General features: G+C 49.9%; 11 protein-coding genes, 1 long non-coding RNA gene, 1 other non-coding gene and 1 pseudogene across 37 annotated transcripts in view; 6 read left to right on the plus strand and 8 right to left on the minus strand.

Moving 5' to 3' along the window:
* The window catches only part of ARHGAP23 (Rho GTPase activating protein 23), a 53,838-nt gene extending 51,564 nt beyond the window's left edge, over positions 1-2,274 (plus strand). Inside the window, 2 exon segments of the mRNA XM_032498664.1 lie at positions 3-301; positions 303-2,274. Of these exon segments, the coding sequence (XP_032354555.1) occupies positions 3-301; positions 303-740 (737 nt within the window). The 3' untranslated portion in view covers positions 741-2,274.
* A 7,325-nt stretch (positions 2,275-9,599) lies between these two features.
* Positions 9,600-80,742, minus strand: SRCIN1 (SRC kinase signaling inhibitor 1). 19 transcript variants are annotated; one of them, XM_032457878.1, is made up of 24 exons: positions 78,228-78,449; positions 69,947-70,009; positions 53,092-53,393; positions 49,857-49,955; positions 45,787-45,846; positions 43,217-43,240; positions 39,494-39,689; positions 38,675-38,873; positions 38,135-38,228; positions 36,783-37,645; positions 35,616-35,708; positions 35,325-35,368; positions 34,839-35,026; positions 33,526-33,701; positions 28,719-28,849; positions 28,467-28,614; positions 27,886-28,132; positions 27,208-27,442; positions 25,408-25,562; positions 24,948-25,100; positions 24,222-24,344; positions 21,291-21,872; positions 20,265-20,411; positions 9,600-12,996 (listed from the first exon to the last, which is right to left on the minus strand). In XM_032457878.1, the coding sequence occupies exons 1-24, from the start codon at positions 78,349-78,351 to the stop codon at positions 12,862-12,864; spliced, it is 4,581 nt and encodes a 1,526-aa protein (XP_032313769.1). In that variant the 5' UTR covers positions 78,352-78,449; the 3' UTR covers positions 9,600-12,861. The 19 variants fall into 19 exon arrangements, 18 of the variants coding, with proteins under 18 accessions (XP_032313769.1, XP_032313778.1, XP_032313779.1 ...); XM_032457886.1 differs by lacking the exon at positions 9,600-12,996 and adding an exon at positions 13,003-15,961 and having other exon boundaries at positions 78,228-78,450; XM_032457887.1 differs by lacking the exon at positions 21,291-21,872 and having other exon boundaries at positions 78,228-78,448.
* Positions 80,743-89,755: 9,013 nt separating this feature from the next.
* Positions 89,756-93,764, plus strand: LOC102515388 (annotated as a pseudogene).
* A 3,804-nt stretch (positions 93,765-97,568) lies between these two features.
* LOC106728624 (60S ribosomal protein L29) lies at positions 97,569-98,227 on the minus strand. The gene is given in 2 exon segments (XM_014552054.2): positions 97,569-97,886; positions 97,888-98,227. Coding segments are annotated over 2 exon segments (504 nt in total). The 5' UTR covers positions 98,164-98,227; the 3' UTR covers positions 97,569-97,658.
* Positions 98,228-118,087: 19,860 nt separating this feature from the next.
* On the minus strand, positions 118,088-125,798 carry LOC116669229. Its single transcript, XR_004326569.1, has 3 exons — positions 125,715-125,798; positions 123,418-123,419; positions 118,088-118,101 (listed from the first exon to the last, which is right to left on the minus strand). It is a non-coding gene; the product is annotated as an uncharacterized LOC116669229 (long non-coding RNA).
* A 957-nt stretch (positions 125,799-126,755) lies between these two features.
* On the minus strand, positions 126,756-129,999 carry EPOP (elongin BC and polycomb repressive complex 2 associated protein). The gene has a single exon (XM_032457889.1). The coding sequence runs from the start codon at positions 129,521-129,523 to the stop codon at positions 128,384-128,386; it is 1,140 nt and encodes a 379-aa protein (XP_032313780.1). The 5' UTR covers positions 129,524-129,999; the 3' UTR covers positions 126,756-128,383.
* A 20,621-nt stretch (positions 130,000-150,620) lies between these two features.
* Positions 150,621-173,063, plus strand: MLLT6 (MLLT6, PHD finger containing). Of its 5 annotated transcripts, none has more exons than XM_032457893.1 (20): positions 150,621-151,146; positions 152,362-152,441; positions 152,926-152,980; positions 153,231-153,340; positions 154,331-154,434; positions 154,688-154,781; positions 156,920-157,105; positions 157,800-157,898; positions 160,293-160,431; positions 161,075-161,689; positions 162,135-162,316; positions 162,550-162,658; positions 163,881-163,947; positions 164,154-164,299; positions 164,810-165,007; positions 165,108-165,196; positions 166,319-166,668; positions 167,095-167,185; positions 168,219-168,569; positions 169,117-173,063. In XM_032457893.1, the coding sequence occupies exons 1-20, from the start codon at positions 151,038-151,040 to the stop codon at positions 169,156-169,158; spliced, it is 3,216 nt and encodes a 1,071-aa protein (XP_032313784.1). In that variant the 5' UTR covers positions 150,621-151,037; the 3' UTR covers positions 169,159-173,063. The 5 variants fall into 5 exon arrangements, with proteins under 5 accessions (XP_032313784.1, XP_032313785.1, XP_032313782.1 ...); XM_032457894.1 differs by having other exon boundaries at positions 150,622-151,146; positions 161,357-161,689; XM_032457891.1 differs by having other exon boundaries at positions 150,622-151,146; positions 156,923-157,105; positions 160,293-160,512.
* Positions 173,064-173,498: 435 nt separating this feature from the next.
* On the plus strand, positions 173,499-177,253 carry CISD3 (CDGSH iron sulfur domain 3). The gene is made up of 4 exons (XM_032457900.1): positions 173,499-173,694; positions 174,178-174,225; positions 174,572-174,691; positions 176,899-177,253. Exons 1-4 carry the CDS (start codon positions 173,677-173,679, stop codon positions 177,232-177,234), a joined length of 522 nt encoding a protein of 173 aa, XP_032313791.1. The 5' UTR covers positions 173,499-173,676; the 3' UTR covers positions 177,235-177,253.
* A 226-nt stretch (positions 177,254-177,479) lies between these two features.
* Positions 177,480-189,072, minus strand: PCGF2 (polycomb group ring finger 2). Of its 3 annotated transcripts, none has more exons than XM_032457897.1 (10): positions 188,871-189,072; positions 182,630-182,781; positions 181,967-182,063; positions 181,597-181,652; positions 181,459-181,509; positions 181,101-181,209; positions 180,886-180,940; positions 180,698-180,796; positions 179,636-179,716; positions 177,480-179,144 (listed from the first exon to the last, which is right to left on the minus strand). In XM_032457897.1, exons 2-10 carry the CDS (start codon positions 182,739-182,741, stop codon positions 178,767-178,769), a joined length of 1,038 nt encoding a protein of 345 aa, XP_032313788.1. In that variant the 5' UTR covers positions 182,742-182,781; positions 188,871-189,072; the 3' UTR covers positions 177,480-178,766. The 3 variants fall into 3 exon arrangements, with proteins under 3 accessions (XP_032313788.1, XP_032313790.1, XP_032313789.1); XM_032457899.1 differs by having other exon boundaries at positions 180,698-180,793; positions 188,871-189,067; XM_032457898.1 differs by lacking the exon at positions 188,871-189,072 and adding an exon at positions 188,139-188,160.
* A 3,501-nt stretch (positions 189,073-192,573) lies between these two features.
* Positions 192,574-192,647, minus strand: TRNAN-GUU. The gene has a single exon. It is a non-coding gene; the product is annotated as a tRNA-Asn (tRNA).
* A 785-nt stretch (positions 192,648-193,432) lies between these two features.
* Positions 193,433-201,262, plus strand: PSMB3 (proteasome 20S subunit beta 3). The gene is made up of 6 exons (XM_006176377.3): positions 193,433-193,589; positions 193,852-194,036; positions 196,206-196,313; positions 198,462-198,639; positions 200,121-200,215; positions 201,158-201,262. Exons 1-6 carry the CDS (start codon positions 193,587-193,589, stop codon positions 201,204-201,206), a joined length of 618 nt encoding a protein of 205 aa, XP_006176439.1. The 5' UTR covers positions 193,433-193,586; the 3' UTR covers positions 201,207-201,262.
* A 1,147-nt stretch (positions 201,263-202,409) lies between these two features.
* On the minus strand, positions 202,410-237,859 carry PIP4K2B (phosphatidylinositol-5-phosphate 4-kinase type 2 beta). Its single transcript, XM_032457896.1, has 10 exons — positions 237,549-237,859; positions 223,020-223,117; positions 219,327-219,423; positions 217,040-217,192; positions 216,050-216,196; positions 214,909-214,947; positions 214,313-214,426; positions 207,703-207,961; positions 207,132-207,235; positions 202,410-206,502 (listed from the first exon to the last, which is right to left on the minus strand). Exons 1-10 carry the CDS (start codon positions 237,705-237,707, stop codon positions 206,422-206,424), a joined length of 1,251 nt encoding a protein of 416 aa, XP_032313787.1. The 5' UTR covers positions 237,708-237,859; the 3' UTR covers positions 202,410-206,421.
* Positions 232,270-234,266, plus strand: LOC102504051 (poly(rC)-binding protein 1). The gene is given in 7 exon segments (XM_014552064.2): positions 232,270-232,999; positions 233,001-233,100; positions 233,102-233,148; positions 233,150-233,233; positions 233,235-233,326; positions 233,329-233,435; positions 233,437-234,266. Coding segments are annotated over 7 exon segments (1,032 nt in total). The 5' UTR covers positions 232,270-232,874; the 3' UTR covers positions 233,914-234,266.
* Positions 237,860-238,773: 914 nt separating the features above from the next.
* CWC25 (CWC25 spliceosome associated protein homolog) lies at positions 238,774-260,325 on the minus strand. Its single transcript, XM_006176375.3, has 10 exons — positions 260,119-260,325; positions 257,639-257,811; positions 251,563-251,799; positions 249,160-249,229; positions 248,322-248,449; positions 247,635-247,698; positions 246,835-247,034; positions 246,355-246,453; positions 240,753-240,914; positions 238,774-240,265 (listed from the first exon to the last, which is right to left on the minus strand). The coding sequence occupies exons 1-10, from the start codon at positions 260,134-260,136 to the stop codon at positions 240,151-240,153; spliced, it is 1,266 nt and encodes a 421-aa protein (XP_006176437.1). The 5' UTR covers positions 260,137-260,325; the 3' UTR covers positions 238,774-240,150.
* Between the last annotated feature and the right edge of the window lie 5,143 nt (positions 260,326-265,468).

Below are 265,468 nucleotides of genomic sequence, written 5' to 3' on the forward strand. Positions count from 1 at the left end.
GGGCTACTCCACCCTGTCCACCATGGACCGCAGCGTGTGCTCGGGCGCCGGAGGCCGGCGGGCGGGCGCCGGGGACGAGGCGGACGACGAGCGCAGCGAGCTGAGCCACGTGGAGACGGACACGGAGGGCGGCGCGGGGCCGGGGGGGCGCCCGGCGCGCCGGCCCTCGTTCTCCTCGCACCACCTGATGCCCGGCGACACCCTGGCGCGGCGCCGCCTGGCCCGGAGCCGCGCGGACTGCGAGGGCGTGGGCGTGGGCGCGGCCCCCGGGCTTCCGGGCTCGGCGTCGTCCAGCAGCCAGGGAGTCGCTGCGCCCTCCGGCGGCCGTGGCGGCGGCGGCGGCTGCGCTGGGCTCGCGGCCGTCACGCCTCGAGGCGCTGCGGCTGCGCCTCCGCGGCACCGCCGACGACATGCTGGCCGTGCGGCTGCGGCGGCCGCTGTCGCCCGAGACGCGGCGGCGCCGGAGCAGCTGGCGCCGGCACACGGTGGTGGTGCAGAGTCCGCTGACCGACCTCAACTTCAACGAGTGGAAAGAGCTGGGCGGAGGGGGTCCCCCGGAGCCGGCGGGCCAGCGGGCTCACAGTGACAACAAGGACTCGGGCCTCAGCAGCCTGGAGTCCACCAAGGCACGGGCCCCGTCGTCCGCCGCCTCGCTGCCGCCCGCTCCTGGGGACCCGGGGACCCCGCAGAGCCAGCCCCCGCGCCGCTCCGCCGCCTCGCGCCTCCATCAGTGTCTGTGATCGCCACCCCTCCCCCGCCTCCAGGCCATTGACTGCCCCTACCCCCTGCCCCTTGGTTTCCCAGAAGTCGCCTCTGCTTGCACCCCGTCTTGGGTTGCCCCTGGGAGCATCGGGGTGCAGGTCGGAGACGCTGAGGCCGTGTGTCTAGTTTGTGCGCAGGAATTGGTAGGAGGTGGGCAGAGGGGAAGGCCTGGGCTAGACAAAGAGTGTCGGTGGGAGGGAGGGGGCTTCAGGGGTGAGGAGAGGGCTAATGTTGCTGGGGCTCTGTGCAGGGCTACTGGGAGTCTCTGTCACCTGGATAAGTGACAGAGTGCGCTCTTCTGGGTCTTTCTGTGTCTGCACTTAGGGACCTTTGTTGGCCATGGGGCGTGGCTAGGGAACCTCCATGTCTCAAACTAAAGAAAAGACACTGGATGATGCTGGCTCTTCACTTCTTTCCTCGGCTCCCCCCTTCCCCATTAGCTCCTAGCTGCCATCTAAGGGAGGAGGGTTGTGTTTGTATGTCTCGGGGGAGGAGATGAAGGGAGGTGGTGTCAACGGGGGGCGGGGTTGCTGTGTGTGAGTGTGTGTAGTCACTGTCCAAAGGTGTTTCTAGTAGCAACTTCTGCCACTCCTGCCCCCTTCGTCCCCCGGCCCCCACCAGAGCTCCCTGCCTTTGGTGCACACGGGGATTCCCCCCACCCCTTGTCAGAGCCAGAGGAGGAGGTTGGGGCCCTTCCACAGAGGCAGGACTGAGACTCTCACGAGGGTTACTCTCCCCACCAACCTTTTCCCAACCTCTAAATCACCAGCCCCCAAGTGCTTCCTATTCCCCCAGACAGTTTGGGGAGGGTCCAAGGTCCACCCCTGCTAGACCTCCCGTGTCCCACTCTTTTGTTCTTAAAGCTGTGCCTGTTCCTTCCATAGCTCAGACACACAGGCCCCCACCTTCTTCCCTTTAAGAGGGGATGTAGTAAGACATCCCTGGTGTCCCCCCTCACCCCTCTCTCACAGACACACACACACACACACACACACACACACACACACACACACACACACACACACACACACACATTGATTTAGGGGATCTGAGCTGGGCTTTTCCTTCAGGAAGGGCGGGACCCAGCCCCCTCTTCTCCCCACACGTTGTAAATAGTCCTCAGATCACAGGTCTCCCCCACACACGCCCTCACTCATTCCAGGGAAGCCCAGGTGAGCCCACTGCCACGTCTATCGGTCCTCTTGTTTTATGCAAAGATTTGCTGTAAGTAGATTTCTCTCTCCTCCCTGCCCCATCCTCTATTGTAAATATTGTCTCTAAATGTGTAACATATTATAAAGAATTTATAAGGATTTTTAAAGCTGTTTTGCTCATTTAAAAAAGTGTTGTAACAGTGTTGGATAAGCCTCCGGCCCCATGTCCGCATGTCTTGTTTCACCGTGTCCTTGACACACCTCTCTAGGCGACAACTAAGAATTCCTGCTTCTGAAAAGTCCTGTCTGGAAAGTATAGTCTATATCTTGGAAATAAATGGCCTTCCTCGAGGCACGAGTCAGCTGTCTCGCTTGTTTTGGAGGGAGGAGAGGGCCAGAGCCGGGCTGGGATAAGGTGGGGAAGAGTGAGGCACCTGGCCCACAGAAGGGGGGCAGTGGGGGCTGGACCAGGTGGTGGCAGAACGGAGGCAAACCTCTGCTTCCTGGAAACTCTAGGTGTCCTGGTGTCCTGGTGTCCTGGGAGACTGGTCTGAGCAATAACTTGGGCACAGAATACAGGATGGAAGGGCATTGACCCTTGATGCTGCAGGAGTTTCATGTCCCCGTTCTCTCTTTTCCTGCAGAGGCAGGAAGGTGCACAGGCACCTGCCTTCTCAGGCCTGCCTGGACCTTCAGAATTGTCCATAGGTGCTGGCCAGCAGAGAGGAGGCTTGGGCAAAGCCCAGGCCACTGGCAGGTCCATCCTGGCCAGCTGTCATCATAAGCCCTCCAGATCCAGTCATATCCCAAGAGGGTGGTATGGGCTTTGCCCATTGTCTTATTCACTTGTGTAAGCTAACACCTGGGATGGACTTCCTTCCACGTCATGGCTCTGTAGTTGTCCCTGCCAGCTTCAAGTCTGCCTCTGAGGAGCCTAGTAGCCATCTGTAGGAAAAACAGTTTTGGCAAATAAGCTAAAAGCTAGTGTTATTGTGGGCTCACACTAGCCCCAAGGGCTTTATATGTCCTTAATCAATCCTCCAACACTTTTGAGATCTATCCGCACCATTGCTATCTCCATTTTATATATGCGGAAACTAAGGCACAGAGAGTTGACATACTTGTCCAAGGTCACACAGCTAGAGGAAGTGGTGGAGCCAGGATAAATCTAAGCCCAGAGAAAGAACATAAGGGTTACTGCCCACTGGGCACGTTCAAGTTGTAGTAGGCTTTGGATGAAAATGGATCAAAACCCTGTGCTCTTCTTTAAAAACAAATGTAAATGAAGGTATCTTCAGTAAAGAAAAACAGACAATTTGTCATTAGGAGATCTGCCCTATGAGAAATACTGAAGGGAGTCTTACAAGCTGGAATGAAAACACTAAATGGTAACTTGAATCCACACAAAGAAATAAAAAATAGCAGTAAAGACATTATGAAAGACTGTAAATATTTTTGTTATTCTTTTCTTTTTTGTCTTTAACTCTTTGTCTTTAAAAGACAGTTGTGTAATTCAATAATTATGAAACTGGACTGACAGGCTTGTAACATATAATGGTGAAATTTGTATGACAATCATAGCATGAAGGAGGAAATGGAGCTATAATGAAACAAAGTTTTTGTACATTTATGAAAATTAAGTTAGTATTCATTGAACACTATTGTTTTTAAGTTAAGATGCTAATTGTAATCCCCAAGGTACACACTGAGAAAATATAAATGAAACAAGCAGGAAATTAAAAAGATACACTAGAAAATATCTATTTTACACAAAAGAAGGCAGGAATCAAGGACTAGAAGAAGAACAACAAAATAAGACATCTGAAAAAAATAGCAAAATGACAGACGTAAAATCCTATCTTATCAGCAATTATATTGAATGTAAGTGGAGGAAACATCCTAATCAAAAGGCAGAGATTGGCAGAAGAGATTAAAAAACATGATCCAACTACATGTTCACAAAAAATTTACTGTAGATTAAAAGACACAAAAAGTTTAAAGTAAAAGGATGAGAAAAGATACGATGCAAAGGGTTACCAAAGAGAGCAAGAGTGGTTATACAGGTGTGAGAGAAAATAGACTTTAGAGGCAAAAATCATTCCTAGAGACAAGAAGGACATCTTATAATGATAAAAGGACCAATCTATCAAGATGAAAAGATTATAAATATATATGCTTCTGACAACAAAATCTGACGTAAAAACTAACAGAATTGAAAGGAAAGTAGGTCATTCAAAATAATAGTTGGAAATTGCCACTTTCAATATTGGATTGGGGGGAGTTAAAAAAAATAATGGGTAGAACAATTGGGCAGAAGATCAACAAGGAAATAGAAAACTTGAACAATGCTCTAAACCAAACTAGACCTAGCAGATTATCTAAAGAAGGCTCCACCCAACAACGGCAGGATACACATTTTTCTCAAGGACACATGGCACATTCTCCAGGATAGACCAAATGCTAAGTCATTAAATATGCTTCAATACATTTAAAAGGATTGAAATCATACAAAGTTTGTTCTCCAAACACAGTGTAATTAAATTAGAAATTAAGAACAAAAGAAATTTTGAGAAGTTCACCAATTTACCTTAAGAAACTGAAAAAGAAGAGCAAACTGAACCCAAAGTGAGCCAAAGGCAGGAAATAATAAAGATGAGAGTGGAAATAAATGAAAAAAAAAGAAAAAACAGAGAAAATGAATAAAACTAAAAGTTGGTTCTTGGAAAAGATCAACAAAATTGACAAACATTTAGCTTTTTTTCTTGTTTAGCCTAGCTAAGTATTTGTCAGTTTTGTTGATCTTTTCCAAGAACTTTTAGTTTTATTAATTTTTATTGATTAATTTTCTCATTTTTTCCTGTTTTCATTGGCCATGAAGGAAACACAAATCACAACCACAATGAGATACCACTTCACGCCTGCTGGGATGGCTTAAATCAAGAAAATAGAAGTGTTGGTGAGGATATGGAAAAATAGGAATACTGATACATTGCTGATGGGAATGTAAAATATAGTACAGCCATTATGCAAAGCCGTATGGTGTGTCCTCAAAAAGTTAAACATAAAATTACCATATGACTCAGCAAGTCTACTCCCAGGTTTATACCCAAGAGAAATGAAAACATATGTCCTCACAGAAACTTGTATGTGAATGTTTATAGCAGCATTATCCATAATAACCAAAAGGTGGAAATAGCCTACATGCCTATAAATGGATAAACAAATCATTGTATATACATACAATGAGATATTATTCAGCCATAAAAAAGAAGGAAACCTTACCATTTGGACAACATGGATAGACTTTGAGGGCATTATGCTACATGAAATAAGTCAGACAGAGAAGACAAATATCGTATGAGCTCACATTTATATATGGAAACCAAAAAAAAAAAAAAAAACAAACCTCATAGATACAGAGAACAGGTTGGTAGTTGTCAGAAAGAGGCAGGCAGTGGGAATGGGGTGAAATGGATGGAGTCAAAAGCTACAAACTTTCAGTTATAAAATAAGTCAGTTCTGGGGATGTAATGTGCAGCATGGAAACTAGAGTTAATAACACTGTATTGCATATTTGAAAGTTGCTACTCAGCCATAAAAGAGAATGAAATTTTGCCATTTGCAGCAAGATGGATGGACTTCGAGGGCATTATGCTAAGTGAAATAAGTCAGACAGAATGACAAATGCTGTATGATCTCATTATGTGGAATAAAAAAAATACAACAAACTAGTGAATAAAACAAAAAAGAAGTAGACTCACAGATCTAGAGAACAAACTAGCAGTGGGGTGAGGGAGAGGGAAAGGGGGACAGGCAATATAGGGATGAGGGGGAAAAAGGGTTGTTGTGGGATTATATGAAATTTTTGAAAATTGTAAAGCACTATAGAATATAAAGAATCTTTCATTCAATAAAAATAAAAATTAAAAAACAGCTGCTAAGAGAGTAAATCTTAAAAGTTCCCATCACAAGAAAAATTTTTCTGTAACTATGGCTGGTGACAGATGTTAACTAGACTTATTGTGGTGATCATTTCACAATATATACAAATATCCAATTATTGTGTTGTACACCTGAAACTAAGAATGTTGTATGTCAATTGTACCTCAACTGAAAAAAAAATTTATCACCCCTCCCACTTTATTTCTATAAGAAATGAACAGTCTGAAAATGAGATTAAGAAAACAATTCTAGGGGAGAGGGTATAGCTCAAGTGGTAGAGTGCATGCTTAGTACGCACAAGGTACTGGGTTCAATTCCCTGTACCTCCTCTAAACATAAATAAATAAAACTAATTACTCCCCCCCTAAAATACATAAAAATTAAAAGGAATAAAAAATTTAAAAAAGAAAACAATTCTATTTATTATAGCATCAAAAAATAATCAAATAACCTAAGAATAAATTTAACAAAAGAAGTGCAAAACTTGTCCTGAGAAAACTATAAAACTTTGTTGAAAGAAATTTTAAAAGATCCAAACAAATGGAAAGATATTCCATGTTTCAGAAGACTTAATGTTGCTACGATGGCAATACTCCTTAAATTGATCTACAGATTCAACACAATCCCTATTAAAATCCCATCTTCTGATCTTTTTGGCGGAAATTGATGAGCTGGTCCTAAAATTCCAATGGAAATGCAAGGGACTCAGAGCAGCCAAAACAAATCTTGAAAAAGAAAACAAAGTTGAAAGTTCCCAATTTTAAAACTTACTACCAATCAAGGCAGTGTGTGAATATATGCATGAATTGTGTATGCATGACTAGGACATTATGCTGCATACCAGAAATCGACACATTGTAACTGATGGTACTTCAATTAAAAAAAAAAAAAGAGTGTGGGGCTGGCATAAGGATAGATGTATATTTCATAGGAAACATTTCTTTGGGGAAATTCCAAATCTATTTGGGTTGAACTCAGAGGAACAGGGATTTTTGCTTGCCATCTGAAGTGGGGATGTAGAAGGACCTGAGCTGAGGCAGTCTGTGGATTTTGAGTGAAATTTCTGGCATAGTGACCAGGGGGATGGGATGGAGTTTCTTGCAGGTGTTATGAGTGCTGTCACTCAGTCAGCATCAGGGATCTTCAAGGGAGCCTGTATCAGCTGATAGGCATGGTGGCCACCGGCCCAAGGCCCTGGCCCTGTGGATGGTGCTCAGCCACCTTGTGAGCTCTGGGATCACTTACGTTTTGTGAAGGAGGAAGTACATGCCCAGGAGACTCAGAGCTGTGCAGAAAGTGAGGGAGAAATAAGGGCTTCCCACATTTCTATCTGTAAAGTGGTCCCTTTTCTCCTATGAATGAGGATCCGACTCTGAGGCCAATCTCATGTTGTCAAATCTTTGCTTTGCTCAGTCAGCTCTCCCCATCAGTAGAATGGAAGTAATAATATCAATAGCCCATGCGGTGAGGATTAAAGGAACACTTAATAAATGTAGTGATGAACATTATGAAACACTAAGAGAGCTAAGTTGTGGATTTGCATCTAAGCACCATCACTTTGTAGCTAAAAAGTCTCTGAGACACAGTTTCCCTCCCTAAGCCATCAGATTGTTGGCTTTGAGTGAGTCCAGGTGGCGTCATCTGCACCTGCCCCTACATGATGGCTCTGTGCTGACCCCTGCCCCGCCCCGCCCCATCTCATCCCTTCGCAGCAAGAGGTGACTTCTGAAACAATGTCAGATGCCATCACTTTTTGACTTATAACCCTCCAGTTGGTTCAACGGCTCCGGGAAGAAATCTACCTTCCTCACCCCATTCCCACAAGACCTACAACAGGGCTCTGCTCACCACTCCCAGGTCAGGGCAGGCCTCCTTTCCCCTCCTCACTCTACTTGGGTTTCCTGCGTTTTCTGGAACACAGAAATGACTTCCCACCTCCAGGGCTTCTTTGTGGGACCCTCAGCCACCAGCTCCCACACAGCCACCCTGTCCATTCTTAAAGTCTCCCCTCGGGTGTGACGTCAGGGCCTGGTTACACTCTCTGAGGTGGCACCCGTTACTCATGACCAAACAGTTGCAGGCCTGCCTCCCTGGGGCACTACTGACTGTCTGCCATGATTTTGCTCGGGTATTAGTGTCCTTGTGTTCTGACTGGCTCCCCTCCCAGGCACTGAGCCATAGGCCCAGTGAGTTAACGAGCAGTGCCCGGCAAGGAGTAGCCGGTTGGCATTTGAAGGATCAAAGAAGTGCCTGGCATAATTCCCGCCATGTGTTGATGGGCCCATTTATTCCTTGATCTTGAACTGTCAGTGAATGGGTGGTTCTGGAAGATGAAGGCGTTTGGGCTGCTCATCCAGCTTTCTGGGAATAGGATGGGAGAGTTAAGGCAAGATCTGCTGACATTTAAAAGAGGACATAAGGGAGGCGGTCTGGCTGAGAGTCTGAAGGGCTGCTTGGCAGGCGGGTGACCCATGGGGTGGGCATTCCCTGCAGACAGTGAGCAGATCCTCACCTTGTCTGCAGAGAAGCTGTTGGCCTTTAGGAGAAGAAAGTGTGACTGGGGATTCAGTGAGGCCTGGAAGAGGGTGGCTGCAGGACACTGTCATGACCTCATGGGATGGAAGGGATGGTGTCTAGGGGGGAGGTAGAGGAGACCCAATAATACTCCAGGTCTCAGCCAAGCAGGAAAATGTCTAGAAGGGCAGCCTCAAGGGCCCTTAGAACATGCTGGGACAGCGACACGGCCTTCAGAATTCTAGGAAAACCTGAAAAACCCAGTCAGGACATCCAGCTCTCTTAATGGTGGGGCAGGCTCAACTCTGATGTGGTAGCCCGGAAGGGCTCAGGCAGCTTGCTGGCCACAGGGTCAGGTTCCAGGGCTCCCACCCAACTAGAACTGAGAGTAAATCTCCTCTCAAGGGTCTTCCAATTTCAGAGGCGACCATGGGGTAAGTGGAGCCAATAGGTTTTGAGGAGGAGAAAGGAGAAATGCAACATGATTGGGGCTAAATATCCAAACAAGTATTTTTCAGACTGTGGGGTTTGACCCATTCAGGGGTCATGAAATCAATTCAGTGGGCTGTGACCGAATGTTTAGAATTTAACAGAAAATAGCAAAGTGCATATTCCATAGCAGGTGCTCTTTCACTAAATATGTGTGTCCATGTCCAAGTCACTGAGATGTAAAATGTATTTCTTACTGTGAGTTGCAGGTTATAGCTTTAAAAACAATCTGAAAGCTGATGTTCTTGAAAGGATGGGTGGACACCATTAAAGGGTCACCCACTCACATGGTAGGAGGTGGAGACCCAACCCAGGGGACGGATGGCGGTAATCAGACCCTACTTGCTTTAGGTGGGGGAAAGCATTTGGGTTTGGGGTCAGGCAGAGCTGGACTCAAATCATGACTCTGTGTCCAACTAGTTGTATGACTCTGGCCAAGACTCCGAACACCTCTGACTGTCACTCGCAGATGCCAGTAATGCCAGTAGCATCCTCACTGATGGTGGAGAAGGGCCCAGCAGAGGCCTGGCACCCCAGAGTTAGTGGTGGTCCTCTCCAGCATCCGGATGATGTTGGTTCTCCCTGCCTCTTGAGTGCAGACCCAGGGCCCGTTTCTGCCCCATGCTTTGCTGGCTATGCTCTTGGCTGCCTGGGATTCTCTATCCTCCACCCCGCCCACCCCAGCACCCTCGTGGGTGCAGATGAGAAATAATGAGACAGCAGCCTATAGGAAGGAGATCCAGGAGAGGAAAAAGAAACAAGTTTTATTTAAGCCCCAAACACTCAGTTAGAAAAACCAAAAAGGAAAGAGAGCAGGAAAGTGGGAGAAGAAAAGGGACATTAAAAAAGAGAGACAGAGAAAACACAGCAACCCTTTTCCATTTAGAAATTGTCAAGTTACACTGACAGAGGTCACAGAATATCCACAGAAGCCATCACTGCTACACCAACACAGGCCCTACGGGGTGGACAGGGCAGGGTGTGGAGCCGGGGCTTGCCCTGGGGGGCCCCATCTGGGACCCCTCTCAGAGCCTCAGGCCTGAGGCTCCTAGGGAAACAACATATCGTGGAAGGGGCAGGAGAGAAACCCCCCATGCGAGTAACACAGCACAGTGGGTGGGAGCTGGGGGGACCAGGTACAGGGGTCCCCCCAGACGTCTTGCTTTTCTCTTGGTCAAGCACACACTGATGGACAGAGCAGCGAGGCGCATGCAGCTGGGGGGGCCTTGACGTGCTGTGGGCTTTGAGAGGGCCAGGGCCTGGGGGCTTGGGAGGGGAGCTGGAGCCAGCGGTGCAGGGACAATGGAACACACACACAGGCACTCCACATGCGGGGTCTACAAACACGTGCACGCACACACACCCACACACGCGGCTCACACGCACCTCCACGTACACCCCTCTGTCCACACACATACAAGTCTGGCAGCTGCCACGTCTGCACACGCACATCACGTGTGTTCTCACACGCCAAGCTTCTCCACACTGATGTGCAGGTGGGCACGTGCTGATGCCCAGGCCGGTTACATGCACGCCTCCCTGCACACACGTCATGCCTATGCACGCTCACGCTCCCTTCCCTCCACACATGGGCAAGTGGACTCGTGCCAATGGACACACACACTCACACACAGGCTGCGCACAACTCCTCTTAGCCCGTAAGTAAATGTGCAGGCACCAAAGTGAAAGAAAGATGCAAATTCCACTGGGCTCCAGTGAGCGGATGGGCTGGGGCACAGGGCTCCCTCCCTCTGCCCCCTCGTGGATGGACACGCCCCTCCCCCTCCCCCACAAAGGGACATTTAACTCAGGACAATGACGGGTGGGGCACATGTTCAGGGCACAGGGCTGAGGATGGGAGGTAGGGGCAAAGGAAAAGTAGCAAGCAAAGAGCAATGGAGTGGAGGGAGGAGGGGGCACCACTCCCACCTCCCGTCCCAAGTCAGGGGGTCTCTGTACAGCCGAATCAAACCAAACCGTTTCACTGGACCACAGAAGCCAGGCTGATGTGCCCACCCTCCAGCCCCCTCCCCCGCCAAAACAGTGGCCAGGGAGAGAGTGCTGTCGTTGTTCTTTTTTTTTTTTCTTTTTTAAATATTTATATATATTTATATTACGTATATTATATATATATAATATGTAAATATATTTTTAAAACAATATAAAATGTTAAGACACTTCACTTAAATGTAAAGAGTTGCCTGCAATTAAAAGTAATTGCATCATTTATGAGGTCCTTTTTTTTTTTTTTTTCTATTTTCCAGGGTTTTTTTTTTTCAGGAGGGATTTTTTTTTCCTCTTCTTTTGTTATTTTTCAAAAAGGCTTGCTTGCCTTTGTACAAAAATGATCCAAAGCTAGAAAACAAGGATGAACCAACAAAAACAACAACAAAAAAAGAAAGAAATGAAGAAACACAACCCAGTTTCCCCTCCCTCCCCAACCCTCAACAGCTCCCGCTGGCTCTCCCCAAGCGCCAGGCCCCAGGACCTAGGAGGTTCTGCCCCTTCAATGGCTCCTTCTTTCTGTGCTTACCTGGGGAGACTAATCCCAGCCACCTTCCCCTGTGCTTACCCAATTTTGTGCTCCAAATAGGAATCCTGCTCCCTGGGGACCCCACTCCATCCTCTTCCTCCTCCTCCACCCACATAATCTCCCTGTTGGCCCCTCACTGTGTGAGGGGAGGGGGTGCTGAGAGACAAAGTTTGTCTTTCCCTCCCCTTCTCAGGACCCCACCAAAAGCGTCACTGCCCACAGCCTCTGCAAGGTGGGTATCCAGGGGCTGGGGTCATTGGCTGGCTGGTCAGGCCTCAGGGACCCTCAAGGATCTCACCAGGGGTCACCAGCTCCCCATTTAAAAACCACATCTCATCTCTTCCCTGAAAACCCTCAAATCTCAAGGGGGATGTTTGAAAGTCATCCCACTTGTAGGGTCAGAGCTGTCTTCATTGCCCGCCATCAAACCCCTCTCTATTCCCCCCATATCCCTTACAACCAGACCCTTCCCACCCTCCAGGCCTCAAAATCTAATTTGCTAGGCCTTTTATCCTTGCCCACCCCAACCCCATTAAATAAGTTAATGTCATTTAAAGTGCTCAATTAGGAAACTAAAAGTATCAAATACCCCTCCTCGGGGCTGCCCTCTCCCAAGGCAGTGTCCCCGGTGTCAGGCTGTCTGCTCAACCCACCGTCCACAGCCAGCAGTCCAAAGGTGCCCCTTTCTTAGATCGGCACAGGGCAGGCAGCTCCTCACCACAGGAAAGAGGTCCCAGGAAGCCAGCTCCTCTCTAAGGACACACAGCCTCACACCACCCAAGGCCCCTTCAACCCTGACCTCCCTCTCCAGCCCGTCCATCTGGACTCCAGGCCCACTAGGGCATGCGTGATGCGTGGATGGGAGCAGAGAAACAGCAGCGTTCAGTCACATCCTGAGGTTGGACAGGTGGGGTGTCTCCAGGACCAAAGTCTCCCTACATCCCATTTTCCAGCCTGATATTGGGGTTGGTCCCATGTCCAGGTTTTCCTCCAGGAAGGTTTCCGAGGAAGGGGAGAGGGGGTGTCTTGCTGCTCCAAGTCTCCGTGGCTCAGAGTTTGTTTGGAGTATTCTTGGAAAGTTTGAGGGAAAGGCGGGAAGGGAGGGCAGGGTGCAGGAACTTCAGGATGGACTTGGGAGGGAGAGTGGGGAAAGAGAAAAAGGAGGGACAATGACAGGAAGTACGCCATTTTGGAACAGGAAGTCAAAGGAAAGTGGTGTGTTTTGGTTTCTAGTTTTACTGGTTTGCTTAAAAAAAAAAAAAAGATAATTAAAAGTAAATCATTAAAAAAAACCCAAAAACACCAACAGGAGATGGGAAGAGAGTGCTGGGAAGGGCCACATCTGTGGCAAACCCTTTGGAGAGTCTGGAGAGTGGCGTGGGTGTAGAGTGGAAATGAAGAAAGGAGAGAGATAAATGGAGGGGATAAGGGACAAGGGCAGGCTGGTGTGGAGGTATAAGGGGGCTTCTAGAAGGAGATGGAAGAATTCCTCGCCCCAAAGGAAGTCAATACAGGGATGGAGGTTCTGGAAGCCGAGGGCTTTTCTGAGACTGGGCTTGAGGTCTCATTCGACCCGCTCATCTCTTTAGATGGTTTAGTGGCCTGGAACAAAAACAAGGATCAGGGGTCAGAGAGAGGAAGGGGAGCCTTCGTGCTGGCCCCCAGTTAAAGGTTTAAAAATGAAAACCCTCTATGAATCCAAGAAAGAATTAACTGCAAAGGGTAGAAACCAGAGGAGCATCTTGAGAGAGTGGTCCCCTGAGACAGGGAAGGCAGGGGCCACAGTAGGGGTGGAAAGGGAGGCACAGGGTTGGCCCAAAGGGCCTGGGAACCAGGATGGGAGGGTAGGTCCATGGTTACTATAGGAAGGACAGAAGGCAGAAGAGAGACCAAAGAAGCACAAGGGAGGGCAGCCCAGGACCAGGACGGGAACCAGGACCAGGTGGGGATGGCATGTCGGGGAGGACAGGGGAGGGAAGGAAGAAGTGCCATATTAGCGGCCAATGGGGAAGCGGAAGGGGAGCAGCCCAGGCTGGGAGGAGGTGGGCTCAGCAGCCCACAGGTATTCCTCCAGCTTTGAGCTGTGCCCTGTGGGGAATGGGAGGTCACTCCTTCATGATGCGTCCTGTGCTCAGTGGTCACCTCTGACAGTTGTAATCAGTCGTGCCCCTCCCCACCTTTAGCAGACCCCCTGCATCTACACTGGTCCTGGAGGTGTGGTATGGTTCCAGAGCCATCTGCATCACTTCAAGGGGATGACTGGTCATAAATGCAGATTCCCGGGGCCCCACCCCAGAATCCACCTCTGGTGTGGGCTCCAGAATCTGCATTTTAGGCAGGCGCTGCAGGTGATCCTGCTGCCGAGTCAACTTCGCCATGCACTGGGTCAGGGCAACACAGACAGAGTTTCCTCCCTGTAGCTGTATCCACTGTCCCTCCTGACCTTGCTTAGCTACTAGTGTGATAATCTAATCACCCTGATTAAAAAAAAAAACAGAAGGCACGAGGATGGGAAGCAGAGGGTGTGGCGCACCGCCAGAGACCTCCCGCAGGTTAGGTCCGGGTGGGGTCACTGCATTTCCCGCCAACCTACATCTTCGCCCAGCTGCTGGGCAGCCTCCTGGCAGGAGGAAAGCCAGCCGGAGCCTCCCGCAGCCTGGAAGGGAATGGAGGAACCGCAGGCACCTGACTGGCTGACAGCGAACCCGCCGAGGTTGCTGACCACATTCCCCCTTCCACATGTGCACAGAGATCCATGTGGGGTTTGCTGGCCACACTGATGTCTGCGGTCTGCATTTTTCCCCTTTATGAAAATCCAGGCAAGAGTGCCCTGTTTGGTCCTCTGACTCCTCTCATCTTGATTGTGGCCGACCCTCCTTACTCGGGGGGGTTCCGGGCCCGCAGCCTCAGATCCCTCTAACCACTCAGCCCTTTGCTGAGTGACATGTGCCAGGCATGGCCCGTGTTCGCCAGGTCCCAGTATCTGGACCTGGAGACAGACTCATTTAAAGACAACCAAGAGCTCTCTTATGCCCTTGTCACTTACTCTGGGCTCCAGTCCCTCCCCTCCCCTCCCATCATTTCTCATTTAAAGTTCTTTCCCCCAAAGCCAGGTGGGAGGGAGCACATCCCATCTTCAGGTCCCAAGCCAGCCATTGCTTCCCCTCCGGCTGTCCTCTTTGTTCTCCGTTTGCCTTTCTAGTTAAAAGCTTTTTCTGTTCCTTTCCTTTAGCCTTGTCACGAGCCTGGCCTATTCTGAGTTTGGTCATTGGAACACCGGCTCTGGCTTGTGCTGCCACCTGACTCCCATATCCACTCAGGTGATGTGTCCTCACCCAGGTGATGTCCCCCTTCTCCCAGCCCATGCAGGACCTTTAAACATCAGTGAGCAGCAGCGTTCACTGGCTTACATGGACGCCCCCCACCCCTTCTCCGTGGAGACCTCTTATGCTTGTTCTGTGAGCATTTGTCTTGTAAAGTCCTCTCGGGCCGTCTTCCCTCCTAGGAGACTGGCCGTGGCAACATCCAAAACCCACTGTCCTGAAGCCAAGGGAGCATGTCCAGCTATGCCCCCTGACCCTATCCTGTGCTGCTCAGAGTTCTCAGCTGGCCCAGCTGCTGTCTCTGAAGGTTCCTGTCATTCATGTCACCAGCCAGTTCTCTCCTGCTGCTCCCAATTACATCCAGAGAAACAGAGCTTTGTCACCTTTGTGGCAAGGCGGAGACCTCACGGATATTCAGTTAAGGGAAACTGGTGCCTCCTCCAGAGCTATTCCCAGTGCCGCCTCCCCCTGCCCACATGCCTTTCTCCTTGTTATTTGCCTCAGTCAGGCACCAGGCTGTCAGAAGAGGTGGGTCTTGCCCCAGCCGGAAGGGGATGGGTCCTGATAAAATCCATGGCAATTTGAGCAGTTCCCTTCTCCTTGCCAGTGACTGATTTAAGGACAGGCAATGAGAAGAGAAGGGAGATCAGTTGGGGGCTTTTGGGAAAGGTTCTTCTGCTTCTAAAAAGATCTGTGTGCCTAGGACCCCTGGAATGAACGCAGCCGTCCTGGGGGGGACGATAGGCCAACAGAACCACAATCTGGAAGGAACCCAGGTCCTGATGTCCTTGAGCTGTTTAATTTCCCCAACCCTGGATCCTCCCTGCTTTCTGTTTTGTTAGATAATAACTTTCCTTGTTGTTTAAGCCATTTAAACAATTTTTAAATTTTTATTTTTTAGTTGAAATATAGGTTTTGTTTTTGCTTTTGTTTTTTAATTGAAGTATAGTGGTTAAGCCATTTTGAATTGGAGTTTCTGTTATTTGCAGCTGAAAGCATTCAACTGCTACAGGTAAGGCCGAACATTGCTCCCCTAATGCTCCAGTTAACAGTATTCCCATCACTCGGGCTATCTCCCCAAGGCTTGGTGGCCCCCACAGGATTATGCCTCCTGGCCAAGCAGTAGAATCCAGCATTAGGACAGCAGAATTTGTATCCGGCAGACCTGGGTTTAAGTCCCAGCTCTGCCACTTCCTAACCGTGTGACCTTAGGCAGGTATCTCTCTGGGTCTTCATGTCCTCACCTGCAAAGCACGGATAACAGCCCCTGCAGCATCAGAATCACATGAGATGATGCACACAGAGCATGCGTCACGGTGTCTGCACTCAGGATGCAGGCAATACATGGTAGCTACTACTACTACTACTATTATTATCATTATCATTATTGTATTAACATTTCAAGTCTGTATTGTCTATTTCCATCTGGATTGGGCCTGATCAGTGGCAAACTCATTCATTCACTCACCTGCCCAACAACTATTTCCTGAGTGCCTATGTGTGCCAAGCACTGTTCTAGGTGCTGTAGGGGTGGAGAAGTGACAAAGTGGATTATGCACATATCAGATTTAATTCTCGTAACAACTTTTTACACATATAAAGCTGTGGGGGGCGGGTATAGCTCAGCAGTAGAGCGCATGCTTAGCATGCATGAGGTCCTGGGTTTAATCCCCAGTACGTCCAAAAAAAAAAAAAAACAATAGAGTTGTTATGAGGATTGAATAAGATATGCATGACTGGTACAGAAAAGCGTCCTCCCAGATTCAATTTCTGCCCTGCTCTGCACCCTGGTTGGTTGCCCCCACCATGCTCTGGCTTCTGGTTGGGTTTGGCCAATGAGATTATGGCAGGGTGGAAAGAGAGAGGCTAAAGTTTCTTCCCTACTCTCTCCCCACTTGGTGACATGTGGCAGGCAGGGGCTGTGCCCTCCATGACTACAGCTCCTGTGGTCCACTTCTCACGGGGCTCCCCAAACTCTATGTCCACACGCCCCTCCAGGGAGGCCCAGCTTCCTGCTCTCACCGGTCCTTCACTGGGTGCCTCAACCCTCCTGTTTGTTCCCTTCACTACAGTCTCTTCACTGAGGAGATACACTAAGTGTTCCGCAGATTTCTTAGTCTGAGTGGAAGAGGGGGTATCCAGTTTCATGCCTGCATCAATCCCTTTGGTCCTTGCACCCTGGGAATCTGGCTCCCATCAAAGGGCTTTTCCTCAATCATTTCCTCTGATTTCTCCGTAGTATTGAGCACTGCTGCATCCCATCTCAGAGCTTTCTCCACTCCCCACCCCAATTTCTGTGTCTTTGGTCCTGGCACTTCTACTCCCTTCCCCCTCATCACTGACAAGGCAGATTCCAGCCCCCGGGGTTAGAACCTCAGGATGAGGGGGAGGCCTCCACTCAGCCCCTGCCCTGACAAGGTGCGGTGCAACCAAGCACAGGGGTGACTCCTTCCCTTTGGAGAGCACTTTTCCACACCTGGTATTATGTGGGCTCAGAAGCCCCATTGTACAGATGAGGGAAGAGCCTGCAGGAGAAAGAGGTCTTTGACCAAGGTCACAGACTGAGCTAGGATGGAGCAGTGTCCCGGCCTGAGGACCAGGTGATTCGGGGCATTTGGAGCAAATGGAGGGGCTGGGGAAGGGGCAGGGAGAACTGGGCAGAGAGAGGCAAGGCTGGTCACGAAGTGCTAACAGCCTGGGGAAGAGTGTTGATTTTCTTACCTGGCAGGAGCTGGAGGGCATGGGTTCTAAGCTAGGGGAGTGATACAGTCAAATCTGCATTTTACAAACAGGCCTCCCCACCCCGCAGGTCTCGGAAGATAGGTTAGAGGTCACAGAAGTCACAGGGAGGCCTTAGAAGGGCACACACTGGGGAAGTGAGGCAGAAGATGATTTTTTCTGCCCCTGCCCCTTTATCACGTTCCTTTACTTTAAAACAGTTCCACAAGGAACATGTAATGCTTCATTAGTGAGAGGACGCTTTTTTAAAGAAAGGTTATCAGGAATGAAAGTGAGAGCGATACAGCCAGACCAGCAGTGGTCGTGTGGGAAGAGAGAACCACCAGGTACCTGGGGGCGGTGAGGGAGGGGAGCTCAGGAGATGTGGGTGGATTCCCCTGGTGGGTGACCTTCCTGAGGGTAAAGCAGCTGGAGCAGGCTTGAGCTCAGAGCAGAGACTTGGGCAGGGACAGATGGTGCCTGGTGCCCAAGGAGAGGAGTGTGTGGCATGAGGAGCAAAGAGGGGAAGCTGGGCACAGAGGGAAGAGGCAGGCAGGAGAGAGTCGGCCAGAAAGAAGTCAGGAGGGTCGGTGAGGACCGACCAAGGAGGAGAAGATGCCAAGGAGCGGAGGGTTACAGGCTCCCCAGTGTGTGCAGAGAGGTGGGGTATATGCCCAACACACTGCAGAGAGGTGGCCAGAGCGCTGTGGGAAGAGGCCATTTGGAGGCCACTGGAGACATAGCCAAGCCCAGCGGTGAGCCAGAGGGAAGTGGGAGGCGGCAGGGAGCCGAGGAGGAACGAATGCAGAAGGCCTGCAGGCAGGTAATGAAGGTGACTGGAGGGACAGGAGAGAGAGCAACAGGCAGAGGAGCCGGGCTCTGGGGGAGTGGAGAGTCACCGGGAGAGATGGTACAGCACAATTACAGAGGAGGGAGGGGCCGCCAAAGAGGCCGAAGCAAATTTGGGGAGGGATGTCAGATAGTCCAGACTTGAATCCTGCTCCACCAGCTGCCAGCCGCATGACCCTAGGTAAAGCCTCAGTTTCCCCATCTGTCAAATGGGGATAATAAAAACCTTCCTCAGAGTGATGAGCATGCAATCAGATGATGTGTGTGTCTAGCACCAGTGAACACCCCACGGAGGTCAGCTACCATCCTGGACACGAAGGAGGGATCAGCCTCGACAGGATGAGGGAAACTCACCCTCAGTGGTGGCAGGAAAAAGAACTGGCGGTGGTATAGGCAGGGAGTGTCTGGGGACCCATGAGGAAGACGGTGGGCCAGTGGGGAGCTGGTGAGCAGCCTGGCTGGCGTGCCTCCACTGGACTCTCCAGAGAAGCAACAGGCAAGGCCCAGGCTGTGACAGGGCCATGTGGTGGGAGGCTTTGGGATTCCTGGGTCCCAGTCCTGGCTCTGATGCCACCTTGCTGTGGGCCCTTGGGAAGTCCCTTTTCTTCTCCTAGTTGTCTCCTCATCTGTACAGGAGGTGCTGGACTTGCCCATCTCTAACCACCTGCCTGCCTCTGAGCCTAAAACCTTCTTCAAGTCACATATTCTGGGTATTTCATGGCCCCTACTCCCATGCAGTACTCAGAATGGGCCTGCCATACAGGTGCTGCTTGGAAATATTTACTGAACCAGATGAGTGCACTAAAGCTTTCTCTCAACATCTAGGCCCAAGGACCACCCTGTATCTTTTTTTTTTTTTTAAATTTAGAAGTAAAACAAAAGTTTAATTCTTAAAACATATGTTCAACTCCAACATTTTCTATTCTATTTCACATGTTGTTGTGAACATTAAATTGATTTTACGACAACCAACAGGTCGTAGGCTGCAGTTTGAGAAACACTGGCTTGAGAAAGTTAATTAACCAAAATTCAAGAGCTACTCAGTGTTGGAGGCAGAATTCCAACCCTAGTTTGCCCAGATTGAGAGCCTTTACAGTGCTATTAAAAGCATGAAAAGTTTGTGTCTTCGCCAGGGGATGAACAAGGTATTCATGAGTCTGCAGGAGGGCTCAGTGGAAGCAGTTCACAGACAAATTTAAAAAGACCTTTCACCTTCTACTGCTGCTCATGCCTGCCTGGGAAGGTGACTGGAATCTTCCTTGAAATGAGACAGCAGGCACCCTGCATCTTCTGACGGGGCCACAGGTGGGCCATAGGGCACAAACACCCATGGGTGAGGCCCAGCTCCCTCATTAAATCTGAAAGAAGGTGCCGCACCCCCACCACTCCTGGGCCCAAAGTACTTCTCCCCCTTCTCCCCCTCCCCATTCATGTCAGCAGGGACCCCATTGCAACCCAAATGCAAGACTGAAAAGCAGATGCAAAATTAGTTTCTCCCTCAGCAGGGAGATGGCCTAAGAGTTGAGATGAGAGAGGGGGCCCAAAGAGCAGGCCGACCTGGGAGCAGAGCGCAGGAAGCAGAGGAGGGGAAGGGAGTGGCAGGAAGATGAGGCATAGAGGCCCTTCCCACACCCTGGGGGCAGGTGGCCTTAGAAGGGCCCAGGCACTGGGGCTGGTGAGACAGGAGTCTGCTCACTCCGCCTCCTCCAGGAGTGGCTGGGGAGACGGCCCTCTCAGGCCCTGAGTGAGGGGCCTTTGGAGAGGGGAGCGATCTGGTCTAGAACTAGGTTCTACATGAGTTGGGGAGAGGAGATGGTTCAAGGGACTGGTGGGGCAGTCCTGGCAGGAAGGACCTCTGGGCAGCCAGCAGGAAGGTCGTCACAGGCATACATACTGGCAGGAGATGCCCTGCACACAGCACTGCCAGTGGGGAGGGGTGTGGGTCTGCTAAGTCCCCGCCCCCGTGGCACCCAGGCTTACCTGCTGCTGGGCCTGGATCCTCATGTACTCTGCCCTCTGCTTGCCATGCTTGCCTTTGTCGGGGCTGCCAGCCTGGCCCTGGGCCGCCTTCAGCCGAGAGGCCCCTGGAGTCACCACCTTCATGGGTGGCACACTACCACCGCCACTCTGCAGGAAGAGGAACAGGGTTGGGGTTGGAGGTGGGATCAGACGGGCACCCTAGGACAGTGGGCCCTCTGAGACCTGGAGAGCCCTCCCTGGTCCACGTCCCGGCCCAGGACTCAGGCCCATTCTCTGAGCCCACATTTAAGGCCTCCCTGCAGGAGAGGGGCTGGGGGCCCCCAGCCAAGTTCCCAACAGCTCCTGAGTGAGCACTCTTTGGTGGTTTCCTGGAGTAGCCTAGGGGCAGTTGGTGCCCTTTTACGGGAATCACTTTAAAAGTGAGGGTCCCTGGCACCACTCCCACTCCTGGCCAGGGGCACCATCCTGGGCCAGACAGAACATGCCTGAGATTTGGGGGAGGGGTCTTTATAATGGCAAAGTAGGAATGGCAGCCCCAGGCCCGCATCTTCCTCCTAATTGGAGGATGGGGGCCAAGTCTCCCTAGAGATAGACAAGTCCAGCCCCCTTGAACCACCCCAGGGACCAGGCCTTCCCAGAGGGCTCTGGGGATCCAGAGGCGCAGGCAGAGAAACAACAGAGACAGAGGCAGACAGGAGAGGATGAGGGGAGTGCAGGGGCAGAAATGGGGGAAAGAATTTTATTTGTTGGTTTACAGATACAGAGCAGAGGGGAGGGGCCCCGGTCCCCATCAGGGCTGGTTAGACTGATCCTTGGGCAGGCCAGCTTCCCAGCCTCCCCAGGGCTCTGCCTGCAAACCCCACCTGGCACCGGTCTCCTGGAAGGGTGGTGGGAACTGAAAGAAGGCCAGTGGGAGGAGGAGGGGGCTGGCGCAGTGCTCCTGCAGCCCCCCACTCCCCCTGGCTCTGAAGACCAAGAGACTGGAGCATGAAGACAAGAGGATAAGACAGGGCAGGAGGCAAACACCTGAGGACCAGGGGGTGGGGTTGGGGGGCTGCCAGGGGGCCCCACGGCAGGGGCCATGCCCATCTGGCTGAGGGTGGCTTCCAGCTCCTGGAGCGTCTCCTCCAGGCTGTCCATCCGCTGAGCGGTGGCACCATGCGCTGTGCAGCCCAGGCCAACAGCACGCGGACCCTTCCGCTCCCCACTGCGGGGCTGATTGTGTCCAGAGTCCTTGAGGGTCTCCTCTGGATGGCTCTCAGCAGGGGAGGGCTCCTGGGTCCTCTTCAGGGCTGGCCCCCGAGGACAGGGGACCCCAGCTTCTCCCTCCTCTGGGCTGCAGCCCCCTGTCCCTAGTCTCTTCAGAGCCACCCCTTCCTTCTCCATCCTCAATCTGTTCCTGGGCTGGGAAGCCTCAGCCACTACCCCTGGCTGGGCCCGTGGATTATCCCAGCCCTTCCTGCTGCCACCCAGGGTCCGGGGTCGTGGGATGGGGGTCGTCCTGGGACCAGGTTCCTCAAGCCTGGCCTCTGGTGGGGAGGGAGGGTTGGGGGAACACTCTGTCAAGATGATCCGGGGGATGCAGAAGGGCCGGGGGCCCAGGGGAACCTGGGGAGAGAAGAGAGATGAGGGAAGGTGTGATCCCTGCAACCAAAACACCCGAGCTGGGATGGGGGCTAGGCGTGGGTGAGCCCAGCCCTTTCCTTTCATAGATGGGGAAACTGAGACAGGAAGGGTCCTGACTGCGTTTACCCAGCAAGTTAGAGGCAAAGCAGGGACTAGAACTCAGGCCTCTTTCCACAACACCTCACTTTCTGGCAAAGATGCCAGTTTACCTGGAAGCACAGATATATGTTTACTTCTCATCACCCTTTAAACTCTGGGAGCAGGTCTCATGGTTACTGCCATGAGTTTGCCCATCTGTGCAATGGGGCAGTAACGTGAGGTTGGTGGAGGCTGAGGTGAGCTCATGCGGGCATGTGCTTGGAACAGTGCCTGACACATCATAAGTGCTTGACAGATATTCACTATTTGTTGAATTGAACTGAATGTCCAAGACCGGCAGCCCAGTGTGGGTGGAAACCAGGTGTTGGCCTCTGAGGGTGGGAATGTCAGCCTATTCTTAGGTCAGAGACTCCTGGCCCCCACCCCCTACTTTAGGAGCTTTCTCCAAGGGCTTCACAGCTACGACAGGAGGGGCTCGGCCAAGTCCGTCTGCTGCACACAGGCTCAGGCAAAGCTGGAGCACCTGCGTCTGTGTGAGTGTCCCTGGGGCTGGCTTGGGTAGGGGCACAGAGAGAGGCTCCCAATCAGCCACCACCAACTTGAGTGAATTCTGATCTAATTCTGAGAAGAGTTTTATACCAGGAACTGCCATATACGTCTTCATCTTTAACCCTTACTGAACCCCGAGAAATGGTTACTACTCATCACTTTACAGATGAGGAAACTGAGGTGGGGGGGGGTCATGTAATTTACCCAAGGTCACTTACCCACAGCTAGCTAGTGGCAGAGCCAGGATTTGAACCCAGGCAGTCTGACTCCAAATCCAGTGCTCTTTCCACTAAACAGAGCCATGGGGAGATGCATGGGGGGCAGCAAGGACCCCCAGAACCCCCCTCCCAAGGCAACCCGCCCAGCCTTGCCACCTGCTTACCTGGAGGTGGGAGGTGCAGACTAGGAAGGCAGAGAGGGCGACCCATGCCTGCCCGGCTCCACTGCCCGATGGCCTCAGGATGCAGAGGGTCAACCAGCCCAAAGGGCCAGCGGAGGGGCTTTGTTCACTGGACCCCTTCAGGATTGGCTCCCAGGGCCAGAAAGGGGAAGGGGATGGGTGCAGCGGGCCAAAGTGCTGAGGGCACAGCAGCCCGGGGGCAGCCCTTCCATATGTTCATCCCCAGACAGCTCCTAGGACTGCTCTTTGCCCATCCTCTGCCCAGCAGACAGCACTGTCCACTCATTTGGTGCTTGTCTGCTCCCCCCGCCAGGGAGCCAAAGCACCACTAAGCCTCAAGCCAGGCTAGAAATCAGATGGCGACAAGCATGGAACCCACTGTGGGCCAAGAGAACCAGACGAGGCAGGTGAGCGTGTACATGCAGGGGAGACTCCCCTCCCCAGAGCAGAGGCCCTCCTGCTCTAACCTGACTGAGCAGAGGGAGAGATTCCCAGACCACCACCCCTCAATTCCCCCTCCCCAAGCACAGTCCCCTGGGGTGCAGACAGCAGGTCACCCCCAAATTCCCAGGAAAGAATAAAAAGGAAATAAGTGCAGCAAGACAGCAGCAAGGACTGAAGTTAGAGAGAAGGAAGAACTTCCCAATACTGAAAGACAGAACCAGCAGCCAAGGAAGGGCATGGGTCTCTTCCATCCCAAGCTCTTTGATGGGGCCATGGGGCCGAGGGAGGCTATAAATGAGCCTTCCTCCTTCCTGGATGTCCTGGCCTCCAGTGAAGGCATAGATTCTAGTGGGAAAAACAGCCCCCACCTGGCACAGGCAGCAGGGTAAGGGAGTGTGGGGGCAGGGACCAGGCGAGGACTCAGGACAAAGTCAGATTTTGAGTTGGGCCTAAAGTCATGCAGTGAGTAAGATCCAAACGCCAATCTTGGACCAAGACAATACCTGGGCTTCAGGCCAGACCTAAACTCTGGCTGCAGATCTGAACAAAATACCCAGGCCACCATGGGCCAGACTCAGAATCAAGCTGGTAAGGAAATGCAGACCCAAGGGGCCACCAGATACCAGGCTGCTGGAGTCTCTGAGAGGGAAGGACGGGTTAAGCACCTGTCCTGGGAGCGGGGGAGGGGGCGAGTCCCCGTGGGTGAGGCTGTGGCAGGGGTGGGACTCAGGGATGTGACTGGCCTTCTAGCGGGTTGGGTTAGCGTGAGAAGTGAGGAGAGGAAGCTGTGGAGGCACAGGCAGAGACAGCGCCGTGAGAGGTGGGGGGCAGCCCGTTACCTTCCATGTGAGGCCCAGGGCAGAGCCCCCAGGGGGCCCTGGGTCCTGGGGGGACAGCAAGGTGGGGATCGGCTGGCGGCGGGGCGTGGGGGGGAGGGGAGACATTGAGCTTCTCTCAAACACCTGGGGAGCAGAAGGTGGGGGCAGGTTTGGAGCAGGAGACGCAGGGAGAAAGGGGGTGCTGGGCTCTGGCCCAGGCACCCATGGGAAGGGGTGGCCTGGGCTGGCACTGGGACCCCAGTCTTATTCCTTTGCCCCTCACCATGGCCACCGGCCACTCTGCCCTGCATTTTGTCTCCTCCAAGAAGCCCTGGTGGTCCAGGTCCCCAGCCTCTCGGGGAGGGGTGCTGAGAACACTGGAGTCTGGGTGACTTACAGTACTGGGAGGGGCTCAAGGCACACGGATATGAGGGTGTTAGAGCTTAGGTTCTCAGAACACTTGGGGATGGGGGTCTCAGAGCACAGGGGGTGTGGGGGCAGTTGGGGAGTCTCAGAGACTACAATAAAAAAACTCACACATGCAAGGAAGGACTTTAGATCCCCTCCCCCACTTTCCAGTGGAGAAGAAACTGAGGCAAGAAGGATGGGATTCCGAACCCGCCTCAGCGGAGAACCGAGAGTCTGTCCCCTTGTCCTAGTCTGGGCACCTCGCCCTGGGGCCCGCTTGGCAGGGAAGAGGGTAGGGCCTGGCTGGTGACTCGGGGTCTGGGTGTGCCCCTGACTCACCTCCAGCTCTGCGATGATGCGGTCTTCATCGTCCTCATCCTTGATGGCAGAGGCCATGATGGGGGGTGTGGAGGCTGGGCGGGCGACCTCCGACACGGTCCGGCGCAGCTTCACTTGGGGCTTCTGTACCTCCAGCTCCTCAGACTCAGCCTTCTGCAAGGCCCCGGCCCCCATCAGGACCAGGCTCTGCCCTCCTCCAGCACCAGCTCACCTCCTAGGCCCTACCATTTCCGGACTATCTCCCACCTGCCCCAGCAACTCATCTGCTGCTTCCTCTGTCCCCTGCCAGGATGGAAGGAGGAGGAAGCCTGAGCCAGAAGTAGAGTCACCCCTGGCCAGCCTCCTTTCTTTTCTTCTACTTCCTCTGAGAGAGGGGACCACACTAGAGGGTATCCAGAGGCCATCTCAGGCATCCCCCCGACTCAACCCCCTCATCCCCTACCCACGGTGGGAGTGGTACCTTGATGAAGGCAGAGTCCTTCTTGCTGGTGACCACAACCTCTCCAGTGCGCGTGGTGGTCAGGCCGTGGGAGGAGGGGAAGCTCCGGCGGGGAGGGGGTGGCGGGGGCGACTTGGAGGGCTTCTCTGTGCGGTAGCGGGGCACTGTCAGCTCATCTGCGGGCAGCCAAGGGGTTGGGGGTCAGGGTACTGTAACCCTGGAGTCTGTGTACCACATCTGACTTCAAGGGGATACATTTGCTTCCTCCTCCAGGGAGAAAGGGAGAGGAAAGCTCAGGGGAAAAGACATGGGCCCCCTCCTCCTTCTCTCCTACTTCCCAACGCAATCTAGCCCCAGGCCCTGTCACACCTCTTATAGAACTCTCATCCCTTGCTACTCAAAGAGTGGTCCGTGGACCAACAACATTGGCAGCCCCTGGGAGCTTGTTAGAAATGCAGAAGCTCAGTCCCCACCCAGAGCTGCTGAATCAGAATCCACATTCTAGCTGATCACTGGGTGATTTCACATGCACATTCAACTCTGAGAATTGCTGCTCTAATCCATCTCATGCCTGCCCACCCCTCAGCCCTGCCCTGGCACAGATCTTCAGATCTGCATCCTTTCTCCATCAAGAGAGAGCACTTTTAGTACTATTGTAAGAGTCTGACCCGGCCCACCAGGCTCTCCCTCTCCCCATTTCTTCTGGGGAGGGAGGCACTGTTTCCTGGACAACTTGTAGAAAAGTCACTCAAACCTGACATTCCTCCACTTTTGATCCCCAGTAGTTACCCATTAACCCAAACCACGTCCAAGTTCCTTGGCCTTGGCCCAGCACCCTCTGTGCCTGCCAACCTTTCAGCTTCATTTCCACTTGCTACTCCCTGGCCTGCACCCACTGGGTAACACCAAACACACACCTCCAGGCATTCGTACATGCTGCTCCCTCACCCTGGAATGCCCTCACTGGCCAGGGAAATGCAAGACTCCAATGGAAAGTCTCCTCCCAAGGGAGGCCCTTCCTGCCCTCCCAGGGCCTCCTCTCGGACAGCACAGCACCTCCGCGGCTGCATCTACTACTCACATCCTATTTCTGGCTTACACACCTGGTATGGCCTGGGATAGATTACTTAACCATGTTGTGCCTGAGTGTGCTCATCTGCAAAATGGGAAAAATCACTGTCTCTGCCTCCTGGGCTTCTTGCAAAATTGTAAGGATTAACAAATAGAAAGCATTTGGAGCAGCTCTGGCCACACTGTAAGTGCTTGACAAGCATAAATGTTAGTATTATTCATCCACAAGCTCCTTGAAAACAAGCAGTCTTACCTCCTTATCCCCAGCACCCAGCACATAGTAAGTGCTTAACAAATACACGTGGCAGGAATAAATAAATGAATGAATGACAATTGCCATTTCTGGTTCCGGGATTTGTGCCTCCCTTGTGAGCTCTCAGGCTCAGGAGCACTGGAAGCACGTTGGTATTACTCAGCGCTGCAGCCTATCTCGGCACGGCCTCACTCCCAGCACATCCTCAGTCAGAACGTGCAGGTGGATGACCTTCTGCCTGGACTTGCCCCTCCTCCCTGGGTGGTCCTCTCAGCAGCAGCCAGGGCAGTGGAGAAATCCCTGGATGGAGTCCATTGCTATCCAACCCTGCTGGGTCTCCCCCTAATGGCTGAAGGTCAGGCCAGCACCTCCCTCCTCTGGCAACCCGACCACAAAGAGGCTCACTCCCAAGTGCCTTCCCCATCACCCAGAGAACTCCCACAGATGGGAGTCCCCTCCCTCTGGGCTCTTCGTCAGCCCCCTACCTGCCCCCATACCTGAGCCTCTTCTCCCACTGGGCTCTGTTCGGGGGGCCGCCTTCTGGCCGTGGGGGACCTTGGGGGGCTTGTGGTCAGGGCTGTGGGCTGGGCCCGGGTGGGCCTTGCTCGCACAGTCCAGGTCAGGGATGGCCTTCAGCAGCTCCGCCTGTGTCTCCTCCAGGAGCCGGTTGATGTCCTTGGCACTGTACTGGGTCAGGGCTGCCCGCTTCTCCTCCCAGTCCCGCTCGGCAGCCTTGAGAGGAGGGGGTAACAGTCAGGACTGAAAGGACTCTTGGACCTTTGTTGCCTCAGCCACACATGCAAGGAACGGAAAGGAAGCCTCCCATTTGGTCTGGTCCCTGGAGGACACTCTAGCTTCTCCTTGAGTATTGCAAGGAGAAGTTGGGAGTTGGGAATGCCATCGTCATTATAAACTACTCCCTGGAAAAACTTAGACCTCCTTCAGACATTCTATTCTGTTTCATTGAGCACATAATCTATTCTTCTGCTAACACCACATGGCCTCAGTTATCACAGGTTTATAATTTGCTTTTCTGTCCAGCCAGACTAATGTCACCCTCAATATGCTTCTTGTTCCCCAGGAAAAAGTACCCGCACATCAGCACTTCCCAACCTAAGACAGCGGCAAGAACATGTGAGCCTAGCTCAGGCCCCTCCCCGTCCCGGGCCCAGCACCTCAACAGACACAGCCTTGTCCACGCTTCTCTTGCCAGGAGCATCCAGGCCTTTTGTGGGGTTGCCCGCCTTGGGGGTTGGAGGGGCTCCCTCGGCTGGCCCGCTCAGCTCGTGGAGGTTCAATGGTGGGCTGGGGGGTGGCATTTCGAAATCCAAGCTCTTGTTGAAGTCAGTCTCAGCTGTCACCTTCTTGGGGGACTGATTCAGGAGGTTGCTGGGGGGTGGCCACACACCCTCGTCCACTTGCCTGGGGTTGGGAGAGTTGGGAGCAGCTGTGAGGCCAGCAGGGTGGTGGCCCCACGGGAGGGGAGCCTGGCCTGAGGGAGGTGGGGTGTGAGGAGGGCACTGGGGTCTTGCAGGACAAATGGAAGGGCCTGGGGAGGAGTGACTGCACCCAGCCTATGGGAGAGCCAAGCCTACAACATGCGAGGGGTCACAGGTCAGAGGCAAGGTGCAGATACAGGCGGCACACTAGAGACCTTCGGGGAAGTTGGGATAAAAAGTCAGGCTGATCTATGGATCTGGGCCCAGTGTGTGACCCCCCTGGGAGGTCAGAGATAAGAGGTCAGAGATAGAATGACCTTCGGATCTGGGCCAGCGTGTCTGTGACCCCACGGCAGCGCTTGAGTAGCCCATCCAGGCGCTGTGGCTCCTCCTTCAGGAACTTCACTGCCTCCACCTCCACACGCAGCACTACCCGCATCTTGCTCTGCAGGCCTGGGAAGTGAGCTGAGGGGAGGGGAAGGAGTGAGCTGGGGAGGATAAGCAGCAGGAGGGGGTGCAGTGCCTGGGGTGGGAGTAGCGGAGCCACGCTCTCTGGCCCCCAGGCTCACCCTTGAGCTCAGTCAGCGTCTCCCCGAGCTGCTTGAGCACCAGCGCCTTCTCCTCCAGTTCGGGCCCAGGTACCAGTCGGTGGTTGTGGGACACATCCCTCTGGATCTTCTCCACTGACTTCTCCAGGTCACTGCAGCCACAGAAAGACCCTTTCAGATCCTCTGGCCCCAGCCCAGCCCCCTGAAATTGGGCAGCTGGAAAGAAATCAGGCCACTGGTCAGGTCAAAATTAAGCCATCCACCAGGCCACATGCCTGAGTGAAACCAGAAAGTCAAACCTCAGAGATGACACTTCAGAAGCACTCCCTGACATGCCCTGGGTCCCCTCTTTGAAGTTCTGTTCTTTAGCAATATCAGCCCAAATCTCCTTTCCTATAACTTGCATCTTCCAATTCTCATTACGCCAAGGAGGCAGCAGAGAACCTGGTAGCTTTTCAGAGAACTGGAGATGGCTGCATATGCCCCTTGGAGGTGGCACTGCCACATCCATCTACCTTTTCTCAAATGATCCAGACATTCAGCCTCTTTCCTTGAAGAAAAAGCTACTTTAGATTTTTCAGATGGTTTATGCTAAGCTTGTATCATTTTAAAACCCCACATCTTTCCAAAATGTAGATCAGACCAAGTCACCACCCGCTGTGTTGAACCCAAAATGGATCCTGACAGTCTGAGGCTAAAAATCCAAACCCTTCAATGCAGCCAAGAAAGGCCAGGAAGGTTGTAGTTGAAAATTTGACCCCAGAGTCAGATCCAAATTTCAATCCCAGCTCTGCTCAACCCAGCAGAGATCTTGGACAGGTTACCAACCCTCCCCAGACGTCAAACTCTTCATCCAAAAAATGAGGATGGTAAGAGTTCCTCCTTCCTGGGGCCATTGTGAGGATTAAATGAGCTAATGCAAGGGACCAGTGCCTGGGGGCTGCTCTTATTGTCCCTCTAGCCACATCCCCTGTCCTCCTCCTCAAGCTTGCTTCTGTTTAGAATCATCCAGAATTTCTCAGAAGTTTCCTTGAATGCGCTGCTCTCCCTGGGTCTTTATAACACCATTTCCTCTGCCTAGAACACTCCATTTACCAACCCCCTCCACACGTGACTAATTCCCATTCATCCTCAGCTCTCAATAGGACCCTGTCTCCCATTCCCTACACTTGGGGTTGGGGGTCTGCTTCCTGCCCCCCAAGCCCCTGGAGCCCCTGTTCACTGGGCTACGTAGCTCCAGGCAGGCAGAGATCATATGTTCCTGACTCATCTCTGATTCCCAGCACCTGGCATGGTGCCTGGAGCAGAATAGATGTCTGGGAAATAATTATGGAGTGAATGAATAAGTGTAAGAAGAAACTGCTGCCCAGGCAGGTCATCTCAGTTCTGTACTTGTGTCAGTGACATCCCTGACCCACATGCAGGACTTTACATACATTCCTGTCAAATCCCATCTGTTGGATTTCAGCTCAGCCATCCAGGTAGGAACAACTTTTGAATCTCAGTTCTACCATCCAACAGATTTGCTCCCCCTCAAAGCTCTGTGTCATCAGCAAATCTTATCAGCACGCTTTATACATCTTCATCCAACTGGCGGGTGAAAAGATAGACTACATTGGAGCCAAGGACAAAATCCTGTGAGTCAGCTCTACTGGTTAAAGTTATCTTGGACTAAGTGCTTACGGCATGCCAGGTGCACAGTCAGCTCTTCACTTTCTTGACCTTATTTAATCCTCACAACAAATCCTGTGAGTGGGAACCATTATTTTCCAGTTTACACACAGACAAACAGTAGTTCAGACTCTAGACTACATTTCCCAGCTTCCCTTGCAGTTAGAAGTGGTCCTTCTAACATCTGATATCTAGCCAATGGAATTTGAGTGGAAGGAGTACACGCTGCTTCCAATCCTGGTCCCTAAAATCCTCCCGTGTAAGCTCCTCCAAGTTCTTTTCCCCTTCTTGTTGGTTGAAAAGCAATGACCCTGTGGATGATCTTGGAAGGCACATACTGAAGATGGCAAAACCTCTGTTAGCCTGGGTCCCTGAATGACTACACAGAGGAAGGCCATTCTGCTAAGCCACCAATGTTGTTTCAAAGGTATGTCAATTACTTTTAAACCACTATCCAATTTGTTATAACAACTATCCTAACTAATTAATTAGCTACCCTAACAAAGACAATAGGCTTTGACATAACAAACAAAACAGGAGGCTCAAGGAAATTAAGTAACTTGTCCAACATTATACAACTGTTTTGTGGCAAAACAGGATCTACTCATATCTGACTTCAGCCATTGGTTTCTGCTGCATCTCACTCCCACACTGGTCTAACATCACCTCACACCCATCCACTGTCCCCCCACCACTCCTCTGCCCAGCCCTTGCTCGGCCACACGAATAAGAACAACTCTCCTTTGCTGTGGGTAATACCTGACTGACTCCGGGTGGGCCAGTTTTGTAAAATGGTCACTCCCAAACATCACCCTCATTTAAAAGAAGACTCAGGTAAGCCTCTAGGAGGAGATAACACTGCAACTCTCAGGCAGAAGGGATTATGCCCCCCTTAGGCTCAGTTAACACCTCAATTTTCTGATCATGCAATCTACCAAAGCTCTGGGGCTCCTAACCTGAGCAGGCTCAGATCAGCGCAAGTCTAGACATTGTGATCAGAAGGTGGTTGGGCTCTCCAGACTCAGGTTTAGTCCTGAAGGAGTTGTGAGGACAGAACCAGCTATACAATTTAGGGGAGCCTAATGCAAAATGAAGATTTTGCCTCTAGTTTAAAAATTGAGAATTTCAAGACAGCAACAGCAGAGCATTAAACTAAGCATAGGTCCTTACATGTGGAGCCCTGGGTGATTACACAGCTCACATGCCTATGAAGCTGGCCCTGGTTAGGCCAAGTTAGGCTCTAGAGGTCAAAAGGTCTCAGTCAGCAGAGGCTGCCCCTAAGGGTAATGTCTGGACAGAGCTCAAGTGCTTGGCTAGAAGGACAGGTGAATGAGACAAGCTGAATGAAGCACAGAATCAGCTTTAACTTCCAGCAAGATGACAGGGCAAAAGGAAGACGCAAAGTGTAGCACAACAAGAGCAAGTATACAGGGGCTATAGCCAGAACAGGGGTAAGGATGGGCCTGCTGGTCGACCCAATGCCGGGGGAGGCTGTGGGAGCTGAGGTAGGGAGCCCATCCTGGCTAAGGCAAAACCACTTCAGGGCTGGTGTGCAGCCCAGGACCCACCCAAAAAAGGCAGGAATCCCCTTCAAAGTAGATTGAGGATCCTGCCAGAAGCAACATATTTGCCCTCAAGCTCTCTCAAGGAAGCCAACTGAGCAATGGGTTTGAGAACAGGGCAGCAGGTGGGAAGTCTGTGTATTCCTGGAGAACAGATACCCCTAGGAAGCTGAGGACCAGACACTCATATGACAGCAGCATAAATATGGCCTTTCATCTTTTCTGCCTCTGTACTTTTACATTTCATTTCCTTTTCCTTTTATGTCTCAGTAAAGTTCCTTTTGAAAATTCCAACCCAGCTCCTCTGTGCTGAGTAAAAAGGGGCAAAGAGAGGACAGGAAAGTTGGGTTAATGGAATTCCCTGGGTGAGGGGGTCTGGTAGCTGCCAGTCTACTTGGAGATCTAACTGGAGTTGTCTCTCAGTTTTCACACTTGGAGTGATGTAGTGGCTGCCACCAGCTGATTTCTAAGTGCAATGGCCCCTTATTTCATTATGGGAATCTTTGTCCCGTACTTCACTGAAATACCCATGCACCTCCAAGCTGTGGGCCCAAGGCTAAGGAGCAGGGGCCTTCTCAAGGAGCCCCTTGCAAGAGGTACAGACAAATATGACTTAGTGAGGAAGCTGGGCTCCTCTAAGCAGCCTCTCCTGGATTCACATTGTTGACCAGCAGAACTCAAACACTCTCTGGAAAGAACTGCAAAAATTCTTAATACTGGGCACAGAGGATGCTAAAGCGTGGAGAAGGGCAGGCGCTGCCCTGATTGTATAGCCTCACAGTGCTGGAGCGGGACCTCAGGTCTCTTGTATCCTGGGCCACCAAGAGGGAAACCAGAGCAAGGAGCAGGGCCTCTGTCTCAGACCCCAGGGACTGACAAGGGAAGGCTGCAGTGGGCTGGGGCCACTCACTCAGTGGATGGACAGCTTAAGGCAGCTCCTCCCTTTAATGGTGCCAGACAATCGAATCTTGGCCAGACATCCAATTGCTAAATTTGGATCAGAGGACCATCTTCTGTTAACCCTTCTGTGTCTAAGCATTTGGGGGTGGGTGGTTCTCTATTTTTCATTCCTCTGAAAAAGCTAGAGCCCTGTTTCAGCTGCACTAGGATGGGAGGAGGGTTTTCCTTGGCTATTTCTGGTCTCAGAGATCAGAGAACTGGAGTGGTGGCAACTGTGGCCAGTCACTACCAAGCTGAACAAGCTGGCAACACCTGAACACTCTACCTGAATACTCTACTCTGGGGTCGCAAGCCAGAATGAAAGCAGACAGAGGGCAGAGTGAAACCAGGTAGCTGACCACATGAGAGTAAGGCTGCAGGCCACAGGGGAGCCAGACTGTGGACCATTAGGAAGCATGACCATAGCAAAAGCAGGCATCAAGCCAGAAAAAAAGAAAACAGGAATTGTGCCAGATAGTCACAGGTTTGTGGGTCACAGAAAAATCAGGCCACAGAGGAGAAGGAAATCAGGCTTCAGAACAGACCATCGTCACCTGTGATTCAGAAGGAAGGGAGCTGCGCCTCCCCGGGAACCAGGCTTCGGGCCACCCAAGCTGCACCCCAAGCCCTCCCCCCGAAGCTGGGCCCCGCCTCACTTGAGCTGCTGTGTGATGAGCTCCTCGTCGTTGAGGTAGCGCAGCCGCTCCTCCTCCACCAGGGTGCGCTGCCGCTGCAGCGGGTCCTCCTGCCGCCGCGCCGCCTCCGACACGCGCATGCTCAGCTCCGCCTCCGTGCCCTTCAGCAGCGCGCGCAACGACTCCAGGTTCTGTAGCTGCGGGACGCAGATGGACGGATGGACGGGGGTGGGAGGGAAAGGAGGCGCGCAGCAGGGAGCGGGCCGAGAGGAGGCGAGCAGAGGACAGCCCGACGCCGGGCGGGCTCCACAGAAGATACGGCTACTCGGCTGTGGCCTGAGCAGCAGTGAAAGGGTGGGTTGGTGGAGGGCACAGGCCGAGAGCTAAGTTCTGGGGAAGAATAGAGGCAGGAGGGGAACAGCCTGGGGATAGTGGAGGGAGGAGTGCCAAGGTGGGCCATGCTGAGGGTGCGGCTGCATGGCTGTAGCCGATAACTGCGGCGAAGGGGTAAGATGGTGAAGAGCGGAGGACAAGGTTATGTTCTGGGTAAAGCCAGAGGCAGGAGAACGGGAGAAAAGTATCTGGGGGGCAAGGGGTGGCCCTACGTAGGGCCTTGCCCACCTTGCGGCCGCATGGCTGTGGCTTCGATGAAGGACTCAAGCATTGAGGTTTGATAAGAGTTTCCGTGGCTGGGACAGGAAACTAAACGTTCGAACCCACTTCTAAGTCCGAGTTGGGACAATGGTGGGGTTGGGTGAGATCTTACCCATTGCCCAGATGGCATCTCTCTGCCCATTCTCCAGCCTGTCTCTGCTCATTATTCTCACCTGATGGGCCCTGGGGCCCTCTCGAGGAGCGGGCACAGTGATGCCAGGCTCCTGACTGGTGGGACCATCTGCCAGGCGGGGCAGGCTCCGGAAGACTGTGCGGGCTCAGGAAGGGAGAGCTGAGGGGACCTGGGGGAAGGGCTTCAGGCCAAGGGAGGAGAAGGGGGAAGGAATGCGGGGTAGAAAGGGACCAGGACAGCTCTGCGGGATCCTGACAGGAGGAAGGGACTTACTGACGTGGACTCCAGGAGAGCGGTGAGGATTCAGGGAAGGGGAAAAGGGGGCTCAGTGAGAGGAAAACGGGCGAGGGATGGGCTAGGTGATGGAGTAGAGATTCAGCGAGGTGTCGGGAGTTCCAGGAAGGTTTCGGAGAGCAGCACAGTGAGCGGCGAGGGACTCGGGCTGGGACAGACTTTGGGGAAGGAGTTTTGGCGCAAGTGAGTGGGTTCTGGCGGGGCGGGGTTTGAAGGGGCAGGGCACGGGGCCAGGCCCCGGAGTGGGTGGTACCTGGAGCTTCCGCAATTGCTGAAGCTGGCTACGCAGGTCATTGGTGCTGTTCTGCAGGCCACGCAGGTGCAGCTGCATCTGCAAACGGTTGATGGCAGTGGGCTGTCCCGCAGGGGTGCTGCTGGCCGAGGGTGGGGGAGGGCCGGACACTGGGGTGGCCCCACTGCTCCGGCTGCCTGACCCGCAGGCTGCAGAGAGGAGCCACGAAGATGGGAGAAAGGAAATAAATTGTGAGCCTGGGAGGGGCCAGGGCAAGGTTCTCCCCACTCCTGGCCCCACACAGCAGCCAGAGAGAGACATGGCTCTGGCTCCCTGCCGCAAGAAGTGGTCAGCCCTTCTGTGGGGAGCAAAGCACCAGAGCAAAGACATCTTGGGCTAAGGTGACTACTCATTTATCCACTGAAGCCTAGTGATGTAGCCACTTTACAGATTAAGAATCTGAGGCAAGGGCAAGGACCTGTGGGGGATGGGGGAAGGGTCACTCACGTGCTGAGGGAGTGGCTGCTCCATTGGAGCCTTCAATCTTCTCACTGTGGCACAAGGAAAAGATTGCCATCTGGGGATCCAGGCTGGCCCCAAACCATCGAAGCTGGGTGAGACCTTAACATAATCTCCTCCACTCTCCTGATCTCAGGATAGAGTCCCAGGGAAGGAAAGGAATTCACTCAGGGCAACACGAGACATTAGCAGACCTAGTCCAGGGCTCCTGCTGCTCACTTTCCCTTCCTCTTGCCCCAACCACAGGCCCTGGCAGTGATGTTGGGGTAAGAGCCTCACCTGGGGGTCTCAGGCTCCGAGCCTCGCAGTAGGGCACTCTGCACCAGGCCTGTGAGGCTGGCAATCTGTTTCTCCATGGCCTCCATGCGCTCCCTGGAGAAGATGGTGGCTTTGGCAACCCCTTCTCTGGACATAGGGTCCCTCTTGCTGAGCCCCCCATTCTTGGAATTGATAATTGATAATTACAGGAAATAACATTCCCTCCCCAGCCGCCAGCACACAGACAATTCAAAGGGTCCCAATGCCTAAGGATCAAGCCCACAGCCCCTCACCTAAAATTGGTAAGGCCCTTCACCATATGACAGTCACCCCCGACCCTCTCCAGCCTCATCTCTCATCACTGGCTCCCTTTTGGGCCCCACCGCAGCCTCTGTAGGCATCTGCACATGTTTTCCCCTTGCCAGGCATGCCCTCCTCCCTGCCTCCTCTCTGAAGCCATCTCAGAGTCCCCAGTAGCCTTGAGGAGTCTGTGTACACCCTCCCAAGGGAAGAACAAATATTTTCTACTGTGTCTCCCTCACTAGACAGGGCAGGAACCTGGTTTGCCCAACTTGGCATAGATAGTGCTCAGTGCAGTGCCTGGCACACAGGCCACAAGAGAACTGTGTGAATAAATGGCTTCTCCTCATCTCTCAGCACTGCTACGTGAGGGCAGAGTAGGGCAGATCAGTGCCCTGGTTACCTCCTCCAGCCCTATACCCTTAGGAGGGAGCTGAACGATGGACAAGAGTTCCCTAGCTGAGAGGCTACTTAAAGAAATGTGTTACCAGCACCCCCACCCCGGTGGACTTCAGCCGGCCCTGTGCTGGACAGCTCTCATGGCTCACATTCTGTGTCTGAGCAGGAAAGGCACTAGAGTGCTGCTTCAGCCTCAATTTTAGTTGCAGAAACTGAGTCTTATGGCCTGGATGCAAACCCAGGTCTCTAGAATCCTTGTCTGGGGCCCTCTTGTCCAGTTCTCAGGCCTTGCAGGCAGACAGGAAATGGCACGTCCGTCTCTCCAGTGCCTTCCCTGTCACATCCAAGATACTCTGGCGACCCCTCAAGACTACTTCGGATCTACAAAGGACTCCGGGTTTCAGAGTTCAGGACACAATCAGCCACAGACGGCTGTGCCCTTCTCCCCACGTCACCCGTGCAGCCCGGAGCCTCGCGAGCGTCCCTCACCTGGTCTCCGTATCCTTGGCTGGCACAGGCGACCCAAACCCAACGAGCGGCCGCTCTCCGGGCCCGGGGAAGAGCTCGGGAGGCGGGGCCCCGGCCGTCGATGAGCCCCCGGTGCTGCGGGTCTTGCCTCCGGGGCTCTCGGCGAAGACCGACGAGGAGCCCGAGTCTTTGCGGAAGGACTGGCGCACCGGTGAGCCGCGGCTGGGCGGCCCCGAGTAGGGGCTGTGCGGCGGCGGGGGGCCTCCGGGGGGCGCCGCCACGTCGGACAGCTTCTGCGGCGACGAGGGCGGCAGGCGGAAGCCGTAGGCGTCGCCGTAGAGCGGGCCGCCGCCCGCCGCCTTGTACAGCGAGTCCTCCAGGTCGGACTGCAGCGCGGCGGCCGAGTAGGTGCTGAGCGAGCGCACCGAGCCGCGTTTGTACAGGCCGCCCGCGCCGGGATAGGCGAACGGGTCGCCAGCGGCCGCGGCCAAGCTCAGGCGGCCTTCGTGGAGCAGCCCGTAGGGGTCGGCGTAAAGGCCCTCACCCTTCACCAGCACCATGCCGCCCGCTTTGCCCGCCAGGTCCTCATCCGGCTTCACGTCGCGCCGCTCCAGGATGGCGCTGGGGCTCGGGCTGACTCCCGGGGCGGCGGGGGCACCTCCCAGCCGCTCCGCCGCGTGGTGCACCGGGCTGCCGGCGTAGGAGGGCGGGCGCCCCCCGGCGTAAGAGAGGCGTGAGCGCGAAGGCGAGCCCGACGGCAGCCCCGACGGCAGCCCGGACGGTAACCCTGGCGGCGGCGAACCGGACGCCAGGTGCGGCGCCGGTGACAGGTTGTTGAGGCGCCGCGTGGGTGATGACTCCCGCGACGCATACACCATCTCTCTCTGTGCAGGAGACAGTCCCGGAACCCCACAGGACTGGTCACAAAAGGGATCTCTTGCCCCTTGCTTGAGGAGCCAGCGGCTCCCCTCTGACGCTTAGGAAGTCCCTTCTGTTCTCTGCCTTCCCTCCCTCCTGCTGCCCCTTGGGCCCCTTTCCCATCAGGGCTCCCAGCACAGGGGAAGAAGTGGCAGGTGGAGAGGCACAAGAGGAGCAACCCCCAGCCACCCTATGGTGAGGGATGGAGAAGCAAAAACGGAAGGGTGGTTCCTGAGAGAGGCCTCAAACACTATTTAGAGGCTGTTCGATCTTGATCGGACAAGAGGGGAAAATGGCAGATGAAGGGAGGGACTCCTCCATGACCCCACAATTAATGGAGGCCACCCTCTGCTTCAGCCTCCACGTTCCCTTCTCCAAAGCTGGCCCTGGTCCCCGGTGACATGTGACTAGGCTCTGTACAGCCTCCCCAATGCCCTGGGCATCCCCAGCCATACCCGGAGGTCCCCGTTGGTGAGGTGTGAGCCAGGGAAAGCGGCGTAGAGTGGCTCCTTCCTATAGATCTTGATAATACTGCGGTCCTGGATGTCCCTGGGGGAGGGAGGGGTGCAGAAGGTCACCATCCCCCAGCCCTACGATAAGGAGGGGCAGCTACTCGAGGCAGAAGAAAGAAGAGTGGCAAGAGGGGCCAGGAGCCCCAACCCCTTCCTAAATACTTGCTCAATGGTTCTCGTGCCTCAGGCTGCCTGCCAACACCCACACCCAGCAGCTTCCACCCGCCCACCTCCTCGGCCTCACGCGCCATTTTCAAGGTAGCTCAAACCAAAGCCAACCAGCAGGGGTGGAAGATACAAAGGGGAGGGTAGGGCCAGCGACCGAAGAAAGGGGAGGGGCAGCAGGGCTCCGGGAGGAGATGGGAAGGGCTAAGTTTGGGTCAGGAGCGGGTTGGGGAATGGCCTGCGGAGTCGAGACCCCCACCCCTGCCCCAGGAGGAGAATGGGGGAAGCCCACTCCATCCCCCCGGAGGCCACGCCCACCGGACATCCTCCAGCTCATAGAAGACGTTCCGAGCCTCGTCTTTGATGAGGATGGCTGTGTTGGGCGACTTAAGCATGCCCATGGTGAGCTTCTGCGGGAACATGTGCGCGATGAGTGCGTGCAGCGTGTCCAGGCTGCTGACCTCGTGCGTGATGTGCACGCGCCGAGTCTCCTCCCCGAACTGCAGGAACAGCACCCCTACGAAGGAGACGCCAGGCTCTCTGTCAGTGCCACCACCACTACCATCACCACGTCGCCGGCCCAGGGAGCCTTTGGGAGCCTCGCTGGTCCCGCAGAGGCAGGGTCTGAGGCCAGACGCTGCCCCAGAGTGCAGGTGCACCCAGGCACTCCTCATGCTGTCGGCCTCTCAAGGCACCTCCCCGACCCTAGGCAGATTGGAGTCTGGACAAGGAAGTGGAATTGGAGGCAGGAGCAGGTGGGGCAGAAACAGAGTAAGTCGTTGCTGATGGGGAGAGAGGTGAGAAGGGAGGGGATGAAGGAAAGAGGGGCTGCTGAAGAGGGACAGAGAGAGAAGCTTGGAGAAAGAGAGGGCAGCAGATGCAGGGGATGCTGAGGGAAGGAGAAGTGAGGGAAGAGGGAGGTGGAGGAAGGCTGGGAAGAGAGAAGCTGAGGAAGGAGAGGCTCTGAGAGAAGATTGCCAGGGGCATGAGTTGGGAGGAAGGGAGCCAGAGGCTTCATAGAAAGATGGTTAAGGAAAGGCTGGGTAGTGAAGAGGACACGAGGTTTCCAAGGCGGAGCAGAGCAGAGGGAGGAGCCAGTGGCTGGGAGGGAAGATGGACAGGGCAGCTGGGCAGTACCTGGTGAGCGCAGCTTGGTCTGGCTGGCTGAGCGGGAGAGGGGCAGGCTCTGTCGGAAGCGGTTCATCCTACTGAAGCCCAGGGGCAGCTCTGCCTCTGACATGGTCTCCAGTGACTCAGCCGAGGCGTAGGACAGCTTAGCTGCCTGGTCTGCCAGTCCAGGCTGGGCTCCCTGAGTGTGGCGCGAGCTGCGGGTCTGCAGGGGCAGGGCCGGGTGAGGGGAACCAGGCATGAGCCCCTTCTCTCTGTCCACTGCTCCCAACCAGGGGAGCCCCAGCCAGCCAGCGAGACACACACCCACACCACCCCCCACACACCCACAGGGGTCTCCTGGATTCCAGACTCGCTGTGTGGCTGCAGGAGAGTTCCCCAGCCTCTTGGGACCTTAGCCTCCCTGGGACACTCAGCAGGTAAGGAGTGGGCAAAGGACTCAGGCACCCTGGGAAGCCAGATCAGAAACCATCTGAGCCGGAGCCATGGGCACACCTGCTATTTTGAGCTCCCAAAGAACAACAACACAAATTTGTCACCGAGGTGAGCAGCAGAATCGTTGAGCAAATTGGGGCATTAGTTCCAGACATTAATTAAGCAGCGGTTTTGTGAGCGGTGAATTTATACTTCGTGGAGTTCAGAGGGTTGGGGTGGGAGCGGGAAGCAGGGCCCAGGGAGGAAATAGAGAGCTACGGCCCACAGGATCCCAGCTCTGGGAGGCATGAGCAGTTACAGAGGTGGGCACAATGTCCTGGATCTAGGGCGACTGAGAAAACCACCCTAAACCTCCCAAAGCTAGCTGGACCTCAGTTTCAAACAGACTACTTGCCTAGTACATGCAATGCGCATGCTCAGCCCAGTGCGGTCCACACAAGCACATGGCATCAGTGCCAGACCTCAGCCCCTCCCTGCATGGCACATGCTGCCACACAGCCACCTTGCCTGGCTGGCCTCCTGGAAAGGCCTCCTCCAGTACCCAGCAGGGCAGCTCCTTGCCCTGAAGCTACAACTGAGGCTAGGAAAGGTGTCACCCAGGGACCATTCCCTGCCCCAGGGACAGCTCAATTACTCTCTTTGAGGGAGGGAGGGGTGACCAGGATTTCAATTGCACTTCAGGAGCCTACTTTTGGCTGAAGCAGAGCTGTCACTGGGGCACTCCTGACAGTATGCCCTAGCCCCTTCCCTCAAACCTGGTTGCTGTTGGAAACTCATTTATTTAAATAGGGAGAAAGATAAGGAATCAGATCTACATCATTCTATGTTATGTAACATTATATACCTGTGTTATATGTATAATATATATATATTATCAAGAAAAAATCATGTTGCCTAATTTATTTTTCTATAAGATAAACTGCCCGTTTTAAACAACAAATCACTCAAAACCATTAACATTGGTTATTTCGGGGTTGAGACAGAGCTTTCTCTTTTTACATTACACATTTTTCTGCTGGATGACTTTTGCACAGTCAGAATATATCACATTTATAACTTAAAAAGACAGTAAAAGTCTCTCTTAAAAGGAGTCATTTCTTCTCCTCCTAAGCTCCCTCCTTTCCCAAATCCTGATTAACCCCTAATTAATCTCCATTTTCAGATTAACTCAATTTAATGTTCCAATCAGATTAGTACTCTCAGAAAGAGAGAGCATCTTCCTCTGATGGGCAATATGCCCAGCTGTCCCCAAAGTGGCCTCAAGGGCTTAGGGATGTAGCAGGTCAGATTCGAGGACCTTAATGGGCATCCAGCCTCAAGCACAATTCCTTGACCAGTGGGTGGGCATGGGTCTGGGGAGGAGGGAGGCAGCATAGGAACTGGGCCCACTTGGGGGATGTCTGTGCCCAGACTTTGGACCCTGAAGCTGAGTTCTAGGCTGATCACCAGTGCCAGCCATGGCCCTCTGTCTCACTGCTGTGTGGGGAAACAGGCCTGGTCTGATGGTCATGGGGTTGCCAGGCAACTGGAAGGTCAGTGGTTGCCAGGCTGGTGTGGATGAGGGGCTATAGAATTCAGGCAGAATAAGGCAGCTAACAGGGATGAAGCGTAGGGGTAGCCAGAGTGCCTGGCGGGGACACAAGTGAGTGGCCAATAAGAAGATGGAACAGGGGCCAGAATGAAGTGGGGTAGGGATCCTAGGGCCTGAGAAGGCAGCCCCCTGCCCAAGGAATCCTGGGAGAAGAGATGCCCACATTCCCTGCCCCGCCAGTTCCTGCCTCCATCCTGGTCTTCTAGGCACCTTTCCATTCTCAGTTTTTGTAGAAAACCCTTTGAGAAGAGAGAAAGCCCATTAGCGCTTCTCTCCAGCCCTAGGTTGGGACAACAGGGCAGAAAAAACCGAGACATCCAGAAGGACTTCCTCACTACAAGGGAGATGACAAGAGAACAAAACAGTAATTCAAGCAGAGCTCTCCAAAGATAGGAAGGGGCTTCCCAAAGAGGGAAACAGTGAGCACCGGTCCCTGTAGATGCTCCAGGGAGAAGCCGATGACTCTTGGTCAGAGATCAGACAGATGGAACCTTGAGTAGGGGCAGTCAGACTAGAAGCTGAGGTTCCCAAAAGCTGTACACAGACTGGAGCAGAATCAGTTGAGTGCTTTTAAAACCACTCTTTTCAGGGCCCCACATTCATAGAATCTGAATCTCTGGGGGTTGGAGTCTGAGGTTCAAGGTTTTTGACAGGTTCCCAAGGTGGTTCTGATTTGGGAGTCTAGTCGGTATCCATGATTCTAACAGCTAATGAGGTAAGGCTCACTATGAGCCAGGCACTGTGCTTAGGACATTCGATCTTACATTTCTTCTATCTTTATAAAAACTCTCTGATGCAGATATTGCTTCATTTTATGGAGGAGAAACCAAAGCCAGGAAATTATGTAACTTGCCCCAGGTCACCCAGCTAGTTAGTAGCAGACTGGAATTCCCACCAGGCAGACTGGGCCTGAGCCCATGCTTTGAACCACTACACTCTACTGCTTCCTCTAAAAAGGCTATATGTTCGATGCCATGATTCTGTGATTCTCTGATTCAAGGACTTCTCTCTGGGATGATGCATGCAGACAAGATGCTTGGAGCAAGATGACACCTGCCTCCCACCCCTGTCATGATGCCCAGGACTTGAGGGGCCGGAGACTCCAGGGCACAGGCAGCAGTCTAACTCTGTTCGGTTCTGAGCCTGGGTGCCGGGGCGTGCTCCCCCCAGGGGTCAGTAGGATGCCTCTCAGGCTGTGGATAGTCCAAACTCTCCAGAGGAGGCAGGAAGGCACCATCCCTGAGCTCAGCCCTCCACTTGGGCAACAGGTTTGGGAGTGCAGGGCTCTGAGTCTCTTGCCGGGCACTGACCAGCTCCCCAAAGTGGAAAGTCGGAAAGGGATGAGGGACCCATCATAGTCACAGGGCCTCCCTGGAAGATGAAATCTGAGTTCAAAGAACAGGGCCCTCCCTCAGAGCCAGCAGTCTCTCCAGGCTGGGGGGCGGACATGCCTGTCTTATTCAGGGAAACGCCTGAGTATCCCCAGCCCAGATCTCTAGCAGGAGTGGCACAAACTCCCATGCTGGATCCACAAGCCCCTGGCAGGCGAACCCAGACTCTCTCAAAGCAGCAGCCACAGCCTGCAGCCCCAAGGCCCACCGCCCACACCTTGCAGATGCACACCCTTGTGCAAAGCGTGGGCAGGGAGGGGCAGGGGCGGGACAGCACATGCAGTTGTCACAGAAGCAGAAGCACCATGCACTGACCTTGAAACTCCAGTAGTTTGGCTGCTGATGGAAATAAGAGAAGAGATGGTTACGCAGGGGCTGGGAGGAGAGAGGAGGACGAGGGATAGGTTAGAGACCCTTGGTGCTCAGCACTCAGCCCTGGGACGTGGGCCCTCCACCCTCCCGTGAACAGGAAGGTGGCAATGCCTGGTACATCCCATGCTCTACTGAGATTCAGGATGGCCCTGAGCAGGCTCCAGGCCTGCTGGTTGGGACAGGGGAGAACCGTCCCAGATGTTTATAAGCCACGCAATCTAGTCACAGTAACTGTCCTTGGAGAATTACAGGCAAGAAAAGACGCAGATGACCGTGACGGAAGGAACACACAAGATACTGGCAGAGATGAAGCAGAGCTGCGGGGTCAGAGTAATGGCATCTGGTTGTGGCGGGCCAGGGAAAACTTCCAGGAAGAGGTGGCATTTGAGCTGGGCCTTGAAAAATGAGCAGCTGGAGATTGGGAGGAAAGGCTGGCTGAGCAGAGGGACAGCATGGGCAAGGGCCTGGGGTGGGCACATGGAGAGTGTGTTGAGGGAATAGCCTAGCTTCGGCTGCAAAGAGGGGGCTGGGGCCAGAGGGTGCCCTTGAATGTCAAGCTAAAGTATTTAGACTTGACTGGGTGGACAAACAGAAAGCATTTGAGTGAAACAGAGTGGGATGGGAACTGGACCCAGGAGGGCTGATGGGGCAGGGAGTGGAAGAAGGAGGCTGGGGGTAAAGGCCAGGGCAAGGAGGCCTGTATAACATGATGGCCTTGGATTACAGGGAAAAGTGGACCATGCCAATTACCCCACAGCACCAGGCAATGGATGGGGAGCCGTGGCCATCAAGGCAGCATGGCAGTGTCCTGTGGCAGGACAGATGAGTGAGGAGGGCTCCCTGCTCCCCTAGAATGAGGGGCCTCAGGTTCCCCCTCACTCACAATGACCTAGGGTCACCCTGACTTCCCTAGAGACCAGAAGGCCCCTCCAGATGGCCTAGGACAAGGGAGGAGTGGCCTGGAGGCTGAGTTGGTTCTTGGCAAAGCTGAGGGCACCCTGCTGACCGGTGCCAGCCTCAGCAGGAAAACAGAGGCAGCAGATGGCCTGGCCCTGGGGTGCCTGGCACCAGCGGACAAGATTCCCTAGGCTTCAGAGCCACTGGCAGAGGGACACTGCGGGTCCCTGATGGGGGGAGGACACCATGGCAGGATGTCCTGAGTCACTTGAATACTTTCATGAATGGCAGGAAGGAGCTGGGGAGGGGCACTGTTGAGGTGGAGGCTTCAGATCTCTAGGGTGGAGGGGATGCCAAGCTGGGGCTGGGATGAAGAGGTTTACTCACTAGGACAGTCCCATTTGGGCCACAGTCCCCACCTCTCCCCCGAGCAGGACTCCAAGAGATGCAAAATAACAGTCACATGCCAGGCAGAGGAAGGGGACAGCAAAGTCTGTGCCCTAACCAGTGCCTGGAACAATGTGTGGATACATGCCACCTCCATGGGTGCCAGAGGATAACCACAGGTGCTGAGGGGAGGGGAGGGGAGGTGAGGGGCTGGAGTAACAGGCTCTAGTCACAGCTGCCTGTGGCCTTGGCAAGGGGAGGGGTAGCCGGGGGAGTGGACACGTGGAGGTGGAGGGGGGCGTGGCAGACCCAGGCAGAGGGCATGGGAAGGTTTATGATGAGAGTCATGTCTGCAGCCCCGGCGGCGATGGACAGCTCTGCAGAGAAGGTGGCCATCCCTCACCTACCACCACCATCACACCGTGTATGCACAGGCCACCCAGAATGGCCTGCAACACCAGGCCCCACACAGCGCTGCGTGCAGACTCGCAGGCAGTGTCCGATAAGGACATCGCTATAAACACACCCAGAGCAACAAAGACACACCTACAGAAGGACACACGCCCCTGGAGAAAAGCCCTCCACGGTTATAAACAACCCCAGAAACAAACAGAAACTCAGAGACAGAGATACTCATATGAGGATCACCCCCACTCATATAAAACATGCACCCCCACACACAGGACACTGACTTGCTCACACACACTCCCACAAGCACCACTCCAGTCAGAATCACAGAGGCGCTGGCACCGTTCACACACCCCTAGCCCCTACGAATCACAGAAACACACAGAGACATGGATTCCCATTCACACATATGTACACACACACACACACCCAGCTGCAGAAACACAAAAGCAAAACACTCACTGTATGTACACATACAAAGAGAAAGTCTCATCCCGCCACCCCCTAGCTAGCCAGGTCATGGTGCCTCTGGCCACCTTAGCCACTGTGCGATGTCCATGATGTCCCAGGTATCACGTGTCAGGTAGGTCAACTTCTGATTCAAAAGAAGCAGAGATCTTCCCCACCCCAGCCCCCAGAAGTCAACACTTGGGACTCAGTACGTGAAGATGGCTGAGGCCCACTTCATATCTCTGGAAGGAAGACAGGGATGGGGCCTGGCTACAGCCACACTAGCTATGCCCTCAACATGGGCCTGCCTCACACTCTAAGACTGAGCACATCCACAGGGCAGTCAGACCTGGAAAGGAGGGATCACTCACTGGGGTCCGGGGAGAGGACTGGGTGACATCATTGCCACGGGACAGGCCAGCAAAGTCCCACTAGAAGGTAAAGATGGAAGAGTTGCTGTCTTTGTGCTTGGCGAACTGAGACGGCGGCTGAGATCAGAGTCCTAGGACTTTGGGTTCTGGCCTGGAAATCACGCTGAGTGAACCCCACCCCTGCGTCACCTCTGGAAAGTGAGAGGGATGATCCTCTCTCCTGTTGGCCCCACCAGGAGTGAGACAGAGTCTCCCGGCAACTCAGTGTCCTTGGAGGGGAGAAACCATTATGGGAAGAGGTCCTCAGGGATGCCGTCCATCCTCTGTCTCTGCCTCTTTCCAGGGTGTTAAGCCCGTGGGACAGCCTTGGGTGACTGAGAGCAGAGGGCTCTGCCTGTTTGCTAAAGAAGGGTTCTCCTCTTCCAGCCTCCAGCGCCCTTTACTCCTCACCCTGTTCCTGGTTGTCTGGTCTTCCTGCCCTGCCCCACACTGTGCCTGGTATATAGTAGGCTTTCAACAAATATTTGATCATGAATGAATGCCAGGAAAACAGGACAGGCCACTGGCAGAGGGGGATAGTTCTGAAACGCTTGTCTGGCATCTCTCTGTCTCCTGGCACCCAGCACTGCTCAGCCTTCTAGGTCTTTTCTCTGGGAATTCCCCAGTACCAGAGAACCCCTGGAAGGAGGACAGAGGGCAGGAAGGGTCCAAGAGAGGTCTGGCTCCCCAGCCCAAGCAAAAACCTCTAGTAACTAGGGTGAAGCTGTCTCCACTCAAAGACAGGCTGGGGTGGGGGGCAGTGAGAGGGTGAATGCAAGAAAGGGTTGAGTAGGAGAACCCCTGCCAGGGTAGTCACTTGCAGAGAAGAATCTTACAGCAACTGGGGCAATGAGAGGTGTTCTAAGAGGATGAGATGGAAACCAGCCATCTACTCTGCAGGGACAAGGCTTTCAGAAATTTGCAAAGAGGAGCTTCTTGGTGACCCAGGGCCAAAGGTCATCAAGCTGCCTGGTGAGTAGAGGAAAGAGCTTCTTCCTTCTGGGGGATAAGGAGTTAACTCCCTCCCTTCTCCACCCTGAGCACCCTGTTGGGGGGGGGTGTCCTTCCCTCCGCCAGCAGCTGGCCCTTTCTCCTGCCCTGTGAGGGGTGGGGCCGTGTCCCTCGGGAGCCCTAGCGCAGCCAGCTGAGGTCTCTCCTCAGTCCTGGGCAGACGTGCCCTGTAGGCTAGGTGAGTGCGTGACCCCTCCCTGACCTCGAGCCCCGACGACGACGACGACGACGACGACGACGACGACGACGACGACGACGCATCCTCTCGAGAGGGAGGAAAACCTATAGGTCGCATCCCCGCTCTTTAGTCCCCTAGCTCCGCGTGCCCCAGCTCACACACCCACCTCTCAACTCCTGTGAACATGCGTCCACGTAAACACTCGCCCCACACCCCCCGCCAAGGCTCGGGCTCCTCAACTCCTCCCCCCCCCCCGACGACGCCGGTCTCCCACCTCGACGCACGTGCACGACCACCCCCTCCCCTGGCGTGCCCCTCCACACGGTCACCGATCCCTTCCCGATGCAGAGTGCGTGAGGTGGGGGTGTGTGCTGCGGGACCTCCGCTAAGTCGGGGTCGAGGGCGCACCCCGGAAAGGTCATGACTTTCCGAGGTTGGGGGAGGGGACGCCAGCCGCATTTCGGGGTGGGGGCGGGGCTCCTGCGGAAGGCTGCCAACGCGATGGAGGAGGGGAGGGGGCGTTTCTCAGAGATCCGGAACCGCAACGGCCTGCGCGCCCCCCACCCCCGGACCGCCCCTCCGATCCATGGGGCGGGCTCCCCATCTCCGCGCCCCAGACCCCGCGGAACCCGAGGCTGCAGCCCGCGCCCCCGCGGCCGCTCCCCCTTACCTGCGGCCACAGGTGTATGCGCCGGGCCCCCAGCCCCAGGTCCCGCGTCGGGTGGCGGAGGGAGGGCGGCCCCCTACACCCACCCACCCGGGCTCTTCCCTCTCCCGGCCGCCTCCGCAGCCGCCGCCGCGGGTGCCCTCTGCTGCAATGCGAGAGCCGCCGCCGCCGCCGCCGCCGCCGAGCCGGCCCGGGCCCCGGTCGCCCCGGTAACCGCGACTCCACCTGGCGCTGCACGGCGCGCCGCCGTGCACATCCTCTCTCCGGCCCCCTCCCCGGCGCGGCCCCGCCGGCGCAGCCCCGCCGAGGAACGGCGGAGGCTGGTGGCTGCGTCGCCGCGGTCACCCGATACGCCGGCCCGCCGCCCGGGACTCGGGTTGCAGCAGGAGGGAGGGAGGTTAGACAGCCTAATGGAAGAGGGGGAGGGGCTGCGGCTTGGAGTCTAGCCTCTGTTCCCCTCCCAGGATCCTCTTCAGGACCCCTCTCCCAACGGTCTGGCCTAGGGTGTGAGGGGAGGAGAGTGGCCTGCCTCCCGACTCGCCACCCTCTGAGCTTACAGCCTCTCACCACCAGGGTCTCAGCTGTGCACCGTTGCCCTTCTGGCTCTCCTGTGACTCAATTCCCAGCCAAGCCTGGGAGACCTAGAAATTTCCTTGGTGGCCTCTGATCCTGCTCTGCTGTGTGACTCTGACATTTGCTGAACGTCTCTGGTCCTGCACTTTACACAAAGGAGCCTCAGATCCAGCCATGGGAATGGGAAGTGCAATGAGCAGTAAGTAAAAAGTGAAGACAAGATCATATGCACAGCCACTTTCCTCTGGACCTATGAAGCCCTGGGGTGAGGGTCCCTTCAAGCTCTCCACCTTCCTCCATCAGAGCAGATTTCAGATATGGACAGGCCTGGAATCTCATAACCTGGGACAATGGAGATGACCAAGTCCAGCCTCACTCCCCTCCATCACCCCAACCCAAGACCCTCCATCTCCTCCACCTGGGGAGCACACCTGTCCTCTGCCTCATCACCATCCCTGTCTCAGCCCCACTTTGACCTCCACTGCACACCTGGCCACTCAGGACAAGTCCATCTCACTTGCCATGCAGCCTTAGGGGCAGACTCATCTCTGCTCCCTAAGTTCAGTCAAGACGGAGCCGAGAGCTGGGGAAAGAAAATGGGCTGGGTGCCCTGTGAGTGATGCCAAGCTTGCCAGTCTGTTACTAGACTTGAGTTACACTCAGCTGAAAGTCCGTTCTCTGGAGCTTTGTCCTTTCCTAAGCTGTCACATTTTTCTTTCTCCTAATTCTCCTCGAAAAAGTCAAGCTTTGCTGCCCCTCCCCAGGAGGCATGGGGTATGAGGGTAAGAGAGGATGGCACCCAGGCGACTCACTGGGTTCTCTGCCTCTACTCTTCCTCTGCTACCCTCAAGTCATGGTCCCCTCAGGGGACCAGAGTTGCAACTCTGACTCCCTGGCCCCTCCTCCCCTCTGGGGCTTCAATGCCTGTTTTCCCCCACCTCCCCACAGTAATGTCCAGGCCTGAGCTGGGGGCCCAAGCCCTTAAAATCCTGTCTCAGTGTGTTCCTGTCCATCTGCCCATCAGGGAAACTGAGGCATGATAAGGAATCAGGAAATGGGTTCAGAACAAATGGCTAGGTGCCAAGGTCCTCTTCCTTTTGAAACTAAGCCTTGGATACAGCAAGAGGGATGGGAGAGAGCCACCATGAACTTCCTGCTGGGAAGACAGCGGGGGATGATTGGGTCTGCTCAGAGATGGAGGGTAGGGTGGGGAGAGAGGAATGAGATGACCCGTAGTGGGGGTGGGAATTGGGTACAGGGGACAGAGACTCTTGAAAACCAGTGGGGGGAGGTGGGAGGTACTCCTGTTTAAAGGAAAAAATGATTTAAAAAAATTTTTAACCTGACTATTCTCCCTCAAAAAAAAAAAAAATTCCTTCCCCAAAGCCAAATTTTGCCATGAGTTTGGGGAGGTGGTGGTAGGAATTAGACAATCAGGGGGAGGAAACAGGGCATAGGAATCCCCTGAAAATGGGAGGGGGGTCTTACAGAAGAGAAAGGGATGCAAAATGAAAATCCTGGATATCCCCCTTCCAAAAAAATCCTCCTCAAAGCCCAAGTCGGCCATGGGTTTGGGGGGTGGGGTGGAGGTGGGTGACTCACCTGGGCCGGCTGGCCAGCCCCGGAGGGGGCGGAGTCGCCATGGAGGTGGGAGCAGAGGGAGCTGAGGAGGCACACGGGGTCCACGGTCCAGCCGCCAACCTGTGTGTGCGAAGCGGGGGACACCCCATTAGGGGGAGCGGGCAGGAGCCGCTGGGGGCCTGTGACGGGGCAGGGAGGGGCGTTCCTGGGTGAGAGTGGCACAGAGCTCACACCACAGAGGGTCCCCGCAGCTGGTTCCCTACCAAGGCTGGGTCTCTAACTAGAGCCCTGGGCCTATTTCCAGGGTGTTTCTCTCCTGTCAGGCTGGGGGCTCTTTGAGCCCAGGGCAAGGCCTTCCCCAACAGATACTCTTGAAGTCCTTATCTTCACTTCTTGACTGCCTCTTGGGACACTCTGCCAGGGAGCTGTCCCTCCCCTCTTCCCTCCTCCAGCTCTTCATCCCCTCCTCACTGAAGATGTCATCTCCTACCTCACAAACATGAGAACCATTCCACGGGGGCCTTACCCAAATGTGCCTCTGCCCCGAAAGGGAAGAGGCTTTCTTCTCCCACGCCACACCTAAGGCTCGAAACCCGTCCCCTTCTGACTTCTCCAGGCCCTTTTCCCCCTCAGCATCCTCAAATTCCTCCATATCTCATCCGGTCACACCTCAAACAGTTACCGAGGCAGCGCTATCCAGGCATAGGCACTGAGCAGTCAATGTAAGTGAAACAGCGGTAGATCCTACCCACTTAAACCCTCAGGAAGGGAATGGATAAGTGAATGAATGAATAAAGGAATGAACTTGTGAGTGAGCGGCCATGCTTTGATTCATTTACTAAGTATTTACTGAGCAGCTACTCTGTGCCAGTGAACGTGTGAGACACACTGGAGGCCCTCAAGCACGCCCACGTCTTCTCTTGCAGGCCTGTTGCCCCTTGAAGCCGCCATCCTGGCTGCTTTCATCTCTTTTCTGGCCAAACCTTCCCAGACAGGCCTGCAGCCCAGCGCTCCTGGTCCCTCACCACCTCCAGTCTCTTCCACCCCTGACACTAGACATTACCTCACCACAGAACGAGAAAGGCACTCTGGAGAAAGGAGATCCTGGCCAGTCCCAACCGCTGTTTCTCTCTCCCCACCCCTCCTGACTTCAGAAATGCAGGGGGCCCTCCTGCTGGGCCTTTCTCCTCTACCTCAGGAATGCAGGACATTCCTGGTTCCCCACTCCCCATCTGTCATGGGCCCTGTTCCCTCTCAGACTCCATTCTGCCTTTGGTGACCACGCTTACTGTCAGGTCCCACCTCCATTTCTGCCCGGGTCATGCTCAGTCCCCCTCCTGAAGCTGTGGTCCCTTCAGAGTCTTGAGGTGCACATTTGGTGCCTAACAAACATCCCTGTGAAACCCCTACCCCTCCTCCAGCTCATCTCCCACTGTTCTGTCCCCCACCTGCTATCCCTCTGGTTTCCACCCAAGGCACCGACGTCTCCCTGTCACCCAGGTTTTTCTGTCTTTGCCTCCTGGATCCAGGCTGCAAACAAACCTCACTCATCTTCCCTCCAACCCCACTCCCACCACATCCCTCTCCCTTCCTCCTTCCTGACACACTCTCTTCCTCCTCTCCTTCTCCTGCCTCCAGCCCCTCCCTCTCATCTCTTCCTAGTCACCATCTAAAAACAACCACGGCCTTCCTAGTCACCACCATCTGGCCCCCACACCTCCCACTGCCTCCCACCCCCAGCCTTCTGCATCAGCCAGTTGGACCTTAAGGTGCCAGTCCCCAAACCAACTCAGGCCTATGCTCACCTCCCATCCCCCACTTCTTAAAACAACATTCTCTTCCTCCATAACTATTCAGACCTTTTTCATCCTTCTAAGCCTAATTTATGTACCTCCTCCTCCAGGAAGCCTACCCTGATCAGGCCCATCCACCTGATCTCCTTTCTTCCAAACTGTCTTCCAACTGATTATGCCCTTTATACTTAAGTATAACCATCCTTTCACCCCATCTAATCACAAATGCCCCTGCCTCCTCCTCCTAAGCCAGAGCACACAGAGGGAATCCACTGAAAGGGATCCCTGAAGATGAGGACCAGATCATCAACCTTACCCCAGTTGGAACTCTGCTCCCGGGAGGACTCTGGAGCTGATAAAAGCTGGACAGAACTGGAAGTAACATCAGGGGCAGATAAGGTACCAGAAATGCACCAATGTGCCCTTGTTCCCTGCAGTGAGGCTAGGGAACAAGGACACATTGTGACAAGGGTGGCAAACTCTTCCCTCTTCCCAGCCACACCAGCAGTACTTGTAAAGAGGGACCAAGCAAGACAGGTGTGGGAGCAGGGACTGATATCCCAAGGCTTGATTAAAAAGATGCTGATTGGATATCACCCTCCCCTGGGTCCTTTCTCTCAGGTAGGACAATGCTTGAATCTCAACAGCCAACGTGTAGCAGCGGTCAAGGCCCCTCACCAATGTGGGACTGGGAGCAGAAGGCCAGTCCCAGAAAGAACTCTCCTGCAGACAAGAAGGTCAAACTTGGATGCAGAGATGCATCCAGGAACCCAAGTATCTGGGAGAGATTTACAAAGAAAGCATTGCATTCCATGTAGAAGGAGATAGGTTCTGGACCAGAGGCAGGAACCCTGACTCCTGTCTAAGCCTTACTGATGGCAGGAGAAAAACAAGGCACAGAGAGAGGAGTCCTCTAGCTCAAAGTCACACAGCGAGTCTTGGGGGAAGAAACAAACGGGGTAGGGGAGGGAAGAGGAGGTAAAAGGCCCCAGGAATTCTGGACTCTGTTCTTGCAGGGCTGGGGCACATCAGATCCAGCCTTCTGAAGCTCCCAAAGCCTGATCTTTCCTTAGGGGCCATATCACAGAGGTGCTGCCCCCAAGGTCTCAACTCCACCACCTGATGGACCCTCAGACTCAGAACAGTCAGTCCACAAGGCTGTCCCCTCTTCCTCCCCACCTTGGCCTCCAAGACAGCCTTCCTCTGCTCAGTCCAACAGCCTGAGTGAGAGACTGGGCTCTCTCTGCTCAGTCCCAAGCTCCAAATTCCAGGACTGCAGCCAGAGGTCTGGGGGCTGAGTCCCGCACCCCTTCCTCCCCAGGCTCCTGAAAAGGCCAACCAGGGCAACTCCAGGACTTATGCTCTCCCCTCTCTGCCCGACACCTCTCAGAATCAGGATGAGCCAGGGAGCAGGGGAGCATAGACCCCCCCTCCCCAGCCCACAGTTGAGGGGCCCCACTCACCTGCTCCCGCATCCTGTCTTGCTGACCCCGCAGGGCTAGGGCGTGCTGGGGGTACTTGCTCTTCAGATGGTCCATGAAGGCATCGCGCTTGCGATCGGCATCGGCCTTCTGGAGCCCGCTGAGCGCCTCCAGGCTCTGGGCAGCGATCACCGTGTGCCGCCGCTCCGACGTGTGCACCAGCCCCACGTTGGAGAAGCGCCGGCCCCCGCTGCCCCCGCCGCCCCCGCCCCCCAGGGTCCGGTACTCCCGCGGGTACTCGGCATCGTCTGCAGACAGCATAGGGGGGCTGCTCCGCTCCGGATCTGCGAGACGGGAGAGGGGGGACGGCGGGGTCATGGTGCGCCCAGCCTGGGGCTGCCCATGACCCTTCGGGGTCACTGCGAGGAGGGGCAGGCCTAAGGTGGGAGGTGCCTCTTGAGGCACCTAGCGTGAGGCAGGGGCTGCCCAACCTCCTTCAGGAACAGAAGAGGCAGAAGCGAGGATGGGGTGGAAAGTGAGCCCTGAGCTCCAAGGAGGGTGGAGAGCAAGGGCAGTGTCCAGCTTCCTGCTCTTCTGCCGGTGGGTTTGGAGGGATAGTGACTGCAGATGAGGTGTTGCCCTTTGAGGCCAAGGAGAGGTTGGAAGCAGGAAGGTGCTGAGGACACCCCCTCTTTTTTCCTTCCTGACACTGGTGTGAGCAGGGGAGGGAAGGGGAGTTCCCTTTTAGATGCTTCCTGGAAACTGTGGGAAAGAGCCTGCACCGGCTTTCTTTCAAGAGCATCCTCTAAGGAGAGGCAGGATGGGATAGGGGTGGGTCTAGCCTCCTCCCTCAGACTAGACTTTAGGACACATTTGTCCTAAAGGCTGGAGGTTGGCTTGGAAAGGGCCCAGCACTAGGAAACACAGGGGGAATGGGGGCAAAGATCACATTTGGGATTCCCAAAGGGATGGTGGCCCAGAGTCTGGGGCAGGGGACCCCCTTTCCCCTCCCTCCCCAGAGACAGACAGACAGACAGACAGACAGGAGAGGCTGGGCACAGAGAGGACAGTGAGAGATGGACTGGGGACAAACTCAAAGAAAGCAGACAGAACAGCTCAAGCTTTCCCTCTGGGACCCGCCCCTCCCCTCTCCCTCCCTTCAGGCTCCCTTCCCAACAAACAGACACAAGTTCAAGACCTATAAGGGACGCATGGGGGACAAAGGACAGTACAGAAGCAGAAAAAAAAGAGAAGGCCGGGGGTTGAGGTCTCCATGCAGAACTCTAAACCTGTCCCCTGCATGCCCACCAGCCCTGAGCTCCTGGCCTCCCCCAGGCCCAGCTCTGCTGTCTCCCACCATCCAGCCTCAGTGTTGTCTGACCCTCCCACAGCCCAGCAGGGGACAGTGGTTCCAGAGTGTCACCCATGCCAGGGGTGGGAGGAATTGCTTGGGCTTACTTGAACCTTATTCCTGGGCCTAAAACAGGTTTGCCCTCCCTCATCCCCAGACATCACCCTCATTGGGAGACAAACACAGTCTTCCTGGGGCACCCACAGCCTGACAGTCCACTAGCCTCAAAGCAACACCCCCTAAGTGTAGCCCAGGTCTGGGGAACCAAGCACTATAGCAAACAGGCACCCTGACGCAGGGGTGGACTCCCAGGGTTGACAGGAGCAAAAGAGGAGGAAGCTGGGGATTCTGGGATTCCACCAGATTCCATCCAGCCCAACCCTTGTCAGTCCCCTCCCTCCACACATCCACTGTTCAGGAAGCCCCCCGCCAGGCCTCAGTCCCCTCCTGTCCACCACGGGAGGAAAGAGGCGATTCAGCCATATTCCCGGAAAAGCCACCCCTCGCCCAGCACACACACACGCACACACACACACACACACACCTCTTTGGGCTGCGGCCAAGGCATGCAGATCTCGGGGATAGATCCCTAGAGGACCAGCACCTCCCACCAAAGCCAAGGGAAGGATGGCTCCCGTGGACACAGAGCTCTGCAGCTTCCAAGGTGGCTGACTGACCGCCATCACCATGGCCTTCAAACTTCCCAACACATCTGTGGAGGTGAGGGGTATTACTGTGGCCCCATTTCAGAGATGGGGCTACTGAGGTCAGAGAAGTCCAGTCACAAGCACAAAGCCACAGTGAGTGGTAGAGGCCAGATTTGACCTCAATATTTATTAGGTTCACCTCATTCATTCCCACCACACCTTCCTGGCCAGAGGACAATTGTTTATTGATGGAACAATGACACCACCATCATTTCTTGTTTACCTGTCATCTGCCTACCCTGCACTGGGGCTGGGGTCCCTCCCGCCTCACTCTTGTAGGCATCTGTCCCTCTTACCACAGTCACAACCCTTGGCTGTGCTCCCCAAAGTGAGGTCCAGATACACAAGAGATGACTGTGGGAGGAACTGTTTCATAGTGTAATAGTTACACCTTTATTTTCATAAGGATTTTTTTCTTTTTCCTTTTTTTAACTTTTTTTATTGAGTTATAGTCATTTTACAATGTCGTGTCAAATAAGGATGTTTGAAAAAACTGACAAGAAGATACAATTGCTGATTTCATAAATATTGTTCCTTGGTATGGGAGTGAGATAAGGTTTCCTTTTAAGTAAATTTATTAAGTTCAAAGTGAGTTAATGAAGAACATATTGAGTTAATACAGCACAAAGGTTCCCTGATAGGGAGGAAGTTCCTGGAGCTGGCCCCTAACTGAGGCTGGGAACCCCTGGGCCATCTCGGTGGGGACCCAGTCCTAGCCCTTGAGGAGCTGGTGGCAATCTAGGGTGGCCAGTGAACATGGCCGGAAGGGAGTGACCTGATTACCACCCAGAAGAAGGAGGGCCGGGATAGGGATGCTCTGGCAGCTGGACCAGAGTCTGGGAGCTGCCTCCCATGACCCTTAAACTCCCTCGTCCACTCACCCTGTCCACCAGCTGGAGACATGCAAACTCATGGGGCACAACTGAGCAGGAGGAGCTCCTCCGTGGCCAAGTGCCCTGGACATTCCATAGTCTTCCCTTTGCCCAGGGTGGGTAGGACTCTGCCCATGGCCTCACCACTGGAAGCCCGGCTCTAGAGCCCAGCCAGAGCCCTATCTGGGCCAGAGGGCCCACCCCTGTGCCAGACAGCCAGGCTCCTCATGCCTCCTCAGGCTCTGGACACACACAGGTGCACAGGGAAAGGTCTCCAGTTCTCAGCTTCCCTCCTACCCTTCTGCCCTCCTGGACCCAGAAGAGAGGCTCATGGGTTATGTAGGAACCTCACCTCTTTCCCTGAGCCCACTGACACCCTCCACGCCAGCCCTTCCTTCCCTGGTTCCTCAGGTCGGGGGTGGGGGGTCTCAGTGCATCTGGGGTGAGGCAGATGGTATGCCAGCAGCCTTCAAGAAGCAGAGACTGTTGGGACGTCGGGGGTCACCCAGTCCCTCCCAGGTCGATTAAAGGGGCCCAGGTGGAGCTGGCAGGGAGGGGTCCAGGCTACTAGAGTGGGGAGGAGGAGGCTCTGGACAGTGGACGTGCAGTCCCCAGCCCCATAAATCTCACACAGTGCGGGGGAGGGAGGCGGTGAGGAGGGGGCTGCTGAGCAGGTCTGAACAGAGAGTGGAGCAAGGACCATCTTCTCCCCGGCTCCTCCAAGGCAGGGCTCACCCCTCAGGTGCCCAGGCACTGGCGGAGGGTGGGGTCAGGGGGTGAGGCAGGAGCTGGATTCTGGAGGGTGGCAGAGAGAGAGGAGTGGGTAGGAGAGACAATCTGCTGTCTCTGAGGGAAGGTGGAAAAGAGGGGTTTTGATTTTGAAAAGCTTTAGATACAATAGCCAAGACATGGAAGCAGCCTAAATGTCCATCAACAGATGACTGGATAAAGAAGATGTGGTATATTTATACAATGGAATACTATTCAGCCATAAAAACCGACAACATAATGCGATTTGCAGCAACATAGATGTTCCTGGAAAATGCCTTCTAAGTCAAGTAAGCCAAAAAGAGAAAGAAAAATACTATATGAGATTGCTCATATGTGAAATCTTGAAGAAAAAAACATAAATACAAGGCAGAAACAGACTCATGGACATAGAATACAGGCTTGTGGTTGCCAGGGAGGTGGGGCGTGGGAAGGGACAGAATGGGATTTCAAAATTTGTAGGTACTGACAAGCATATGTAGACTAGATAAACAAGATTATACTGTATAGCACAGGGAAATATATATAGGATCTTGTGGTAGCTCACGGCGAAGGGGACAGTGACAATGAATATGTATATGTTCATGTATGGCTGAAAAATTGTGCTCTACACTGGAATTTGACACAGCATTGTAAAATGACTATAACGCAATAAAAGTTAAATAAATAAATAATAAAGGAAAAAAATTTAAAAAAAGAAAAAGAAAAAGAAAAGCTTTAGAATCTGTTTAAGAACCTTTGAGACCCTTGGCTTTATTTAACAAATAAACTATGCTCAGGGAAAGAGGTGAGGTTCCTGCGTAACCCGCAGTCCTAGCTCCCTGCTCTAAGATTTCTCCCCTCTCTGCAGGGCCCCAGTAGACTGGGGCGACTGGCCTGGGATTCTGGATTGGGGGACCATCCTGTTACCCTTGGGGGAAAAAGGCCACTGGGGGCTCAGAGTGCTCAGGAATGAATTTATGTCTGAGGCAGCCCAGGCACTTGACATCAGAATATTGGGAGAAAAAGCACCCGGGCCAGAGACACTCTGAGTTTAGAGTCAGCTCCTTCCCCGAGGGACCCTGGGTTAGCCATTCCTTTAGTTATCCATTCAGTCAACAAGCCTCTTCCCTCACAGAGCCTGAGGGCACTAATCTGTAAAATGGGGTCATGGAACCTCTAAACCCTACTCCTGGGCACTGGGTGAGAAGCCGGCAAGACAAGAAGAAAGCACATTGTTCTGAATTAAAGACATTCCTGGCACAGGGGCTGTTGGGACAGCAATCTTCCCATTACCCCTGCCTGGTCCAGCCACCGTCAAGTCCTCTAGTGGCCCTGACCCTCCCTAGACTGAGCAGCCCAGTGAAAAGCCCAAGCTAGCGAGCAGTGGGCTCTGGGCACCAGTGGCCCTGAGCAGATCAGTGCTTGCTGTTCACCAGCAGGGGGCTAGGGAGGGATCTATCTGGGCAGGGGTCTTGGGGGTAGGGAGGGAACAGAGAGACAGGCAGATGGGATAGGGAAGGCTTGAGGGTTAAGCAGGACTACGTTCTACTGGGGCAGGGACATGGAATTGGAGGACTCTAGATGGAGAGGCAGATTCAGGGAGCTCTGAAAGCAGGGGGAAAGTGGGGGAGGCTCTGGAGGGGGCCCTAGAATTGGGGTACACTGCTGGAAGGGGCATTAGGACTGAAGGCCCCTGAGAGGTGGGGGTTGGGGGAACCTGAAAGATAAGTTGGGGCTGGAAGGCTTGAGGTTCTCCAAGAATCCTCAATCCGCAAGGCTAAAGGTAATTTTTGAGTCAGAGATTCAGGATGCCCAGGACTGGTGAAATGAGGGGAAAGGGGAAGTGGGGAATGGGGGGCTCCAGTCACCCTCAGCTCAGCCTTCCCAGCCTGCGCAATGGGGAATTGAACTGGCCAGAGGCTGGGATGACCCGGGGCAGTGGGCGCCCCCCAGTGGCTGGCTGCGGATGAAGGCGCAGGTGCTTGGGAAGAGAGCGACACTGTTATTTGTTCCACCAATTCCAAATTCCACATTTATTTATGAGCCCAATTTATTTTTATCCTCCACTGCATTCTTTCACATTAGATCACTGTAACTCATGATGAGAATTAAGAGCTCAAGGTTTTAGTGACACTGTCTCATAAGCCATCGAGCTACCCCCTACCTGGCGTCTTTACCCCAGATGTCACCATCTACTCTGTCCTCTGGCTGCCACTGGGTGACATCCACACATGACATCATCTTCAGAGGAAGAGAGTGTGAGAAGAGGAGAGGGGGAGGGAGAGGAAAGAAGAGAGGGGAAGGGGAGGAAGTAGAGAGAAGAACAAAGCTATGAGCTACAGAAAAGAGATGGCTCTCACTGGGGCTCGCATGGTGAGGACCTGGAGTTCAGGTCCCTGTCTCCCTCTCCCCAGAGATTGGGAGGCTGGACAAGGCCCCCTCCCTTGGGGACCTGAGAAACCTCACAGTTGTGTTCCCATCTACTGCCTGAGCAGAGGTGGTGGCTGGGCACCAGCTCAGGGAACCCACAGGGTTCCTAGATCCCAGTAAGGCCCTCAAGCAGGGCAAGGGGAGGGGTGTCTAGAGATTGCTGGAAAGGTGGAGGGTCTGGCTCAGACCCCAAAGTGCCTCACACACACGCACATGCACACACAGTGGAACACAAGCAGCTCAAGGATCTGCCAGCCCCTCCATCTGCAGCCAAAGCAAGAGGAGCCCAAGTCACCCAGGAGGAGCCCCGAGGCGACTGCCACCATCGATTGTGCCTGACAACTCCATCCTGCTGAGCAGCTGCTGCCATCAGGAAGCACACTCTGCTGGGAGGTCAGAGGTCAGAGGCTAGAGGACAAAGGTCAAGCTTGGCAGAAGCTCCAGGAACCGGGATGAGGGTGAAGGGATGATCCCTTCACCCCCATCCCCACACCCTGTGAAGGAACCACTTCTCTGTCTTTGGGCGCCCCTGGCTCTGGACTCCCGGTGTGCCCGTGGCCCTCAGTCTGCTGTCTGTCTCTGGGTCCTTGGAGCAGAGACCCATCTGGGTCTGTTTTCTAAAACCATCTTTTCCGCCCCATACCACAGCAACCAAAGTCATTTTCCGGGCAATTGCCTTTCTGTAAACATTCCTGTGTAATATCCCCCCAAATTGCTAAGGCCCAGCACCCTGTCAAGTCTCCCTGTCACTCCAACCAGAGCCTCAGAGGTGGGGGTGGGTGGTGGGAGGAAGGGCGATCGAAGTGGGGAGGCAGCTGCCCTGAGGGTTAAAGACAGGGCTTCTGTCCAGCTCCTCGCATGGAACCCCCACCCCTGAGCCCTCAGGTTTCCCCACGTCCACCAACTCAGCACCACTCCCCTGAAGGTCAGGCTTCCTCAGGAGAGCCTGTCTGGACTGAGAGGGATGGCAGAGAAGAAGAGGGAGGGGAACCCACAGAAGGGAGGCCTGGGGGGAAAGGGAGCCTACTTGAAAGCATGCGGCAACTGTTAGACAATAAAGGTGACTTCCTGGTGCCTGGGAGCACAGGGGCAAGGCCGGGCAAGCTGTCATTGTTGGGTCCCCAGGGAAGGCAGCTCACCTGTCCCCTGAGATGTGAGAGGGAGGACCCAGAAGTGGGGAGAGGCCAGGTGGAGCCCATCGTGAGTCGGGTGGACCCCTACCCAGGCAGTGCAGTGGTGCGGGGAAGGTGGGCAAGGCAAGAGGGTATCAGAGGCTGGATGGTCCTTGGCTGGTGACACTGATGCTCGCAACCCAACCCCTGGCACGGATCTACAGAGCCACTGTGGAGAAGGGCCTGGGTCGATTCTTCTCCCAGGACAGCAGGGAAACCAAGGCCCAGGGAGGATAAGGAATTAACAGATCACCATGTGGACTCCCTTCCTGGGCTGGGGGGGAGGGGGAGTGGGACTGTGGCCTGGGACCCCCTGGACTCTTCTACTCCCATGCCCAGGGTCCCTGCTACCCTCTAGCCCCCGGAGAAGCTGGGCCTGTAGACTCAGGTGAGGAGGACAGAGCCCAGGAGGGAGCCAGGAGGCAAGGGTGGGTGCGGGGCACTGCCAGTCACAGCCTCATGCCGGCAGGAAAACACAAACCTATTTGCGCAGATTTAAAACCCACCCAAGGCCACTTAGTTGGTAAACGAGTCGGAATGTAATTAAAGGACCTCAGCAGGGCTGGAGAGGGAGAGCTCGCCTGCCTGGGTCTCAGCTGCTCCCAGCAGAGCTTCTCGGGCTTTCCCCAGGGAGAGGGAATCTGAGGGGGGGTGTTGGGCTCCCTGGGATAAGGTGGGCACTGCCCCTGCCAGCTCAGCCTTCTCACTGGTCTGCAGGCTGCCTCTGAGCTGCTCAGACTGGGAGCACCCCCAGGGCAGGGCCTCTTCCCTCAAACTAGGCACATCCCAGGGCAGGGCCAACATCCCCTCTCTCAGATTGGGTATACTTCCAGGGCGGAGCCTTTGTCCCCCACTTAGACTGGGGACACCCCACAGCAGGGCTCCTGTTTCCCCCCCATCAGACTAGGGGTTCACCTAACACAGAGCCTTGTCTCCCCTGTGCCTCCTCCCTGAGGGTTGGGCCTCTGTTTACCTCATTAGATCGGAAGCTCCCTCAGGGCAAGGCCCTTGTCTCCTCCCTCAGACGGGGTCCTCCTTGATGGCAGGGATACCACTGCCCCCAGACCTGGTGGTCTTGCAGGACTGAATTAGGTGGGGTGAAGAGACCCAGTAGCCACCTTGGGAGTGGGGTGGGGAGCAGGGGACAGTGAAAGATGCCAGGCTTGGCCTCACTGCCACCTCTGCCGGCTGCCCTGGTCTGCGTGGCCACGGAGAGCTTGCGACATTCTACCTGCTGCCCTCTCTCCCCAACTCCCCATGTCCACAGGCCATGCAGCCCAGCTGCCCTCTGACCCTGGCGAGGTGAGCCCCTGCTCCCAGCTCATGTCTCCCGGGAAGACAGAAGTGATGTCTCCAGACCATTCTGCTCACCCCTGCCTACATCTGCTTTCCCTCCAGCCAAATGCCTTTCCCAGGAAGGAAATCAAGGCTCAGAGAGCAAACCTGACCCAGTCCCACAGGAGCTGGAAACAGCCAGAAATGGAACCTAAGCATCTTGGCCCCCTGGGGACAAGGACTTATCCACCATTCAATGCCACTTCCTGGAAAGACAATGCCAGGGGAGCCCTTCTCCAGGCCCCAGGCCCCAGGGGGCCATAGACTAACAACCTCCTTAGGAGGAATCAGCAGCAAGGTGGAACGTGCCATGCAGAACCCCAAAGAGAGAAGAGCCGTGGGTCATACCCCAGCTGCACCCCCAGGTGCCCACCTCAGCCCAGTGGGATGCTCACCAACAGGAATCAGGCTCCCCACATGGCGTCTGGACCATACGCCTCAGCTAAGAGCCCCACTCCTTGCAAAAGGGCCAACAAGTCAGTCCCTTGCCCAGAATTTCGGAGATACAATCCTCCCTCTTCTCCCTGCACCCCTCCCCCGCAGAAAGCAAAGCCATGGCATTACCAAAAATCGCTCACTTTGGGGGCAAGTAAGCGCTGTTCAAACCCAGCTGTGCCACTAACTAGCTGTGAGACCTTGAGCAGGTCAGTGGCCTCTCTGAGCCTCAGTCCTTTCATTTGTTTTAAAAAAAAAAAAGCTATTAACACTCAGACAGGCGTGCAGATTGTGCACTGCATGAAGGCACTGGCCCAGGGAGCAAGTGGGGGGACAGTTCCTTCCTGATCTGCCCCGTTGCCTGATTTCCTTTCACTCCATTGTCAGAGTTTTATGAAACCCAGGATGGTAGGGTTTGGATTTTTAGCTACTAATGAAGATCTGGCTAATTGGCTTCCCCAGGAAGGGTGGGGGCGGAGATGCGGGGGGGGAGCATGTCACCCCTAGTCTGAAGCCATCGCTGGAAAAGCTGGGAACAGCCCTGGCGTGTGCCCACACGGCACCGCGCTAACAAGCTAGCTCCTGCATGGCATCTCCACCATCACGCGCCCAGGGAAGGTGTCCTGTCAGCTCCACATCTCCTTGGAGAGGCAGTGGAGAGGAACACAGGCCGGGAGGCTGGGAAGGGAGGGAGGCAGACGCCTGTCCTCCAAGCTCTGCCACTGCTCTGGGGAGGCTACCAGAGCTCCTTCTCTCTCGGGGAGCACTCGAGCCTCAGGGTGCTATGGCCAGGGTGGCGGGTGTGGGCAAAAGGGCCTTTACCACACCCCTAAAGCTACCTCGTGTTGAAAGCATCCCAGAGGGAGGCATCCTGTTCCCAGGGGGAGGGACCCCAATCTGTTGGAAGTGAGTGGTAGAAACCCCATCCATCACCCATCTCCCCACAGGGAAGTGTTGTGAACCCCCAGTATTCATCAAGGGCCTCATCAACATTGGACAGGAGCCTCAGCGCTGCTGGACCCCTCCATATCCTCCTCCAAGACACCGCCCACCCTTCATGGGGTCAGGTTCTCTTAAGGAGGCCTTTCCCAGCCCACAACCCTGACACCCAGACAGCTCCCTTGGCCACCAGAACAATCAGGGTCCTGGTGCCTCCAGACTCCAAGCCCAGGCACACATTTCTGCTGATCACACCTCTATGGTCATGCCTGTGCAGCATGGCACATGCCCACATGCCCAGCACAGGCTCACAGACGTGTGCCCACTCACAACCGGCCTCCCCTGCACCCACTACAGGCATCTACACCCAGAGGGACACACCTGTGCCCCGCTGGGACTGGTTTGCCTTAGAGACGCCACCCTCACTCACCACTCTACCATCTTAGATGCCACGTGGGCAGACAGGGCACTGTGCCCATGCGCACACATCATGAACATTTAGGACCCCACAACAGATTGCATGCATTTAGGGGCTCCCTCAAATGCCAGCTCGATGCATCTCCAGCTTGGGGGTGAACGACAGTAGGGACCCCATTTGCCCAACTTGAGTCTAGCTAACCGCCTTCTCAGAGAGGCAACTTCTTCAGCCCCTGTCCTACTTTGCCAAGTTCAGTCTCCTTCTTGAAGTGTTGACCTTCTGTCTTGAAATAAAGGCCACTCCACTCTGACCAATGTTCATCCAATCAGGCAATGCTAAGGACTGAGATACTCCTCCTGGACCTGGCACCCCAGGTCTTGTCTCCCTCTACAGGTGCTCAGCCTCCTACACCAGGGTGAGGGGCCGGTGGGCCTTGGACCCACTTCCACCTGTTGCTTGAGATTGATGGATAGGGCTGCTGGGCTCTAAGGTTCAGCCCTAACCTCCCAGGTTAATTACTCTACTGCCCTGCAAGCCAACCGAGAACAAACAGCCAGATCCAAACAGCCGAATTGGCATCCCATTATGTTCTCTCCCTAGGGATGCCGAGATGAGTACCAGGAGAGACTCTGGAGGAGGGAAGAGGGGGTGGAGTCCCAAGAAGGCAGAAGGAGACTCAGCGAGTTTCCTGCCTGACCTCTGGGTCCAGACTGACCTGAGAAGGCTGATCAGACTCCAGGGGCATCTTTTGGAAATTCTCCCTGTGGTCTAACCTGAACCGTCCTACCAGAGCAGGATCTGGGAAGGTGGAGCACAGGCTGGAAGGCAGGAGAGAAATAAAGTTTCCCCTTTCATCTGCAAAAGACTCAAAGACTCCAATCTTCTGGTCTTAGTTAAATCCACCCATCCATCTGGAGTGATAAGATTTAAACTCAGCACCAGGCTTGCTGGGTGCCGTGGAAAGTATGGACCAGCCACGAATGACAGCACTCCTGCTAATGCCCCGACTCAGGACAGTCTACAGGCGGCTCTGACAGCCACTGTTCATTCAGTTCTTAGAGTCATTTTGTGAGGTTGCTCTCTCCCATTTCACAGGAGAGAAAGCAGAGGTTCAGGAAGGGGTGACTTGTCCAAGGTCACAGTTGGTAAGCGGAGAAGCCTGGTCTCAACAGCGGGTGTTCTCAGCCCAGATCCCCCTCTTCTCCTCTACACCCTGTTGTCCCTGAGGAAGACACTGATTCTGCCACCAAGGCATCCCTGAGTCCTCATCTAAGCCACTGGGCCAGAACCCCTCGCGTCCCCTCAGTCTGTTCGACTCCCTGAGAAGGGGACACTCAAACAGTCCCCCTCCCTGGTGAAGCACAGAGATCCTCAACCCCATCTTCTTTGGGGAGAACTGACACCACAAGAGTAGGGACTCTTCCCCAGGGCAGGGCTGAGAGAGGTGAAGGAGGGGCAGGGAGCAGAGCTGCCCCAGGGCCACAGAATCCCAGGCTAGGAAGGGGGTCCCACCTTTCCACTGCCCTCCTCTCACACCTTAGCTTGGCACAGAGCCCTCCCAGCCCCTGCCACAGGCTGTGCCGAGACAGAACTTCAAGTCCTCCCTATTACAGGAATGCCATCCAGCCAGGGCTTGGATACCTCCAGAAATAGAGCTTATTACATCTAAAACACCAATCATCTTGTGGGGTTCTTCCTTATAATGAGCCAGAGTCCATGCCTATGGCCCTCAAAGCGGCCTAGGGGGCAGGTCATGACCTCTCCCTTCAGGCTAGGATGGAGGATGGAGACTCCTGAACCTGAATCTTCTCTCCTGAGCCCAGTGCCTCAAGTCCTTCTTTCTGTGGCCTGGCTTCAGCCCCGGGCCATCTTGCACTGCCCTCTGTTGGCTCAGCCCCATGTCATCACCACCCCTTTTAGTTGATGGCCCTCAAAACTGCTCCAGGGAGGTCCGGATGAGGGCTGAGCAGCCCAGGTGACCTCTCTCTGCTTCTGCTCCCACCAGCCCTCCTCCCGCCCCCAGTATGTATGCCGGGGGAAACAAAAGCCCAGGGCGCACCCAGCCTTGTTCTGGGACCAGAACGTTATCTTTCTTGCCTCTTGCTCCTAATTCTCAGGCCTCCTCTGACCTTGGGTCTTGGGGGCCAACTTGACGACTCCTGCCTGGGATAAATGACTCTCCTGGCCAGGTCAGCTCAACCCGCTTGTTCCTTCTAGGCACTTCCATCTGCCCTCTACTGCCTGGCCTTGCTAGTGTGATTCGAGGAGTCTGCTCTGCCTCTTAGCCCCTTGCTAGCAACTAGGCCCCTCACAGTCCCGGCAAGGCATATCCCAGCTCTGGGCACCAAAGTGTAGGCCCAGGAGCCTGGGGGTGCGGGGGGCGCCTGCTCTGCCTGTAAGTCTCTGGTTAATGGCCTGAGGCTCTTGGTGCCCTGTCCGGCAGCCAGCCATCTCAGGGGTATGACCAGCCACTTAGGACTGGAAAACCACAGCCCACACACTAACATCTGATGCATATTAACCACACAGTGCTTCCTCCTTGTTAACCTACTTCCTCCTCCCCAGACTCTGCCCACTGCCAGAGGGCCCCAGGATTGAGAGGAGAGGCTCATTCACCCCCAGCTGCTTCCCAGCACCCTGCCCCATATCTGCATCCCATGCTTGCTCAGTGGCTAATTCTGGCATCTCATCAGACAGTAATTATGGGGGAATCAGCAGTGCTGTCATCTCTGCAGCTCGGCACCTGTCACCATGCCACCCTCCCCAGGCTGCTGGGATGGGACCGGAAGCTGAGGGAGGAGGGGTGTGCTGGGGTGAGGGGCTTCTGCTCTCTCCCCACCTCTGCCGCCCTCACCTCCTTCACCCTTACCTCTGTATAGGTGTGCAATGCATGGCAACCAAGTGGCCACTAGCCACACAAGTGCTCCCTGTTACCCAGGCCAGGTCCCAAAAGCATGTGTCCTGTGTCACATGTACGCACGCTCATGCCCAAACAGCAGGAAGGATACAGCAAGCCAAGGCTCAAGTGTGACTTTCCCATAAGTGTGACCTCGAACAAGTCTTTTTTACTTCTCTGGAGGTCAGCTTCCCTAATGGCAAAATGAGGAAAATAGTGCTTCCCTTGGGAAGGGGGAAGAAATAAATACATACAGTATCTAGCACAGCACCAGACACATGTGTGATCATGTATTCATTCAACAAACAATTAGTACACACTTACTCTGCACTGGGCAATACAGGGGATGCAAAGATAAACGAATCGCAGTTTAGCAAAGATCACACTGGGGACACATTGGGGTGTGGGCATTTTGTTTGGCTGGTGGTGTTTTGTTTCATTTCTTTGAATTTCAGTGCCTTTAGGGAACAGAGTCACACATACCACAGACCTCACCGTTCCCTACTGTCTCATCCACTGCTTCACTTATTTCTGGCCCCTGAAAGCACTGAGTTTGTTGCTCCAAGAGCAAAAGTGAACTAGTTGGCTCAGTCATGTCTAGAACCAAAGCCAGGAGAGATTTGACAGCACAATGGGAGTCCAGAGGGGCGAGCCTAGAGGTGCTGAAGGAGGAGCAGAAGTGGGAGGTGACAAAGGGAGGGTGTTCCTGGAAGGAGCGATGCAGAAGCAAAGGCTCACAGAGGGAAAGGGCAGGCCTACTGGGAGCTGATGACATCGTCATCATCTGATGAGACAGAGACATCTTGGGGGTCCTTCCTAGTGTTGGATCTCCAGATCCTGGGCTGCAGCACCTCCCACTCCTCCAGAACATTCCCCAGGCTGGTCTTGTTGGTGGATCTATGATATAAGACCATGTTCCCTTGCCTCACAGGCAGCATCTGCTGTCACAACCAAGTCATTTAGTCACTTCCCTGGCCCCCGTAGTCTTTATCCCCCACCCCGAGGTGGAGAGGAACTCTGGCTGGAACCAAAAGGAGGTCTGCAAATGGGAACTCTCTAACCTCCAGTCCCCCTCCTAACCCTCCAGTCCAGGGTCTGGGAGTCTCTGAGACTCCCCCAGGGGTGGAACCAGGAATGAGGTAGGAGGAGGGAAGTGAGGATAAACCACAGAGTCGATTCTCAGAGGCATGAATCATAGAGGAGCCCTGCTTTCGGGAGCACAGAAAGTGAGGCAAAGTCATAGCACTCTACACACAGCATGAGGGACTGAGGCTAGACTTGAGAACAGCTTCAGGTGGAAGGCAACATGGAAGGAGGGGGAGTAGGGCTGCAGCTGCCACGATGGATTGTCTGTGTGACCTTGGGCATGTTAGTTAACCCCCCTGGTCTGTCACCTCCTTGGTGAAAGAGACACTACAGCATCGAGCTCATAGGACAGCTGTGAGGATGAAATGAATGAACACACGTATGGCGCTTAACCCAGCCTATGGCTTGTATATTTTTGAGTAAACATTCAATAAATATTGGTCATTAGTATTTTCATTATTACCAGGCATGATTTTTTTTCTGAAACTCACTAATGACTAAATGAGCCCCCCATACCTTGCCAGCCCCCCCCCCCCCCCCGCTCTCTTGAAAGAGTCACAGAGGGAGGTGGAGGTCTCTTCTAACTGAAACCAGAGTCAACAGGGAGGGGCTGACCCCACTGGCTCCACCTCCATGGAGGCTTCTGGCCCCAGACAGAGGATGCCTCTCCCACTGAACTCAGGAATTCTACTAACCCTCAAAACCCCCCACATCAATTCCACTCTGGGTGGTAAAGCAGGACAGAGGTTGCTCCTGCTCTTTACAGATGTCGATAGTAAATCTTGGAAGGGATTGAGCTCTCTGCCTCACGGAATATTCCAGAAGAGGGTAGGTGAAGGAGGAGGGCGTTCAGGCCCCCTCCTCGATTCCCTGCCCCTGAGCCTCGGCCCCTCTGCTGTTTGTGCGGGGAAGGGGAGGGTGGCTGGCATGACCAGGATGGGGTGGCAGGGAAGGGCTGCAGCTTCAAGTCGCTCCAGCCTTCTCCTGCCAGCAGCCACGGATGGGGGAGGAAGGGGAGCAGTATCGTTGCTCTTTTAGGAAAACGGTAATTTTAATTAAGAGGCAGACAAACGAGCGCTCTGCAGATTGTCTCCGAGCAAAGTTATTAAAAAGCCATCAAGGCGGCGGCAGCCACAGTGGCAAGGAGGGCTGCCTCCCCCATCTGCCCGCCCGGATTGGGGCTGGAGCATCCTTAAGAGAGCTGGAGAAGAGCTGGAGGATGCGGAGCCTGCAAACAGCCAAGATAAGGATTCCGCAGCCCCTCACCCGAGGGGGCGGTCTGAGCAGCATTCAGCCAGCACCCAGGGCCCAGCCTGCCCAGCCCCAGGGAGGGGCTGCAGTAAGGGACCCAGCTATCGGGCAGCCCCTGCCGTGGGCCAGGCTCCGGTCCGGCTGCTGCTCTTCCTGTACTCTTCTCAACAAGCCGCTGTTTTACAGACAAGGACACTGAAGCTCAGAGATAGAAAATGGTTTTTCCAAGGCCACACAGCTGGGAAATGGCTTAAGTGAGCAATTGAACCCAGGTCAGGCTGACTCTCAAGTCCAGTGCTCCGGGCTGGGCACAGAACCGGGAGGTGGGCTCCCAGAGGCCCTATGAAGTGGTCCCAGCTCTGGCCCAAAAATGCTGCCCACAGTCCCCAGGGGCTTGGGGCCTTAGTCTCTGCTTTCTTGGTGGGGACACATTATGAGAGGAGAGCCATCGGGCAGGGACACTCTACAGGGACATGACATGCAGAGCAGCTGCCAGCAGGGGGAGCAGGGGCGGACAGGGCATCAGCGGACAGAGGGTCACAGCCCTCTCCAGCCAGCTCGCCAGGCCACAGCCCGAGGCCCCACAGCTGGTGAATTCAGCCAATTCCTTAACTTCCATCTGCTCACCACTTAAGCAACGAAAGAACCTTATCTGTCTTGATCACTGTTGGACTCTGAGCCTAACCCAGTGCCTGGCACTGAGAAGGTGTTCAATAAACCTTTAAATCTTTATTCAATGAATGGATGGATGAATGAATAAACGATTGAATAAATGAAATGAGATCACAGGTTTATAAGTGTCTATAAACTAAACAAAGCTGTACTGAGGTTGATGTGGTCTCATCTTCTCCCATCCCCCACCCTCTAGCCGATGCTGGAAGATAGGCTTCCCCCATAAGAAGGGTCCCTTGCTCCTGCCCTCTGCCCAGGCCGCCAGTCCCCTCAACAGAGGGCTCCTGCCTCCTCCCTCCTCCCCAGCCCCCCATACACGGAGCTTTGCAGCCAGAACACACATGTACATGCACACGCACACTAACTCACATGCACACACGTGCACACACAGACACATTCTCTGCCAGGCAGGGTGCCCTCCCCAGAGTCAGGTGTCTGCTGCCCCCTCCCCTGGCAAAGGCCTGGGCCCACCAGGGATAGCCCCCTCCCCCATTTCTGGCCTTCTAGGCTGGGGACAGGCATCTGGCTACGGAGCAGTGGGAGGCAGGATGGTGGGGAAAGGCCCCCCTCCTGGCTTACCAACCTGGAGACTTTAAACAGAGGGAACAGAGTCCTGGAGGCTTCCCTCCCGCTGCACGCTGGAGCCCTGGGTGAGGGACAGGAAAGGAGGAAAGTCGTGAATGAATGCCCAGAGGAGAGCCGGAGGAGAGGAGCTGGAGAGAGGAAGGGGCCGGGGCAGGGCTCCCTAGGGGGATGGGCCTGGGCGGGGGCCTTGGGCCAAAGGGGCAGAGGGGACAAGGACAGAGCAAGGCAGAGCCTCAGAAGCTGTCCCTTTGGGGGTCACTGAGAGCTGGGTGACAGGCAGGATAGAGACTGGGCGTTGCAGGAACAGCAGGGGCTGAAGGGGCAGAGACACGGGTGGGAGACAGACACAAGGACAGACAGCACGACAACACAGAAAACATGGGGTCTCCATAGTGGGGTCCCCAGGACAGACAGCCAATAATTCAGACCTGGTTCTCCTCCCAGAAACAGGGGCAGCCTCTTTACTGGGGGCCCACACAAGATCCCCAACGACAGCACCTTGGGGGCCCATCTGCCTCCCCCAGCCAAGGTCACCACATTCTGGAAGGCTGGAGGGTTCAGACCCTGCCGTCATCGCTCTGCTGACAAATCCCTCCCAACCTAGGAAACCCCCTTTGGCTCCACTCACCCCCTAGCCCTGAGGAAGGGTTCCTCCTCCGCTTGCAACAGAGGAAACAGAGGTACTTCACACCCAACCCACATGCACACACTCTCACTGTGACGGGGGTTGTGAAGGAAAACGGTGCCCCTGCCCAAACTGCCCGCAGCCCGATACCTAGACCCACCCCACACCCACCCCATCCTAAGACTGCCAGGGTAGGCCCCCCTCAGCTGTCCATCATGCTGCCTCCCTCCCACTCTGCAGGAAGTCCTCCTAACTGTGCTCCTCCGTGGTGCAGCCATGCCCATCTACTGCCTTCCATCCCAGGGAACGCAGCATTAAGACCCTCCCTGCCGAGAAAGCTGTGGCCCAGGCACCCTCTCAGGCACAGCCCTCACTTGGCTGGCTCAGACCCATCCACACCCACATCATGTCTGGCTGCATGCATTCTCAGAGCCCCCTGCCAATCTCATGGTTCCAATTTTCCCACCGATTACCCAAGACTCCAGGCATCCTGGGGAGAAGCAGCTGCTGTGCCCAGATGTTGGGACCATGACTGGGGGAAGCAATCAAGAATGTTCACTAACTTCTCTAGCCCCACAAGGCTTCCTGGACAAGGCAGTAGGGGTTGGGGGTGGGGCATGGAAGGGGCTGATGGCCAGAGGGGCACAGAGTGAGGATAGGAAGACTCAGGAAACCCAGCTTGCTTCTCACCACCAGCCTTAAGTGGCAGCTCCAGGGGCTCAGCCTCGGATAGGCTGAGGTGAGAATCTGGTTTTTAGATAAGACCCAAGAGGTGTTTTCATGTACATCCAAGAGAATGGTACCCCATTCACTCATGCAATTGGACAGTGAGGAGGAGGATGAAGACAAAGACATTACTATTTACTGAAGGTTCACAATGTGCCAGAAACTCTGCCTAAATTATCTCATTAATCCTGGTACCCACCTTATGAGGAAACCACTGTTATCGGCCCCAACTTACAGATGAGGAAACTGAGCAACAGAGAGGTGAAATGACTTGCCCAAAACCACACAGCAAGCGAGTGTCAGGCCTAGGATGTGAGCCCAAACCTGTCTGACTCCAGAGCATGAGCTCTCGACCCCTGAGCAAAACTGCTTCCCATCCATTTTCCCTAGTCTTTGGCAGTCTCCCATTCAGTGCCCTCTGGGAAGTTCTGCCTAAAGTCTAACCTCTTGCTAGCTCCAGCATTAACTAGTTTTTAAGGACAATAAGTGGAGGAGAAGGCTTCGCTTCAGTCTCTTTCTGCCTCATCCTAGGAGTGGGAAGCAGGTCATTCTAACCGTAGGCTGCAGCTGGACCAGGGATCAGGAGAGGGGGATGAGCCATTGGGTTCAGGAGAAGTGAGTTCAGGATCTCCTGAGCTTTATCTTCAAGTGACTTCTGGCTCTCTGGGAGCACCTTTCCTACTCTCCCACCTCCATCATGGAAGAGGCTCCAGGAAGCCCCTCAAAGGCCTATTCTTGTTTTAATATCTGGAAATCCTCTAAGCACCCAGGATAGGAGGAGCCTAAAAAGTCAGAGGGCCCAAATCCAGAGTCATTGTCAGTCCTAAGGGCCCCAGCTTTTCCTCAGAATCCCAGTTTCAACTTAGAAGGAGGTTGGGACAAGAATGGGGACTCATCAGGCCAGCCTGGCCACTGGATGGGGGCAGAGTAGGCAGAGGACAGCCCAGGAGAGGAGGCAGAGAGGCCCGGATGTGTCTTCAAGGCCTTCAGTGAGCTGTGGAATGCCTTTCCAATGACCTGGGATCGTTAATTCTTCCCCAATGAGGCAGATGCTGGTGTCTGGGGTGTTGCCACAGATGCCTGCTGTGTCTGCAATTATCAGATGCCCGGGGGTCTACACACACACCCTCCACCTCCTATCCGGTCCACAGACATCTCCAGCTAGGTCTGATCCATAGGGGTCTCTAGTTCTGGGAATGCCCCTGTGGGATGCTGGGTCTGGGGTCTCCAGCCTGCTCTGTGGCTGGGGTGGAACAGAAACCAGTGTGCTAGGATGGGAAGGTTTGCCGAGGGTAAGGCCAGCGTGTGAAAACCCAACTCCTTCCCAATCTTAACGCTACTCCATACCAGGATATGCAGGCAACTGGGCCAGGTGGCCGAGGCTACCAGGAACCAGGAAGAGGTGTGGGGGAGATGAGCCACCAGCTGGTAGCGCCTCCGCAGAAGAAAATATGGACTGGATTCTAGTCCCCGGCTGGAACGGAGTGCGGCAAAGCCTTTTTTTTCTGGAGTGGGAGGAAAACTGCAAGTAGCTGAATTCGATAGCCCCTTCCTTATCCATCCTCTGGGCTGAGAGGACAGATTTAGGCAAGGTGTGCCTTCGGAGCAGGAGGGACTTGTAAGGCGCGCACGCGTGTGTGTGCGCGTGCGCGTGCGCGTGCGCACACCAATATTCTTTCGGGCCAAATCTCCATTTTTTTCTAGTTTAGCTGGAGCTAGGAAGTATCCTTCCCACTCGCTGTGTGGCGAGGCATGTATTATCTCAGGGGAGAGGAGGTGTGGAGAATCTGTGACAGTGGAAAGGACCTTAGAGATTCTCTAGTTCCACTCTCTTCTCACACCAAGGACACCAAAGACCAGAGGAGGCACCTAACTTGCCCAAGGTCACACAGCAGTAGGGGAGGCAGGCAACCTGACAACAGTCCGATGCTTGCTATTTACACTGCACTTTACCTCTCTGCCCCAGGAATCAAAGAGTGACTTCCCTGCCCTCTTCTTTTCCTCAGCAGCCCTGAACCCCTCATCATCACGGGCCCCTACACTCTGCCAAGCACCACAGCCACAAGAGATTAGACTCTACCAAGCTCTTTAGGATGGCCCAAAGGTCATGCCAACCAGTCCCCTGCTCCTGGGTACAATACTAACCTACTCACGTTCATATGCACCTATCATGGAGGTAAAACATGCACAAACACCACCTTGGCGTGACCACCCTTTAGGGACTGGGAGGTTTCCTTCCCATCTAACCTCCACTCCTCCTGCTGCAGTGGGGGCCTGTTTCCCCTCCAGCTGTCCTGTGCAAAGTCAGGGGAAGGGGGAGAAGAACAGGTTTCCCGGCCTCCAAACCCTTCTGTTTGCCCACCTGCAGCAGAGGGTGGGGGCAGGGTGTCCCAGGGTGGGTGGGCCCCGAGCTCAGTGCCTGCGTGGGGTGTGAGGGTTGCGGTGAAGCAGCAGCCTGAGTGTGGGAGAAACAGCTCTTCTGGGAACTGTCCTTCTGACTCCTCATCCCCTGCAAAATCCGACATCTCAGGATTAGGGGAGGGTCTTCTCTGGGTTCAGAGACAGCCACTGTCTCCCTGATAACCTTTATTGAGTGTTTATTATGTGCCAGGTACTGTGCTGGACATTTTCATCTATTATTTCATCTAAGCTTCACAATTGCATGGTCAGAAACTAATCTGTCCCCTGGGTCAGTTCCTCCGTAAGACTAAATCTAACCTTAATTCCTCTTGCTGCATTTCCTCTGGCCCAGTCTCCCTGGGTGGTAGAGGGCATTTTTGTTCCTGTCTTCAGAAATCCTCACCCTACTCAGTGGCCCCACCTTATCTTCACCAGGCTGCCAACCTCTACCCAAGGCTTGCCCCGTGGGATGGGCATCATGGTGGTGAAAGGAATCGAGGCAGGTTGGGGCATGAGATCCAGGGCACTGGCCTGTGCCAGACTCAAAGCGTAGCCAGGTGGCAGGGAAGGAGGCCCTGGGGGTCATCCCTGTGAGATCAGGTTGGGCTGATGGAGCTGGGGGCCAAACTGAGGGCAGGGGTCCTTACGGGAGCATGAGGCCTCACCTATGGTGTGGTGACCAGGCAGGGCCCAGAGATGTAATGATTTGGTTCTCTCTCAGTGACCAACTCTCAGTTCCAACACACACATACCCAGAGCCCAGGGCCTGAGCAAAGTGGGCAGGCGCACAAGAGGGCAGGACTTGCCCTGGGCTGTGGGAGGCAGCTGAAGCCCGAGGAGGGACTCTTACACCTACCTAAGCTCCTGGCATCTAGAGGGTGCTCAGGCTCTGAGAATGAAGGAGGCAGACCCCTAAACCCCTCTGCCAGGCTCAGTGGGGTTTCACATACCCTGTGGTAGACACAGGCAACCTTTAATGAACTTCACATCCACTTGGTTTTCCTGTTTGGACTTTTGGAGCAGAGTGATGAGGGCAGGGTCCCCTCCACTAGGGCTATCACCCCATCCTGCCTCCAGCAGAGCTGGAACCCAGGAACCAGACCCACCTCCCCAGGGAATGCTCAGAACTCAGCTTCCACCCCTCTGGGAGATTCCAGCAATGACATGCCTGGGCCAATGGGCAAGGGCAGTCGGAATGGTGGGTGGGACTCCGGTCTCTGTGGGTGGCACCCTCCCCTTCAAGCAGGCACCATTAATATATGCAAAGCACATGCAAATCACCCAGAAGAGAGACACAACATCGGTGGAATGTCAGAAGAGACCTTGGAGATGATCCAACCCACGCCCCCTCATTTCACAGGTGAGGAAAGAGGCCCTTGCCAGGAAGGGACTTGCTCAAGGTCACTCGGACATTTGGGCACTGAGGAAAAATCTTAAGGAAGTCTCTCTGCTCAGTCCCACGCGCTTTGCACGACAGTCTTGCCTTTCATATGAGGGGCTTACAAGATGGTGAAGGGGTCACAGGGCCTGTCTGGGTTTCCCTTGGGCCCCTCCCTTCCCCCTCTGAGCCTGCAGACAGTGTAGTGGGTGTGAGGGGAACAGTGGACAAGGGTGCAAATGATTCCTGGGCTGTGGGTGACCAGAGGCATGGAGGGGCCAGAGGCCAGAGGCTTTGGTTTCCAGCCGCCAAGCAGTAGAAGGCGGCAGGAGAACTCGTGTCTGAAGCCCAATGTCAGGGCAAGGTGCCCGCTGCGTGCGGGGAGGGGGATGACGCCTTCACTACACACACATCCCTAAGTGCTCGGCAGCCCCCTTCCGCCTGGACTCTGATAACTATGGCACCTGACAGACCATAATAGTCAACTGGGGCCCGTCCCTTCCATCCCTTCTGTGGCTGTGGCTGTGGCTGCTCTCTACCCCACCCCCCAACCTGGCTTCTCAACCTTCCAGACAGTCCTAGAAAGCAGGACAGATGCTGGGGAAAGAAGACAGACAGATGGGAGGGGGCAGAGAGGAAAGGGGAGACTAAGGAGCAGAGAAGGGGAGGCGAAGAGGAGAGAGAGCAGGAAGGGCAGAGCAGGAGAAATGGAGGGGCAGGGAGAGGGGACACATGGGGGGAATGGGGGAGTCTGAGGGGTAGACAAGGACTTGGGGAGCAATGGAGCAGAAGAGGGGCTCCCGGTCTGGTCTCCAGAACTGAAGGACAAGGCTGGAGCCCAGGCCGTGAGGCATAGGAGCCCCATCGAGGCCCCAGGCTGTCTAGCAGGAGTGGGGTACCATGTCCCTGCCCCTCTGCCCACCTCCCCAGCAAATCCTCCAGCGGCTGCCAGGAAATCAGTCCTCCCTCCTCTGCCTCCCTCCCGCTCTTCTCCCCTCCCTCCCTCGGGGCAGGCAAGCACTGCTTCCCAGCCAAATCCAAAGCCTTCATCTCCGCTTTTCAGAGTCGGGAATGAAAGAAGGGGAAGCGAGTGCAGCCCTCAAACCCGCTGACGGCCAGATTTTTATTATCTTTGCTCGAATGGGCCCTAGGAAGCCAACAAGGGATTCTTCAAAGAGCATCTGAGTGGCTCATTGAAGCCTGCACCTGCACTGGCCTACCCGTGACAGGCAGCCAGGGCTTGGGGGGCACAACCTGTCCCCCACCTCCCACCAAACCCAGAGACCAGACTGGGGGCTGCCAAGAGCCTCACCCTCAGTTCCCTGTGCCTAGGCAGAGGCCACTCAGTCAGGCAGCCAAGCTCAAAGGCCAGACTTAGGCCAGCTGGACCTCTGAGGCAGTCTCTGCCCCTCTCTGGGCCTTGAAGGCACAAACGAAGGAAGAAATCGGATCTCCTTGCCAGGGCTTGGAGAAGATAAGTGCTTGGGATTCCTCGAAAGAGAAGCTTTTATGGCAAGCCCTAGATCCCTCCCCTGAACTCTCTGCCTGCCCCACATCCATGGGGCCCCTTCAGTTGCCTCCTGACTCCCTCCCAACCACAGTTGCCCTGCCGTTCCTGAGCCCCAGGCCCACTGTTCAGGATGAACCTCAAACCCCAAACACAGCTCCCTCAGTTCATATCCTCCACCCCATCTCCCTTTTTTCCCTGAGGCCTAACCTGGGATGGAGACAGGCTAAAACAGACCTGGTCCTTCAGAGCCCAGGCCCCTCCTTCCTCAGTTTGCATTTTGTTAGAGAAAGCCAAGGTTGGCACTGGGCAGACAGCAGCCCTGCCACCACCACCCCCAGCTCTGACCACACCGGTGAGATCAATGCCCACAGCCCAAGAAGGAATCAATGGCTCTAATTAAACCTTTTTTCCAGGGTGGGTCCCTGGCCAGAGAGAGAGAAAGAGATCATCAGAGGTTCTGCATCCCAGCACCAACCTGGTACCCTGCACATATTTAAGAAACTTGGAAGCCAGCAGGAATCAGGCCATGAAGACCCCAGACTCCCCTGCATTAGGCAAGCAGAAGGTATGGGGTGGGAGCAAGGCTCCCAATGGCTCATTCTCAGGGACCCTTCCCCTAGAAGAGCTCCCCTTCTCCACACAGTACTGCCTGAGGACCACAGTTGCTTCTTCCAGATCTCCAGAGCACATGGGGGACCTACATCTTCAGCCCAGCCCTGAGGGTCATCACAGAGAACTGGCCATCACGGTAAGGGCGGAAGGAGCAGGGCTGGGGGGGGGGGGTGCGCTGGACAAAGACCCTCTTGTCCCCAAGGAGGGGTGGCAGGAAGCCAGGGCAAAGCCTTTGCACTTGCTGCCAATGGTGCCTGGGTGCCAGGCAGTCTGGGTGGAGGGGAGAATCTTATTCTTGGAACCCCTTCCCCTTATGCCCAGAGCCTTTACCCCCAACCCTTGCTTCTGCAGTAGGCCACCAGCTAAGTTTCTGCCCCAACAACTCTCAGCTTGCCTGGAACCTTCCTTCCTGTACGAATGCTGGGCACTGACACTTGCCCACAGTGGCCCCAATACCAACTAGAACCCGCAAGAGCCCTCACACATAAACCATAACTGTTCCCCACATACAAACACACGCACAACCATGCCAGAAACCACCACCATCACAGCTGCCAGCAATGATGGCAGAGCCTCACATTTTCACAGTGACAGTCTCTGTCAGATGCATCGTCAATTCTTTAAGACCAGCAAGAGGGATAGGGAAGGGAATGAGAGAAACTGAGGCACGGAGTTAGCAAAGCGGTTGGCTCAAGGTCACCCAGACCAAGCTATCCAGAGTTGGAAAGAAGGTATCCTACCCCTCCCCCCACCAAAGTGCTCAAACCCAATATCAAGGAATATTCAGACCCACAAGCCTGGAAGTCTGGTCATCTACCCTCAACTCCCAGCCCTCATCTGTTTTCCCCTCCCCAAAACAACAGTGGCTCCAACATCTCCACTTAAAAGACTCTATCCAGGAATCCTCCACTGGGGAAACCCACTTCTCTTAAAGTTGGGGGCTGCAAGACTGCCTGATTTCATAGAATTTGGGGACAGGTGCTGACAGTCCGGGATCTCCTCCTCACACAATCCCTGTTTCCGCTCACCTGGCTCCCCTCGGCCCCCGGGGTCCCTCGGTCCAGCCTCCTCCCTGGGAGATCGGGCGCTGCCCTCCGCTGTCCTCTCCCACCAGGCCAGGGCAAAGCGCCGCAGGCACTGCCAGGGCTGCATGGGGAGAGGTGGGGCGGAGGGGCTTGCACTAGCAGCCGCACACGCCCCGCCAGGCCCTGCCAGCCGAGCTGCGGAGGCACCCGGCCGGCCCCCTCTGCTTCCACCAGCATCCTGCTGCCCCCACCGACAGGACTCGGAGCTGGCCCGGGAGTTTCTGACGTAGCAAGGGGGTGCGTGGGAGGGGAGGGTGGGCCAACACGCGTCCCCTCCCCAGCCCCGCCCCCTGCCGCTCAGCCACCGGCAGTCCCTACCTCCTCAGTCACCCTAAATGCTCTCCCCAGCTGGGGGCGCCCTCCCCTGCCCTCTGGTCTTTACAATGGGAGGGCTTAAGATCAAATGGGCCCTCCCCCAACCCCTCCCCCTCGTGGCCCCTCCCTATCCGCTAGCGGAGCGGGGAGCGGGTCCCCAGTTTCTGCAACTGCTGCCTAGGCTCCGAGGTCTCCAGGGCTAGGGCCTCGAGGTGAGGGGGGTGGGGAAATACAGGCTTGTATCCTGGCAACACAGCCAGCCCCATAATATACTCATCCCCTTCCTTCCCCAGGGGGCTGGCGCAAAGCGCCTACCACCACCATCCAAGGGCGTGCACCCCATTCTGGGACCTGCGATTAAGAGAGGCCTTTGATGTTCCCACCACTTCTCCATCCCCTTTGCCTCCCCTTGCGTCCTCTTCGTCCACCTGGGATGGACCACTCCCCTCCCCCACTCTCCTCACTATCCATCTCCCTTCCTCTTCTCTCTGCTCCTCCCTCCTCCACACAAGCCCCTTGAAATTTTAGCCCCTCGGGCCCCCTCCCCCAAGCCTCACGAGGCCCTCCCCACCCGCTCTCCAGCCGCGCCAGTGCCTGACCCATTCTCTGGTCCCAACACTCCTCTCGCCCGGGTCTTTCTCCCAAGCCCCGCGCGCCGCGGTCCCCTGCCCCCCACACACCTGCGTCCCGAGCATCCCTAGCCCAGCCGGCCGCCGCCTCCCCGGCCCGGCCGCCGCCCCCGCCCCCGGCCGAGGGGAAAACACACAAAGAAAACAGAAATACCTTCCACTTAAGCATGGAGGCACATTAGGGAGGAGAGAGACAGGGACATGCCTTGGGACGGAGCGTTCCCCATCGGGCGGGGGCGCGGGGGGCGGGGGCCCCGGGCCGGCCTGCCTGGCTCTCGCCCTCTCGCTGCCTCGCGGGCTCCTCGCTGGGCCCCAGCCCCGGGGCGCGGTGCCAGGCGGGCGGGCCGGGGGCGCGGGCCCCGCCGGGGTGGACCAGCTGGGAGGGCGCCGGCGGCCGGGCGTGTGGGTACGCGCGCGCGCGGGCGTGTCACCGAGTGTGCGAGAGCGAGAGAGAGAGAGTGTGTGTGTGTGTGTGTGTGTGTGTGTGTGTGTCTATGTGTGTGTGTGCGCGCGCGCCGGCGCGGGTGTGTCACTGCGGGCGGGCACGCGCGCGGAGCGGGTACGCGCGTGTGGCCAGAACGCACAAAGGGCCGCTGGGGTGGCGGGGAGCCGGTAGGGGAGCGGGCCGGCGCCTCGCGCCCCCCAGCTGCATGGCGGGATCTCGCAGAGCGCGGCCGTGCGGGGGGTGCTGGGCTCACTCACGCTCCCCTCCCCGTTGCACCTGCTTCTCCCACCCCAAGCAATCCTCACTCTATGGTAAAGACAAATGCCTAGGACCCAGAGCTGCTCAGAGGAGGGGGCTGCACCTCGAGGGTGGGGAACTTCTCAGTCTCCAAGCCCTCGGGATGGAGAAGCATTTAGAGAGGGACGGGGCAGGGAGAGACCGGGGGACCACTCTTTAGCCAAGGTGACCTCCGAAAGCCACAGTCGCCCTATGCAGAGAAAATCTGGACCCTCCTCTGCCTCTGCCGGGAGGACCTCCTCACCCTCTCCTTAGACGCGCCTCAGCCGAGGGGACCCAGGACCCCGGCGCCCCCTGCTGGGCTATCTCCTTGCCCCCAGCTCGGGTTGCGGCCCCTCCTGCAAGAGTCTGCTAGAACTGCAGCGGTCGGTGCTGTGAGTGAGGGGAGTTGGCCCAAGCAGGACCCCAAAGGAGGGCGCTTCAGCTCTTGCCCCTTCTCACACCGTTGCCACCTCCACCGAAGCCTGCAGAGAGCCCCTCTGCCCCATCCCTGCCTTACCCCCACCCCGTCCCACCTTGGCCTACCTGTTGGCTCCACAGACTTCTCCAGGTGACTCTGACCCCTCCTGTTGTCCTGGTTGCTTGCTCCCTCTCTCTCTCAAATTCTCTGTCCTGTCCCTTCTCTCCCAAGCTTCTCTCTGGGAAGGGAAGGTGGGCCGAGTCCGCTGCCCCTTGTATTTACTCCAGACATTACCAAAGCCAGCTTAGATGAGCAAGAAAGGGGAACAGCACATGGCTGCGCTATAGGCCACCAGGCAGAGTGGCAGGCAGGCAGAGGCAGGAGAGGAGACCCCACCCCAAGTAGCCCGAATGACAAACCGGTTTCCCTACTTCCTGGTCTACCCAGTTGCAGCCTTAATCTAGGTTCTCCCACTTTCCTTACCCCTGCCAGGCCTGCCCTGAGCCAGCCACATGCCTGGCTGGGGGCAAGTCCCAGATGCCCCTTAGAGATTATTCTCCAGTTGCAATAACTTAGGTGGCCCGGCCAGGATAGGAAGAGGAGGGGCCCTTCCCAGCTCCAGTGGGACAGCTCAGGAGGGCAGCCAAGAGCTGTGTCCGGACGTACCGTCTGGGCGCACGACCCCCGCAGTCGGCACCCTGACTGCTCCCCTCCTGGGCCAGTTGCCTCTCCCTCTGCCAACTGGACGGTGCCCATCTTTTGGCCTTTGAGCGTGCTGTGGGCACCTGTCCAGCTCCCTGCCTGGCCGCCTGCCCAGGATGGGCACAGAAGGAAGCAGGCCCTGTGTAGGGGAGGGGTCAGCATGGGAAGAGGTGTCTTCCCTTCAGCTGCATGGACACCACCTCCTAAGCCTCTCAGAGCCCAGAGGCTGGGGCCCACACTGCTGCTCCTCCATCCAGGCCCCCCACTCACCTACATAGGACCCTGCCCTTCACCTCCCCCTCAGGTTCTCCCCATGAGATGAGGTCTCTTCCCTTCCCCACATTGTACCCGCCTAAGAGGAAGGGAATCAGCAGGTACTTTACCTTTATTCTCTAATTTAAGCCTCTCAACCATCCTGCAGAAGTGGCCATTTTCAGCCCCATTTCAGAAATATAGGAGTCGAGGCTCAGAGAGGCATAGCCCCTTGCCCAGTCCAAGAGTAGCAAGGGTGAAATTCAAACCCAGACTTGCCTGGCTCCAAAGCTCCCAGCCTCTCTCTCTCTCTCTCTCTCTCTCTCTTTTTTTTTTTTAAATCACCACCATCATCATCTAACCCTGTGGGCTGCCAGAAGCAGGGACTACCATCTGACACCCGTCTCATGACCATAAAGGACAAGAAGAGAGCTGGGCTCAGGAATGTGGCTGAAAGTTAAGACAGTTTAAGACAGTTATTTATTTCAGGGTTAAGGAACTGGACGTTAACCCCTGGATGACAATTGGAAAGATGCTTGTCCCCTCACATGGAAGTTTTTCTGGTCTTTACACTAAATGCCAAGAAGCTACTGGTTTGGGGACTTGGGGAGAAGGACTCTGTGAACTAGCCCCAAGAGATGGGGAATAATTTTAAGGTGTCAGCAAGACAATAAATCCATCGGTCTCCACCCTAAGGCGACCCCAGGCATCAAGAGGGCCTCTTCGATAGTGAGGAGCTAAAATCAGAGTCAGGGCTTTAAAATCAGTTGATTTGTGTAGCTCGCTTTTGAAAGACAGAGCAACTGAAGACAGGACAAACTGGTTAGAACCAAGACAGCAAAAGATTCGACTTCCAGTAGACCTTGAGCCTCAAGGCACACCCACAGGCGCCATGACAGTTCCTGGACTGACCATAAAAGGTCAAAAAGTGGGCGGGGGGCCTGATTCCTGGAAATCCCTGCCCCTTCCCCAAAGTAGTTGGAATAATCCTCCTACTCATTAGCATATGAAATTACCGAGCCCATAAAACCTAACAACTCTGCACCTTGTGGTTGCTCTCTCTCTTGCTGTCTGAGGCGGCCCACACTCTGTCTATGGAGTGCGTATCTGCTTTTACTTTAAACTAAACACTCCACACCTCTCGGTCTCTCCCTCTCACCTTTCTGAGATGGCCCACATTCTGCCTATGGAGTATGCATCTCCTAAGCTGTTTTTCCTCTGAGTGAGACAGACTGCACTTTGTCTATGGAGTGTGTATCTCTCTAAATAAACTTGCTTTCACTTTAAAAATAAATAAAAAATAAAGACGGGTCCTTAACATTTCTGATTATCATCATAGCTGTGAGCTCATTTGACTCCCTCCTCCCCTCAATGACTTCATCCATAGCTGCCCAATCCAGGATAGGGGACTCCATGGGCCCATGGAAGGGTGAGAAGGGATACAGCTCCTGAACAGGAACAAAGACCCCTGCGCCCAAGGTGAGCCAGAGAATGGATAGCCTGACACCGGTGACCCTTGCTGATCCCACCCAATCCCCTCCAACCCCAGGAAGATAGGTGCCTCCTTGCCCTCCTATCAGATCTCTAAAGCCAAGGCTCCTGGTGAAGGGAGAAGGCTGAGGAAGCTAACTCCTCTGATCAGGGCGAGAGCAATCCAGGTATTATTTCTCCAGCCAAGAGACAAGAATTGCTTCTGGAAGCTGGCATGGTGCCCAGGCACAAGCAATGTGCCAGCTGCCTCCACCTGAGATGCCTCAGGTGCCACCCCACCCCCACTCTCATTCCTCAACAGGTAACTTCCCTCTCGCCTTTCTCTCCTGCCTCCTTTTATTGTGCTTGGTTGGGAGAGGGCTGCTAGCTTGTTTGAGGGACTGGAACCACCCACCTTGCCCTTCTCACTCTGCCCAGCTTACTCGCCTGTTCCTGGGAGCCTGTGGGAGTGGGAGCTGGATGGTGAGGGAGCACCCTAGAGGTGAGAATTCTCAGCCTCACTTCTTTCCCAAGGTGCGTTCTGAACAGGGGTTGCACCTGGACAAATGTCTGGGCAGGAAGAGGGAGGTGGGCAGAGAGGGGCACATGGGCCTCTAGGGAAAGGCACAGGGAAAAGGGTGATATGAAAATGATGGCTGGGACACCCCAAATCGCTCACTCTGCCACCTTGGAGTCCACCACCCCAGATCCTCGAGAAAGCACTCTGCCAGCAGGGTTACTGTCTGGCTAGGGCATTTCTTGAGTCCCATTTGGACCATCGAAACTCCACCAAGGGTGGCCCAAAGGCATTGAGGGGGCTGTGGAGAGCCCCGTTCTGGAAAGAAAGTGACAAGCGACCTGACTCCTGGGGCTGGTTTGGGTTGGGGAGTTGAGGAAGTGGAGGCTGCTTCCCTCCACCCTAGACTGGCAGACTTTGGACCACAGCCTAGCCTTCTAGAACCCTTAAACCTCTCCTGTTGCATTCCTCACTCTCCCATTCCGCCCCTCACCCTATAGGAGAGGAGTAAGTAGCAGTAAATTTCAGAAGCTCCTCCTCCATTCCTTTTGGTCCCCCCTCCCTTTCTTGTTATTGTAATGAATGCTAATGAAGCTCAATAATTGATGTCCTCATTAGCACTTCAAACCTGCTTTCTGAAGAATGGAGAGAAAAAGTGGAAGGGGGAGATTCTCTGGGGTCCTAACTGTAGCCAGCCCCCTCCAAAGAAACTCTGGTGCTGCAGTAGGGAGGGACCCTACGAGAGGGACTTGCATGGAGAGACTTAGCTGTCCCCCTCTGACTGAGAATTTTCTGACCACAAGGCTCTGTCTTCCCTGTCAGATGGCAAGCAAGGGTCCTGTCTCCCCCATCAGACTGGGAGCACTGAGTGCCCTTCATTAACTGGGGCTCCCCCTCAGGGCAGGACGGTGGTTCCTTTTTTTTTTTTTTTAAGTTTTTTATTTTTATTTTTTATTTTAATGGAGGTACTGGGGATTGAACCCAGGACCTCAAATATGCTAAGCATGCACTCTACTGCTAAGCTGTTACCCTCCTTCTCTGGGCTTCACTTTTTTTTTTAATTTAAATTTTTACTTTCTTAGGATAGTGGTTTGTAAACTAAAGCAAGAATTAGAATCACCTGGAGGCCTTGCTAAACCATGGGTTGCTGGATCCCACCCCCAAAGCTTCTGAGTCTGTCAGTTTGAGGAGGAGCCTGAGAATTTGCATTTCTACCAAGTTGCCAAGCGCTGTGGGGGTAGGAACCACACTTTGAGAACCAGTAGGGTAGAGACTACCTTCTTGCTTTCCCAGCTTAGGGCTTTGCCTGCTAGTATGGCTCAACCGGCAAGTCACATAGGGAGTGTGGAGGAGAACTTTGTGACACAGATGAATGTACCTCTCCTCTCCTTTCCTTAAATCACTACCAAAGCCAATTCCTGCCACCGTAAGTGCCTCTGGTGACTCCTCCCTCTCCCAACCTTGACCTTTGATACTGATGGATGGAGATGACCAGAACTGGATCTCCTGCCCCTCAGCTGCATGCCACCATGCTCGGTGCTGCAGATGCCAATGGGTTTCCTCTCCTGGGAGGAGGAGGGAATAAAGGCATGGGAGAGGATTCCCAGCATCCCGCTTCACTTTGGGATGACCTCCTGGAGCCTAAGTGGGTGGGGAAAAGGGCTTGTGGATATAGTCCAAGAACATGCATACAGCTCCTCACTTCCTTTCTATTCAGTCATCCAGACATAGAAAGAAAAGAAAGAGAGGAGAAAGATGAGAAGGGACTAGAGCAGGGAGAAGAAGGCAGGCAGTCTGTATCCATCATTAAGAGGACAGATTGTGAGCCACTGGGGTTTTTTGTTGTTATTGTTGTTCTCTATATTATTGTTTGATTAATGACAACTTAAATAAGGCTTTGTGCAAAGCAGTGAAGTTCCTGGATGCCTAGACCACAAGCCCAGCTCCTGTAGGACCACACCCTGCTTAGCTTTGAGGCTCGAGATTTCACCATCCATTTGCTTTGGAAAAGAAAAGCAAAGACACTCCCTCTCCGGACTCCAGCCAGCATCCTTCCCAGGCCAGCCAACCAGCCTTACAAGCCTATGGTTGGGCAGTAGGGGAATGGAGCAAGTATCAACCTCACCTATTTCACCCATGCTAGCACCCGGTAACCATCTCTTTGCCTTCCAGTTTCACAGCAATCACCTGTTTAATAGTGAAAGTGGATGGAACCCTCATACACTGCTGGTAGGGAGTTAAAATGGATCAGTAGCTATGAGAAACAGTTTGTCAATTCCTTCAAAAGTTAAACATAGAGTTACTGTATGACCCAGCAGCCTAAATGTCCTTCAGTGGATGAATAAATGAACTCATTTGTGATCTATCCATACAATGGAATACTATTTATTCATGAAAAGGAATGAAGTCCTAATACACACTTCAACATGGATGAAACTCCACATCATGTTCAGTGAAAGAAACCAGCAAATACAGGTCACATATTGTATGATTCCATTTATATGAAATATTCAGAATAGGTGAATTCGTTGAGATTTGCCTGGATGGGAGGGGTTGGGGGCAGAAATGGGGAGCAATCACTTAATGGACATGGGGTTTCCTCTTGGGATGATGAAAATGTTTTGGAAGTAGATAGAGGAGGTGGTTCCACAACATGGTGAATGTACTAAATGCCACTGAGTTGTTCAATTTATAATGGTTAATTTCATGTTATGTGAATTTCACCTCAAAAAAAAAAAAGGAATAATGAAGTAGGAGTTTTTCAGGGAGTTCATTAAGTAGACACATCTGCAGATTTGGAGTCTACCTTTCTTGGAAACAGGAGCTTGAACCCAAGTAAGTCACAGCATTTCCCGATGCTCTGGGGCAACAGGCATCCATTCTGAAGATTTGGAAGATGCTTACTGAATCCCAGGATGCTATTTTCTGAACTCAGACTGCATCCCAGCAGCCTCCTGCTCTGCCTGGCTTATATCCCAAGGGAGTCTCCCTTTCAGATTCCTGCTTCCCGAGCAGGCAGCAGACGCCTGATCAAGCTTCCCATCTCCAGCTCACATCGTGCCATCTGCCCCAATGGCAGGCCCCCCACCCCGATCATTCTTACTTCAAGCATAGCTTTCAAAAGGCCTCTTCTTTCCCACAGATTATTTTAATCACCCCCTAAGTGGGGCCCCGGCTCTCTGGAATCTCTCACTCCCCTCAATCCTTTCTCCCTGTGCTAAGCCCTGGGCTGGCTCCTCTGGGTGCAGGTGGGGAAGGGAAGGGTCTCAGGATGAATCAGACACATCTGCTGCTCCCCCACCCCTGGCTCTAAAGCCTCTCTAGATCCTTCCTCTCAAAGACCTTCAGTGACCACTCCCTAGAGCAGAGGATTGTGGCCTATGGGGACCCTGAACCTTTTGGAGTCCTGACAGCCACTTTGCACCCTCTCCTTAGACAAATGAACATTCATGCCCAGCCACAGAAAATCTGTGGGCCTCTGACCTCTGTAGCCCCTCCAAGGACCCCTCAGGCAAGGCTACTCAAAGTGTAGTCCACAAGATGAGTACAGAAATGAAGAGTAGTATTTGAGAAACCTTCAGAGCAATTTGACATTGCCACACAGCCAAGTGCATGGTCATTTGTGCTCTGTTTTATAAAAATAACGTGGGTTCACAATCAACTGGAAATGAAAAAAAAAATAAAGGTCCTTCACCACAGAGAGTTGGAGAAGCATTGCCTTAAGGACCTGTTCACGTCAGAGGAGGATGCCTGACCCACTCAGTAAATTTCTTAAGCTGGCATTCCATGCTCTTCATGGTTCTCTCCCCAGTCTTTCCGTCCTTATCTCTGGTCACCTCCAACAAAATACACACACACGCACACACACACGCACACACACACGCATGCCCTGTCTTTCCTTCACACTCCACACCATCGCCCATACTATTCCCCACCTCGGGATTGTCCTTTCCTTCCTCTGCACCTGTCGACACATGACATCCACTTCCAGGCTCAGATCAAATTCCACTTCCTCAACCAAGCCTTACCCAACTCCACCCCAGCCCTCCTCAAACACAGAAATACAAACACAAACACATTCTTGCTGAAATTCCCTCTCCCCTGGGCTTTTTTAACACCAACTTAGTTTTATTTGTGACCATCTGTCTGCTCCACGCGGGCAGAGTTTTCGTCCCCTTGGTCCCCTCTGTCTCCTCCACCCTTGGGGCATCTGTTCTGGGCATTCTGCTGTCCCAGTTCCCCCAGGCCCTCCGATGGCTGCTCCTCCATGTGCATCTCTTCCATGCTAGGGGAACTTGGAGCATCTTCCCAAGACAGGACCCAGGCCTCTATAACACTCCCTGTCTCATCCATTCCTGGCTTCACCTTCCTCACCCAGGGTCAGACCTTCTCAGTCATGACCACTGGAATATGACTGGGGCCAAAAATGAGTACAGACAAGATTTTTAAGGACTGGAAAAAAAATTTATTTGACTTTTTTTAAATAGGAAATTCCCTTTGCATGTGATGTAAAATTCAAGAAGTGCCAAAGAGAGAAGTCGATTTCCCCACCACTGCCTCTATTCCTGATCGCCCAGGCCCAGCCTTGCAAGCAAAGACCACTCCCAGTTTCTTTGGTCTTCCAGGGCTTGTCCGTGTGTTCACAAGCACTTCCTTTGTGTCCTATTACCCAAGTGGCAGCATACTCCACACACTCAACAACATAAACTAGAGATTGTTCTGCGTCAACACATATAAAGGTGCCCTGTTGATGGATATTTAGGCTGTGGTGCAAGAGCTATCCTGGTAGTTACTTTGTTTTACACAATATAAATTTATCTGTGCAATAGATTCCAAAAATTAGCATGGCTGGATAAGGGGTACAGGCATAATAAGATTTTTGCGTATGAATCATTATTTCTGGTTTTGCCCTGATTAATGGCACCATAGCAACCAATTTTTTTCCCAATTCGGCCACTTGTTTCTCTCATGGTGTGCCAGCTAGGGAAACTGAAGCAGAGACTGCCCACCTCCATCTCATCCCTCCATTAGGAAGAATCCAAAATTGAGGGAGGGACCTGACAGCAGGAAGAAAGCCCAGCTTCATCAGAGTCAGAAAAATGCCCCACGGATCCTGCCCATCTCAAGAAACAGAGGGAGTGGAGGAACATTTAGCCTGAAAATGGAAAAACTAAAATAATGATCACCTCGTGTGTAAAGGAAGAGACAAACCAGAGGATGCCTGGGGGTTCCATGTCAGCAGGAGAGACTGAAGTTAGGGGGGAAGGTATAGCTCAAGTGGTAGAGCCCATGCTTAGCATGCATGAGGTCCTGAGTTCAATGCCCAGTACCTCCTCTAAAAATAAATAAATAAACCTAATTACCTTCCCCCCAACCAAAAAAAAAAAAAAAAAATGAGAGCGCGAGAGAAGGCTGAAGTTAGCTCCCAGTGTGAACTTCCTGCCAATGCAGCAGGGATGAATAATGGCCTGGCACCACGCAAGGACAGTGGGTGACTCCCTACTCAGGGATCCTTAAGCCAGGATTAAGGGTGGAGGCCTCACCAGGCCTGCTGGGATGCAGAAGGCGGGAGCAGGTGACCGCTTAAGCCACCATGTGAGGGCACAGCCTAGGCAAGGTGAAAAGGCTGGGGACTGGCAGGGCCCTTTACAGTCTTCAAAGCAATCCCATAATCAAGCCTCCGAGGAGGGCTAGCAAGGATTATGACTAGCCCATGAGTAGCCCATTCTGCTGATGAGAAAACCAAAGCCCAGAGAAGTTAAGAAATTTGCCCGAGGCTTCACAGGTGAACCAGGACTTGAACCCAAGCCTTCAGCCCTCAAGTCCAATGAGATGGTCTCCACTACTGGGAGATTCCCAAGATAGGACCCAGGCCCTCTTCACCCCTACTCCTCCACCAACAGCCACACAACCCCAGAACAGGGCGGAGACTGTAGGGAGAAGCTGCAAATCCCTGTCCTGTCTAACAACCGAGCTGAGGAAGAAAAAGGTGGGAACGGGTCCCAAACTCCCATCTCACTTGTCCTCGCCCGTCTCAGTCTCAGACTCTCTCGTGATAGGAAAGTAGGCCAGTTTGGAATATGTCACGGATATTTTCAACATCCCCATCTGTACTATACAGCCTTGCACATCGCCAAGTGGGGTGGAGTCAGAGCCTTCCTGCTGGATGAGGGGTACACTTGCTACCTCTGGGGCTCAGAGCCCAGATGGGGGCTGGGAACAAGCACAGGAGAACCTGGAGGCCACTGGGCAAGTGTTCAGCCAAGAGCTGTCACCTGCAGACACCATCCCACTGCCCCCCCCCCATGAGCAGTGTGCCCAGCTAGCCTGGGGGTTGAGCAGTTTCCTGCAGGGGAGTGGGTCTGGGAAATGTGATTCTTGGAGAGGTGATTAATATTTGAAGTGGGCCTTGAAAAGAGAGCAGGACTTTGCTGGTTGGAGAAGATGGGGGAGGGTGTTCCTGGCCGAGGGGTGAGCTTGGGGTGTGCTGGGGTGGGGGGCGAGGGCATAGAAGGCTGACCAGGAATGGCAGCAAGAGAGAGTGGGCACAGGTGGGCTAACACTGAAGAAGGCCGATTAATGGTGAATGCCCAGCTAAGAAGCTCGGGGTACGTCCTGCAGATGCCTGCAAGGATTTTAAGTGCCATGATTTGGAAAGAACATGTAGCTATGGGAAGGGAGGAGTCACCTGGAGAGGGGCAGGGGTACAGGGGATGAGTGAGCATTCTCTTCAAGCTGCCAGCCACCCTGACCACGTCCTCCAGTCTGTTCAAAGGGACACCTCTCCTGATTGGGGAGGGAAGATCAAAGTGAACTCTTTGCACAGATGTTAGAGACTAACTAGTTTAAAGGGGCCAAAATTGGGGTGGGGGTTGCATTTCGAGAGAGTCTCCTGGAAAGGATGGTAGAGGGGGCACCCGGACACTGTGTTTATTAAGCACCTACTAGGGGCACTTTGCACCAGGGCTTCATTTCGTCCTGACAACAAGCCCAAGAGGTAGATAGGCTTTCCCCTTCTTCACTGATGTACAAACTGAAGCTTAAATTTCAGTAGTAAAGAAGTAAAGGGAAATGTAAGTCCCTTCCCGGAGGTCACACAGTGAGTAAGTGGGCTAAGAAGTCACATCTGTTGGTCCCCAAAGCCCCATCCCCTTCACCTCTCATCACCTCCCAGGAAAGAGGCAAGGCTCCTTCTACCCAAGAAATGACTCAGGCCTCAGTCTTCAGCCCTCTCTCACTGTCTCCACCCTGGACCAGGCCTCTAGGGCCCCACACGGATCCCATGAGATAAGCCACTCTCAGATAAGCAAACCGAGGTTCAGGGAAGTTAAGTGACTGCCCAAGGACACAAAGCTAATTAGTGGCAGAGGCAAGATTCAGACTCAGATCCCTTCTGACACCTAATAACTCTGCCATCTTCCTTCCTAAGCACATAACTTCTTTGTTCTCCAGTTTCCTCATCTGTAAAATGGGCCTAGGAGGATTAGAGGGAGCATGTGCAGATATAAGCCACTTAACACAGTGCCCAACAGTCCTTCAATGGTCAACAAATACTTACTGACTTGGGGAGTAGGACTATCTTCTAGACTTTGGGAGGCAAGAGGAAACAGAAACCAGCCCCTGCTGTCTCTGGGTGGATACTAAGACAAGGACTGAGCCACAAGTAGAGACAGCACCCCATAATTGCTCACACTAATTCCTACCTCAAGCTGTGGGAGCTTGAGCAAGTCACTCTGGGGTTCTCTGCTTCTGGGTCTAGAAAACGGGAAGAGTGCAGAGGGCAGATGCTTCGCTCTGAGTAGCCAGCTGTGTATTCCATCACTACCAGCCTCCTAGGTGAGCAGCCCTGCTCCAGCTCCGGGAGACCAGCAAATCCCCTTCCTCCCCTACCATGCCTGGCCCAGAAACTGGTTGTTTCTGGCTCCCTCTCTTTCCGGGAACTGAGCGGCCTCTGCTCCTTGTCCTGTTGCAGACTAATGGCTGCCCAGCCTCCTGTCTAGGACCAGCCCTAAATCTGAGGCAAGTATCCCAGAGGTTGTAAGAGCCTGTGGTTCGGGACCACCTTCAAAGCTCTGAGGCAGCCCTGAGGAGTGGGTCCCCAGCTCTTCATGTCTAAGGGGTGGGGCAGATTCAGCTTGGGTCGGGGGTGGGTGGGCTTTTGGTCAAAATCAGGGAGCTCCTCATAGGGAAACAGGAAAATCGGAATCTAACCCAAGGAATATAAGATAATCATAGTTGAGGCAATTCTTAAAGACTTAGGATATTAATTTATTTAATTTACCCACTACGTGTTTAAAATCGCATTTTAGAGCTGATAAAACTGAGGCTCAGAAAAGTGAAGTGAGTCATCCAAGGAATCCAAAGCCCTTGCTCTTCTCTACCTCTGGGCTGCTGGCCACGCTCAGCCTTGTTGTCCCTGGGCTCTGGGCCAGGGCTGGACCCTAATCCCCAGATGTAACCAGAGGTAGAGGAGTTGGAACCCGAGAAGTGGGAAGAAAGTCTTGCACCTCCCCTGGGTCATCATTGGTCCTGTCACTCCTTCTCGGGCCACTCACTCAGCTTCATCCCCAACCTCAGGATCAGGAAGTGGGGCCAGATTTGGGAGGTGGGGTCAGATCCTTCTGAGCTCCCCATTGCTGCTTCCATCACTCTGTCACTTTCTTGCCAAAGCCCTGCTCTATCCACCTGTGCCACCCTCTAACCCCCTCCCTGGTGTTGTCCACTGACCTCCCAGCACTGCCTCTCATTTGTTGAAAACTTTTGGCATCCCACCCATTAGTGCCCCCTGGGTAACTAAAGTCCCAGCCTCTCCATTCTATACCCTTCACATGACTAATCACTTTCTCCTCTGCCCACAAGCTTGTTCAAATCCTGTACATTGTCGTCACCGGTAAGTGCTCACATTTCCCTCTCTGACCTCATCTTCTGCTCCTTTTGTTCAATTGCTCCTCAGACAACTGTTCTTCACTCCTGTGTCATTTGACCTGGAGATGTTTTCCCACATCCATCAGCTCCCTTCCTTCAGTCTCTTCCCTTTACAGCCTAAAGTCTCTGCTTTATCAGATCATCTTAACTCTTTACCCTCAGTCTTTTGTGGTTACATTTGCCTGGCGAAACCCTAACACTGGGTTTCTGATTCAAGAAGGCTGTATATGTTTACCACTCCATCCTCAAAAATTCCTTTGAAATGACAAAGAAAAATGTACTAGAATTTTAAAGCAGATTAGATTGTACTAACAGTAAAACCCAACAGAGAAAGGAATCCAAGACCCTACAGGGAGCCACTCAAAGTGTAAATTTTCCTGAAAGAACCCTAGATTTCCTGCTAACATCAAGAACAAAGCAAGGATGTCACTCTCGTCATCACAATTTAATATCGTACTGGAGAGTCTAGTCAGTGTGCTAAGGCAAGGGGGAAAAGGCATCTAGAATTGAAAGGAAGAAGTACAACTGTCTTTATGTGAAGATGGTGTGAATTTCCATGTAGAAAATCTGATGGGCTCTAAAACATAGCTGTTAGATCTAAAAGATGAGTTTATCAAGACTGTAAGTTATAAGATTAATATACAAAGTCAATTCTATTTCTATAGACTAGCAATGAACAACTGGAAATTGAAATTTTAAAGAATAATATCATGTACAATAGGATCAAAAAAAGTGAACTACATAGGGATAAGTCTGGCAAAGACCTGTACACTGAAAATATACAAGACCTGTAAACTGAAAACTACAAAACACTGCTTAGAGAAATTAAGGAAGACTCAGTAATGCTGAGACATACCATGCTCATGGATCAGAAAACTCGATACTGTTAGGATATCAATTCTCCCCCAATTGATCTATAAATTCAACACAAGCCCAAATTCCCATCAGACTTTTTTGTAGAAATTGAAAAGCTGATTCTAAAATTCTTATAGAAATGCAAGGGACTTAGAATAGCCAAAACAACTTCGAAAAGGAATTGGGGGGGGGGGAACGTTTGTGAGCCCTTACCTGACTGGCAGTAAGAAGACCACACACGCCTGGAGTTACTATAAAAGATGTGAACAAGCAGGAGATCCTCAGAGGTCTGGCAGCCTCCCTAAGAGAGTCCAGGAAACTAAAACTCCCTGAATGTGTGGACACCATCAAGCTGGCCAAGCATAAAGTGCTTGCTCACTACAATGAGAGCTGGTTCTTACACAGAGCGGCTTCCACATTGCTGCACCTCTATCTCTGCGGCTGTGCTAGGTTGCCTCCATGACCAAAGTCTATGGGGACATCCCAGAAACCACATCATGCCCAGCCACTTCAGCAGGGACCCAAGAACATAGCCTGCCATGTTCTCCAAGCCCTGGAAGGGCTGAAAATGGTGGACGAGAACCAAGATCGGGGTCACAAGCTGATATTTCAGGGACAGAGAGAGCTGGACAGAAGCTCCAGACAGGTGGCAGCTGCCACCAAGAAACGTTAGAACAAAAGCTGGGTTAATAAATTGCCTCACTCTTTAGAAAAAAAAAAACAATTTGGAGGACATACACTACCTAACTTCAAGATTATTAGAAAGCTACAACAATCAAGAGAGTGCATGTAGGCATCAAGATAGACAAATAGACCAAAGGAAGAGAAAAGAAAGTCTATAATTAGACCCATACATATATGGTCAATTGATTTTTAACAAAGATGTAAAGACAATCTAGGGGAGAAAAATACAGTCTTTTCAACAATGGTCCTGAAACAAATTGATATCCATATACAAAATGATAGACCCTACATCATACATAAAAATTAACTCAAAGTGGATCCTAGACCTAAACATAAGCCTAAAAGTATAAAATTTCTTGAAGAAAACATACGAGAAAATCTTTGCGACCTCGGGTTAGGCAAAGATTTCTTAGATAAAACGTCATAAAATTAAAAAGTGAAAAATTGGACTTTATCAAAGTTAAGGATTTCTGCTATTTAAAAGATATTTTTAAAGGAATAAAAACAAAATAAGCCCCAGACTGGGAGAGAGTATTTGCGAAGCATATATATGATAAAGGACTTTTATCCAGAATATATAAAGAATGCTCAAAACTTAATAAGAAAATAAACAGCTCAGGTTTTTTAAAGGGCAAAAGATTTGAACAGACACTTCAACAAAGAAGATATACAGATGGCAAATAAGTATGTGGCAGGATGCTCATTATCCATCATTAAGGATATGCAAATAAAACCACAGTGAGATATCAATATGAGAACAGCTTGAAATATTTTTATGACTATACTAGGTGTTGGTGAGAGTGTTGAGCAAATGGAACTTCATACATGGAAATGTAAAATGGTACAACCACTTTGGAAATCAGTTTGCCAGTGTTTTAAAATGTTAAACAGACACCTACCTTATGACCAGCAATTTAACTCACAAGTTACTTACCCAAGAGAAATGAAAGCATATAGCCAAACAAAAGCTTGTATGTAAACATTCATAGCTGCCTTATTTGTAATAGCCAAGAACTGGAAACCCAAATGTCCATTAACAAATGAATGAATAAACAAATTATAACACCCATACAATGGAATACAACTAAGCAATAAAAAGCAATGAACTATTGATTCACACAACAACACAGATGAATCTCAAAATGATTATACTAAGTGAAAGAAGGTAGACCGCAAAGAATATACATGATATGATTCCCTATATATGTATATGTGATATCTAAAAAATGCAAACTAATCTATAGTGACAGATAACACAGCAGTGGTTGCCTAGAGATGAGGGGAGAAGGTGGAGAAAGAGTGGGAGCAAGAAATTTAAAAAGGACACGAGGAATCTTTTAGGAGCAGTGGAGATGTTCGTTATCTTGACATAGTGATAATTTCACAGGTGTACTCATGTGAAAACTTACCAAATAGTACAGCTTAAATATGTGTAGTTTATTGTATTATCAATTATTCATCAATAAACTATTAAAAGGTCAATTAAAAGAAGCAATAATCAAATAAAACAAGAGTTAATCTGAAAAAAAGAGCAAGGAGATATAGATATTGGAAAAGAGTAAAATCAACAGTACAAGCAGATTATATTATTATCTACGTAGAAAAGTCAATGACTCAACTGAAGCCTTATAGATCTTATCAGCAAGTTCAGTAAAATGACCGGTTAAAAGAAAAATGTAGAAAAATCAATAGCTTTCATTTTTACCAACAAAAACCAATTTTCAAATGTTAGAAAAAATGATTTTATTCATAACAACAATTAAAGCTGTGAAATACAGAGGAATAAATTTTATCGACAACATACAAGAAGACCCGAATAAGTGGAGAGACGGAAGCCGCTTTCTCACAATGAAGACTTTAGCGAAGCTGTCAATTCTCTCCAAAGTACTCTATAAATCCAGTGCAACTTCAGTTTAAAATTCTAGTGGAATCCTTCGACTAAAACTAGAAAAGATAACTCTAAAATTCATCTGGAAGAGTACAGGAGTACCAAGAGTAAAAAAAAACCGTTTAAAAAATATGAGGATAATGGGTTGGGTGCAAACTGCTCGCATCACCACTAATCCAAATGTACCATAAACAGTTGATATTACAGTCTGAATAGGATTTGACTTCACACAAAGTAGGTACTTGACAAATATCTGTAGAGTGATCAAGTAAATAAATAGGCAAACAGATCAACAGAATAGACCAGAAGCAGTCTGTGTACAGTGAATATTGTAATATAAAGGTTTATCATGTATTTCCATTAAATATATCCTGATGTCCATGTCCATGAGCACCTCAAAGTAACATGCCCCAAACTGGCCTAAGCACCTTACTCCCTGCTCCAATTTCCCCTTCCCTATTCATACTCTTCTTCCGACTTCACAGTTCCAGGCAATTACCCAGACAGGAAAAGTGGTCACCCTGGGTCCCTTTCTCCCCCTCACTCTCTCATTCAGTTTTACTTTCTGAGATATGTCTCAGTCTCCACCTCCCACTGCATGGGAATTTAGCACATGATAAAAACAGCATTTCAAAGGAAAGGAGACCATGCTGGAACAAGTGGCTATCTATCTATGGGAAAGAAATACTTCAGTGAAATCCATATATAAAGATGAATTCCAGATGGATTAAATATCTAAGTATAAAGAGTTAAACTATAAAAGAAAGAATATAGAAGGATGTTTTTTATAATTTGGGGATGGAAAGGACTTCTATGAGACATGAAATTCATAAACCATAAAGAAAAATAGCAACAGATTTGATTACAGTGTGAGGCACCACAAAGTTAAAAATTGAATGCTAATTTGGGAATATTTGCAACATTTATGACATAGATAAGGTTAATTACTACCCTTAATATACAAGAAGCTCCTATAAATCAGTAAGAAAGTTACAAAATCCAATCAAAAAAGGGCAAAGTAATGAGATAATTTATAGAATAAATGCAAAAGGCTAATAAACATATGAAAAGTTGCTCACACTCACTAGGGTCAGGGAAATGCAAATTAAAACAATAATGAGATGTCATTTTTGTCCACTAAATTGGCAAAAAAAAATACAATTGATAATGTTCAGTGTTCATAAGTAAAGATAAAAAACACTTATACAATGTTGGTAAGACAAACTGGTACAACAGTTTTGGATGCAATTTATTAGTAATCAACAAAATGTTAAATAAACTCTTTGAGAAAACGACTCCACTTTTAATGGAAATCTGTTGTTTCAGCTTACCCGCATCCATTACCCTTTCTTCTAGCCACAGCCCTCCCCACATCTCATACTTTCTGGAGAACCACTCCTCTCCTACTCTCTGGCACGTGATTTGGTGGGGCTGGCCCCACCTCCCAGTTCCAGGGTGATGCACATGACTTTGGCTTGACCGATCAGTGTAGTAACCCTCCCTCAGGCAAGCTGATTGGTTTAAGGCAGAATATGTGATCTGAATGAAGGTCAAATTGGAGATCACCCTGTGATTTTTTTTCCCAGTCTCACAGAAAGAAGAGGTGGTGGAGTGTGTCTGGAATATCTATGGCCATCTTGACTTCACATGGAAGAGCTGACCTGAGAAGCCAAACAGAGGAAATCAAAGCCATGTACTGGTGAAAGATTCACGAAGACAAAGTTTAGGCACCTGGACCCATTTGTGCCTGAAGTCAGCTGTCCCTAGGAATTTAGTTATGTGAGTCAGTAAGCCCTCCCACCCATTTTTTTTCACTGAAGCCAATTTGAATTACATTTCTGTCTCTTGCAAACCAAAACAATTCTAATATTGAATCTACTCTTAAAAATATTTACTCAACTGTTATTTTTTTTTCCTGCCTCAGGTTTATTTGTACAAATAGCACACGTAGACATGAGCCCCATGCAGACAGCAGCCCAGGGGTCACACTAGTCCTTATATCCTCACATCAATAGATGAAAGCCTCTTCTCTGGAGCCTTTGTAGGGGCCTGGGCGCCTTTGGGAGCCTGAGCCTGAGCTGGAGCTGCAGCTGCAGCTGAAGCTGCGGCCTTGGTCTGAGCCTTGTCCTTGGCCTTTGGCCGACAGAGCCTGAGACCCTTGGCAATGCAGGCACGAGCACGTTTCCCGAGCTTGGGGTGAGCAATATAGGCAAGTCGACTGAGACTTGCGGCTGCTGCCCTTTGGAATCTTGGGCTTGACCTCCTTGGGCTTTACGAGAGCCTTGATAGCCTCAGCACGTGCACTCATGGCCTTGGCGTTGTTGGCCTGCATCTCCTTCAGGCCCTTTTTGTTGTGCTTCTTGGCAAAGCGCATGTTCCTCAGGAACTTGGGGTCCACCCCCTTAAGAGATTCATACTGTTGTGATCAGAGTTTTTTGACGGCGTTTCTGTGCCATTTTCGGGACTGGTTGTGTGTGGTGTGGTTCTTCAACTTGGCCATACCTGCACCTGGAGGACAAGACCATAGATCAGGGCTGGGGGCTCGCCGTGCTGGGCCTACCGCTGCCACCCTGGTGGAGCTGAGAGATCCTGAATCACCTGGGACCGGAAGAGAAAGATACTCAACTGTTATTGAAGAAGGAAAAGTTTCAGAAAACTATGCATAAATGTTACAATATTTTTAATTTTAAAATATGTTTGTGCATATAAAAAAGTCTGGAAGGACACACACACACATGCACATGATTTGTAATTCCCAAGAAAGTGGCAATGAGAGCAGAGGGAATCCATTTTTAACCCTTAAGCACGTATTCTGACCAATCATTGTTCTAGGCTGGGGGCATAGCATTAAACAAAACAAACGAAGTCCCTGCTTTAATGCTTTAATGATGGAGGCATCATTTTTTTTTTTTTAAAGAAAGTCTATTAAATGAATGAATCCAATTCTCTGCTTTCACTATGCCTGTATGCGAGCAGATGAGTATCACTAGAGAAAAACACACAGCTGAAAAGACAAGGGCCAAAGAAAATGGTGGCTCTCGATGTTATATGGAGCCTGAACACAGCTTAAAATCTTCCTACTTTTTGGTGGTTAACTGCCTCTCCTGATCTCTAAAAAAAGTTCAAAATCTCCCATTCCTCTTCCTTAAACTCTTAAAAGAGTGATTGCAGTTGTGATTAGGACAGTTCATCAGTATTCTGTGTCTCTTCCTTCCTGGCACATGGTAAGATTCTACTTTCCTGCCCTTTGATGTTAGACATGGCCATGTGACTTGCTTTGGCCAATGAAAGGTGGATGGAAGTCATGTGTGTTACTTCTAGGTGAATGCTTTTAAGAATTGGTGGACAATTTGCCATGTTCCAGCCCCCCTGCCAGAGCAACCATCAATAAGCTAGCTGGTGTAGGCTCCATCCAACCTGGGTTGATGTGAGGATGATGTGAAACAGCCTCATGTCAACCCATCATGGCCATGTAGCCCAAGCTAGACACAAGCCACAATACTGTGGTAGTTCGGTTTCTCTAAAAAGCAGTTCTAGATAGGGTTAGATGTGCAAGAGATTTATTGGAGCAAATGCCTGCGAAGGATAAAGGGGCCAGAGTAGGCATGGAGGGCCATCAGAGCACAATGCAGTCTGACACCTTGAGAAGAGAGAAGGAATGACAAAGACTGGGCAGGGAAATTCACAGACTGTAGAGCAGTTCTAAGAAGCTTTCAGAAGGGCTGATGGAACTAGTCCCGAGCTAAATTTACCCATTTGAAGAGTCCCAAGTCCCACAGCAATGGGCCAGCACTAGCACCCCAATGGCTGAGTAGCAGAGGGGAAACATGTCCTTAAAACAAATGCAGTGAAGGATTCGTAAGGGCAGCAGCTGGGGCTGTCTGTCAGCTATGCTCCACGTGGCAGTTTTCCTTGAAGGAAATCTGAGCAGCACATTTCAATGACCCCCAGAGCTCTTTAACCCAGGGGTCAGCAACTACAGCCCAAAGGCTGGTTCCAACTTGCTACCTATTTTTATAAATATAGGTTTGTTGGAACATAGCCACACCTTTTTTTTTTTTTTTTACATGTTATCTATGGCTACTTTTGTACGACAATGGCTGAGTTGAGTAGTTGTGACAGAAACTGTAGTCTTTGCAGCCTGTAATAGTAGATTCAGCTTGCAAACCCTAAAGTATTTATTAGCTGACCCTTTGCAGGAAAAATTTACCAATTCCTGCTTTAACCCACTTCAGTCTGAGGATGGTTTATTGCCATAGCAAAACGTAGCCTCATCTGACTGTATATTGATCTAAAGGTATATTCTATCCTCACCTCCCACTTTACAACCTACTCTGAACTAGTTCTACAATTCCCATCCCCCTCAACTCTAATCAAATTGCTCTTTTAAGAGTGGTGGCTTACCTGTTTTAGTTCTTATCTGATTTGACCTCTCAGCAGCATACAGCACTTACCCATTTCCCCCTTCTTAAAACATACTCTCCTCCCAGACTCTGGAACACTGTACCTTCTCAATTTTCCTCTTATCTCTTTGACCACGTTTTTCAGTCTCCTTGGCTCAACCAAACTATTTTTTTTTAACCATTTAAAAATACTGACATATAGTTAATTTACAATGTTGTGTTAGTTTCAGGTGTACTTTTCCAGATTCTTTTCCTTTATAGGTTATTACAAGATATTGAATATAGGTCCCTGTGCTATATAGTAGGGTCTTGTTGTTTATCTATTTTATATACAGTAGTATGTATGCATTAATCCTAAACTCCTAATTTATCCCTCCCTGCCCTCAACCCAACTATTAAATGTTCCTCAGGTTTTCGTTCTAGGCCTGCTTCTATCCTCACTCTCCAACATTCCTATGGCTTTAATTACCACTCATATTCTAGCAATTCCCAATTTAATATCTCCAGCTCAGATATAAGCTCCTGTCCTATATATTCAGTGGCACATGCAGGCCTCTCTCCACTAGGCTGTCAACTGTTCCAAAACTGATCTCATTGTCTTTTCCCTTAATCCTGTTTCTCCTCCTGAATTTTTAAAGTAAATGGTAGTTTCATCCACCAAGTTGTTTATACCAGAAATCTGAATCTTCTTTGATTCTTTATTCTTTTTCACCCCACACTCTAGATCCAATCATGAAGTGCGGTTTTCCTACCACCAAAAAATAATTTGTCCATGTTTCTTTACCCTCATTACCATGAACTTAATCCAAGCTGCCCTTTTTATTCACCTAGACAACTGCTACAATTTCTTAACTGATGTCGCTATTTTTGTTCAAGTGTTCCTCCAATCAAATCCTCACACTGTAATCAGAGACTTTTGCCAGTGGGAATATAGGAACAAATAAGAAATAAATAGAATATGGTAGACTTAAACCCAATTACATTACTATTTATGTAAAATGTTAAGTGGGCCAAATGCTCCAATTAAAAGAGATAGATGTCAAACTATAATAAATAATCCAATTATATGCTATTTACAAGAGACATATCTTAAATATAAGGAAACAGAAAGGTTAAAATTAAAGGAGGAAAAAAGATACAATGCAAGCACTAGCCAAAACAAAGTTGGTGTAGCTAAATTACTATCAGACAAAGTAAACTTTATGGAAAGAAGTACTATGTAAAACAAAGAAGAGCACTTCATGAAGATAAAATGGTCAATCCAACAGGAAGACATAATAGTCCTAAATTTATATGCACCTAACAATGTAACGTTAAAATATATAAAGCAAAAACTGACAGAATTAAAGGAGAAATAGACAAACCTTCAATCATAATTTACATTTTTAACATATCTCTCTCAGTAACTGACAGAATAAGTGGACTTTGAATATCAGTAGAGAAATGGATGATTTGAACAACATAATTAACAAATTTCCCTAAATGACATTTACAGAATACTATAAAAAACCAGGGGGAAACTAACAACTACAGAAGGCACATTATTCTCAAATATCAATTTTCACACTTAACAAAAGTGACCATATGCTGGGCCATAAAGCAAGTCTTAACAAATTTCGTTATTAAAATCATGCATAGTGTATTATTTGGACTCAGTGAAATTGAAATCAGTAACTAAAAGATAGCTAGAAATCCCCCTCCTCCAAAGTTCAGAAACTAATAAGCCTCTAAATAACCAGCGGAGCCAAAGAAGAAACCACAGTGGAAATTACAAAATATTTTGAACTGAATGATAATGAGATACAAATAAAACCATACTTAAAGAGAAATATACAGGGGGGAGGGTATAGCTCAAGTGGTAGAACACATGCTTAGCATACAAAAGGTCCTAGGTTCAATCCCCAGTACCTTTCCAAAAATTAATAAACCTAATTACCTCCCCCACCAAAAAATAAAATTAAATAAAAAATAAAACAACTTTTAAAAAGAAATGTACAAATTTATATATTAGAAAAAAAAGACAAAAATCAGTTACTTAAGTACCCATTTAAAGAATCTTTAAAAAGAACAACATTAACCCTACCAAAAAAAGTAGAAGGAAAAAACATTAAAGACAAGAATAGAAATCAACAACGTAGAAAAAAATGCAATAAAGAAAGTCAACAAAGTCAAAAATTCGTTATTTGGAAAGACCAATAAAATTGATAAAAACATAGCAAGAAAAATAATGGGGGGCACAAATAACTAATATTAGGAGTAGAAATGAAAACATTACTACAGACCCTACAGGTGTTAAAAAAAAATAAGAATACTACAAACAACTTCCTGTCAGCATTTGAAAATTTTGGTAACATGGGAAAATTCCTCTAAAAAACCACAACTTACCAAAAATATCACAGGAATCTCCAAAAATAGCACAAGATATTCTGAATTTTGAGGTCACAATAGGCTTATATTTGTTAAAGAAACTGAATTCTTAATTTAAAATCTTCCCACAGAGAAAACTCCAGGCCCAGATGGCTTCCCTGGAGAATTCTTCCAAACATTTAAGGAAGAAATAATACCATGTTACACAAACTCAGAAAATAGAGAAAAAAGGAACATTTTCCATCTTATTTTATGACATTTAAATAACTTTGACACCAAAACCTGACAAGGATATTATAAGACAAGCAACTTATGGTCAATATCTCTCATAAACAGAGACAGAAAAATCCTACACAAAAAAAACCCCAAATCAAATTCATATATATTTTTAAGGTAATTTACAATAATGACCAAATGCAATTTTGTCCAGCAATGAAGTTTGGTTTAATATTCCAGAATCAACCTATACAACTAATCATATAACAAAATAAAGTAGAAAAACTACCTGACCATTTTAATAGATGCAGAAAAAGCATTTGGCAAAATTTAATACCCATTCACAATCTTTAAGACTCTCAGATAACTAAAACAAAAGGGAATTTCCATACACCAGAAATTGACACAACATAACAGATTATACTTCAATTTTTTAAAAAAGGGGAAATTTCCTCAATTTGATAACTGCTGTTTCAGAAAAAAACTCTACAGTTGGCATCATATTTAATGGTGCAGTTTTGAATACTTTTTTCTACTGTTGGGAACAAATAAGGTTATCTACTCTCATTTCTTCTATTTCAACATTATCCTAGCTACCTCAATAAAGAAAGAAAACAGCTTGAAGGAATAATGATTAGAAAGGAAGAAGAAAATCTGGACTTGTATACAACCTGGTTGTGTACGTATAAAATCATAAGGAATCTACAAAAACTATTAGAGCTGATGAATGAACTTAACAACACTGTCAACATACAAAGATCAACTGTCTTTCTACATGATTGACCACAAACAAATGGAAAATTAAAATTTAAAAATACTATTGACAATATCAAAAAACATAAAATATCAATGAATAAATTTCATGGAAACTGTGGGAGAACTCTACATCAAAAATACAAAACATTGCTTAAAGAAATAAAAAACAACTTAAATAGAAAGACACCTCATGTTCATAGGTTGGAAAATGCAACATTGTTAAGATGTCATGATTCTTACATTGATCTACAGATTCAATGCCATCACAATCAAAATCCTGGCAGGTTTTTAAAAAGTAGAAATTGACAAGATAATTCTATCATTTATATGGAAATGCAAAGGGCCTAAAATAGTCAAAACTTGAAAATAATATGTCATAGACCTACATGTAAAAAGCTAAAACAATAAAGCTTCCAGAAGAAAACATGGGAGAACATCTCTGCAGCCTTCGGGTAGGCAAAATTTTCTGAAGACAAAAAGGTTCTAACCATAAAAGAAAAAAAATGATAAAATGGACTTCATTAAAATTTTAAAATTCTGCTCATCAAATTATATCCTTATAAAATGAAAAAGTAAGCCACTGAGTAAGAGAAAATAATCATTTTATATATATATATATATATATATATATATATATATATATATGATATAGGATTTATATATAGAATAAGTAAATAAGTTCCATAACTCAGTAATAGAAACCCAAGCAATCCAAAGCTTTAAATAAGCAAAAGACTTGAAGAGACACTTCACAAAAGACATTGGAATGGCTAATAAGTTGAAAAGATGTTCAACATCCTTAGTCACCAGTGAAATTCAAACTAAAAGCACAATAGGATGTACATCAAAGTAGCTAAAATTAAAGTCTCAAAATACTACATATTGAGAAGATACAATCATGTAAAATAGTACAACCATTTTGGAAAACGGTTTGGCAAATAAACATACATCTGCTCTATATTCCAGCACTCCTAGGTCTTATCTAAGAGGAAAGAAAACATGCCCATACAAAGACTTACACAAGAATGTCCATAGCGCCTGTATTCATAGCCCCAAACTGGAAACAACCCAAAGGTTCACTGACAGATAAGTGAATAAAGAAATTGTGATCAAATAGATGGAAATACGGAATATGATGGAAAACTATTCACCAATGAAAAGGAACTAATTATTGATGCATGCAAGAGTATGATAAATCTCAAAATATTATGATTAGTATAATAGCCAGACACAAGAGTACATACTGAATGATTCCATTTATATGAAGTTCTAGAACAAATTTTAATCTATGGGGAGAGAAATAAGAACAGTGGTTGCCTCTGGAGATTAACTGGAAAGGGGCATGAGGGCACTTACTGGGGTGATGGAAGTGTTCTATATTTTAATTGGGGATAGTGGTTATATGGGAACATACTTTTGTCAAAACTGAATACCTGAAAATCTGTACATTTTATTGTAAATTGGACCTCAATAAAAACTTTAATCAAATATGAGTAGCCTATCAATTATGTATAAACTGGATGTTTCAAGGAATTTAAAATAATTGTTTGGTTAAAAAATTACAGTTAGCATTATACTTAATGATAAAATATTGAATGTTCGTCTCTTAGTTTGAGAATAAGACAAGAAAGTCCGGTTTTAGCCAGTGTAATTAGGCAGAAAAAGACTATGAAGATTGGAACGCAAGACTGTAATTATTTGAAGATGACAATTTTGTATGCAGAAAATCTAATAGAATCGGCAGATAAACTATTAGAGTTAATAAGTAAAATTAGCAAGGTTCCTAGATACAAGATATTCCAAATCAATTATTTTTCTATATACTAGCAATAAACAATTAGAAACTAAAGTTTAACAGAAAGCACAATATACAAGAACATTAAAAAAATCAAATACCTAGGAATAAATATAACAAAAGATGTACAAAACTGTTATACTGAAAACTAGAAACCAGTCTGAGAGAAATGAAAGATCTAAACAGAGAGCAATACCACGTTAACGACTTGGGAGACTAAATATTGCTAGGATAACAATTAGTTTATTAATTTTTAATAATTGAATGAAATATCAGTCAAAATCCTGCAAGGGTTTTTTTTTTTGTAGAAATTGACAAGCTGATTCTAAAATTTATCTAGAAATGCAAAGGAACTAGATTAGCCAAGGCAATCTTTTTTTTTGGTGGGGGGGAGGTAATTAGGCTTATTTATTTTATTTTATTTATTTTTTATGAAGGTACTGGGGATTGAAACCAGGACCTCCTGTATGCTAAGCACACACTCTACCACTGAGCTATACCCTTCCCTTGCCAAGGCAATCTTGAAGTGCAAAGTTGAAAGCCTTACCAGATAGCAAGACTTATTATTAAAGATATAGATGGATAAATAGATAGATAGGCAAATAGACCATTGGTACAGACTATAGTCCAGGAACAGACCTGCACATATATCATCACCTAATATACAACAAAGTTGCAACTGCAATTCAGTGGGGAAATGATGGTGCTTTTTCAATAAATGAGGCTACAGTAATAGAATATCCAGGTAGAAAAAAAATTGAAAGTTGGCTTCTATCTCAAACATACCCCAAAACTCATTTGAGATGGATCATAGGTAAAAGTGTGGAAGATAAAAAACAATAAAGCTCCTGAAAAAAATCATAGAAGGATATTTTTACGGCTTTGGGGAAGGAAAATATTTCTTAATCAAGACATAATAATCATTAAAGATAAAGTAAAAGATTGATATGTTTGACTTTATTAAAATTAAAAACCTCTGTTCATCAAAAGACATCATAAAGTTTAAAAAGCAACCACAGAGTCTATAAACAACTCCTACTAGTTAATAAAAAAAACAGCAATTCAATTTTCTAAAAATAGGCAAACCACTTGAATACACTTCACAAAAAAGGATGTCCAAATATCCAACAAATACATATGAAGAAGTGCTCAAAGCACTAGGCATCAGGAAAATGCAAATTACAACCTCCATGAAATACCAATGCACATCTACAAGTATGACTAAACTTTTTTAAACTGAAAATCTGTGATGGGAATGTAAATTGATATAATCACTCTGGAAAACTGCTTGACAGCTTCTATGAAAGATAAACATAGCCTGTCCTATGATCTAGCAACTCCACTCCTAGATACACAAGAAATATGAATGCATATTTCCAGTAAAAAAAAAATGTACAGCCAAAAACTGGGGAAAAAAATGTCCATCAACAGTAGAACGGATAAATTGTGTGACAGTCATACAAGAATTTTCATAATGAAAATGAAACTGCTGCATACAATATTATTGATGAGTCTCTCAGACGGCATGTTGAGTGAAAGAAATTAGGTTCAAAAGAATATGGATCACGTAATTCTATTAACATAAAGTCCAATAATAGGGGAAAAAAGAACAGACAAAACAAGTCCATGGCGATAGAAGTCAGAAACATGGTTACCTGTGGGGAGGGATAGAGGTGTCTGGGGTGGGGGGAGCTTCTGGGGACTGGAAATTGTTCTATATCTTGATCTGGAAGAGATATATATATATAGGTATATACCATATACCTACAGAAAAATCCATCAAGCTGTAAGATGTGTGCACTTTACTGTATGCATGTTATACCTCTGTTAAAAAGTTTTTAAAAGATAATGATGTTGTTAATATTAATCACCTACTATTAGCATGATTGCTATATGCTAATAAATTTGAAAATTTAGAAGTGGGAAAATTCTTTAAAAGGCATAACTTAACTAGTGGGGAGTTCATGCTTAGCATGCACACGAGGTCCTGGGTTCAATCTCCATTGAAAAAAACAAAGCGCAGTTTACCTAAACCGATACAAGAATAAATTTTAAAATCTCACTAGTTGCATATCCATTAAGGAAACTGAATCAGTAATTGAAAGCCTAGTCACAAAGAAAACTCAGGACCCAGATGGCTTCACCAGTAAATTCTTCCAAATATTTAAGGGGGAGATAAAACTTATACAACAAACTCTTCCAAAATAAGAAAGAAAAGAAGCACTTCCCAATTTATTGTATGGGGCCATTATAACCTTGAAATTGAAACATGTTAAGGATATTATGAAGAAAAAAATTATAAGTAAATTTCTCTCTTGAACAGAAATGGAAAAAAAATCTAAACCAAATATTAGCATGTCCAATAAAATAATACATAAAAAGAATAATACATAACTTCAAACTGGGTTTATTCCAGGAATGCAAGATTTATTTAATCTTAGAAAATCAAAGTTACTTATCTCTTTACCAGAATAAAGTACAAAACCCATATGATTATCTCAAAAGGTGCAGAAGAATTTGAAAAAGTTTGACACCCATTCATGATTTAAAAAAAAAAAAAACTCTTAGCAAAGTAGGAAGAGAAGAAAATTTCCGTAATCTGATAAATGCCAAACTACTGAAAGCCTTCCTCTGAGATAGAAAACAAGACAAGGATGTCCCTATCACCATTACTTAACATTGTACTAGAAATTCTAGTCACTGTAATAAAGCAAGAAAATTATACAAAGGTACACAGATTAAAAAGGAAGAATAACCATCATTATTCATAGATAATATAATAGTGTACATAGAAAATATATAGTATAAATATGTATTATGTATATACATAATTAGTTAATATTGGTCAAACCTGCTATAATCTTACTGATTTTCTGTTTACTTATTTTATCACTTATTGAAAGATGAACATTGGAATCTCTGTATTAGTGAATATGTCTATTTCTCTTTGCAGTTCTATCAGGATTTGTTTTATGTATTTAGAAGCTTTGTTATTAGGGAAAAAAACCTTTAGAATCAATCATGTCCTTTTGTTGAAATGGCCCTATTATTATTATGAAATGGCCCTCTTTATCCGTGTAATAATCTTTGCTCTGAAATCTATTTTGTCTGATATTAATATAGCCCTTTAGTGTTAGTATAACATATCCTATAGCAGTATAGCCACACCAGCATTCTTTTGATTAGTGTTAGCAAGGTATATCTTTTTACTTTTTACTACTTATGTCTTTATTTTGTTGGTGGTGGGGGGAGATAGTTAGGTTTATTCATTAATTTATTTATTTTATTGGAGGTACTGGGGATGGAACCCAGAACCTCATGCATGCTAAGCATGTGCTCTACCACTGAGCCATACCACGCCCCGACTTGTGGGCTTCCTGTAGACAGCATATAGTTGGGTCTTTCTTTTTTTAATCTGCCTTTTAATTAAGTTGTCTAGACCATTTATTGATTGCGATTATTGATATGGTTGAGTTTAAATCTACCATCTTGGTTGCACAACTGTGTACATTTACTAAAAGTCAGGCAGACCACCAGGCTCTGCCCGAGTTACCCCTCCCTGTGCTGTGTTCTGGACACTCACTCCAAGCAGTAGGCTGGGACAGCTGTAGAGCTTAAAGCTTTGTTTCTCTTTTCTTAGGGATCCTTGTCCTGTGCTGCCTGATTTCTAATGTCTGAACCCCATTGCTTCATATATTTTGTCTGGCTTTTAGTTGTTTCAGATGAGAAAGTAAACCCATTCCCTATTACTCCATCCTGGACTAAAGCAGAGGTTCAGATCATTCATTTTAAACATTCGTGTCCCTCAATTCTGTGAAATTTTCTTGTATTAACTTTTTGTCAATGTCCTGCCCTCTTCATTTCCATCTTCTTTTTCTGAAACTCCTATTAGTCAAATATTGTACCTACTGGACTAAGTATTCTATCCTTACCACTCCCATCACTGCATTTTTCTCTTCCTGGGAGCCTCTCAACAGCAAGGGCTTTGTGAATTTTGTCTGCAGTTTACCATCAGAGGCTGGAACAACACCTAGCATATAACGAGTGATCAACAAATTTTATATCTTTACCATTTTGTGCTGCTACCCTCCAAGTGATTTTAGGGGGATGTTTTACTCTTGCAACCATTCTATTGTATATTTAATGAAGAACTCTTTCTTACTCTTTAGAGCTCATTTTTCACTGCATTCTATTCTTCTTAAAATAACTATGAGGGAAGGGTGTGTTTACGTTTTTTCTTCTTCTTCTTCTTCCTTTTTAATTTTGTCTTTCTGTTTCATGCTAGGATTATAGCAGCCATGGTAATGCACCACCCAGATCTCACTTCAAGAGAGCATTTGCCATGAGGAGTGTTTTCAGCTGACAAACTTCAGCTTCCACACTTTCCGAATCAATTGCAGCGTTTGAACTGAGGACACACTTTACCCAGGCAACTCCAGCCAATTACTGAGCACAGTCGGGGGTCTTACCACCTGGACATTTCAGCCCAGCAGGGTCTCCTTTCTAGTGGGCAATCTTGGCTCTGAAGACTCTGAGACTCTGAGCCGCACCACAGTCTGAAACTCCTCCTCCCCAGTCCTCCTTCCTTCCCCCTCTTCTTTCTCACACGTCAGTCCTGCATCATGCGCAGCCCCGCAGTCTGAAGACTTTCCCCGCCTCCTCCTGTTCCCTTTCCCCTTTACTCTCCACAAGCATTACCCACAATCAAGCTCTTGCGCTTCTAACTCCATTTGATGTCTGTTTCCCAGGACCTGAACTGACACGGGAGTTTTCTTCATTTGCCAGGTGATCCTTGCACAGCCATTTGTATTTAAAGAAAGGCATTAAAAAGCAGACTGGAAGCAGGGAGGGTATAGCTCAGTGGCAGGGTGCAGGCTCAGCATGCATGAATTCCTGAGTTCAATCTCCAGTACCTCTATGTTAAAAATAGTTTTAAAAAATAATAATAATTTTTTTTTAAAAAAGCAGACTGTAAGTTCCATAGGCACAAGTGAGGCTTTTTTACTGGTTTATTTTTGTTTTTAGTGATTGGGCAAAGAGCCAGCTATTTCACTGTAAACCCTCCAATTATTAGTATATGGAATTTTTCTTCAGAGAGTTTCAGTTTCTTCAATAAGAAGCTTGTGATTTTCTGCCTTTCTGTGCAGGGCAGTGGTGGAAAAGGTCAACTGTTCATCCACCCCATGACTCACCCCCGAACCTCTGCCCAGTCTGATGCTTTCAAATCCCTTTCCCCCTTATTATCATCTGTCTTCCTCTGCCCTGGTCACTAAGTCTGTGAGTCTTCCTCAATCCACATCAAATCATCCAAAATATTGCTCAAATCCTTTTTCTGCTGAGATATCATTTTCTCTGTCCTTGTAGATTTATGCCTTCCTTCTTTCTTTAGTAACATTTTAGTGGGATCTTAAAAGGGAAAGGAGATGTAGTTCATCATCATTAACTAAAAGCCTCCACATATGATTGATATTGTCTCACGACCATCTTGGCTGCTTTGTGGAGAATGGATTGCAAAGGGACGCGCATAGAAGCAAGAAAGTCGATAAGGAGGCCACTGCCATAGCAGAGGTGCACGATGAGGGTGACTGGGACTGGGATGTTGGCAATAGGGCTGAAGGGAAAGAGATAAATCAAGATACATTAAGGTAGTGGTTTTAAAAACATGCCCGCTAATTCTTTGCTATGCCTCCCATCAAGAGATGGAACTTAATTCTCCCCTTGAACGCAGACTGGACTTAGTGACTCATTTCTAATGAATAGAACATGGCAGAAGTAACAGTGTGGGACTTTCAAGACAAGATCAGAAAAGGCATTGCAGCTTGCTCTCTGCTCTCTCTTAGGTCATTCATTCTAGGTAAGCCAGCTACCATGTTATGAGGACACTCAAGCAGCTCTGTGATGTCCACATGGCAAGGAATATATGCTTCCTGCCAACCATCAGCACTACCTTAACAAGTATGTGAATGTACCCCGTTGGAAGCAGATCCTCCAGCCCCAACCAGCCTTTGAAATGACTGAACCATCATTGACATTTGACTGCAACCTCCTAAGAGACCCTGAGCCCAGCTAAATCATTTCTGAATTCCTGACCCAAAGAAGCTTGTGTTATATGACATGGTAAATACTTATTATTTTAAGCCACTAAATTTTGGGTGTAAGATATTACATAACAAGTGATAACTAATATACCGAAATTAACACAACATTGTAAATCGACTATACTTCAGTGAAAAAAAAAAAAGAGAAAAAAAGAGGTAACTACTACAGAAAGTGAGGGAGAGAGGAATCAAAGACTTTTTTTTTGTAGTATAGTTAGTTTACAATGTTCTGTCAATTTCTGGTGTGCAACATAATGTCTCAGTCATCAGATCAGAATCAAAGACTTTTATTCTAGGTTTTGAGTCTTAAACAACTGGGTAGATGACAGTACCAATTATCAAAGTAGGAAGCTTGGAATAGGAAAAGGACTAGAAATCACAACATTGATCTTTTTTAATGGAGGTACTGGGGATTGAACCCAGGGCCTTGTGCATGCTAAGCACATGCTCTACCACTGAGCTATACCCACACCCCCTTCAAGTGGATTTTGAAATGCCTTTTAGACATCAAGTGGAGATATCAGGTAGGTGTTAATTATATGTTTCCAGGCTGGAGAAATAATTGAGAGTCCCTGGCATGGGGCTAGCAGTTAAAGCCATGGACACTCAGGGAGAAAAGGTGAAGGGTCCTGGGACCAAGCCCTGGGTCCCTCCCAACTTTAGAAGTAGGACAGAAGAGAAGGAATCAGACAAAGAAGGAGTGGCCAGCAAGACAGGAGGAAATTCAGGAGACAGTAGCAACTCTAAGCCAAGAGCAGAGAGAGTTTCCAGAAGGAAAGAGAGATCAGCTAAGGGACTAGCAGCAGAGCGAGAAGTTCAGAGAAGCAGCTCCTCCCCAGTGACAGTTGTTTTAAATTAACCAGGCTTAATAGTAAGCACAACAGTTACCATTTCCTGAGTGCCTACCAAATGCCTGGCACTTTAATACATTTTCTTGTTGAATTATCACAGTAACTGCAACATTACCCCCATTTCACAGATGAGGGAACTGAGAGGCAGAGAGATTAACTCACTCAAGATCACACAGTTTGTGAAGTGGCAAAAGCCCAGTTGAAATTCAAGCATGGGGGACACCAAAGGCCAGGATCTTGACCACAAGGGATGGGCAGGATGCCAGGGGTCTACTTTTATTTTCTTTTTGCATCTCACCATGAGTGGGTTTTCTCAGTTTTTTGTACCAGGCCCTGGGGAACCTAAGCAAATTTAGGCCTCACAGGGGGGTGTTCCCCAAAGAGTGAGCAAAGAAAGAGGTGGGAAAGAGGACCAAGCCAGGGGGGCGGCTGGGGGAGGGGGTGGAATCTGTGCCTTTTGCCTTTAAAGGAGCAGCATGCAAATTATATTCAAAGCAATATGTAAATGATATGTAAATTGCATTGCAAATGAGCATCTGTTCTTTTTGAGTCAACAGCTCAGGCACTTTTGGGTGAGCCCTCCCCAGCTTTCTCCCCAGGTTGCCCAGGGTCAGGATCTTTTGCAAGGTCTATTAAGTAAACTGGAGAAGTAGCAGGTGCCTCCTCCAAGGCAAACTGGGCTCTGGACAGGAAGAAGAGGGCTGCCTACTATGTCCAGGTAAGTCATTTATCCACACTCTCATCTGACAAATATTTGTTAAGTACCTACTGGTTGTAGGTCCAGAGGCAGATGAAGTAGACAAGTAGGAGACTCATTATTTCCAACTTCTGGGAACATATTTTAGTGGGGAAAATAAATAGATGCAGAAAAGACTCCAGTATCATCTAGAGTCTGCACCAAGTTTTCTCAGCCTCAGCTCTGTTGACATTTTGTGCCAGGCAGTTCTTTGTTGAGGGGGACTATTCTATGCATTTTAGGATATTTGTCTCTCTTTATCCATTAGATGCCAGTAGCACTCTCTCCCCATTTGTGACAACCAAAAATGTCTCCAGACATTGCCAAATGTCCTCTGGGGTGGGGGTAGGGGACCAAAATCACCCCAGCTGAGAACCACTGCCATGAGCTCTTTGGGTGAGTCAACATAGTCAGTGAGCTAGGGGTTCACCTTCAAGGACCCACGTTGTCCCATATTTTTGTATTTTAACCATTGTGGAAGGCAGACAGTCTTTCTCAAATGTCTCATCTAACTTCTTTCCATGACCTTCCCTTGACATCTCAGGTCCTCACCCTGAGCATGTGCTATTACTCAGTCCAGCCCCCAGAGATTCTTAAGATGCGATCAAGGTCACTCCTAAACTAAACGGCCCCAGCCTTGAGCCCTTCAGGCTTTCATGTCTGCTTTTTAGCATTATTCTATCTCTTCTTCCCTTGTCATCAAGTTGTCACCTGCGGGACTGTCACTTACACTCCCATCTCTACTGGCCTCCGTTCCCTTTGATTGGCAGCTTCTAGGAGTTAAAAAACTAGATTTTGCAGATCAGTGTTTTTCTAACTGTGCTCTGCCAAGCACTGGGAGTCCTGCGGGGCCTTGCAGAAACCCCTGGGGGATGGCGGGAGGGGTTGGAAAGGTTTCCAAGAGGTAGGAGGAGTAGAAAGGCAGGTTTCCCTACCCTCCAGCTTCCATCATAGCAGCTGGACTTTTCTCGGTTTTGTGTCTCCCTGCTTCTGCATGATATCCTTTGGACAAAATGTCCCAAGGATAAAAGGCGTTGTGAGACCTAGATGGGGGAGGTTGTAAGAGTAGAGGACTCCCTAACATGTAAAATCTCTGTGCTTTGGTGTGCAGTTGGTGGTGTCCATCATGGTTGTTTGGAGGTCCTTTAAGCTTCCTTCTCAGCTCCGTATTAGTGGGTGGCTGGTGGGGATGCTGACAGGAAAGCATCACTTTACATAGAGGCCAAACCCTCTGTGTATGTGAGCAGGAGACTGGACCGGAGGCAGACCAGGCCTCCAGGCTTCCACATCAGATCATGATACCTCTCCCTGGGTAGAGGAAACCCCAGGAAACGAGGGCCCTAATCCCCCCAGATAGCAAAACAGAGAGTAATTGCACTGAAGTGGCAGGAGAAAGAACTGAGGCAAGACACCTGAGGGAGGAGCAGTTGGGAGCAGCTGTGGAGCAGCCAGCTCTGGGGCAGAAGAGGGTCCAAGCTGCAGGCTGAGGGATAAGCACACCCACTTATACACACACCCCTTCCTGGCCCCTGCCCCAACCAGGGCTGAGTCCAGCACAGATAAAGCTCCAGGCCCGGCAACTTGGCAAGGGGTGGGGGAGCAGGGTCTGGGGCCACACCACATCCTCCCTTCTCTAAGAAGCCCTTTCAGCCGGACTCTTGCCAGACTGTGGCAGAATGTGTGGGGATCTTGTTCCCAAGGGGCTCGGGGGATACAGCAGCCTCTCCCTCCCCGCCCCCCAACCCCTGCCACCCGCCGACCTCCAAGCCCCACCGAACCCTCTGGACACAGGCACAATCAGGCATTTCATGCCTCACAAGGGTCAGAATGAAAAGCCTATGTCTGTCTGCTCTCCCCTCCCCCTCTTCCATCTTCAGATTTTTCCATCTGCCCTGGGGCCAAAGCCTCATCTCTCTCCCTCCTTTCCCCCTCCTGCTCGCTAAATTCTTTACAAATATCTGGGAACAGAAGGGATTGCTGTCAATATTCTGCACTGCTTGCCACTAACTCAGATCTGTCACATGCCGGGGAGGGAGTGGAGATGCAATGAGCCTCCTCTATCACTCATGAGAACCAGCCAGCTCAATGACAGCCCAAGGTCACACAGCACCAGCCAGACCTGCCGTACTCCTGCCCATTGCCTCCTTCCCACTCTGCCCTTCTCCATGGTTTGCCCTGCGGATGGGGGAAACCAGATAAGAGGATGAATCCCTCGCCACTTCCCCATGGAGCCAAAAGGCTTCTCCCTTCTGGAAAATCCCCAGACACTGAAATGACCGAGACCTGGAGGAGTTGCTGAACCTAAAAACCAAGTTCACATCAGAGGTCAATGGCTGTGTGCCCCGAGGAAGGTGGGGCTCTCCGTGCTGGCTGCTGATCTCTGATGTATTCTCCCCACCCCCCACCCGGAGACCGAAGCCAGACCAGCAGCCAGGAACTGGCGTCACCACTCTCCAAGTCCCACCGCCACCACCCGTGAGCAACCATTCCGGGGCTTGACATTCTGTCAGCTTCACACCAGCTCCCAGGGCCCCAGCCAGGAGCGCTTCCTGGATAAAATATTAAACATGCAAATCTGAGACAGTGCCTTAACGAGCGACAGACTGCACGACCACAGCCTGGCAAAGGAGACGCATGCCGTCCGGGGGTGGGGGGTGAGAAGTATATATAGATATAGACTTTGGATCTATCTGTGCAACGTGTGTATGAGGCAGAGAACAGCAGGGATGGAAAACTACCGCAGCAGCCTCCAGCTCGGGTGGCCTGAGGTCGGCAGGAGGCTGGGGGTGGGAGGTCAGGAGGCTCCTTAAAGCCCAGTTCAGAGTCGGGGATGACAAAAGCCTTTTGTGCTTGGATTCTGTGTGGAGAAGGCCAGAGACTCAGGGCAGGGGAACGGGCATTTGGTTTTGGAGAAGGAAGTTGTTTAGAGGTAAGATCTCAGGGAGGAAGTAAAGAAAGGTGGGAGACAGAGGAGGCAGAGGCCTGGGGAGTCACAGGGAGAACACCTCAACCCCAATGGGGCGCTGGAGGCTCTTTAATGTGATGCCCACCTTGGCCCAGAGGAGTCAGGAGGCTCACGTAGCACTGGGTCAATGTGGTCCCACCTTGTTTGAAATTGACATGAACCTGACAACGATGCTGCTCAAACTTGAATGGCCATGTGCTTCATGAAGATCTCGTTAATAATGCAGGTTCTGATTTAGAAGGTCTGGGTGGGGCCTGAGATTCTGCATTTCCCTCAAGTCTGGGGAGATGCCAGTGCTGCTGGTCCACTGATCCCAACTGAGCAGCCGTGATCTACAAGGAATTAGAACATGGAGCTTACTTTGGCTCAGATGGTCAAAGAACCCACAGGAGTTCTGAGGGACCCAGGGTGCTGATGAAGATGGTGTCTATCCATAGTGTTCAGTGGATCAAGGAATTGGAAACATATGGTACCTGCCTGGGCCCAAGCTGACATGGAACTCTCAGCCCAGAATGTCAGGAGCCCACAGCAGCCCACAGTAAGGCACCAACAGGGCCTAGAGTAATGTTGAGCCCAGGAGGTTCTTGAACCAATACCCACATTGCTTCAGAGTGTCATGGAGCCAGGAGGAATTGGATCTAAGTGGCACCTGCTTTGGCCCAGAGTGAGACAGCCGATGGGGTCTGCACCAACTCAGAACCACAGAGAACTAAGGTGGTGCTATGTTGGCCCAGAATGACATGGAGCTCACAAGGACTTGGGCTGATATGGCCCTGGAAACAAAAAGGGCTGCAGCCAGGGCCCCAGACAGAGCAGGGGGCTCTCCACAGCCTCTCCAGGATGCAGAAGACAGGAGGGGAGGGCCCGGAGGAGCTGCAGAGGGGAGAGGCAGGAGCCAAGGAGTGTGCCAGCTCTGGGGCTGCTGTGAGCCTGCTTTCTGTGGGCTGGGTGGGACTTGGCTGGGCCCTGGGTTGGAAGGTGTTGAGAGAGAAGGTGCCGCTGCTGCTGCTGCGACAGCTCAGATGGAGGAGGAAGTGGGAAGCTGGAGGCAGGGCAGGCACGGGGCCCTGACACGGGGAGAGCACGTCTCCCCCCACCAAAGGCCTGGTATTGGGAAGGGCCCACTGCCCTCTCCAGGGCCCTGGCATTCAGACTCCCTGCTCCCATAAATACATGGGGGGTTATGGGGTTAGGGCTTAGGGACCCCAGGTCGAGGGGTGTCTAACACTGGGGAAACTGGGGGCACTCAGGGCCTAGAGGAGTAAATGTTCTCACTCCCTGGAGTAGGAGGCCCTTCCTATGCAGCAAGGTCCCCAAGCAAGGTGCGCTGACCCTACTGTGTCCATCCCCAGGAGGAAAAAGAAAACACTGCAGGCTTATCACCACCCACCAGGTCCCTGGCAGAGAACCCCGCTATCAGTATCGGAGACTGAGGCCCTTCATCTTTCTCTTAACTAAATCTAACCCTCACTCTCCCATCCAATCAGACATCCCTCAGTCCTCTTTCCCACCCAAGTGAGAGGCTGCCCGGGGTCCACCTGCAGCTTCTCTTTCCGGGCCAGATGAAGGCAGAGGAGGAGGGGGTGGGAGAGGGGTGTTGCTACAGCAGGTCTGGTGGCATCCGGAGAGACATCAGCCTTTTTAACAAGGGAAAAAGACATTTTTCTTAACCAAAGCCTCACACAGCTGGCTATTCCATGCAATATCTGGCTCCCCACCCCACCAGCCCCAGGCCAAGAGACCCCCAATATCTCCACCCCTCTGCCTGCCTCCCCACCCCCATTCCTGGTCCCTGTGTGATAAGGTTCTCCACATCTCCTACTCCCATCTTCGGCCCTCTCCCCCAAGGGCAGGTGTTCAGAAGAGGCTGAGGGCTTCCAGGTCCAAGGATAGCTTTCCCTGCCCCTGCTTCCACTCCTGGCCCTTTTCCCCTTTCTGCCTGTTACTGCTGGAGAATCGATCCCTAGCTCCATTCCCGCCTGCACATTGACCTAGTTTCTGCCTGGATGCAGAGGGGACACGTCCTTACATGCTCCTAGACTCAGGGCCGTGCATAGCTGAGAGACCCATGCAGGAAAGCCTGACACGGGAACTTACCACATGCATCCCAAATATGCTCACACTCACGCACACATGCGTGCACGTCTAGAGACACCTCCCTAACTCAGGAACATGCCAGGACCCACTCATAGACACACACACAGGGCCAACAGACACGTGGACAGACATACAGGCCTTCATAAGCCATAGACTATTCCCCACAGGGGCACCCCACTGTCTTCATCTCCTGCTGCCAGGTCCCTAACCTCAGGCCAAAAGGAGTCACGTGACTCCCCATGCCGACACTGCCACCATGCTGCCATTGCCACGGGATCTGGGTTCCCCCAACCCAGTAATGCAGACTCCCCTCCTCCCTCCAGGTGCCCACCTTACAGAACTGTAGGTGCCTTATTTCCCCAGGACAGGACTCTACCTCCATGGTGGGGGACACCTCCCTTCTGTTTTCATGGCAACAGACTTAAGGTCATGTGACCTCGGTCTGTGGAGATCACAAGAAGTGGGTAAGGCAACCCCACTGTGGGGCCTTTAGAATCTTAATCCCTCTCAGCTGTTCCTCTGTTAAAACAAATGCGGGATTGCACAGGTAGGGAATATGAAAGCCTTTGTAAATGGTCAAACTCCAAGATATCAGTATAAGAGATCATTGTCTATTCTGCCTGTCAACGTCCGTGTGGTGGGCAGAGGGAAGGCTCAGGGCACCATCCATCTGCTTTTTCTGGGAGATCGTCCTGCCCACACCCCTCATATTTCAAACTCTGGCTCTTGACTCCCAGAATGCCTCTCCAACCTGAGTCCTGCTGTCATCTGGGTGGGCAGCCTTGGGGTCCCTGCAAAACCCAAAAGGTAGGCAGCCTCCAAGGGCCAGCCTCCCCTCCTTCCAGGCCTCAGCTTCCCTGCTTCCACCGCAGATGCTCTGTGCTCTCCTGACACCTTCATCCTCTCACACATCTCAGTTTTCAACTGAAATCTTGCCCCACCCTGCTTTCAACTCCGTTCCCCATCCAACTCCTGGATCCATCACTTCACAGCCTCATTCTGGTGGTCCTTGACTCCCTATTCCTCCCACCCTGAGCCCACCCACCTGCCTGCTGCACTCCTAGACCCCAGCCCCAGAGGCTCAGCTCAGCTGGAAAAAGTCCCCACACCAGGAAGTTTGGGGCCTCCACCAATTCCCAGTCTCCAATTGTCTCCGTATTGTCAGCAGATCCCTTCTCTCAACTTTGCTTTCTCTGATCTCCTCAAGCCTCTACCCAGCTCTTCCCCTCCCCCATGGCACTCCTCAACTGAGTCTCCCACTTCTCAGAGAAAATGGAAGCTTCTAGAAAGTACTCCAACATCCCTCCCCCACAGCTGCCAACATGCCTTGAGTGTGTGTGCGCGCACGCGCGCATGTGTTTGGGAACACACATTTTCCACCCTGTCCACTGAGCTCTGGGTCCCAGCCTCTTCCGCTCCACAGAGGCCTCACTCCCTCACTCATCCTTTTTTTCCCATTGTCTTCAACCCCTGCCTCTCCCTCAAATCCACTGTAATCTTGATTGATCCTGAGTCCCCTTCTAGATCCTTTCCCATCTCTTTTCTTTCCTTTACATCCAACTTACTCAAAAGAGACGGCTGCACTCACTGAATCTGCTTCTTTACTGCTCATCCACCCACCAGCCCCTGCCCCTGCCCTGGAAGGCACCAGAGTCACCAGTCATCTCCTAGTTCCCAAGGTCCGTGGACCTTCATCATCCCTTATTTAATCTGATCCTTGTGCGACAGTCACCACGGTTCCCCACTTTCTCTTTCTTGCTACATCTCCTCCCTTGGTTTTCATATTAGTTAGGATAAGGTATATTGTATTTGTTAAGCTAATTTTTTATTTTATTGTATTTTAATTTTACATTGTACTAGTTAGGCTAGTAACTTTCATTAGGCTAATTAGTTACACTAGTTGGGTTAGGCTGAATTGTCTTAAACTTAGATAGGTCAAGTTGTATTAGTTAGGCTAAACTCCGATAACCAAGAAGTCCAAAAAAGACAGCCTCTCCAAGAGTACAGTTTCTGTCTTTCTCCAGTTCTGAGCGAACATTCCAGGTCAGTGAGAAACTTCGCTTGCACAGCCCTTCGGAGACCCACGTTCCCTTTTCAGTGTTGCTGCAACGCCCCCTAAGGGCTTATTGGTGACTCAGGACCAAAGCTGGGTGACCACCGGGAGCTCCAGCCTCGGGGAAGGGAAAGGGAGCGAAGACAGGATATACGTGGGGTCTTAAAGCCCAGGCAGAGAAGGGCTCACATCACTTTCCCTTGGCATCCCACTGGTAGGGTCGAAATCACACAGCCACCCCTGACTGCGGGAAGCTGGGAAGCGAGTCTACCTGGGCAGCCACAGGAGCACAGACTTTGCTGGATGACAAGCAGGGGTTGCCAGAGCTTCGAAAGCATCCCTCGTATCTCCTGGCCATCCTCTCTCCTTAGTTTCTGTCCCTCAGGGTTCTATTCTTGGATCTCTTCTCACTGGACACACATGCCTGGTCATTCTTGTCCAGTCACATGCTGATGACTTCAAACATTTGCATCCCCGGCCCAGATCTCCCACTTGAACAGCAGACCCACCTGGGCACCAGGGCCAAAAGCTGGGACTCCAGCTCTACTCCACTCCCTCATCCCGCATCCAATCCCTCACTAAGCCTGGCAATGCTACTTCCTGTTTTCTCACAGCCTCCAAACTTACCTCCCTGCCTCCGCCCACCCCACAATACTTCACACCGTCTTCCAGTGACACATGGGGCTTTAAGGCCCAGTCCTCGGCCCTCTTCTCTTCTCACTTTGTAGTCTTTCCCAGAGCCCCACGTCCAGCCTCCCAACCTCCATTCCCAAGGACCCCCAGGTGACTCACATGAGTGTATCTCTGCCCCGCCCCCTTCTCCGAACATCAGCTCCAAATATCCACTTGGATGCCTCAAAAGCACTTTACACTCTGCATGCCCAAATCTGAGCTCTAGATATCCCCCCTGCTCCCACCCAGCACAGTGTTTCCTGTCTCATTGCCAACCCAGTGTCTAAAGTCAAGGTCCCAAGACTTGCTGTTGTTACCTCCCTCTCCCTTATCTCCTGGATCTAACCCTCACTATGTCTGGTCAATGGCCACTTCACTCCACATCCCAACCCCTGTGCCCATCCCTGGGGCCAGGCCACCATCATCTCTGGCCTGGACTATGACAGTAGCCTTCTCACCCATGTCTCCATATCTGCTTTGTCCCCCTTGTCCACACTGATGCCACAGTGATCTCTCCAAAGGCCACAAATCTGATTGTCACAGCCTACCTTAAAACTCAAATCTGGCTTCCCAGGGCTGTCAGAATGGGCCAAAATCCTTACCTTGGCCTACAAGACCCAACGTGACCTAGCCCCGCCCCTGCCTGTGCCAGGCACACTCAGTTCATGCACTCTCCCTCCAGACCCAGCACCGTTATCCACGCCGTCTCCCCTGCCTAGAACACTCTTTCTCCCTTCTCCTGGTTGTTAACTCCTAGTCATCATTCCAAGCTCATCTCAAGCATCATTTCCCAGAGAAGCCTCTTCTGCTCTCCCTCACTAGGGCAAACCCTCCTGGCCCAGCCCCCGGCCCCCAGAACTCCTCTCCTTCACAACACTTGTCTCAGCGGTGTGATTATTGATTAAGATTGATGCCCCCCATTGCCAGCTCAAGAAGGCCAGGACCTAGCCAGTTATGCTCACCACTGTCCTCATCTCTTGTCACATGTGCCCTGTCCTCCAGGCCATATGATCTGTTAAAGAGTCCCACTCACTCAAGCACAGTGCCTTTGGTCTGCCCATTTTGTGCTCCATCCTCAGCATCTCCTGGGTTGCCTTCACTTCACGAACTCCCACCCCCTCTGCAAGCCTCCCCTCACATATCTCCTCCTCCAGGAAGTCCTCCCTGACTCCCCTGTGTTCCTCCCTCATGCTCTACTGTTCCCTCAGGTGCTCTGATCTCCATCTCCACGCTTGTCATGCTGTTTGCTCACTTGTCTCCCTTCCTTACTCAGCTGCGAGCTTTGGGGAGAGAAATATGGGGTTTTAGTCATTTCTTATCTCCAGCCTTTAACCCATTGTCCAGGGCCGTGAATGCCTTAGTAAATGTTAGCTCTCTTCACCTCTCTTCACTGCCCCTCCCTACCCCTTTAAAACCATGCCACACAGCTTGATACATAAAGCTAACAACTGGAAATGACCCAACCATCCATCAGCAAAATATACCAGTTGTAGAATATTCACACAATGAAACACTGCAACAGGGCAATGAAAGAATAAACTACCATGACACATGACAGCAGGACAAAGCCCACAAGCATCAGGCCGAACAAAAGAAGCTGGACTCAAAAAGTATCTTCCACATTTGTGAAGGTCAGAAACAGGCAAAATAAATCTGTGGGGACAGAGGTAGCATGGCAGTCATCTCCGGGTCGGCGGGTGGGATGGGGTGGAGTTGACTAGGTGAGATCCTGGTGGAGCTTCTGGGCTGGAAATGTTGCTCACCTAGACCTGAGTGGTGATCACACATGTATGTCCATGTGTAAATGTTAATTAAGCTGGACTTCTTGTGCAATTTAAAGTAGAAAACTTTAACTCTGGGTTTTTTAAGTGCTCTAATTTGCAACAAATCATCATGAAGAACAAACCTCTTGTGTCTAAGAGTCATTTCCTGCAAGAGTTCCCTGATTTTAGGTTTTGATAACTGAAGCCCAGAGAGGGTAAACCACTCAGGTGGAGTCGCCCAGCACATCTATGGAGACCCCACATCCTAAGGAGGAGGCTCTATGTCCTGCTTTCCCCATGCAACTAAAGGCCCCTCAGGGGCAGTCTCTGTGTCTTTGTGTCTCTGGCACAGAGCTCTGTAACCTCCAGATATTGGTGAGGGACTACCCCTGGTCTATAACTGGTTGCTGCTGGAGAGGTGAAACATGGCATCAGTGTGGTCCTTAACAGCACAGACTCTAAGGGCATAAGTCTGTAGCTGTGTGGGCTTAACGTCTCTGTACCTCAGTTTCCTCATCTGCAAAATGGGGATTATAATAGTACCCACCTTATAGCATTGTTCTGAGGACTAGATGAGTGACTAAGCATAAAGCACTTAGAACAATGCCTGGCTCCAAGCCATGCAAGTGTTTGCTATGATAACTTCTATTAGGGGCAAACCCAGGCCGACAGTCCAGAGTTAAACTCTGCTCCTCACTGGCTGTGCTACCTCAGGCAAGTTGATTAACCTCTCTGAGCCTCTCTTTCCTCATCTATTAAACAGAGATAATAATACTTATCTATTGTTATAAAAGCAAAATAATGCACGCAAAACACATGGCTAAGTGCCTGGTGTCCAAGGACTATGTCTTACACATCCCTTTTCCCAAGCCCAGCTCTGGAAGGGGCTCAATTGCTTGGAAGAATTAATCCCTTCTCCACCCACCCTTTTCCAGCAAGGCGTCTTCCTTCTGGTGCTAGCAGACAGCAACATCTAGTGAACAACTCTGGAACTGCATGCTGGCCAAGGGCCATCCACCAAGCAGGGCGCAGTCTTTTAAATCAGTCTTTCAAAATACGCACTCTGCATTGGACAAGTATTCATTAGGTGCCTGCTGTGTACAGGACTTGGATCTAGGACCTAAATAAAATGAAGCAAGAGATATAAGATGAGTGTAGAGGGGTATAAGGAAAAAATCACAAACAATTATAACCTTAGCATCAGTACCCTAATTTTTTAGTCTTAAAACATAAACACTATGTAGGGGGACTTGGCACACTGAACAGTGATTTCTCGGGAAGTTTCTACAATTGCAGGAGTGATTTCCAAGTGGCCATTTTGTGTCAATGACTCCCAGCTAAGGCCAAAGCAATGAAATGAAAGCTTGAGTCAGAGAAGTGATTCCCTTCGCGTAGCCTGACTATCTTCCCAGGTTCTCCATGGAGAGGAGGAGCAGGAGTGTTTGGCTCCAAAGTTTGTATTCGTCCATCACACCTTACAACCCCTTCCCTAGACAGAAACAAGTGAAGCAGGTCTAGAGGTAGCACAGATCACACCCAACTGGGGGAATCAAAGAAGACTTCGTGGAGGAAATGGCATATCAAACGGGCTTTGGGGAATGAAAGTAGAGCAAGGGTAAGTGGCTGGGGAAGGAAGGGCATTCCTGCGTGATGGACCACATGGCTTGTAAAGTGAAGTAACAGGGATAGGCTAGACAGGAGAGTTAGGGCCAAATCACAAGGGACCCCAGATGACAGGCCAAGGAGACTGCATTTAATAAAAGCAGAGGACACACTGAGGAGGGAGAAAACCAGAGATCCAGAAACTAGTTAGGTGGCTACTATAACAGTCCAGACTAGACTCATGAGATAAGCATAAAGCACTTAGAACACTTGCACCACAATTACCTCCCCCACTGCCCCCCCCCAATAAGTTTAAAATAGCAATTAAAGATACTTTTTAAAAAACACTTCACTACGATGGAGAGAATAAAAGAGACATGGGCAAGGCTAGAAACAGGGGGAGGTTGGGAAATAGATAAGCTGGAGTCAAAGGGGAGGACCCAGGTGAGAACTGAGTCTTGGGGAGATGATAAGGAGAAAGGCAGAGCTGGAACCAGAACGTGGACTTGATCGGGGGTAACTGATATGAGTAGAGGGTGGAGGCAATGAGCTGGATCTTCAGAAGGGTGAGTCTGAGTTGCCAGCATCTATGTGGAGATAAGGCACCAAAATTTAGGGGAGTACTTTGGGAGTCACTTACCTGTGCCTGTGCAAGCAGGAGACTTGGGAGAAGACCAAAGGAGTCCTGTGGGGAGGGTAGATGCCACCTGGACATCATCAGTCTCCCTCTTTTTAAAGTTTCCTGGAGGTGAGGAAGATGAGGAGGCACAGAAGACAGGGGGAACTTTGGAGAGAGAAAACCAGGGACCCTGGTGAGAATCCAGTAGCGTCATAGGTCACGGAGCAATTCAGGGGTCAGGGCAGCCGGGAGGCAACCATTGGATTTGTGGTTGGGGGTTGTCATGGGTGACCCTGGAAAGAGCAGTTTCGGGGGCAAAAGTCAAGCCACAAAGATTTAAGAGGCAAGAGGCAGAGGGTGTGGACGGCGGAGGCTCCCAGGGGGAGGGAGGTGATGGTGAGCAGAGCTGCATTGGGGCAGGCAGGCAAGATGCCTTGGGAACAAAATTTAAGGAGGCGCTCACTCTCGGAGTGAGCAGGTGGTCTTGATGAGGAGGGGCAGACACCTGGTCCCGGAGCTGTTGAGAGGTAGAGACCCTCTGAAACTAAAGGAACCGAAATAAACCAGTAAAAGACCTTAGAGACCCAGACAGAAGCTAAGACCCTTCGACCTCCACCTCCAGCCAAACACATGGTGGCCAGTGATGGCAGAGCCTTGGAGAACACGAAGGCTGGGGGAGGGGAGGGATGGAAGGAGGATGCAGCAACAATCTGGAAACACAGCTGGAGAGAGACCCCAAGAGAGTGGAGGAAACCAGGGAGGGAGGGAGAGCATCCTGGGACCCTCCTGGGGAGATTCCCTGCACCCTGCCTGGGTGAGTGTTGGGGGAGGGAGAGTCCCAGTATCCTTGAGTCAGCCTGGGGAAAGCAAGGGGTCCAACTCTACTCTTCCCTCAGGCCGTTTCAACTCAGAGACTTGTGTCCCCAGCACAAGAAGGGCGGGACAACCCCCCCACCCCAGTACATGCTTCCATCCCCCCTTCCTAGGATTTAGTTTCTATAGTGGGCTGAATGGTCGTGCCTAAAAAGCTCCCGCCCTAACTCCCCTGCCCCCGGAACCTGTGACTGTGACCTTATTTCGAAAAAGGGTCTTTGCAGATGTAATTAAATTAAGTTTGTCAAGATGAGATCATTCTGGATGATCTAGGTGGGCCCTAAATTCCATGACAAGTGTCCTTCTAAGAGACGGAAGAGGGGAAGGCCACGTGAAAATTAAGAGAGCTGCAACCCAAGAATGCCTGGAGCCACCAGAAGCTGGAGGAGGCAAGGGATGCTCCCCTTGAGTCTTCCGAGAGAGCACAGCCCTGTGGACACCTTGATCTCCCTCGGACTTTTAGCCTCCAGAACTGTGAGAGAATAAATTTCTGTTGTTTCAAGCCACCAAGTTTTTGGCAATTTGTTATGGCAGCCCTAGGAAGCTAATACAGTTCCCTAGTCCGTAAAATGACTAGCAAGTTTCTAGGGAGGCTGCCAGCCCTGAGATTCTCCAAATTAAACCATTCAGCAAGGAGAAGCGGTCCAGCTCTGGCCAAAAGGTGTGTTTTTTTTTTTTTTAAACTCACTGCCCAGCCCCCTTCCAGGTTGAGGTTTAATACTTTGACTTGGAGGAGGGAAGCCAAAGGAACGGCATCCCCTTCCACTCCTCAGAGAGTCCCCGAAAGAGTAGTCCATGACCCACCACTCCTCTCCTTCGCCCAGAGCCCTCGCCATCCTGCCCAGGCTGGTCGAAAGGGCCAAAGCTGACCCAGCTGAAAGAAGGAGCTCTTTAAAAACAGGAGGCTGCCTTTCTGACTTCCTCCTTGCAAACACCGCCCCCTCTTCACAGCGACTCTCTCCCTACCCCTCACTTTTGCCTTCTACCTCTGTCTTCCCCATTCCTGGGGGGCAAAATAAGAGGGATACCCTGATGCAAGGGGTGGAAGGCACCCCCCACCTCCCTCCTCCCCACAACACAGCTGGAGGGGGAGGGGAGGTCAGCAGGGTTCATAAAGGCCAGATGTTGAGGAGAAAGAGAGTGGTGCCCGACCCACACCCACCCACCCCACCCCCACCCCCAGCAAAAGAAAAATGAAAAGAGACAGCTTTTAAAACAAACAAAACTTTTGTGGTCCAAAACATTTTTTTTTTCTTAAGAATCTGCTCTACGCAAACATTAACAACTTTTTACAAAACATTTTCACAGAAAAGGAGACAAGTCCTTCCCCAGTATCATATATGGGAATTGTTCCTCCCTCACCCCATCTTGGGGGGAAAGGGGGTGATATTCACTAGAGCGGACAGAAGGGTCACTGGGTCCCTCAGCTGTTGGGCAGATCGGCAACCCCCAGGTTCCCCTCACACCTCAACTTGGAATCTCCCTAAGAGCTAAACTCCCCTGACCTCACCTGGGTGGAGGAGAGAGCAATTCCACTCCCCTCCGACTCCAGGGGATCAGAGGGCGTGGTCGGGCCTATGTCTCCCCTCCCCCCAGAAAACAGAACTTCTGACCTCAAAACTAATCCCCTGGCCCTGCCCCTTTCGGATCCATCAGGTCCCTGACAACTCCTGAAATGTTTGAAGTTGGGTGGGGGGAGGATGCTAAAGGTTCCTCAGCCCAGTTCCCATCCAAACCCAAACTGTGCCCCTTCAAACGCCACTGGACCTTGTGATTAGGCCAAGAGCCCTTTCATTTACCCCCTCCACCAAGCAGCTTGTCTTGTTTGTAGCCTTTAAGGGGGCTGAGTTTGGAGGTCCAAAGAATGGACCCAGGCCTGCCCTCTACTTCCACCGCTCTGTCCTTAAATCGGTGGAGAGGATGTTGAAAGGCAACTTGTTTGGTCTGATTTTATTGATTTCTTCTACCTTCTATTACTTTCCCTGGGATGGTCTCTGCCGCCTTCCCCAGGCAAAGTCTGCACTTTTGAAGGGGAGGAGGTCTCTCAGTCCTGCCTCTCCTAATATGAGTAAACTGGGGGAGGGGGCTGATTTATGGGGGGGGAGTCCTCTTTCACCCATCAAACCTTATAACCTGAAAGCAAACAGGGAAAACTGAAGAGGGAAACCCCAAAACTTGACAAAGGGGAAAAGTTGGTGGCTGAGAATGAAGATTTTGGCAATTAGGGGTCACCTGACTTGGGGGGCCCTAGGAAAAGAACAGGAAGGTGGTGATCTTCCCCTTGCCTAAGCTGCTCCCTCCCCCGTGAAGGCTGCGGTGGTGCTTGGGAGGCTACAGAAGGCCTGAGGAGAGTAAAGGGTTAAAGGCCTGGATGGTGGTGGGGGGGTGGATGCCCCCAGGGAGCTGCCAATCACCTCCCCGCCCCCACCACAGCCCCCCCCCCATCCCCAGGCTCTCCCACAGAAACAACCGGTTTGTCCATCACCAAGGTCTCTCTCCCACTTTTTTCCCCCTCATCTTTGAGCAGTAGCCTCCTTGGCTCCCCCTGGGGTGAAGGCCCTGCCCCCGGAGATCCGAGATGGAAGAGGGGAGGGATTGGAATCTATGTCATTAAGCCTTTTTCGGTTAAGCCTTCTCCTAACTCCAGACGTTGGTTCTTCTCCAAAGGATGAGGGGAAGGGGGTGTCACCCCAACCAGTTAGGTGCTTTAAGATCACTGTTATCTGAGGTCCCTCTGACCACAGCCCATAAAACATAAAGGGGGCAGGCAAAGGTGAGAAATGAGGCTCTATCCTGGAGCCCACTGTTTGGCTGTGGCTCCAGCTTTTTCCCCTTGGCAGAAAAGGTCTCACGTTCAGAGTTGCTCCAAGTTGATCCCCCAGAATTTGAGGCCGGGGGGCTCAGGGACAGCGGGACCCCCTATCTGCCACCTCCACAGCGGGTGGGCAGGCGGGGGCTTAGAGTCTCCCTGGAGGCGAAGCGAGGATGCCGGCCCCAAATCTCCGTCCTCCCCCACCACCAGGGCCGGAGGGCAGGGGAAGCAGTCGAGGAGGCTGAAGGTGCTCGTGGTGGGGAGCGTCGGTGCGGGGCGGCGGGGCTGCGCGCTGCGATGCGGGGGCGCCGGCCGCCGGCGTTTCTTGCCGGCTCCTCGGGCCGGCCCTTTGGCTGGCGGCCGTTCGGGCCCCCTGCGCAAACTCGGAGTGTCGAGGGCGAAGCCCTTCGCATAACACCAAAGTTTCGACCGGCGGATCAGACGATTGAAATGTTCCTGGCGGAGATCGCCGGGCGCGGCCGGAGCTCCACTGGCCGTCGAGGGGCTGGCGGCCGGTGCCTCGGGGGCGGCCTTCGGGGGGTTTCCATCGACTGCGGCCGTCTGGCCCGGCAGGGGCGGCTCCGGCACAGCCTCTGGCCCCGCGGGCTCAGAGGAGAGGCCCGCAGGTTGCGGCAGAGGCGGGGAATCGGGCTCCTGATGCGGGCTGGCGGCGGGTCCGGGCTGGGAGTCGAGACCTGGAGCTGGTCTAGGCGGAGTCGAGGCGAAGCTGGTCGGAGATTCCCGAGGGCGCCGGGGCGCCGGGCAGTGGCCGGGAGGTAAGCCGGAGCGAGAGCCGAAGTGCGGGAAACTGCCTCCGCCCTCTTCCTCCTCGCCGCGGCCCCGGCACACTGCGGCGTCGGCATCCTGGCGGGCCGAGTAGCTGGGATCGTTGGTCCGCCCGGCCTGTCCCGCGAGGTGCTTCAGGCCATCCGGGGCCCAGCCGCCGGTGCACAGGGGGTCACGAGGGCCCAGCAGCACCGGGGCCCGAGGCGCCAGCTCCCCAGGCCCCAGGCCCAGAGAGGACGCCCGAGGTTTGGCAAGGGCGCAGAAGGCAAGGGCACGCAGGCACAGTGGAGAGAACTCTTGGGTCCCCCGACGCGGCTTCCGGGGTGTGGGGGAGCAGGGCGACCCTCGTGGGGACGCCGGCACTGCGAGGCGGGGAGCGGGGCACAGAGTCTCCATGGAACCGCCCGGGGGGGTGCCCGCTGCGGGGGCCCTGGTCCCAGCGGCGGGATGCCCTGGCTGCCCGAAGAGCCCACGGGCGAGGGGAACATCGCCCCCCCTCGACGGGGAGGTCTCTGCTCACGGGCGCCCCCGGCCCGCAACCCTGGGCCGCTGAGCTTTGGCTCCCTCTTCGATCTCGTCACGCGGCCTCCCGGCGGCCGGACTCCTGGGTCCCTGCGAGTCCTGGCGCGGTCGGCCGCCCTTCCTGCCGCCGCGATTTCTGCGTAGCCCGGGCGGGAGCCCCTCTCGAGCTGCCCGGAGCGCAGAGGCTGGGGAAACAAAGCGGCCGGCGGCCGCGGGAGGCGGGAAGGACCCCGGGCCCGGCACCCGGTGCCCGGGCCCAGGCGGCGGGGAGGGCGCCTTCCGCCCGCTCGGCTTCTTTCTTCCCCGCTGGCTCCCGGAGACCGCGTTATAGAGAACTGCCCCCTCGCTGCCCCAATACCAGCGCCGGGGCCGCGAGCCCGCAGCTGATTGGGCGGCACTGCCTGTGACGTTGGCCGGGACCCCACCCCTCTAGCGGCACCGCCCCCGTCCCCATTCCGCACACAGACACACACACGTGGACCCGGCGCGGCGGAGGCTGGGAGGGAGGGAAGAAGGGTGCGTGCGCGGGTGGGATCGCGAGGGGCGAAATGCGCCGCTGCATGTGGCTCGGCGGCGTGCTGGTGTTTAGTCGGTGCAAAGCACTTCATTTTTTCCTTAGCAGTCATGGTTTTCGCATCCGTAAAATGGGAATGTTCGTAACTACCCTTTTGGCGCTACGCGAATCCACATAGGTGAATCTCAAAGACAAAGCTGAAGGGAAAGAGGAAAAGAGGTTGTTTAGGAGCTTTGCACAGCAGGCACTCCTGCGGGCAGAGAATGTACACCCCCGCCCCGTTTCAGTCGCCTAGAACAGTGCCTGGCACATAGTGGGCTCAATAACTGTTGAACGACTAGTTAGGAATTATGTAAGTCTGTGCGAGATGAAAAAAAGGAAGAAATAAATTCCGAGACGGGGAGTATTATATCCACAGAAGACGATAAATAGACTTTCTCAGCACCTGTTTCCATTTCTGACTTAGTTTCTAAATGGCCCCTTGACCAAATTCTCAGGGGATGGCTCTGCAGCCCCTCTCAAATTCCAAGACTCTGCTCTCTGAGGCCTGAACTGCCAAAATGGGTTGAGGAGACCAGAGGAGGGGACACACAGACTCTCACTCTTATCTCCCCTAGGGAGAGTAAGCAAAGAAATAGTGAATTCCAATTAAAATTCTGATAATGGAGGACCAGCCCCAGCAGCACGTTCTATCCTCTTACCTTTCTTTAGTTTCTGTAGAGCTTACCGTTACATGAAGGTTTGTGAGTGTATTTATTCTTTATTGTCTGTTTCTCTCCCATTAGTCTGGAAATGAGATAATGAAAACTTTGTCTTAGTCACTACTGCATCCCCTCTGCCTACAACAGTGCCCACATATAATAGGTGTTCAATATATATTTGTTAGTGAATGAATGAATTCCCAGGATATTTCTCTCTTGATAAAAATCAGTCTATTGGAATACGGCTGCCTTTCATTCCCAGAAATACAGAGAGATTGGTATGATGACATGGAGACAGTGTGTATCTGTGTGTGGACAGGGGGTGGTCACTGAGAGCAATATCTCATTCTGGGGCAGCTGTAAGAGAGGGTTTCTGTCAGGGTACAAATAATGCAGTTTGCTTCCTGGTCCCCCTGATGGTGACAACAGAAGCATTGTTTCCCTACATGTCATCATATAACATTTGGGAGAAAAGAGATCAAGAAGGTCTGCCTCCCCTGCATCCCTTTTGCAGAGGCCAAAGGTAAAGACCCTGAGGTGGGATTGGGGTCTGAGGAACAAAGGGATGTGGTGTTCTATTGCTCAGAATACTACCCCGCTAGCATCTTCTGCAGAAGAAGTCTTCAGAGAAGTTGTCATAAGGTGGCATCCTAGGGTCTTGCTAGGTCTAAGTTCCAGCATACCTGAGTGCCAAGAGCCCTGACCTCCCCATACACACATGAGGAAAGTTCTGGAAGGATGATGATCTTCACAGCTGTCTCTTCTGGTGCACAGTGCTGAAAACTTTCACCCAGAGACAGGAGTGCCAGATTTCTTTTACTTTGAGGGCAGGGGGCATGTGCTTCAATCTGACCCTACTCCAGCCTCTTTGCAGCTGAGATGCCTGAGCAGTGGGCTTAAGCCCCACCTGAACCAGACTGGGAAGCTCCTTGTATTCCCTAGAGTCTCACTCATATTTGCATCCTTGTGCCCAGCACAGTGTTGACACAAGGTGAAAACATTAAAAAAAAGTTGGGGGTATGAACAAATGAATCTTATGTAATAATGTAGATGAACAGGCTTCTCTCTCTCCCACTCCGAAAGCCACCAGTCCCACAAATCTGAGTTTAAGGGCTTTACTGGGAGTCATTACCATAGAGAGTCCTTCCCTGGAGGAGGAATTCCCTCCACATCCACTTTCCCTTCTTCTTCCTTGAATCGGGCACCCCAGAATATAGCCCAGATGTGAAAGCTTTTTGTGGGCACAAAGCACTATACAAACAGTAGAGGTTAGTAGGAGTAACTCTCCAGCTGAAAGGACCTGGAGTCATTGAGCCTCTGTTGTCAGAGGACTTAGACCGGGGATGCCAGCTGTGCCACCCTGGGCAGATCACCTGGACACTCTGAGTCTCAAAGTCGCTATCAGTGAAAAAGCACAACAGTAGTTTGCTCACCTCGTTGTCAGGAGGGTGGAAAAACGGTGTGAGCTGGCTGACCCAGCTGTTGCAATTCCCGTTGCCTACAGTAGAGGGCACTGGATCCCGTCTTCAGCCTGCGGGAGGAGGAGGCAGCAGAAACTTCTCATAGGAAAAAAAGATGGACGAGGCGGGATGCCGGGTCCCATCTGACACCTCCAGAATAAGGGACAAGAAAGGCCCCTGGAGACCTAGAAGCCTCGCTTCCCTCTCCATGGCCCATCTCAGTCTCACCCAAAGGCCTATGTTGAAGGATTATGGGAGCAAGGGGCCTGCCCACTTTCCCCAGTTTCCCCTGGGGGTAGGGAGCTGGCCCCAGATGTCCAACCCAATAATAATTTCCACAGCACTGATGACATTCCAGTCTCTGTTCCCCATAATAATTCTATGAGGTAGATACTTTTAATTTAAAAAATTTATATACTATATAGAACCCATTTTAAGTGTCCAATTCAGTGATTTTTTTTTAGGGAGGAGGGTAGAGCTCAAGTGGTAGAGCGCATGCTTGGCATGCACGAGGTCCTGGGTTCAATCCCAGTACCTCCTCCAAATACAAATAAATAAATAAACCTAATTACCTCTCCCTCATAAAACAAACAAACCAACAGAAAAAGCAATCCAGTGGCTTTTTAGTAAATGTATAGAGTCATATAACCATTATAACAATTCAATTTTATTGCTGGGTAGTATCCCATGGTAGGGATATACCACATTTTGTTTATCCAATCACATTTGGCTTGTTTCTACTGTTTGATTATTCTGAGTAATACTGTGATGAACGTTGGCATACAAATCTCTTTGTGGACATGTTTTCATTTCTCTTGAGTAGATAGTTAAAAATAAAATTGCCAGGTCAAAGGGTAAATATACATTGAACTTTTGAAGAAACTGCCAAGCTGTTTTCCAAACTGGCTATATCATTTTACATTCCTACTAACACCCATGTTGTAAATAAGGAAAGTGAGGGACGGAGATGCTAAGTGATTTGCCCAAGTTCACACTGCCAGCAAATGTCAGAGTCCGCTGGGTCCCAGGTCCATGTTCATTATCATGAGTCTGCCCCTAAGGTGATGAAGCTATGAGGGAAGCCATTTCTCACCTCACCACACCATGGCCACCACCATCTTTGTTCATCTTGCTTTCAAAATTCCCTAAGTCGGACTGTGCCAACCAAGAGAGCTGTATCCCCCTCTAGCCAACACCCACACTTTGCTCTGGAAATCTGCAGAGGTTAATAACTTAACTTCTGAACTCAGTTGGGTCTCTTCATATTCCAGACTCATCCTTTTACCAGCTATGGGATCTGGGGGCAAGTTACTTAACCTCTGCTTTAGTTTCCTCATCTGTAAAACAGAAAGAGCATCTTCCTTCATGCAATTTAAAAAAGTGGTTTATTGGGGGGGGTAAGTATATATAGTTCAAGTGGTAGAGCACATGCTTAGCATGCACAAGGCTCTGGGTTCAATCCCCAGTACCTCCTCTAAAAATAAATAAATGAATAAGCCTAGTTCCCCCCTCCAAAATAAATAAATAAGAAATAGATTTTTAAAAAATAAAATAAAAAATAATTTATTATGGAAAATTTCAAACTATACAAAAGTAAACAGAGAAGTATAAAGAACTTCCATGTACCCAACACTCAACACTGACCAACACATGGCCAATCTTGTTTCATCTTTATCCTCATCCATTTTCTTCCCTACTCCCATTTTTTAAAAACCAACTTTACTGAGATACGATTGACATACAATAAAATGCACTAAGTGTACAGTTTGAATATTTTTCACAAGTGAACATACCTGTGTAATCATCACAATTAAGGTATAGAACATGTCCTATGTTATCTTGAAGAAAATCCCATACATCATGTCATTTCACTTCCAAATATTTGAATACATATTGTTACAAGATAAGGAACCCTGAAAATAAACATAACCCCAACCCTATTATTAAACTGAAAAAGAATTAACAGCCATCCTTTAACTTCATCAAACAGCCAGTCAGTGTTCAGATTTCTAATTATCTTAAAATATTTTTTCTCTGCAATTTATTTAGTTTGTTTGAATTAGGGACCAAGGGAGGATTTCAAGTGGTTGCTATGTCTCTTAACTTTCTTTTAATCTATAAGTTCCTCCTTCTTGTCTTTTTATTTTCTTCTTGCAACTTACTTATTCCATGAAGACATCAGATTGTCATCTAGATTTCCTGCAGTCTGGAATTTACTGATTGCATCCCCATGAGTTGCATTTAATTAAGCAACATTTATTCAATAATATTTATTAAGCATCTACTATGTATAGGATTGCCAAATAGCACAAAAAATACAGAATATATACTAAAAAAATTATTTATTGGTAATTCAGATTCCTCTGGCAACCTTATCTATATTGCGATGTAACGCTAGAGACGCAGTGGTGCATAAGACAGGCAAATCCCACCCCACCTTGAGGAGTTTGTGTTCTGGTAAACTAGGCGGAGCTAGGTAATACACCAGCAGACAATGTTCCTTCTGGGAATATTGTGAGGATTAAAAGAGAAACCCACATGTTTAGTGCATGGTCCATGGAAGCCCTTGATAAATGCAGGTGCTCTTGGCAATAGCTTAGCCTTATCCCCTTCTGTTTCTTCCCTTTCCATCCCTGCTCCACATCCCCCCAAGAGCTACTCCAGGCTTGCCCACCTCCTGCCATACTTCCTCCGCCTGTCTATAGTAAGATCATTTATCTTTTCACCCCACAGTCCTGAGCACCTCCCTTGTTGCAAGCCTCAGACCAGGCCCCGGGGAATCAGAGGCAATGGGAACACAAGCTGGTGGGAGAGATGGACATTATAAGCTAATCTGAGAAGCAGCAATAAAAGGATGACCACGGTCCTTGAAATGGTTGAGGTGGGGGTGATGGTAGAAGAGGAAAGTCTTTTCATAGAAGGTCATCATTCACTTGGGCTCTAAAGGATGAACAGGAGTACACAGAGGAGGCATGGGAGAATTCCAGCTTAGGAAAGAGAATGGGCAAGGAACAGAAGCAAGCAAGTCCCTGTCCTGTGTGCCGCCAACGACCAGGCGTCCAGATCTGTCCCTCCTGCTAAGTAGGTGGCTTAGCCAACTACCCCCACCCCCTGCATTGGTCCTGTGCCATCGGCCCTCTGAGAGTCATCCCTTATTTCTCTTGCAGGGCCAACCCCATCAGCACATCTCTCCCATTAAAGAGCCAAATCTTTCCTTGACCGCACAGGCTCCAGCCCCTATCCCTCTCTTCTCCCCTTCACAGCCTAACTTCCCCCAAGAGCTGTTGACACCCTGCCTCCCTTTTCTCACTTCCCTCTTCCTCCTCAGCCCCCTTCCAGTGGCCTCCATCTCCTCAAAACCAACAGGCTCTCATCAGCCCTCCCATATTGACCTCTCAACAGTCTCCCACATGATTGGCCACTTCCTCTTTCTAGGAGCTTTCTAGTCCCTTGCCTTCTGGGCACCTCGCTGTCCTGGTGGCCTCCTGCCCCACTAGCTGCTCCTTCTCCGTCTTCTGCCCAGGCTTATTCTTCCCTCTTCGGCTCAACATCAGGGCTCCCTAAGTCTCTCCCAGAACCTCCCTCTTCTCTCTCTGGATGCCCTTCTGTGTTGGCCACACAGTTACCATCTGGCCTCCCAGCCCTCTTGGCCTCTACACCAGGTGTTTCAAAAGCCCTCTAAACCCAACCTGTCTCAAACCATCAGAGACCTGCCTCCTCTGCCACATGTTCTGCTACCAGGGAACCCTGTTCCGATGGATGGCTCCTCCATCCCCCATTTCCACAGCCAGAAACCTGGGCATCATCCTGGCACCTCCGAGCCAGTGCTTCAGCAAGTCCCATCCCACGTCTGCTTCCCCCACCTCTATTCTGCCCCGCCTTGCCCCAGGGGCACCCCCACACCCCACCATGCCCTTGATATAGCCACCAGTGATCTTCCTAAACCATAGATTGGATTGTGTTACCATTTGCTCAAAACCTTTTGATGGCTCCCCATTGCTCCCAGGTTGAAGAGTGAAACCATTAACTTGGTTTACAGGTAGGTTACAGCCATAGCCTGACAGCCCGACCCACAGGTCCTTCCTGGAACTGGTTCGTTCACCTTCCACCTCCCCTGTGCTGTCCTCTGTCCCTTCAGCCACTCAGGCCCCCTTTCCTTGCCTAAGCAACCAGATCCTTCCTCTCCCTCCCTTAGCACATACTGTTCCTTCTAACTGTACTCTTTCCCCCCACCTCCTTTCTCCTGTGCCTGGCCCACATCTGCTTCTATTCAGAGCTCCACTGATTCATTCCTTCCTGGGAGAAAAACCACTCCCCATCCTTCCAGACTGTGCCCAGGTCAGCTTCCATCATCATCCCTGCTCAAGACCTTGGGTACCTTTCCCTCAAAGCATTTTCATCCGCTTGTCACCTTCTACTTGTTAGAATGATTAATTGATTATTCACCTCTCTGCTACCACACTCTGCATTTCAAGGGCCACATTAATTTTTTGCCTTAGCTCAGTGACTAGCAGGTAATCGGCACTCAAATACATATAAAATATCTTTTTTATTACACATATTTCAACCTAAAGAGAAGTAGAGGATAGTAAAATGAACCTCCATATGCCCATTGTCTAGATGAGTAATTACGTTAGTAACTATTAACATTTTAGTATATTTATCATTTTTGCTGAAATATTTTAAAGTGATTTCAAGTTTGCATGACAGTTCAACCTTAAGTACTTCAGGAAGTTTTCTTGCTACAATATTATGATCACCCCTTGCAAAATTAACAATCACCCCATAGATTTTCTAATACCCAGCCCATATTGAGAATTCCCTAATTGTCCCCCTAAAATGCTTTTTTAAAAAATTATTTTTATTGAAGTATCATTGATGCACCATATCATGTAAGTTACAGGGGTACAATATAACAATTCACAACTTTTAAAGGTGAGACTCCATTTATAGTTATAAAGTATTGGCTATATTCCCTGTGTTGGATGGGAAGAATCCACTTTTAAGCTCACAGGGTTGTTGGCAAAATGTTTTTTGGTTTGTTCCAACCAGGATCTAAATAAGGTCCACACCTTGCATTTGGTTATGTCTTCAGTCTCATTTAAATCTAGAATAATCTTTCTTCCCCTTCCATGCTATTGAGTTGTTGAATTGCTAAAGTATTTAAAGTAATCATTTTCCACCTTATAGATTTCTCTGATTGCTTCCTCATGGTGGTATTTACCCTGTATTTCCTGTAAACTGCAAATGAGTTCTACAGGCTGGATTAGATTCAGATTTTGACAACACTCTAGCAAAAACACCTCCTGGGTGCTGATGCTTCTTCCTCATGCTCTAAGTCGGGGTGTCCTCAGTGTCTGAGCTCCAGTCTTGGTGATGGAACATTGCTGATAGGTACGTCCCACTGGGGACAGCCAATCCCTTTTAAAAAAGTTGCATTGTCTTCCTTTAGAGCCAGCAAGTAATCTGGGGGACGACATTTTGGCATCATTATGTTTTTTAAATATTTTATTTATTTATTATTGTATTATTTAATTACTTTATTTTGGTATAGGGGGAAGTAATTGGGTTTGTTTATTTTTGGAGGAGGTACTGGGGATTGAACCCAGGACCTTATGCATGCTAAGCATGTGCTCTACCACTTGAGCTATACCCTCCCCCCAGCATGATTATGTTTTTAATAAATAAAGCAGGTCAGTGTGGCTGAACAGGTGTGAGGACAGGAACCAGAATTCAAAGGTCCAAAGGCCTTGATAAGAAATGTGGACTGTATCCTGCAGGATGGGAAATTATGGACCACTTTTAAGCAAAGGAAATCACATGATTAGACTTGGTTAGAGGGAGGGGTGGGAAATCGTGAAAGGAATAGGGAACTAGCATTTTCTGAATGCTCAGCTTCAACTGACCCTATTTGAAGTGCTTGGCTGCTAGATCTAAGTGAAATCTTCACTGGGTTTAAAAGGAAAAGCCTATTTTATAGATAAGGAAGATGGAGGCTCTCACTCGTTCGGTCACTCACCCAAGGTCATGGCAAGAGCTGGTGAAGTCCTAAAGGAGGCCAGTGACCATGAGCTTGGACAAGTATTTGGGAGGGAATCAGCAGCACTGGCCATCAACACGCTGTGAGAGGAGGGGAACTGAGAGCCCTGGCCGGAGCGAGACCTCCTGCAGGCTGTGGGTGGGACGCAGGAGGGGTCGGGTTAGTGGAGAAGATGACGAGCCCAGGCTCCCAGCTGCCCAGATGTCTCCAAGCCACTCTCTTAAGAAATGGTGTTTATAACATGACCATGTCTGTAATTTGGCTTCCGGCGTGACTCGATAATTAGCTTAAGTTATCCCTCATTGGTGTTTCATTCAAAGCAAGGACACTATTCCATTCATTCTGACAAGGCCTGTTTTCTGAGAGTGTTACAGGGTGGGTGTGAACACGGCACAGTGCCTGCGTGTCTCTCTCTTGGCCCAAATGGGCCAGAGACTGATGTCAGGGAGTGTAGGGGCTGTCTGCTCTCTCAGGTAAAAACTGTGTCTCCAGAGCTTGGGGGTGTGGGCTCCCTCTCAGATAGGGGGCTTCCTAAGGGTGGGGTCCTGGAACCTGCATAGTTAATGCCCAGAGATTGGGTCCAGGAACCACGTAGAGGGTGCCATGACGAGGAAGATGCTTATGAAGGTCAGCTGGGAGGCAGCTGCCAAGGTTGGCTACAAGGATGCTCAGGGCTGAAAAAGGGCTGTGTTCAGGGGAAACAGGGAAACTTTAATTTCAGAGGTGTTGACAAGGTAGACTTTATGGGACTTGGTAGTTGACTCAGAAGGTGGAAGAGAAACAGAGTTGAGGAGGACACTTGGGTTTTTGTCTTAGAAGAGGTGGAGGCCATTCACTAATGTAAGATCTGCAAGAGGAGGGGAAGGTCCAGGGATGGGCAGATGCTGAATTCAGTTTTGGTCTCAGTTCTTAGGAACCAAATCAAAGTGACTGTGGTCTGAGGAGACCTGGGAAAGTTGGGCTGGGATTGGAGAGCCGTCAGGACCAAGTCATAGGCACACGGATCAAGACAGAAACTACAAGACATGGATAAGCATTTCCAGAGAAAGTCACATGCATCCAGAGGAGGACCCCTCCTGCCACAGGAAGGGCAGGGGAAAGGACCCCAGCAAAAGCGCAAAGGCAGCTGAGAAATATGAGACACGCAGGGCATGGTCATGGGGGAAGATGCCATGGAGAGGTTGGACGATGAAGGAGGAGCTACTGGCCTTTGTGATTCTGAGATAAACCAGTCAGGGGTCTGGGAAACTGACTTCAGCTTCTTAGCAAAAACAGAGAAGTGGGAGGGATCGCCTGGAGGTGGAGCCCCAGAAGCCAAAAGCACAGCTGTTTCAGCAGGAATAGGCACAGGACCCAACACCCACTGGGCACCATGAGCAAAGCCATCAAGAGGGTCCCCCAGCAGCCTCTGCCCTGGTCCCTTGCTCCTCAGAGCAGAGCGTGAAGGCCCCGGAGTGGTGAGGCTGCGTCCAGTGCCCACACCCCAGTGCCCAGGGCACTGAGACAGAGGCTGCGAATTCCTCTCTTCAGCTCTTCCAGTAAATAGTTACTGAGCGCCTGGTATGTGCTAGGCACAGCTCTAGGCCCCTGGATATGGCAATAACAACAACAAAATACAGGAGCAAACCCCACGAAGATGCTTGCCTTCATGACACTGACAGGAGAGGGGAAAGACTGACCATAAACACAGACATAAATACGTGGATAATGTAGAAGGTTAAGGACAAAGAAAACATAGAGGGAAGATTGGGAGTGGTGGGGGAGGGTACAGACTGCCCTTTAAATGAGGTGGTCTAGGAGGGCCTGATGGAGAAGGCAGGATGTGCCGGGGTGCACAGGAAGCGATGCAGCCACAGAACACTAAAGCAAGGGGAAGAGTGGAGATGAGGCCGGGCGGGGGGGGGGGGGGACAGCAGACTGACCGCCCTGAGGAACTTGTCAGCTGCTGTAAGGACTTCACTTCCCTCTGAGCACAGTGGGAACTCCTGAAGGACCTGGAGCCCAGGAGTGACCCGATATGTTACAGTTTAAGGGGACCACTCTGGCCACTGTATGGGGTACAGATGACGAGGGTGAGGATGGAGGCAGGCAGACAAGATTAGGAAGCTACCACGATAATCCAGGCGAGAGAATAATGGTGGACGTGGTGGGGAGTCATCAGATTCCACGTGTATTGTGACAGAAGAGGCATCAGGATCTGCTGACAGTGGATGTGGGAGGAACCAGAACTGATTCTAGGCTTTGGGCCTGAACAACTAGAAAACTCTAGCTGCCATCAGTTGAGATGGAGAAGGCTGCCGGTGAAGCAGTTGGCATGGGTGGGGTAGATGGAGAGTTCTAGAATGGCTCCCCTGATGGGGCATTGCCCTGATACAGAAAGGGGGACACTGGACAGGCACAGCCTCCAGAACACATCCACAACAGGTGGTTACTGTTGACCTTTGGCAGAGCAATTTCAGCAGGGGCGAGGGGGAGCCAGGGGGTAAATGTAAGTTGTGCATGTGGCCTCCTGATTTACAAAGCAGAGCAGGGATGGGAGACAGAGGGAGGGAGAGACGAGCCCAAGGGGGTGGCCTTTTGGACACAGGTGGGCTGAGCCTATTTGGAGGCTGCAGGGAAAGAGGCAGGTGGGGGAGATTCTGCAGGTCAGGATAAAGTCTCCACAAGAGGGAGAGCAGAGGCTCAGGCTCCAGGGGCTGAGGGCCTGGAACAGGGTCAAAAAGGAGGGAAGGATTCCAGAGATGGTTTGGTTTGACAGAAGAGGCGGGCTGCAGACAGCAGGTGAGGAAAAGGAGGAGTCAGGCGTGACTCCAGGATTTTGACCCAACTCTGGCCATCCTGAAGGCCTTTCGTGTCTATCTCTGAGTCCAGGCGTCCTCATCTTCACCCCTCCAGCCCCCAGGCCTCACCCTGCCCCTGCCATGACCAAGGTCTGCCCCAGCCTGGCATCCTGAGCATGGCCTTATACCTGAACCTGAATCCACACAGCTGACTTCCTGACTTCTGCTGGGGTTACAACTGGGGGACACTGCTCACCCCACCTCATCCTTCTATCCTCCAGCCCCGAGGGGCTCCAGTCTCCTGCTCTCCATCTGAGCCCCCCATCAGCCATGGCTTTGCTTCCTGTTTCAGAAAGAAAATACAGTGCTGACTGAGAGAAGCCCATCACAGAAAAGAATGTAGTCTAAGGTTCCACTTTTATGAAGTGGAGGAAAACTAATCCATCAAGATCTGTGGGTGCTACAAATCGGATCAGTGTTGCCTGGGGCTGGGGGAATGACCGCAGTGGGATATGAAGGAACTTTCTGGGGAGATGGAAATGTTCTATATCTCTATTGGGGTGGTGGTTACACGGTTGCATACATTAGTCAAAAGTCATCACTTACACACTTAAAGTGTATGCATTTTACTCTACGTACATTATACCATAAAAAGTTGATTAAAAATTGAAAACTAAAAAAAATTTATTTTATTTTTATTTTATTTATTTTGAAGAGGGGAAGTAATTAGGTTCATTTATTTATTTACTTACTTATTTAACGGAGGTACTGGGGATTAAACCCAGGACCTCATGCATGCAAAGCATGTACTCTACCCCTGAGATATACCCTCCCTCCAAAAAATTTTTTAAGGAGAAAATACATAGTATCAAGCAGAAAAAGACTAGACACACTCATCTGTCCCCATCTCTCACTTCCTCCCTTTTCTTGGGGAAGCAATACACCCGCTCTGGTCCACTCAAGCCCCTGTTCTGGAGACTGTCCAGTAAATGCCAGGCCACGCCTCCCTGACATTGCATCCTCCATGCTGTCCTGTCTCCTAGCTCACAGCCAAGTGCCTAGGAAGGATGTCTACACTCACACACTCTCTCTCTCATTCCTCACCCAATCTGCTAATACCTCATCCATCACACTGGACCAGTCGCCCCTCTCTGAGACACCTGCCCTGTGGGCCACTCCCGCCCTCCAGGGCACCACTTTTTTCCTGGAGTTCCTCCTCTGTCTCTGGACATTCCTTCTCATGTTCCTTGTCTGGATCCCCCCCGCTCTACCCTTTCTTAAATGCCGGTGTTCCCTGAGCCTCTGGCCTTGGCTTTCTTTGCTCTCTGCACCTGCATGGCTTCCCAGCGTGATCTCACCCACGCCAGGGCTTCAGTTACCATCTATTGCTGACAACACTCAAAGATACCTCTGAATATTTTTTCAGACTATCAAGGATATGACAGAAAAGGTAGACAGACTATTATGTATGCTTCAAAAGCATTTTTACAATTTTTAAAATAACATACATATCCAACCCTCTTCTGGGATGATCTGCCAGACCTCAAATTCAGCAAGCCCCAAACTGAACTCATCAATTCTGTCCCAATTCTGCTCCTCCTCCTTTCTTCAGGAGTCCAGTTATTTGAGACAGAAGTCACCCTCCATTCCATGACCACCAATTGTAAATTACCCCCTGCCCTTGATTTCACCCCCTACATATTCCCTTTCTCCACCCTCACCGACACTGTAGTCCAGGACCTCTTCCTTACTCCCAGAGATGTTCAAACACTCATCCGTTGACCCACTCACTCTCAACAAGTATTAACTGAGCACTTACTATGTGCCAAACACTGATCCAGGTGCTTGAGATACATCAGGGAACACAACACATAAAAATCACTGCCCTGTAAAAGACCTAAACAGACATTTCTCCAAAGAAGACATCCAGATGGCCAACAGGCATATGAAAAATGTTCAACATTGCTAACTATTAGAGAAATGCAAATCAAAACCACAATGAGGTATCATCTCACACTGGTCAGAATGGCCATCATCAAAAAGTCTACAAATAATAAATACTGGAGAGGGTGTGGAGAAAAGGAAACCCTCCTATATTATTAGTGGGGATGTAAATTGGTACAGCCACTATGGAAAACGGTACGGAAGTTCCTTAAAAAGCTAAAAATAGAACTACCACATGATCCAGCAATCCCCCTCCTGGGCATATATCCAGAAAAAATGAAAACTCTAATTCAAAAAGACAGATGCACCCCAATGTTCATAGCAGTACTATTTACAATAGCCAAGTCATGGAAAGAACCCAAGTGACCAACAACAGATGATGGTTTAAGGAGATTTTATATATACATATATATATATAATGGAATATTACTCAGCCATAAATAGGAATAAAATATTGCCATTTGCAGAAACATGGATGGACCTAGAGAATATCATACTTAGGGAAGTAAGTCAGACAAATATTATATGATATCACTTATATGTTAAATCTAACAAATAATACAAATGAATCTATATACAAAACAAACAGACTCAGACAGAAAACAAACTTATGGTTACTAAAGGGGAAACGAGGGGAGGGATAAATTAGTAGTATAGGATTAACAGATGCAAACTACTATACATTAAATAAGCAACAAGGATTTACTGTATAACACAGGGAACTAACTATATTCAATTATCTTATAATAATCTATAATGGAAAATAATCTGAAAAAAATACATGTATCACTTTGGTGTATACTTGAAACTAACACAATATTAGAAATCAACTATACTTCAATTTAAAAAAATCACTGCCCTATGGAACTTACATTCTAGTACCTGCAAAAATTTCAGAAGTCGCTCCATTTTCTGCCTTTACCCTTCTGACCACCAACTCTGCTGTGGTCACAGTGAACTTTGCAATATGTGCATCTGATCAGCATCTTCTGTGGGACCTCATGCTCCTGGGGTCAAGCCTGGGCTGCATGGGAGTTGCCCTGATCCCTTCCCTCCTGCCCCTTACTTCCCACTCCTCCTTCACTGAACACTTGTCCCCACTGAACACAGTGTGGCTCTCACATTAGCCTGTACACTCACTTGTCTGCAATGCACTCCCAATAAACTATACAACAAACTCCTGGTCACCTTCAAGTCATAGCTCAGATCTTGCCTCCTCCAAGAAGCCTTGCCTGACTTCCCCAGGCAGACACTGGAACTCCTTCTCCAGGGCTCCCTCTGTATGTGGTCTGCCCCCCATTATAATACACATCACACTGCATGGCGCGGTTTGCCTGCCCACTAGCCAGCCTTTCCTTTCCACTCCGAGCAGACTGCTTTGATCCTTTCTACATCACCAGTGCCTGGCCCATTATCTGGCATGTATTAGGGGGTCAACAAATGGTGGTGGATTAAATAAATGACAGTGAATTAGTAGGAGTGTCACAGATAGGGAGAGGCTTGAGAGGAAGGAGACAGTGAGTTCTGAACTGGCCCCAGATCCACCCTTTTCTTGATAATTTGGACTGACCTCGTGGTTAAAAGCAGGGTTCATATTCTGCTTCTGTACCTCAGGACTGTGTGCTCTTTGTGCTCTGAGCTTGTTTCCTTCCCTGTAAAATGCGAATCTGTCTGTCATTGCGAGGAGCATGTTAGATGCCCTGCATGGTGCCTGGCACATCAGCTCTTGTCAATAGTGAGCTGCTGCTGCTATCACTGCTATTGTTGTCACCGTCGCCACCACCACCATTGGTGTCCATCCTTGCCTCCTGACCTGCCCATCCCCCAGCACCATTCTCCACTATTTTCTCCCTTTTCACCCCTCAAACCATGCTTGACCCACTGTGGTCAGCCTCCACCCTGACTAGTGCCTGGAACTTTCCAGGCGGAAGTCATCAGGGAGGGACCTTCTCCACGCACAACCCTTTCCTCCCTTGACCTCTCAATGGCATGTGACCCTGGCATCACTTCCTCCTTATTAAATGTTCTTCTCTGACGTCCATGATGAGAACTCCCTGCTTCTCAGGACAGCCTTCTGGCCCTCTCCCTCTCTGGGTCTCCCCAGCACAGACTGCTCACCCAGACCCAAACAATCAACTGCCTACCGAGCATCACTACCCCATGTGTCACAGACACCCGATGTCAGCATGTCCAAAGCGGTTCCTTGCCAGCTTCACCACCCCACCCCCATGCCTGAGTTCTACTGGGGAGTGGAGAGATGAGCCTGAACTTGTAAGTTCTCAGGCTGCACCTCTGGGAGTCATCCTCTCAGTCTTGCCTTGTCCCGATCTTAACATCCCAGATTCTTTACATCCTTATACACTGCCTTTCTCTCATCTCCTCTGCTTCTGCCAGAGTCAAACCCTCATCTCTCAACTGGACCCTTGTCACTTGCTATTCAAGTGTGCTCTTTGGATCAGGAACAGCATCACCTGGGAGCTTGCTAAAAATGCTGGATCTCATACCCCCACCCCAGACCCACTGAATCATACTCTGCATTTTAACAAGACCCTCAGGGGATTCACACTCACTTTAAAGGTTGAGAAGTGCTGTCCTAACGAATCTCCCAACCTCTAGCCTCCCCCCAACCCTAACCAATCCCAGACTTAACAACCAGTGTGCAATAAGGCTATGCACCCCTTACTTAAAAGCCCTAGTGGCTCCCCACCACCCTCAGGATTAAATCTAAACTCCTTAGCAAAATATCCAAGGTCCCCTTAATCTGGTTTTTGGCCATCCCCCTAACTCTCCCTCCTGTTCTCCTACTACACATACCATCATGTGGTTCCCACAATGTACAACTTCAATACACTTTGCTGGTTCCTACCTCTGTGCCTTTGAACATGCTGTCCCTCCCTGCCTGGAATGCTCTTCTGCTCCTTATCTGCCTGCAAACACTCCCTCACACACTTGGTTCCAGCTCAGGCTTTCCCTGACCCCATAAACACCGTTACTTCCTTCCTGCCAATGTCAGCACTGTTTTTAGCATTATCACAACCCTTATCATCTTGAATTGAAGTTATTTTTCTACATATCTGTCATTCTGTCATTCCTGCTATCCTAGTTACTATCTGTGTATATCCTAGGGCCTGCCCATGATGATTTAATGAAGTGTTCGCTGAAAGATGGAATAATACAGCTTTCTCAACTTCTATCCTGATGGCAACTATAACAGGAGGAATGAAGATTAGACTTCAGGAGGAACTGGTGGAAAAGAGGAACATAGCACATGCTATTTTTCTGTCATCTCTCAGCCTGGAAACTTCCCCAAGAGCAAAGTCATCAACCACAGACTGTTAACTCCAAGGGGATTTTCAGTATCCAGTCACCCAACCAAATGCCAGAGAGGGCAACTGCTTTGCCTAAGGTCACTCAGCTGGTTAGGGGCAGGACTGGGAGTAAATTTCCAATAGCTCTGGGAAAACCTCATGCCATGAACCTCTTCCCTTCCTACTCATCTTAACTCCCTAAAGGAAGTCCCTTAAGTCCTAACAAGGTCAAAAAGACTCTGGGGACTCAGTCACAGCTCTTGAAACACCCACTGGGACCTTGGCTGGCTGGAGTTGCCAAAGCCCTGAAGATCGAAGGAGGGGATCCGATTATCCCCATTTTCCAGATTGGCAAAAGGAGGCAGTAAGACTGTATTACACTGCTAGCTAATAGCAGAGGCAGGACTTGACACTAAGTACTGTGCTCTTCCTGTAGAAAGATCTGAAAAGCCAAAAATCCCACCCGAGCAGAGTCACTACTTACAATAATCATGACAACTAGCCGCCTAATGCTTGGGGAATCCCCTCGCTCCCACCAGTTCCTCTTTAAATTGAGCCTCATCCCTCTTGCACAGGATGTCTGACTTAGGAAAGAACCTGTGCACCCACCCTCACACCCCAACCAAGCCTACTGTAGACACCAGGCAGAGTCATAACTCTTGATGGGGAAATCACCCTTCCGTGTGCCAGGCACTTAACAGTGTCACTGCTCACAAAAACCCTGAGGTTGGTACTAAGTCCGCATTCTGAGATGGGGAAACTGAGAGTCCTAGATAAGGCATTACTAATCCATGGTCAAAGCCAAAAATGGCTAGGCTGGGTACCAAACCCAGGCCTTTCTGACTCTAGCGCCCCCTCTTTCTATCTGGCCACGCCAGTCTCTCCCAGCTGGCAGGTAAACCACCTGAAGCCTCTTACTGGCTGGGTTACCTCGGGAAAGTAACTTAACCTCTCTGAATGCCCCCAAGGTCAGAAGCTTTGCTTTCGGGGGAGAAAGTGATATGCAAACGAGACGCAAATGAGACGCGAAGCCGCGGGCGCCGGCGCAGTTCTTTCCCGGAGCCCGGGGCTTTCTAATGGGGACCGCGCGCCCCCAGCCCGCGAGACCGGCAAAACCAAGCGCCCCGCCGGCTAGCAGAAGCGAAACCTCAACACTCTTCAGCCTCCCCCGCTCGGTTCCGGGAACCAGCGAGCCAGGCTTCGTGGAAACGTGCCCCGCGGTAGCCGCTTCGGATACCGGGACCGCCCCGACCACAGCCCGCAGTCCTGGCCCGGGAGGTGCGGGGGCCGGCGCGGTCGGGCCCGAGCAGCAGCGCGATGCGCGCTTCCGCCCCGCTCGGCTCCGGCGGCGGCCGCGGCGGCCCCACAATCCCCTTCTGGCTCCGGGGACGGGCGGGGCGGGGCGGGGCGGGGCGGGCCGAGCGGGCGGAAATAATTTTCTGTTTGGTCCTCTCTGCCCCAGTCCCTTAGCCGCGGGACGCGCGAGGCGGGCGAGCGTGCTGGAGGCGGGAAGCGGGAGCAGGAACGCGCTGCCCTGACACGCTTAGAGGGGCGGAGAGGGGACGAGCAGGGATTGAGCGCCTACTGTGTGCCCTAGCACTTTCCAAAAGGATTTTCGTTAGATTTTCCCTGCAGCCCTTGCCAGAGGGGGTTAATGCCTTATTTAAGAGGGACAAGTTGAGCCTCTGAGAGGTGAAGTCACTCGCCGAAAACTGGACAGCCAGGATCAGCCTGACACCCCAGATCTGTGCTCCGTTACGCCAGGGACAGCAAGATGAACTTGAACCACTTGTTGGCCGAATCCTGCTCTTTCTGGTTTTTCCTGGATTGGCACATAGTAGGTGCTCAGGAAGATGCTGGAAGATGGAGATGGAGCTTGACAGCTCAGCCCAGGAAGTACCCGCCGTGAATCCAGCCTAGCCTGCGGGGCACCCGGTTTCCCCAGACCTCAGAAGGGAACATTTGCGATGGGCGGACATCCTAGTTCGACACAGGCATTCGGCGAACACGTGGTGGTGGAGCCCCAGCCCTAGTAGAGGACAGACTGGGTTCAAATCCCCGCTCTGTAGCTTTCAGACTGTGTGAATTTGGGCAAGTCACTTCATTTGCCCGACCCTCAGTTGCTCCATCTCTAAAATGGGGTTATTAATATCCACCCCCAAAGGGCTGTGGGTGGTTTAAACGAAACTGTTCCTAATACACTTACTAAACGCGCAAGTATCTTCGTCAGTTCATCCCACAAACTTCGGGCAGTCTTCCCGCACGGGGTGAGCACCCGAACAGTCTCCTCGGCCCCATTCCATAAGCCGCCCACCCCTGGACGCAGGGACCGACGAGCCTTCGAGTGACCCTCGTCCAGCGAAACCCGAAACTACAGTCGGTCGCCTGGAGAGGTCGGTCCCGAAATCAAATATTCAAATATTCCGAAACTGGCGCATGGATGGGGCTGACATTTTTGCGTTTAATTCCGTTGATGTTTTACTCTTGTCAGTAAAGGTAATTCGTTACAAACTCCTAAATGAGACTTCTGGTCTGTGTCAACTTTTCGTATGAGCGAAGTTTAACAAAGCAGTCCAAGATATCGGCGCCTGGCAGTCCTCGCGGGGATCCCGGCCCTCGGACCAGCCCCGGACAATCCCTTGGTTCTCGGCCCCCTACCCCAGGCGCGGAAGCGACATAATAGGCCTCCCCCCACCACCCCGACCCGCCGTTTAGACCAAGCCTTTTCGCCCTGGCAGTCCTCCGGATTCCAGTATCCCTGCAAGAGTGTGGGGAGGTGGAGGCTGCAGCCCAGAAACCAGCTTCCCCGACCTCCCCAAACTCCAGCCTCGCGGGGATTAAGGGAGTAAATCCCTGACGCCACAGACCAGGTCAAGGACAAGTTCTCCCCCGCCCTACTCCCCACTCCTGGGCGGGGATTCACCCCCCTTCCCGGATGAAAGGTACTAAATAGACGAGAAGGGAGGGGTGGCGGCGGGTCCCGGCCCCTTGATGTTCCGGTTGAACAGGTGCTGGTGAAAAGGAGGCGGTCCCGGCGGAAGAGTCGGCCAGGGGGGCCTGCGGCAAAGAAGGGACAGCCTCCTCCACCCTCAGTCCTCCTGCCGGTTTTCCCCCATCTTCTCCCTCTGCCCCTCCCCCGCAGGAAGCGTTCCCTGCCCGACGTCTTTGAAGTGTCGCTGAAGCCCCCAGGGCTGCCTTCTCCCCTCCGCTACCCCATCTCACGCTGAGGGAGTGTGACCTTTGGTCCCTGCGGGCGTCCACTCCCCCCTTTAGGAAGCAGGGGGGTTGTGTTTCGTCCCCCTTGCCCACGCCCGTCTTGGGGATGACGCCTTCGGGCTGACGTCCCCTCAGTTCTTCCTCAGACCCAATTTTCATTCTTTCTGGTGCTGTGTGTGTTTATGTTGTGTGTGTGCGTGCATAGTGGTCAAGTGTAAATGTGTTGTTCGTGAGCACTTCCGCAGTAGTGGCTCTCTAACTCGGGTGGGTCTCTAAAGGCGCCTGAGAGGCTGGAACTCGGGTTTGTGCCCCTCTGGGAGGATAGTGTGGCTGGATGAGGCTAAGAGTGAGTTTCTGTGTCTGGGGGTGCCTCGGCGTGCCTCTGAGGGGTCCGAGTCCCTGTAAGTGCGTGTCTATCTGTAAGGTGGACCGGAAGCTCCCCGAGGGCAGGAATATCCGTTTGTTCACTCTATATCAACGACTGCACACAGTAAGCATTCAATAAATACTTGTTGAATGAACAGATGTCTCCTTGTAAGAGTGTCCTACCCCCTAGAGAGGCCTCGGAGGAAAGAGCCCACCCGCGGCCATACAAAAATCCTCCCCAGACACGAAGAGGTGAACGGCCCACGACGTTCCTGCTCTTGTTCCTTCTAGCGCCCCTTCCTCTGATCTCCACCTCCAAGTTTCCTTGCGGCTGAAGAACAGTCGCTGAGACGAAGACCTGGGCGGAAGGGGCTGGAGAGTTGGAGACCGGGAGTCGAGACCCAAGGGCAAACTGATGGAGGGCGCAGGAGCGCCAACCCAGAACCGAGAGCCGTAGAAAGAAAAAGAAAGAGGGGAAAGAAGCGCGGAGCGAAAGAGCGAAAAGCTCCCTACCAAGCCAGGCTTTGTTCCCTGAACCTAAGACTTTACCCGGCGGCGGGCGGCGGGCGGGCGGGCGGGGAGCGAGCGAGCGGAGGCGCGCGGCCATGGCTGCCGCGGCCGGGCAGGGGGGCCGGGGGGGCGGTGCGTGAGCGGGCGGCGCGGGGCGGGCGCGGGGCGGGCGGGCGCCCGCGATGTGCCACTCGGCGCCTCCCCCGCCAGGCCCGGGCTGCGCGGCGGCCAGGAGCCTCTGGTAGCTCGGCGCGCGGCGCGGAGGGGGCGAGCCCGGCGCGCGGATCTCATTGTTGGCGGGGGGGGGGGGGCCCGTCGGGGCATGAGGGCGAGAGCACGGCGGGGGGGGCGGCCAGACAGAGCGAGCGAGGAGGAGGAGGAGGAGGACGCCGAGGAGGAAGGAGGAGGCAAAGAAAAGAAGCGGCGGCGGCGGAGGAGGAGGAGGAGGGAGCGAGGAGGCGCGCGGCCCCCCGCTCCCTCCCTCCCCCCTGACCCCCGACCCCCGCCGGCCGGCCCCCCGCCCCAGCCCCGGAGGGAGCTCATGGGAGTATGAAGGAGATGGTAGGAGGCTGCTGCGTATGTTCGGACGAGAGGGGCTGGGCCGAGAACCCGCTGGTCTACTGTGATGGGCACGCGTGTAGCGTGGCTGTCCACCAAGGTACGGGGTGGCCCGCGGGGGCGGCGGGACCCTTGGGGCGGCGTGCGCAGGGCGCCCCTGGCCGCGCCCTCCGGAGACCTCCTGGGGCTCGGGTGCCCCTCCCCCACCCCACCTGAAGGGAAGGGAGGCGTCGTGGGGGCTCCCCCCGCTGGGTCCTGGAGGACCGGGTCAGGCATTGTTTTCTTGCCTATTGTTCCAGTCCCGCGCCCCCCACCCCAAGTTGAGGGAGTTTGGGGACAGTCTCGGGGGCAATGAGTGCATTCTCCGCGCCCCTCACTACCAGTGTCGGGGCTGCTAGGAGAATGTTTACCTGCGAGGTGTCCCCTCCCGCCTGGTTATTTTGGTCTTGGCTGTCGGAGGGAGAGGTCAAAGGGGGGTCATCCCCCCTCCCACTTCCGGATACTGGGAGGAGCGGAATTGGGAAGGGAGGAGAAGGGTCCCAGGGGAGAAGGGACTCCTAAAATCCTCTAGGGAAGAGCTGCGGGTAGGAGAGAGGTTGCGCAGGGGGCCGGGAATAGAGAAGAGGGAGGTTTGGAGTTTCCCCCAGCAGCACATGGTTCGGGAGTTAACTCCTTGAGGAATCTTGCCGAGGGCGCAGGCTGGCATCTCCCGCCTGTCTAGCGTAGCCAACTGGCCCCCCCCCCCCTTTCCTGGGACAGCCCTTAATCCTGTCCCTGTGGGCTCTTCCCTCCACTCTCCTCTGGGTTACCTGCATGGCATCTGCTCTTGGCCTTGACTTTTGACCTGTACCTATTATAGTTAGAGGCAGAAGATGAGGTCCCTGGACCCCCAACTTCCCTGCCTCTTCCATTACTGGCCCTTTAAGAAATACCCCCCCCCCATAACAACAAAACGTGTTTGACTGTAGTAAATGTTATTTCTCTGATTTTCTCTATTCCTGATGATGACGACTGGTCCTGGCAGGAGCTGGTTACAGAAAAGGTGTTGGGGGGAGGATCTGCTAGAAGTTTAAGGTCAAGGACTCACTCAGACTTCCGATCCCTGCTTGGAATGCTCAGTTGTGTGGTTGAAAGCTGGCCGTGTGCTGTTGGGCGTTCCTTGTGGTCCTGCTGTCTAGAGAGCGATCTCTGGGCAGGGGAGCAGCCCCCCTCCTGGAACTGGCTCTAGTCCTTTAGAGTCACTCCCTACCCCTAGTGACTCTAGGAAAAGCCACTGCTGATAGATTTGCTTGTGATTCTTCTCCCTCACCCCTAGCTTGCTATGGCATCGTCCAGGTGCCAACAGGACCCTGGTTCTGCCGGAAATGTGAATCTCAGGAGCGAGCAGCCAGGGTGGTGAGTTTGAGACTCCCTTCCCCCCTCCTGTACACCTGAGCATCCCCTCCCTCCCCGTTGAGCTAAGGGACTCTGAGGTTGAGGCTAGGGTAGGACTGTCACACAGGACTTCCTGTTTCCTGCACACCTATCACCAACCCCATCTCTCCCTCAGCTTATCCCTCACTGCGCCTCACGTCAGGCACCGGGCCTTTTTTTTAGCTTGCTTGTTTGTTTGAGCTTTTTTACAATGGAAAGTTTCCAATGTGTATAAAAGTAGAGGGAATATTACAATGAACCTCATGTCCTCATCACCGATCTTCAAAAATTTTCGCTCATGGTCAATCCTGTTTCCTCTGTACCCCCACCAGTCTTCCATAGACACCTTATCATTTCATCCTGGGGCCCTCCAAATGTGTTCAGGGAGGGCCCAGCTGAGCAGATCCCCCACCCCTTTTAGGAAGGCCTGCCCCCCCAAATCCCTGTGCCTCCCTTATATTGGCAGAGGTGTGAGCTGTGCCCACACAAAGACGGGGCATTGAAGAGGACTGACAATGGAGGTGAGGGGTCCCTGAGCCCCAGGGCTCATCTGTGGAGGTCAGCAAGGCCCCCTGAGCAGGGTCTGGGAAGGCAGGAGTGGACTGCGGGCAGGGGTGGGGTGCAAAGGCTGCGTTTCCCTGCCCTTCCCTGGCTGGTATTGGAGTCCGATGGGAAGGCTGTGGAGGAGGGGACCATCTGCTGTGTGGGGTTGTGAGGGGTTGGGGTCTCGGGCTTGCCATCACAGCTGAGGCCGGCCCCACACCGCCCCAGGCTGGGCCCACGTGGTGTGTGCCCTCTACATCCCTGAGGTGCAGTTTGCCAACGTGCTCACCATGGAGCCCATCGTGCTGCAGTACGTGCCTCATGATCGCTTCAACAAGGTCAGCAGCCCCTGCTGTGCCCCATACCAGACCTCTCCCTAGCCAACCATTCTTGGGTCCCTCCAGCCCTCTCTTCGTCCAGTGTATTTGATTCTGTCCAACCGACACTTTTCAGGGAACTCAGGAGGTAGGTAGGCAGCTTCCACTGACAGACGCTGCTTTTGCTCTGAAACTCAAGTGAAGCAGTAGGCTCCCTTGCAGTTGTACTGCCTGAAGGTAGACCTCAGCAAGCAGTTCACTCTTTTGTTCACCAGACACATTTCACTGAGTGCCTACTATGTGCCCAAACTGGGCCAAGGTACCAGGCACACAGTGTTTAGTACTGATCAAGACAGATGTGCTCCCTGCCCCATGGAACTCACACTCCTGTGTGGGAAGACTATAAATATCAGTAAACAGGCAAATAAAGTAAATGCAATTTGTGGTAAGTGCTGTGAAGAAAATAAACAAGGTACTGAAATAAAGAATACCCTTTGGGGGGCTTACTTTAGATAAAGTAGTCAAGGAAAAAGACATTTTGGTTGAGACCTGGCAAATGAGAAGGAGCCAGTTGGTTGTTGGGGGGGGTGGTCGGGTGGCAGGGGATTGTTCCAGGTTCCAGGCAGAAGGAACAGCATGTGCAGAGGCTCAGAGGTGGGAATAAACTCACTGCTGAGCCAGGCAGACATAGTCTCTGGCCTTAAGGGATCGCCATCCAAGGATTGCACTATCCAATATAGTAGCCACCAGCCACCCATGGCTATGTAAGTTAATTACAGTTAAATACAATTTAAAATTCAGTTCCTCACTCACACTAGCCACATTTCCATAGCCCATGTGGTTCATGGCTGCTACATCGGACAGCACAGTATAGGACATTTCCATCATCACAGAAAGTGCTGTTGGATTGCACTGACCCAGGAACACGAGGAGAAGATGAAACTGGGGGGGGGGGGGGCAGGGAACCGTCAGGTATAAGGGAGGAGGGGACGATTGCACTCTGTCCTGCAGACGTGTTATATCTGCGAGGAGCAGGGCCGGGAGAGCAAGGCAGCCTCAGGAGCCTGCATGACCTGTAACCGCCACGGATGTCGACAAGCTTTTCATGTCACCTGGTGAGACATCTGCCTGCCCTGCACCCACCCCGCAGGGTTCCCTGGGATCCCTGGCCAGCTGTACCAACCCCCTCTGAGGTTTGCCATGGATGGCTGCCAAATGCACTCATCCTAGCTGCTGTCTCTTTGGTCATGATAGCAGTGCTTTCCTTGGGTGGCCTTGTCCTTGCCCCAGCAGGGGTCTAGGAGGGGGAAGGCAGGTGGCAGGTCTGGTTTGTGGCCACACCCTTCTCAGGTGGACCTTCTTGGTTAGTGCCCAGATGGCAGGCCTGCTGTGTGAGGAAGAAGTGCTGGAGGTCGACAATGTCAAGTACTGTGGCTACTGCAAATACCACTTCAGCAAGATGGTGAGTTTCATCTGCTAGGGTGTGAGTGGGTCAGTCAGCCATGGTTTAGAGGGTGTGGGCTTCAGGCCAGGCCACTACCTGGTGCTGGGAGGACAGACATAGAAGGAACTATGTCCCTGCCTTTGAGAAGCTCACCATTGGATGAGGAATAAATTGAAGTACAGCCTGAGGGGTGTGAAACAGAGTAGTCCATCACCCCAGAAGACAAAGCTCAGACCCTGCCTGTCCGAGTCTGGGAGGTTTTAAAGAGACAGCACTTAAACTGAGCCACCAATAAGAGCCAACAGTTGTGGGGCTTAATGTGCCCCAGCCACTGTACTAAGTTCTTTACATGTGTCATTTCATGTGATCCTTCCAACAACCCAAAGAACTAGGTGTACTATATATTCTCAGTTTAAAGATGAGTAAACTAAGGCTCTCTGCAGTTTTTTACTTACCTCACAGCAGGTGTATGAGATTCAGGACAGACAATCTGATTTGGAAGCTCTGTGGGAGCCTACCAAGCAAAGACAGAAAGAAAGGAATCCCAGGCAGGGTGACTGGCATGGACAAAGTCCTGAGATGAGAGAGAGCGTTAGTAGGCAGGGTGTTCGGTAGGGAGGAGGCAGGAGATGAGGCACAAAAGCTCAAGTGGGGCCAGAGCTGGACTCGCTTCTTCCCCAGGTTCAGGGGCCCAAGGAGAGGCTGGAAAAGGGGTGCTATCCCATATTTGTGGAGGGACCTGCATGTTCTAGAAGTGGTGGGGTGTCCTGCAGATGTATGCTGTGGCCTGACTGGGGAAGCAGCTTGGACCTCAACCCCAGGCTACAGGCTTATAAGGCTGCTTATAAGCAAGAGGGTAACATGATCAGATTTGTTTTTCAGGAAGATTACCCTGGCAGCCACTGTGAAGCTGGAGCTGAAGGGCCAAGGCTGGCGGCTGAGAGACAGCTGCGGTGGGGCGGGGTTGGGTGGGGGGTGGTGAGGCTGGATTCTACAACCATCTCTAGGTAGACTTGCCTACATGTGGGGGTGCTGAGAAGGAGTTGTTGAGGGTGGCACACAGGATCCAGGCCCTTGATGCTGGGTAGATGGGGCTTAAGCACCTGAGAGTGCTGTGAACTGGGGTGCAACGAGCTTCTGTAGGGCCGGCGTATGTCCTGGTCTGCCCTGGAGAGTCCCAGTTTGTGCTTGTTGCCTTGGTGGAATTATTAATAGCTGTCTCTTTCATTTTCAGAAGTATCTTGGTTTGGATCATAAGTCATAGGGTCACCTTGGTTCAGGGTTCAATATTGACTTAAGACAAGGTAGGGAGCTCGGTTTGGTTTATAGGAGGTGCCGAGTGAGGGTGTTCAGATTTAGTGGCTGTGAGACCCCCGGGGCAGGGTGGTTGTGGCAGCCTTAGTTGTGTAAGACTGGGGCTGGAGTCCCTGGTGCCCACTGCTAGGGAGCGATTAGGTCAGTTGAGGCCCGAAATGAGTCCTTGAATTTGACAGTTGGGAGGTAGTGGGTGGCCTTAGAGGGAACAGCTGCAAGTCTAGGACAGGTGAAGCCATTGGATCAGGCAGGGAGAGCCCAGAGCCCTGGCTGGGAGGAATGGCAGCACAAGGGTTGTTTGGGTTTTTCTTGTGGATATTTACTTCCCGCTTCTTAAGGGCAGCAGGCCCTTTGGGATGGAACCACTATGTTTGGTGGAAGGCCAAGAACAAAGGAGAAGGGGTGATGGCTGGAGCAGAGAGTCTGGAGGGGAGGATGAGGTATGGAATGCAGGCGAGCAGGGGCTCCCATGAGGGCCCCCACCCCAGAGGTGGAGGTAGTTCTGTGGCCCAGGGCCTGAAAGGGGCCAATAGGGCACCGTAGAAGGAGGTGGGTGTAGCATAAGAGACCTGGGCCCCAGGCCTACCTCCAGCCGTGCCTTACTGGGGTCAAGATGCCCCTACCTCTTCTAGGTCTCAGTTGCTGAATCTGGGGAAACTTGGATCTCAGGCTAGGGAACGCCCTTCTATTGAGCAGAGTATCACTAAGGACACAAGGTCCTCTTAGTGACAGGCAGGCCGGTTGGGGGTTGGAACTGGCCCCCAGGATCATCTGACCTTCAGGAACTTTCCCTTGAGCTAGGGAGAAGGGGGTTTGGCAATTCCTCTTGGTTCTCTCCCCAGAAGACATCTCGGCACACCAGCGGGGGAGGCAGTGGAGGAACAGGAGGAGGAGGAGGAGGAGGAGGAGGAGGAGGCAGCACAGTGGGAGGTAGCAGTGGCTTCATCACTGGCCGGAGAAGCCGGTCAGCTTCTCCATCCACCCAGCAGGAAAAGCACCCTTCCCACCACGAGAGGGGCCAGAAGAAGGTAAAAGTCTTACGGGTCTGCCTCTATGGCCCACACTCAAAAACACATGCCTCTTTCCAGAAGCCACCACAGGTGTCCCCAAGGCCTTAGCGCCTGCCCTCTTCCTTCCTCTGAGGCCACAGAGGGCTGAGAGGGGGTTGAGGAAGTGACATATGAGGGTCACAGACGGTGAGCTGAAGGCCTGTTTTCCCTGGGGCTCTTTGTATCTGTGGGGTTCCTCCGTATCCCCCCATGACATGACAGTGTCCCCAGACACCCTGACACATGGCTCTGTACATTTACACACATCGCCACAGTCTAGCAACGTGTCAGCCTAGTTTGTCCATGCCTGCATCCCCTCAGGCCACTTGTCACAGAGTTCCTGGCTCCCGTCCCTCTGCACATTTCTGTGTCCTGGGTGGACACCCTTGCAGGTGTGTGCTCGCTTGTGTGGTGCTGTGTCCCTGGCACGATAATGGGACAGGCTGTCTTTAGCAGGCATTGGGGATGAGAGGAGAGACTTAGCTCTCAGAGGAACCTGCCTGAGCGGCTCCTGTCCAGCCAGAGTCCCCTAGTCCCTCCACGGGGTGGGAGGGGAGATGTCACCCACAAAGACTCATCTCTGAGAAGGCTCCACCCCTACATGCAAGCACCATGTTTATCCTCACCCGGACTGTTCCGCAACACAAGTGTCAATTCACTTCTTCCTCCCTAGAGTCGAAAGGACAAAGAACGCCTTAAACAGAAGCACAAGAAGCGGCCTGAGTCACCCTCCAGCATCCTAACCCCACCTGTGGTCCCCACTGCTGACAAGGTACTGCTGCCTACACCCAGGAGGGTTGGTGTGGGAGGGGTCAGGGTGAGCACCCCTGGGAGCCCCCACAGCTTCAGGTTAATATGTGTCTGCTCCCTGCCCGACCCCTCTCTACTCCCCATTCTAGCCTAGGAGGGGCAAGCTCCTCTGCCCTACCTATCACTGACCCATCAGGAGGGTCGGGTTGGGTGGGATACCGCCCTGCCTGCTGGCTGCCAGGTGCTCTCATCTGTCTCTGTCCAGACAGAGGGCCTCAGCACTGGGCTCTTGTCTGTGGGTACAGCACAGGTTGGTTCTCTGAGTTTTTGGGGTCCATTTCCCCAGAGACAGGCAGAGAGGACCCTTTCACTCTTCACTCCTCCCCCACATTCCATGCAGGTTGGAGGGACTGAAAGTGCAGCTCATGGTGGCTTGCAGGGCAGGCCCCTGGACAGCACCCTGAAAGCCCCCCTCATCCCTAGTAGGGGCATATGTGTCAAGCCTGACTCCAGAAATGGGCAACATCTGGATGAGCAACCGGCAGGCTCTACCGAGGCCAGGGAGTCACTAATCCAAGCCAGAGCAGCCCTCCCTGCCCCTCCTTCCAGCCCGCCCTCCCCCTGGAAGGAGAACAGGGGCCTGGAGACACTGCCTCCTCCTGTCACCATTAGTGCCCCATTTCCCTCTACTGGCCTCAGGAGGTTGGCAAAGCTCTGGGCATCTTAGCAGGAGGCTCAGGTATCAGGTTTCCAGGGTGATGTTGCTGTGGCAACTGTCCCAGTAACCCTCTCCCCTCCCTGCTGCCCAGGGCTCACCTGGAAAAGCTTGTCATCTGCGCCCTCTGACCTTTCCCTGGGGCCTGCAGGCAGGTGGATCTAGGAATTGCCCCAGTGGCTGGGCGTCCCTTTGGATGTGTTAGAGCATTCTGCCCAGCCTCCTCCACCCACCCCAGCATTTCAGCTACCCCTCCCCCTAGCCCCTCTCCTCCCTTGCTCTCAGAACCACATCTGGCTCCCTTCAGAACTCCAGCTGTTGGAAAGAACAAAGAAAAAGACAGAGACCAGGGCTCCACCCAGGAAGGGGCAGCACAGGGTGGCTCTCTCCTGTCCATCCTCCCTCTGGCATTTGTTCCTTTACTGAGTACCTGGTCTCCACCAGGAGGAAGAGCTATGCCTGGCAGTACTACAAAGCCCTAATTTACTCACCACATGCCAGACTCCCTTCTAGAAAAGGGGGATAGGAGGGATGCATGAGGATTCACTCAATTTAATCCTCAGATAAAGTAGATATTTTATTAACCCCATTCAATAAATGAAGAAACAGGCACAGAGTAGTTAAGTAATTTGCCTAAAAGCACACAGCTAGTGAGTGGTGGAGTCAGGATTTGAACCCAGGCAGTCCGGCTTGAAGGCCTGTTCTCTTAACCAGCACAGGACACTGTCTCTGCAGTATATTACTAGCAGCCACCGCCATCAGAATCATCATTATTGACCCCATACAATGTATCTGGCATTATGTTCCTTGTAACTCTCCAAATAGGCATGATTAGTCCCATAAGGACGCTGGAGCTCCATGAAGGTGAGAGACCACACGACATGACACAGCAGTAGAAGGCAGAGCCCGCCAGGCTCAGCCCCCAGAGCCCAAGCCCTTCCAGCCATTGCCCTGCTGCCCTCAGACATGGGGGACAGTATATTTCAGTACGCATGGCAGCTGTTGACATGGCTGATGTAGGTGGCTACGTGGTACCCTGGAAATAACAGGACAGAATGACTTGTTCCACCTTGGGTAGCTCTGGGGTGACTCCAAGAAGAGGGGGTTTTCGAGCTGGATTTTGAAGGATGAGACATTTCCCAGGGAGGGAAAGGATAGGCTCTTTGGGCAGAGTGCTGATTGTCTAGGAAGGGCATGGAGTGGCCAAGGAGCCAAGTGTCAGCCAGGTGGCTGCAGCTAGGGGTGAGTAAGGAGGGAGTGATGGTGATTGGAGGGCCCAAGAATGGGGCCAAGGCAGCCTTTTCTCCCTGGGGTCCGTCTTCCATATGTACCCCACTTCCCAACACAAGTCCAACCCTCTTGGGCCTAAGTGTTTCTTAAATGAATGACTGAGCAGATACGTACATCAGTACAGACTCTTGAGACCATCTTCATCACTCCGCAGCCCGAGGTGAAGGACCGACAGCTTCTTGGTTTCAGAGGTCCCATCTCTTCACACCCAGAAGTTCCACAGCTGCCTCCCCATCTCCCTGGTGGAGGAGCTCCCACCACCATCTCCTTGCCTGGAAATGCTTCCTGAGGCTAACTGTGGGCGCTCCTAGGAGAGCCCTGGGTCCTGGATCCTCCTGCTCCACTCCCAAGTCAGGGTGAGCCCAGGCCCTGGGGCTGACCGCGAGCCTTCCTCTCCTCTCCTTCCCTCAGGTCTCCTCCTCGGCTTCCTCTTCCTCTCACCATGAGGCCAGCACTCAGGAGACTTCTGAAAGCAGCAGGGACTCAAAGGGGAAAAAGTCTTCCAGCCATAGCCTGAGTCACAAGGGGAAGAAACTGAGCAGTGGGAAAGGTGTGAGCAGTTTCACCTCCGCCTCCTCCTCTTCTTCTTCCTCCTCTTCCTCCTCCTCTGGGGGGCCCTTCCAGCCTGCAGGTGAGTGTGGACATCCTGGAGGAGGCTGGGAGCCAGATAGTCTTTGGTCCTGAGCTTTTCTAGCAAGGGCCTTTGCAGATTGGTTTGCATCTCATTTGCTTAAATTGATTCTGGTTAAAGATGAAGGAATCCCCACCAAGTGACTTTTCTCCACCCCACCCCCTTAACCCTCCCCTCTTGAGCTGGAACTCCCCTCCCCTCTCCCTCAGGGCCTGGCTCTCCAACCCCATAGCATTATTCATTATCCCCTGCATGTGTGCTGTCAGGTACCGTTTTTTAAAGCACCAACACTAATGTTATCTCTTGTAATCTCTATGTGGTCATCCAGTGAGGACAGTAGGGTGGGAGTTATTTTCCTCCCTCTTTATCAAAGGTGGAAAAGGTGGTGGGGGATGGCGGGGAGGGAGGGACTCATCCTAGGACACAGAGATCCTGGCAGAGCTGGGACAGGAAACCTGGCTTCCCTATCCCCCGACCAGAGCGCTCTCTAACTAGTGCACATTGGGAGTGGGAGTGGGGCGGGGATCTGGGCTCCAGCTGTAATTCTATTTTCCCTCTGCAGTTTCGTCCCTGCAGAGCTCCCCTGACTTCTCTGCATTCCCCAAGCTGGAGCAGCCTGAGGAAGACAAGTACTCCAAGCCCACAGCCCCCACCCCTTCAGCCCCTCCCTCTCCCTCGGCCCCCGAGCCCCCCAAGGCAGACCTCTTTGAGCAGAAGGTGGTCTTCTCTGGCTTTGGGCCCATCATGCGCTTCTCCACCACCACCTCCAGCTCGGGCCGAGCCCGGGCCCCGTCCCCTGGGGACTATAAGTCTCCCCACGTCTCGGGGTCCGGGGCCTCTGCAGGCACCCACAAGCGGATGCCCACGCTGAGCGCCGCCCCTGTGCCTGCTGAGGAGACCCCTGAGACAGGCCTGAAGGAGAAGAAGCACAAAGCCAGCAAGAGAAGCCGACATGGGCCAGGCCGACCCAAGGGCAGCCGGAACAAGGAAGTCACTGGGGGCCCAGCTCTTCCCTCCCTGCCTGGTGCCCAGCTGGCTGGCTTTACCGCCACTGCTGCCTCACCCTTCTCCGGAGGTTCCCTGGTCAGCTCCGGCCTGGGGGGTCTGGCCTCTCGTACCTTTGGGCCTTCTGGGAGCCTGCCCAGCCTGAGCCTGGAGTCCCCCCTGCTGGGGGCAGGTTAGTGACCCTTGGGGATGGAGGGTATCTCAGGGCCCCAGCCAGTCTAGTGAGAGGACAGAGATATAAACATGCAGTTAGAAGGAAATGTGATAGAAGCTGCTCCAAAGGACAGAGGATGGAGGTGACAGTCACCTGAGACACTCCCCCGTACCCATCTTCTGCATGGTTGTAGTGGGAGAGACTGGGGTAGATGGCCAATAGGACTTACCCAAGTTTTGGTTGATCAGTTAGAAAAGCTGGGAATTCTCCAGCCTGGGCAGGGCAAATAAGCAGGCATGTCAAGCAGATGTCACCCAGACAAGATGTGACATCTTTGCAGTAAGAGGGTAAGACTGGTGTGTGGCCAGATCCAGGGGAGAGGTTGCCCCAGTCACCTGGCTGAGGAGGGGCCTGGGGGAGTGGTGACTGTAAGCTTCCCTCTGTGTCCTCCTTGTGCCTGTAGGCATCTACACCAGTAATAAGGACCCCATCTCCCACGGTGGCGGAATGCTGCGGGCTGTCTGCAGCACCCCCCTCTCCTCCAGCCTTCTGGGGCCCCCAGGGACCTCGGCCCTGCCCCGCCTCAGCCGCTCCCCATTCACCAGCACCCTCCCCTCCTCCTCTGCTTCTATCTCCACCACTCAGGTGAGGCCTTACTCCTGGGCTCCTCCGTCCCTGGGCAGGTGGGGGACAGCCTGCCAAGGACCCCAGCTTTCCATGGGAATTTGAGAGATTGGGCTTGAGCGCTACCAGAACTTTTCCCTCTTTCTGGTCCTCTCTCCTCCCCAGCACACCTGGTCCCCTCCACCCCGGTGCACACAGTTGTGCTCTAGATCCAAGAATAACCACCAGGCGGGACTGTACCTCCTTTCCCTCAGGTGTTTTCTCTGGCTGGCTCTACCTTTAGCCTCCCTTCTACCCACATCTTTGGAACCCCAATGGGTGCCGTTAACCCCCTCCTCACCCAAGCCGAGAGCAGCCACACAGGTATGTGAGTCCCTGACCCCATTCCCCTTTCTTCCTGAAGACCTGAGGGGCACCCATCACTTGCATGTCACCCCAGAAAGGATGGGAGGGCTTTCTGGCTGCTCCCTCCCTCTGGCCATTGCTCACCCAGCCAAAAAATTTTCACACACAACAAACCGGGATACACTTTCACTTGAAGACCCCCTCCCCCCGTAAGGGGAGGGGGCAGGGCAGGACAGGGCAGAGTTACTACTGCTCCATCTTACAAAAGAAAAAGGGAGAGACGTATGACTTGCTCAAGCCAGTTCAAGTAGGGAAAGGCAGAGCAGGAGCTGAAAATCTGGTACCCTGACTCCATGCCTAGTTCTCCTACTGCTGTAGGGTAGCTCCCCTCCCGCCTCTTAGTGAATCTGTGGGATCAGCTTTTGCAGAGGTCCCACCATCTGGGCAACCTGCTCTCTGGGTATTTAGGAGTTAAGAGGACGGATCCCAAGCGCCCCTCCCTCTCCTTGGAGGGTTAACCCAGCCCCAGAGAGCTGATTGGTGCAGAGATACCACCTGGCCTGCTGGGGGTGGGGCTTACCAGATCAGGTAGGCCTTAAAGGCGCTAAATCTGATTACAGAATTAAGGACCTACAGAGTAAGTGACTATATTTTCCAGAACGCAGATTGTAATTCTGTGGCCTAACAGAGTTTTGCTGTCTAATCTGTGAGCTTATTAATATGAAAGTCATACAAAACTGATTATAGTAGTACAATATTTAAAGTCTTGTTGTATGGCAGCTAAACTATTCAGCTTAACGCTTCACATTTATTATCTGATTTTAATCCTAACAATCACTTCAGAGAGGTTAGTTTCAAGCCCACGGTCACACGGCAAGTAAGTATCAGGTCCAAGTTCAACCCAGGATTGTCTAGGCCCCAAATGTCTATAACTTTGAAGTTACAAGTTTTCTTCCAGGAAAGAAATTGGGAGGTGGATCTGAAAGTAGCCAGGCAGCAAGAGCCTTTCTGCCTAGAGAAAGGGGAAGAGACGAGATCCCATGGCTTTGCCTCCCAAGGGGCTCGGTTTCCAAGCCAAGGCTCCCAGCGCCTTAAGAACTATAACTGCCAGTCTAGGGTTGGGAGGTCCTGGGGAAAGGGGTCTGCGGTAAGGTCCCAGATCCCGCACCCACTTCCCAGGCGAGGACTGTGAGGCCGACGGCACCCCTTCCTCGCTGATCCCTGCCCCACTTCTTCCAAGAGCCAGACCTGGAGGACTGCAGCTTCCGATGTCGGGGGACCTCCCCCCAGGAGAGTCTGTCTTCCATGTGAGGGAGGGGGTGGCGGCTTGGGGGAGGGACTGGGAGCGGGGCGGAGGGACTACCAGGGAGGAGAGGGCGGAGAGACGGCGCGAGGAAAGAGTGGGATCCCCAAGGGGATGACTGAAACCCCTGAGAGGAGAGGAGGGGGACGGGGAGACTGTGGAGTTGGGGAGTGAGGTAATCCTGAGCCCAGTTTTCCCTTCTGACCCCAGGTCCCCCATCAGCAGCCTCCCGGCACTCTTCGACCAGACAGCGTCCGCACCCTGCGGGGGCGGCCAGTTGGACCCAGCGGCTCCGGGAACGACTAACATGGAGCAGCTGCTGGAGAAGCAAGGAGATGGCGAGGCCGGCGTTAACAGTGAGGAGGGGTGACGTCGGGCTGGGAGACCTGTCCTAGGATCCCCAGATTCGGTCACCTCTCTCAAGTCCCCGTCTTTAAGGATCCGGCCCCGCCCTCACCTTAACTCTGGCCAGTCCCGGGCCTTACCTTTCATCCTCGCAAGGTCCAGCTCCTGGCCCCGCCCCCTCTTCACCTGGCCTTTGGCCCTCGCGACCTTTTGGCCCTTACCTTACTAAGCCCCAACTTCCGCCAGCAGCTTCACTCCCAATCACGAGGCCTCCACCCTGGGCCTGAGGCCCCACCCTTTGGTCTTTAGGCCCCACCCTTTGGTTCTTAGACCTCTGGGTCCCCAGGATTCACCTGAGTCCCTCGCTAGCCGGCGTCTTCTCTTTTAGGTCTCAGTCCGAATTCTTCCCCAGGCCCCGCCCCTCCAGGCTCCGCCCCCGGTCCTCTGGCCCCGCCCCCAGCCTTCACCCCGCCTCTCCAGGCCCGCCGCGGGGCTCAGGCGCTCTCGCCTTCTGTTTGCAGTCGTGGAGATGCTGAAGGCGCTACACGCGCTGCAGAAGGAAAACCAGCGGCTTCAGGAGCAGATCCTGAGCCTTACGGCCAAGAAGGAGCGGCTGCAGATTCTCAACGTGCAACTCTCTGTGCCCTTCGCTGCCCTGCCTACCGCCCTGCCTGCCGCCAATGGCCCTATTCCTGGGCCCTATGGCCTGCCTCCCCAAGGTAAGGGGATCCCACAGCCTGTGTGTGAGGGGCCTCTGCTCAGCGGTGGGAACTGGCTCGACTCCAGCCCTGACCTCCTTCCATGATCCCTCTCCTTCAGCCGGCAGCAGCGATTCCTTGAGCACCAGCAAGAGCCCTCCAGGGAAGAACAGCCTGGGCCTGGACAACTCTCTTTCCACGTCTTCCGAGGTGGGCGCCACGGGGAGGGGCACGGGGGGCGGGACGGCAGGAGCGGGGAGGTGCTAGGGCCTCCATGTCCCATCTCCACCTTGCGCTATTGGAAGCCGGGCAGTGACGTGAATGGCTGAGCAATTGGGTGATTGGTCCATTTATTGTTTCGTTAAATAAGTAATAATTTCGAGGTGCCTACTTAGGCCAGTCACTGGCTAAACAGTCGGTGAGCAAAACAGACACAGTCCTGCTCCTGAAGACAGGCTAAGTCTAAGAAAATCAGTAATTACAAACCGGGAAAAGTGCTAATAATTTGAGGGCTGTGAGAAAGAATGGAGGGTGGGATTCTTCTCTGGATATAAGGTGGTTAGGGAAGGCCTCTTTGGGAAGTATTTGTGAAGAGTTTATTACAGTTTATTAAAGCCTCACACAAAATAATACCTGTGTAATTGGTGGTGGTTGGGGTAGCAGTTGTTATTGTTATGTTGTGGTTATTACTGAAATCAAGCAAACTGGGTTTTTGTTCTATTTGCCACTTACGAACTGTGTGACTTGGGCAATAATAATCATAATAGTAACTAACGTTAATTGTGTACTTGCCCTTTGTCATGTCCTGTGCTTAGACTTTTAAAGCGTGGCGTGTTTAGTCTTCACAATAACTTTGTGGAATGGGTGCTGCTGTTACCCCCATGTTATGAGTGTGTCAACTGAAACAGAGAAGCCACCCAAGCCATTGCATTGCGGACATGGGATCTGAGCCGGAGTCTTTCACTCCAGCTGCCTGCAGAGTGACTTAGCCTGTCTGCTAACCAATGGTTTCACCCATAAAACAGCAGTAATGAGTTAGTACAGGTCAAGCACTGAACCCTGGATCTGGTTCACTAGGTAGTCACTACTGTCATCACTATTCTGTGTTAAACAAGCATCGGGAGAGGCCCCCAGAAAGTGATTTGTAAAGACCATTTGGATTCTTAGCCTTTATCCCTGGGCCTTGCTTATTCCTGATGGGTGGCTCTGCCGGGGGTTAAGGTGGGGGTGGCTGTGCTCTGTGAGAATGCTGGTGGGTGCTGGGCTGGGGGGGCCAGAAAGGTCATGCTGGCCCCCGGCCCTCTGACCCCTCCCTTCCCCCTCCCTCCCCAGGACCCACACTCAGGCTGCCCGAGCCGCAGCAGCTCGTCGCTGTCCTTCCACAGCACGCCCCCACCGCTGCCCCTGCTCCAGCAGAGCCCTGCTACTCTGCCCCTGGCCCTGCCTGGGGCCCCTGCCCCGCTCCCACCCCAGCCGCAGAATGGGCTGGGCCGGGCACCGGGGGCAGCGGGGCTGGGGGCTATGCCCATGGCTGAGGGGCTGTTGGGGGGGCTGGCGGGCAGCGGGGCCCTGCCCCTCAATGGGCTCCTGGGGGGGTTGAATGGGGCTGCTGCCCCCAACCCTGCAGGCTTGAGCCAGGCTGGCGGGGCCCCCACGCTGCAGCTGCCAGGTTGTCTTAACAGGTGAGGGAGAGCTCAGCCTGGGGAAGGGAATGGGGAGGCTGGCTCTGGGAGGGACTCCCCCCCCAAACACCCACAATCCCCCCAAATTTTGGAAAGCTGTCTTGCGGTCTTACAGGGTACAGAATCTAGTCACCTCTTGGCCCCAGGTGCTCCCTAGATGTTAGGTGTGAGTGCTGTCTGGGTGATAGCTCTCCAGTGACAGAATTGTCTGTTTATTCCTTATACCCGAATCTAGGTTTTCCTTCTGAGAAAATTCTTCCACCTAACTTGTCTCTCTCCCACTGTCCTCTCTGAGCTCTCATCCTTTAATATCACACATCCCCGCCTCTCTCCACCTGGGTCTGAGGGAGTCTGGAAGCGTGTGGGAGCAGGGGAGGAGTGTTTCCCTGTCCCTTCCCATGGTCTGTGTTTTGCCTCCTGCTTCAGCCTAACCGAGCAGCAGAGACACCTCCTGCAGCAGCAAGAGCAGCAGCTCCAGCAGCTCCAGCAGCTCCTGGCCTCCCCACAGCTGACCCCGGTAATGCCCCTCTCTGCCTGGGCCACCTCCCCGCCCCCTGCTCTGCTGGAAGGGCCCATCTCAGAGTATCTAGGTCGGCCCCAAAGGGAAGGCTTAGAAGGGAGGGAGGAGAGCCGCAGGCTGGACCCTTATGGATCATGTAGGGGCAAAGGGGGTTGCTCACAGGGGCCCTGGCCACTGGGACAGAGATGCTATACTGGCCCCAGATCACATCCTAGTGAGAGGGTCTGGAGGGTGGTGAGTCCTGTTACTGAGCATTTCCAGTTCCAGCCCCAAGGATCTTCAGTGGGGACTTCAGGGCCCACGTAGAGAGGTAACTGAGCAGGTGACAGACACCCCGTCAACCAGAGCAGCCCCTTTGAGCTCTTTCTTGTATGTTGAGTTCTACTAAAAATTCCTTTGGAGAAAAGGAGTTCTGCCTTTAAAAAAACAGGGGAATTGGAAAATAGAAAAATACTCATTTTCATGTAAAGAAACACTGGGAAGGTAAAAAGAAACCAATTCAGTTGGTTACTTACAGAGGCCAGATGGCAACAGAGGTGAAAGCAACATTTCTTAAGATGTAAGCCTTGATAAATAGTTTTTGAGTTTTGGAACACTGAAAATGCTCTGCCTGTTCAAAGCAAAGATAAATGAATCTTAAGCAGAAAAAAAAAACAAACAAAAAAGAGGAGAGTTGAAAACTATTGACCTTGTTTAGTGTTTCTCAACTTGGGGTCATACCACCCCTGGGGACATTTCTGGTTGTCATAGCAACTGAGGAATTGCTTTGGTGAGGGGGGATGGGGCCAGGGATGCTAAACCTCCTGCACTTGGCCAGTAGTGCCCTAGCTGACAGACACTGAGGGTGAGCAACCTCTTTCTTGTCCAGATGGGGAGACTGAGGCCCAGAGTGGGGAGTTAGAGACCAAACCTTGACTATCTCCCAGGCCTCCTGCCTCATGGTCCTAGTGTGATGGGATGGGGCCCAGGCCAAGCAGGGTGAGATAACCATGGGGACCGCTGGCCAGTGAGCAGTCTGGCCCTGTTGCAGGAACACCAGACCGTTGTCTACCAGATGATCCAGCAGATCCAGCAGAAGAGGGAGCTGCAGCGGCTGCAGATGGCCGGGGGCTCCCAGCTGCCCATGGCCAGCCTTCTGGCTGGAAGCTCCACCCCGCTGCTGTCCGCGGGCACCCCTGGCCTGCTGCCCACAGCATCTGCCCCACCTCTGCTGCCTGCCGGGGCCCTGGTGGCTCCCTCACTTGGCAACAACACAAGTCTCATGGCTGCTGCGGCCGCAGCTGCAGCAGTAGCAGCAGCGGGTGGCCCTCCGGTCCTCACTGCCCAGACCAACCCCTTCCTCAGCCTGGCGGGGGCGGATGGCGGTGGCCCCAAAGGAGGGGTGAGTAAAGGGTCGGGGCCCTCCTGGAGCATTAGAAGGGACATCATCAGGTGAATCATCAGAAGGAGGAAGGAAGCGATCCCTGGGTCAGCAGAGTGCCTGCTCTAGGCCCCAGGGCCTCTGCCAACAAATGGGTGCCCTCCTACAGGTCCAATAAAGATCCCTTCTGCATACGGGCTAACAGCAAAAGGCCCAATTAGAAAATGGCATTCCTCTGGGAAGCCCAATTAGAAAAGGCCGTTTCCTCTCTGATCGGACCAGTTTAGAAAAAGATGATGCTTTGGGTGGGCCATATGAAGAAAGCCTCTTCCTCCTCCTTCTGAGGGCCTAGAGCCAAAGTCCAAGTGCTGGCCTTGGCGAACACATGCCTACGCAGGGCAATTCCTCCCCTCTACACACACGTACTCGTTAACCCTGGTGTGCACCCGCCAGAGCCCAGGCCCTCACTGCACCCTACGTTAGCTTTCTTGACCCAGGAAGCCATTCTCAAGCAGGTGTTAGGACCAGACACCTCCCAAACCCCCAGCCTCCCTTCCTCTTTTTCCAGACCGCTGACAAAGGAGCCTCAGCCAACCAGGAAAAAGGCTAAATACACCCACGCCCCTGCTGATCCCCCAAGTGGAGGGGCAGATCCTGGCCTGAGGGGTCCCAGCCTGGAGCGGGCACCTGTGCCCAGACACTGGAGAGCCCTGGCCCAGAGCATGTGCTGAGGGCCGGGGGTTGTGGGGTGCTCCTGGTGCCGAGGACTGAGACCAAGAGGGGAGCCCTTTCCATCTAGCCCCCCTTCCACTTTGCACTGGGCCTTTTGTGAGGGGCTCAGAGGGGGTCAGGCTCCAAGCCTGCCTAGGAGCCCCCATTCTCAGTGAATGTTTTGAGGTTCCCCAGAAAGCATGTTAAGTGGGCCATCGCATAAGTGGGGGGTTGGTTGAATCCACCACATAAAATGGATCAGCACTTGTGTGGGAGAAGTAGAGGGGGTTTGGCCCTGGGCCTGCCCCTGTGCAGAAGTCTTCTCTAGAGGGAGGAAGAGCCCTGCTTGACCTGCGGTTTCTTCCCAACATGGGCAGATGGCAGGAGGGCTCCCTGGGGCTGTTTCTTGCTGGGCCCCTTCCCCTGCCCCCAACAAGGGTCACAAGCTGAGCTTGTAAAAGCCCACAGACTAAGAGGCTGAGGAAGGGGCAGGGTGGCATCAAATTCGGCCCAAGCCTCCCTACCTCTAGGGGGGTAGGTCCCAGTGATCAGCCGGGGGAGGGCAGGGGGAGGGCGGCCCAGCCCCCTCGGTGCCCTGCCCCTTGTTTGCACTATTGGATTTAGGAGTGCCGAGGGTGGGGAGATGAAGCGGCCTGACTCAGAGAGCTTGTGTGTGTGTGTGTGTGTGTGTGTGTGTGTGTGTGTGTGTGTGTGCACGCGCATGCACGTGCGTGCGCATGCACGTGCGTGCGTGTGTCTGTCTGTCTCTCCCTGGACCCCAGGCAGCCAAGGGCAGGGAGGGAAGCAGTGCTCAGATGGGGCAGCATCAGAGGGGCGCCCCTAGCTCTTGTTTGCACCCTCTCACCTCACCAACTTTAGTCCCTTTCTGGGGCCTGAATGGTTAACAAAAACCAGAAGAGTACTCCAATATTGGAGAGTAACTGGGGGCTGGGGGCTTTGAATCAGGGTGATATCCTGCCTTTCCTCCCCCAGACCTCGTGTGGTCTCAGTGCCCCTCCAAGCTCCCCTTCCGCCACTGATTGTTGGTCCTGCTTCCCTGGCACAAGGGGAGCCCCAGGGATTAGGGGGTAAAGTGCCACTTCTTTCAGTGAAAACCTTCTTCCCAGAGTTAGCCCACCTGCCTCCCCCTTCCCTTCCCCCACCCCCACCAACCAGGGGAGACTTAAGCTTAAGCTGACCTAACAACTGTCCTTTCACCCACCAGCTATTTCCCTGGGGTGTAGTGGGCAGTTCTCACCTTAAAGAGTCCCCACCTGCCCAGAGCCTTTGGTGGCCAAGGTTGAGGACAGGTGGGATAGCCAGGAGGGGGACGAGGTTGAAGTCTGTGTCTGTTTAGGGTGCACTGGGGTCCGAGCCAGGAGGGGGTGCGTCCAGCTTCCCTGATGCCTGTGTCTAGTCAGTCTCTTTGCATGTGCAGATTTGTGTGTGTGTGTGTGTGTGTGTGTGTGTGTGTGTGTGTGTGTGTCTGTTTGGGTTTTTGTTGTTGTTGGTTTTGTTTTGTTTTTTAAATAAAGAAAAGAAGATGTGTATATTTTTGGCAACGACAGAAACGTAGTGCAGATATATTTTTGCCTGTGCTGCTCAACTGGTTTTTTTCTGATACTGAAAATAATATTAATATTCCTGTTGATAAGACTTTGTAAGATGTTAGGGAGCTGATAATGGAGGGGGTGGGTGGGAATCCTTCAGAGGCAATTTCTTAGGCACTTGCAAGGGCTTGGGGGGAGGGGGGAGGCAGTTGTGATGACCTCAGAAATACTTTTTATTAATGCTAAATATCAGTTAGAAAGACATGATAGAATTCAGCATTTTATTCATCTTCATCTATTAAGCTCTCTAACTCCCTGCCCCCAAACCACTGAAAAGAAAAAATAACTTTCAGAGATTCTCAGAAGAGTGGGTTATTCACACCCACACCTTCGCCCAAGGTCAGCCCGCTTAGAGCTGAAGTCAGCTTCTGTTCTGGATGGTGAGGGAAGTCCATCCACCCCAAGGCTGCTGTGGCAGAGGGTGAGAGGTCCCAATGTCTTATTGCACTGGAACCAAGAACTCCTCTTCCCTCCAGCACCTGAGAGCCGGGGGTTCTCATCTCCAAGAGTCTGTTTTCCTACTTTCTCCAGGCTGGGTGCAGTGGCAGGTAGGCAGGTTAGATTTGAAGAAGGTACCCAGGCTGGGTATGGGTTGGTGCAGTCCCAGGATTTGGGGCAGGGGGCATGACAGAGGTGGTGCATTTTCCTCTTTGGAGGGAGCTTTATAATAGGAACGGTCTGGAACACTTCAAGAGGGAGCCGGGTCCCAGTGCCAGGGGTCCAGCTACCTTGACCCCACCCTCCTCTCTCAGCCTCAGTCCCTTTTTCTAGGATGAATTTGGATGGGGAGCAGGAAGGGATGCAGATTTATAGATTGTTCTGTGTAGGTGAGGGGAAGGATGTGGTTTGCAGGGCGGACGTGGAGCTTGAAAGTGCGGAGTGCTTCGTGTGTCATACCCTCAGCACGGAGGTGTGAGTGGGCTGTGCATGCAGAGCTGCTGTCTGGCCTGAGGCCACAAACTAGTGCATAAATGTCAGAGCTGGAAGGGACCTGTCTTTAGGGGTCGTGGGAGCCAGGTCCTGCTTCACAGGTGATGGCTCCAAGCCTCAGAGGGGCAGGGGCTCAGGGGCAGAGCCAGGACCAGCCCTCAGGACCCTGGCCTCCTGGTCCTTGGCTCTCCTGCCCCACTGCGCTGCCTCCATGTGGCTGTCTGTCCCTGTGTGTGTGTGACCTGTGGTGTGAATGCAGGGCTGTGCCCAGGGTGGGGGGCATCTGTGAAGCACTGTCTTAGCTCAGAGCTGATGGATCCTCTCCAGAGACAATGACACTTTAAAAATTGCCTTTTCTTTCTACTTTGATTTTTTTCCTATTTGTGTTGAGTTTTTCCCCTCAGGCTCCTGGGTCTACTGCTGTCTCCCTGTGCCCTTACCTTGAGGCTGATGAGAGCATCCCGCCCACTCCTGTCCTGAGTTCTAGGGAAGTCCTCCTAGGAAGGGCCTGGACAGTGAGGGGGACTGGAGCCGGGGAGAGAAGGACCCAGCTCTGAGAGACGGCGACCTCCTCCACACGTCCCTTTCCCAAACTGGAAATGCAGACAAGTTTTCAAAGGCACAGGCTCCCCCTGCCAGCTTCCAGCATCTTCCTTGGTGTGTGGTGGGCCCAAGTTAGGGGCAGGCAGCTTGTTCCGGATTCTCCTTTTCATCGCAGCTGGTTTACCTGGGGAGAGGTGCCTGGAGGGATTAATGGGGAACTTGCAGGAAAGCAAGGGCGATACCCTGGCTCCTTCCAATCACATCAATCCAGGTTAAAAGTGTGTCTGGCTCCCAACCACTTTGACTTGATCTGCTGAAAAGTTGGGAACTGAGGGGTGCCTTCGTTGCCCTTTGTTCACTTCCTCCAGCTTCCTTCTTAGGACTTAGGTGGTGGGGCTGGAGACCCAAACCCTGGCCCCCACCTTGTCCCCCTCTTTCCATCCTAGCCTGTCTCAATGTAGCAGACACTTCCTAGGGGAGCAGGGAGGGGAAGCCACAGTTTGCAAACCCAGGGGCTCCTTTTTCATTCTTTCTAAAGCCTCCTTTATATCCTCAACCCAAAAGGCAATGCCCCTCCCCTTGCCACCTCCAAGCCTGGAATTGTGCATAACCCGGATCTTGTATCTTTGTATAACGGATGTTATTTGTACGAAGGGCAGTTCGTAAACAGCACTTGTTCTTTTAATAAAAGAATGTTTTACAAAAAAAAAAAAAATCCAAAGAGACACTGCTTTGTCTGGCTTTATTGAAGGGAAAGGGAGGTGGGGAGGTGGAGTGCCAACTGTGGGAGCCTTGGGAGGAGGTGGGGGTGGTCGGAGGATGGTCTAATACACTTCTTTAAGCACTTAGAGTAGTAGTTTGCAGATCAAAATGCACAAAATACCCAGATTGCATATGGACTGCCATTTAGATAGATTAGATAGATAGATAGATGGATAGATAGTAGAATAGATAGATGGATGATAGATAGGTTGGCAGGTAGGTAGGCAGGTAGGCAGGCAGGCAAGCAAGCAAGCCTTTAAAAAAAAGAGAACTCTGATACCTGTGCCCCACCCATAAGAATGCAAGTAGGCCTGGCTTAGAAACACAAGCTCCCTAGGCGATAGGTATCGGCACGCACTCCTAGAAACACTGCCTTAAGACTCTGCAAGTGAAAACGGTTCCGGGAAGGGTCCCCGCTGCGCAGCGGGGACCTGGAGGGAGCAGGAGATGCTCCGCGCGGGTCATCTGCAGACACGCGGGTACCAAAGGGGGCGCCGGAGGGCCCTCCACACAGCAGGGGCCCCGAGGCGGCTGCCGGGCCGGCCCCTCGGCCGGACTTCCGGCGGCTGGAGATGGACCGGCCCGCGCAGGTCTCCGGCCCACACCCGCGCGAACCCCTCAGCGTCTTCCGGGACGAAGCGGGGCCGGGCGGGTGGAAGGCGGGGAAGCGGGAAGGTGACCCGGGCGCGGGGCGGAGCCGGCGCGGAGCGGCGGCAGCGGGACCAGCATGGGCGGCAGGGACGCGCTCCTGCGGCGGGCGGCCTGGGTGGGCACCCGCGGCCCCGCGCGGCGGGCGTCCGGGCCCCTCCCATCCCCTCCTCTCCCTGCCCGCCCCTCGGCTGAGCGCCCTCCGAGCCCCGGCGTGGCCTGGTGCTTTGCAGCCCTCCCTCAGCGCCTGCTGGGTGCCAGCAACTCCTCTTCCTGTCTCGGGACCCCATATTCTTACCCTCGGCCTTCTCCCACGCCCCCAAGTCCTGTCGTCCCTTCCCTCCCAGATGACTTGCCTCTGGAAGTCTTCCACTTTCCACTGACTTTATTTTTCCTGTTTCTGAATTACTGCTCCGTGATGCCAGCTTGCTTTGCAGAAGCTGAACCAGAGACGGGACATCTCCTCCTGGCTGGTAAGTACCCCCACTGCGTTTCCCCTTCTCCCCTCCCAAGTCCCCCAGGCCCAGAGACCCCAGAGGTCGCGACCAGAGGAGGAAACCAGAATGGGTCAGCCCTGCTTCCTAGACTCCAGCTTGAGAATGCCTTGTCTGTAGCCACCTCCTCATGATGCAGGGGAGGTACACTGACCAGAGAGCCCAGGGCAGGGAGTAGGCTACCGAGCTGGGAACAGCGGTGCCTGATAAACAGCCACAGGTGCACTTGGACCAGCTTAGTCTGGCAGGATCCTGGAACTCCCTGCTCCAGCACCCGGGTGAGAGCAGTGGGCTGACCCTGAGCTCCTCATCTTCTCTGCCACAGGCCCGATGGTTCCCCAAAGCCCCTGCCAAGCCTGTGGTGGCCCTGAAAACACCAATCAAGGTGGAGCTGGTGGCTGGGAAAACCTACAGGTGGTGTGTGTGTGGCCGCAGCAAGAAGCAGGTGAGAGGCCCCTACCCACCCCTTCTCATTGACATATGACACCACTAGTTGGGGACACCACGTGTCTCATGGGAACTCCCACCCCAAGACCTTTCTCTTTTACCCACACATACCTGAGGGACAAGGAAGGTTGGAGAGGGAAGAATACTCTCAGGGCCAGCACAACCCGCAGCCCTGAGCTCCTTGTTCTCTGCGTCCATTCTTCGAGATGCAGCCAGAGAGATAGAAACTCAGGCAGGTGGAGCCAGGGTCCTGCCTCTTCTGGTGCTCCGTCCTTCTCAAAGGCATGCTCCTGGCTTCAAGCCCAGAGAGGCTTGCCTGTCTCTCCCCCTTCCCTCTCCTCCATCTAGGAACCACCTGGGCCAAAGGTTCCCAGGCTTCAGACCCAAACATACAGAAGACTCTGCTCAGCCTCTCAGCCTTCTGTGTGCTCCTTTCCGGTGTCTGCTCCCCAAATGCCTCCGTTTCTCAGTTTCCACGACTTTCCTAGTTTCTTGCTGTCTTGTCAGCCTGGCTGCCTGCTCCCAACTCCTCTCTTCTGCCCCAGGAGCCTTTCATCCAGCAGGAACCTGCCCCGTGTTCTTAGCCTTTGGGGCCTTTCCTTCCTGAGTTGAGCTCTGAACTGCGTTCCGCCAAGGGCATGGCATCGGCAGCCCAAGGCCCTGAGTCCCACGTGGCCGCTGACTTGCCATGGACTTTGAGCGGGTCCTCATGAGGGCGGTGCAGTGCTGAGGGATTGTCTGCCAGTGAGGCCTAGACAGGTGGGCCCTCTGTGCCTCTTGCCCTCTGGGACAGGTTGCTGATTTTTATTTGCACACTTTTCTCATTTCTCTCTCCTTCTACCCAATCCTGACCCCCAAGATCAAGAGGCCTTGGTTCCAGCTCTGTCACTAACTGGCAAACCAGCTCTCTGGGCTCAGTTTTCACTACCCAGGCTCTGCGTGGACACCTTCAGGGATGGAAGAGGGTATATGCTTGCACCAGGCATCCAGTTCTCTGTGGCTTCCCCTACCTCCCTGTAACATGGCCAATTTCCTGCAGACAAACAAAATTGATACCCCAACTTTTTTTTTAATTTAAGTATAGTTGGCTTACAAGGTGTTAGTTGCTGGTGTACAGCATAGGGATTCAGTTATACATATATATATTCCTTTTCATATTCTTTTTCATTATAGGCTATTACAAGGTATTGAATACAGTTCCCTGTGCTATACAGTAGGACCTTGTTTATTCTTTTAATTTATTTTATTTACTTGTTTTATTTTTTATTGAAGTGATTTACAATGTTAGTTTCAGATGTACAGCAAGGCAATTCAGATATACATACTATATATATATCTATTTTATATATAGTAGTTTGTATCTGCAAATCCCAAATTCCCATTTTATCCCTCCACCTTCCCCTTTCTCCCTTGGTATCCATAAGTTTGTTTTCTATGTCTGTGTCTGTCTCTGTTTGGTAAATAAGTTCATTTGTGTCCTTTTTTTAAGATTCCATGTATAAGTGATATCATGGTATTTTTCTTTCTGGCTTACTTCACTTAGTATGACTATCTCCAGGTCCATCCATGTTGCTGCAAATGGCATTTCATTCTTTTTTATGGCCTAGTAGTATTCCATTGTGTATATTTACCACAGCTTCTTTATCCAGTCCTCTGTCAATGGACTCTTAGGTCGCTTCCATGTCTTGGCTATTGTAAATAAGAGTGCTGCTATGAACATTGGGGTGCATGAATCTTTTCAAATTACAGTTTCCTCCAGATATATGCCCAGGAGTGATACCCCAGTCTTAAAGCCCAATCAGTTTTTATCCCAAGAACATGCAGAAGGAAATAAATTTCATGAACCAATGGAGACTCAGAGCCGTTAAAAAAAACCCCAAAACCTATCATTGTAAATATTGCAGATACCTAAAGTCCCATTTCACCTTGAAAATTCTGTTCTTGTGTCCTGGTCCTCTGGGTCCCCCAGAAACTACTCCTGTAAAGACTCAGACTTACTGAACACGTATGTCAGCCAAAGTGCATGATAACCATTTATTTTGCTGGGATAACTCTACTCTTATTACTAATGCATTACAGACGAGAAAGGTTCATCAGTGAACCCAGGCAGCCTCACCCAGGAGCCTGGGCCCTGACCACTGTGCGCTGCCCCTCTCAGACCTGACCTAGGTGGGGTAGGGTCTCTAATGTCTCTTTCCCTCACAGCCCTTCTGTGATGGCTCCCACTTCTTCCAACGCACCGGCCTATCCCCACTCAAGTTCAAAGCCCAGGAGACCCGCATGGTAGTGCTCTGTACCTGTAAGGCCACCCAGAAGCCCCCATTCTGTGATGGCACCCACAAGAGTGAGCGGGTGCAGAAGGCAGAAGTGGGCTTCCCCGCTCTGAGGGGGTGGCTGCCACTCAGCAAGAAGGGATCACCCAGCGAACCCAGTACCCATAGCTGGCTCGTGAAAGACTTCCATAACCTGAGATCTCCCATCTGGGGCAGCTGGGAACAGGCCCCCGCTACAGTGCCTGTTGGTGAAGATGGCATTAAATAAATATGCCCACCTCCCTCCAGTGGTGTCCTTGTGGTCACTTGCGTGAGGGACACAACCCATCCCCCGTCTCTGCAAATTAACCTGGGCTGGGAACACCTGACTGGCCACAGGGAGGGGCAAGTTCCAGGTTCATTGCATTTGGGGTACCCCAAGGCAGGCTGAGCCAAGACAAGAGACATGAGGAAGAGGCCAAGGGACCCACCCACCCTCTCCCTGTCCCCTCTGCCCCAAAGAATTACAGACTCTGGAAAGTATGCAGCATTTATTACAAAGCAGAAGATACAGATGTCCCAGGGCAGGAGGGCACAGCCACAGGACAAGATGCAGACACAGACAAACCCAACCCCAAACACCTCGGTTTTGAGAGTCCTGCCTCCTCCCCTCCACACGTGACTCCATATACTGGAGGAAGGACAGGTGGGCAGGGATCGGCCCCCTCAGGGGACGGACCGCTTGAATTCTCTGGATGGAGCTGAGGTCAGATCTTACGGGTTTCTGTTTCTTGTGCTTTCAGGTGCCTCTGTCGCTCTTTCCTGACTTGGCCTCAGCTGGGGCTGGGGAGGGGACTGGAGGACTATTGCCTTTGGCAAAATCTGGGGTCTGTGCTTATCTGAGGTTAACCTCACTCCACCTCTCCACTTCAGTCCCCCAAGTGAGACTTTACCGCCGGCTTTGCTAGTGTGGGCTCCTAGGTGGGGCAGGGAAGAGCCTAGTGGAGCAGTTCACGATGCTAACACCACAGTGGAATTTCAAGGGCTGAGGCTTCCTGTGCCCTGAATCTTCTTTTCCACAAGATAAATGATGCAAAGGTCACACACACAGGAAAAAAAGAAGAAAAAAGCAGAACTATCTATTCTTTACACAAAGTTTCCACTGCAAGAGGAGGTGAGGGAGATGCCATCTCCACTGCCCACTTGCTCCTCAGAACCAGGGGATAAACTGCATTTGTAAAAGGCACTGTCTTAGCAATTCTCTGGACATTCAACTATGGTGGGGGGTGGGGGTGGGGGTGTGGCGGGGATACTGGTCAGGGTCAGGGCAGGACAGCAGCCAAGATGGGGAGAGAAACAGGGTGGGCCCCATACACAGCCAGTTAAGAGTTGTGCCTAAAGCTCTGGGGGCTGCTTGGGGGCCCCCCAACACCCCATATGCCTTGGGAAACAGCAGAGGGATGAGGCAGAGCTTTATCAAGCCTAAAGTGGCCCCTCTAATTCACCTCCAGGCACCCCCCCAAAAGAGAGCAAATTACACAACACCCCCTAAAAATGAATACCTTGCCTCCACACATACACACACACATACATAAAGTTTGTTTCCTGTGGCATTTAAATTAATCTGGTTGGTCCATAGAAAATAAGTATGTATATTTGGTTTTTCCTATGTACATATATATATAGATTTATTTATAAAACCTGTCCCCCACCCCTAAGGTGGGAGGAGCTGGGGAAAGTAGAAGAGGTGGAAAAGGGGGCCCAGAAAAAGTAGAGGGGTGGAGAGGCATGGCTGGAAAAGGAGGGAAAGGGTCCCTTTCCTCAAGTTAAGGGGGGCACAGGAGCTCCGTTGACAGTCATCTTGCGCCCCCTGCTGGTGGAGGATGGTGTCTGCAGGCAGTTCGAGGTGCCCCCGTTGGCAGCTGTGGTGGCCCCACTGGCTGTGGCAGGGGGAGTAGGGGAGGTAGGGTGGGTAGCCGGTGGGCCATGGGAGCTGGGAGAGCCATGGGAGGGGGTGGCTGGGCTGGGCAGAGAGGAGGAGGTGGCCGGCAGGGTGGCAGGGCTGGGAGCCTTGTCGCTGACTGACTCACACTCGGATGCCCCGCTGGTATTGGTGCCCTCAGAGGGGGTGGGCGCTGTGGGCAGGGTGAGCCGCTTGCAGGCCGGCTGGACCCGGTACTTGAGGGGAAGAGGGCCATTCTGCAAGGAGAGGGGAAGGGGAGGGTGTCAGGAGAGAGGCCAGTGGGGCAGCCACCCACCTTCACCCCACAAGTGCTCCAACAGGGAGAAAGGGAAGGTCCAGGCCTAGGAGAGAAGAAAGACCAGGTAGAGAGGAGACACACAGAGCAAGACTGAACAACCAAGGCCAGAGAGATGGGCACACAGAGACCCAGAGAAGAAGAGAGCGCCTGTCAGACCAGAGACTGACAGAAAAAGGAGAGAGGGAGGCGCCGAGCAGAAGGCCACTCAGACTGGGGCATGTGATCTGCCCAAGGATCCTTTTTTCCTTCTGAGCATGGGAGGTCATCCATGAGACAGCCCAGTGGCTGACTAGGGCTGGGGCCACCCTGCACACACCCAGCTCATGAGATCAGGGAGGAACTGTGATTAGAGCAGGGTGGCCCGCGCAGTGGCCCAGGACCCTCCTTGGCCCTGCCCACTGTCTGGTACCACCCACCTCGCCCACTCACCCGCCGCCAGGGGTAGATGTAGGCAATATCCATGAGGGTGTAGTATTCCTTCAGCGGCTCGTCCTCATAGAGAACCTCAACCTGGAGGAGGTAAGGAAGGACAGCTCAAGGCTCCAAAGAGGCTCCAAGCTACTTGGAGTGGGGGGTGGGAGGTGGGGCCGTGGGGAGGGTGGACTTGCAAGTGGACCCTCGTTACTCTGGGGTTTCACGGCAGATTCAACTTCCCTATCAGTTTTCCCAACCTGACTCGGTGGGAAGGGATCCAGGGAGGATTAACAACTTTCACCCCGGCCATCCACACAGCGGTCTGGGTCCACGTCTATCTCCGCCATGTTCTCCAGAGGAGCAAACAGGCAAAGAAAAGGTCCAGGTGAGAAGGATCTCGTGGAGCAATGGCTCTCACCCTGGCTGCACGGTGGAATCATACAGGGAGTCTTAAAAGATACCAATACTTGGTTCTTACTCCCAGAAATTGATTTAACTGGTATGATGTGAGTTGAGCTTTAATCTTGATGGGCAACTCCCCATGGGATTCTGACGTGTGGCAAAGTTTGGGATCCACTGTCCTAGAGCCTCAACAGTCCACAGGCCAGTAGCACCAGAAGCACCTCGGAGCTTGCTAGAAATGCAGAATCCACTCAGTGTATGTTTACAAGAGCTCTAGGGGATCATACAAACGTTCAAGTTTGAGAAGCAATATCCTAAAGTTCCTTGGGAATTTCAGACTGGTGTTCCCACAGCCAGCTGGCCTCAGAGAAGGCCCTGCATTTTTACACACGTACCTGTCCCACAGTTCTGAGCATGCAAGCATGCACAGACAGGCAGACAGACAGACAGACACACATACACCCATCTTGGTCCCATGCACTTCAGTACGCTGGCTTCAGCAGAGGCAGACTGCCACACCCAAGTCTTGGTTTCAATTACCCTTCTACACGGGCTCAGTTACACAACTATGCGGGCCCTTGGTGACACCCAGCCAGCCTGGAACAATGGCTGGGATGCACAGATTGTCAGACACATCCACACACAGGCAGATTTTGGACGGGCCCAGGGACTCACCTTGTATTTGCTGGGCACATCCATCTTGTTGCGGAGAAACTTGGCAAGATGCATGACGGTCATGGCTGCCGGGCATCGCAGGAAGCGCACCCCAGTCTGCTGGGGGAGAGGCACCCGAGGGCTGGGGTCCACCTCAGGCACTCTCTCCCAACCCACACCCCGCTCCTGGGCGGGTCCTCCACACTCACCTTCTCCTTGTCACCATCCCCATTCTCCAAGGGGCCTTTTTTCTCCTCCCGGTCCCTGCAGGAGAAGAAATGAAGTGAGGGAGCCCCTGAAGCAGGCAGGATCCGCTGACAGACAAATCCAGAAGGCCCTCCCAGAGATGCCCTTTCCTCCCAGGGCACTGGGGACAGCATGGGAGGAGGTACCCAGCCTAGGACCCCGAAAGGACCAGACTTGCCTGCCACCTTCGTAGAACTCAATGGAGAGGCTGACAATCTCGTCGTCACTCAGAGTTCCCTTCTCCTGCTCCAGAACCTCACCGCGGTCCTCGTTGGAGCCATTGGGGACTGGAGAAAGACAGCACTCTGAGGGGTTAGCCTAGAATGGGGGACAGGAGCCCCACCAAGGACCCAAGGATCTCAGAGCTCAGCAGGGGAGCCCAGCCACCCCCTGGGCCAGGGAGATGGCATGGTGGTGCCTGAAGGATGGACAGCTCCGGGCATCTGGCCCTTTGCCTGGGGCAGCGCCGCACGCTCCTGCATTTCCAGGCCTGGGAGCACACACGCACACCCATACACACATGCACACACACTGACCTTCTGTCAGAGGGCACGCAGCATAGAAATCCCGCCGTCGCTTCATCTCATCTGGAAGAGAGGGAACAGGCTGAGGGGGAGCAACAGGTGGGACAGTCGGGGACAGAGGCTGTCTGCGGAGGAGAAGGGGATAGATACCTTTAAAAAGCCCAGGGACCAATTTGTAGACGATGTCTTGAAGGGTTTTGTCAGATCTGGAAAAAAGCGCACAAGGGCCTGTCAGCAACCACCTCCCCCCAACTCTCCAGCCAGGGGTCCCTCTTCCCACCTCCCTTCCTGAATTCCAGGCCCAGGCACTGGAGTCCCTGTGGGCCTGGTCTTTACCCTCTAGAATTTCTCAGCTGATGACCAGCTGGATGCAAGCCAGAGGGAGGGAAGGGGACTTGGTCCATGTCTGGTGCTTCTTCCCCACCTGCCTCCTTGGCTTCAGGAAGCAAGGAGGGCTGAGGGCCAGGAGGCAGCTGCTCCCAAGGATGGGTGCGGGCAAGGAAGGCAGTGCTGGGCCCACCTGACGCTCAGCAGCGGCCGGGTTTTGTGGACCTGCACGTCACACATGGGGCAGTACTTGTTGGTCTCCAGGTAGCGCACGATGCAGGTTTTGCAGACTTGGTGGGTGTGGAGAAAGGAGGAAGAGTCAGAACCCCCTTTGTAACCCAGGACCAGCCCCCACATCCCCGGCTTGGGTTCAGGTACCCCCTCTTCTCCACCTCGTCTCCGCAGTTCAGGCCCATTCAAACACCCAATGTGGTCCTGTTTTGCACAATGGCAACTTTCCCTTATCTAACATCGGGGGAGGACAGGTCGCCTATCTGTGTGTACGCACGTGTGTGTGAAGTCAGTGTCACGTCCCATGCAGAAGGTGAGCCCCAAGTGCAAACTCCCCCGATGGAGTACAAAGCCACAGGCAACCCACTAGTCACGTCCCAGGGTCTTGACCCTTGGTCACAAGCTCACCGTGCACACCAGGGGCACCTGCATCTTCAGGGGGTGCAGTTTCAACCCTCCAGTCTCCCCTCCCAGGCAGCCCCTCTGGGACCTGGGACCCTCAACAGACACATGGACATGTGTGTTCTTCAGGGCAGGGGCTTGTGCTCTGCCTTCCTCAGGCAGTGCCCCTCCAACCTGGGCAGAGGCCACCCACCCTGAGAAGCAGCCCCTCGACCCAACTCACAGGAATGCAAGCACTCCACGATGGTAGTGGCATCGATAAAGTACCCCCCACAGAGGGCACACATGAGGTGAGGGTTCAGCTCGGTGATTTTGATCCGTGTCGTACGATGCATGATGCCGGGGTGGGGGGCAGGGGGACTGGGGAGCGTCACCCTGGGAAATAAAAGTGGAATCATAATCATCGAAACCCATATATAAAATAGAAAAACAACAAGTTTGTACTGTATAGCACAGGGAACTATATTCAATACCTTGTAATAACTTATGGTGAAAATATGCAAACGAATTTATGTATGTTCATATATGACTGAAGCATTATGCTGTACACCAGAAATTGACACAACAGTGTAAACTGGCTATACTTCAATAAAAATATATATACTAGGGTAAAAAACAGTTATTAGTTATTATCTCTGGACGTCTAGAGCTTGGCTGCTTGGCTATCCAATATGGTGGATACATGTGGCTGCTGAGCACTTAATGTGTGTTTGTCAGAACTGAGATGCCATAAAAGTGTAAAATGTATGAAAAAGGAATGTAAACAATCACAGTTTTTTAAAAAATGCTGATTATATGTTGAGAAGGTATTCAGACATGTTGGGTTAAATGATATTTTTTACTAAAACTAAAAGAAAAGGAAAGAATTGCAGAAACCCAAGAGCTCCTCCCAAACTCCACTCCACCCACCCCACAAGCAGTATCTCTCCTCAAGCCCAAGGCCCTTCTCCTCTCCCTTCAAGGCCAGACTAGGGGCATGCCTGGGGCTGGTTCTTTCCTTCTGAGGTTAGACCACAGGAAGTACTACTCAACTCTCCAGAGGATGTGGGGAGGCAGGACAATGGAGAACAGTTTTTAAAAATCTCCCTGATCCTGATCCACGATCACTGGAGTGAATTCACTAGGAGCTACGAGGAAACTGAGACCCCTGATTTGGTCTTTCTAATCCATCTTCCCCTCCTTCCACCCCATCACTCCTCCAGGAAGCCTTCCCTGGAAACACTGGGCATGGCTGCCCTAAGATAGAAGGGGGCACCCCATCACTTGTCTTCTGGTGCTGCGTCCAGCCCCAGCTCCCAGGAAATCCACCATAGGCTGACTATGCAGGTTCCAGACCTGGTGCTCAGGCAGGAAATATTGAGGATGGTCCTTACATGCCCGAAGTTGGGAACACACAGCTCCAACCCAACCCCCGGGCTCAGCCCTGGACTCTGCAGGTAACTGCAAAGAGTCTGCAAGAAAAAATTGCTACTCCATTGTAAACTGACTATAACTCAATTGAAAAAAAAAAAAGGATTGCTACTGCCCCTTCCACAGGAAGGCTGCCACGTGCCCAGACAGTGCCCTGAGCACATGTAGGAATCTCCCCACATGGGCACTGCCACCCACCCACCATCTAGTGACAGACCACAAGCTCTCAGAGATGCCTGCCAAAGCTGGGCAGAAAGTTCTCTCCGCAGCCCTCCTGAACGCCCAGCCAGGCCTTGGCAGGGTCCAGGGAGGTCAGGGAAAGCCCAGGCATGTATTGGCTGATGTTCTTACTTCTTGGTATAGAAATCAAAGCTGCACCCAGAAGGGGCAGCCCCTCCCTTCTCTCTCCCAGAGTAAAAGCCCAAGGGGCGGGGCTTGGGAAAGTGGCCAAGCCCCAGCAGCTCCTTTACAACATACACCCGTCTCTCCTCTCCAGAAAGAGTTCTAAAACCAACACACTGGGCTTTCTAGGACCAGAAATTCATAGCTGGGATCAGCAGTTCTATAGAGACCCCAGGATGAGTTTGGCCAGAACCCAAATGCCAACAGAGGCTGGCCAGAGGCCGAAAAGAGTTGGAGAGACACAAAGGTCACACGTGGGAGAGACACCAAGTTGCAGGGTAGACAGAGAGGAACAAGCAAGCCCAGAGCTGGCACAGGCAGCAGAGGAGAACTGCAGACTTGGCCTGAGGAAGGAAAGGGGTTCCCGCCCCACATAGGGTGGCCTCAGCTGGCAGTCCCCTCTTTACAATTATGCAGAAGTCTTGCTGGCTACTACACTATTTGGTCGTTTCCATAGTAACCCCACCCTGGCAAGGTGCCCAATATTATTATAAACCATCCAGAGGAGGGAACACACTCCAAGTGGCTGGATGTGTATGTGCCACCAGGCTGCCAAAGGTACTTCATATGACTACTTCTCCCATGTGTATCTGTGTCCAAGTGAATCTATGTGTGTGTGTGTGCACGGCCAGAAACAGAACATTTTGGGATTTGATAATGCTGAGTCCAGACTGCTATCAGCAAAACTCATGCCCTTTTCTCTCTCTCTCCCTGTCTCTCTCTCTCTCTCTCTCTCACACACACACACACACACACACACACACACACACACACACACAAACGGGTGCCTCGCGCTGCCTTAGCCAGCTCATTCACATACTCACTGTGTTTTCAAACCAGACACTTGCTCGTAAGAACTCCCATACAGTCCTGCCAGGCCACCTGTGGCCTCGGCATGCAGGAGCTCCTAGGCAAATGGCCGTAACCCTCACCCTCTCACTTCCGCAAGCATTTGCGAGAATTCCAGATCAAGACTATCCCTCAAGCTCCATTCTGGACACATGGGTGAAGGAAAAAGCTGCAGTGCTTATTTAATGAAATGAGCCCCCTTGCTACACTCCCTGCTCCCCTCACCCTATACCCAGGGGCCTCAGACTGTTACTTCTGGGGCTGGGGGTGGGGAGAAGCACTGATTGGTTCCACACCTGCTTGCCATGGTTACCTGCAGGGCCCTGCCAGTAGGTGTCAAGAACAACTGTAAACAGGAGCTCTGTTCCCCCACTGCACCCACTCACCATCTCCCCCCAACACCCTGGGCCTCAGGGTCCCACACCTCACACCCAGTTCCTCCCTAGATGCAGCTGGCTGGACCTCCAGGTCTTATCACTTTAGGGAAGAGCCTGAGGGAGATAGGGAGGGAGAGACAAGTTCCAAGAAGCAGAAAAGGGAGACTGAGGGCCATTTGGGAGTGGCCCCATGAGATCTGGGTCAGTCCCAACCACATCCCCACAGCAGACCTGAGCACAGTCTCTCACCCCAAACCGGGAGCCAAGTCCTCCAACATCGTCTGCCCCTACACCACTGTCTGCAAGGGCATGATGGTGGGACTGTCCCTGCTCCTGGCCCCAGGGCCCCGGGTTTCAGGTACAGTGACAGGAAAGGAGCATGGTCAGCACCCAGCACTCCTCCTGGATGTTTGAGCCTGGCACCTGTTTTTCCCAATCCCCAAAGCTCCCTACTTATACAGACCACCCCATCTCTCCATTCTAACCAATCTTTTTCTGGAAGCTCCCTTGTAATTTAGGCTTCTCTCGCTGTCAGTTTTTTTCACTTTCCCCTGCAGAAATCACCAGTCTCTGATAACCCAGGGTCCCTTCTGCTCTTTCAGATGCCCAGCTACAGCAGTCTTTGCTCTTCACTCCCAGCTGCCTCACTAGAAAATCTCCAGTCTTGGGAACAGTCACTCAAGGTCACTCCAGACATCTAGAACTGCAGAGGGGGAAGGGAAGCTTAGAAAGCATCTTGTCCAATTTTTTCATTTTATAGGTGAAGAAATCCAGAAAGAAATGACTTGTCTTAAGGTCACACAGTAACTCTGAAGCCATCCTAGGACTAGACACGGCCCAACTCCCATTCCAGTGCTCTTTACACACAGGCACCCAGGCTGGGCTTCCCACTCATCTAAGGAACCAGCAAGCCTGGCCTGACTCTATCCAGGCAGGTGGAAGGTAGACCAGGTTCCCCAGAAGACCACTCCATGAGCCATCTGGGAGGGGTCAACATCTGGTCAAAATGTAACCATCAGCACACAATCTTGTTTTGAAGGAGGAAGAAGGGGCAGAGGCTAATGGCCTCACCCAACTTCCCTGATATCAGACAGGGAAGCAGGCTCTATGGAAGATCAGTGAGCCAGAATGTACTGCGTCCCAGAAGTCCATTCCTCTCCTAGATGTGTGAGTTCAGCTGTGCAAGCCTGTGTATTTGTGGCAAGAGGTCTGCCTGGGACACTGCCAAGTTCTCGGTGCTCCCTGATCCTTGACCCAAGGTCGAGGATCTGTTCCTTCTGCCTGTAGCATCAAAACAGCCCTCTAGTCTCCTGAAGCTAGGCTTACACTACCCTCCCCACCCCCATCCCACCCCCCAGCTCCCTAAGATCAAACAAAGACAAAAATCCAAAATACACACAGTGGTACACTACCAGATACACACACATAGGCACACACAAGCAGACACACCCTCTCCATCTCTGTCTCACACTCACAACACACGGGGCCAGACAGACACTTGGCCAGACACACACACAGACACACCCCATCACATATACAGCCAGACCAGAGCCAGACCCATGCCTGCCAGATGCACAGGCCGCCCCCACTCACCCTAGAAGCACAGTCTGACATCCCTTCCTGAAACCAGAGCTGCAAATACACACTAAACTTTTGTGTATCCCTACCCAGGGTAAATTATAACATAAGTCTTCTGGCAACAAAGACAATGCAGCTCCCAACCTCTGCTCTGGGGGCCAGAGGCTGGAGGAGTGGGGTGGGCATCCAACCTGCACAAAGATGCAACCTCTTCCTGCTCAGGTTCTGTCCATTCCCATGGCAACAGCTCCATCAACCACAATTTCTCAGGCAAGGCCAGGAGCAGCAGAGAGGCGCCCTCCCCCCTAAAGACTTCAACTTCAACCCCACCCAGCTACACACAGTCAGAATCCCAAGTCCCAAGTCTCACCTCTGGCACGTTTCCTGCCTCATTCCAAAGACAGCTCTCAGACCTCAACCCCCAACTCCAAAGCAGGAAACCCCTGGGAAAACCTTCCCACCAAGAAGCTACAACAGAGCTGGCTTTATGCTCCTTCTCCAAGCACTAACACCTTGGAACAGAGTGCAGAGGAGGAGTAAGCAGAGAAATAGTTTCAGAAAGATACAAACTGCAAGAGGCCCAGAGAAGGACGCATCAGAACAGAGTGGGAGACAACCAGGAAACCACCTCCTCACTCCACCCCAGCGACTGGGGTCCTGGAGAAACTGAGGCAGCCTGGCAGGGTGGGGGTTCTCTAAGAGACAAAGACGAGGGAAAAGCGCGGGGTAATGTTTCCACAATATTTACAGGCAAATTCACCACCCCCAGACCTCCTCCTTTCCCACCTCAAGCCATCCGGAGCAATTCTGGGAAAGATGGGGGCAGTGGGGGAGGGGGAGAGGCATGCCCGGGCCCCCTCGTGGAGACAGGAGGGGCAGGGGTATCTGTTCGTCGAGGGTTCCCACCCCCTTAGAACTAGAAGCAGGAGGGCCTAGGTAGGGAGGGGGGCAGCCCGGCTCCCCAGTGGAAGAGGGGCCAGCCCCCTCCTGCGTCTGCGGGGGACGGAAAATATCGCGATAAATCTCCCCCATCTCCATTCTACCCTTCGGCCCCGGTTTCCCCAGGAGCCTGGGTCAGAGGATCCAAGACCCCAGTTACCAGGTGGCCGCTCCTACCTTCCCTAGAGCCAAACTTTCGGCGGGGCCCAAGGAGGGGGTGTTCCGGAGAAAGAGGCTCTCTGTTGAGGTGGTTCGGGGAGGGGGCGGGGCACCCAGCCCCGGGATCAGGGGGAAAGGGACCGGCTGGGGGAGGTGCCGGAGAGGACAGAGCCCGGGAGGGACGAGCGCCCTCCCCCGGCCCCGCACCAACCAAAAAGCGCGTACCCTTCCTCCCGGCCTCAAGTCCTCGCGCGTCCACGACGCCCCCGTGCCCACGGAAGAAGCAGAGAGCGACCCCTCTCCAGACCCAAAGGGGTAGTGGGGGCGAGCCAAGGGCTGCTCTGGCTCGTGGGGAGGGATAGGGGGGCAGAGATCCGTCCCAGCGCGTAGCCCCAAAGCCCTTGTGGCTGCCTCGGACCCTCCCCCTCGCTACCTCAGGAGCACGGTCAGGGGGGCTGCGGCACAAAGAGGTGGTGGTCGAGGGAGACGCCAAATCGTTAAAAGGGGGAATCCACTTCGGCCATCTTGGAAGGGAGGAAAAGGAAAAGGAGAGAGAAAAAAGGGAAAAAGAAAGGCGGACAGGGCGAGCCAGGATGGGGGCTGGCGGGGTGCGGCGGAGACGGGAGACCAGGCCCCGCTCAGAGCTTCCCCCAACAGGGATTTGCAAAGAAGGATCTGCCGGCCCCCGGTCCCAGTCCCCAGATAGTTACAGGGTAGGAGGAGAGGAGAGGGGAGTCCGCGTCCGCTTACCTGGGTTCGGGGTCCGGTGGGTCTCGGGGAGGGGGGGATGGGAGGGAGGGAGGGAGGGAGGGGAGGGGAGGCCGCAGCCGTGTCGCTCGCTCGGCGGCGGGAGGGGAGAAACCTACGGTAAGAAAGGAGTTTGTGAAAGCGGCTTGGGGTGGGAGGGAGAGAGGGGAGGGGACGGAGGGGGGAGGGGAGGGACTGGGGCTCGGTGGGGGGAGACAAAATGGCTTTTTTCCTCCAGACAAGAGTAGGTCCCGCCCACTACTCACCCACGTGACCTCATTCCTTCAGGGTGTTTGCGGAGAGGGGAGGAGGGAGGGGTAGAGGCTAACGCGGCTGCCCCCCTCCAGGTAGCCGGGCCCCCCAAAACTAGGACACGACCTCACCTTTCCCAATCTTCCCCTGACCCTGGGGGATGAATCCTCTTCTCAGGTACCCTCCTCAACCAACCTCTGCCCCCCAAATATGTGTGCGCCCCCCACCCCCTGACCCTGCAATCCTCGCGCCTAGCTGAGGCGCCTGGAAAATGGTGAGATGAGGACTGGGCTGAAATGTGGCTCGCTCTGCAGTCCTCCACGCCTCGGCCTCGTCCCAAGGGCGCTGTGCTCGGGCGGGGGACGTGACGCCTCTGGCCACGCGTCCGGGTTATTTTCATTCACTCTAAGTGACACTCCCTTGAAATTAATAACTACATGAATGAGAGCGAGCGTGTCCTCCACACACCCCCTTACCCCACTCGGCGGCCTGGTCCCTGGCTCTAAAATGCAGCGCCCGGGGCTCAGCCCGAGCGCTTCGGGGGAGCAAACCGCCGAGGCGACGGAGGCAGAGGCCTCGGGGGACATCTCGCGGCGGGGGCTCGGTCTGCTATGGTGGAAGCTGGCGCCCCGATGTGCTTGGTCAAAGAAAGGAACGCATCCTGGGCCGAGAGGCAAGTTGAAGACGGCAGCCCAGGCTCCGTCCCGAGATACAATAACCCGCCCGAAAGAGAGAGGCCCGAATGCACAAGAAAACCAGGAGCCGGGGCTCGGAAGTGGGCCCGCGCTTTTTTCCTGCCGAGCGCTGATTCCCGCATTTTTCGCCTGCGCGCCCATTTCGCTCCGCACTCTGCACGGTTGGTGCGCCTAGCTCGCCCGGGTGGCGGGACGAACCCGGCGAGCGCAATTGCAGCTAGCGCCACCAACTCCGACCATCGCTCCGGATTCCTCCTCGCGCTCGGGCTCGCGTCCCCACTGGCCCCCACCGGGAGGAAAGAACGAGAAGGGAGCTTGGAAAAGCTGGTAGCAGCAGCTGAGGCTGGCGCCGGGGAAGCGGATCGATACTACGTTACTGGGAAGACCGTGAGCCCGCCTCATTAGGTCGATTCGCTTATTCGTTATTCACGATTTATTAGGGCTGGTCACTGTATCAGGCGTTCCAAAGAACTCGATTATCCACTTAGAAGGGCCATTAAGCGCACTGGCGGTGGGTGGCTCGAGTTAGGAAATTGGGAAACGAATCTTCAACAAGCATCAGACTGCCTGCCTTCTCCTTCTCTCCTTGCTCGCAGCCCAGGCATACCCGAAGCTGGGGCCCCTGGACTGAATGCTTTCACCCTTTGGCTGGCGACCAGGAGACCTGCGGACACTGGCCGCCAAGTGACCCCAGCTTCAGCCTTTGGCCCACACCCATCGAGTGGGGGCGGGGAGGAAGAGGAAGGGCGGGAGAGATTTCCGCCCAGAGAGGGTGGTATGAGAATCCGCGGGAGCAGGGCCAGGGGAGGATTCAGTCACCTGCTCCCCTGGTTGCGCACAGAGACTGGGAGTTCGTCGCCTTTCACGTAAAGGGGGCTCTTGATGTGGACACGCCCATTGTCCCTAGGGCAAGTGTGTCGCTGGCATCCTGGACTCTGTCCGGGAAGACTCGCGCATTATCTTCTGTCCCCCAATTCCCCCAGGGGAGGGGAGTGCAGCGGGGACTCCTGATCTGCCACTCCTTTCGGCCTAGAAGATCCCGGGCAAGAGGAACCTGTAGGGGCTTCGTGAAGATCTCGGTCTCACCCACGATCCCCAGGGGGCACCCAGGAGCTGCCCTGGGTAGGGGTGGGCGAACATCAGCTACTGGGAAGAGGGCTGAGGTCCCTCTGGCCACTAGGGGGACCACTGCGGCCCTTTAATCCTGGAGTGTTGCCCGAGAGGGACACCGTGCTCACCGGGGGTCCATTCACTTGTTCCTCAGGCAGTTACTAAGCCCAGGTCATGAGCAGACCACAAGATAGAAGGAGTTTGCTGAAGACCCCACTACCCAATAAAACTTAATTTTAGTCATTTCCATCCTGGGAGACCAAGTCCCACAACCCTGGCCCTTCTGGCTTATCAGAACTTTTTGACCTAACCTTTCTCACCTCTGAAGTTCCCCGGTTTCCCGATAAAGAAGCACCTGTCATGTGCCATTGTCATACTGAACCAGGCACAGGGCAAAAGGCTGATGAGCCCGCCTTTTGCCCGCAGGACGCTCACAGGCTGGTGGGGGCAAGCTGGAAGGTTACATAGCCAGTCCATTTAGCTTCCATGGCACTGTGTATCCCTCCCGTTTGTCCCCCACCACTTCTTTAAGCACGGGATGAGAGTCGGTGAGCACTGGGGAAGGCTTTCAGAAGAGGCCTCCTTTGAGCCCAATCTTGAGGAGGCACCAAATGTGGAAGGGAACTGCTTTGAGAAAGTCCTTTGCTTAGCTTCTCCGTAAAAACTCACTCCCAGCCGAGGGATGCGCCTCTGGCAGACATTAGATGCCCAAGCTTCCCCTCCATTGTGTTAGCTGTAGTACCTCTGGAGGTCATCTAGCTGACAAACTGTTCATCAGAGGAGTCACTGTGTCTGTCAGAGACTAGAAGCTTCCAGAGGGCAGGAACTCGGGAAAGTAAGGTTGTTTCCAGCACAAATACCAAGAGATACTGGGAGGATAAGATCTCCGGGAAGAGGATGACAATGGTAGGAGAGGGCAGTCCTCTATCGATTTTATGACTCTCTCTACCTCTATGTCCTTTACTCCTTCTCTCTCCCCTCAGCAATGTCCTTTGTCAGATTCTGCTTCTATTTCTCCACCCTCTTCCCCAAATCTCTGTATTTCTAGGGAAAAAAACTGTTTTGTTGTTGTTCGTTTGCTTTTTTCTCATGCTTCTCTTTTCCCTCTCTTCATTTTCTCCAGGTCTTCCTTCCATTCACCTCACCTATTTCTCTATCATATCCCCTCTTTCTTTCTCTCTGTGTATCACAGCTACGTTCTCCCTTTCTCACCTTTCTCTTCATCCTTCAATATGTCACTGCCTTTGTCTCTCGCGCTGTCTTCCTTTACAAATGTAGTATTTCTAGACTGTAATATTAATTGAGGCAGACAATGGAAAACTGTCCAGCTACCACAGCAAATTCATTTCTTAATCCTACGAAAAATGCAACTTGAAGCGTATTGCACTGTGAGACAAAAACCTGTCTTTGCCTTTCCTGCAGTCCAGCTTGGGGCGGGGTAGGAGCTAAGCGGCGGAGGGAAGTGCTGGAGAAATAATCCCATCATTAACTGAACAATATCGAATTTTCAATCACAATGATCCTCTGATTTGCTGTAGAAAAAGTGTTGTTCCTGCTATTTCAATTTAAAAAAAAAAATTGTCTTTTCAGCAGTTGGGAGAATACTACTTTTGGGTTTTTCCTTTTTAGGGGAAGGAAAAAAGGAGCAGCGTCCCTGGGTGGGCTCGAACCACCAACCTTTCGGTTAACAGCCGAACGCGCTAACCGATTGCGCCACAGAGACTGTGACAACTGCTGATGCTGCGGTCAGTCGAGTCAACAGAAGTGAGCCTGCTTCCGCGCAGGAATTAGAACAGAAACCTCACAACTGGGTGAAGGAAGTCAAACCCAAGGGAGAAAGAGAAAGGTCCCGATCTGGAGAGGGGAACAGGCGGGTCGTGCACGTCTCGCCTCCATTGGCCTGGGGGGTGGATCATCTCCTGCTTCCTCTGTATCTGTTTTAGACATGGGGAAGCCCGGAACGTCCCTCTTTAGGATGATCTAAGACTGGGGATACATAAAGTCGACCTGCTGAAAGTCCCCCAAAGCAGAATCACTTTCGGCTTCCAAACCTCCCCTTTGCAGCTGAACCCCTGCAGGAGCAGAATTCCTGCGACGCCCTCCTTCTCCCTCTCGCAGCATTAATGTAAGTTTTATGGGAGCTTCTTAAATACCAGGCACCGTTCTAGGCCAGTGCATGCCCAGAGCCTAGCCCGGTGCCTGGCACACAATCGATGTAAGTACTTGGAATGAATAAATGAATCAAGCTTCACAAGTAATATGCCCGACCCACACTGCGTGCGCTTAACCAGCTTGGTGGCCCTTCACTGGGGCGAAAGTCGTCTATCTCAGGTTTCAACAGCCACGTGGGCACAGGTTCCGGCCCCTGTCTCCGATGTCCGGAGTCTGGGTCCACCGCGATCCCAGTTTGCACCGCGACGCCGGGTTCTTCCGCACTCACAGTGACTTTTCACTTTCCGCTTTCCTCGCCTCGGTTTTGGCTTCTCAACCAAACTCCGGTACTGATGCCTGACAAAGGTGCACAGCCAATAGGAAGGCGAAATATCCCGGAAGGATCTGCCTCTCAGCCAATAGAGAGAAAGCAGCGAGGGTGGTTGCGCAGCGACAGCCATAGCCGGTTTGCTGGAATTGTGGCGGTTGGAGGTCTTAGTACACCGCAATCATGGTGAGATGGGAAACGAGGAGAAGGGACACGGGGTAGGGACTGAGGAACGGGGAGGGCGATCATGGGACGTTTGGGAGGCGGAGAGGCCTGGTGGTCGATTGAAGGAAGTGGCTCCAGTTTGAAGGTGGAGCGGACCGCTGTGGAGTTCGGGGCATCCAGGCACCTCCAGAGTGGAGAACAGTGCGTACAGGAGCCTCCGAATCGGGGGCTTGTGGCCGCGTTTGGCCTCTCGCACTGAGCTTCTCCGCTCTGTCTGCCCCAGTCTATTATGTCCTATAACGGAGGGGCCGTCATGGCCATGAAGGGGAAGAACTGTGTGGCCATCGCTGCCGACAGGCGCTTCGGGATCCAGGCCCAGATGGTGACCACGGACTTCCAGAAGATCTTTCCCATGGGCGACCGGCTGTATATCGGCCTGGCCGGGCTCGCCACCGACGTCCAGACAGTGTAAGTGTCGGGGGTCCCCGCCCACACCTACGCCTCTCCTAGGACCAACCTTGCTTAGCGGCTTGAGTGGCCTGGGTGTCAGTCATCTCCCACACACCAGTGAACGTGAGACTGCCAAACACCATAGTTGATAAGAGTGGTATCCTAAACCGAGTTACCAGCATTTACTCTGTGCCAAACACTGGGGAGAGCAACTTACTTGCATGGACTTTAATCTTCTTAACCACATTACCATGTTGCTGTCCCATTTTGCAGGTGAGGAAACTGAGGGTCTCACTAGAGCGTGTGTTGCCTAAGCTGTAAGCTAATGAATGTCACCCAGGATCCCAATCTCTGAGGTCAAAGACTGCTCAGGCCCTAAAGAACTTCAGGTCTAGTTGGGAGACAAGACAGGTGTACAGAAAGATAATTAACCCATAATGAGTCGGTGCATATTAATTGCTAGATTAGTTATCCAGTTGAAAGTGGTTCTGTGAGAGAAGGGAGACTCTGGGAGATGAAATAGGTAGCTCTTGTGATGGCCCATGTGTGAGGATTGTGGTCCTAATGGAGTGGAAGTGGTGGGAGAGGAGAGGAAGGCATTTCTGTGGGTTGTGCTGACCAACCTTAGTGGCAGCTTGGATATTGTGAGGCCAAAGAGTTATCCACTGAGGTCGGTGTCCACGTCTTTTTTATCTCTTATGTGTATCTAGACTAGTACTTGGCATGTGAGCAATCCAGAAATGGTTTAAATATGATTTCTGTTTTGAGCATGTTGACTGAAGTATAGGAATTGGGAAAACTAGTCTTAGGGGAAAGGTGATGCCTTTGATTTTGATACCAGTTTTGAAAGGACAAGGCAAGCCAGGTAGAAACATCTTATGAGGAGCTGGTGTCTTGAAGTTATATCTCAGAGCTGGCTAGGCATTGGTGATCTGTTAAATCTAGGGGAACAGATTCTGGAGAGACAAAATATATAGAGGGAAAAAATAAGCTGCCACTTGAGAGCTGAACTGTAATATTTAGCAGTGAGGGAAGAAGAGAGGCCAGAGGAGAACAATCAGGGTAGAAGTTTCAAGAGGGAAGATGTGGTCACAGGTGGCAGATCCATCAGGAAGCTGGTGGCCTACAGAGCAGCAGTTCCTGGACTTAGTTCTTAGAAGACTGGGGGATAGTTCACTCATGTGAGTGGGAGCTTGTCAGAAAATTTTCTCCATCATTTCCCTTAAGTCTCCCTAAGTCTCAAGGACATGTTACTCAGAAATTCTTCCTGAGCTCTAAACCCGCCAGCCATTTTTTCCCAGTTCTGGTAGAATCAGAGTGATAGCTTAGCGTCCCTGTCGTTGTGAAGGACCCCATCCCCATCAGCCTTCCTGTTCTCCTCACACTGTTCCTCTTCTTCAGGGGGCTCTTCTCACCGAGTTTGCTTGTTTGTGGGCAGTCATGGCTAATTTTGCTAGGCCTCAGTTTCCTCACCTGTTAAATGGAGCTCAGGTCGTGTCTCAGGCTCTTTGTTCCGGTGTCCTGTGACTCATTGCTCTGCTTCCAGAAGGTATGTCATTGGTCTGCTCCCTGCGGGGCCTTTCCCTGGGCTCTGATGTGGCACTGGAGGAGGTGTGGCCTGTTTTCTTGGGCACCTCTCAGTCCGTTAGTGCAGCAGCTGCTGCTCATTAACACACATACTTCGCAGTTTTCCAAGCACCTTGTTGTTCACCTATACATCATCTCACTGCCAAGTGATTTATTTTGTCCCCTTCTTAGGGATGGAAAAATTAAGTGGTAAGATGAAGGCTTAGCCCAAGTCAGCTGTCTCAGTTCACTGCTCTTTCTACCATAAGCTCTCATCACTAGGCAGTATGCAGATTCCTGCCAAGAGTGAATTGTATAAACTATTCCTCAAAAGTATGGGGGGGAAATCCACTTCTTAACTCCCCTTTTCTCGCCTCAAAAGAAGTATGAAAAAAAAGGCTAGCAGAGTGGCATGTTTACAGGTAAAAGTGTTGGACAAGTCCTAAAAGTGGACAACGGGAGGCTGGGCCTCTGGTGTGAAGATCACTGGGATGGGGAGAGAGAAGTGTTGGCAGGGGCTGGGATTGTGCATCTCCTTCTGCACCTCCTGGCCTCCACAAGGTGGACACCAGGGGACACTCAGCAATGACTTAATAACTCACTTTTCTCCTCCTACCACAGCGCCCAGCGCCTCAAGTTTCGGCTGAACCTGTATGAGCTGAAGGAAGGTCGGCAGATCAAGCCTTACACCCTCATGAGCATGGTGGCCAACCTCCTGTATGAGAAACGGTAAGCAGAAGTGTAGCCTGGGACTGGGGGAATGCAGAAACCTTTGACTGGCCAAGTAGTATGGAAGGGGTGCCCAGGAAGGAGAGTCCTCCTCATCCACCCATTTCGTATTTGCAGGACAGTATCCTTATTTTATGGGTCTGTTTTCTAAGGGCCTATCTTAACAACCAAATAGGAAAGAAAGGGCTACTTCAGAAGAAGGCAGGGAGTGCAAACAGCAAATGAACTTACTCCTAGGTGACAGAGTTAACCTTACCAAAGTATGCCCTGGAGTCTGCCTGCCGGGAGCCACGCTTCCCTAAAGTCCTGTCATTCGAATCTCTGGAATACGTGGAACCTAAACACTGGGTATGTTCATTTTTGCCAGGTGAGGACTTTATGATGAGAAAGGAAGGGGCCCTTAACTGTAGAATTCAGTGCAGAGGCTAGGATGGAATTGAAGGGAGAACCTGGTAGGTACTTCCCCACCCACCTCTGGGCAAAACTGGGTGGCAGGACGATAGGTTGAGCTCTTTTTTCTTTAAAAAACAATACCAAAACCGTTCTATTTTGAAATAATTTTAGACTTTATACAAAAGTTGCAAAAGTACTCTTTAGCTTTCAAAACTGTTTTTGACATTTCCATACTGGTAGCAATATTGTTGCTTTTTTAGTATTAAAGAAATAAAACAAAGGGTTACCTTTTTTTTAGGTGTATGTTGATATCCTCAGCTATGAGTTGTCTGCCATCTGTGGTTACTAGGTTTATCAAAATCCCAAATTGAGAAAGGTTTAACAAAAGATTTTTTTTAACTGATTTATATGGGGGGAAATTGTTCTTTTTCTTTCTCTTTTAATTGAGATGTAATTGATTGATACTATTATATTACTTTCAGGTGTAGAGTGGAAGTCTTATAAAGTTGTACAAATTAACAAACATTTAGGTATACACTTAATGGCCCATGTTTATTGCAAATAATAAAAATACAGGACATCAAGGCTAACCTGGAAAATTCTAGATTCTTAGCTACTGTAACCAGGACCTTTCTCTACAAGCCTAACTGAAATCATTGATTTTCCAGCAGGATAGGCTAATACAGTGATTTGCAGAATTAAGCAATGTACAGACCCTTTTTAAAATAAAAAACTTCTCATGGACTCCAGAGAATCCATCCAGGCACCTCTGGGAAACACTGCCAGTAAAAATTAAGGTGGTACCTTAGCACTGACATGACTGGAAGTACAAAGGCAGGCCCTGAGCTGTTTTAAGGTTGTTACCCAGATAACACAGGATATTCTTACATTAACTTTATTTTCAGTTTATTGAGACAAAAATACAAAATTTAAAATTTCTTATAGGAATTTGATACCTAGGGATCTGTTTGAGAAATGCCAGATCAAAGCACGCTACTCCAACCTCTTCCTCCACCTTACGATGATTATTTTTGATTTAGAATTATTTTTTACAGAGCTATAACTTAAGATCATTCCCTGAGAAATCACTGAGAGCCAATATAAAACATGGATGATGCCTCTTTACTTAATGTTTCTATTGAGGATAGTGGCCACTAGTTTTTGAGTATTTTATATATAAAGATCCTGAAGATTGGATCTTCTCAAAGCTTGAGGTCTGGAACAAGTTTCTGATGAGCTGTTATTTTCTGATGGCAGACAATGAAAATGACCCAGCTCACTGAGTATCCTTCTTTGCTTTGCCTGCTGGGAGACTCAGAACAAAACTTTCTGTTCAGTCTGAATGTATTGTATTTTGTTTTAATGGTTTAGTTTCATTCTTCAGTGTGTTTTTTTACAAAGTGCTTCAAATCTTTTTTTGAAAGGAGTAAAGGTATAGGTGTATAAATAGAAGATTGAATGGTAATAGGACCTGGATGATGATAGGGGAGATGGAGGGACGGGGAACCAGAATTCCTGAAGAAAGGAAGAGGAAGAGAGGGTCGGGGTGATGAGGATATGAAGGTGAGTGTCAGAGAAAAGAAGAGAAAGTCTTAGAGCATTGCTCAGTGCCAGGGGGTTGGGAGTGGGTCCTGCCCCAAGCAGGCCCTCCACCCTCCTCCCTGGGCCTGATCCATGGCTTTGTTTGAATAGGCCTGAGCAGGAAAGTTAATGTTCTTGTGCTCTGGTTTCTCTCTCTGCTCCTGGCCCCAACAGGTTCGGGCCCTACTACACTGAGCCAGTCATTGCCGGCTTGGACCCAAAGACCTTTAAGCCTTTCATCTGCTCTCTAGACCTCATCGGCTGCCCCATGGTGACTGATGACTTTGTGGTCAGTGGCACCTGCACCGAACAAATGTACGGCATGTGTGAGTCCCTCTGGGAGCCCAACATGGTGAGTTGGTGGCACGGGGTGAGACTGGGTTCTGTGGTGCCCACCCCTTGGCCATCGGGGGAAACGTGTCTCCCTGGCAGGTAATGAGAATGGTGTGGGTAGGAGAGAAAGCCACAACTGCCGAACCTTCAAAGGGTGTCCAGAAACTGTGTGCCAGGGCTTTGGTGTGGGCTGGCTGGCTGGCTGGCTCCCAGGGAGGGCACCTTCTGTTAGGGGTACTTCAGTCAGGTATTTGCTACAGCAACAGATAATTCCTTACACTGGGTTTAAGGGATTCTCACATCCATTCACTGAACATTTAACAAGGTGTAGGGTTAGAATAGGCCCTGGAGCCAGGTTGTCTGCATGGGAAACCCAGATCCACCTACGATTTAATTAGTTATGTTCTTCTTTGCTTCTCTGTTGCTTCCATTTCCTCAGCTGTAAAATGAGGGTAACAATAGAACCTACCTTATGAGTGGTGGTGTGAGGAAATCACCTGGAAGGACTGGAATAGTGCCTGACAGTGAGGGCTGGCTGTCGTGCCAGCCCTTCCAGGCTCTCGGGAAACCAGACAGTCTGTTTTCAAGGGCTCTCCGCAGCCTGATGAAGCAAGACAGATACCCAAATACTTGTTAAAATGAAGTTTGCCAGGAAAAGGAGGAAAGAAAAGGCATGGCTGGCAGAAGGAACAGCCTATGCAAAGATACAGGACGGGCCAAGTGTGTTCAGTGACTGGAGAGTGCTTGCTGTGGCTGCTGGAGTGTGGGCAGAATGTGGGGGGAGAGAAAGATGGATGACACTTTGCAATGCCTTGAATGCCACGCCAAGGAGTTTGAACTCTTTTGGTATGGTGTCAAAGGCAGTAAGAAACCTGAGGAACTGGAGGCCTGCAGGTAGGCAGGACAGGATACTGTAGTCACCTGTGGGAGGTGCTGAGGTCCTGAGCAAAGAGAGTGGCAGTTTGGGAGTGGGACAGGCAGAGTCTAGAGAACTTGGTCACTTAAAACAGAAGTGAGGGAGGTGGAGATATTGAGGACCCTAGAGTTTTCTAGCTAAGTCAACCAAGATAGAGAATGTTGGAAAAGGAACAGGTTTGGGAGGGAATGGGTTCATGGTTGGACAGGTTGAGTTTTGAGGTACCTCTGGGCCACCCAGGAGGAGAGCCCATCAGAGAGCTGATAAAGCACACAGGAGCCACGGGGATTCTTCTACCCATTTTCCAGAAGAGGAATTGAGGCTTAGGGTAGAGACATGTGACTTGTTCAAGATCACACTGCTGGTTAGTGGAGGGAGTTCAGGGCTTGAACTTTTCCTTCCATAACCTTGCTTCCTTCTGAGAAGGAACTGAGGTGGCTTCTCAAATCCAAGGAGCTACCTCTCACTTCAGGCACGGGAGAGGCCAGAGCTGGCCACCTTGAGCCTAGAGAAAAAAGTTAAGGAGCCAGACCAAGTTAGGCTCCGAGGCTCTGGGAATTGAAAGGCTTCTGCTCTGTTGGCAGGATCCAGAACACCTATTTGAAACCATCTCACAAGCCATGCTGAATGCTGTGGACAGGGACGCAGTGTCGGGCATGGGAGTCATTGTCCACATCATGTGAGTATGCGTTGGGAGAAGTCTAGCAGCTTTGCAGACACCTGCCTCTCCTCTTCTGCACAAATACCACATCTTCCCAGCCCCCTAGTCAGGTGTGAAATAAGAAAGGCACTTGCAGCAGGCATGGGATAGCAGAAATCCATGCTTCCTAAGGGTGGTGGCTGGGAACCTACCCAGGTTTTCCTGGTCTCTGTCTGGTGAGGCTCCCTGACCCTAACAGTCTCCTCCCCTTGATCACAGTAGACATTTCTTTCTATCCTGAACAGTGTCCCCAGAGTCTCAGGAACCTGTGTGGGAATGAGCCACAGTAGAGCTACTGCAAATTGATTGAAATAAATGCTGGGTGGCTCCTCTCCTCTCCCAGCTCACACCAGTGTGGAACCCACAACTGTGTGGTCTACTCAGCTCTGGGAACGATTTTCCAACCCCCAGCCAGATTCCTAACTGACACCCCCTTTTCCTTTGTACTTGCTTGGGGTTGTCACCAGGAACCTGACTGGATGAAGTCAAAGGTATCCTCCCAAAAGCTTTCCTTGGGAACATCCCAGCCTAAGCCTTAGGACCCTTTTGTTATGGGATAAGCTGCTTAATTACCGTGAAAAAGAGATTGGGGCTGATAGAGAATTTACCACCCCCAGGATTTTTTATGATCATTGGAGTGAAACACATCACACCTCCTTCCTAGGCCTCTAGACCTGGGAAGCTCCTTCCCTTCTTTGGAGGGCTTCACATTCTGGCCCTGAATCATCTCAACTTTTGATGGCTCCACCTATGGAAATTTCTCCGTTCTCCCCCTTCCTCACCACAGGCCGAGGAAATGAGCTAACATTAACCATTAACAAAACACGGGCAAAACTTAACCCCAGTTAGGACAGCTGTTTGTTCTAGTTTGTTCTGCCGTCTAGATGGGTGTAGATGTTTTGTGACTTTCTCCCTCTGCAGTGAGAAGGACAAAATCACCACCAGGACACTGAAGGCCCGAATGGACTAACTCTGTTCCCAGAGCCCCCACCTTTTTTTTAAATAAAAGTTTTTCTTTCACTCCTGCTTCTCTGTCTTTTGAGTTCTTTACCAGATCTCTGTCCCCAGCTGGGCAGTTACAAATAGCTGCTTGGGTTATAGCTCACCCCTCAGGTTTTCTTCTTGACTTGCAGCATGCTCTGCCGGCCCATGCGCAGGGATAATATCTACAGATCACTTGTTGGCTGCCTGCTATGTGCTAGCGCAGCACAAAGTGCTTTACACATTCTAGAATTTAATCATGTTGACTTAAAGTAATTGACATCCTTGTTTAATGGTAGTTAAATAACTTGCCCATGGCCACTTTAATAGGTGGTAGGGCAAAGATGTAAACCCGTGTTCCATTTGACTCCAAAGCCAATCCTTTTTATTCAATTCTTGTAAAACCCTTAAATCTTCTTTCATTTTTTCAGACAGAAATTTGGCCAAGTATCCACAAGTAATTTCCTTGTACATCAGTGTTTTTTAACCGTGGCTGCACATTAGTCACCTAGGGAGCTTCTAAAACACAGGTATTTAGATCCCATCCCTCAAGATTCTGATTTATCTGGCCTTTTAAAGGGGCCTGGGCACCTATTTTTCCAAAAGCTCCCCAAATGATTCCAGCTTGCAACCTAGATGCCCTGATTAGCAAGCAGTTCCTAAACTTTAGGCTCCATCAGAATCACCTGGAGGGCTTGTTAAAACAGTTTCTGATTCAGGCCTGCAGAGGGACTGGAGAATTTGATTCCCACATGCTGCTGATGCTGCTAGTCCAGAACCACACTTTGAGAACCACCAGATTTTAATCTAAAAGAGTTTAGATGGAGAACCTGAGGCACACAGAGGTGTCTTGTTAAGTCAGCCACATAGCTAGTCAAGGGAGATCTGGGGCAGGTGTGTGGCTTCTGGCAAGTGTTGTTGGTTCTATGCAGCTGGAGAAGGGAGGGCCGGTTTGTCTGCTCCCCAGCGAGCACGGGAGTGACGGCTGACAGGCCCTGGTGCCTGTGCTCTTAACCACTGCTTAGCGACTGCGCCTGAAAGTGGGTGACCGAAGTCACTGACGTCTTTCTCCAAACTCAAGCCATACCCTGACTTAGCCCAGGCAGCCTTTGAAACTGGGACCCAAACCTTTTAATTATGAAAAGGATAAATAAAAGGCTCATTTCCAAAGGACTCACACATAACAGGTATATACACAAAGCTTTTTTGAGTTTTATTTTTTTTCCTCGGGTTGGAGATTCATCTTAACATGCATGCATTTTAAAACAGTAACGAGGTCTCGAATTGTTCCGAGCAGACGTTAGACAAGCACAGGGGGTTGAAAATTCCTATTTAAAAAATGGAAATTGCAGTGGGAAATTGAGAAGTCACACACATATGGTGGGGTGGTAGTTTATCCTGCTCCCCCAAAAGCTGAATCTAAACTTTATTCACATTTTTTGATTACAATATCTGACCTGATGCTTGAGTGTGCTGAGCAGCACCAGGCCTTCCCCCAAAGGTTGTTGGTTCCCACTTCCTCACAAAATGGCTCTGAGCAAGGGGAAGGGGCTTCTCTGGAAGTTTCCTCCCCAGCCTCCAAAGGATCTCGGCACAACTCGCTGGGGACAGGCAATTCTCTTCCCTTTGGAGACACTCTCCCTAAGTGGCACGTTTCAGAAGGCTAGGGCTATGTCATAGCCCCCTGCAGATGGCTGGTAAAGTTGGGGGCAGTTTGAATGTTTTCCCTTTGATTCCTGTGCTCAGGCTGGATCCCCCTCCCCACATTTCTGCCAGAAAGAAGTGAGGTCCCTGGAACTGGGGGAGCCACAGGTCTAAGGCCAGAGCTCTAAGGGTAGTTTAAACACAGTGTCCCTTCTGGCCCCTAACACTTGAGTAGCTCAAATGCTGGGGATTGCTGTATTTTTCTCCCTACCTGAATTGGTAAAAAGACAATTACGGGGGTGGGATTGGCTACTGAGAAAAGTCCTGGGTCTTTGGTCCACCTCCCCGGGGCAGGCCCTGGCAGACTGTGAAGAGGGGAAACTTGGTAGGGCAGGAGTGAGTCCTGAGCACTACCAGGGGACCTGTTTGAGGTCTAAAGCACAGGCAAGAGAAACAAAAGTAGGAAGAGGGAGAAGGGAGGACGAGCTGCCTGTGGTGGGAACCTAGGGTGTGCCACTGAGAAAAGCCAAGGGGCGACTCGTAGCACATGCCACAGACCCGTAACCCCTGAGCTAGATAAGGAGAGATCAAGCACTGCTTCGGTCTGTGCTCCTGGAGCTGCTGGCTTCCTAACCTGCCCCGTAACCCCCAAACTGCAGGGCACAGGGAAGGAGCTTGCACTGGGGGACCAAGACTCAGTGGTTCATTAATAGGAACAAGGGCCAGAGGCCTGCTAGTGGTCTAAGCGGAATTTTCAGAGAACCCCTCCCTTTGGTGGGGAGACCTGGGAGACTAGAGTTTTCTCAGCCACACTTTCAGAATTAGAGGGGCAGGACAGGAGAAGCTGTGACTGGTTAAATGGTAGAGGGAGAGAACAGAGGGGAATCCTGTCCTTATCCCTAACCAGGCCTCACCTAGTCAGCCACATCCCATTCTTATTATCTTTGTTCTTGGGAGACCCCAAATTATTCTGGGATGCCATAAGACCTTTCAGCTTTTCTTCATGGCTCCAAAGAGTGATGGGGAGGGTAGTCACCTCCCCTTGGATGCCTTCTACTGCCCAGCGAGGGAAGAGTGGGGCTTGGAGAAGAGTAGGGGCAGACAAGTTTGGGGATCACTTCACTTCCTCTACATTCAGACTGCAAACCAAATATAATATCTTCATCGTTACAAAAAAAAAAAGAAAAAACTTGTATAAACCAAGATAAATAGCTTTTAAACATCTGAATGCCAAAGGAATTAGAGGACCAAACCCAAGGTTTTGCCGATAGCACAGAGAATGACCTTTAAAAAAAATTTAAAATCCTCCAAACCACTGCTCAAATGTTTCGACTCGGTCAACAATACTGTCAGAAAAACAAAAAGAGCATTTAAAATAGAATGCTATCTCTCAAAATGTAAACAATGTACAAAAAAAAACACCCCACAAAAACTCAATGTTAAAGAAGTTAGATATCTGGTAGCTCACCTTTAACTGACACGACTGGTTACACTTTTCGTACACGTTATGGCAACACGATCAGCAGACCAAATGCAGGAAGCCGATGGGAGCCCAAGGCTGTGGAGGCCGTTGGGGGACAACCTGCCAAGCTTCGGAGATGCTGGGCCTGACTAGGAGCAGATCCAAATTTTCATTCTTGATCAGGAGATGAGGAAATCAAGTCCAAACATCATTCCTACTAATCCCTTCTTAAGTCAAATGTGTTTTCTTCATGAGTCACTTGGTTCCAAGTTCTTCCCCAAGTCACTTCGCAGTCTTGCTGCTGACGTTCAGAACTTCCTACAGCCCCTTCCTGGGGCCAGGGCAGTTATTTGGCCCCAGTCTGCCTCTTCCAGAAGGGTTCCAACAGCCCCAGTGGAGTCCAAGAATGCGGCCTCCCTGACCTAAATGCTGTCGGCTAGGCACAGAGACGGTGCTCGTTCCTGCTCCAGAAGCTGAGCTTGGCCAGGTTTGGAGGAAGCCAAGGAAACCAATCTACTCATTCAAAATGGTTCCACAAACTTTCTTTCAATCTGTGGAGTTATCTACAAGTTTTACCGTATCTCATCCCAAATCCCCAGTTCCTGGTGAGGTGAGAAGATGCAGGAATGTACCTCCCCCAGCACAGGGTTGTTTTCTCTCCTAGCCAGACCAGACTGCTCTGATGGCATCACAGAGGGGCACAATTCTGAGGCTCAGTTCTGAGACCTGGGTAGCAGGCTCAGAAGGTGAGTAGAGATCCTGTAGGAAGCTGCAGGATGCCACTCCAGAGGAGGCCTGTGGGTGGCTGAGCTGCTAAAAGTCTAGAGGCGGGCATCAAGGAGAAACAGCTCTGAAGTTGGGGCCAGGTGGAACCCCACATCAAGCCTCCACACTGGAGCTCCTGGGTCATATCCTCAAGTGGCTCAGGCTTGGGTGCCACACTCCAAGGTATGCTGGCCACAACCATCCAGGTGACAAACCACAGGCACAGGGAGTCAGATAACCTACATGGTAGCCCTGGGGCTTGAAGAGGTATCTCTGCAAGGAGCAGCCCAGGCACGTGGAGATCTGCCCCCACCTAAAAGCTCACTGATAAGTGAGAGTGCCTGGGAGAAGGTTAGAAGGAAGTAAATGGATGGAGGGCACAAGACTTCACTTGATACTCATCAGCCATTTAAGCACGAGGGTCGTGTTATATCGAAAGGTGATTTCTAGTTCCTCTTGACTCAGTGAGCAACAGGCTTTATGGTGAAATCTGAACTCCAGGGACCGAGAGCCCAGGGGCTTGGGTGATGGTCATGGGGTTCTCTGAGAACCAGCTGTCTGAGAGCCCACCAGCCCCCACCGAACCCTTACCATCCATGAGGATGAACTCACTCCCGTCTAAGATCTGTGATTCTGATCCAAGATGCCTGATGTTGATCTGGAGTGTTCCTTCAGGAGGGACAGCATTTACATGGAGGAATCATGTAACATTTCACTTGGATCCAAGGCGGAAAGGTGAAGGAAGCTGTGCACGATACTCCATGAAATAAAAAAATTAAATCCAGACTAGATCAAATGCAGCAGGGCTGAGGCGGTCTAACCGCCTCTCCTCTGGTATCAGAGCGCTTTGCTCTGAGAGGACCCTTGGCTGGGTCTATGAGTGCTTCTTTAATTGAAGGGAACTGACGGCAGGGCAGGGATGGGGAGGGTGGATAAGGTGACAGACATCATTATAAATAGCAAATCTGGAGCAATGAAATTTCAAAAACAAAACCCAAATAAGCCCACAAAGTCATCTCTACCCTCAAGGTATCTTAAAAGGTTACAAGGTAACAAAAAGGAAACTCCTTTTTTAACCTGGGTAAATGAGGGGGGAAGAAATCAAGGGTAAGCAGAAGGTGAGGCTACATCCTGTGAGCACGCACACACAGCACATCCCCTCCTCCCCAGCGAGGGTCTCTTTCAGTGTCACAGGCTGCAGTCTCATTGCTAAAGCCCTTCCCTACCCCCACTCTGCTCCCCACCCTCCCATCTAGCCCAAATACACCCTCTCCCTCTTCCAATCCCCGACCCCACATCCAGCACTCTGGCTCTGGCTGACGGTAGAGGGTAACTACGTCAGGATGTTGGACATGAACTCGTTGAAGCGTTTGGAGTACTGTTCAGGGTTCACAGTCGAGATCTCGGCCCCCGCCTGTAATATACAGAAGCCAACTCAGGTCGAGCTCCTTGGTCTCCATCAGGAGGCTGCACCTGGGAGGGGTCTGGGTATTCAGGAACCTCTGGTTCCGCATAAGAGCTAAATACTACCCACCGCCCCCAACTGGGCAGGCCACTTTGAGAAACGGTTCCCATGTCTCAAAATTGCCCTGGCCCCACTCCTCTGATTCACAACCCTCAGGGCTGTACCCACTGAAGGAGGACAAGGCAGTGGGGGAGGTGGCAGAGAAGCTCCAGATCTCTGTGGGGCCCCTGTTTGGAGAACAGTAGTTTGTAGTCCATGGGGAAACAGGCCCCTGGGGAGCAGTGTGGGCATGTAAACAGAGCTATTACCAGCGGTCAACAAGACGCACAATATGCCCAGCAGCCCTGGGGAAAGGAGCCAGAGAACTAGGCGAAAAACAAGTTGGGCATATCAGCCAGCCGCAGGGAGGGGATATGCTGTAGACGGTGAAGAGGGGACACAAAGCAACCAGGCAGGCTGCCCTTCCTGTTCCCTGTCCTGGGGGGAGGGGGCAGGAGGGTGTTTCCTTAGAGCAAGAGGCCTCCTTGGGGGTCTGAGAGCCCACCCCCCAGGCCTCGATGGAGACAGGGAGAACTCACCCCATGTTTCACTGTTTTGGCAGCATGTGCAGCTTTCTTCTTAGCATCATATGGCGTGAGTATATCAATGATGGCCATGAAATAAACTTCCTTCTTGGGGGCACCTGAATGAGGAGAGGAAGCAGGAAAGAAGAGGCAGGCAGAAGACCAGAAAGCAGCTGGGTCCATAACTCCTCAGATATGACATCCAGATTCATCCCTATCATTTGGAATCTGAGAAAAGGGATGGCCAGTGGAGTCCTTCTTAGAAGCTTTCATAGCTCTTACTTAATTTGATCTTCACAGCTACCCTGTGGGATTGACATGAGACTATTTATGAGGTTTTGTCCACCCCATGAACCAGAGCTCAACAACGCCTCAGCTATGCAGGACAAGCGAAGAGTGAAAGAAGGCCTGACAGAGAAGGATCCTAGGGCCCCAGAAGACAGAGTGACCGGTAGTGACCCAGGATGGCAGCCTGGAGCCAGAAAGAGGCCAAAGTCAACAGTTAATAAGGTGGAAGCCCAGACACCTATGGGTCATCTACACAACAGGCCTGAAGGGGGAGGTACAGGTGCAGGCTCCTACTTACTTTCATGGCTTTTCATGGCATAGACATCAACAGAGGGATCAAACTCGCCAGGCCCGAAGAACCGGGGAAAGCTGAGGAGGTTGCCCGGGCTGTCAGGAGGTGTGCCGTAGGAGCAGAGCAGGTTGCCGCCCACCCCGTCGTTCTCACACTCCTCATCCTCTGCCCGCTCCTCCACCTCCATCTCCTCCTGCTCTGCCCGGTCCACATCGTGGATGCCCACCAGCAGGCTGTAGTCCATGATCTTCAGCTGGGCCAGGAACTAGGGAGATGGGGGAAGGAGAGGTGGAAGGAAGAGGTTACATGGGACATCTGGAGAGGCAGAGTGGTATCTGGAAAGAGGAGAAAGTGCATTCCTTTCAACTCAATTCTCCCATTCTGAATAAGACAGTAGAGTCTGCCCTCAATGAACTTGATGTCTAATGGAAAAGACAGTCATTCCACAAGGGCAAGAAGCTGTGGGAGTCCAAAGCAGCAGGGGGAAGGCCTCCATGAGGAAAGGAGTTGAAACTGAGCCTCATGGATGAAGAGGAGTCAGGCAGGCAGAGGTTGGGAGTAAAAGTAGAAGGCACACTGCAGGAAGAGGAAACATGCCATTCCATCTGGGATCAAAAGAGGACATGGCTAGCCAAAACAAACTTGAGAAAGAAGAATGGAGCTGGAAGAATCATGCTCTCTGACTTCAGACTATACTACAAAGCTACAGTAATCAGAACAGTATGGTACTGGCACAGAAACAGACACACAGATCAATGGAACAGTATAAAAGCCCAGAAATAAACCCATGCACTTATGGGTCAATTAATCTACAAAGGAGACAAGAATATATAATGGAGAAAAGATAGTCTTTTCAATAAGCAGTGCTGGGAAAACTGGACAGCTACATGTAAAAGTATGAAATTAGAACATTCTCTACCACCATAAGCAAAAGTAAACTCAGAATGGATTAAAGACCTAAATGTAAGACCAGATACTATAAAACCCCTAGAGGAAAACATAGACAACAGTCTGACATAAATCACAGCAATATTTTTTTGGATCCATGTCCTAAAGTAATGGAAACAAAAGCAAAAATAAACAAGCGGAGACCTAATTAAATTTAAAAGCTTTTGCACAGCAAAGGAGACCATAAATAAAAAGACAACCTACAGAATGGGAGAAAATATTTTCAAATAATGTGACTGATAAGAGATTAATTTCTAAAATATACAAACAGCTTATACAGCTCAATATAAAAAACAAACCACCCTTCTGGATACAAGCCCAGGAGTGGGATTCCTGGGTCATACTGTAAGTCTATAAGTCTATTCCTAGTCTTTTGAGGAATCTCCACACTGTTTTCCATACTGACTGCACCAAACTGCATTCCCACCAGCAGTGTAGGAGGATTCCCCTTTCTCCACAGCCTCTCCAGCATTTGTCATTTGTGGATTTTTGAATGACGGCTATTCTGACTGGTGTGAGGTGATACCTCATTGTAGTTTTGATTTGCATTTCTCTGATAATTAGTGATATTGAGTATTTTTTCATGTGCCTTTTGATCATTTGTATGTCTTCCTTGGAGAACTGCTTGTTTAGGTCTTCTGCCCATTTTTGGATTGGGTTATTTATTTTTTTTCTTATTGATTCGTATGAGCTGCTTATATATTCTGGAGATCAAGCCTTTGTCGGTTTCATTTGCAAAAATTTTCTCCCATTCCATAGGTTGTTTTCTTGTTTTACTTATGGTTTCCTTTGCTGTGCAGAAGCTTGTAAGTTTCATTAGGTCCCATTTGTTTATTCTTGCTTTTATTTCTACTAGGAGAAAATTTTTGAAATGTATGTCAGAAAATGTTTTGCCTATGTTTTCCTCTAGGAGGTTTATTGTATCTTGTATCCAGAAGGAATCCTACTTCAGGATGACACCTGCACCCCAGTGTTCATAGCAGCACTATTTACAATAGCCAAAACATGGAAACAGCCTAAATGTCCATCAACAGGTGACTGGATAAAGAAGATGTGGTATATTTATACAATGGAATAGTACTCAGCCATAAAAACCGACAACATAACGCCATTTGCAGCAACATGGATGCTCCTGGAGAATGTCATTCTAAGTGAAGTAAGCCAGAAAGAGAAAGAAAAATACCATATGAGATCACTCATATGTGGAATCTAAAAAACAAACAAACAGACAAACAAAAACAAAGCATAAATACAGGACAGAAATAGACTCATAGACAGAGAATACAGACTTGTGGTTGCCAGGGGGGCGGAGGGTGGGAAGGGATAGACTGGGATTTCAAAATTGTAGAATAGATAAACAAGATTATACTGTATAGCACAGGGAAATATACACAAAATGTTATGGTAGCTCACAGAGAAAAAAATGTGACAATGAGTGTGTATATGTCCATGTATGACTGAAAAATTGTGCTGAACACTGGAATTTGACACAACATTGTAAAATGATTATAAATCAATAAAAAATGTTAAAAAAAAAAACCAATCAAAAAATGGCAGAAGATTTATATAGACATTTCTCCAAAGAAGACATACAGATGGCAAACAGGCACATGAAAAGATGCTCAATGTTGCTAATTATTAGAGAAATGCCAATCAAAAATAAGAGGTATCATCTCATGTTGGTCAGAATGGCCATCATCTAAAAGTCTACAAATAATAAATGCTAGAAAGGATGTGAAGAAAAGGGAACCCTCCTACACTGCTGGAGAGAATGTAAGTTGGTGCAGCCACTATAGAAAACAGTAAGGAGAGTCCTTAAAAAATTAAATATAGAGTTACAACATGATCCAGCAATCCCTGTCCTGGGCATATATCTAGAAAATACGAAAACTAATTAGAAAAGATACATGCACCTCAATGTTCATAACAGCACTATTACAATAGCTAAGACATGGAAACAACTTAAATGTCCACAGATGGATGAATGGATAAAGATGTGGTATATATACACAATGGAATATTACTCAGCCATTAAAAAATGAAATGCCATTTGCAGTAACATGGATGGACCTAGAGATGATCACACTCAGTGAAGTAACTTAGAGAAAGACAAGTATCACTTATATATAGAATCTACAGACTCATAGACATACAAACAAACTTATGGTTACCAAAGGGGTGAGGTAGGAGGGATAAATTAGAATTTGGGGTTAAAAGATACAAACTACTATATAGAAAATAGATAAACAATAAGGACCTTCATAAAGCACAGGGAACTATATTCAATATCTTGTAATAACCTATAATGGAAAAGAATCTGGGGGTGGTGGGTATAACTCAGTGGTAGAGTGTATGCTCAGCATTAAAACTTCCTTAAAAAAAAGAATCTGGAAAAGAATGTATATGTTGTGTGTGTATATATATATAAAACTAAATCACTTTCCTGTACATCTGAAACATTATAAATCAACTATACTTCAATAAAAATGTTTTAAAAATTAAAAAAAAAAAGAGGAGACCATGGCAAGTTTGAGGAAAGAAATAATGGAATGCTGCACAGCACAAGAGACTGGAGAGACGGATGTAACATAGCAGTATCTTTCAAACCATGCATCTCAAATGATTGTTGAGTCCTAAATCCAATTTAGTGGGCTGGGACTAGGATTTTTTAAATTATTATTATTAAATACCATAAAATAGAATAGAAAATATCAGAGTACATAACATGAAGTAAGGAAAGATACTCTGTGTGTGTGTGTGTGTGTGTGTGTGTGTGTGTGTGTGTGTGTGTGTGTGTGTGTGTATTGGGTTGCCTGGTAAAATATACCTCGAGCTGTGGTCACAAAGTTTGAAAACCTATGCAATTTGGCTTCTTTACCTAATTAGGATAAAAATGTGCAGAAAAAGAAAAGGGAACACAACATAATAATGGTAGTCAGAACCAACCAACATCCTCAACTTCTTTCCTAAAGGTCAAAAGAGGCCGTGTGGTGTACGGGGAGAATGCTGGGGCCACCCTTACACTGTGTGGCTTCCCTCGCCAAGCCTGTTTTCTCATCCATGTAATGAGTGTTGTGAGCAGGATGGTGCCTAAGTCTTCTGATCTTGGACCCCATGACTTGGAGAAGGATAAAGAGCATGAGAATGATACAGGATACAAATGGCCAGCTGGCATTCCAGTTTATCTAAGATGAGGCCAGAGTCATTGGCCCAGATCCTCTGTGAACTAGCCAGCAGGCACCATTAGCCATGTGCCAGCCATTCTACCATGGTCAGAAATGAGCCTGCAGCACCAGGAAACTGTCTGACTGACCACTGTGACTACAGTTCTGTGACTACAGAACTATGAGGAGAATCATAATATGACCAGAGCGGCTTCATACACTGGCCCAGAAGACAACTAAAAGCACAAGAAGTCTCAATTATAGGAGATCAGCAGAATCTTCTCCACAGGGAAAGGTGAGGGGCACCACTGCAAGCACCTCTGCACAAGGCCCTCTCAAGGCCAAGGCAGAAGGGGCCAGAGTCCCAGAGGGGAGAGAGTCCATGAACCACACCCCCTCCTATCTGCCTGCAAACATTTATAATGCAACATGCAGGTGAAAACACAGGAACTGTATAAACTGCCTTAAATTCTTCTTCGAGGTCAGAACAGGGAGAAAAGTAGAAAAGGCAAGAGAAAGACTCTGGACAAACTGAATGTCAGAATAAAGGCAGAAACATAATAGGAGGTGGTTAAGGAAAAGCTTCCTGGCAAAAAGAATTTTATAAAACCCATGTTCACAGCAGCATTACTCACAATAAAGCAATCCAAGTGTGATGGTTAATTTTATGTATCAACTTGACTGGGCTACTGAGTGTCCAGAATTTGGTCAAATATTATTGTCTGTGATACTGTTTATAGATGAGATTAACATGTGAATTGGTAAAGTGAGTAAAGCAGGTTGTCCTCCCTAGTGTGGGTGGGCCTCATCCAATCAGTTGAAGGCTTGAATAGAACAAAAGCACCGATCTTCCTGCAAGTAAAAGGGAACTCCTCCTGAAGTACTCTTTTGGGAAAGCTCCCTGGTATTCTCCCTACTTGCTGCAAGTAATAAATCCTTAAAATTTTTTTAATTTACAAATACATAAATGGGGGGTGGGAAGGGACTGGGATTTCAAAATGTAGAATAGATAAACAAGATTGTACTGTGTAGCATAGGGAAGTACGTACAGGATCTTGTGGATCACAGCGAAAGAGAATGTGACAATGAATGTATGTATGTTCATGTATAAGTGAAAAATTGTGCTCTACACTGGAATTTGACACATTGTAAAATGACTATAATTCAATAAAAAAAGTATATATATATAAAAAAAACCAAATACATAAATAAATAGCTAATTCCTCTTGCCTAACTGCCTCTGAGCTAAGACTTTAGTTTCTTCCTCTCTTCAGATGCAGACTGAAACATCAGTTCTTCCTGGGTCCAAGCCTGCTGGCCTCTGGACTAAAACTACATTAGCTCTTGGGTCTCTAGCTTGCCAACTGTAGATCTTGGGACTTGCCAGCCTCCATAATTGTGAGTCAATTCCTTATAATAAACATCTATCTATCTAACTATCTACACCCTATTCTGTTTCTCTGGAGAATCTTAACTAATGTACCAAGTGTCCATTGATGGAGGAATCAATGGAGGATCAAATGTGGTATACACATACATGCAATGGAATATTATTCAGCCTCAAAAAGGAAGGACATTCTAACACACAGTACAACATGAATGAACCTTGAAGACTTTATGGTAAGTAAAATAAGCCAGACACAAGGACAAATACTGTATGATCCACTTACATGAGGGTCCTAGAGTAGTCAATTTCATGGAGACATGAAGTAAATGGTGGTTGCCAAAGGCAAGGGGAAAGGGGGAATGAGGAATCAGTGTTTCTTGGGTACAGAGTTTTAGTTTGGGAAGATGAAAAAGTTCTGGAGATGGATGGTGGTGATGGCTGCACAACAGCATAAATGCACTTAATGCCACTAAACTTAAAAATGGTTAAGATGGTGAATTTTATGTTATGCATATGTTATCACAATAAAAAAAATAGTAAAACATTTTTTAAAATCTATAGTGTTTGGTTTTAATGAGCAGGCTCCCCAACTTATTAAAAAAGGAGACACTGAGTTATTAAGTGGTCCAGATATCACATTCATTATTTAGCACCTGTCTCCCCTGGAGGAATTCTCCACAGGGAGTCCCATTTCAACCATAAAGTTGCTAGGTAAGAGGAGAATCAGACCTAGAGAAAGGCACGGTTGGTGGATCTTAATAGCTTCCTGTCATTCTGACAGCTGGATGCCCCCTCCACCATGGGGATACTACAAGAAAGGAAGTTTGAAGAGGTTTGAAAAAGAGGTTGAAACAGATTAGTGAAGAGATTAGGAAAAGCATTCCAAACTGAGTTACAAAGGTTCTACTTGCACAAACTGTGTCCCCTCAAAATGAATGTTCATTTGCTATAGCTTTGATACAAATAACTACCCACACTGCTCAAATCACTATCTTCTCTTTTGTCTACACTCCTGGAAAGTAATGAATTCAATTTTCGTTAATGTTAAAGAGGCTCCTGCTCTGGGGACAAGAGGGAGCGCTGCTCAAGCAAAGCAAAAACAAGGATTAATACGTACCTCTACATCCCGTTTCAGTTTTTCCAGGAAGTTCTTTTTACTCTCCTCTCCCACGTGAAGTTTCTGTCCTTCGTTGAGGAAGTCATTGTCTTTGAATGTTGGCAAGTCCTTGGCCTGGAAGAGCAATAGCCATGTTAGGTTATTCACCCCAAGAAGTCCTCTGCTGAGGGCAATGGTACAGGAAAGGAAAGGGTCCTTAGCCAACCTGCCAGATCAGGAGCTTAGTCTAGGAGTCTACAGACTCAGGCTTCAGGCAGGCAGGGATGGCAAACATGTGGCACATATCAGACACTGAGGACTGACCAAAGGACTTCCTGCTGAGCCTGGATGACTCACTTATTCAGGCTGGACTGTATGAAAGAAACTGCCAGGCCTCCAGGACTATGAAGAACCCAGCAAGGGCAGAGGTAAAAGGCTGGAGACCAAGGCCTAGGCCAAGGATGAGGAAAGGCAGGTGCTTAGTGACACAGAGCATGTCTGCGAGTCTAGGAATTGGGCTGGGGTGATGGTGGAGACGGGGACAAGCGGGCCGACAGAAGGTTTTTCCGATTCCTTGTGACCCATAACACAACTGATCAGCTCAGGTCCCAGCATACCTTCTCCTTGTCACTTGCTTCTCTGGCGACAGTAGAACCCTGAAAGGATAAGAGCCATCAGAAGTCCAGCTGAGGCAAATTCCGTTGAGTGAAAAAACATGCACCAGTCTTTGGGGCGAGGCAGCAGTTGAATTCAAGGAGGCTGGTTAGACTCCTAGAGGGGCCAGGAGGCAGCTACTTGTTCCCTTCCACTGTCACAGACTGCTTATAAAGATCTGCCTATACCAGACACATGCTCAGGAAACAGGAGAGACTCAGCCCCTGCCCTTAAGGAACTTTCCTTCTATCAGGGAAGCTAGACATTACACAGTAGCTACACGATTAATTAATCCATTAATTACAAAGATGCAAAGTGGTACAGGGGAGAAGACGGGACACTCTGAGAGCATGTAGCACAGAGGCAGGGTCTGGACTGGAAACGGGCAGTAACCAAAGCCTGCTTCTTAGAAGAGGTGATATTTGAGCTGAGCTCGCAAGGCTAAGTAGGAAGGAATTAGGTGGGGGAAGGCGGAGGTGGAGAAACAGGCAGGGAAGGGATTGCAGGCAGCCTGTGTGGGATCCTGGGGAGGCGGAGCGCGCAGGCACTGCACAAATGGAAAGGAAACCAGTGTAGCTGCAACAGAGACAGGGGGAGCGGTACAAGGTAACAGGGGTCAGGAAACCAGGTTCAAGGAGCAGTGGAGAGCTGTGGTTGCTGTAATTCACAGGCACCAATGTGTTTTTGTTTTTTTTTTAATTGAAGTATCACTGATTTATGATGTTGTGCTAGTTTCAACTAATGTGTTCTCTTCAGTGTCTAGAAATGCGCTTGTGCTGTCAGTCCACGTGGCCTGGAAAGCTGCCAGGGTGCGTGCGTCAGCACAGCCTGTTCCCATACTGCTGCCTTCGGTGCACACATCCCCCTGACAGGAGTTGAAGAACATCAGTTGTTACATCTGGGGTTTAAATAACCTCTTGTCACTGTCACCTGGACTTCAGACAGCCTTTAGCCCACAAGAATTAGGCATATCAACTCTCGAGTCATTTGTCCATGCCAAAACATTTGCTCCACTTACTCCCATTATGTGGAAATTAGAGTTATAGCCTCTCCAAGCCTCAGAGAAAAGGCAGCCACAGAGCTGGGAAACATAGAACCTCTTACCTTGAGGTCATACTTGCGGTGTACAGTGAGCCGATGGCTGAACACATTCCTGGTGACCACCATGTAGGTTTCCACGCCATCCACGGTCAGGCGGTACATGCCCAGGAACTGTGGCAGAAGGGTATTGCCATGACACTCCACTATAAACTAGAAAGGAAGGGAGGAAAGGAACGTATGAAGGTGCCAGGATGGGCAGGGCTCTCCCCAGGCTGAAATGTTCCCTGGGATTCTAGCCTCTAGACTATTGGTTTTCAAATTGTATTTTGTGAAGTCATGGGGTTCCTCAGACTCACAATAGACAACAGCCGCCCAGAGCTGAGAGGCTGGGCAGGCAGTGCAGAGCCCCTTCACCTTAATATTATTAGGATTTTGAGGGAAAATCGCTGATCTAGGCCTTGCATCTCCTCTGCCGGCCTGAAATGGGAACGCCTAAGGGCAGAAAGGGGATGCAAAGGCAGGACTATGATGCGGCCGTCTGGGAAAACAGAATGACTCCTTCCCCAGAGCTCTCACCCACACCATGCCCCACGTCTTCAGCTCTAACTCCCCAAACACTGCAAGTCCCTTTCACCACTTCTTAGGTGCCCAGAGAGAAGCCAGCTTTCCCTGAAGACCCAGGCAGGCTGAGGACAGGCACTCCCTGTTAGGCTTCAGAGGAGAGGAGGGTGGAACAGGAAAAGCAGCAGCCCTGCTGAGCAGACAGGACCTCTTTTAGAAGAAATGAGGCAGGTGCCAGAGTGCAAAAACGTCCCAACTCTGATGAGAAACAGCTGTTCAGCTGGGACTGTGTCCATGACATGCCTTCATTTCTTTTTTCTTTTTCTCAAGTAGGCATTTCACCTCACAGAAACATGGCCCTGGGAGAGGGCAAGTGCCTGGTTCTCAGGCGGCATCTGTCATTACCAGAGAGGACAGAGCCCTCCCCAAGGACCTCTCTTTTCTCCCTCCTCCAGCCCATCCTCTGCTGTCCAGGCTCAGGACTCACCATACCTGGTGGTATTTCTTTAAGATGTTGTGCATCTCAGCCACATCCTCACTTGACACAGTCTTGATCACGAAGCGCCGGTCATAGGTGGTGAGGAAACGTGTGCCACATCGGCCCTGGCTGTCGCTGTTGATGGGGGCACTGCGCGTCACTGAATTCTGAGGGACCGAGACAAAAGCGGGCTGGCCTTGGGAGGGGAACAAGGACTCTGACTTTTACTGAGTCTTCTCTCATGGGCCAGACTGTTCTAAAGCCAACAACACTAAGAATGATGGACCTTACCCCACCTCTTTTCTAATGAAAGTTCACATCTCTCCCAAAAATCTTCCTCAAGAGAGACAAGAGTTGTTCCTTACCACCTGCTCCTAATCCTTGACTGGGATGGCTAGAGGACTGACTGTGAACCATTTCCTTTCACTCTGATCCCAGAGAGCTACTCTATAAACTAAAACTCAGCCTCGGATGGTAGGGGCCTGGCTTCTTATCCTGATGCTCACATGTAATATGACCTTGGGTGAGCCACTAAACTTCTCCACTCCTGAGTGTCCTCACCTAGAACACAAGCAGGCAGACAAGAGATGACTTCCCCAGTGTCTTCGAGTAACAAAGAAAAGAAGTCTAGCACAAAGAAGGAATGGACACAGTCCTCTTTATTTCCTGTATGTACCCTGATGCTTCTCAAAGCAGGAAGTTGGTCCTCACTGCTCTGCCCAACACCTCTGCCCTCGCCTTCCCCTCACCTCAGACTCCTGCCTGTCTTTGCAGAGCTCTGAGGCAGATCTGGGGAGCTTTTCTAGTTCTATCTCGGCTCCTCCTCGAGGCCCCACTCCCATTAGGACTAGAAGGCAAGGGGAAGCCTTAAGGGGGAGGGAGTAGGGAAGGTATGAGTCAACCAAAGGGCTGTGTTCACCAGGCAGCTGCCGGGAAAAGACCTTCAGGAGGTCAGAAGGCAGAGAGGACTGACAAGTATGGTTCTATCCCTGCCTCATTTCCAGGCAGCGTTTCCTGACTCTCTAAATCACTGGGAGTCTAAGAGCACAGAGCCCCCTCCCCGAACACCATCCTCCCGGCCCCATTGCAGTCTTGAGCACAATCATTTGCCCACAAGGCTATTAGAGAAAACATGCTGACACTGAGAGGATGTGGTTAGATGGCCAAGGGGAAAGGAAAGAGCCACAGTGGAAGGAAGACACTCGAGCAAACTGAGGTTGCAATAATGGCACGAAGTTTTCAGAAAACCTCATGCTCTGATCAGGTCATGATTTAGTTCAGGGTTGGTCCCAACAGGAGGGGCTGGAGGACCTCCCAGCACCTCTTAGATACAGCCATTCCTGACTGTTCAAGTCCCTGGCATCTCTTCCTCCTCTCATGTTCCCTCCCCCTCCTCCTCAGTAGGTCCTCCAGAGTGGAGGACAGAGGGGATGGACTCACCGGGGGCCCATTCTGCTTCTCGTGAACTACTCTGTGAAAGACTTCCTGGGAAGGGGTGGGAGGAATTACAGTATTTTGCAAGATGTGGGCATCCATTTTACATTTCCCTAGGCTGTACACTCCTTTTTTCCCCCACATACAACTGAAAATCAGCTATATTTCTTACTGTTACACAAGGAAAGTGGAAAATTCTCCCGCCTTCACCACTAGGCCAGGGAAAGAAATCCAAGAAAGGTGTGAGGGGGAGAAGTAATAGAAGCCACAGACTATGAGTCAGACTTTAACGTCCCTGATATTGGGATTGATTCCTCCCAACAGGCCAAAGGCCTCTCTCACATGATTGCCCCCGAAGGGAGCAGTTGCCCTGCAGTGCTTAGCCCCCACTCTCAATGTCAGGACAGGGGACAAATTTAGGAGACGGCACTCAGAGCTGGCAAGAGGTTACACGACCCTTGAAGTCTGCCTTTTCTAATTTGTGTTATCTGCTTTAAGAAGCCTCATCTCCCACTGGCAACAATTCTCTCTCTTTTAAGTCAAACTACAGAGGAGAAGGGTTCTTCAGCCCAGACTGGGGATGTCAGACTGAAATGAAGCAGCTTCTGTAGACCCCTCTCCCTCCCACTGCTCTTGCTCCCTGGGAAAGGAGCCGGACCCTGTGAGGCACCATCAGAAGCACTTCTAAGGCCCTCACCCCTCCAAAAGCCCACCAACACTGGGGAAAAGGCTGCCTGGGCTGGAGTGAGACGTGACAGGAAGATGAGCACAAGAATGGTACACACGTTTTTCCTCTACTTGTTCCTGTGACTTCCTGACCTCCCCTCCATTCCCTAACCCCTCCGATTTCGCAAAGACAACCCATACCTGGTAATCCTGATCATCGATCGCAAATCTCTCCCGAAGGTTTCTAAACACCATGGGGCAGTACTCCTTAAACTTAAAGCGACTGGGGAGGTTCTCTCTAGGGAAAAGCAGAGACATGTTTTTATAAACCTCTTGCTCATTTAATTCATACAACAGGACTTCTCAAAGTGTGGTCCGCAGGTCGTCTGGATCTGAACAATCTGCAGTACTTAAAATGTAAGTTGCTAAGCCCGCAAAACTCTGAAGGTTACGTCCGGAAATCTATATTTTTTTGTTTGTTTGTTTAATTCAGATTTTTTGAGGTATTATTTACACAAAGTTTACCCCTTTTTTGGTCAAACATTAGCTCCAAATCCACCTGCTTCATGGCGTACAAGAAGAATGTGGAAACTGCCCTGGGTGCTATCCCCTCCCTGTAACTTCCTTTCTAGAGGGGTTTTTGACCCAGGGTGAACATCAGAATTACCTGCTGTATTGTAAATCTCTCCTATTGTTCTGAAATCATGTATTTCATGTTTATTTCCCCTCCAGACTATATGCTCCTCCAGGGCACCAAGGAAGCACCAGCACCTTATACAGTGCCTGGCACACTGAGTGCTCAATACAGCTTTGTTGAATGGAAAACTGCATTTTTAACAAACACTCCAGGGATTCTAAGCATGATAAGGTTTTAAAAACTTCACAATCCTTGTGTACACTGTAAAAATTAATCTAGCTCTATTCTTATGATCTGTGTACTTTTTCTGAGTGTATGCTATCTTTCAACAAGATTTTAAAGGGAAAAAACCTTACCTGCAAAGAAGTGAGACTGAGTGTCGGCCCCACTTCCCAAGTGCTGTAGCAGCCACAGGTGGGTGGCTGCACAGGAGCAGCTGCTGTGAGGCTAATGTCAGTGTGACTGCTGAAGGGAAAGGCCTTTCTCATCAAAGGGTCCCTCTCCTCTGGGGATGTTCCTATCAAAACACCCTGAAGATGGTTACACCCAGGAAGCCCTGCCCTTGGTTTCCACTGGGATGGAAGGGGAGGGTGCTTTAGATTGAAGAGGTCCTCAGTCAATTAACTGGGATCCCATCTTTCCACGAACTCTTGTTCGCTGGCTTCTGGCACCAATCTTCACCCTCCCCACTCTTTAGTCAATCCACAGACTCCAAGGACAGAAGAGAATCACCTTGAAGGGATGCCTCCTCCAAATCCTCCACCTTGACAACAGTCATCCTGCTTGGGAACTCCCTTTCAGAAACATGGCCCTCTGCCCAACAGCATTTGCTCACTTTGTGTCTCTGTGTCACATTTTGGTAACTCTCACAATATTTCAAACCCTCCACCAGCAAAAAGATTATGACTCACTGAAGGGTCAGAAGATGGTTTTAATTTTTTAGCAATAAAGAATTTTTTAAGAAAAAAAGAAAAAAAGAATTATGTCCCTCTGTTGTCATCACAAGGAAAAAACTTTTTCTCTATTTCTTTAATTTTATATCTATGTGACACGATGAATGTTCACTAAACTTACTGTAGTAATCATATCATGATTTATTAAGTCAAGTCATTATGCTGTATACTTTAAACTTATAAAGTGCTGTATGTCAATTATATCTCAGTAACACTGGGGGAAAAAAGGGATTGTGTCCCTCTGACTATTCTAGGATGGTGGACTTCAAGGAAATAAAAAGCAGTGGCTTCTTAGGAAGGCAGGGGCCTGGTCTGCCTATGTACCCCCGTCTTCTAGTAAATAGCACTGCAGTCTGAGAACTAGGATGCAAACAGTTGTTGAAAGGACAAAAGGAATCAAGAAAGAAGAAAACAAAAAAAATACTGGATGTCCGCTTTAGGCCAAGATGTCAAGACTCTGGTACAATGTCCACTTCCAGAGCTCTGCCCTCTGGCACAAAACAACCCCACTTCCTGCCTCAGAGCCTAGGGCTGCCCCTCCTTCCTTAGGTGGTGTGATATTGGATATAATAACAAATATATATGTAGTCTTGGTTCCTGTTTCTGGTACAGAGCTCCTAAAATCTTTGGAATTTCCTAAGTGATGAGAGCAGTAAAGGTGTCTTTCAATGTTTCAAAGCTCCTTTCAAGTATACCTGAATTTATGTTAATGAGGTGACTTGGAAAACCTCTAAGGATGAGTGCTCTTTGCCAGGCAAACCAACCAGGACGAGAGGGTCAGAGCTTTCAGTCCCATCCCCCTGACTTCCAGGGAGAGGAGAGGGGCTGGAGGTTGAATCAATCACCAATGGCCACTGACTTAGTCAATCATGCTGTCATAAAATGAAGCCCTCATAAAAATCCAAATGGATAGGGTTCAGGAGGTTCCAGGTTGGTGAACACGTGGAGGTCTGGGGCGGGTGGTGCCTGGAGAGGGTATGGAAGCTACCCGCCCCTTGCCCACATACCATGCCCTATTGCCTCTCTCCATCTGGCTGTTTCTGAGTTGCATCTTTTTATAATAAACCGGCAATCTAGTAAGTAAACTGTTTTCCTGAGTTCTGTGAGCCACTTGAACAAATTAGTCGAGCCCAAGAGGGAGGGTCATGGGAACCTCCAATCTATACTAAGTTGGTCAGAAGCATAGGTGACAATCTGGACTTGAGATCAGTATCTGAAAGGGGAGGGGGGCAGTCTTGTGAGACTCAGCCCTTAACCTGTGATACGTGATGCTAACTTGGTAAACAGAGTCAAAACTGAATTGAATTGTAAGACACTTAGCTGGTGTCCTACAAAACTGCTTGATGTATGGAAAACCCACACATTTGGTGTTAGAAGTGAGTAGTAGTGAGAGAACAGGGAAAAAACACAGGAGAGCTTTTCTTTTCTACAGGTGCCACTTCGCAAGCAGCAGCTCTGAAGACAGGCGGCTTCTAGAATACGATGTTGTTATTACATACTATGGCAGAGAGAGGCCACTAAAGGATGTTTTCAAATCAAGCTTCTCCTTCAGGCTAACAGTCTGGGAATGGTAGGGTGACAGAGCCCAGCCGGTGAGGTGGTGGGGACTGTGGGACAATGGAGAGTGGAACCAAGATTCAAATGTTGAAAGGAAGAGAGTGTGAGCAGCAAATAGTTACTGGGGTGACCCATCAAAGGATGAAAAAGCTAGGTCCCTAGAGGGCTTAGAGCAGGCCCTGAACTGTGCCAGTCAGACGGGTGCTCCGTCAAAGCCTGTGACAAACTTTAGACACCAATGTTAATCCAAGAAGCCACAGTGAACAAAAATGGGAAGAATGATTTTGGATAGCGCCCTTGGGCACCACGCTCAGTCTGTTGTTCACACACTAGCTGGAAATAAAGGAGCTTGGCTGCATCCCAGGCCCCAGAACATGCCTGGCAGCTTCTTGCCTCAGACTAAGATCAAGATAGGGCAACTGCTGTCAGCCTCACACTGGATACCTCCACTCCCAAGCAGCTCACTTTTACCTAAACTGGCCCTAGATGAATCACCCTGGGCCAAGCCACGTGCTCTGAGGGACACTGGAGGTAGGCTGATAAAGGACTGAGTTGACAGGACAACACAAGGGGGAGAGGCATATAATGAATGCATTTTCCCAGCCGGTTTTTCAGCTGTGATCCAGGTGTCGCTTCACACCCTGCCAGGTGCTGGCTTGGCCCCCACCATGGAGAGGTTTCAGAAGCTCTCTGCTTTAAGGGAGAGAATTGCCCACAATACCTGTGCCCACTCAGTAGGCAACTTACTTATTGAAGAGATGATTGTCCACCTTGATCTTGCTGTATGCTTTGAAGTCATCTGGCATTAGCATGACAGGGACAGGGACATTGCTCAGCTCATTGATCTGCAAAGCAAGGAGAAAGTGAGGTTCTCAGCCAGGAAGCCACCTGCCTCAGAGAGACAATATGCTACAACATGGATGCTACCATCTCACCAAAAACATGTCCACGGAATCCCTCCTCATGTTTACTTTTGTTCTTTTCCTCAAATAAGTTTCCAACCTCATCTCTACCTATTGAAATTCTCCCCACCTGATAAGGTTCAGCTCAAAAGGCACCTCCTCTATGACGCTTTCCATGATTCTCTAAACCACAAACGTTTCCCATCTTGGAATTCCTGAAACATTGTTTGTATCCATCTTTTGCCATCTCATAGCCCCCCTCATATAGTAGTTAATGCTTATAACCTACACGAGCCTGCTCGATTATAAGCTAAGCAAGATCATAGCACTGATCTTTGTAAGCAAAGATCCTCTAACTGATCTCTGGAAGCTCCAGGGTTCTTAGCACCGCAATTTGCATATGGCAGGCACTATTTAAGTGTATTCCAAATGCAGTAATAAGTGGATCAATAAATAAATGCCATTCAACCTATGTGAGTGTTAATTGAGGCCTCTAAACATCTTCAAACAGGGTCACTCAAGAAATCAGCCCAGGCATATATCTGGGGAAAACTCTAATTTGAAAAGATACATGCACCCCAATGTTCACAGCAGCACTATTCACAATAGCCAAGGCATGGAAGCAACCTAAATGTCCACTGACAGATGATTAGATAAAGAATATATCTCTATATATATTTATTTATCTATATCTATATATTTATATCTATCTATATATTGTGTATATATATGTCTACATAAATATATATAGAAATAAAGCAACATGGATGGACCTAGAGATTATCATATTAAGTGAAATAAGTCAAAGACAACTATCATATGGTATCACTTATATGTGAAATCTAAAAAATGATACAAATGAACTTATTTACAAAATAGAAACAGACTCAGACGTAGAAAACAAACTTATGGTTACCAAAGGGGAAGGGGGGGCATAAATTAGGAGTTTGGGATTAGCAGATACAAACTACTATATATAAAATAGATAAACAACAAGGTCCTACTGTATGGCACAAGGAGCTATATTCAATAGCCTGTAATAACCTATGATGAAAAAGAATATATATATGTGTGTGAATCACTATGCTATACACCAGAAACTAACACAACTAAACTGTAATTGTAAATCAACTAAATTTCAATATTGTAAATCAACTAAACTTCAATAAAAATAAACAAATTAAATAAACAAATACATTTTAAAAAAGAGAAGTCAGCCCAAGGCAGAGAAAAAGGATGGGTTTATGTGGGTGTGTAACTCTTATCTCCAAAGCAAAGGATTAATCTAAAGTGAGCCAGAAGAGGTAGATATCTAGTCACTGGCTCCCTCTTACTCTCCTGATTAAAGCAGGGCCAGTTCCTAAAGCCACATCCTGCCTTATGCTGAACTGGGGGAGATGGGGTAGAGTGCCTTGCCTCTGCAGCAAACAAACCTTCTCATTGTCTTTCATCCCCCTTCAGGGAGCTGGAGGCTGGACAGGGAACTGGCTTCCCATTGGTGCAGAGCTGAGGGCAGTGCCTGCCCTTCCCCATCCCCAGTTTAGCCAATTAGTGGTCTAATTAGCCACAGATGTCCTCCCCCATCACAGCAGAGTATCTGACATTTGACCCTCGCCCAGATGCCACTAATGCATTCAGGATTTACAGAGGAAACCTCAGTCCTGACTTAATGGATAGGGGGCAGGGGGAGCAGCCTTGTGTCTCCCAGATAGTTTCCTTGCAAATCCTATTATCTCAATGAGGCCCCATGTGGCAGTGAGGGAATAATCTTGTCATTAGGGCTCCTCTAGGGGCATAAATGGGGGAGAAATAGCATTTAATTTGCTGCCTCTTTCATGTTCCAAACCTGTTTTATTTAGAAATGTCAGAGGATGGAGGAAGTTCAAGTTAATGCAGTAAATGGGCTTGGGACCCACACCTTCCTAGAGTTGGTGAAAAACCCAATTTACTCATGGGGAAGTTAAGGAAGGCGGAGGAGTGCATGTGTATGGGGAGGGGGCCGTGAGGTAGTAGTGTAGGTTGACAATGTGGCAGAGACTCAATAAACTGCTGGCAGAAAGTGACTGGCATAGACATGAAAGTACATCTTATATATATAATTCCATTTACATGAAATTCTAGAATCTACAGTGAGAGAAATCCAATAAGAGGCCGCCTGGGTTGGGTTGGGGGGGGTGGGGGTTGACTGTAAAGAACATGAGGTGTGATTCTAGGGTGACAGAAATGTTCTATATGTTGTTTAGGGTGATGATGACATGAGTATATACATCTGGCTAATAAACAGCCACACAAAAAAAGCCCTGCCAGTTCCCATTCCAGGGGGTGCTCACAAAAGCACCTGCTTGTTAAGTGTGTGCCTACAGAGGAAACCGTTCCACTTCCTTGTTTTTCTGCCAATAGAAACAATTCATGGTAGCTGTCCCATTGCCTTTTTCCTGGCATATTAAGCTTGACTCTGAGAGTTAAAGAAGTTAAGAATTCATGGCTCTTACGCAATTCTGTTTTATACCAAAATGTTCTAGTATCTGCTACTGATTGGTTCTGGGTTATTCTAAAATCCAAAACCTGTGCTTGTTACCAGGAGAAATAGGAAAGACTAAAACGCTTGCTTATAAGGGGTCAACTGCCTCTTAGCCAAGATGATTATTCTAACAAGAGCTACTCAGCAGGGGAGGGCATAGCTTAGTGGTAGAGTGCGTGCTTGGCATGCGCGAGGTTCTGGGTTCAATTCCTCAGTACGCCCATTTCAATAAATAAATAAAAATCTAATTACCTTCCTCCAAAAAACAAAACAAACAAACAAACAAACAAAAAACCGAGCTATTCAGGAATGCTCCATTCATTAATTCTCTATGTAACTCTTAGTGCAACATAGTTTGAATACTTGTAAGTTAATCAGTTTTTAGTTCTCAATTCACCTCTATTCTTGACTATAGATCCCAATAGCAGAAAATTTCTAATGGATAATATATCGGTGAACAATCCATACATCTGAACTACAGAGAATCACCCTCATTTCCACTGGGCCACATGTAGATGATTCACTCCAGGGATTAGCTGGACTATTTTTTTTTTCAGTTGTGCTAAATTTTATATCCCCAGAGAGTTCTATTCAATTTCAGTTGAACAAGCACTTACTGAAAGACCTACTACATGCTTCATTTCACGTTCAGGAGAAGGGGGCGTACAGCAAGGAAAATGTGCGTACTGTACACACACAAATGGAGGGCTTACCCTCTTAACAGGGAGATGAGACAAACCAATGATACAGCAACACTTGAAGTCAAGGAGCATTTAAGTAAGTGCGAACAGAGGGACTGAGAACAGAACGGAAGAGGTTCAGAGGAGGGTGAGGTTAACACGGTCAGAGTCAGAGTCCCAGCCCTCACATACCAGGGTAGAAACAGGGCACCTTAATGCCCCTCCTGGTATTGCCAAGAGCACTTGACACTGGAAGAACTTACAACAAGATCATGTTACATCTCTGCTCAAAAATCTTCCATGGCTCCTCACCAACCTCAGGGTCAAGTTTTAACTCCTTAGCCTGGCATTTAAGGTCTTTCCCGATCTGGCTCAGACTCTGCCAAATTTCTATTCAGTTAACTTCTACTCAATGGACTGAGGGTCCATTATGTGCCAGTACTGTGCCAGAAGCTGGGGATACAAAAGTGAAAATATATGGTCTCTGCTTAGCTGGGAAGACAGACAACAAATAACAAATACAATGTGATGAGTGCTATAGCTATGACTAAAGGGAGATGGAAAAGCAGATTAAGAAATGACCGATTCTGCCTGGGAGTGGGAGGGTTGATTGCTAGAGGAAGCTACAGAGAAGTCCATGGGAGAAAGGCCTAGGATGGCAGTTCTCAAAAAAACAAAAATCAAAAACAAACAGACAAAAAAGCCCCAAAAAACCCAAAAGGAAGGGAATCCCAGCTGTGAAACAAGCCTCAGAGTTGTAGAAGTATACTGCCCATTTTAGGTACAGTCGGGGGAGGCCGGGAGTGGCAGGGTAAGAGAGAGGTGCCAGGGAGTGGTGGGAGACAGTACAGGAAAGACTGGTGAACAACCTAGCATATTTTCAGTATCAATAAGCAACAGCTGCTTCTGTTTATTGAATGTCTGTAAGTGGTCAGTGCTTTATATTATTATATATCATATATCTAACACATAAATATTTTTGTTCTATTTGTGCTATTATTTCTAATATTTAATAGTCACATAAAGTATTATTAATCTGATTTTGCAAAAGAGGTTCAGGGTACCTTGCTCAAGGTCACACAGACAATATGTGCAGAGTCAGGACTTGCTCCCAAGCCTATCTGGTGCCAAAACCTGGACTCTTTATACTGTGCTGTGCAATCCTTCTTATGGACAGCTACCTCACTAAAGTAATGTTTTCCCTTCCTTTCCTCTATCCTAATAACCTGCAAGGGAAATGTTATACTCCTTTTATAGAAAAGAAAAATGAAGCTCAGAGAGAAAAATTACTACTTCAACACTATACTAAGGGACACAGCCTGGATTTGAATTTAGGTTTATCCACTATATGATAAATTTGGACTTGACTATGTAGACAATAGGAAGCCCTCTCAAGTTTAAGTCTGGGAATTCACATGATTAGATGAGTGATATAGAAAGATAATTCTGGGATCAAAATCAAGTAAGGATTGGATAGGGCAAAGATAAGAAGCATCAAGACCATTTATGGGGCCATCATAATAGTTCAGGTGAGGGACTATAGCAGCAAGCTCAGAAGAAGGGATGAATTTAAGAGAATCATCCAAGATCTGGCTAAATGACACTTCTGTGACACCTTCCCTGTCTTCTCCAGGTTAAACCAGTTGCTCATTCCTCTGTGCATCTTTATATCCTAAATATCTATTCACTTCGGTAATTATCTGTTTACATGTTTGATTTCACCACTAGACTGTGAGCCCCTAGAAGGAAGAGACTGTCTTACCCATGTTTATGTCCCTAGCACAATGGCTGGCACATAGTAGTTGGACAATAAATCTTGGATGGAAAGACTGATGGACAGAAAAAGGGGGCTAAAGGATGGCTAACACTAGGATAAAGAGAAAAAAATGACAGGAAAGCTGGTGTGACCATGCCAAAAGTTCACGGTCTGGAGGATGGGAAAGAAGATTAAGGTTAGCTATTGAGGCTATAACCAGTATGTAAAGAGTCTTAAACGCCAGGGAGAGAAGAATAAACTTTATTTGGTAGACAAAAGAGAATAACTAAAAGCTTTGAAGCATGAAAGGTCGTGACTAAAGCAATGTTTCAGGAAGATGTGCCTTTCCTTTTTCACTATCTAGCACATTTCTGGGCCAACCTCTTTCATCTTCAGCAGAAATGTACTTGTGGAATGCAAACTCATTTGAGTATCATGATAAACAGAACATATTAAGATGGTAAACTGTTTTAATGTCACGTCATGCAAGTGGTTTTTGGATGATCCACACGATTAACTCCGTGAGCCATCAGCATAAATAATGAGGAGGCTAAACAAGCTGAGTGGGAAACAACTTAGGAACAGAGAGTTCACTCTATGCTGATCCCATGGGACATGAAAATTAGTCACTAGTTCTAGTCTGATGAACTTCTGATTCCAGAATCCCTCACTTCCCTGTGTGACCTTCATAGGAATTGCTACCCAGGGGGTGTGGGCTGGGCTTGCAGGCTTCCTGACCTGTCCCAGGGTTCTATGGGTGTCTCGGCCACAGGCTGGCACCACTGGCAATCATTTGTTACCATCAGAAAACATGACGTGTTGGGAAACACGTTCCCAAGACCAAGGAGGTTGAAGCAAAATCTGAAACTCCAAAAAGGAAAAGGGCAAGAACAGAGAGCCAGAGATGCCACCAAATCCACCCCTGGGTTTATTCCTCCTTTTTACACCTTGGTTTTTCTTCTCCCATTTGAGTCCCAGTTGTTCTCTGTGAGGTGGGAAGGTGTGCTGAAGGACAAACTCATCCAAAGGCTTCACTAAGGTGGGACTATTTACTAAAGACTTTGAAAGTAGCAGGGCAAGAGGAAAAGGCAGGGAAAGGAGGTTCTGGGTCTGCATTAAGCAAAGAAAATGTGTGGACAGAATGGGAGTGGAATGTGGGAGAGAACTGAGCAGACTTAAGAACAAATCTTTTCCTCATACCATTCATAAAAATTAACTCAAAATTTATTATAAAACTAAATGTAAGAGCTAAAACTCAAATAGTTTTTCTTAGAAGAAAATGTGGGAGTAAACCTTCATCATCTTGGGTTGGGCAAAGCCTTCTTAGATATGACACCAAAAGTACAACCAACCAGAGAAAAACAGATAAATTGGACTTTTGATCAAAATTAAAAACTTGAACTTCAATTAGTGGGAGTACCGGTCAAGATGGCGGAGTGGTAGGACCACGACGAGCTTGCCTCTCCTTGTGACTACAATGAAACCACAGCTGAATACTAAACAACCCTTGAAAAAAGACTGGAACCTAGAAAAAAAGATCTTGGGAAACTGGAAACATAAAGAGGGAACCACAGCAGGACGGTAGGAGAGGTGTGCTCACGATATAACTGGGCCCCATGCCACCTGGGTGGGCGACCCACAAGCTGAAGATTTGTTAAGTCGCAAAGGCCCTCCCACAGAAGTGAGAACTCTAAGCCCCACGTCAGGCTCCCCAGCTTGGGTCCTGGCACTGGGAATAGAAGGAGATCCCAGGACATCGGTTTTGAAGGCCAGAGGGGCTTGGCTCTGGGAGCCTCACGGGTGTGGGGGAAACGGAGACTCCATTTGCTTGAGAAGCATACACGGAAACTCACGTGCACCAGGTCCAAAGGCAGAGGCAGTGATTTCATAGGAACCTGGGCCAGACCTGCCTGCTGGATTTGGAGGGCCTCCTGGGGACATGGGGGACAGCTGCGGCTCACTCAAGGGACATAAAAGCTGGTGGAAGACATTCCGGGAGTGTTAATCCACATGAGCTTTCCTGGAGGTTGACATCTTGATTGGATCATTAGCACCAAGACGCAGCCCCACCTAACAGCCTGCAGGGAAGCCTCAGGCCAAACAACATACAGGGTGGGAACACAGCCACACTCATCAGTAGACTTCCTAAGCCACAAAGGCCTCTAGACACAGCCCCACCCACCAGAGGTCCAGGACCAAGCTTCACCCAGCAGTGGGCAGGCACTGGCTCCTTCTGCCAGGAAACCTGCATAAGCCTCTAGTCCAGCCTCATCCACCAGGGGCAGATACTAGAAATAAGAAAACAATAATCCCAAAGCCTGTGGAAGGAATCCACAAACACATAGAAAGATAGATGATATGAGGAAGCAAAGTGATATCTCCCAGGCCAAGGCACAAGATAAAACCCCAGAAGGAATACATGATGAGGAGATAGGTAATTTACCTGAGAAAGAGTTTAAAGTAATGATGGCCAAGATGTTCAGAGAACTCAAGAGGAGTATAGATGCACAGAGTGAAGTTTTTAGCAAAGAGTTGTAAAATATAAAGCACACCCTAACAGAGTTGAAGAATAAAATGATTGAAATGAACAATACACTAGAAGGAACTGAGAATAGACTAAATGAGGCAGAAGAATGGATCAGTGAGCTAGAAGACAGATTAATGGAAATCACTACTTCAGAACAGAAAAAAGAAAAAAGAATAAAAAGGAATGAGAATAGTTTAAGAGAACTCTGGGACAACATGAAGCACTCTAACATTTGCATTACAGGGGTCCCAGAAAGAGAAGAGAGAGAGAAAGAACCTGAGAAAATTTCTGGAGCAATAATAAGGAGAAAATATTAAAATTAGCAAGAGAAAAGCAACAAATAACATAAGGGAACTCCCTTAAGATTATCAGCTGATTTTTCAGCAGAAACTCTACAGGACAGAAGGGAGTGGCAAGATATATTTAAAGTGATGCAAGGGGGAAACTTACAACCAAGAATACTCTAACCAGCAAGGCTTTCAGACTTGATGGAGGAATCAAAAGCTTCACAGATAAACAAAAGCTAAAAGACTTCAGCACCACCAAACCAGCTTTACAACAAATGTTAAAGGACGTTCTCTAGTCATCAAACCATAAGAAAAGAGAACAAAAAGAAGAGAAGAAAAGAGACCTACAAAAGATTGCTTTCGCTGTTCGGGGTCTTTTGTGGTTCCTTGTAAATTTTAGAACTGTTTGTTCTAGCTCTGTGAGGAATGTTGACGTATTTTGATGGAGGTTGCATTGGATCTGTGGACTTCTTTGGGTAGTGTGGCCATTTTGATAGTGTTGATTCTTCCAATCCAAGAGCACAAGAAATCTTTCCATTTCTTTGTGTCATTTCAGTTTTCAAAGTATAGGTAAACTCCTTGGTTAAATTTATGTCTAGGTATTTTGTTGGTTTTGATGTAATGGAAATGTCTCTGGCAGTTATAAAATTCTGGTTTTTGAAATGAAAAAAAAAGTGAATGAGGGGCTGCAAATGGCAAAATAGCCTTCTTTTCTATGGGTGAGTTGTATTCCACTCCATATATACACACATATATATATACATGCACATATACATACACACACACACACACACATACATATATATATATATATATATATATATATATATATATATATATATATTGCATCTCCATTATCTATTCAACTATTGATGTGCACTTAGGATGCTTCCATATCTTGGCAATTAAAAATAATGTTGCTGTTAATAGTAGGGTGTGTGTATCTTTTTGAGTTAATTCTTATTTTGTGGTTGGCTTTATACCTTTGATAACTATGTAAGTTTAAAAAGCTAAAGCTCTAAACATTCTTAGAAACAATAATAGTACATATATTTAAATTTAAATATATATGTACAGAAAAAAAAGATCTATCAAGCCATGAAAGTCATAGAAGAAACTTGAAAAACATATTACTAAATGAAAAGAAGCCAGTCTGAAAAGGCTACAAACTGTAAGATTCCAACCAAATGACATTCTGGAAATGGCAAAGCTACAGAAACAATAAAAAGATCATGGTTTCCAGGGGTTTGGGGAGAGGGAGGAATGAATAGATGGAGCACAAGGGATTTTTAGGGCAATGAAATTATTCTGTATGATACTACATGTCATTATGCATTTGTCAAAATCCATAGAATGTAAAACATCAAAAGTGAACCCTAATGTAAAGTAGGGACTTTGATTGATAATAATGTGTTCACGTTGGTTCCTTGATTGAACCAAATATGCCACACTGATGAGGGATGTTGAGGGGAGGGGAGTATATATGTGTAGGTGGGGAGGACTACTTGTGAACTCTGTATTTTCTGCTCAATTCTGTTATGAACCTGAAACTGCTCTAAAAGAATAAAGTCCATTTTAAAAAAAACTTGAACTTCAAAAGATACCATCAAGAATGTAAAATAGACGCTGAGGCTGCCGCTGGAGTTGCCACCGCCCCGCCCTCGCCCACCCGCCAGCCGCCCCACTCGCCCCCTCCACCGCAGCCGCCTTGGACCACAGCCGCCTTGGTCGAGCCCCCGCAGGAGCCTGCCGCCCGTGCCCGCCCTCTCCCGCAGCCCTCACTCTCTCCCGCAGCCCTCACTCTCTCCCGCAGCCCTCGCTCGCCTCGCGCCCGCAGTTTTGGGCCTACACCTCCCCTCCACCGGCCAGCCACCGAAGACTTGACCACGTTAGGAGCCCAACTCCCCCGAACACGGCCCGCCGCTCGCCATGGATGCCGATGTGACTGAAAGTGTTCTAAATGTGACTCTCACCACTCGGCTGCTTATGCACGGAAAGGAAGTAGGAAGCATCACTGGGAAGAAAGGGGAGTCAGTTAAGATAATCCACGAGGAGTGAAGCACATATCAACATCTCAGAGGGGAATTGTCCAGAGAGAATCATCACTCTGACCGGCCCCACCAATGCCATCTTTAAGATCTTCGTCATGATCATTCAACAAGCTGGAAGAAGATATCAACAGCTCCATGACCAACAGCACTGCAGCCCCTGGTCACCCTGAGGCTGGTGGTGCCGGCCACCCAGTGTGGTTCCCTCATTGGGAAGGGCGGGTGTAAGATCAAAGAAGTACCAGGGCCCAGGTCCAGGGGCAGGGCATATGCTGCCCAACTCTACCGAGCGGGCCATCACCATTGTTGGCGTGCCACAGTCTGTCACCGAGTGTAGATCTACCTGGTCATGCTGGAGATGCTCTCCCAGTCTCTGCAAGGGAGAGTCCTGACCATTCCGTACCAGCCCATGCTGGCCAGCTCTCTAGTCATCTGCGTGGCCAGGCCAAGATCGGTGCAGTGGACCTTCGGGCTACTCCCATACCACCCATGACCTAGAGGGACAACCTCTAGATGCCTAATAGATCCAAGGACAACACACCATTTCTCTGCTCGATCTGGCCAAGCTGAACCAGGTGACAAGACAACAGTCTCACTTTGCCATGATGCACAGCGGGACCAGATTCATCAGAATTGACTCCAGCTCTCCAGAGGTGAAAGGCTATTGGGCAAGTTTGGATGCATCTACTCAAACCACCCATGAACTCACCATTCCAAATAACTTAATTGACTGCATAATCGGGCACCAAGGTGCCAACATTAATGAGACCTGCCAGATGTTGGGGGCCCATATCAAAACTACCAACCCAGTGGAAGGCTCTTCTGGTAGGCAGGTTACTATCACTGGTTCTGCTGCCAGTATTAGTCAATAACTAATCAATGCCAGGCTTTCTTCTGAGAAGGGCATGGGGTGCAGCTAGAACAGTGTAGGTTCACTCATAATCCCTTGCTGCTGTTTTCCCATGATCCAACTGTGTAATTTCTGCTCAGTGATTCCAGGTTTTAAACAATTTCTAAGTGTTCAGTTTCTACACAACTTTATCATCTGCTAAGAATTTAAAAATCACATTCTCTGTTCAGTTATTAATGCTGGGATCCGTATTAAATTTTATAAGCTTTTCCCTGTTTTTAGTTTTGTTTTGGGTTTTAGGCTCATTAATTTTATTTGTTTGTCGATAAGAAATGTAAGAGTGGAATGTTAATAAATTTCAGTTTAGTTCTGTAATGTCAAGAATTTAAAAATTAAAAAATGGACTGTTTAAAAAAAAAAAAAGTAAAAAAGACAACCCAAGGAATGGGATGAAATATTTGCAAATCATGTATCTGATAAGGAACTTGCATCTACAATATACAAAGAATTCCTACAACTTAATAATAAAAAGACAAATAGCCCAATTGAAAAATGGGCAAAGAAGTAATTGGCAAAGGCTCTTAATAGATATGTCTCCAATGAAAATACACAACTGGCCAGTAAGCACATGAAAATATGCTCACCATCATTAGCTAGCTAGAAAATGCAAATCAAAATTACAATGAAGTAGCGCTTCAAACCCACTAGGGTGGCTATAACAAAAAAGACAATAACAAGTGTTGACAAGGATGTGGAGAAAATGGAACCCATACACACTATCTGTGGAAATGTAAAAATGGTGCAGTCACTTTGAAGAACCAGTCTGGCAGCTTCCCAAATGGTTAATTACCATCAATCCTTCCGATCACCTGGGTGAAGCTTCACACATACCAGGTTCCTAAAACGGCCAACAGGTTATCAAGCAAGGTTGGCCTCCTCTGGTCTCCACACTCCTCTCTGAGGCAATCTCTTCTCTAACTCCAGACCCTCTGAACTGTATTTCATCCACTAAAACACTTGTTTTCTCTCTATGTTCGTTCTCCCCCTGACAGATCTAAAGTTGTCTGATTCTTCTCCCCATTTCCTATGCAGTCTTCCTCCACACAGTCCATGGGCTGCATCTCTTGCCCACAAGAGGAGCTCCTGTTACAACGCTGAGTTCAAACGCCTCTCTTTTTCCACCTAGAAGTAAGTCAACCACCTCATGGGAAAGTATGTAATTGGCCTGTGCTGTAGATAAAGACATATCCATCCTTCACATCTCATACACCATCAGCCACAGACAATCATGGTCTAAATGCTTAAATGGGTGAGAAACTAAAGAATCAAAGAAAAGGTGATATCTGAAACCTTATATTGCAGAAAGTGGCAACAGTGGGCTTCTGAAGGAAGGTAACCTCCAAGAAAGGCTATCAGTCCACCAGAACAACACGGTCCTGACTCCCTAGAGAACTGCAAGATTTTATAGTCTTCTTCTGGGGAGATGCTCCATTTCCCAGATGGCGACTAGACCCTACTGCAAGCTAAGAGGAAGCAATAAAACTTTTGTTTAACTTACCTCTGAAACTCAGCCCATCCAGGGCAGTGGTGCCCAGTGCATTTCCCCTGCGGTGCTCACTCATTGTGTCCAGAGGCATAGGTCTTGCTTAAAAGTCAATGCCTTTCCAGCTAGCCCTCAAACTTTCTTAAAGTTAGTAAAGAAAGAGGCTGACTGCCTAGTCCAAGAAAGTAGGAATCACAGATACCTCTTAATTTGCCATTCAAAGAGTTACTGCCTGCCTATCAGAAAACCAAGCACTACACGCAATCCTGGGAACTGGCAGGCACAGGCACACACACTTTGAGCATATCTTCAGGTTTTCTAACAAGACCATAATCCCCATCTGTCCTGGCACTTGTCTGAGAGGCAGGACAATGAACAGGAGGCAAAGAAAACAAGACCTCTCATTCGAGCACCATCATTAGCCAACGGTGCTGGACAATGAGCTACATCTTTTGTTGTGACCATAGGCAACCTAATCCTCCTATCAGGGCCTCCATTTCTTCATGTATCAAAGAAGGGACCCAAAGGCCCTTCTGACTAGATGTAATATTCCTGAGTCTCAGACCTCAGTTCTCTGTACAGACAGGATGCTTTCTAGTGAGAAGCTGCAGGACAAAAATCAAGGACTGACTTTCAGGCAGGGACACAGGGTTCACATTTTGATGACCCAGTTTCCCTTGCAATGTTGTCAGATGACCCCTGAGGCAGCAGGAAACAGAAGGAACAAACTCTGCTGGACTGTTGAACCAAAGCAGCTCCAGAGGTCTAGGCTTTAAACTAGTGGTTCTCCCTACCCTGGTCAGGACCTTCACCTCAGTGAGGCTACTGAACACAGTAACTTGCCAAAAACCAAGAAATCAACAAAGACCTCACCATAAACATGTTCATTTCCGTATTAGATGTAAAGATCTAAAACCCTGGCTCAGACAACAGCTCATCAATCTCCAGCCAGAGGCTCTTCTAGTAAAGCAAAGCAAAAAGTCTTGCTGGCCTTGGGTCCCTTTGTCATCATTTCATCTTGGGGGCAATTTCAAGTGCTCAGTGAAGTCAGGGAGCCTAAAGAACTGATATCCACAGGAAACTCAAGCCATGCTTCTTTTTCCTGATTCCTACTTTTAGTCGGTGAAGTTGGTATTTCAGGTCCTTTTACTTCCTCTGCTTATTTCTGGTGTAGGAACTCACAATGAAATGGTCAGAATGCAAACAGCAAGTGGTTGGAAGAGAAAGAAGAAAGACCCCAAACAAATAAGACACAAAGTCCTCCAGCTCAAACACTGTGCTAGGCTCCAACTTCCTAACAGGAGCTGTTAGACAATCTCAAAGAACCCCAAGGAGTCAGGGAACCTCTTTCTCATCCTAATCACCATCCATTATCACACCCTTTATGAGCATACAATAGAAAGCTCAATTTAACAGAGAGTAAACATCTTTGACAGGAACACCATAGGAGAATTCAGGAAGCCACATTATTTCTACTATGAATAGTCCTCATAAGCAGGCATCACTTTCTCTCAAATGGATACATTCTCTCTTCTCCCTAATCTAGGAAGACCCTAGTAAAGTGTTTGTGGTCCAAGGAAGCCTGTGCTTCTCCAGTTGATACACCTCATTCAAGAAGAAAAAAATGGAAACCCAGGAAGGATTTCCAGTCAGTGGTAAGGAGGTCTAGAGGATGGGGAAACTTTGAGCAGCCACACCAACCAAATAACTAGAAGAGGAATATCCAGGCAGGCCAATGCCACTTGCCCTATCAACTGGACAGTGAGCTCGACAGCCGATATAAGGAACGAGGGAGGAAACAAATGCAACAAACGAGGTGAGATGAGAAGAGAGGAAGAGGGGATGAAAGAGATTCCACCCCACCCAGGCCTTCCATCTGCGCTCCAGGGGCTGCATGAAGCCAGACGCAGGAAGCTTGAGGGGCTGGAGGGAAGGGGAGGAGGCGACGGGATACCACCATCGGAGACACCAGGCCTCGCGTGCCACGCGAGGAGGCACACCCAGCCCGGACGACGTGCGAGGGTGGGGTGGGCGTGCTAGTGGCTTGGCCAGGGTTTGGAGGCGTCACTGGCAGGGCCCGCGGGGCGAGGGCCTGGGGTTGCGGGGGGCGTGAACGCGCTCGGGGCCGCGCTCGGAAGGGCGCGAGCGGGGGAGCTGGTTACCGTGTGGTTCACCCCCCACATCAGGACGCTGAGGATCGGCTCGCTGGCCCGGAATAGCTTCACTTTCTGGCACACGAAATGCTTCTTCTTGGTCTTGGTCTTGCTGGCGCTGAGCGGCGCCACCGCCACCGCCGTGGTGCTGGTGCAGTTGGACGACATACCCGGGGCGGCGGCGGCGGCGGCGGCGGCGGCGGCGAAAGGGGGGGCGGCCGAGACGGCACACAAGCCAGCGGCCCCAGGCCTCCCCCGGACCGATCCCCACCCCTGCTCCCTCACCGCGCCATGGTCGCGCCCGTCCCGTTACCTCCCCACCCCGCCCCGGTGGTTCCGTCCGCCCCACGCTCCGCCCTCCCCGCCCCGCCCCGCCCCGCCCCACCCCAGGGAGCCGGCCGGCCCGCTCCGCACCCCGCCCCCGGGCGGTGCCACTGCCCCGCCGTCACCAGGCCTTCTCCTCCCCGCCTGGGTGGTACCGCCCGTCCCCGGGAGGCAGCGGCCGCAGCGCCCGCCCCTCCTCCCTGGGCCTGACAGGAACCGGGAGGGCCTCCGCTAGCCTCGGAGCCCGCGCGCAAGCAGGGAGTTGGGGAGGAGGGTTGGCTGGGTAGGTCTCCCTGTCTACCGCGGGAGGGTCTCCCAATCCGGGCCCCTCAAAGCCAGGGTTTGGCTCTTTCCTCAACCTGACGTGCCAAGATGGCGGCGGCACCACGGCTCAGGACGGGAGGAGGGGCAGGAATGCGAGGAGGGTGGGACGTACCATCCCCACCCCGGGGGAGAGAGGAGAAACACAGCGAGGGGAAAAGAATCCTGCTGGGAAAAACAAGGAATGCCCCCTGGCTCCACCCAAGCGTGGATCTTCCCACTCCCCTGGGCCCGGGGCGCGCTCCACCCGCGGGACACGCCCCCTCCCACCAGGGCCAATGAGAGAAGCCAGCTGGGAGCCCTGGGTTTTATGAATGGGTCCCGCTGCCATCCACCTGCCGCTGGCCCCATCCCTCCAAAGGGTCGAGTTCAGAGACTGGCCAGACTGGCCGATACCTTAAGTCACCTATCCTTCAGCAGAGACTCATAATCGTCTTACTCTCTGGCTCACTTGATGAAATATTTGAGTAAACTGCCCACGCTTTCCTACATAATCCCTCTCTAACCCTCCATACATTGGGTTACAAGTTGCAGTTCAGTATTGTTCTGCAAGGGAATTGAGGGATTCAGTACTCATCACAGGTGGCTCTTTACAGTTATAAAAATAAATATAGCCTTTATTACCAAGTAATAAAATAAAAGACATAATTCACCCTATCACAGGGAAGCAGGATGAGGTGATTAAATGAGTAACAAGTGAATGTATTTTCTCTCTGGGGAAGGACTGGGTTTTAAGCATTACAGTGCTCGGTATTATAAGTGACCAAAAAAAAATCCAAATTCGTTTTAAGCAGAATTAGGAATTAGCAGAACAAGGAACTAGCCCAGCTAATGTGTGGGGTCAAGAATGCCTAGGAGTTCATGGGTCAAGTGAGGGCTTCTGGTGAAAGAAGAGAAGGAAAAGGAATAAAGATAGTAGACTGATCCACGAGTTTGGGATTTTTTTTAAATATCTGACTAAAAAATAACAGCAAACAACCCCTGAAAATCTAGAATTGTAGTAAGATTACTACATGATAAAAAGGAAACCATTAAATAAATAGCTTCCATTTTATTTTCTCTAAGAGCCAACAGGGAGCACACTGGCCATTTGGTCCTGACTCCTAAAATCATTTGACTTCAACACTGCACTGCCCACATGGGAGACTCTAAGCAGTGTAAAATGACAGATACCCTAGATCCTACCAATAAACCCAGGCCCCTCCAAAACTAGCCAGATTCAAAGAGGAAAGAAAAGCTGACCTGCCTTACTGGGTTACTTGATAACAAGATACAATGCGGTTCCATTACATAGTAAAGTCACTTACCAAGCAAGATATTCTCACAAAGCTAACTTCTTTTTTTCAAAAGCATGTAAAAATTATACATTTGTACATATACACACTATACTTTACAGTTTGAAAGATAGTCCAAATGGTTCAACAGTTCATTTAGGGTTTTTTTTTGCATTGTTTTCCTTTCCAGATTCTTTGTCACTCCCTTGGCTCTGCCCTAATCTGCCATCATTCCATCACATTATCTACTAAATCAAGTAAATGTTCTTTTACCCCAGTAAACACAATCTATCTGGGTGACTCTGGAGACAGAGGTTTCTGAAAGGTCCAGTCTATACTGAGGTGCTAGAATAGGTCTGTTCACACAGATGGAGGAAGGAGGCATAAGCTCTCAAGACCACAGGGTGTAGTATTCCAGAGCAGGATGAGTACTCACATCTAGTGCCCACCCATCAAAAAACAGTTTAAAACCCACTCTGCACCCAGCAAAAGTTACTGAGGGTCCTATAGAGCAAGTCACACTGGTTCTCAAAAGAAGTGGGCTGTTTCTGGAATCCATGGAGGAGAGTCACTTTGAACAGTGGTGGTTTGACATCTGTGGAAGAAGCCATTTGAACTCTTATAAAGAGAATTTTTAAGGGGTGGGCAGCCTCCCTGGAAAATTCAGGAAAACCGGCAAGAGGGGATGGCTTTCATCTTTTCATGAAGTTCTTCTCCAGAGCTACTGAGGTTCTCTGTAGAGAGTAAATATTCCGCTTCACCCGATCCTCCAGGGACGAGGTAGATGCGCTCTCTAACTTCATGCGGCTAGAAGAGAAGACAGGTGAAAGTAGGTAACAAACATCTGTCAACTGGTCGACTGTCTGGCAGATTTAGAACAAGAAGTTGCCAGTCATAAAACAGCGGTAGAAACACAAGCCCTCTTAAGCCCATGTAGATAAAAGTGATCCATCTGGAACTCAATTGTTTTATAAATTTTTAAGGGAAAATTTATCTGTTTTGGAAAATAAGTCAAAGCTTCATTTGAAAAAGGCTTCCTGAGCCATGAATTCTTATTTACAAGGAAGGCCAAGGAGATTCAGTGAAAATACCAATTCACTTCTGCATTCAAATGACAAACATCCCAGTGTGGCCAAAAGCTGGGAGTAATAATAAAAGTATCTGGAGGCTAAGTTTGGTGTTCTCTCTGCAGAGACACAGAAACACCAGGAACACAATGAATGACCCAGATGCCCAACTGCCTCCTTGGGACTATCTCCATGAAAGCCGTTAGGCAGGAAAAAGATGCACTTACTGGATAAACTTCCCATCCCGGGAGTCCAGCTTCTCCAGCCTTTGCTCCCGTTCGTCATCCTTTGCGTGCCTCTTAAGGATGTTCAGCCTCTCCTCCTCCCGCCACTTGGCGTTTTCCATCATCTCTTGCCGTTTTCGCTCTAGTTCCTCTGATGAGAGCTTTCTGTTGAATATAAAAGCCACCCTAAGGTCTACTTCTCTCCCAGCAAAAAAACTAGGGACACCACAGGGAGAAGAGAAACCAGGCAGGACCCTGGGTTCTCCAGCTCACGGCTCTCCTCCTATGGAAATGCCTAGCCCAGTGCCAGGCTCAGCATGAGGTTTCTTCCTTCCTAACATCTTGGTCAGACTTTTAAATGAAGGATTCCATACACTCACTCAATAATCTCTGGGGTAATTATTCTGAAACATTAAATACAAAAAAATATGAGAGCAAATCAGGAACCTAAATCTATAGCAACTATATTGCAATCATTTGCTCAACAACTTACAGAAGAACTGAGGACTTAATTTACCCATGTGATGGTTGATATCTACCACCTACCCACTTGAGATGCTTAGAAATTCAGGGGTGCAACACATTGAGTATACCACTTTAGGGCTAAGCTAGAGGCAGATGCCTGGAGAATTCTACTTAGCCTCAGACAGTAATGGGTAGTCTTTGTTCCTGGCACTCACTGCAAAAGAAGAGCAAGAAGAGGACGTGACGAAACAGCTTAATCACTATTTAACAATGTCAGAAATCCAAATCCACTGATTCTCAAATTGATGTGATATACAGGTCCCCCTTTAAAAGGAAAAATAATGACTGGACTCCCATAAGGGAGTAGGAGCCCAATTTTGAGAAATAAACTTAAGATGCTAAAATCCAACATTTTAGTGATCTGTAGTGAAATGACAAGGCTTCCCTTCAAAAACACCACTAAATAAAATAGATGAAACCACAAAGACAATGGGAGAGGAGATAAAACTGGATAAGAGATGGGAACAAATTGGCAGAAGATGGAAATAGATGAAGGAGCGGTAACCACTTAACAGATAAGAAGAAACTGAATCCTAAGTGCCTGATCCTGATCTGAAGCAAGTGGATTCAGGCTGCAAAATCAAGGAGAGGTTCAGGGACTGCAGGCACCAAGTACTGCGGAGAATGCAGCACAGGGCTGAAAACAAAGGGACTAATTTAAAGTCTGTATAAGGAGCAATTAAGACACCCCTGGGTCCTCATGCCTGACTCAGGGAAGCCAGTGACTTCTCTCCCAAACGTCTACAGGAGACACTCCAGAGGGTAGACCCTCCGATAGTTTCTGGAGAAACAGAACCACACAAGAGAACCACAATAGACAACTATATATAAAAGAATGAAACAGAACATTTTCTCACACCATATACAAAAATAAACTCAAAATGAATAAAAGGCCTAAATATAAGACCAGAATCCATAAAACTCTTAGAAGAAATACAGGCAGAACACTCTTTGACATAAGTTGTAGCAGTATTTTTTTGGATCTGTCTCCTCAGGCAGACAAACAAAAGCAAAAATAAATAAATGGAACCTAATTAAATGCTTTTGCATAATAAAGGAAACACAAAAAACAAAAAGACAACCTACTGAACGGGAGAAAATATTTGTAAATGATATGACCAACAAGGGGTTAATATCCAAATTACATAAACAGCTCATACAACTCAATATCAAAAACAAATAACTTAATTAAAAAATAGGCAGAAGACCTGAACAGACATTTTTCCAACAGGCACATGAAAAGATGCTCAACACTGCTAATCACCAGGGAACTGCAAATCAAAACTACAATGAAATATCACCTCACACCTGCAGAATGAATATTAAGGAGACCACAAATTAAAAAAAAAAAAAGACCACAAATAACAAAGGTTGGCTGAGGATATGGAGAAAAGGGAACCCTAGTACCCTGTTGGTAGGAATATAAATTAGTATAGCCACTATGGAAAATTGTATGGAGGTTCCTCAAAAGAACTAAAAATAGAACTGGCACATGACCCAGCAATTCTGCTTCTCAGTATATATCTAAAGAAAACAAAAACACTAATTTGAAAAGATACATGCACCCCAGTGTTCACAGCAGTATTATTTACAATAGCCAAGATATGGAAGCAACCTAAGTGGTGTCCATCAATAGAAGAATGGATAAAGATGTGATACATATCTATATCTATATCTATATCTATATCCACAAACACACACACACACACACACACACACACTGGAATATTACTCAGCCAAAAAAAGAATGAAAATTAAGGGGGGGAGGGAAATAGCCCAGTGGTAGGGCACATGCTTAGTATGCATGAGGTCCTGGGGTCAATCTCTAGTACCTCCATTAAAAAAAAATTTTTTTTTTAGGAAGGAAAATAAAATAGAATGAAAATTTTGCCACTTGCAACAACATAGATGGACCTAGAGGGTATTATGCTTAGTGAAATAAGTTAGACAGAGATCGCCTGTACGTTATTACTTACATGTGGAATCTAAAAAATAAAATGAATGAATGTAACAAAACAGAAACACACACACAGATACAGAGAACAAACTAGTGATTACCAGTGCGGACAGGGATGGAGAGGGGCAAGATAGGGGTAGGGGATTAAGAGGTACAAACTACTATGTATAAAACAAATAAGCTACAAGGAAGGATAAATTGTACAACACAGGGAATATAACCAATATTTTTTTTCTTTTTTTTAAATTTTATTTATTTATTTAGGTGGGAGAGGTAATTTAGTTTATTTGTTTATTTGTTTATTTTTAGAGGGACTGGGGATTGAACCCAGGATCTTATGCACACTAAGCATGTGCTCTACCACTTGAGCTATATCCTCCCCCCAACCAATATTTTATAATAACTATAAATGGAGTATACTTTTTTAAAATTGTGAATCACTGTGTATACCTGTAACTTATGTAATATTGTACATCAACTACACTTCAGTGAAAAATAAATAAGCTACAAGGATATATTGTACAGCACAGGGAATATAGCCAATATTCTATAATAACTTTAAATGGAGTATAATCTATAAAAATATTGAATCACTATGTTGTACATCTGAGACAATATAATATTGTAACTAACAACACTTTTAAAAAGTGCCTGTATTCTTTGATCAAAACAATTTAAGAAACTGTGCCTCCATAATAATAGTAATGACTGCAAGAATAGTAACTCCACCTTCTATTCCCTCTTCCCACTTTTGTTCTGGGCAATTTACAAGCCCAATAGAAGGAATTTTAGCCACTTCTGGGGTGTGACTTTATAGTAGTGTTTTTTTGTTAGTTTGTTTTAAGCATACACATTTTTAAAAAATTATTTAAGTGCTGAGTTGACTATAAGAAATTTAGGAAGCAGTGAAAGCAATGAAAAATAGAAAAATAATGTGGAATCCCACAGCCTCCCAAAAAAATTTAAGAGAAAAAAATAGTCTTAGTCTATAAAAATCACTTTAAATTGAGAACCTCACTGCAAAAGAGAAGCTTCATCTTTTCAAATGATGAGAAAGTTGTTTTAATCACTAATTAAAAGAAAACATACACACAAAAGAAAACTCAAAAAAAAATTTAAACTCTCAGGCCTTTAAATAGTGCTAAGAAAGGTTTTTTAGGTGTAAATTTTCTCTTTTCATCTTAATTCAGCATTGTCTAGGTTACAACTTCGGTGTTCAACTACCTGAAACACCAACCAAAACAGATTTATTACAAAATCCATGCATTCAAGTTTCTATGTTTCTACTCTTAAAAGACAAGGTCATTTACTCATTTTATGTATTTATTTTTTAACATTTAAAATTTTTTTTGCAGGGGAGGTAATTTGATTATTTCTTTCTTTCATGGAGGTACTGGGGATTGAACCCAGGACCTTGCACATGCTAAGCATGTACTCTACCACTGAGCTATACCCTCCCTGCCAACTTTATTTTTATACAATTTTTAAAGATTGTTTTCCATTTACAGTTACTATACAATATTAGCTATATCCCATGTTGTACAGTATATCCTTGATCCTGTCACCCAATAGTTTGTACCTCACAGTCCCTGACCTTATACTACCCCTCCCCTACCAGTAACCACTAGTTTGTTCTCTATATCTGAGTCTGCTTCTTCTGTTATATTTAGTTTCCTGTATTTTGCAGATTCCACATACAAGTGATATCATATAGTATTTATCTTTCTCTGTCCGATTTATTTCACTTAGCATAGTATCCTCCAAGTCCATTCATGTTACTGCAAATGGCAAAATTACACTCTTTTCTATGGCTGAGTAGTATTCCATTGTATATATATATACACCACATCTTCTTTATCCATTCGTCCGCTGATGGACACTGAGGTTATTTCCATGTCTCAGCAATTGTAAATAATCTGTATCATTCCCACTTTTAGTATACATGCTGTCGAAGCAAGCACTCTTAACTCATTTTAAATCCCAAAATTCAACAAAAATCCTGAGGGCAATAAGAAAGGCTGACAAAGTAACACAAATTCCAGTGATGGCAGATGGCAAAAGAGAAAAACAAAGCAGGATTCTGAAAAGCAGAGTCATGTGCTGACCAAGAACCTTAAAATATAATAAAAAATACACACACTCGTGAGCATCCGTCCCTCAGACCTGCATGAATTACAGCATAGCTGAAGGACTGACCCAGTGTCACCAATAAAAGATTAAATTATGCATAAAAAACCCTCCCTTATCTGGGAAGGCAGGGAAATACGTAACACATTTTAGAAAGTTGCTGGTCAAAATTAAACCTTAAACTTAGGGAATCAGATAATTAAGAATTAAAAGGAAACTTAGGGTCTGCCTCCCTTCTAACAACACAGTGAATAAAAGAGGTTGCTGTGGACTCTCAGTGCTGGCTGTGCATTGGAATCACTGGGGAGCTTTCAAAATACTGATGTCTGGGCCCAGCCCCAGAGATTATGATGTAATAGGGCTCAGGTACAGTTGGATGATGGGATTTTGGCCTTTTTAAAAGTTTTCTAGATGATTCTAACGTGCAGCCAGTTTGGAGTGTGGAGTTAAAGGAAGTATACAGAAGTTGCCAATTTCATCTAAACTTCTAAGAGCAATCAAGACAACAAGGGACAGCCTTTCATAGGCACAGCCAACTCCCTTCAGGTCTCAAGACTGCACACCCCTGTTCTGTCTGACCCACACCACACCCAACTCAAACAACAGAGTTTATCTTCGGGTGTCTGCCCTCAGGGCAAGCACCGTGCTTCCCTTTCAACTGATGTCTCAAGAAAGAGCACTCTCTTAAGAAAAGCTTTTCTGTAGAAATCTCTGTGAGAACGTGTTTACAGATGTTGAGAGACAGTCACTTAGTCAACTATTCATTAGCTCAATATAGTTCAAATAGTTCAATCTATTTACTTTGTCCTTTCAATGGGACTAGTATGGCGGAGGGGGAGTGAGGCGTGGCAGGGCAGATGGTTAAAAGTTGACAAGATGAATTAAAGTGGGTTGGGAAAAAAGGTGATACAGATTAGATTATCCATTTGCCTAGGTTTAAGCCACTCCTGCACTCAGGCCTGCGAGTCTGAGGTGAACCTTCTGGGTTTGACTCACCTGGTGTATCCAGGAGCATGCCGCCTTTGGTAGACCTCTTTTTTTGGTGATGGGCTCTTAGTTCGGCCTCTGTCTCTCCTGTTTACCTTAGAGTTGTGCCTGTAACAGACAGAGGGAAGAGAGGAGAGAAGCTTTTTCAATACAGGGGCTTTTATCATGTCCCTCAAACAATGGAGGAAAAGCTAACAGTTGCAGAATTCTAATTCAAATTGAAGAAAACAGAGGGCAGGAGTGGAAGAAAAACAAAGGCATAAGGATACATAAGACTGGATATTAATCTCACTTCAGAGATTCCATATTTATAAATATGCAGTCCTAGGGGCCTGAGCTTCACATTAAAAATAAATTAAAAAAATAAAGACAATAACAAAGCAAAGACATCTGGAGAAGCTGATGAATAGGTTATCGCCAAAAGCAAATACCAGCTGTAAGCAGGTCCCCACATCCACAGGTTATTTCCCAGTGAATTCCCACACTCACAGCTTGCTTGGCCTTGGGGACCGTGACCTTCTGCCTGGGGATCGAGATCTCCTGTCCCGGCACACTGCATCTCTGGTGCGCTTCTTGCTGGCATGTCTGGGAGGTGAATGAGAGGAGCTTCTGGACCTGGAATAATTCTTCAACCCATGCACTCCCTTCTGCTCGGCCTGCAGTCCCTGGTTATGGTCAGAGTTCCTGAGCTATATTGTCAAGGAAAGGAAGAAAAGCTCAGGAGAAAATGCAGTGAAACAAGAAAATGAATGAGCACTAAGTTGGCTCTGTACGGAGCCACCTGGGTATACCAATCCCATCCCAGAGTTATCACCAAGAGCTGTAGAAATTTAGGAGAGTTATCTTCAGAATGTCCTGAAGTATCACCCAACTACCTAAACTGGACTGGCTCTTCACTGCAGCCTAAGGAAGAGCAGGAGGCAGAAAACGGAGGACAGTATATACACACTGAGGGGAAAAAAGGAATTCAGAGGGATGTATATTTGTCAGTCATCAACCTGTATGCTTAAAATATGCAATTCCATGTAAATTGTCTACAGAGAGATGGGTGGAATGCCTAAATGCCCACTGATGGCTGAGCCTCTCTGCTCAGAGGGCCGTCACCCAGTCAGACTCTAAGGGATAAGGAATGGGCCTGTTCCCCAGCAACCCCAGCCTATGCTGCCCAAACTCCCTTCTTTCTGCATGTTTGACTGGCTGCTAAAAAATGCTCTATGTCTAAAAAGGCTGCCAGGTTGGCACATTCTACAGTCCCACATCCACTCCCTTTGAGAAGCCCACATCCTTACCTGTAAGCCATATCCAGGGACTTTGGATGAAACAGGGGAAGAATTTGCCATCTTCTTTTGAGACCTAAGAAATTAAAACACACAGTCATTGAAAAAGAAAATGCACAGAGGTCCAGTTTAAATCTCTTGTGCTGAAACATGCTTCCTGCTCTCACATGGGAGTGTGTTTCTCCGTCTTTGCTAGAAGATGCATCAGCACAGTCATGTTTTTCTTGTGAAAAGCCGTGGGCCTAGCTTTCCAGCCCCAACGCCCCAAACACATTCTCCTCTCACCTTGTACTGCTATTCTAGGGACGAATAGTGAGTCAGCAGCAACAGTGCTGACGTGCTCCCACAGAGAAGACACACAGCACGGGCCCAGATGGGCCCGTTAATGCATTTCAAAAAAAGCCTACATAAAATCCACTTCAGTCGTGGAGGGATCACAAGCTGAGACAAAAGTCACATCCAGGACATCTGACCTAAGACTGCCACGGCTACAGTCAGCTCTATCACAGAGTCTTGCCAACATCTCCAGGAACTCTAGTGCTAGATGGCAAGCTCTGTGGGCAGGGCCCGGTGTACGAGCGTTCTCCACTGAAACCCCAGTACCTGGCAGTTGCCGGCGTGGAGCAGACGTTCAGTTAATGTCTGTGGAATGAATGAGTGAGTGAATCCACGATGAAGGAGCCGCCTCCACTCACTCACCTCCCCCGGCTGCGCTCGTCCTCGCTGCTGCAACGATCGCTACTTGAGCTTCTGTGCTTGTGTTTCTTGTGCTTCTTTTTCTTCTCCTTCTTTTTCTTCTTCTCTTTTTTTTCCAGACTCATTTGCAACTAGAAAATATCCAGAACATAAGCACGCAAGATTACTGAGATGCCTGCCAGTGCCTCTGAGGGGACTGGGTCATGTGCAAACCACCTGACTCCGTGCCTCTGGGTCTACGGGGATGCAGGGCATTATGAGACTTCCCATGTGGACAAGAGTGAAGGGTCTTAACCCTCGTTGTGCTCAAATGCCCCCGAGACTGCTGATTGGAAACTCTGGGGTGGGGGGGTTGCAATTTGTGTTTTGAAACAGTCCCCAGACCACGGCCTAGGAATTTCCATTCTGTCAAATGAACTCCAACTCCACTGAGAGTAATCAGGGACTGCAAGATCATCTATAAATTTTCTTTACCAACTGATCCAAGAAACAATCACATAATATATTATGTGAGTGATGAATGGGCCCTGAGGCTTGCTACCACCTGATCTCCTGAATGTACTATCTAATCATGATTTTCCACATCATATCCCAATACTCCTTTTTTTTCTGGAAAAATGACATCACATGGTGCTTTTCCAACCAAAAGACATAAAAGAGAAAAACAAGCTTAATTAAGCTTGGTATTAAGATGGCATAAAATCATCAGGAGAAGGTCTCTAAAAGACAAAAATGTTTAAAGCCATCCTGTCTTCCCTCTCCTAAGAGCAAATGGAGAGAAGTTCTCAGGTTAAGCAGCTAAAAGATACTCTTGATGCTTAGATGATGATGCACTACTTACCAATTCTTTGATTTTCTTCATTTTCACAGGATTATTCAATACCTCTCTTTTTTTCTCCTCCTCTTTCTTCCTAAAGAAAGAGAAGAAATTATAAAAATCATGATTATTTCTTTTGGAAAGGGGATTAAATCTTCATACTACTCTCCACAATTCTATGCAGCAATCTTTTTTCCAGATGCATGCAGACAGGCCCTATGCTGAAATCTGTACGACAGTGTGGAAGCCAAAAATCTTCCCCAAATCTGCACAAGGGTTTGAATACTGTGGAGAGAGTCATTCCCTGCTGTGCAAGAAAGTGAATTTGGTCTGTTTTTGTTAGGCTTCATGCTCAGGGCTTCCCAAGTGGTCAAGTACATGTATGTCATCCTGTGTATCGAATGGATGCAACATGTCAATACTACTGCCACTGTTTAGCATGAAACCCACCCCCAAACAGGAAATAAAAAGAATGGATTCCTCTTTTAAGAAGTCTTCTCTCATATATTGTTAACAGGAGGATAAACCAGTCAGCCTTTCTGGAGGACAATTTGGCAACACTTATCACAGCCTGCACATACTCACAAACTCTTTAATCTTATAAATGCTTCCTCAAGAATTTGTTATTTTAAGGATATAATCAAGGAAGGTCACTAAAAAGTTGTTCATATTATAACAATGAAAACTTGGAAACAAGTTAGGGACCCAATAGGAGAGTATTAATAAAATAAATTATGGTATATCTATAATACAGATATAAAATATGATGTTATAGAAGCATAGTCAGCAATATAGAAAGATGTCCTACATACTTGATTAGGTGAAAAAAACGCAGTTTATAAAATAATATGCACAGTATCTGTACACCAATGTTCACAGCAACACTTTCCACAACAGCCAAAAGGTGGAAATAACTCAAATGTGCGTAACAGATGAACAGATTAAAAAATGTGGTATAAACATGCAATGGAATATTATGCAGCCTTAAAAAGGAAGGAAATTCTGATACATGCTCTAACACAGATGAACCTTAAAGACATTATGCTAAGTGAAATAAGCCAGTCACAAAAAAACAAATATTGAATGATTTCACTTTTGTAAGGTTCAGAGTAGACCAACTTATAGAAACAAAGTACAATAGTAGTTCCCAGGGGCTGGGGTTGGGTGGTAGAGGGAAATGAAGAGTTTGTTGTTTAACGGGTATAGATTTTCAGTTTTGCAAGATGAAAGACTTCTGGAGGTTGGCTGCATAACAATTTGGATACCCTTACTAGTGAACTGTACACTTAAAATGGTTAAAATGGTAAATCTTCTGCGTATTTTACCACAATTTTTAAATAGAAGGAAATTCCGACACATATTACAACAGGGATGAACCTTGAAGACTTTATGCTAGTGAAGCAGGCTCGTCACAAGAGGACAAACAGCATATGATTCCACTTCTATGGGGTGACTAGAGTAGTTACATTCATAGAGACAGAAAGAATGGTGTTGGCCATGGGGAGAGGAGGGAATAGGGACTTATTGTTTAATGAGTATGAAGTTTCAGCTGCAAAGATGAAAAAGTCCTGGAGGTGTGTGGTGGTGACGGTTACACAATGTGAATGTACTTACTGCCGCTAAACTGTACACTTATAGTTAAGACGGTAAATCTTATGTTATGTATGCCACGACATTAATGTTACCACCATTAATTAATTAATTAAGAAGCTAACAAAATGGGAGAAAATATTTACATATACATATACAATATCTTTATGTATATAAACACACATCTTTAATATATAAATAACTTTCAAGAAATTTTCAAAACAAATGTAAATCACATTTTTCAATGTTCAACCTTACACATCTGAAATAAAATAATGCAAATTAAATTAAAAAAAAGAAAAAACCCACAGAGCATGATTTCATTTAGCACCCAAAATGCAGCTCTACTTTGATCTGTTACATATTACGGTTTCAAGTAAGACTCTACAGTTTCTCTTTAAAGGGTTCTGCTGAAGGAAAAAAAAAAGCAGGGAATACAATAATAAAAATATATGTTGGCATTTAACTTACAAATTAAAAAAAAAAAAAAGAAGGGGAGGCCTGTTCACCCACCTAGCCAATCTCCACATATTCCCAAATTTCCAAGAAGCTGCCAGCCTCTCTCATCTTGCTTCCACCTCTTGTTTTTGTTTAAGAGCCAAAGGTAAATGAATAAATCTGGTCTGGTCTGGTCCATTTACCAATCTCTTCCCATATGTCCAAGATCAGGCACCATTAATGGAGCCTCCTTCCCAACGTCAGAAGGCCACATGGAGACAAATCCTTTTACGTGGCAGACAAAAGCCAACAGGAAACCAACTGTGAATCGAGAGGCTAGATAACATCTCTGCTAAGCATCTCTGTAATAAAACCCCCTTCCCAGCCCCTCAGCAGTACCTGATGATGAAGAGTGGATCCTCCCGGATTTTGCTGGCCATGTCTAGAAGGGAATTGGCACCCGACGGGGCAAAGATAGAGCCCGGGAGCAGTCCTGTCTCAGAAGAACAGCCTGCCTCCTTCTCCTCCATCTTCTCAAAGACGTATTTGTCAATGGGGCGCCCCAGCAAGTACTCATCACGGTTCACCATCCCACCGGGACCCTGGTACATCCAGTCCAATTTTTCTTCCTTTTTCCTAGTTTCAGAAAAGAAAAGAAAAAAAAAACAGTCAAAGAAAGTGCTGACTCCTGCTAACCTACACACAAAACCTGAACAAGAGGGATGAAAAACCACATTCTACAGGCACCTTAGCAAAGGCTGACCACCACATTCCCTGCAGCACTTGGGAAGTGGTGCCTGCCATCACGGAACTTACACTTTAATGGAGAGACCGTTTCCACAAACTTAACACAATTTATGAGGGGGAAAAAAGGCCCTTCAATCTAGGGCATGGATCTTTGCTCCCGGCTTCTCAAGTCTCCTTTACAAAGTCTTCACGTCATGCTTTCACTTTTAGGATAATCTGAAACAGCTAATATGCGTATCCTAGATTCATGTCATCACCAACAGCAGTCTCAGTGACCACACATGCAGTTGTGTTTACTGCAGGTTTTGGTGCTTTTGTCACACTGGCACCAGCGGTAAGGCTACATTTGACGGGATAATGAGAAAAGACCAGAGATCACTTAACAAGTTACGCCTTCAAGCCAAAAGAGGGGGGCCAAATTATGTCACAGTATCACGACAAATAGCTCCCTGTGGTTCCGAGAGAAAAAAAGTGGTGAGAAAATTGAGCCTCACGCAACAGAGAGTAACGGTGTGCTGAATTCATCAGAGCACGTGTTGGAGCAGCCAATACCACACTCACATCGCAAGTAGTTTCATCAAATCAGTGTCATCTATTACACTAGACTCAATGATTTTTTAATATGACTTTATTTTGTACATGTATTTTGTTTCAGATTATGTAACAACCATGAGCAAAAATAGCTTTCTAGTTATGTCTTTGAACATTTTAAATAACAAACCAATAATACAGGGTCATAACCCTTTAGTTTTTTTTTTTTTTTTTTGTATTAAAAGGATTAGTTTGAGAAACATGATAGTCTATAATTAAGAACTGATTGTGGGTCACTGGGGTCAGACTCCACCCAGCTTGCCCAACCTCACTCTGGAACTGAGACGGAGAAGTATGAGCGAGAGTTTTGCCCCGGAGAACTGTGGAAGACTGTGGTGGGGCCTTTATGATGGGTACCATAGATAGTGGTGACTTTCAGGCAATTAAAGGTTTTCGCCATTCTCCAGTGGGAGTAAACCAGAGACTACAAGGGAGTTTGACAGCTATTGAAACCAGGCCTCCACAGTTGGAAGGTGGCTTTACAGTTTAGGGAGGTCTGTCTTCCATGACTGACTGCAGTATGGCTCATGTTAGAGGGAAAGAACATCTATGGAACTCTGTCACAAGTGCTGCCTTTACAGGAGCCATGCCAGCAGCACTGGTATCCTCATCTGCAAAACAGGGATAAAACAGTACCTACCTCACAGGGTTGTTGGAAATTTAAAAAGTCAACGAATTTTAAGGTGTTCAGAAGAGTACATGGCACTAAGTCAGTACTAAATAAACACTGGCTAGTCTTTCATCATCTGTGTATGTGTTTTGTCTCACCCACGGGCTTTCTCACATGCCTAGATGCTGGGATTACAGTTTACTCACCCGTGAATCCAAATAGCTGCGTAATGTGTTCAACATTTAACATTTCATGGGCAATGGGTCTGGAGCTGGGCAGTACTTTCTGAAGGAAAAGCAGGTCAGTGTTTGGGTATGGGGGATTCTAAAAAGACATGTCAAAGATGACTCATGGGATCATGCCTGACACTAACCCAGATCAGGGAGCTGGGCATAAATATTCACTTATTCATCTGTAAATACTGACTCAGCGTACCTCCTATGTGCCAGGTAGATGAGTAAGGTCAGAAGGATGAAAAAGACTCAGGGAGCTGAGCTGCACACAAGCTATCAGATGAGGCACAGAGGTCAACAAATTACCAAACGGTGCCGATGAGAGCTAAGTATGTGCTGAGGTGACTTTGGGACACTCACTGAAGGCAGAACTGCCTGAATATACAGAGACATAGTTTGGGTGGGATAAACGTGGGCATCATCCCCATGAAGTAGACACTGCTACTAGAGGAATGAAGGTGCTCTTAGAGAATAAAGGGAGAAGAGCAGAAAGTTTTGGGAGCATGAGCAGTTATGAGACAAGAGAAAAGAAAGAAGTTAAGTGAAAAAAAGAGAAGGGATGACATGAAGTGGCAGGAGAGCCAGGAACCTGTAGGCAAAGGAGCAAAACATTTCTGGGGAAAGGTGACTGAGTCAAACACAGAAGAAACGACATGAAAAATGAAGACAGGTACTTCTATAAACTAGTATTTTCATGGCTCCAGCTAGTCTTAAAAGGACTCAACTAACATCAGTACTACTCAGGCCCCTGAGTAAGAGAACATGTTATATAGCTGAGATCCAGCGCCACAGGACTTGGCCTGGTTCCACCACTAAGCAGCTGGGTAACCGTGCAAGTGACTTCTGTGCATGTCCATGTCCTCATGTCTAAAATGGAGCTGGTGGGGGAGGGTGTAGCTCATGTGGTAGAGCGCTCGCTTAGCAAGCATGAGGTCCTGGGTTCAATCCCCAGAATCTCCTCCAAAAAAAGTAAATAAACCTAATTACCTCCCCCTGTCAAATAAATAAATAAATAATAAATAAAAAGTAAAAAGTAAATAAAATGGAGCTGGTAACCATGACCTCTCACTGTTTTTCAGCAAAACCATCTCCCTGAGTTTTTCAATGAGAAAAGATTTGGGGTAAAAGTCATATAAAAACACAATGATCTATAGATTTTTGCTGTTGCCATTATTAAGGATATAGAACATATTCTCAATCAAGGCTGCCTGTGAAGCTCAACCAGGGAGCTCTTAAAATATATAGATGCCCTTGCCCCATACACCCTCTGCTATTCTTAGGGAGTCTGCTTAGGTGGGTGTGAATCACTCCCATCTTTTTTTTTTTTGGTGGGGGGGGTAGGTAAGTAGGTTTGTTTGTTTATTTAATGGAGCTACTGGGGCTTGAACCCAGGACCTCATGCATGTTAAGCACACATCCTACCACTGAACTATACCCTCCCCCCTCACTCTGATCTTTATTTATTTAATCTTCCAAGGACACTCTAAAGTGCAAGAGTTGAAAAATGCTGCAATAGACCATTGCTTAGAAAACACAACTTTCTAATATTATCAGTAAATACCAAAGCAATACTCCATTGCAAACAGGGATTTGAAGATCAAGATAATGTGCCTATTAAGGTTTTTCTTTGTTTCAAGAGAGATGCGTTACAAACACAGAAAAGATGATCTGAGCCATAGAAGTGAACTGTTAAATAGTAAAGAGTTTTTATTGGAAAATGAAAAGCACAACACTGTGCAAAGAACTACACAAACCAGTCAGTTGGGCAAGCTGATCGTCCAAGTATACCTGCAAGTAAAGACTGAAAACAGGGACCAACATGCTAACCTTTGTGTTTCATAATGTTGGAGGATATGCGAGGGGGCAAAAAAATCAAAAAAATATAAAATCACCCTCCTCCCATTGACAACAAGACAAGAGGGCAGGAAGGTCAGCAACAGGATAAACAATGACTCCCAGCTCTGAAGCTGTTCACGTATACTCTGATCTCATTAATTAGACTCTGCACAGCCCAAATTTCTGACACATCAGGCACATAATATGTAATGTGTGGCTGAATAAAAATTTCAAAATAAATTTTCACTTTTGGTTAGTGGGAAAGTAAACTCTAATGACTAATGGGTATTCAGTCTAAAATTGGCATCTGTTTTAAAAATCAAGGGTTCACAAAATTTTAAACTTCACATATAAAAACATCTTATAACCTAAACAAGCAATTCTCCAATGAAGACATACAAATGGCCAACAGGCACATGAAAAAATGCTGAATATCACTAATTATCAGACAAATGCAAATCAAAACTACAATGAGGTATCAACTCATACCAGTCAGAATGGCCATCATTAAAAAGTTCACAAATAATAAATGCTGGAGAGGGTGTGGAGAAAAGGGAACCCTCCTACATTGCTGGTGGGAATGTAGTTTGCTGCATCCATTAAGGAAAACTGTATGGAGATTCCTCAAAAAACTAAAAATAGATTTACCATATGATCTAGCAATCCCACTCCTGGGCATATATCCAGAGGGAACTCTAATTCAAAAAGTTACATGCACCTCAATGTTTACAGCAGCACTATTTACAACAGCCAAGACATGGAAGCAACCTAAGTGTCCATTGACAGATGACTGGATAAAAGAGTTGCAGTATATTTATATAATGGAATACTATTCTGCCATGTAAAAGAATGAAATAATGCCATTTGCAGCAAGAAGGATGGACCTGGAGAATGTCGTTCTAAGTGAAGTAAGCCAGAAAGAGAAAGAAAAATACCATATGATATCACTTACATGTAGAATCTAAAAAAAGAAAAAAGAAGACACTAATGAACTTATCTACAAAACAGAAACAGACTCACAGACATAGTAAACAAACACAGTTCCTGGGGGGACAGGGTTGGGAAGGGATAAACTGGGAGTTCGAGATTTGCAAATATTAAGTACTATATATAAAATAGATAAATAACAAAGTTTCTGCTGTACAGCACAGGGAACTATATTCAATATCTTGTAGTAACCTAATGAAAAAGAATATGAAAACAAATATATGTATGTATATGTATGACTGGAACATTATGCTGTATACCAGAAATTGACACATTGTAAACTGACTATACTTCAATTTAAAAAGTCTTACAAGCTGCCCAAGAATTAATTCAAATGTGTGAAATTTATTTGCTTTAAATTATAAAGAATATAACTTACACAAAGTACATAAAGTAAACTAATGTGTATCTATGGTTAAAAAAACTTACAAAATCCCATTCTCTTTACCTCATTTTGTATATTAATGCCCTAAATATAGTATACTTAAAAATTCTAAAACTCCATTTATTTTAAAACATTCCAGATTTCATACTTAGGTCAGAAAGACCTTCTTCACAATCCATTATCCTGAAAGAACATGACTGTTATCCTAAATTCTAAAATGCCTTTTCCATGAATTGAAACTAAGCCTCTCTCTCTCTGACACACACACACACACCCTGAATGTCCCAAATCTCCTGTCATGAAATTAAAAAAAAAGCCCTCTATATCCAGTGGGGTAAGCGTGGCACATGCCACCCTAGAGACTTGCCCACAGGATATGAACAAGGGATAGTACAGACTACACATTTTAGTCTATCTAGTTTTATTCAATTCTGATTTAGGAAAGTATTCTATATTTTATGCCTTTCATTTTTCTCAGAAAACATTTACTTCCACCCCCTTTTATGAAATAGGCAGGGTAATTATCAATCGCAACTCTATTTATACAGGAGGAAACTGAAGTCGGGTAAAAGTGAACGGAACTGTCCAGTCACAGTTACACAGCTTTTACTGACAGACACACCCTCCACTTCCTTCCATGGGACGTCCCTGCTCCCTAAAATGAGTCTGCAATATATAAATAAACAAAAGCAGGACTGCAGCCTCAACACACATGGAGAGGCAGGGTAGAGGCACTCATCTTCAATCAGAGTCACGTCAATCATCTACCACGAACCTGGCCTACACTACGTCACTTATATGTTACCTCATTTGATCCTCAACAAACCTTAGATGCTGGGTACTCTCCCTCCCCGGGTTCTACTGAGGTAACCAAGGCTCCCAAACTTGCTCCCAGTTACATGGCTAGGCTAGTCCTTGCAAAGCCAGCCTTAGAACCCAGGTCAGCCTGTCTCCAACACCCACGCTCTTAACCAAGCTGTTATGTAACAACTGGACAATACACCTGCAGGCCCATCCTGCAATTCCCCACACACCACGGCACCCCTAGCCCAAACCACCCCACTGCACCCCCAGCTCCCCGCTTACTTGACAGCCCCAACATCCTCCGCATAGCGCTGCATCTCCTCCCGGGCCCTCTCCTCCCGCAGCTCCCGCTGAAGCTCCTCAATCTTCTTGCGCTCAGCCTCATGCTTCTGCTCGGCCTTCCACACTTTCTCCACATTGCGGAGGGTCTGCGGGTGCCAGCTCTTCTTCAGATTCTGCGGTAAATGAAAGGAGGGAGAAAACAATGCACAGAGTGGGTGAGTATAACCAGTCCCGCCTGGCCCACTTCTCTATTCAAGCCCAGGCAGGCATGTAAGGGCGAGATGGCTTTAATAATGGCAGTAATCTCTCACACACCAGAGGGTGGTTTGTTTAAGTACATAAAGCTTCAGGGTAGAACAGGCCCCTCCAAAATTCCCTCCAAACACTTCTAACCTGAAATGTCTATGAGTCTGACCTCCACTGGCCATGCCAGAAGTCAGGGTTGATGATGACAATACAAGAGGAATGGGACAGGGACAAGGGAAGGGATAGACTCTGAAAGTCAACAGAACTCAAGTGCCTTTGGCACTGGACATTCATTCTCATGAACACAATCTTCTTTTCCTTGAGTCCACTTAACCTGCCAGAAACTTGCATGGTTTACAACCCCACCTAGTACCTCTTTCAACCTTCCTTCCCAAGACTCTCCCCCTGGTTCGGATCTTCCCCTTCACCCTCAAGGAATGCTTCTCCTCTCCCTCCTCCCTATGAGCCACTGCTTTGGTTCAGCTTCCCAATCAGGGAAGGTTTCCTGGAGGAAGTGACATTTAAGACCAATTATAAATTAGCCCAGTGATGTAAGAAGAGGGGAGGACAAGGGTAGGTTTCCAAGCAGAGAGAACAGTACACACAACTGCAGGCCCAGTGGTGAGAAAGAATATCATATAAATAATTCAGTGTGGCTGGAGATAGGAGAGCAAGCTGATGGAAAGCAGGCTTAAGATGAAGTCAACTAAGAAAGCAACAGATTAAGGGCCTTCTAAGCCATGTTAAGGGATTGGATTTTAGTGGAAAACACTAAACATTCATATGTAAGTGAGAGGCATGACCAGCCTAGCATGTTAAGAATGGACTAGAGGGTGGTAGGGTACAGCTCAGAGGTAGAGGGTGTGCTCAGCATGGGTTCAATCCCCAGTACCTCCATTAAAACAAACAAGCAAACAAACAAACAGACCAAATTACCCACCTCTCCACCATATATTGGTTTGGAGAGGACCAAGCTTGAAGACCAGTTAAGAAGTCTAAATGAGAAAAGGGACACAAGGTACCCAGCATGTGGAAGGTGTTCAGTCAATGAGGGCTCCCTTTTTTTTCCTTTTCTCTCTCTTCTTGTCCTCCCTTTCCCTTTGTCAGGTTGTTCAGTCCTTCCTTTCTCCTCCACCCTGTACCTTGTCCTAATGGCTCTTCTCTCTCACCTTCAATATGCGTGACTTTGCCTACCAGGGAACATTTGGCAATGTCTGGAGACATTTTTGGTTGTCACAACTTGGGGAAAAGGTGCTACTGGCTCAGGGGCTAGAGGCCAGCGATGCTGCTAAACATCCTACATGCACAAGAGCACACACACAACAAAGAATTATCCAGCCCAAAATGTCAATAGTGTCAAATGAGGGTGAGAAACTCTGGATTAGAGCTTTCCTGTCCCTAATGTGGCTACTTGAAGACACTGAATTGGACGAACCTTGATGGCACCTTGTAACTCATGCTAATTGATAACATCTGACAAATTTCAATATAGCTACTGGACAGGTGACTAAACAAATCTATCTGCTGATTCAGTTAGCTGCAGTTTCAGTACATAAGCATTTTTCTGATCTTGCACTATGCTCTTGTGTGTACATCTGTCCAGTTGGGGGCCTTAGCCCCCTACAAGTGAACTACACAGTTTAAGAGAAATAAACACATAACTTATATTAAGTGCTATGACTTCAGAAGAAAGCTCTGCCTCTACAGACCAGAACGCCGCACTGAAGGAGTGGAAATCAGAAAGGGGAACATAAGAAAGAGCTCTTCAGGCTTAAAATACACTCAGGACATGGCTCACGGACCAGGAGAATGGAACACAAAATCACCCCTACTACAGCCCAGGACATGACGGAACTCGTAGCTGAGGAAAGATGTGTCCCAAGACAAGGTATATAAAACAAAGTCTGCGTGACATGTCCTTCATACCCGCCTCCTTTCCTAGCCAGGATTCCAACCGCCCCCGGGCCTGCTCATAATTTCCAACCGGAAGGCACCCCCCTGTCAACAAACACCACCTGCCACCCTTGGCGACACACCTCACACACCTCCCCAAGTCTCCCCCCGTCCCCTCCATGGCCTTAACGATTCGTCCCATGTCCAGGGATATAGCTTCCTCTCTCCGAAAGCACAGCTGCATTGCCATGGTTACCCACTCCCACCCCCGCCAATTTCCGCCCCCAGCCCCAGTCGGTCTCCGGCCTCAGTCCTCCCCAACCCTGGGCTCCCTCACTTACGAGGTCTCCGCCCCCCATGATGGTGGAGACGTTTCCTCGCTAGGTGAACCTGGAAGACTCAGGAAGAATCGAGAAGGAACGCAGAGAAATAATTCAGCTGCGACCTCCCCAGAACTGGTCCCGGGGGCTACAGACTGCCACTTTCACTGCCGATTCTGAGCCCACTTCCGGGAGGGCGTCCTATTCCAGCGACCGCGTCTCGGGACGATGACGTGTAATACTCTCTGTCGCGCTGCGTGGCGGTAACGTCACGTGCAGTTCCACAGGTTGCGGCGGTGATATCGCGGGATCTGTGGTTTCATTTTGGACGCCTCGGGCTGGCACCTCTTCTAGTTTCTCGAAGTGTGTTAAAACGTCGAGACTCTGTCGGGTTACAACTGGTCCTGGGCCTGATCCCGCGGTTCTGTTGCCATGGCAGCGCACCACGACGGCGTCACCTCCGAGCTCTACTGGGGGTCTCCCTCTCGAGGCTCCAGCGTGGACCATCCTAGGCCGCCCGGGGTTTCCGAAAGGCTCTTCAAACCCGCACTATCCTCAGACCTTGAGTCATTGCCAGCCCCCTTACTCTGGGCCCATTTTACCGAGTTAAATAGAAACCATTGAACCAAAGTTCCATCAGCTTCCCTGCACCAAACCTTTAGAATCTGCCAACTGCCCTTCTTTTCTTTCCTTTCCTTTCTTTCACGGTGGAAGAGGCTTCCCTCCTATCTGCCCTGGATCCCACCCCTCACATCTGGTCTTATTCAATTCCTCCTTCTCTCCTCTGTCTCCCTGTATATTGGCTTTTGATCATCGTTTTAGATACGTTCAACTGATCCTTAAAAAAAGGGGGGAAAAAAAAAAAAAAAAGGCCTACGTCTTTCCCCCAGCTGCTGCACTCTTCTCTGTCTTAGGCAAACTTGAAACGAGTTGTCTCCACTCAGGAGACAAGATGCCTCCTCTTCATCCTCTGCTTAACCTAAACCCTCCGCTCAACTATTCTTCCCCTGTATTTAAGTCAAGTGACACATTTCATCCTCATTTGGACCACCCCTAGCCTTTGGTATTGAGGACCACTCTCCTAATCAAAACACTTTTCATTTGACTTCCTATCACTCTCCAAATTTTCCTTCTCTAGACCCTTCTCAGGAGACATTTCTTTTATCCTGTCTCTTATGTTATGTCTTAGGTCTTTTCACACTAAGTGCTCTTCTTCGGTGATCTCATCTACTCTCAGGGCTTCAGTTACCACCTATATGCTGATAAATCCCAAATTCTTTATCTCCAGTCATAGGTCTCCCTCTTTCAAGCTGCGGAGTTTACAGCCTGGCTGTTTAGGTGTTTCCAATTGGACATTTGGAAGGCATATAAACTGAGTGCTTTATCTCACTTATCACTACACCCCAAATCCAGCTCTTTCTCCCCCATTACCGCCACTTCTCCAACTAGACTTCATTCTAGATCTCTCCCTCACCTCCAACATCACAAGATTCTAACTGCTAAATATCTCTCAAATCTAAGCGACCTCACCATAGTCATTCACCACCTGCCTCATTCAGGCCACCATCATCCCTCACTTGGTAGAAGTCCATTTCCCCTCCTTCAGTTTTATCCCTTACAGGTCTATGCAGTCTTATAGCTAAGAGTGATCGCTCTATAATGCAAATATGGTTGCATGGCCCACTGCTTTAAAACCTTTAATAGCTCCCCATTATTTATACTATAAAGCCCACATTTTTAACATGTCAATTCGTTTCATGAACTGACCCTTCTTTCTTATCCAGCCTCATAAGACTTCCTACCCCTCATTCACTATGCTAAAGCTAAACTTTTATTTCCCTGGTCAAACACTCTTAACAAAATACTCAAAAAAACTTTTTTTGATGGGTAACACATTGTAAATATGTTTTAAAAGATAAAAAAAGTCAATTCAGTAAAAGTCTCCCACCAACTTTATACCCTTCTCAATCATAGTTCATTTATACCATGTCTCCTTTAAGTACCTTTATAATTTTACATTAAATATTTAAGTTTTTGATGCATTTGGAATTAATTTTTTGTCTTTTTAGTTGGCTACACATACACCTCAACACTTCTACAGAATAATCATATTTCCCCCATCGCTAGTGTGAAATATGTATGTGTGTGTGTGTGTGTGTGTATATAATTATATTCCCATTTGTATCTGAGGCTGTTTCTGGATTCTCCAGTCCATACCATTAATTCATTAATTCATCTATTCATGTATTATTACCAAATTGTCCTAATAGCTTTTTTTTTTTTTAATGATGGAGACCTACTTTTCCGTCACTTCCGTTCTCTTTCTGGAGTTTCTTAGCTCTTCTTACAATTTTATTTTTCCAAATGAACTTTCAAGTCAGCTTGTCCAGTTCCAGCAACAATGATTTTTGTGTCATTATTGAGGGACATATTAAATTTGTAGATTAAATTAGGTGGATTATATTATAGTACTTACCCTGTGTTATAACTGCCTGTATACTTGTGTGTATCCCTGTAAGTTCCATAATGCTAAAGACCTTCACCTTTGTGTCCCTTATGCCTGGCACAGTTTCTGGCACATAGTAGTTGCTTAATTAAGTGTTGTTAAATGAATACATGGATGAATAAATGGATGGATGAGCTTAAAGTCACAGTCGACCAAGATGTTCTCCTTAGGGCATGACCTCATAGAAATAATAATAATCATTCACAATAATAATGGGGGTTATGTGTATGAAAGTGCAATGGCTTTGACTTGAGTTTGAATCTCAAGTCTGTCAGGTAGGTTATGTGAAGGTAGGTTATGGACAAGTTACATAACTTCTCTGAGGTTTTCTCCTCATTTGTAAAATAAGAACAATACCACCTACCCTGCGAAGTTGTTATGAGAATTAGATGCAGTAACATTTATAAAGCATTTCCAATACTGTCTGGCAGATAGTAGGTGCTCAATAAATGATCATTCTACCTATGATATCACCAATATCCATAGTAACTTCTCTTCTAGGGCCCCATCCTGATTGACACCCAAAGGTGAGGAGGAAAAAGATGTTTCTAAGAGTCAGTGATGCCATAGTTTTGTGATTTTAAGTATTTGGAAACAGGACAGGGTTATTTTTGAGGTGAGAACTGAAATTGCAGGAACTACATGAATCAATTTCTTTTCACCAGTGTTTCTCAAAGTATGACCTGGGGACTGCCTATAATAGAGTTCCTTGTAGGTCTTCTTAAACATGACAGTTCCGGGGCCCTACCCCTGAACCTGAGAAGACAGACTTCTTAGGGGTGGGATCTTAAGATTCTAGCAAGTTCTTCATGAGATTCATACACACACTAGAGTTTGAAAACTACTGCTTTAGCGGGGTGGGTACAGCTCAGTGGTAGACTGTGTGCTTAGCATGCATGAGGTCCTGGGTTCAATCCCCAGTACCTCCAAGTAAAAATAAGTAAGTGAACCTAATTACCCCCAAAAAAAGATAAGTAAAAAAAAAAAAAAGGTGGAACATTGACATCATCTGCAGAAAGTTCCCTCACTTGTCTTCCCAGTTAATCTTTGTCTCAACCCCCAGCCCACAGGCAACCACTCCTGTGTTTTTTTCCCCCACCATACATTAGTTTTGCCTGTTCTAGAATTACATACAAATGGAATAAATACTTTACCTACTCATTTGTATAGGCTTTTATTCAGAGTAATATTTGTAAGATTCATCTATCTTGTATCAGTAATTTACTCTTTTTTATTGGTGAGTAGTATTTTACTGTATGTGTAAACCACAGATTTTTCAAATCATTTTCCCACTTGGTGAGCCCCAGTCTGTTTTTAGTTTTGCCTATTATGAATAAATCAGCTATGAACATTTCTATATACATAGGTCTGTGAGCATATGGTATTATTTATCTTGAGTAAAATCCTAGGAATGGAATTGCTAGGCCATAAGTCAATATATTTTAGTTTTATACAAACAGCCAGATCTTTTCCCAAAATGGTATACCATTTTATATTCCCACCAATTTGATTGAGAGTTCGTATTTGGTGTTGTCAGTCTTTTCAATTTTAGTCATTCTGATACATGTGATGTGTCACAATGTGATTTTAATTTGCACTTTTCTGATGACTAATGGTATTAACTACTTTTCCATGGATTTATTGGACATTTATTTGTAACTCATCTTTTATGAAGTATTTCCTCAGGGGAGGGTATAGCTCAAATGGTAGAGTGCATGCTTGGTATGCATAAAGTCCTGGGTTCAATCCCCACTACTTCTTCTATAAATAAGTAGGAAAACTTAATTACCCCCCTCAAAAAACATAAATGTCTCTTCAAGTCATTTCTTCATTTCTTAACTGGGTTGTTTACACTCTTTTTACTTTGGGGTTATAAGAGTTCTTTACATATTCCAGACACCAGTTCTTTGTCAGGTATATATTTTGCAAATGATTTATCCTAGTCAGGACTTGCATATTTATTTTTCTTAACAGTGTCTTTTGATAAGCAGACGTTTTAAACTTTGGTGAAGTCTAATTTATCAATATTTTCTTTTATGCCTTTTGTGTCCTCTTGTTAAAGAAAAAATTATTCATTACACTTGTTAAGGAACAGTGGTAAGGAAGATTTTATTTAAGAGGAGGGCAACCAAGATAGGTATGGAGTCTTGAAATGGGGGAGAGAGATTGCACTCAACTCTGAATACAGCATGGGCAAGTGGGAGTTTATTGCGAAGCAGCAGCACAGGGGTTGGTGGATGGAAAATCACTAACAGAAAATATCAAGGACAAGGGGAGATTCTGGCTAAACCAACCTAAAGGCAGGCCAGGGTGGTCACATGTCACCTGCAGGATGGTAGGGGATAAGGAACCAGATCAGATGCGGAAGGTGATCAGACATGGAGGATGGTGCTAAAATTGGACAATGCAGAGAGGAACATGGAAGTTCAAAACTCAAGACCTAGTTGGAAAAGCTTAGAAGAGCCTTTCTAAAGTTTGGTCATGGAGGGAACCCTAGTCACACACTAAGGAAACTTTCCCTGCCCTAAAATCAGAGAGAGAATCTCCTGTCTTCCTTTAACAGCTTTATGGTATATGATCCTTCCTGAATTAAATTTTTGAGACAATCATTTACTTATTGGACAGGGCAAGGTCATTTAAAGAGAGGAACATCATAAAAATGTGTTTAGCTTGGAGTTACAAGCATCAGTGCTCACAACTCCACTCAATACATCACAGAAACAGGCCACATACAACAAGGAAGGTGTTATCATGCCACTCAAAAATAAGCCACAATGCTTAGGAGACCATTGCGAATGTTAAAAAAACAAACAACAGGCCCCATAATGGAGTCAATTGTGCTAAGCCCCACATAAGCAAACCAGT

The sequence above is a fragment of the Camelus ferus genome, chromosome 16 (genome assembly GCF_009834535.1).
Source record: "Camelus ferus isolate YT-003-E chromosome 16, BCGSAC_Cfer_1.0, whole genome shotgun sequence".
NCBI lineage: Eukaryota > Metazoa > Chordata > Mammalia > Artiodactyla > Camelidae > Camelus > Camelus ferus.

Excerpts from the sequence above, each read along its gene's own strand:
- CISD3 (XM_032457900.1), top strand. Across the intron at positions 174,226-174,571 it reads GGGACATCTCCTCCTGGCTG|GCCCGATGGTTCCCCAAAGC; the intron begins GTAAGTACCCCC and ends TCTCTGCCACAG. Across the intron at positions 174,692-176,898 it reads GTGGCCGCAGCAAGAAGCAG|CCCTTCTGTGATGGCTCCCA; the intron begins GTGAGAGGCCCC and ends TTTCCCTCACAG.
- SRCIN1 (XM_032457869.1), bottom strand. The coding sequence starts at position 78,351 with ATGCAGCCCTGGCAGTGCCTGCGGCGCTTTGCCCTGGCCTGGTGGGAG. Across the intron at positions 53,394-69,946 it reads CCTCTGTTTAAAGTCTCCAG|ATCCGGAGCGGAGCAGCCCC; the intron begins GTTGGTAAGCCA and ends CCCGTCTCGCAG. Across the intron at positions 33,702-34,838 it reads AGCAATTGCGGAAGCTCCAG|CTACAGAACCTGGAGTCGTT; the intron begins GTACCACCCACT and ends TGCGTCCCGCAG.
- PCGF2 (XM_032457897.1), bottom strand. The coding sequence starts at position 182,741 with ATGCATCGTACGACACGGATCAAAATCACCGAGCTGAACCCTCACCTC. Across the intron at positions 180,797-180,885 it reads GGGATGGTGACAAGGAGAAG|CAGACTGGGGTGCGCTTCCT; the intron begins GTGAGTGTGGAG and ends CCTCTCCCCCAG. Across the intron at positions 179,145-179,635 it reads ACATCTACCCCTGGCGGCGG|AATGGCCCTCTTCCCCTCAA; the intron begins GTGAGTGGGCGA and ends CTCTCCTTGCAG.
- CWC25 (XM_006176375.3), bottom strand. Across the intron at positions 248,450-249,159 it reads TGAAGAAAATCAAAGAATTG|TTGCAAATGAGTCTGGAAAA; the intron begins GTAAGTAGTGCA and ends GATATTTTCTAG. Across the intron at positions 246,454-246,834 it reads TCCCCAAGGCCAAGCAAGCT|GCACAACTCTAAGGTAAACA; the intron begins GTGAGTGTGGGA and ends TGTCTGTTACAG.
- MLLT6 (XM_032457890.1), top strand. The coding sequence starts at position 151,038 with ATGAAGGAGATGGTAGGAGGCTGCTGCGTATGTTCGGACGAGAGGGGC. Across the intron at positions 154,435-154,687 it reads CAAGCTTTTCATGTCACCTG|TGCCCAGATGGCAGGCCTGC; the intron begins GTGAGACATCTG and ends CTTCTTGGTTAG. Across the intron at positions 154,782-156,919 it reads AATACCACTTCAGCAAGATG|AAGACATCTCGGCACACCAG; the intron begins GTGAGTTTCATC and ends TTCTCTCCCCAG.
- PSMB3 (XM_006176377.3), top strand. Across the intron at positions 196,314-198,461 it reads AACCTCCTGTATGAGAAACG|GTTCGGGCCCTACTACACTG; the intron begins GTAAGCAGAAGT and ends TGGCCCCAACAG. Across the intron at positions 198,640-200,120 it reads CCCTCTGGGAGCCCAACATG|GATCCAGAACACCTATTTGA; the intron begins GTGAGTTGGTGG and ends CTCTGTTGGCAG.
- PIP4K2B (XM_032457896.1), bottom strand. The coding sequence starts at position 237,707 with ATGTCGTCCAACTGCACCAGCACCACGGCGGTGGCGGTGGCGCCGCTC. Across the intron at positions 207,962-214,312 it reads AACTGAAACGGGATGTAGAG|TTCCTGGCCCAGCTGAAGAT; the intron begins GTACGTATTAAT and ends CCATCTCCCTAG. Across the intron at positions 207,236-207,702 it reads TGCCATGAAAAGCCATGAAA|GTGCCCCCAAGAAGGAAGTT; the intron begins GTAAGTAGGAGC and ends CTCCTCATTCAG.
- EPOP (XM_032457889.1), bottom strand. The coding sequence starts at position 129,523 with ATGGAGACTCTGTGCCCCGCTCCCCGCCTCGCAGTGCCGGCGTCCCCA.